This window comes from Callorhinus ursinus, unplaced genomic scaffold (genome assembly GCF_003265705.2).
Source record: "Callorhinus ursinus isolate GAN/ISIS: 27379988/994484 unplaced genomic scaffold, GSC_fseal_2.0 scaffold119, whole genome shotgun sequence".
NCBI lineage: Eukaryota > Metazoa > Chordata > Mammalia > Carnivora > Otariidae > Callorhinus > Callorhinus ursinus.
The window spans coordinates 554,764-829,477 of record NW_027397181.1 but is presented as its reverse complement, the minus strand read 5'-3'; the positions used below and the strand labels follow the sequence as shown (position 1 = coordinate 829,477).

Sequence of the window (274,714 nt, the reverse complement as noted above, 5' to 3'; positions counted from 1 at the left end):
AAAGTACAGCATCCTTTCTTGATCAAAATTCTTCAGAGTATAGGGATAGAGGGTACATACCTCAATATCATAAGTGCCATCTATGAAAAACCTATAGCGAATATCATTCTCAATGGGGAAAAGCTGAGAGCTTTTCCCCTAAAGTCAGGAACGCAGCAGGGATGTCCACTATCACCACTGCTATTCTACATAGTATTAGAAGTCCTAGCCACAGCAATCAGACAACAAAAAGAAATCAAAGGCATCCAAATCGGCAAAGAGGAGTCAAACTCTCACTCTTTGCAGATGATATGATACTGTATGTGGAAAATCCAAAAGACTCCACCCCAAAACTGTTAGAACTCACACAGGAATTCAGTAAAGTAGCAGGATATAAAATCAATGCACAGAAATCAGTGGCATTCCTATACACCAACAACAAGACAGAAGAGAGACAAATCAAGGACTCAATCCCATTTACAATTGCACACAAAACCATGAGATACCTAGGAATAAATGTAACCAAAGAGGCAAAGGATGTGTACTCAGAAAACTATAAAATACTCATGAAAGAAATTGAAGAAGACATAAAGAAATGGAAAAACGTTCCATGCTCATGGATTGGAAGAACAAACATTGTGAAGATGTCAGTGCTACCTAGAGCAATCTACACATTCAATGCAATCCCCATCAAAATACCATCCACTTTTTTCAAAGATATGGAACAAATAATCCTAAAATTTGTATGGAACCAGAAGAGACCCTGAATAGCCAGAGAAATCTTGAAAAAGAAAAACGAAGCTGGCGGCATCACAATTCCGGACTTCCAGCTCTATTACAAAGCTATCATCATCAAGACAGTATGGTACTGGCACAAAAACAGACACATAGATCAATGGAATAGAATCGAGAGCCCAGAAATGGACCCTCAACTCTATGGTCAACTCATCTTTGACAAAGCAGGAAAGAATGTCCAATGGCAAAAAGACAGTCTCTTCAACAAATGGTGTTGGGAAAATTGGACAGCCATATGCAGAAGAATGAAACTGGACCATTTCCTTACATCACACACAAAAATAGGCTCCAAATGGTTGAAAGACCTAAACGTGAGAAAGGAGTCCATCAAAATCCTAAAGGAGAACAGAGGCAGCAACCTTTTGACCTCAGCTGCAGCAACTTCCTCCTAGAAACATCGCCAAAGGCAAGGGAAGCAAAGGCAAAAATGAACTATTCGGATTTCATCAAGATAAAAAGTTTTTGCACAGCAAAAGAAACAGTCAACAAAATCAAAAGACAACCGACAGGATGGGAGAAAATATTTGCCAATGACATATCAGATAAAGGGCTAGTATCGAAAATCTATAAAGAACTTATCAAACTCAACACCCAAAGAACAAATAATCCAATCAAGAAATGGGCAGAAGACATGAACAGACATTTTTCCGAAGAAGACATCCAAATGGCCAGCAGACACGTGAGAAAGTGCTCAACATCGCTTGGCATCAGGGAAATCCACATCAAAACCTCAATGAGATACCACCTCACACCCGTCAGAATGGCTAAAATGAACAAGCCAGGAAACGACAGATGTTGGCGGGGATGCGGAGAAAGGGGAACCCTCCTACACTGTTGGTGGGAATGCAAGCTGGTGCAGCCACTCTGGAAAACAGTATGGAGGTTCCTCAAACAGTTGAAAATAGAGCTACCATATGATCCAACAATTGCCCTACTGGGTATTTACCACAAAGATACAAATGTAGGGATCCAAAGGGGTATGTGCACCCCAATGTTTATAGCAGCAATGTCCACAATAGCCAAACTGTGGAAAGAGCCAAGATATCCATCGACAGATGAATGGATAAAGTAGAGGTGGTATATATATACAATGGAATATTATGCAGCCATCAAAAGGAATGAGATCTTGCCATTTGCAATGACGTGGATGGAACTGGAGGGTGTTATGCTGAGTGAAATAAGTCAATCAGAGAAAGACATGCATCATATGACCTCACTGATACGAGGAATTCTTAATCTCAGGAAACAAACTGAGGGTTGCTGGAGTGGTCGGGTGTGGGAGGGAGGGTGTGGCTGGGTGATAGACATTGGGGAGGATATGTTCTATGGTGAGCACTGTGAATTGTGGTCAACAGTGCAAGACTGTTGAATCACAGATCTGTACTTCTGAAACAAATACTGCGATATATATTAAGGGAAAAAAAAGAAGAAGAAGAAGATAGCAGGAGGGGAAGAATGAAGGGGAGTAAGCCAGAAGGGGAGACGAATCATGAGAGACGATGGACTCTGAAAAACAAACTGAGGGTTCTAGAGGGGAGGGCGTGGGGGGATTGGTTAGCCTGGTGAATAGTATTAAAGAGGGCACATTCTGCGTGGAGCACTGGGTGTTATGCACGAACAATGAATCATGGAACACTACATCAAAAACTAATGATGTAATATATGGTGATTAACATAACAATAAAAAATTATAAAATAAAAAAGAAATGAGGTCATATATATGTACAGTTCTGTTGGGTTCACTGATGTCTTTGTATCCTATAAATATTCCTGAACTTTGTTCTGGTGCTCAGCCAAGTTACTGGAAACAGTGTGATCCTATCGGGTATTGCCTTTCAGATTCGTTAAGTGGAACCAGAACAGCATTTATCTTAATGAAGTAAGACCATTCTGAGTATGGCATCTAATGCTCCATGAATTATTAGGTTTTCCGGTCTGGCTGGTCAGAACAGCGATGAATCCCAGACCTTTATGAACACCCAGGCACTGTTCCTCCAGTTTTGTCTAATTGTCCCTCCTTCAACCTTAGCTGTTTCCTCACCTGCATGCACTGACCCATCCACTGTTGAGTCCTCTCCATGTGCATATTGATTGCAAGGACTTCATCACATGACCACACATAGTACTGAGAAATGTAAATTTTATCTGGGCCGAATGGTGGGAGCTGCTCTTCACACCCGGAGCAGTGGGGCGGTGGGGGGAGACCTCTTCTGTGTGCAAATCCTCTTCCATGTGGCTCTCTATCTGAGTTTCCCTCCTAGCACCTCCACATGAGAATGTTCTCAGGGCAGGAAGCTGAGCTTGAAAACATTTGCTTTCAATCTTTCAGGGTGATTGTCCTTCACAACTTGATATCCAATGCCTTAACTACCATTGTTTCTTATCTTTTGTCTAGGTTTGTAATTGTTTCATGCAGGAGGGTAAATTAGGTCCTGTTATTCCATCTTGGTTGGAAATGGAAGTCTGAGAAATGCTTTTGAAGTTGCTGCCCTTCCACTCATTGAATGTGAGCTTGGAATACTGTTGGCTGCAAGAAACTGAAAATAAGACTCTGCATAAACCATTTACTATTTACCCATGTAGTAAATATGGCTAGTCATTCCCCAATATCCTGTTCTCCCCTCTCCTCTCCATATAGAACTCCCAAATGTTAGTTGGGCACATGGTCACCCAGGGCCCAGGTAGAATTTACATTTCTCAGTCCCCCAGGTACTAGGTGTGGTCATGTGATGAAGTCCTTGCAAATTTACTATAAATGGAAGTCTACAAAATGTTGCCAGCGATGTATTCTTACTTTAATAATATATACTTTTTATTCTAATAGAAATAATGTTTAATTTTATTTAACATGATTAATTTGAGCTTTCTATCATTCATATCTGAACCTAATTCTAACAAATAACAAAAAACAAGAATTATAAAGGCAGATGAATCTCAGAGTTAGTCATGATACAGAGGTACTATCCAGAACCCAGCACTTTCCATAATTATGCTCCACCCTCTTTAGCATATTATTTTTTTCTTCTCATATTTGGAGCCTCAGGGTTGCAAGATGGCTGCCACAGATCCAGGCAGCACATTTGTGTACAAGCAAAAAGGGGGTGGGGGGAAGAACAGCTCCCACCATTCACCATTTTCATGGCATCTGTCTTTTTTCCCAAGAAAGAAAAAACCTCCCCAAAATTCCCTTCCACACTTCATTACTCAGGACTTGGCTACATGGCCACTCCTACTGCAGGGAGGCTAGGAAAGTTACCGTCTGCTTTTCTAGCCTCTGTTGTGGGAGGCAAGCAGGGTGAAAAGTATTTGGGTATGGCTGTTGGGTTGGGCCACCCAACATTATCTGCTCCACACAATAGGGATTACAGCCATCCTAAAAGCAAAAGGTTTTGAAAGCCCAGACATCTGAATATACTTTTTTTGTGGGGAGGGGAGAGGAGAAGAGAAAAGAAGGAGAATCTTTTTCTCAGACTACCTTTGGGATTCTCAGACTTCGGTGTGTAAGGGATTTATTGATCAGAGATGTATGAAGAAATCAAGGCATATTTTATGTATTATATTTCATGAGTGGCTAAAGAAATTTTCACAGAAAACTCTGACTCTGTCTGCTTTTATTTCTGCACTCACCAACTTGGATGCTAACCACTGTGTAAGATGCAGCTCTATTTTCCTTTATTAAACTCTCAGGCCCATAGGCTCTGAGGGATTCAACTCTAGAAGCTTTCTTCTGAGGTTTGTACTTTGGAAGTCAAGAGGCCTGGAATGCTGGTTATTTTGGGCATCGAAGCCTCAAAGGTGTTCCTCTGCCTTCCCTACTCAGGAACTAACCACAGTTCTGGAATCCTTACCCTCTTGGAGGCCTCTTGGGCTTATGGGTAGAACTCTTGGTGAATGTTGCTTAGAAGTCACACTGAGGAAAAAAACACACTGTGGCAGCTCTCTCCCACCCTCCAAAATATTTACTCTATGAAAATAAATGTGTAACCCAGATGTTGACTAGTTGAACCTCACTCCATGCCCTGCTGAAGTCCAAAGGCCTCTGTGAGCTCCCCTGGGTCTGTGGTCTCTTGGTAACCTTAGACTCTGGCATTAGATGGCCATTTTCTTTAGCATGGATGCACACACACACACACACACACACACACACAACAGACGCTTCTGTGTACACACATACACATGCATCCATACATAAACACGTGCACACAGCACACACACACACACACACACACACACAAACACAGACACCCTCTCTGTGCAGTCCAGTGTGCTGAAGCTCTGAGAGTGTCAAGCACTGAATGCTTGCGTCCCCTCCCCAAATTCATATGGTGAAGTCTAATCCCCAGTATGATGGTATGTGGAGGTGGAGTCTTCAGGGGGTGATTAGGTCAGGAGGGAAGAGCCCTCGTGAAGGGGGTTAGTGCCCTTATCAGAAGAGGTCAGGGTTGGGTCTGTCCACTGGGCCACATCGAGGGCGCGGCAGGAAGGGTGTCTGCAGGCCAGGAAGAGGGCCCTCGCTGGAACCCGACCACGCTGGCGCCCCGACCTCAGACTTCCCGCCTCCAGACCCATGAGAAATAAATGTCTGCTGTCAATCACCGCACATAAGTCTGCAGTCCTTTGTGACAGCAGTGCAGCCAACCAGGTCAGGGAGGGAGGGGGGCGCACAGGGCACGGCAACAGCCACCTGCCCAGAGCACACAGGCTGCTTCCAAAGAGGCCCTTCCTCTGCTCCCACCATGCTTTCTCGCTAGCCCTTTGCCCCCCTCACAGCCCCACAGAGGCAGCCCCACATCAACCCCTCTGAGGGGGGCAAAATTCTGAGCAAGCCCTGATGGGTGCCCATCCAGCCTTCAGGGCCCAGTGGGACACTGACTGAGGGTCCAGTCCACCCACCCCCCTCCCCCAGGAAGCCGAGCCTCGGCCCCACCATCCCACAGCACAGGCTTCTCCACTCCCCACTCTCCACCGCCGCACGGGCCGTTCTTCCTGGCCCCCAGCCGTGGGACCTGGATGTGGCCCCCTGTCGGGCAGGGCCCTCAGAGACTTTCTTTGGGACGCTGGCCAGGGGTCTGCCGAGAAGCCAGCCGTCAGGAGGGGATGCAGACTGTGCAATGGGACGTGTGGCTGCCACATTGAAGAAGCGAGAGAAATCAGCACAATGCTGGTGAGAGACAAACGTCTAGAGCGGGTTAAAGGGCCACCCCGGGACCCAGCCTTGTCACGAGCACGTGCTCTCATTGTCTCCCCGAAGAGCAGGGCCATGAATTGGGCAGCACAGCCAAAGACTCAGCCGCAGGTGGGTCTTGTTTGTTTTCATGAAACAAAAACAGTCACAGATCAGAATGTTTTGCATAAAAGTCAGGATCTTTAGCTTGTCTTTAAAACTCTGCAGCTCAGGCAATCCTGGGCCTCCATTTTCCCAGGCAGCAATCAGGGGGACTGAGGAGAAGGTGTCCCCCTAGCCCAGGCTCTGTCTCCAGCTGGCCAGCGGCCTCACTCTGACATCTTCCTTCTGTTCACTTATTTCCCCAGAGGGAGCCGCCGTCGGTTGTCATTGAGAACCCCAGTAGTAGCCTTGACAAGCCTCCTAGCCTGCCTCTTCCCCAGATGCACCGTGTCTTCCTGGGCCTCAGCACTTTCGTTCCTGCACTGAACCTCTGGCCTGAAGACATGGCAAGTCTGGGCAGAAGGTGCAGGGAGCAGAGGGAGGGCCACAGACTGGTCAGCTAACAGTGGACAGAAAGCCAGCCTACCAGCCCCTGAGCTGAGGCCCCTAGCCTGAGCAGAGGAAGAGCCATGCGCAGGCTGGGCTGGGCCCCTTCCTGGTTGGCCTTCTGCTCTAAGGCATACTATTGATCTCCCCAGAAGCAGACTCTGAGGTAGACATCCACTTGCAGGATGCCCTGGAGAGCAGCACCGTGGAAGACAGGAAGGAAGCAAGCAGTCTTAGTCAGGCTGCCTTAACAAATACCATCAATTGTGCCACTTAAACAACAGCTCACACTTCTGGAGCTTAAGGGTCCAAAATCAAGGTGCCAGCCGATTTGGTTCCTGGTTTGCAAGCAGATGCCTTCTTGCCCTGTCCCCATGTGACAGATCTTCCCGTGTCTCACTGTATAAGGGCACTAATCCCATTCATGAGGCTCTATCCACATGACCTGTCAGCACCAAAGGCCCACCTCCTACCACAATCACACTGAAGGGTTAGGACTTCAACATAAGAATTTTAGAGGAATACAAACATGCAGTCCATCACACAAACCTTGATGAAGGGACAGTTGAGCTACAGTGCAGGCTTGACACAGGCCTCAGCCATCCTCTGGGGGGCTCTGGAGCTGGTGGCTTGCAGAGTTGTCCCAAGTTGGGAAGACAGGCCACTCCTTATTCCTGGTGTCAGTCTGTTACTAAAAGGAGCCAGGAATGAGCCGTTTCTCTTCAGGTGGGGAAATCCCCAAAAAGCTGATCAGTGCCTGGTCAGCAGCCAGAAAATAAGTCCCTTGTTTCTGAAGGGGGATCTGAAAGGTTCATCCCAGCGTCCACCACAATGTGACCCTGAAATAAAACCCTAGGGGAGTTCCTCAGGGACAGATCCATGGTGGTTCAGAGCTCAGAGGTCTCTGCCCTGCCCAGGGTTTTATCTGTCCTGTAAGTCCTGACTTAGCACCACTGGCCTCAGAGCTCAGCCCAAAGGACCCCAGAGAAAAGCTTTCCATGCAATAACATATGGAACCTCTCCTGGTGAGTGAAGTAATCCTAAGTGGAGAGCAGACCTTTTCCCCAACAGTGAGGAAGCTCCTACACCCATTTCCCAAAAAGGAGCTGACTCTGCTCTCCCCCTGGGTTTCTCTGAGTAAAAGAAAGATCTGACAATGACCCGCTGAGAAATGCGGGGAAACAGTAAAGCAGCGGGCTAACTTCACTGCAGGATGACTCACTGAGGAGGGTAGGACTCAAGCAAGGCCAGCAAGGAAGGTGGCGTTGAAATGCAGAGAGAGGTGACAGCCGAACCAGGGAGACCGGTTTTGAGTGCAGAAGTTGCTTAGATGTGTGGGGACAGAAATCAGAGAAGCTCAGCGACAGGGTAGACGCTGCCATTGACTCACCCAACAAATATCACATGAGGACATGGTAACATCAGAAATTCATGAAGTAAGCAAATAACCTGTAAAAAAGAATATATATGAAAGAGCGACCCTGAAGGGGCTGGCGGAAATGGTGCTGGCCTAAGTAAGTCTGGAAATGAGGGGAGTCTCTAAGAACAGCATCCAGTGAGCACATAAGCACCCAGTCCAGCTGGCAAAGTTGTTTCCTATGGGTGAGCAATTCTAATGCCTCCCTCCATGTATCCTGGAATTGTACAATTGACTAAGGACCTGAACAGCAGGTGGCGGGGCCAGATTTCTCACTCACTCACTGAGTGGGAGATTACAGGCAAACCAGGGCAGAGGGCTGGGCTGGAACGACCCATTCATAATGGACCGGAGTTGGAGACATGAATACAGGCTCATGTTTAGCTTAAGACAGGTACTGATGGCCACGTGTGGAAATATTTATGGACATGGTGTGTGCACACGCAGATACTTCTTTGCTCTGCGAGTTGGAAGGGCCTAGAAGAAATGGCAGTCCCCTAGCACAGACACACCCAGACATTGGTTTCTGATACCCTTCTGCAGAAGAAGGAACAGGGCTCCTGGGGAAATGGCTGATTCCAGGGTTGGGGCAGGGAATATGCAGAACGGCCCTGGAACATCTTGGAGTGCTAAAAGTAAGGAAGTGCTCAAAAAACAAAACCAAAATAAGTGGCTAAAATTCTCTCAATAAAGTTTTGCAGTTTTGTCCAAAGGGAAAAAAAAAACCACAATAATGAGGCCTGCAGGAGCCAACTGAAGGAGCTCCCACTGGCCTAAGCTGGAGCAAGTGGAGCAGGAGACCAAATAATGTGGTACATTATAGCCCCAAATATAAAGTACACATGCATGAGTCCTGGAGACTCATGTTCCAGACAACCTTCTTGCCCCATGTCTGGCCTGCAGGCTCTACCCTCAGCTGCAAACTCGGGAGCTGTTTCACACGGGCGACGGAACAAGTGCAACACAACATCAGGTGGCTTGGGAGGCCCCGTGTGTGCGGTGCCCCTGCTGAGCTCTGGGAGTCCTCAAGGGTGGTGTAGGAGTCAGCTCAGGTTCCAGAACAAAGTCCCATAGATCAGGTGGCTGAGATAACAGATAGTTCCTCTCTCACAGTTCTGGAGGCTGGAATTCAAAAATTAAGGTGTTTGTGGACTTGGTTTCTTCTGGGGCCTCTGTCCTTGGATGGCTGTCTTCTCTCTGTGTCATGGTCACCCTCTGTGAATGTCTATGTACATAATCTACTCTTCTTATAAGGACACTAGTCATATTGGATAGCCACCCCCCTCAACGACTTCATTTTAACTCAGTTACCTCTTTAAAGACACTGCCTCTAAATACAGTTACATCCAAGGTATAGGGTATTAGGACTTCCACATATGAATGGAGAAAAAGGCATAGCCCAGGGGCTTCCACACACTCAGAAGCCCTCTGTGGGTGAGGCTGATCTGCTGCCCCTCCTCAGGATCCCCCTGTCCACTGCCACCTTTGCCTACCACAGGAGGCCGGTTTCTGCCGGTGCGTCCACAGCAGGGTGCCAGGGCAGCGCTGGGTCCGAGGCTGAGGCAGGGGATGGTCTCCCCCATGCTCTGTGCTACACCCCACATCAGCTTGCCGCCCACATCTGCAAGTTCCCCTGCTATGCTTGTCCATCACTTCTGGTCATCACAGCTACTCCTGAGTCTCACCGCCCCCACCAACCAGAAATGGCCCTTCCCCCAGACTCCAGAAGCTTGAGCCCAGTCCAAAGAGCCTTTGGGGGAAGAGAATTCCTGGCATATTCCTTCGTCTTCCACTCTCTTCCCAAGTCAAGCTCCCAGTCTTCCCCCAGGTGGATGCACAAGCTCCACTGTGTATAAGCAGATTAACATTAGACCCTGGGAAGGGGCTGATGATGTTTACATCTGTGTCCTGGGCTCAGCCAGTCCAAGGTGCCCATGTGTATCCTCCACCTTGTAAAATCTGGACATCCCTCCAGAGGCCTCTATCCCGTCTTCTTAACACAAGTCAGAGGTCAGGAAAGAGCCTTGGCCTTGAGCTGGGACAGGGAAGCCCTCTCCTGCACTAAGTCATGTACCTGGGACAGTGTGTACTTCTCACCCTTCCTCTGGAACCACAACTCATTCACTGGCTCCCCTGTAGAAGGAGAGAACCCTCTATACCTTGGTGCCTTCCTCCTCCAGGTCTCCGACCTTTATTTCCTCAACCTTCACTAACCTCTGTGTAGGTCAGCCAGGTCCGAGGGCAGTGGAAAAGGTAAGAATGTACTAGAAAGCACAGTCCCCCCTGAGTCCCCCCACCAGCCTGAGCCCGGTGTTTGTGGACACCCCTCCCTGTTTACTACTAAGAGGTCAGGAGTTAGCCAGGAAAGTGGCCCAACTCCAGCCCCTTGCTTATCGGCTGGCTTGAAGGCAGGGCAGCAGCTGGTCTAACCAGTTCCCTATCAGACACAGATAGTTGGGTTGGCCCCCCTTGCTTGGATCCATTCACACCCTGTACTCCAGCCCATCCTCTAGAATGGGAGTAGCTGTGCAGCCACTGACTGGTGTGGGCCCACCAGGTGGCCCCAGTTCTTGCAGTCCCTCCCAGACCCTTCTTGCAGCATCTGGAAACAAGCATGCTATATACGCCTGTGCCTGTCAGAGTTCACGGGAAGAAGAGCCGCTGTCTAAAAACCAGAGTATTCAGCCCTCTCATCTATTGATTGCACAGGTAGTGCCCCACCCCCATTTTGTATTTCTCCTTCTCAGATAAGAGATCACCAGGTATGTTCATTTGTACTACCAATGGCCGTTCATACACCGTGACAGCAGAGTGAGTGGTTGCACAGAAACCACATATGGCTGGAAAAGCCTAAACTATTGACTATCTTGCTTTTCGTGGAAAAGCTTGCTGACCCTTGGTGTCAGGCAGCATCACTATTATGCCTGGTGGCCAGTGCCAACCATCACCCTCAAGGACTCTCATCCTCAGGGAAGCCTGGCCACGCTTCCTCACAAGGCAGTGTCGGGCTTCTAAGAGGCTGGGAGCAGAAACTGCAAAGCTTCTTGAAGCCTGGGCTCAGAAATGACAAGTCAATCCCATGGCAGCCATATTGAGGGGGCGGGAACAGGATCCCATGATGGGAGACTCTGTGGCCACTCACCAAGGGTGGAAGGAACTGCCACCATCATCACAAATATTATGCAGATGTCTTCCCCTGAACACCCCAGCTCAGCTGAGTCCAGCCCAAGGTCCTTGACAAAGCTTTACTAACTGGGTGAGGAGAATGGAGTATCACACGGAATGACCTTCACTGCATCCAGTGTGGTGTTCTTAGGGCTCAGATCCCCCAGACACATACCCCGCTTCCTCCCATTCAGTAGGTAGGTACTCCTGCCTCCCTGTACCTCTGAGCCCCAGGCTCCAGCTATTAGCCACCTGAGAGCTGAAGTCTACATTTCCTAAAGTGACACTAGCAGGGCCCAGAGCTGTTTATTTCATATATGGGTCCAACACAACTCAGCTTAAGCATCCCTCCATGTCCTTTATGCCCCCCACACCCACCATACCCCTCACTCTACATAAGAGAGAGAGAGAGAGAGTTTTTTGAAATTCTACAACAGGGGTTGGCAAACTGTGCTTGAGGGCCAAACCTGGCCAGCACCTGTTTTTGTGCAGGCTAAAAATGGTTTTTATATTTTTTAAGGATTGTTACAAAAAAGGAGAAGAAGAGCTTCAGCAAAGACCACATGTAGATGTGGCTCATAAAGTCTAAAATATTTGCTATCTTCCCCTTTACAGGAAAAATCAGATTCTAGTGCAGTATAAAAAATGGGAGATAGAGAGTGTAAGGGGGTCATGGGGCAGGAGGCTGCCACATACCATCCTCCTGCCCTGGCATCCTCCTTAGGGACTTCAAAGTCAGGAATGCCTGGGGTCAAGAAGGGGCTGGCTGTCCCCTCTGCGGGACTAGAAGAATTCCCACAGAAGGCCCTTGAGTCCAATGGCTCAAGACCTTCTCCAGCTAAGCAGTTCAATTCACTTTGACCTGGAGGGGTAGGGAGGTGTATCCACTTCCTCGGGCTGAACCCCATATTGGTGGCTTACAACAAGAGACAGGTAATGTCTCACAGTCCTGGAAGCAGAAGTCCAAGGTCAAGGTGGGCAGGCTGCATTCCCTCTGGAGTCTCCAGGGTCAGATCCTCCCAGCCTCTCTCAGCCTTCAATAGCTCCGGTTGTTCTTCATGGCCACCATGCCCCGATATGTGCCTCCCTCTTCACATGGCCATCTCCTCTTCTCTGTGTCTCCTCTTCTGTCTCCTGTAAGGGCACCCATCATCGGATTTGGGACCCACCAGATACTCCAGGGGGTTCTCTAGTGGCATGCCTCTCACACATCACATGCACCATCCTCCACCGTCCACCAAGTGTTTGCGTGGTGACTCTGCAGGTGCAGTGAAGCCGTTCAGTGACATGCTATGAGCACTGGTGGCATGGCAGGAATCAGCTGCTGTCTCTCATTAGCTGTGCAGCTGAGGTACTCGGTCTCAAGAGATGACTCTCATGAGCCTCACCTCCCAGCAGGCACACCTGGGACTCAGGGTGGCCCACTCACTTTCACCTGTAGAGAAGTGGTGATGATACTGCACCAGTCCTGGCTGAAGCCTGAAGAGGGCCTGCCACTGCCCCTTTCACACTCTTGGGGCCCAGCCACCAGATCAAGAAACCAAAGCGGAAGTGAAGACAAAGAACAGACCCGGGTGGCCAGCTGTCCCCACCAGGACATGGACATGGAGCCCACTTGGGGATTCCAGGCCCAGCCACCACCTGCCCATTAGACCCTCAAGTGAAACCAGCAGGACCACCATCCAGCTGGGCCCAGTCAATGTACAGCATCATGAAAAGCAACAGAAGTTTTGCTTCAAGATGCCAGGTTTTAGGGTAGCTTGTAGCTAACTGAGGTGGTGACCCTGGTTCAGTCACTGAGCCTGTCTGTGCCTCAGTTTCCTCATCTCTACAGTGGGAACAGTCACCATCATACCTACCTCACTGGGCTTCTGTGAAGACTAAGGAAGTTAATATAGTATGTAGACATGGGTATTTTACTCCTGTCCTCAAATTAGGCCTTAATGGTGAAGCAGGCACTGTCCTGCATGACCCAGAGGCCACGTGCAGATAGCCCTCTGCCTACCAGTGGCTCCCTGCATCTCCGTGCCTGCAGAGAGTCAGAGGCCACATAGCACATGGTCTGTCAGGCAGGGCAGGCAGAAGTGCCACAGGATGAATGCCTCCAGCAAAGGAGGAGAAAGGTGTTTACCCACCCTACACTTCCCACTCCCCTACCAATGTTTTCCAGATCCATTCCCCGAATAAATGACTTACACCCAAATCTTGTCTCCTGGCCAGCGTTTGGGGGAAACCCAGGCTAAACAATATGTGAAAGGCATTCCAGGTAGGTAGAACAGAATAAAATCACAAATGTGGGAATGGCCATGTACATGAGGGCATGAGGAGAGAGGAGCGGCTGGTTGGACTGGACCAGATTATGTGCCTTTGAGTGGCGAGGGTGTCACTGAGAAGGGCCCTGTTATGCAATGCCCAAGAGCTGAATCTTTATTCTCAGGCAGAAAGGGGAGGCAGGTCACAGCAGAGGAAGGACACAGTCAACTCCCTTCTCTGCTGCCACCACCAGTGAACAATCGCCTGTGCCCTCCTCTCCCTCTGGCATCTGGGAGAAAGACCGGTCCCACCTGTTGGCAGGTAAATCCTCTCAGTGTCCTTCATCCTCCTTCTTGGAAATGTTGGTCCACCAATTAGTTTCTTTCTCCTACATCTCTGTCTCCTCCCTTTGGATTTCTCCTCAGCCAATAAAATCACCTGTTGTCAACCAAATATGTGAAGGTTTCTCTGGGCTCAGAGCTGGGGGCAGAGACTGAGGTCAGGGAGACCAGAGGGAGGGATGAAAGGTTTGGGGAGCTTCGGAGAGGCACAGAGAGCCTAAGAATAGGTCCATGGGGGTGGGGTGGCATAGAAATGTTCCTTGAGGGGGTGGAGGTGAATAGTCAAAATTGAACAGTCCCCCTGCCTAGCTGGCCTGCCCTTGTATAGGACCAAAGCTTTCCAGGGGCTGTTTCACATGCTGACTTCCACTGCCTAGAAAGGAGAAGGACCTGGGGAGAGCCTAGAGGGACAGACAAGCTGCCTGAGGGGCACAATGGCAGACAGACTACATTGCTCAAGATTCCTTTTTGCAAACAATAAACTGACTTTAACTTAAATAAGCAGAAAAGGGACTTAATAGAAAGACCCAGAGTAGCTCACCACATCTATCAGCGAATGAGGGTCAGATCAGTGGGCAAGAAACCATGGGCAGAATCACCTTCAAGATCACACCACAGGGAGAGACTCACTGGTCTTGGCTGGCACTGCTGCTGAGCCCTGGACACTGCCCCAGCACTGCTGTGAGCTCTGTCCCAGGCACCACGTGAATTAAGGCCACCATGGTGAATCACAAGCTGCCCTCTCTTCTTTTTGTTATTTGCTCCAAATCCAAGGCTCAAGGCAGAAGCATCTGCTTGGCCAAGCATAGATCCTAGGCCCATAACCTGCCCAGGATCAAGGTAAGCAAGTATCATACAGAATCTGATTCCTCAGCCTGAGTAAGGAAGGATGATGCTAGGGAGCCAAGACAGATGCCCAGCACAGTCCACCCCTTTGACTGACTGACACACTTGGTTGGTGACCTCAGCTGCAAACCCAAACTCCTGAGTGATGACCACATCTCCTCTGGTTGTTATGGTTCCATCTCAACATACAGAACAATAGCGAAATTATAAAGTTTACAATTTAGCATCCCAATAGTTTATGAAGCATCCCAACCACATCAATGGGAGAAAGAGAGAGGAAAGAAACGTTAATCTGTACAAACATCTCTGTTACCTAACCAAGGAAAGACATGCAAATATGGCCATATCTTTGTTCCAGCAACAGACCATGAGGCCATAGCTACTGCCAAACAACTGCTTCTAAATGCAGGCCAACTACTGATTCCACCCAACTTGAAGGGAAATACAGCTGTGATGGGTGTACAGAGAGAGGGGGAGTCAGTGCCCAAGGTGGTTAGTATACATCACACGGTGCTCTGTGGATAATGTAAGAAAAATTTCAAAAGTAATTTTGGCTAATTAGGATTTCACCTTTTGACCTGGTTTTAGAATTTAACTATTTAACTCCCTTTTAAGACACGACTCAACTTGATTTCTTTGTTTTATTGCATTTAATTAAAAACTTTATTTTTATAGCAATTTTAGGTTCATAGCAAAATTTAGTGGAAAGTACAGAGTTCTGCCATATCCCCTGTCCTCCCACACGTGCACAGCCTCCTTTATTAACAGTATTCTGCACCAGAGTGGTGCATTTGTTACAATAGATGAACCTACACTAACATGCCATTATCACCCATGGTCCATAGTTTACACAAGGGTTCACTCTTGGCATTGTACATTCTGTGGGGTTGCACTAATGATTAATGACATGTATTCATAATTGTGGTATCACACAGAGTATTTTCACTGCCCTAATAATCCTCTGTGCTCTAATCATCCCTCCTCCCAACCTCTAGCAACCACGGATCTTTTCTCCCTCTTCATAGTTTTGCTTTTTCCAGAACATCACATAGTTGGAATCATACAATTTGTAGCCTTTTCACACCAGCTTCTTTCACTTAGTAATATGCATTCCTTTTTAGAGCCTAATAACATCCCACTATATGACCATACTACAGTTTATCCATTCACCTACTGAAAATTCAACATCTCGTTTGCTTCCAAGTTTTAGCAATGATGAATAGAGCTACCATAAACATCCATGTGCAGGTTTTTGTGCAACATAAGTTTTCAGTTCATTTGGGTAAATACCAAGAAGTATGATTGCTGGATCTTATGGTAAGAAAATGTTTAGTTTTATAAGAAACTGCCAAACTGTCTTTCAAAGTCTCTGCACCATGTTGCATCCCCACCAGCCATGAATCAGTGTTCCTGTTGTTCCGCATCCTCACTAGCACTTGGTTTGTCAGTGTTCTGGATTTTGGCCATTTACATGGATGTGTAGTCGTGTCTCGCTGTGGTTTTAATTTGCATTTCCCTGATGACAGATGATATGGAGCATCTTTTCATATGCTTACCTGTCATCTGTGCATCTGTGTATCTTCTTTGAGGAGGTGTCTCTTCAGGTCTTTGACCCATTTTTTTTTTTTTAATCAGGCTGTTCATTTTCTTACAGTTGAAATTAGGAGTTCTTTCTTTGATTTTAATGATTTGGCTCCTAATCACAATTATGCCTCCCCTTTTATATCATGGGCTTATCAAGGGTTTTCCCAAACAAAGATATTTCTCTCCCTTGGAGGATTTCTAGTCCCCGCTCATGTACACCTGCCTGCAGTAAGATCGGCAGTGAAGCCTGGCAAGCCAGGGAGAAGAGAAGGGGTGATTGATGGCTGGCGGAGATCTGGGAAGACCTCTGGGAGGAGGGGGCACATCTGGAGCCCTGCTGAAGAAAGAGTAAGACTCCAGTCGAGACATAGGGTGAGGAGGGCATAGACGACTAGGGAGACAGCATCAGGAGAAGCCTGGGGAGGGACAGAGTGACCATGTGGACAATGTGGCTGAAAGTGAATGAAAGCAGGAATGGGGACACTGCCCAGGTTGGGGTAGGGGTGCATACACTGACCAGGCTGGAACTTGCTACTAAATTGTTGAGACTTTATCAAAGGATCTCAAACTCCTAGAGGAGCCAAAGAGGTAACACAGATGGGTGAGGCAGGAAATGTGTGAGATAGTAGGGAGCGGTGAGATCTCTGACAAACTGGAGGACACATGACCCCTCTAGAGGGGCAGGGCAGGGCAGAGCCTATGGGCTATAGTTGGTAGATGCCCTTCAGGAACATGGCCTAGTACTGCCTTATCACTTTTCAAAAGTTGCTGAACATGTAGATTTTTATGTGAAATCTTATTTTTTAAATGCTAGCTTTGAGTTTTTGTATATGTGCTGCCGAAGCAAGCACTAGCTCTGAGTTTTTGAATCATGAGCACCAAACAAAGCATGGGCATAAGCTAAAATTGGCAGCAGGGCCGCATGTGCTCTCCATGCACAAAAACACATACGGGAATGCACATGCATCCACACAGAGCCTGTGCATACTCCCATGTACCTGCACATATGCACATTCAGTGCAGCCCTGAGTGCACACACACAGATGAGCGTGTATGCCTGCACACATAGGCCTGAACTACCTGGCTGCACATGCCTGCACACACACACACACCCATGTACACAAGTATTGCTCACGTGCACACATGCACACACAGGCATGCAACCTTGTCCTGGAACTCTCCAGCAGAGGCCTAGAGAACAGAGGTGCCCCCTTGGGCCTGGATGAAGATGGTAGTCAGTCCACATTCTCTGTGGGTGAGGGGAAGGGGTGTCATGGGTCAAGTCTCTGCCTCACCGTACATGGTACCTGCACCCAGGCTTGGGCTTTCTGCCTTCCTGCTTGGATTCCCTCCCCACTGGCCAATGCTTCTGTGAGCTGTCAGAGGCCCAGGTGTCATGTCTTCCCTGTGGGTAGAGGCAGCCCCAGTCTGCCTGCACCTTTCTGCAGCCAAGGGACTGCTGCTGGAGCATACTTCTGCACAGCACCAGTGAAAGAGCAGGTTTTAAAAGTGCATTTTTATGATGTCAGATGCACCCATAATAACCAATCCATGAACACTAAAGAACAAAGAGGGCAGGTGATAACCTGGCCACCTCCTCCCAACCCACTTCCAGGGGCAGCTACTTTTTTTTACTAGTTTCAGGGGTAGAATTTAGAGATTCATCAGTTGCATATGATACCCAGTGCTCATACCACCACATGCCCTCCTTAATGCCCATCACCCAGTTACCCCATCCCCCACCAGCCTCCCCTCCAGCAACCGTCAGTTTTTTTCCTGGACTTAAGAGTCTCTTATGGTTTGTCTCCCTCTCTGCTTCTGTCTTATTTATTTTTCCTTCCCTTCCACTATGTTCATCCGTTTTGTTTCATAAATTCCACAGATGAGTGAAATCATATATTTGTCTTTCTCTGACTGACTTATTTTGGTTAGCATAATACCCTCCAGTTCCATCCACATCATTGCAAATGGCAAGTTTTCATTTTCTTTGATGGCTGCATAATATTCCATATATATATATATAAGAGCTTTCCCCTAAGGTCAGGAACATGGCAGGGATGTCCACTATCACCACGGCTATTCCACATAGTATTAGAAGTCCTAGCCACAGCAGACAACAAAAAGAAAGAAAAGGCATCTGAATCGGCAAGGAGGAAGTGAAAATCTAACTCTTTGTAGATGATATGATACTTTATATCATATAATATTGTTTCTTTGGAAATGGTATATATATGTGTATATATATATATCACATCTTCTTTATCCATTCCTCTGTCTATGGACACCTGGACTCTTTCCATAGTTTGGCTATTGTGGACATTGCTATTATAAACATTGGGGTGTGTGTGCAGGACCGCCGTTTTAACTGTCTGGTATTCATCCTACTAGGGACTGCATCCAAGTGTAGCTGACATGTGAAATAACCTGTGTCTGGAGTGGTTGACTCTGGACTCTGCCATTTCCCTTAGGAAAGATGTGGTATCAGCCACCTTTCCTTTCCCCCTCTCTCCTACCCATCCTCCTCCACAGCTTATGTTTGGGACTTACATTTTTTATTATCATTTTTATTATGTTAGGTTAAGCACCATACATTACATTGTTAGTTTTGGATGTAGTGTTCCATGATTCATTGTTTGCATGTAACACCCAGTGCTCCATTCAGTATGTGCCCTCTTTAATACCCAACACCAGGCTAACACATCCCCCACTCCCCTCACCTCTAGAACCCTCAGTTTGTTTCTCAGAGTCTGTCATCTCTCATGGTTCGTTTCCCCCTCCAATTTTCTCCCCATCATTTTTCCCTTCCTGCTGTCTTCTTTTTTTTTTCTTTTAACATATAACGTATTATTTGTTTCAGAGGTACAGGTCTGTGATTCAACAGTCTTACACAATTCACAGCACTCACCATAGCAAATACCCTCCCAAGTGTCTATCACCCAGCCACCCCATCCCTCCCACCGCCCACCACCATAGCAACCCTGATTATTTCCTGATATAAGAATTCCTCATATCAGTGAGATCATATGATACATGTCATTCTCTGACTGATTTATTTTGCTCAGCATAATACCCTCCAGTTCCATCCATGTCATTGCAAATGGCAAGATTTCATTCCTTTTGATGGCTGCATAATATTCCATTGTATATATATACCACATCTTCTTTATCCATTCCTCTGTCAATGGACATCTTGGTACTTTCCATAGTTTGGCTATTGTGGACATTGCTGCTATAAACATCGGGGTGCACATACGCCTTCAGATCCCTACATTTGTATCTTTGGGGTAAATACCTAGTACTGCAATTGCTAGACCGTATGGTAGCTCTATTTTCAGCTTTTTGAGGAATATCCATACTGTTTTCCAGAGTGGCTGCACAAGCTTGCATCCCACCAACAGTGTAGGAGGGTTCCCCTTTCTCCGCATCCCCACCAACATCTGTCGTTTCCTGACTTGTTCATTTTAGCCATTCTGACTTGTGTGAGGTGGTATCTCATTGAGGTTTTGATTTGGATTTCCCTGATGCCGAGCGATGTTGAGCACTTTTTCATGTGCCTGCTGGCCATTTGGATGTCTTCTTTGGAAAAATGTCTGTTCATGTCTTCTGCCCATTTCTTGATTGGATTATTTGTTCTTTGGGTGTTGAGTTTGATAAGTTCTTTAGAGATTTTGGATACTAGCCCTTTACCTGTTATGTCATTTGCAAATATCTTCTCCCATTCCATCGGTTGTCTTTTGGTTTTGTTGACTGTTTCTTTTGCTATGCAAAAGCTTCTTATCTTGATGAAGTCCCAATAGTTAATTTTTTGCCCTTGTTTCCCTTGCCTTTGGCGATGTTTCTAGGAAGAAGTTGCTGCGGCTGAGGTCAAAGAGGTTGCTGCCTGTGTTCTCCTTTAGGATTTTGATGGACTCCTGTCTCACATTTAGTCTTTCATCCATTTTTAGTCTATTTTTGTGTGTGGCGTAGGGAAATGGTCCAGTTTCGTTCTTCTGCATGTGGCTGTCCAATTTTCCCAACACCATTTGTTGAAGAGACTGTCTTTTTGCCATTGGATATTCTTTCCTGCTTTGTCGAAGATTAGTTGACCATAGCATTGAGGGTTCATTTCTGGGCTCTCTCTTCTGTTCCATTGATCTATGTGTCTGTTTTTGTGCCAGTACCATACTGTCTTGATGATGACAGCTTTGTAATAGAGCTTGAAGTCCGGAATTGTGATGCCACCACCTTTGCTTTGCTTTTTCAACATTTCTCTGGCTATTTGGGGTCTTTTCTGGATCCATACAAATTTTAGGATTATCTGTTCCATTTCCTTGAAAAAGGTTGATGGTATTTGATTTGCATTGAATGTGTAGATTGCTCTAGTGGCATTGACATCTTCACAATATTTGTTCTTCCAATCCATGAGCATGGAACATTTTTCCATTTTTTTCTGTCTTCCTCAATTTCATTCATGAGTATTTTCTAGTTTTCTGAGTACAGATTCTTTGCCTATTTGGTTAGATTTATTCCTAGGTATCTTATGGTTTTGGATGCAACTGTATATGGGATTGACCCCTTAATTTCTCTCTCTTCTGTCTTGTTGTTGGTGTATAGGAAGGCCACTGATTTCTGTGCATTGATTTTATATCCTGCCACTTTACTGAATTCCTGTATGCATTCTAGCAGTTTTGGGGTGGAGTCTTTTGGGTTTTTGACATAAAGTATCATATCATCTGCAAAGAGTGAGAGTTTGACTTCTTCCTTGACAATTCAGAAGCCTTTGATTTCTTTTTGTTGTCTGATTGCTGTGGCTAGGACTTCTAATATTATGTGGAATAGCAGTGGTGATAGTGGACATCACTGCCATGTTCCTGACCTTAGGGGAAAAGTTCTCAGTTTTTCCCCATTGAGAATGATATTCGCTGTGGGTTTTTCATAGATGGCTTTTATGATATTGAGGTATGTACCCTCTATCCCTATACTCTGAAGAGTTTGGATCAAGAAAGGATGCTGTACTTTGTCAAATGCTTTTTCTGCATCTATTGAGAGGATCATATGATTCTTGTTCTTTCTTTTGTTAATGTATTGTATCACATTGATTGATTTGCGGATGTTGAACCAACCTTGCAGCCCAGGGATAAATCCCACTTGGTCGTGGTGAATAATCCTTTTAATGTACTGTTGGATCCTATTGGCTAGTATTTTCCTGAGAATTTTTGCATCCGTGTTCATCAAGGATATTGGTCTGTAATTCTCCGTTTTGATGGGGTCTTTGTCTGGTTTGGGGATCAAGGTAATGTTGGCCTCATAAAACAGTTTGGAAGCTTTCCTTCCATTTCTATTTTTTGGAACAGTTTCAGAAGAATAGGTATTAATTCTTCTTTAAATGGTTGGTAGAATTCCCCTGGGAAGCCATCTGACCCTGGGATTTTGATTTTGGGAGATTTTTGATGACTGCTTCAATTTCCTTAGTGGTTATAGGTCTGTTCAGGTTTTCTATTTCTTCCTGGTTCAGTTTCGGTAGTTGATACATCTCTAGGAATGCATCCATTTCTTCCAGGTTATCTAATTTGCTGGCATAGAGTTGCTCATAATATGTTCTTATAATTGTTTGTATTTCTTTGGTGTTGGTTGTGATCTCTCCTCTTTCGTTCATGATTTTATTTATTTGGGTCATTTCTCTTTTCTTTTTGATAAGTCTGGCCAGGGGTTTCTCAATCGTATTAATTCTTTCAAAGAACCAGCTCCTAGTTTTGTTGACCTGTTCTACTGTTCTTTTGGTTTCTATTTCATTGATTTCTGCTCTGATCTTTATTATTTCTCTTCTCCTGCTGGGTTTAGGCTTTATTTGCTGTTCTTTCTCCAGCTCCTTTAGGTGTAGGGTTAGGTTGTGTATTTGAGAACTTTCTTGTTTCTTGTATACTTTCCTCTTAGGACTGCCTTTGCTGTATCCCAAAGATTTTGAACAGTTGTGTTTTCATTTTCATTGGTTTCCATGAATTTTTTTAATTCTTTAATTTCCTGGTTGACCCATTCATTCTTTAGGAGGATGCTCTTTAGCCTCCATATATTTGAGTTCTCTCTGACTCTCCTCTTGTGATTGAGTTCTAGTTTCAATGTATTGTGGTCAGAAAATATGCAGGGAATAATCCCAATCTTTTGGTACCGGTTGAGACCTGATTTGTGAGCTAGGATGTGATCAATTCTGGAGAATGATCCATGGACACTAGAGAAGAATGTGTATTCTGTCGCTTTGGGTTTGAATGTTCTGAATATATCTGTGAAGTCCATTTGGTCCAGTGTGCCATTTAAAGTCTTTATTTCCTTGTTGATCTTTTGCTTAGATAATCTGTCCATTTCAGTGAGAGGGGTGTTAAAGTCCCCTACTATTATTGTATTTTTGTTGATGTGTTTATTTGCTTTTGTTATTAACTGCCTTATATAATTGGCTGCTCCCATGTTAGGGGCATAGATATTTACAATTGTTAGATCTTCTTGTTGGATAGACCCTTTTAAGTAGGATATAGTGTCCTTCCTCATCTCTTATTATAGTCTTTCATTTAAAATCTAATTTTTCTGATATAAGCATTGCCACCCCAGCTTCCTTTTGCTGTCCATTAGCATGGTAAATGGTTTTCCACCCCTCACTTTAACCTAGAGGTGTCTTTGGGTCTAAAATGAGTCTCTTGCAGACAGCATATTGGTGGGTCTTGTTTTTTTATCTAATGATACCTGTGTCTTTTGAATGGGGCATTTAGCCCATTTTTTTCAGGGTAACTATTGAAAGATATGAACTTAGTGTCATTGTATTGCCTGTAGGGTGACTGTTCCTGTATATTGTCTCTGTTCCTTTCTGGTCTATGTTACTTCTAGGTTCTCTCTTTGCTTGGAGGACTGCTTTCAATATTTCTTGTAGGGCTAGTTTTGTGTTTGCAAATTCCTTTAGTTTTTGTTGTCCTGGAAGCTTTTTATCTATTTTTAGTGACAGCCTAGCTGGATATATTATTCTTGGCTGCCTATTTTTCTTGTTTAGTGCTCTGAATATATCATGGCAATTCTTTTTGGCCTGCCAGGTCTCTGTGGATAGGTCTGTTGCCAGTCTAATGTTTCTATCATTGTAGGTTACAGATCTCTTGTCCTGAGCTGCTTTCAGGATTTTCTCTTTGTCTCTGAGACTCAAAGTTTTACTATTAGACATTGGGGTGTTGACCTATTTTTATCGATTTTTAAGGGGGGATTCTCTGTGCCCCCTAGATTTTGATGCCTGTTTCCTTCCCCAAATTAGGGAAGTTCTCTGCTATAATTTGCTCCAATATACCTTCTGCCCCTCTCTCTCTTTCTTCTTCTTCTGGGATCCCAATTATTCTAATATTGTTTCATCTTATGGTATCACTTATCTCTCAAATTCTGCCCTCATGTTCCAGTAGTTGTTTATCTCTCTTTTTCTCAGCTTCTTTATTTTCCATCATTTGGTCTTTCTTCTGCCTCATTTATCCTAGCAGTTAGAACCTCCATTTTTGATTGCACCTCATTAATAGCCTTTTTGATTTTGACTTGGTTAGATTTTAGTTCTTTTATATCTCCAGGAAGGGTTTCTCTAATATCTTCCATGCTTTTTTCAAGCCCAGCTAGTATCTTTAAAATCATCATTATGAACTCTAATTCTGACATCTTACTAATGTCCATATTGATTAGGTCCCTGGCAGTCGGTACTGCCTCTTGTTCTTTTTGTTGAGGTGATTTTTTCCATCTTGTCATTTTGTCCAGAGGGGAATAGATGAATGAGAGAACAAAATGTTTACAGGGTAACAACGACCACAGAAAAATATACACTAAACAAGTCAGAAGAGACCGGAAACTGGGGGAAAAGAAAGGGGAAGAAAGAAAAAAGAGGGAAAAAAAAGAAAAAGATAAAAACAAACAAAAAACAGAATATGATCAAATATGATCAGGCTGGTGCATAGATCAGTGCTACACACTAGATTTTGGGTGTATTTTGGTCTGTTAGAAGAAAGTGCCTCCGAAAGTTTTAAAGAAAGAAAAACTTATATATTTACAAAAATAGGGGTTAATACGATGAAGGGATGGAATATGACTGTAAAGATGAAAATTATAAAAGATTTTATAAAAGGAATTGATAAGAAGTTGGTTGAAAAAAGAAAGAAGAGGATTTAAAAAAAAGGGGAGAGAATGTGATCAGGCAGGGACTAGAACATAGCCATACACTAGAGATTTAGGGCATATTTTGGTCTGTTAGAAGAAACTGTATCCCAAAATTTTAAAGAGAGAACAACTTTTATATATATATATATATATATATATATATATATATATACCAAAAATAAGGTTAAGTACAATGAAGGGACAGAATATGCCTCTAAAAATGAAATAAAAAAGATTTTTTTAAAAAGGGATTGATAAGATATTGGTTGAAAAAGGGAAAAAGAAAAATTTTTAAAAAAAGGAAAAAGAAAATTTTAAAAAATTAACCTTGAAAGACTAAAGAATCATGGGGAAAAAGCCAGGAATTCTGTGTGCAGTATTCCCCTAGTGCTGGAGTTCTGCCGTTCTCATTGATTAGTAAACTTGGTCTTGGCTGGCTGTTCCTGCTGATCCTCTGGGGGAGGGGCCTGTTGCCGTGGTTCCCAAATGTCTTTGCCGGAGGCAGAATTGCCCTGCCCTTGCCAGTCCAGGCTAAGCAATCTGTTTAGGTTTGCTCTCGGAAGCTTTTGTTCCCTGCAAGCTTTCCGTACAGCTTTGGAGGACCAGGGTGAAAATGGCGGCCTCCCAATCTCCACCCCGGAGGAGCCAAGAACTCGGGGCCCCACTCCTCAGTGCGCCCCCAGAGAAAAGCAGTCAGTCCACTTTTCTGAAAAGCAGCCGCACTCCGTGCTCACCCGGCCTGTGACCGAGAGTTTCTATGTCTGGCACCCGACCCCCTGTGGTGTCTCCAAACCCAGCAGATCCCTGCGGTGCGTTCCCGCGCCACTCCTCCCAGGGGAGGAAGGGGAGTCTCCTGGGATCTGCCGCTTGTTTGGTCCCTGCTGGAGGAGCAGTGGCCTGACTGTGCCAGGGATCAGGGTTTATGGCAACCCCGAGCTGAGGGCCCGCGCTTCGGCTGCGTCTCTGCAGCCTGCTTCCCTGCTCCGATACCTGGGAGCTCTGCCGCACTCAGGGCACCCTGGTCTTTCTGTGACCCCGAGGGTCCTGAGACCACAGTGTCCCAGCGAGTGTTCCACCCCCCGCTTAGCCACTGGAGGACGTCCCTCAGCGGAGCCGACTTCTCAAAGTTCCGATTTTGTGCTCTGCTGCTGTCACTTGCCTGTAGCGGCTGAAGGAGGCCCCCTCCCCCGCCGTCTATCCTCCCAAATATAGCCTCGGATTCACTTCTCGCAGGTTCAACCTTCCAGAAAGTGGTCGCTTTTCTGTTCAGAGTTGTTGTTATTCTTTTCTTCGATCTCCTGTTGAGTTCGTAGGTGTTCAGAATGGTTTGATCCTTATCTAGCTGAATTCCTGGGACCAGACAAAATTTAGGCTCCTACCCATCACCATGTTGCTCCTCCCTGGGACTTACATTTTTATATTACTTCTATTGACACCTGGGTTAACAGTTAATTACTGCTGCTATAACAAATGAACTTGGTGGCTGAAAACAACACCAAGTCATTTTTGCACCATTCCAGAGGTCAGAAATCCTCAAATGAAGACGTTGGTAGGACAGCGTTTCTTCTGGAGGTTTCAGGGGAGAATCGGCTTCCTTGCCTTTCTAGCTTCCAGAGGCACCCACGTTCTTTCCTCCATCTTCAAAGCCAGCAGCATCTTCCAATCTCTCCCCCTGACTTCTGCCTCCACTGTCACACCTCCTTCTGACCCTCTTATATGGAACCTTGTGATACGTTGGGTGCACCAGATAATCCAGGGCCATCTGCTCAGGTGGAGTCCCTTAAGGTAATCATACCTCAGAGTCCTTTTTGCTGTGTGAGGGAATATATTCCCAGGTTCTAGAGATTAGGACATGGACATCTTGGGGGACCATTATTCTGTCTACCACACTACCTTTATAACTTTAAATAATATATTTAAATCGTATCCCATCAATTTTAGCAATAGTTCTTGCTACTACCCACTTTTTTTACTTAACAAATACTTGTTCTGGGAGCTGGGTTTATAGCACTGAACAAAACAGGCAAAACCCCAATTCCCAAGGAGTTTATGTTCTAGTGGAGAAAAGATAAACTGAATAAATAGGTAAATCATGTTTCCAGCATCATTTTTTGGATGATGATTTGTCAGAAGTTACCAAAATTTAAAATGTGCCTACCCTTTGACCCAGCAAACCCAACCATTAAAAATCTGTGTATGAAACTATGCGTGCAAGATGTTCTATTTTATAGCAGCATTTATGACAGCAAACATTTGGGAACTAATCAAACATGTATTAATGGTAAATAACTTACCATTAAATATGTGGTGCCCAGAAACTAGAATTTATAGAATAATACTGTGATGTGTGTTCCAGGATGTGGGTTTATGGCAAACTCTGTCCTGATGGAGCAGTCTAGCAGGGAATGACCACAGAAGTAAATCACGGTGTGGAAGGTGGGGAGTGCTGTGGAGAAAGATCAAGAGCGCAGAGGGATAAGGAGTGTGGAGTTCTGATGGGCATAACTTTTCTTTTATTCTGAAATATTTTAAATTTACAAGAGTTGCAAAGCTAGCACAGAGGGTTCCTGAATGCTCCTCTCCCAGCTTGCCCTATGAACACACTGCATTACCAGGATATGTTTATCAAGACTAAGACATGAAGGTAGACACCAACTATCAACGGGAGTCCTTTACCATGCAGTAACATCTAAGCACAGACTTGACGGAGGGGAGGAAGGGACTGTGGGGTAGCTGAGGAAGAGCGCTTCAGGCAGAGGGAACAGTCAACGCAAAGCCCACAAGGCAAGAGCTGTCTATTTGCCCAGAATGGCAGACTAGGCTGGAATGGATGAAGAAGAGTGGTAGGTGGTGAGGTCCATGCGGTTCAGGGCAAACTGCCATTGTAGGCTTTACCAGGTCTTCCTTCTCCTCTGAGTGAAACAGAGGAACCCCTGGAAGGTTCTGAGCAGAGAAGGGACGTGATCAGATAGATTTTATCTGGATTCTCTGGCTGCTGTGCTCTGGGTGTGAGGCTGGAGCAGGGAGATCAGCAGGAGCTACTGTGACAGTCTGTGTGGGAGGTCAAGGGTGGCTTGGGCCCCAACAGGTGGGAGGAGTGGTCATATTCCAGGTAAATTTTGCTGATGAAGGGAAGTTCCTTCATGGATTGGACTCACGCCATGGCTCTTGGGGCCTGCGTTCTCACCCGAGTGGGCCTCTCTGTATTCTTGTTGCACCTCTGTCGGGTGCACTCGTGTCATGGGTATTTACACCTTAATTAGGTCCCACTGCGTTAACCAAGCCTTCCATCCAGTGTGCACAGGGTGATTCTAAAATTAAAACCCTATGCATAATTTTTATATATGTAAATTGTATCTAATTATGACCACTTCACTGCCAACCAAGTAAAGAGCTAGTTTCTGGGCACCATACTTTACCCAAATCTCCATTAGTAAATTTTTAGATTGTTCCCCACTGTTTGCAGTCCTAAATATTGTTAAAAAGAACAAACTTGTATGCTTATCTTTGTACGTGGATTTTTAAAATATCTTCCATAAGTGTTCTTTTCCCTCCAGTTTTGAGATGTAATTGATGCCCAACACTGAAATTTAAGGGGTACAGCATGATGGTTGGACTTACATGTATCATGACACACTTACCAGAATATAAGTTTAGTTAACATCTATCATTTTATATAGATACAAAAAGAAAAAAGGAAAGAAAAAATGTTTTATTCCTTGACTCTCTTCACAACTTTCAAGTATACCATACAGCAGTGTTCACTATCATCACCAGGCTGTAAATACACATCCCTAGTGTTTATTTCTTATAACTGCAAGTTTGTACCTTTTGACCCCCTTCTCTAATTCCCCCCCACCTCCACACCCCACCTGCAGTGACCATGAGTCTGATCTCTTCTTGTTTAGATTCCACATGTAAGTAAGATCATAAGGTTTGTCTTTCTCTGTCTGACTTAGTTCACTTAGCATAATGCCCTCCATATGCAGATTTTTAATGGTGAGTTTGCTGGGTCAAAGAATAGGCATATTTTAAGTTTTGATAAATTCTTCCAAATTATATTCCAAAAACCATTGTGCTGCAGTCAGCAGTGAGGAGAGTAGCCATTTCCCCACCCTGGATATATTGTCAGTCTTTTACATTTTTTCAATCTAGCCAGCATAAATAGGATATATTGTTATTTTTATTTCTATTATTTCCAAGTCAAACATCTCCTATACTTATTTGCCACTTGGCATTTCTTTTCCCACAAGTTACTAGCTTATATCCATTGCACACTTTTCTGTTGGCATTCTTACCTTTTACTCACTAATATGTATACTCTCTGTATATATACAGTTCTGTGCAGCTATAGAACAGATATATTTGGATCATTAGCTCACACATTTCTCTCCACATCTAATACTTGTCCTTCTAACTTTATCCATAGTTGTCTACTCTTAAATCAAGATCTTAAATGTTGGTGTCAAATATAGCTATCATTTCCATTGTGGCTTCTGTTTTGTTATTTCTTGTACTTTAATAATTGAGTGTTTATGGTCCCGCATCAGGCTCCTTGCTCAGCGGGGAGTCTGCTTTTCCCTCTATCTCTGCCCCTCCCCCTGCTCATGCACAGGAGCTCTCTCTCTCTGTCTCTCTGTCTCTCTGACAAATAAATAAAATCTTTGAAAATAATAATAATAATAATTGAGTGTTTATGGTTGGCTTTTTAATCTGGAGTGAATTTTGTGTGTATGGTGTGAGGTAAGGCTTTATCTTTCCTCATGCCGTATAATAACCAGTTGTCCCACTGCCATGTGTTAAATGTATCTTACATTGAATTCCATATATACTTATAATCTTTTCGAGGATCTTTATTCTGTTTTGTGATTTATTTGCCTTTGTCTATTCTAATACCACATTTTAAAACTCTCTTACTGGGGCCCCTGGGTGGCTCAGTTGGTTAAGCGTCTGCCTTTGGCTCAAGTCATGATCCCAGGGTTCTGGGATCAGTCCACATTGGGCTCCCAGCTCAGCAGAGAGCCTGCTTCTTCCTCTCCCTCTGCTCCTCCTCCTGCTCCTGCTCTGTCTTGCACACACTCTCTCAAGTAAATAAATAAATAAAATCTTTAAAAACAAATAAATTAATAGATAAAACTCTCTTACTTCTATAGGATGTTTCCATACTTCCTAAGGCAGGCTACTCACCACCACCACCACCACCACTGTGATGCAAAATTGTGTTGCACTCTTGTGCATTTACACTTCTAGATAAACATAAAACCAAGTAAATTTTCATTAAAAACATTCCCCTTAGGATTTGTACTGGAATTGCTTTGAAGTGTGAATTAATAGGACAAAAAATGGAATTTTTACAATTCGGAGTCTCTGATAAAGGAAAAGTGGTAGGCAACTCCATTCAGTCTACTTATTTAGTCCTTTTATGTTTTCCATTAAAGTTTTATCATATATTATTACACATTTTTGATCAGTTTACTGCCATGTTGTTTGTGATTTTTCTTGCTGTTGTGAAAGTCATGAATGCTATTTCTTGTTATAGCTTTAGTTGGTTTTTGACTGTGTGGTTGGCGCCAGTGATGATCACTCCATTTATCCATGTCCTCTGCCATGTGACTTCACACTGCTCTCACTTGGGTGGGGTAACCTATGCCACCCCTGACACTTGGCCACATGACCTACATTAGTCAATGGGCTGTAGTGGACAGGACACAAGCAGAGGTTGGAATGGGCTTTTACATTGGAGCTTGCTCTCTTGCCTTCACCATGTTTAGGGGCCACCATGGTTAGGGGTTACCATGTGGGATCCCAGCTCTGCCCTCACCATACAAACATGCCCCAGCTGGCCCACTGGGCCCAGGAGGATCAGGAGTGGTATGGAGAGCAGAGCTCCAGCTAAACTGCCCCAAGTTAGAGCAGAATCCCCACCAAACCACAGACACATGAGTGAGGACAACTTAGATCAGCAGACCCCTAGCCAGCCCACAGGTGCATCAGCCATAATGTGAAATCACTGCTGTTTTAGAGCACTGAGTTTTGAGGAAGATCATTATGCACCTATTGCTACCTGACACAATGACAATGTAAGCCATCTAATTCCACATGTTTACCTTGCATCTGGTCACTAAGTGAGCAGTCACAAACTCTGGCAGACCTTCAGTTGATTATTTTCTGACTGTCTGGATAATTACATCATATACAGTAAAGATCACCCTGTTCCTTCCTTTCCTATCATCCCTCTTTGTTGTTGTTGTCATTGGTAAGATCTTCACAAACAATACCAAGGACGTATTTATGTCTGTGTGTATGCGTGCCGGGAGTGTGCTGCTCTTTGTGACTACAGGTGTTATGGGACCCAGTGTCTCCAGCAGCCTGAGAACATTTCTCTAGACATAGTAAATTTGTCCAGCATCCGTCTTGTAGGAAGAGCAGGCTAGGTGGAAGCTGGATGTGAATTGACATGAACGGATTTCAGGAGACAGCATGCCCCTGTCAACATGGTCCTAGAGCAATGCCAGTGTCAACATGGTGCCCGGAGGTGGAGGGAGAGAAAAAGAAGCACTTAAGATGCCCCCTCCCCCTCAGCTCCATGGACGGAAACTTGAGAGTCACCAGCCCCCACCACAGGGTGCCCAGAATACCTACCTGTTATTTTTAAGTGAGGCTCAACTGCCCAGTTATCCAAGAGTATAACCACCCCCTCCCGGAGACACCGCTGCCCTCAGGTCTCAGGCCTCACAAGACCGGGGCATATATTTGGGGGTCCTTCTCATGGGCTACAAGGCCTGCCCCTCTGTGGGGGTGGAAAGAGTGATGCATAGAAGAATTTAGGCCCAGGTAGTATTCCCAGGTGGCATTGAATGGAACAATCCAATGACTAGTTTCCTGTTGAGGAAAATGCAAATAAAATCCATGAAATGTACATGACCTTTTAAAGCCACTACAATTTCTGACTGGGTTTATCTTGTTTATTGCTTGATTCTTAATCAGCAGTGGCTTGAACACATTGGCTTATAGTTCTCCCTAGTGTTAAGTATTCAATGGTCTGTGAATGAACACGGAGAAGACACAGATTAAACAGAGCCCCACGGTCCTTTTGCAGAGGGAATGAGCTTGCCCTCTGCTAGAACCATCTGCACACTAGATGCCAAGGCATTGGTGCTGGAGAATGTCTGATCTGACAAATGTCTGTTGGCAGATTACTGTGTTCATCTAGCAGAGATGTCTTATTATGCCTCTCAGGGTGAAGCGGATGGGGACACTAAGGGAATATTCAAGTAACGATGAGTAGCAATAAACGTACCACCAACAATAACAGTTCTGCTCCCTTCCAGGTGCTCCTCTAAGTGCATTTCATGTTTTCACTCATTTTGTCTGCACAATGACCTATGACACAGGTACCCTGTCATCCCACACCGATGAGGGGATGGAGGCAAAGAGGGTTTACATGAACCCAGATTCGGATTCTAAATTCTTCTGGAGGGAGGTAGGGAATTTGATGTTCTAGGAGGAAGAAGAAGACGCTTAAAAGTGGCAAAGGGATAGATTCAAGAAGCAAGTTCCTGGGTGCCTCACAGAGAAGGTAGCATGTATATTATATATCATAGAGTTCTTTTTTTAAAGATTTTATTTATTTATTCATGAGAGAGAGAGGCACAGAGGCTGAGGGAGAAGCAGACTCCCCGCGGAGCAGGAGACCTGGGATTCCAGGACCCTGGGACCATGACCTGAGCCAACTGAGCCACCCAGGCACCCTATATCATCTAGTTCTATTGTTTAAATTATAAATAACAGTATATAATGCAGTTGTGTTCCTTAAACTCTGTATGTGTGCATAGTTATTATATGTTATTTTGTTATGTTATAGTATTGTATTATACTTTTATTAGTATATATGTTATATATATTATATGTTACATGTTAAAATATATGTTATAATTATATTACTTATAAATTATAATACTACTTAGTATATAATTTATTTTATTACGGTGTTTCAACAGAAACATCAAATAAGTATTTTCCAAGGCTGGACTCTTAGAACCAGTACGACAAACTGGTGCTGTGGTAGAAAGCAGTCTGCTGAGCCACTGAGGGGCATCATCACTACCTGAAAAACACGAAAACATGTCAACTAGTGTGAGAGGAAAGCACAGGTGTCCCAGAAGGCATAACCCACTCCACCATGGGAATTTTGTGTAGGATGTCTGGTGGCCGCAGTCCAGAAGGTCCCATGAAATTCCAGCTGTGCACCCAAATTGCTAGCAAGGTCCACCAATTCTGATGGCTGGGAGTGGAGGAGAGAAAGGACTTCCACCTGCTCACCATGTTACCACCCCCAAAGGCCTCCCTCAAGCTGACACACACAGAGGGGCCGCAACTTCAGCCCCCAAGTTGGGAACCAGAACTTCTCTGCACTGAGGAGACAGTCATCCACTTGTTCCGCAGCAGCCCCAAGCCAGCATGAATGTCCACTTTTCATCCAGGGGCTTCAGTGGGACCCACCACCCACTTTGCTGTGGGACCAGGTAGGTGGCCCTCATCCCGCTTTCGAGCTTCGCCCTCTGGAGACAGTTGTTCAACCAGTTACCAATTTACCCAGTAGAAATGGCATCTGGCTTCATTTCTTCATTGTGCACACAAGACAAAGACTTCTCAGGGAAGGGGGAAATATAAAATGATATCAAGAAATGTGACTGATTTAAATAGCTCTTCTAAAAGACCAAGGCTTCTTTGGGAAAGAGGTGGCTCATGACAGACGTGCTTCAAACATTCACACAACTTACAGTCTGTTCATACAGCCTGGGGCTTTGCTCCAGATAACTGGTATTACATTATTACTCCTTCATTGCAAACTTTCCTGCTCTTTCTGCTACAGTATTTGGCATCTGTGTTTAGATTTTAAAACCCATTTGCAAGTATTTAGACTCATCTCTACGTAAACCTATTCTTAGCTATGTCCAGCCACGACCTCCCAGCTTTTGTGCTAGCTCTTCCTTCTGCTCATCTCCCAGCTGGTCATGTCTCTGATGTCATCTTTTGCCAAGAGCTATGGTGTCCCCACTCCTCCCCTGTGCTAGCTGCCACTCCACACGGACACTGCTCTTGGGTTTTACAAGATTAGCTCAGCTCAGAGTTGAGCCCAGTTCCCAGAACCGATGTTGGGTACAGGTGGGCCATAAACAGCCCCAGGGAGGATCCTTGGGTCTCTATCAGAGGCAAATACTGGCCAAGAGTCAGTGCAGATGAGCTGAGACAGGGAAGGACTGATGGTGGTTGGAAAATTTTTTGGTCTCAGGGTCCAGACCTCCTTCCACTACAGGCTCATTCTTCAAGGCCCTGTGTCCCTTCCCACCTAGGACTGACAGGGCTACAGCATGCAGCAGGACCTTATGAGAAGGGGCTGCTCTGAGCTTCTGCATCCTTATCTCAGGTGCTCTCCTTCAGTGGGAGGCCCTTCTTTGGTTGGTGCATTTTTCTCTTTTCCACCTTATCAGTGGTTGTTGCCTCTTGTCCACTGTGCAATGGGTCTGTTGTTTTAAAAATAATTTACGCCATCTTCACACAGCCTGGGGGTCAGCATTATCAGACTCATTTCACAGATGAGGACTCTGAAGTTCTGAGAGGCCAACCAAGCTTACATGGCCTCATTCCAATTAAATGCCTCTAAGACCCACCCACTATGCTCTCCTGTCCTCCAAGGGTGAGATATTTTCCTGGTCCGCCACTAAAACGTGTATATGGTCAGAATTACATACTATATTATATTAGTATATATGTCATATATTAGTATATTATATATTATATATGCATATATATTTCTGTTATAGGTTATTAGTGTATTATATACACATGTATCAGTGTATTATGTGTTAGTTTGTTATATATGTTACATATTAGTGTATTACATTATATAATAGTATATTATATATGTGGTATATTATATGTGCTATGTATTAGTATATAGGTTATTTTTCTGGAGTCTCATCCAGACTCCCCTGCATCCAGCTACTGGTGGTGTGTTTTCTGCCCTCCATACTTGCATATCTCATTTCCAGCCTTCCTTCCCCACTAGTTCTGAAAGATCTATGGAGTTTGCCTGCGCCACTTGCTGTACGAGGCAGGCTTTAACTCTGACAGTACCATCTTTGTTTCCTGGTGATTTTCCCTCATGGTTTCCATCCCTCTCTGCACCCTGTCCTGTTGCTTTTCTGTTCCACCCTGAGCTCTCTCTATGGCTTTGCAGGAGATGGATGGTAACAGGAAACTTCCAGAGATGCCTTTCTGGGTCCTGCAGGGGATGGCTGAGGTGTGTCCTTTCTTTGAGTCTTCTGAATGCTGCTCCCTTCCATCTGAGGTCTTTTTCCATTTAGACTTGGTGTTGGTCACACAGAGGACAGACTCTGACCTCACTCTTGGTCCCCTTATGTGACATTCAAAGCCCCGAGTCACATTAACTGCTGTCCAGGCTAACAGACCCGTTTCCAGCAGCGTCTCCCCTCAACCCACTGCCTGGGGCCTTGGGTACTCTGACGCGCACAGCACAAGAAAAACTACGATTCCCTAGAAGCCTGGACCTGGGGTCTTTCTGCTTCTGTTCCCCAACCCCCACAGGACTTGTATAGATTCAGGGCCCTATCCAAGAGTAGACAATGATGACATTATGAGATTTTGTTTTGTTTACTTTTGTCCATATGAGTCAGGATTCTGCCATTTGCTGCCGTGGCTTGTCAACCAAAGCGTCTTAGCTCCTCTTTCCCACGGTTCCCCTTCATGACTCCCTGCTGTCCCTGGAAGCCTGACTGTTGGTCCCACACCCGTCAGTGAGACTCCCTCCAAGAACGTGGACAAGGCCATGGGTGAGCAGACCCACCAGGCCCCCCACGCCTTCACCATGCTGCCCAGGGGCTGCTCTGCCTGGAGAGCAGCAGGGCCCACTGTATGCATGGTGCCAGGTGTGCTGGATGTGCTCACCTGGAAAGGCAGATCCCATGCTCCCTTGTATTCTCCCGTAGTGGAACCCCCGTGTTTTAGCTGTGCGCACAACCTCTCAGACCAAGACCACATTTTCCAGCTTTCCTTCTGCTGGATGAGGCCATATGACTATGTTCTGGCCAAAGAGATACAAGGGGACTGAACTGTGCAAATCCCAGCCCATGCCCTCACAGGGAGAGGGAACGTGCATCCCCTTGCCTGCTTTCTGTGGGCTCATCTGATACCCTGCAAGCCATCTTGCACCAGCCTGTAGGATGTGGAGGACAACAGGAGAAAAGGAGCCTGGCTGTCCCACGCCAGAGCCACCTATCAGCTGAGGCTGCTTACTTCCAGATTGTTCCAACAGAGAAAAATCAATTTCTACCTGTGTAAGGCGAAGTGTTTGGGGGTCTCTTTGTTATAGCAACCTAACCCATACTCTGCCTTGTACAGTGCTCAATAACTGGTACTTTCTTCCCCTCTGTGTGCCTTGGGGAAGGGGCATTGTGCAGGGCAGGGTGCCAGGGGGTTGTTAAGGCTAGATTTCTGCTCTGCAACCATCCAGATTCCTCTTCTATTGCAAACAGTTGGGGGCACACTGGCTGGCTCCATCTGCTTTCTTGGCTCATGGGCCAAGACAAACACTACTCTTCCAGTCACAGAAGTCACAAAGGGTGACCAAGGTGGTGGCATGGGGGTCTCTCAGAGGCAAGATACAAGCCAGGTGCCTCCACAGAGCTTTCAGCGTTCACATGGACCCCACCATGGTGGCACTTGCGCAGGCACAGGCCACAGCAGAGAACAGAGGCCCTGTATCCCCCAGCTTTTCCATCTGGCTGAGAGAAGGCCCACACCCTAGAAGGAGTCTTTGCTGTTGTTCAAAGTCACACTTTTCTACCTACTGTTCACCAACCATGCTCTGACCTGGGGACGGTCATGTCGATACTACAGGATGAAGAAGCTGAACTCAGAAAGGTTTAACAAACTTGCCCAAAGTGAAGTGAAGCTCCAAAGACAGTGGTCTTCATGCTACACCCCCTCTGCTTGGCTGTCCCTGCCCTAGCCCTCTCAGCTGATCCCTCAGGAAAGCAGAGACCTGGGCTGTGCTGCCCATTCAGGGCAGGTGCCAACACACACATCGGGTGGGGAGTCTGGAGCCCGGGCTGAGGGTGATGGCTTAGACCCTCCCCCCTGCACATGTGGCCAGCCTCACCATGGCCAGGACAGGTTAGCCAGAGGATTGCAGGCTCGGTGCAGTGGGCTTCGGGGGACACACACTGAGATGAGGTGAGCAGCGTCCTAGGTCAGTGCTTGGCATCACAGGGACATGTGTTCACTGATTTATTCCTCCTCCAGTAAGACCGTCCTGACCTCCACTGTTCCTCTTATCCGGGCTGCACTGCTTGTTTATGGATAAAGAAAGGCTACGTTAATGTGCCTGGAAATCAATGCCTCATTTCCCCAGAGTGTGTTTGACCACAGAGGGTAGGTCTGGTCAGGGGCAAAGGGCAGAGGTCACAAGGCCGAGTCCTTTCCACAGGACCAGAGGTGGCCAGGAGGGAGTATCCAATCTCCAATCACCCATGCTGTAGTGCTGGGCGCACATGAAAGCTTCATGTCTGCCAGCTCCCACCGGACAGGGAAGATGATGGTGGCAGGTGGCTCCCATCAGCGGGAACAAGGGCTTCCACCTTCAGAAGTACATGACTTCATGCACGCGCGTGCGCACGTGCACACATCTACCTTGCTTAGACATCTCTCTGCTGGAAATCCATGGGTGCATCACCACCTGCCACCATCACCAAGGGTGTCACTAAGAAAGACTTGCCGTGCTTGCACTGGGCTCCTGGGGAAACAGTCACCTCTAGAAGTTCCTTGCCTCTCACCTCACGTGGATGGGAGACTTGGAGCAGCCTTGTCACAGCAGCCACCGGGCCCAGCCTGTCCTGCCCAACTTCAGCCACCCAGTTGAGCTCTCTTGCTAGCTCACGGCCTCTCCTTGTTCTCTGGCTCCCACTGTCCCCAGCTTCCAACCCACCCAGGACAGGTGGAAGCATTCAGACTTCCACTGTGCAAGCACATGGTGGAGATCCCAAAAATCTGGGGGAGTTCAGGAGGACTTGTCTCCCAAGAACTCAGAGAAGCTCGGATGGGTGGAGGAAGCAGGCTCATTGCACATACTGGCCTCTCCAAGGCTCCTCTCTAATGGTCAGCACTCAGTCCACTTACAATGTCCCAGGTAGGTGGGAATAACATGCCATTTCCTAAAGGGAGTCTCCTCGGCACACCATGCATACAGTGGGTGCACAGTAGATGCTTGAAGGCCTGCATAGGGAGCACTGAGTGAGGGTCTCCAATAGTACATCAGAGTAGCACTGATCACTGTGAGCCTGGCCTAGCCTGTGCTAGCCTCTCGTAGGTGACGCCAGGATGGGGGCTGGATTTGGGTTTGTGGAGAGAGGGGAAGGAGCCCTTCAGGAAATTGCAGTGAGCAGAAACCGAGCAGCCGGCACGGAGATGGGGTCGCTTTGAGAAGCCTGCACTGCTGCGCCTGGGGCTGAATCCCAAAGGGGTCTTCATGTCCCTCTGGGTACAAATCAAGGTCCCCTAAATGCTGCAAACACAGACACAGAGACTCAGCCCTCAGACCTCAGAATTAGCCCCATTTCCTGGCAAAGCAGAGGAAAACATGAATGCCATAAAGTTATTGAGTTCTTTTTTCTTTTTATTGGCAAAGTAAATATATTTTTATGAAGGACCAAAGAAAATATACATAATTGTAACATATGTACACCAGCTTTATAGATTTTTTAATTTCAAATTTACACAAATGTTGATATGTTATTAAAAGATATTTTATGTAGATGTACCTATGTACAGTTTATTTACATACATTCATAGGATGTGAAATAAACCTGTCAAAACAAGCTAGTTCATTTGATATTAATTTCTAGACAAAATAAGGAATGCATTTCTAAATCAGGATTCGGAGGCTCTATCTAGTTCTCCTACACGCAATGCAGCCTGCTCCCCTCTCTTCCCCAAGGTGACTCTGGAGGCTGGTGTCTGGATTTGTCTGGAAACGGGATGAGGGGATGAGCCATGTTGGGTACAAATGCTCTGGGGCTAGCCTGCATCTGTCTGTCTGCCCTGCACTTTAACTCAAGCACATGCATTGCCAGGCCCCCAAAGAGGGGGCTTCTCAGCCTAATTCCACATCTGCCCAAGGGCCAGGTTCTGCACCCCTGACTGCCCTGCTCATACCCTCTGATAGTCAGGCTGAGCGGGAGACCTTGGACAAAGCCACCCTCACACCACAGTGCAGCCCTGGACTTCTGGCCTACTTCCTTCTTCCCGGCATGGCTCCCTCTGGGAACTGACATTTCAAAACTGCAGATTTCTTCTTCTGAGCAAAAAAAGTGCCAGCCTTGGCCCAGGCAGGGAGCCCAGTGGGAGAAGGTCCAGGCTCCCAGGCCGCTGCAGCACAGGCCGGACTGCGGGAAGGCACGAAGGCACGAAGGCGGGAAGGCCGGCCTGCAGCCTGCAGCCCAGGTGCTAGGGGCCCAGCCCCCAGGGGCGCGGGCGTGGCTCTAGGTCTTCCTAGTAAAGGCAGCGGGCTGGGGGCTCTGGATTCCCGCCTCCCAGGCAAGCCCCCGTCTTCCTGCACCTCCCGGGCTTCAGAAGGTGGGTTGGCAACATTGTCATGTCCCGCTGAAGAGGCAAATAAATTATTGCTACAAAATAACGGGGCGGGTGAGGGGGCAGGGGCTGGCGGGCGCTCAGTTCACCGCGCGCACGGAGCGGCTGCTCCGGGGAAAGCGGTGCACCTTGATGTGTTTGGACAGGTGGTCGCTCCGCGCGAACTTCTTCTCACACACGGGACACTGGTAGGGCTTCACGCCCGAGTGCGAGCGCCGGTGCCGCGACAGCTCGTCCGAGCGGGAGAACCTGCGGGACACGCACGGGCAGTGGTCAGCGACGTCCGCCCCGCCAGGCGCCCACCCAGAAGGCAGCCGGCAGGTGCAGGGCTCTACCAGCCCGGCAGGCGCGGCAGGCGCTGCCCCCCGACACTTCTCCGGGTCCCGAGTTACTTCTGAATCTACTGGTGAAAAGTCACTGTCCCCCGACCCCCAGGGTGGCAAGAACTGTCAGTAAAAGCCTCAGCAGTGGCACAACGGTCCGTTCTTGGGCATCTGGGCCTGTGAGCAGCTGGTAAATATTCTGATAGGCTGTCAAGCCCACCAGAGCCCAGGATTTACTCTCCACAGCACCCTCCCTCTCCCCTTCCGGTGATGAGCTGCAGGATCACCCTGGCCCCGATTGGACCTGCTGCCACTAGTTATACCCCATGCTGCCGCCTAGGCAGAACTTGGGGTTCTAGGAAGGTCTGCAGGAGGAAGCCCCTCCCGAGGGGAAAGCGAAGCCTGGGAGAGCTGTCTCTTCCCCAGCACTGCAGGGAGCCCCTGGCTCCTCTCCCTTGTCTTCATTTCAGCTGAGGCAGAGTCTTCAGAATTGAGCCCCCTCCCCCCGCTCCTGGTCACTGCTTTCCTGAAGGCTGGGTCCCCTACGCTGTGACCAGACAAAACCACACCACTGCAAGGTACTTCTGAAAGTTTAAATGGTTCACCTGCCACCTCCCTCCTTTGGCCTCAGCCTGCCTGGAAGCAAGCGCTCCCACAGCCCAGAGGCCACTGAGAGTGAGCAGCTGCTAACAGGAGAGGTAAGGGTCCCAGCTGGGCCACAGGGCTCAGACCACTGCCACTGACTTCAGGGATTTGAAGCTCCCCTTACCCCATGACCCTCATCCTGACAATGAGATCCCACTCCCCATACATACATACTGTCCTCCACCATGCTCTACCTTGGTCCACTGACCCATCCTTGGTCCCTCTTGCCATAGGATATTTGCACATACCGTTCCCTCCATCTGAAATGCTCTTCCCTCCCCTCTTCTTGCTCCCTCCCCCCCATCCCTTAGAGCTCAGCTCAAATGTCACTTCCTCAAGAAAGCCCTCCAGGACAGCATCCCATTCTGTGCTCCTGTGGCACAAAATGCACCTCACTTTCTTGGCCCCACCACTGCTGTAATTTTAAATTCGTTTTCAACTTCTGATGAATGTCAGTCTGTGCCATTAGACCATCAGCACCATGAGGAAAGATGTTTGTCTCATTCCCTGTGATCCATCCCACAAGCAGCCCAGGGCCTGGTGCATGGCAGGTGCCCAGTAAGTGCATTTACATGAAAGCATGGATACAGCAAGCACCCACGGGAGGATGGAGGGCTGTCACAGGGAATTCTCCTCAAGTCTCATCACCTGCACACACAAACACGTGTGCACACCACACAATGCACACGTACATACCCCTATATACATGCCACACATGTGCACGTCACAAACATGGGTGCACTGCACACATGTCCACTCTACGTGTGCACACACATGCACGTACACGGTCACGTCACCTGAGGGTGCACATGCACATACATGAACACATGTGTGCACGTGCACACACACACACAGGTCCAGCAGCCCCTCCCTGAACCTGTGGCCACACAGCAAGAGGTAGGTTAGCTGGAACAGCTGTCCCCAAACCAGCCAATGGGTAGCCTACCTCTCGCCTGACCCTATGGGTGGAGGCCTTCCTTAATCCCACAGCCTGCCAAGGACTAGAAGGAACATGCCCTGGGGAAGGCACAGCTGGGGAGTAGGAAGGCCTGAGCACCAGATAGGGAGCCTGCCCAGAAGCACAGAGGACAGGCAGCTCAGCCTGGCTCAGCTACTCCGGGGCCCACGGACTTGTCCTGATAGCACAGCCAGGTTTCTGTGCTCGGAGGCTGGCACCCCATGTCATCTCCCAGAGCACCAATCGAGGCTGGCACAGAGCAACACTCTCAGCATATGTCTGAAATAATGGAAGCCAGACTGGCCCACTTGCCAGATGAGGAAATTGAGGCTCCGAGTGATGAGGGCCTGATCCAGCATCCCCAGCACAGCAGAACAAAGGTCCTGGCGCAACGCCCTGCCGTGCCCTGCCCCCGCCCCTGTGACTGCAGAGCGCCTGGTCTCCTCCACATTGCCGGGTTAGGTGGTGTGTGTCACGGGAGCCCTGAGCCAGTGAGGAAGTGACATCAATGCACCCTGGAGGTCAGAGCCCTGACCCTGCTCCCAGGCCAGGGCCACCTGCCCCCAGCAGGAGTTGAACATACAGCTTCTGAACAGTGGGCCTGCCCGGGGCAGGGGCAAGCAGGAAGCCACAGAAACAACGCCACCAGCAATAGCCTTTGCTGAGCCCTTTCTGGGCACCAGGATCAGTCCCAGAGAACTGACAATACCACAGCAAGGGCTCAACAAAGACAAGGGGCTTGCCAGGTCACACAGCCAGCAGAATGGTTGGATCCTTTCAGGTCCCCACCCCACTGGGAGCCCTGAGTGGTCCTGAGCAAGTTTGGGAACCCTCTCGGGCCTGTATCCTCACTCATGCAGTGAAGACCTTGGGATTCTCACCCACCTTCTGGGACTTGTCTCAGAGGCCAAAGGAGTTGACACAAAGACCACAGTGGCCCTCTCACCATGCGGACACTGAGGGAGAGCCAGGCCTGAGAACAAGTTGTCCCAACCTGCAAGCCTCTTCCCTGCTGCCTCAGGATCCTGTGACCTGAGGGGTCCACCCCTGGGAATTGAGTCCTCAGAAGATCCCTACCTCACACCCTCACACACATTCTCCCAGACAGCAACCACTGGAGGAGCCTGAAGGCCACACAGTGGGAGTGAGGCCACGTGACTAAGATTCAGGCCTTGCAGGCAGTGAGCTCTGCCACTTGGTGACCTGGGCAAGTCACCAAGCTCTCTGAGGCTCAGTTTCCCCACCTGGAGACAGGGAACTGACAACTCTGCCTCACAGGACTGTGAGGATTGTAAAAGGCACTGAGTGTTTACAACAGTGCTCAGCACATGGCAATCATTCAATGACTGTGAGCTCTGATTACCTGCAAGGAGTTCAGTGCAGCAATGTCTAGAGGCACATGGGCCAGCACCATGACTCCTGCTGCTGAGATGCAGGAGAGGGAGGCAGCCAACACGACAGCCCCACAGCTGGCATACACCCCACCTTTGTGCAAAGCATCCCTTCCATCAGTCAGAAAGCCATTACTGTAAATAGTCAGGTCTCAAGGACCGCAATGGGAATGATGCTCCCTGGAGTAGTGGTACAGTGCATAACCCGCCCAACACCACTTGGGGGCTCTGCCAAGTGCAGGGAAGAAGTTAGAGAATGCCTCTTTGAACAGGACCAGCTGTGACACAGGGGCCAAGAGAGTAGGCCAGCAGCGGACCACTGGGTCTGAATCCTATCCCTGCCCCATCCTGGTCCTGGGGCCGCAGGCCTGCAACCACCCTTCTCTGGGCCTCCGGGTCCACTGGGAATGACCACAGTACCTGCCACACAGGGCTGCTAGGCTGCTAAAAGTTATTAATATTCCTATTAGCTGTGGAAGGAGGGTATTCTTTCTGGATAGAACGGCTTGGCCATTCCGGAACAGGACGTTCTGCTGCCATGAACAAAGGGGGCCTGTGTCCGAGAGTGTAGCAAGGAAACTTCTAGGAAGGCAGACAAACAGCCACTTCCCAGACAGTTAGATCAGAATAGGAAAAGTCTGGTTCGGGCCCCATCAAGGATGCCAGAACCACGTCCCAAGAGGGGAGGGGACAAGGAATATTGGGTTCAGGACCAAAAGCAGAAGGAAGTGGGGGCCGGTTACCTGGCAAATGATGCCCTGGGTGGGGGGGGGGTGAGGACACCATTCATTTCACAGAGGGGCACAGGACACAGTGCCAGGGCTGGAACCAGCCCAGCAGGATAAAGAGCAAACTGCTCACTGGGGCCACCAGGAAGAGAGGCAGCCTTGGGCATGGTAAGCTCCCCATATGAGAAGACAGGCAAGTATGCAGGGGTGCTGCCTGAAGATCAGCTGCAGGTGGAGATCCTATTTCCCACCACTTGCACAGGCCACCTCCCATGGGAGGTTTGCCCTGGGGGCTAGAGAGAGGTCCTGAGTCTGGGTGGAAGAGGTTCGGGCAGGGGCAAACAGCCTGGGCTGAACTCCTGACCCTGCTACTCACTAGCTGTGTGACCAAGGAGAACTTAACTAACTGTTCTGTGCCTTAAATTCCTCCTCTGTAAACGGGGACAGCATACTGATGCCTACCTTGTAGACTTGCTTGGGGCATTAAATGAGCATGCGTCAGGAGCTACTGTTATTGCCATTGTTGTGGTTGGCTCTTTTCCCCTGGCCCAGAAGCATGACACCTGAAAGAGCTGCTGGCCTCGTGGGGGAGAGAGGACACCCAGCCATTATGGTACCAGGCACACAGGGAGAGAGGATGAGGGAAAGGCCAGCCAAGTAGCTACAGGTGTCAAGTTTCCAGGTGGGAAAGGTATGTCCACCAGACTGCTGGTGGGTCAGTGTGGTGCTGAGGCACCTGCCGGAGGGCACACCCAGAGCAATGCTCACTAGCTCCATCCCTGTGGGCTCTCTGGGAAATGCACACTGGTGCCTCCATGTCACGGAGCTGTTTTAAGGACTCAACGAGCTTATCTATGTGACATGTGCAGAACAAAGCAGGGACCATCGCAAGACCAACTACCATTGCCATCGGGAGGAAAGTGGTGGAGACAGCGGGCACAGAGAGGGCACAGAGAGGGCACAGAGAGGGTGGGGGCCTGAGTGGGAGCCTACATTGTGGAAGGGAGGTTGGCAAGCAGATCGTACCAGAATGGGAAGTTTGGATAGGAATCTAAGTGTGCCAAAGCATATGAAAAGGCCAGAATAGCCTCATAAGGTAATGAGTTCCTCATGGCAGGAAATATACAAGCAAGGGTAGGGATTTGTGGAAGGTATTCCCACTCTGAGCACCTGAGAGCAGTGCCCAGCATAGAGTAAGTGGTTGGAAAATATGGCGCCTGTCATCATCACTACTACTGTTGTCCTGTCCAGACCAAGCTGCCCCAAAGCTGGTCTGTCTTCCCGCCCAACTACTGCAAGGGCTCCCTCCACATACAAGGAACATGTACATCTTGTGCACATCTCCAGGGGCTCAGGATTCCTGAAGGCCAACCAGGGACTCTTGTATTCTCAGAGAAATAGCTCTCCCAAAAGGCAGGCACCTTCACCTCCCTGTGCCTCCATCACCTGTAACCCCCCAAAGGCCAGACCCTATTCCAGGGGAACATTAGGAGAAGCTGGGGAGGTCCTCTGAAGGCCTAGGAGTGGCTGGAGGCAGGGATGGCTCCACAGTCGGCTCCACAGGGACCTCGCCATGCCAGGCACACACCAGCCTTCCCCTGCAAGAGGGTCCTGGGCAAGAAGACCAGTTCCAAGGCCCACACAGTGGCAAAGCTGAATCCCCTCCACAAATCCCACCCCCACTTGCTTGCACGCCTCCTACCATGGGGAACTCACCACCTCCAGAGGCTACTGTGTTGGGGCTGAGATCTGTCTCCCTAAGATGCATTCTGGGCTGAGCGTTCCATCTGCTCTCTGGGTCAGCCCAGAAGGCAGGTCCCCTCCTCCTGGGGGGAATGGGACAAGTGGGCAGCCTTCACCAAGGACCACACCCTTCCTCCCGTGGCCCTACTGACTCATCCTGACTGGAGGGGCCACTCGCCAAGAGTCAGCAGTGGCCAGGGGAGTGCCCAGGAATGTGAGCCCATCATGAGTTGAACCAGTGCTCTGTCCAGCCAGATGCCCAACCCCTCCACAGCCCTGCCCCTCACCAAGAGGAAAATGCATCCAAGAAGAGTCCCTGTGAGTCTGGGGTACCTCCAAAAGGGCACCCTTCTCAGACTCTGCCCCTGTATGAGTAACAGTATCACCAATGAGAAGGGGGTGGTGCTGAGTGCCCCTGCGCTCCTGACCCTGGTACAGAGCAGGCCCTCCACTTCACAGATGAGGAAACTGAGGCTTGGCCAGGGGGGGCCTCCCCGAGGGCACACAGCAAGTTGGAGGCTGACCTAGGCTGAGGCTCCCCGCCATTGTTGCCAACTATCACCCACCCAGGGTGTCACAATGCCCCTCCCTTCTACAGTCAAGCGCCTGCCTCTATGGTCCCAGTGTCTCCGCTTCTCTTCCCACACCCAAGCTCTGACCACCAACATTGCATACCCACCACTGCGTCGGGCCTCACAAGTGGCCCCACTGGTGCACCTGTCACCCCAGGGCCCACTCAGCAGACTGTGGCAGGAGGCCCAGAGAGGGATGTGACGTCAACACTGCCCACTCTTGCAGAAGCCACGTGCGCCTGACAGGTGCCTTTGGGGGGGCAGCAGCTGGGTGGGACCCTTCCTCGGGAAGGGTCTCCATAACCCCAGAGCTGTTTGGGAAAAGTGCCTTCCTTGGCCAGCCCAGCCCTCCATGGAAAGAGGCTGCAGCATCACATCAGATATCCAGTCTCAGATCCTGCCACAGCACAGCCTCGGCCAGCCAGGACTCCAGGGCCAGCACCTCCCCACTGGGGCCAACTCACCCGCACTCTCAGAGGAGTCTGCTCCAGAAAACAGAAGCTGCCGACCGCTCCCCATCGGTCATACCCACACAGATGCACACACAGACGAGGTACCCAAACACGTGCAGTTATGCCAACCGCCAAGACACACACTAAGAAAGCAAGACGTGTACCCACGTGCACACGCACAGCTGCACACCCACTGTGAGGTCTGCACACAGATGAGCGTGCCACGTGGCTCTCACACTTACAAAGCAGCGGCTGGGCAGCAGAGCTGGGAACGTGGGGAGCACAGGCTGCCCTCCCAGGGGGGCCGCATTCCTCCAGGGTCGGCATCCTAAAGATTGGGGAGAGCCCAGCCGTGGTACCCCTGAGCACGGGAGCTCCTGGCTGCCTGCTTTTCAGGAAAAGATGCACAAGCCCACCTGGGGGCCCATCCAGCTCTGCCACCCGCTGGCTGTGTGGCCCTGAGCAAGACCCCTGTCCTTTGAGAGCTGGTTTCCCCTGCTGAACCCCACGGAGTGGAGTCTGGAAGGACTCTTTCACCTTTACTTCAGCACGACCCACCTGGTCCTCCCCTCTTGGTTGTCCTTTGAAGTTCCTCAAATACACCTTCAAGTACCCACAGGGGCGCAACGACCAGGCCCAGCCCATGAGTCTGTGAACATCTACAAGCGAAACTGGTCCCTCTGGTGGGAACAGCGGCGTTTCCAGGATGTGACTTCTCTGACACAGGACCCTCTGGGCTCGAATCCCATTTACAACATGGTGTGGCCTTGGGCAAGTTACCTAGCCGGTCTGAGCCTGTTCAGGGTAGTACTCACCCTATGGGTGCTGTGAGGCACAGAGGGAGTAGTGCGCACATGGCCACAGCCCCTCTGATACACAGCCCTTACTCCACCTTTCTAAAATAGCCGCCCTTGTTACTAAGAAGAGAGCCCTTCTGCCATGGCCCAGCTCCTCACCATCAGCATGAGCCGCAGCAAGCCTTACCTGGTCATTATGAAACTGGAGACCAGTTGGTTTCAGGCTCTAGTGATCACCAGGGACAAGGAAAGCTCTGGGCAGCCATGCCAGCTCAGACCCCACTCCCCCCTTCCTAATCAGCCTTATCTCATGGTGAGCCAGGCCTTGACCGCACACCCAGGGGAACAGAGACGAGCCGGCCGTGCTCAGCACCCGGCCCGTCACCTGTCATACTGACCTCCAGCCGCAGCCCGGCCAGGTGCAGGCAAAGGGCTTCTCGCCTGTGTGCCGGCGCAAGTGGGCCTTGAGGTGGCTGCTTTTGGTGTACATCTTGCTGCAGCCGGGGAAAGTACATTTGTGCATTTTGATGAGTTCTGCTGCCGGATTCTTGGGGAACTTCTGGCCCATGAGTAGGCCAGTGGGGCCAGGCCCCAGGGGTCCCGACCCAATAGGCTTGGCAGCAATGGGCACAGGGGCGATACGCACGAACTTGGAGGACAGGTTCACATTGGAGGAGGGCACCACCTGGGGCACAAGTGCGAAGGTCTGACCCTGGATATTGACCAGAAGCTGGGCCACCTTGACACTTTCTGGGGCCTGCCCGGGGGAGGCAGGCTCCGTGCCTGATTCCTGCTTCACCTGCACAGGCTGGATCTGTAGCAGCACGGGGATGGGGCCATCAGATGTGGGCCCCCCACCTGGGCTCTGGCTGCCACCCACACTGGCACTGCCCAGAGGGGGAGTGCAGCGCTCTCTCCCACCGGACCCAGGATGGAGGTGGCTCCTGTGGGGCCCGGCTGAGAGCTGGCCACAGGCCTCCGAGTCCTTGCTGTTGCTCTCTGGGGCTTCCTTGACCCCCAGCTCCATGTTCTCCTCCAGAAACTCTTCAATCTCCTCCAGGGTGGGCTGGAAGGGCCTTGGGACATCATCGGGGTCACCCACAGGAAATTCGGGGAAGCAAAAATGCTCTCCCTTCCCAGGTGCCGGTGCCCTCCGCCAGGCCCCCCAGGCCATGGGACCACTGCTGGCCCCGACGCCACCGCTGCCACCACTGCCCAGAGTGGCCTGGGACAGCAGGAAGTCCAAGATGCTGTCCTGGCCTTCAGCACCCGGGCCACCACCGTAGCAGGAGCAGACGGCCTGTGAGTCTGGGCTGGCACAGGAGCAGAGACTGGAGGCATCACTGTCATCCTCCGAGAGGGGCGAGGGCAGCCTGTGGTATGCCCGCCCACCGGCCAGCCTGCCACCCAGATAGCCAACCGGGCATTTCAGCGACGAGAAGGTCTCGTCCACTGGCATCAAGTGGTCCACCATGCTGGCCTGGCCGTGCCGTTGGCGGCTGCAGAGAGGAACAAAGGAGGCCTGATCAGGAGGATGGCATGCTCACCTGCCACCTCGTGGGCCTGTGCCTCCACCCTGCTGCCCGCCCACAGTCTCCCACTGCCAAATGCCTGGATCCTGTCTCCATCCCATCCCGTGGGAGAACTCTGTCTGCAAGTGTTTTCCGAAATTGCACCACCTATTTGCAAAAGAGCACTCTCCAAGCCCATTGCACAATCCAGGGTACTTTTGGTTTCAAACAGGTTTTCCAGAACAATTAGGGAAAGAACACCCGTGTATCTGTGAATGATTGAGCGTGAGAGCATGTGAGCAAGAAAGGATGCAAGGAGGCTCTCTGTACCCTGAAACAGCCAAGGTTGGGGAACCCCGTCCAGCTAACTGGAGTGGCTGCATTGCTGAGGACACCTGACCTCAGCTCCATTCTTGTTGAGTCACTGGAAGGGGGTAGGAGAATGGCCATTTGCCCTCTGACCCCTGTGGTTGTTGGGGCCTGGGTAGGGCTGCCAGACTGAGCAAATAAAACTACAAGCCACCCAATTAAATTTGATTTTCAGGTTTTAAAAAAACAAGCAACTTGTAACATAAGTATATCCCAAATATCAAATGGGCCATGCTCATATTAAAAAATTATTTTATTGGATATTGAACCTTAACTTGGCAGTCTATAGTTCAATCAGGCAAGTCTAATTTGTGGAAAAAAAAAAACAAAAAAAAAAAACAGATTAGAGACCGCATATGCACCTGTCCTCACAGGCTCTGTTTCCCCATCTGAAGCGGGGTAGCTCATCCACCCTCCCGTTCTCAGACCCCTCCAGCCTCACCTGACTCCTCTGTGAAATGGGAAAGGCAGAGACAGAACAAAATGCTCTCAACTGTACCCAGACACTTTACTGAGGCTTTACCACTCGGTGGACAGGACCCTGCCCCACGGTGATAACTCACGAGCGCAAAAGTGGACCCAGGTCCCAGAGCACTTGCACAGCCACTACCCCATTTTGACTTCATAGCCGCCTAGTGGGATGGGAGATAAGATGCCCTTGGCCTGTACCCCATGGAGCACTCACCACCTCAGGAAGGCCCAGCTAACTCCCGTCTCCCCACTAGACCATGAACTCCATGAGGGCAGACTAGGCTGCTGGGTCTCCACTGTGTTCCCAGCTTCCGGCGTGGCAGTTGGTGCCCAGGAGGGTCTCAGAGAATATCAACATAGAAGAGAGGGGACATCTGTGTCCTCTGAAGGCCATGCGAGGTCTGGTGTTCAAGGAGAGTCAACAGTGTCCAGCTGTAATGGGGCCACCTCTGTGGACCTTTGTCCCCACCCAGTGACCAGTGAGGTTCGGGAAAAGGGAACGTTCTATATCTGAAACCAGAGATTCTCTGCCGCCTGTCACCACTCTGCACCCACCCCTATATTCTGTCTCGAGGACTACTCCTGGAACTGACACACAGCACTACCCAACAGTCAACGAGTCAACAAGTCTGGCCAGGGACAGAGACCTCTCAGGGCCAGCTAGGATCATCATCAGCTGTGTACTTCCCAAATCTCAGTTTCCCCACCTGTTCCAGGCCCCATTGACCTCAGTTCTCCCCTAATCCAGGAAGCTTCATGGAACTCCAGGAAAGTAAGGCAAGGTAGATGTCCTTGGCAAGTCTGCGCCCCAGGGCAGTTTTACCAGGAGGACATTTGGCTCTTTGATTATAAATACTCATCTGAGGATTTAAAACTGGGAGTTTCAAAATATACACTAGTCACCAAATCAGGTGCTGAGAAGGAATGAAAATGCCAGATAATGGGAAGGGCAACGAGCCCACACTGCCCTAGGCCCCACCACCACCCCTTTCACCCACCCTCTGAGCAGGAAGCTCTGCTCCCGCCTCTGCAACTTAGATGGGCAGCCTCAGGCAGGTGGCAACCTCTCTGTGTCTGTGTCTTGGTCTGTTGGGTGGGGTTGCTGCCAGTGGTGCCTAGTTCCCAGGTTGCTGAAAGAGTTCAATGAGCTAACACAAGTTGAACACTTACTACAGGGGCTGGCACACGCAGGCGTTGGTCAGTACCAGCCATTAGGATTAACCTCCAAATAGGTGAACACATGGTCTTTCTGTCCCTCCGCTGTGATCCTAAGGAATCAGGGGGCTCAAACCTTCCTGGAACCTAGGAACAGGCCTTCACTGGTGGTAAGAGGCAGATCAGGCCATGTTCTTGCCCACTTAAAACTCTCCCCTGAAATGTGATCATCAACTAAATATTACATGATAGTAAAGAATTACTGTTAATATTTTTAAGTGTGATGATGGTATTGTAGTTGATAACTGAGATATTCATAGATGAAATGGTATAAAAAGAGTGGGGGAAATAAGAAAGTATAGTAGGGTAGGGTAGGAGAAAATTTCTATTAACTTCTCCAGGCAATGTGACCCCCTCTTCTCCCAGAAGCCATGCACCTGGGCCTTGCCCATCTCTCCCAGACCTCACCTCCCCCTGCTCCACTCCACACTGGCTGTGCCCTCTCTGTGGGTCCCGCTTCCCCCAGTGCTCCTAATGGGAGTGCCTTATTTAGATCTCAGCTCTGAGGTCACTGCCTGGGAGGGCCTCTCCCGGCCACCCTCTGTCAAATCATCCCACATTGTATTCTTCCAGCAGTTGCTACCAGGGGAAAACTGTCTTGGTTATGTGTTTGTGTACTTTATTTTCTGTCTACCTCCCCACCAAAACACAAGCTGTTCTGACTATCCAGTCCACCACTATCCCAGAGTCTAAAATAGAACCTGGCAGAATTTGCTGGTTAAGTGAGTGAGAGGTTCTTGGGGAAGTCAGGCAGGCAGTAGGGGTGTGGGGATTCCACCAGGAATAGAATGGCCAGGGTCAGGCAGAAGAGTTTTAATGCAGGGCTGAGCTGCCTGGGCTGGACACTCAGGCACTAAGAGCAGAGGAGGGGCTCTGGGGCTACCCCAGGCTCTGGCGATAGAAAAAGGGCCCCACCAGGGCTGGAGGGAGCCGGCTGGGGCCCTAAAACACAGCAGTACATGGCATGGCCAAAAGCACAGCCTGCGTGCAGGGGGAGGGGACACACTGTTCCGGGCAACGTCCCCGGCCTACAGCCCGACTCCGCCCCCTCACCCCCCCCCCCCCCCCCCCCCCCCCCCCCCGCGCCGGGCCAGGCCTGCTGTTTATCCTCCCGGGGACACAGCGGCTGCAGGAACAACATGTAATTGATAACAAGCCCAGCGCCGGCCAAGGGCTTGCCATTGGGTCAGCGTGCAAATCACGGGGGCGGCGGGTGGGGGGCGCCCTTCAAAATAAAAGTCTCTGCTCCCTGCGCCATCCGTAGGCCCCAAAGTCGCAGAGGCCAGGCGTCCTCCCACCTGTAGGACGGCGGGGGCTCCCAGGAGCCACCTAGTCCTTGGGGGAAAGGTGATTTGAGGGACTAAAACATTTGGGGATTTTTGTCAGCTCCCCAGGGACTGGGCGAGAAAATATCCCCTCTGTGTCCTGGGGGGAGGGGGGTCTTTTGGAAATAGCACAGTAGGGAGGAAAGAGGGAACTCGACAGACGGCCATGGTGGGTGGGAGTGGCCTCTCCTCTATTCCCCGCCACCCCCTAGCCACCGTTCTGCTCCTGTTCAGTGGAAAGAACCAGGGGACTCTGCGTGGGTAGTAGGAGTACTAGACATGTGAGCAGTGCGGGTGTGCGCGAAGGGGTGTGAGTTCATGTCGTGTGATTGTGCGTTTGCGGGGCGTGGTGCGCGGCAGCAGTGTGGCTGTGCCGGAGGGTGTCCCCGACATACTGGCGCGTGGAGCTGGTGTGGGTGCCCGCGCGGGTGTGGGAAGGTGCGTGGGAAAGGAAGACATGGGGGACCCGCTCAGATCCCTCGGTAGAGCCCTGGAGCGCTGCCCGCTGGGCACCATGCCCTCGGCCCGCGCCCCCCTCCCCCAGAGGCCAAGGCTGCGGTGACCGACAGTAACCCTACCGCCACAGGCCACTCCGTCCCCCCGTCCCCGGCCCCCGACCGGCCGGCGTGTCCGCCTGTCCGCTCCTCTCGCCAGGCCCTGCCGGGTGCCCGCCATATGGGAGGGCCAGCCCGCAAGGCACGCAGGACTCGCGGAGTCAGGCGCCGAGGCGGCGGCCCGGACCTGCGCGGGGAAAGTGCCTATGGGCAACTGGGGGTCACTCTCCCACGGGCTTGTCTGATCCCTGGCCCCGCTTGGGGGCTCACCTCGCTCCTCCGACATTTCCTCGGACACTCGCGCAGAGCTTGGGACAGCGGCGGGGGCACCCAGCCACACGACCAACCAGTCAGCGCCCCGCTGCCCCACTCGTGTCCCAACCAGCCCCCTGGGCGCCCGGAGCCGTGTCCACGCGGCGGTCCGGCCTCCCCAAGCCTCGCCCACCTGAACTTGGCGCACGCCCGGCTAGCGGCCAGGCCCCGGCGGTCCTGAGGCCCCGGGGGCTGGGCTGGGGGCGACGGCCTGGCTCTCGGTCCGGCGGCGGCCGCGGGCCCAGCCGCGGGTCCTGCTTTGGTTCGCTCGCCCGCTGGCCCGCGGGTCGCTGCGGCGGAGCACTAGCCCGCCACCGCTAGCTCTGCGCTCACTCCCCGCGGCTCACGTGACGCCGCCGGCGCCGCGAAGGCTCGCAGGAGGCTCGGCCCCGGGCGCGCGCCCCATTGGCCCGCGTCGCGCGTCACGCGCCCCGCCCCGCCCCCAGCCCCGCCCCGTCCGCGCGGCGCTCTGCCGCCGCCCGCGCGCTCCCAGTCCGGGAGCCACCGGCCCCGCGCGGCCCGCAGTCCCCAGTCATTTCCCTTCCCCCCAGCACGGCTGTGGGCTGGCGGCGTCCGCGGGAGCCGCTTCTGAAGCGCGGTCCCCAGGTGAGAACGTGAGACGGGCCTCGGGCCCTGCCCAAAGCCCTGAGATTGTCCCGAAGTGGGGGTCCAGGCGGGGGCCGTGGGGCCGCCCGGGCCAGGTCTGCCCTCCACCCCCACTCCCACCTCGAGCCCGGTACCGGCCGCTGTGTCTCCCACTGAGAGCCGGAGAAAGTCGGGGACTTGCCTTAGGGAACGTATTGTTGGAGAAATACGGTATGGTCTTTCTGCTGAGCAATCACGGTGACCCCCCCCCCCCCCCCCCCGGGGAAGTGCGCACTCGCGGCGCTGCCTCCCAGGCCTCGCAGAAGGGCTGAGGGCGTTTGACCCTGCCTCAAATCACTGACACCCCGTGTCTGGGCCACCCTCCTGAAGACAGAGCAGTGCTCCACAGGCTCCAAAGGCCATGCCCCGGCTGCTGTAGTCCGCAGGAGTCCCGGGACGCGTTGGCATTCCACTCAGAGGTTGGAAGAGGGAGGCTCAGAGTGACTTGCCCAAGAAGTACGAGTGAGCCGAGGGTGCCACGCACCCTGCTACGACGCCCTTTCCCCCACACTCCTGTGGGATTCTCAGCCAAGCATTTACAGATGAAGAAACGGACTCTGAGGGGCCTCGGTCCTCCCCGGGTCACTCAGCGGGTAAGGGGGGGTGGGTGAGGCAGAGCCTGTCTGCTCCAGGGCGGGCATCTTCCAGGCAACCCAGGGACACGTGGGCAGAGGTCCTTCTAAGGAGTTAACATCCTTTCCCTTCCTGGCCTGGGAAGTGGAGAGCATTTTCTCCGCTCCTCTTCCAGTACACTGCCAGGGCAGGAACATGTGGCCAGGAGCTGTCTGGGCTCTCTGGAATGCTGTGGGTCTGGGCTCCTTTGTCCATGCCAGGGTTCGCCCCTGGATCATGTGGTCCTCCCCGTGCACCCAGTCAGGGCTAGGGATGCAGTGCCTGCTGCCACCGGGAGCCAAACCACAGCTTGGTGGGCAGGTTTGGAGGACACTGGTGTTGAAAATGAAATGCGCCCTAGCAGCTTGGGCACGTAAGTGGTCAGAAACCGAAGAGCAGAGAGCAATAAATATCGTGTGACTTTTTTTCCGTGTGGAATCTTAAAAACTAAATCAAACGTTCATCACCATATTGCACACCTGAAACTAATATAACACTGCATGTTAACTCTAATGGAATTTAAAATAAAATAAAAAACAAACAAACAAACAAAACTAAATCAAACGTTCATAGAAAAAGAGATCAGACTTGTGGTCACCCGAGACAGAGGGTCAGGGGAGAGGAAATTGGAAAAGTGGTAGAAAGGGACAAACTTCCAAGTGTAAGATAAGTAAGCCCTGGGGTCGTCAGGTACAACAGGACGTTCAGCACTGCTGTGTGATATACAGGAAAGTTATTAAGAGAGTAGATCCCAAGAATTCTCACCAGAAGGAATTTTTTTTTCTTTTTTTGCTTTTCCTTATATCTATATGAGGTGATGGCTACTAACTAAACTTACTGTGGTAATTATTTCACCATATATGTGAGTCAAGCCATTATGTTGTACACGCTAAACTCATACAGTGCTACATGTCAATTGTGTCTCAATAAAACTGTAGGGGGGGGGGGGAACTGAAGGACAGCCAAGATGCTCCTGTTACAACCTGAGTCAGATCATGTCTCTCCTTGACTCAGAACATTCCAGTGGCGCCCAGCTATCATAGCCTGCAATGCCCTACAGGATCTGTACCCCAGCCCCCATTACATCCCTGACCATACTCTCTACTCCTGTCCCCTTGCTTACATCACTCCAGCCACACTGGCCTCCTTGTAGTCCCTCAAACATACCAGGCACCTACCCCAGGGCCCTTGAATGTGCTGTTCCCACTGCCTATACAGACTGTTTCCCTACCAATTACATGGTTCCCTCCCCTCCTTCAGGGTTTTATTCAAATGTTATCTTCTCTGGGAGCCCTGCCTTAACCACCCAATCTAACAAGCTCCCTAACCACTCCCTAACAAGCTCCTATTTCCCTATCTTGTTTAACTTTTTTATTGGCATTTATTCCCTGCTAATGTATTATACATTTTTGCATTTTATTTTGTTTGTTTTTGGTCTCCTCCAGTAGAATGCAAGCTCTACCAAAGCAGTGATTTCTGTCCATTTGTTCCCTTCATATCTCTAGCACCAAGCACACAGTAAGTGTTCAGTTGTTGAATTAATGAATTTCTGAAAAACTTAAAGCAAACAGGGTCAGCCTGAGAAGAATTAAACAGGACTGAGGAACCTACCCCAAATGAGTTAAGAAGTTGGTCATTAGAGAAATTAGACCAGTTTTCCCCTCAAAGAGACCCAGAACATCCCCAAGCTAGTTTCCAAGGACTGCCTTTGTACAGAGTGCCTCTCTGGTTCATTCTCCTCCTCCCTCTAACACCTGGTTAACTCCTTTCATCCTTCAATATCAGCTCAGACTTAACTTTGTAGAGGACATAGTCCCATAAAAACCTTATTTCCCACCTCCAGGCTAGACCACGTCTCACGTCTGTCCTTCTTGGCATGGTGTTCAGAATGTAGTAGAGGCTCAGTAAATTTGTGTTGAGTAGTCCTTCTTGGCATGGTGTTCAGAATGTAGTAGAGGCTCAGTAAATTTGTGTTGAGTAAATAAACAAACGAATGAGTGAATGGGGACTCTGGCTGCCTAAGTAACTGAATTCACCCCAGGCCATACCGCTCCCAATGTAGTGGGAAGAATCTGTTACTGGAATTCCCTGCCAAGAAGAAAAGGAAGCCAGGTAGTGCTCTTCCAAACAGAGCTGATAAAGAAAAAGAGACGTTTCTCTTCACACCAGTGAAAACCTCTAACATACTTTCCCTCTAAATTAATTCCTTCCTATTTCTACATCATCTCGCATAGAAAAGGGCCTGAGTCCCTGACACATGTCCAGCTCTGACTTGTTGCAAAGGCCCCAGCAACAGAAGAGGGGCTTACCTCTAGGGCAAGCTTTGGGCAAGTTAGTTTGCCTGTCAGAACCTCAGATTGCTCATCTACAAAATGGGTGCCACCCTAATTGCCTCACAGGGTTGTTGGAGGAGCAAATACAATTCCAGATGGGAAAGGCGTTGGAGAAGTAGAGAGACTGGGAAGAGGCAGTTATCAGCCCTGGGCAATGCTACGAAATAGGAACCCCGGCACACAGCCCCCAGGGCAGCAGGATGATGGCAGTGCCGAAGATCAATAAGCTGTCCCAGGGCAGCAAGGAGCTCTACCTGGGGAGGAGGGAGCAGCCTTGCTGAGAAGCATGTGTCCCGCCCCCTTGGAGAGGAGGCATTCCAGGGCGTGCTCAGCCAGAAGATGCAAGAAAGCCTATGCAACAGTGGCCACGTTATTGTCAATGGAACCAAGGATGTGGATTCTCTGTCCCTTTACAGATTCAAGCCCAAGCCCTTGGACTGACATCCAGGCCATTCATTTGAATAATTCTTTTAAAAAATAACACCTGTGCATTGTTTTAGTGTTCAAGCACCCCAGAAAGGCATGAAATAAAAAGTAAAATTCCACTTGGCCTCAGTCTCACTCATCATTTCTGTTTTGGTTTTCATATGACCTAATTGTAAATAATATGCTTGTCTCTTTCGTGTTTATAATGGAAGCAAATGATGCCTGTGTGCTAGACATTCTGTGTTTGCCCCTCCAGATCCCTCTCTGCCCTTCTGCCCCTGCTCTGGGTCCCCAGAGGCTCATCTGCACAGGCCACCAACAGGGGCCTTTTGGTTTCCAAGAGGGTTTGGCAGGTGGAAGGCACTGGTAACAGATAAGGATATGGGGACATGCAGTTGGAGTTGTCCCCTGCGGGTCACTGGCAGGTGGCTGTGTCCTTCCAATGGGCGCAGCTCCTCTCAGGCAGCCCTGCAGAGCTTCCCGAAGCCCCCCCTCTCCTCACCTTTGCCCAGGACACCTCTGCCCCCTTCTGCCCCCATCCTCGCCCAAAATCACTCCTCCTCAGGCCTGTTTGGGGGCAACCCTCCGTGCTGGATATCTCCAGCTTTTAGGTTAATAATATGGCAGCACTTGCATAGCACCTCACAGACAATCACTTTACTTTGTCTTCACAACATCCTAGGGGTCAGCACTACAGATGAGGAAATGCTGCTCAGACGGGGAGCGTGTCACCCAGGGAACCATATGCAGTGTCCACTGACACGATTACAGTGGGGCCCACACACATTCACCCCCCTCGGTCTGTCCGGCCCCTGGTGGGCTCCTGAGGTCTGGCTGAGGAACCTTGGGCACATGGCTGAGCCCATGGCAGGGCCCAGGACACCCACAGCTGGATGGCAGGGCCTGTCCTGAGCATGCTTGCGGGCCTCACCGATTCTGCCATTCTGCCCCACGGGCCCTGTGTGTTGTCACAGAAGTCATATCCCTAAACCACAGCATCTGCAGCCCTGGCCTCCCCCACATCTTCCCCAGACGTCTCCCATTGAGCACCTACCTCACAGACATCACAAAGCAAAAGTGTCCCAAGGAAAATCCACCAAGCCCGCCACTCTGCCCCAGTGTACTAGTATGCCCAGGCCATTGTAGCAACACAGGCCAGGCTCAAACAACAGACGTGATTTCCTCACGGTTCTGGAGGCCAAAAGTCGGAGATCAAGGTGTCAGCAGGGTCGGTTCCTTCTAAGGATGGTGGTCTTCTCCCTGAGTCCTCACATGGTCGTCCCTCTGTGCATGTCTGGGGCCTAGTCTCCTCTTCTTAATAAGAACACCTGTCAGATTGAATTAGCATGCACCCCAATGACCTCATTTTACCCTAATTATCTCTTAAAGACCCTATGTCCAAATACAGTACATATTCTGAGGTACTGGGGGGTTAGGATTTCAACATATGAACTGGGGGGGTATAATAACATCCTAACCCCCCGGCATGCCCCCCATCCCCACACTTTCTCACCCAGGGCAATGTCCAGCACCTCCCACCTAGTCACCTGCTGCCACTGTCCCCACTCCACCCCCTTCACTCTCTCGTGATGGGATACAGATGGCCAGCCAGAGCTCCCCATAACCACAGTATGCCCTCACTTACCCTGGCATTCAAGGCTCTGAGTGACACAACTCTTGCCAAGTGTCCACTTGCTCCCACTTGTTCCACCCGAGGGCAACACTTTCTCTTGGACAGCCCCACCTCGGTCAGAGCAAGGACTCTGGACTGACCCGTCTGGGATCAAATCCTTCTTCTGCCATCCCTGAGCTGTGTAACTTTATGAGAGTTGTTTCTCCTTTGCCACCATACCTATAATACGGGGACAACAGCAGTAGTGGCTCAGCCATGAAGGTGTCCTACTCGATCCCTCTTAAAGGGCTGCCATGGGGAGCCTTGCTGACTGAGAGCCTCCAGCAGCCCCACCTCTGGATCTGGCACACCTTCATGCAGAAGCAAGGATGTTAGTGCTGGAACTAGTCACTCCTACATGATCCCTAGCCTCCCCACAGGCAGTCTGAGCTCTGGGGCTCTCTACTGAGGGTGGCCAAGTTGTCTCCAAGCTGCCCTGCAGTCTGAGGCTCTCCCTCTCCAGTCCTCCCTCCTTCCCCCTCTCTTTTCCCGGGTGTTGGCCCCAGACCTAGCTCTAAGGCTCTCCTCACTGGATCCTGCTCCTCCCTCCTTCCCCTCATCCTCCATAGGCACTTCCCCACAAGCCTCTTACACGTCTAACCCCTTCTTGGCATTTGCTCTCAGAAGATGAGAACTGGTACAGGTAGCTATCTCACAGGTTCTTCAAGGGTTAAATGGATTAATAGACACAAAAACCTTAGAAAAGTGCCTGGAACAGAGTAGATATCTCTAACTCCCAGCCTCCATGTAGTTCCTTATGAGGGCCATTCTCAGGGACTTCATGCACCCTATCCATAGATTTCTGTGTGTTCTTTTGTAGACCAAGCCTTCTTAAATTTCCTGAATGTTTTCTACTTCCTCTGACCACAGGGCCTTTGCACCCACTGCTGCCTTTATTGTGAATACTCTTACCCTTCTTTCCTGTTAGCTCATATGTTACTTCCCCAGAGAAACCTTCCTGACCTCCTTTATATGTTTTCCCTACACTGTGGACCTCTCCTTCAAAGCATTTTTCAAAGTTTATCCACTTATGTGTGTGTGTTCATTTATTTCACGCTTGTCTCTCTGGAGCAAAGATAGCCAGTCCTCAGATATTCCTCCATCCCTTGCCAGAACTCCCAGTTTTCAGCAAAGCACAGAATTGCCCCAAAGAAAGCTTGCATTCTGCAGCCTCCCTTGCAGCTGGCCAGTGGGATGTGTGCAGACGCGATAACTGTCCATTCTGAGCTCCCCTGTGAAGGGAAGGACCGTGTCTCCTTCCATGTTCCCTTCCCTTCTCCCTGTTGGCTGGAATGCTGGTAGGCAGACAAAGGCAATGGACAAGGACAAGGTGAAGGAATACAGACCCAAATGGCCTCACCAGCGTGGGCTTTCAAGGACAGAAAACCAAAGTTAATCCAGCTTGTTTAAGCTAATACTACTTTGGGTCTCTGTTACGGCAGACATTTCTCTACCTGCAGAACAGGAAGCTCTGTGAAGGCAGGGAACAGGTCCATCGTGGTTATCACAACATCCTCCTGGCACCTAGAAGGTCCTTGATTAATGTATGATGAGCAAATGATTGAGTTGGGGGCTGGACCCTTTCTTAGACTCCTCAGTGACTCTCTGCAGCACCCACCTTGTGGAGTGAAGTTGGATAGAAATCTACAGCAGCACTATCTGCTAGAACTTCCTGTGATGGAGGAAATGCTCCATGTATCCCTGTTGTCCAATAAGGCCATGCAGCTGGTGGCCACCACCCTGGGCAGTGCACACCAGAGCTCTACACAGAGTGTGGAGAGGATGTAGTGCAATGCCCCCCACCCCACCACCCCCACTCCCTGCCATGGACTGGCTGCAGTCTGCTGAAATCAGGTAGACAATTGTCACAGCCCTGACACACAAGCCAGGCCAGAAGGTGGAGGAGGCCTTCAAACCCCTGCTCTTGGCCCCCTCAGGGAGGGTCACATTGAGGAGTCATGTCACAGTGGAAGCAGGACCGATAACAGTGGCCAGCCCTCCTGCGTCATCCAATTCCTGCTGACGCCCACCACTACAGATGAGGGGATGAAGACTGTATCTACCTCATAGCAAGGGGTCGCAAGCAGCCTGACCAGTCCCGGGCTGCTAATGAGGCGGGCAGAGACAGAGCTTGGACTGACCATGTGCCAGGCCCTTGCTGGATACTTCACAGCTATGTGCTCTGAGACAGGCGGAAGAGGGGAGGGTCTGCTGCATGTCCCCGTGCAGTGCTGTGACACAGACAACAGCCGGTACATCTTGACTCTTCCCATTTTACAGAAAAGAAAGTTGAGGCCAGAGAGGTGGAGCAATTCACCCAAGGTCCACAGCAAACACAGTGGCAAAGACAAAACAGAACTGAGACCTACCTCACCCTTTTTCTCTCTCCCAGACTGCTAAGCCCGGCTCCAGGACACCGTATGCATTTCTGCTTCATCCTGCCACTCCTCGCAGCCAGCCCCACCACTCAGAGATGATCTCTCCGTAAGGAATCAGTCTGGAGCCAGAACAGCTGGATGCCGCAGAGATGGGGCCCCATCTCAGACCTCACACCAGCCTGCAGGCCCCTGTGATCAGCAGTACTAACCAGACCACCGAAGCTCTTGGTGCTGCCTGTACACCAGAACGGGGAAGTATCATCGTCCAAGCTGGCTGCTGGCCCAGCAAGTCAGGAGAAAAGGAAGACTTCCTCTTGGGGACACCCTGAAACTCTGCACAGGGTACAACTTAATGGGCCCTTTGGTTGGAAAGAGCAGGAGCCCCCTGGGCAAAAGTCAAGTGGGCAAGGGGAGGGCAGGGAAGTGTGTCCGGCACTGTGTTAATCTCTTTAAACAGATGACTTTATTTAATCCCCATCACTCCCCTCCTTCCAGGTCCATTTTACAGATGGGGAGACAGAGGCATGGAGAGGTCCCTCACTAGAGCTCACGCAGCCAGCAGTGGGTGGTGCCCGGCTTCCAACCCAGAAGAGAACAAGGTAATAGGAATTTGGGAGGTATCCTCAGCTTCCCGGAGAAGGCCTTGAGACCCTAAGATGGGGAGGTAGGAGAAGGGTCTGGAGAAAGGGCCCCCCAACAAGGTGTGAGGTGGGAGCTTGTAGGGGATAGTTTGGGGCATGGAGGCGCCCAGCAATTCCTGGGGCAGGAAACGGCTGAAGCACACCTCTGGCATGACCCCTGGCATTGACCACTTCAGTGTCTTCTGTCACTCGGTCCTTACTGTCCTTACACCTACACCTCTGGAAGATCCCGCTGCACGCAGGCCTAGGGGAGCAAGGAACAAAGGTCATGGCTCTGGAGGCCCAAGTTGTGACCAGCAGCCAAGTGGGCACAGGCCTGGGGTGGAGCCAAGCATGCCAGCCCACTGTGGGGGGAGGGTGGTCAGGACAAAGATGTAACACTGGCTCGGAGACTCAAAATGGCAGTGTTGTAAATAAGAGAGGAGTCCATCTTGTGCCCATACACCGGCCAGAGCTGCTGACTGCCAGGGCTGCTGCAGCAGGCATCTCAGGACCGGGGCCCAGGCTCCACTGCCGGGCACCACCCTCTCCCACATGACGACTCACAGTACATACAGGCTCCAGATCATGGGAAGGGGAAAGAAGAAGGCGGGGGGGGGGGCATGCCCCTGCCCTTTAAGTCCACCACACAGAGGGGACTACGGTCACTGGAGAAACCAAGGTTGGGGTGTGAGCTGTGTGGCCAGGTTTGGGTCTCTCTGCCAGTGGGGCTGGGAACCCAGACACCTGGAGTTCCATCCTGTCTCTAACCAGCTGCAGAGATCAGAGCAAGTCACTACAATCTGTGGGTCCATTTTTCCCTCTGTACCAAAAGTTTAGCCAAAATAACCTGGGAGGTGTCCTGAGAGGAGGACTCTGAACCCATAGTCTTCTGAGGCAGTTGAGCACAGCCCTGGGGAAGGAAAGGTGAAATCAGGCTGTGGCTAGTTCCCTCAACTGTGCTGTGAGGCAGGTGGCAAGCAATGCACCCCGAGCCATTGACACAGCCCCCAGACTTTCAAGCTTTCTTGGAAAAGCTTCTACGGACCAGTGCTAGTACATCAGGTAACTTTTATTAAGTGCCTGTTGTATACCAGGCATGGAGATAAGGACTAGCATTTATGAGTGTTTTCTATATGCCAGGCACTATTTAAGTGCCTTACAACTTCTACTTCACTTATGCCATGCAACTTCTCTGTGATACAAGCCCTGTTGTTATCACTGTGGGAATAGTGAACAAGAAACAAGAACCAACCACTATGTAAAAGGAGCACTCAGAGAACAAGAAAGAATGTTTGAAAATGTAATAATAGTGTTCATGAAAACCCAACCAAGACCGAGTAGCAGAACATCCTGAGAACAAAATCAAAACAACAGACAGAAATTCTAAGAGAAAAATTCCATAGCCAAGGTTTCAATGGAAGGAATTGAATTCACATTCAGAAATGAAGACCGATCAAGATCACCTTCCCACAGTTTGGCTATTGTGGACATTGCTGCTATAAACATCGGGGTGCACGTACCCCTTCAGATCCCTACATTTGTATCTTTGTGGTAAATACCCAGTAGTGCAATTGCTGGATCGTATAGTAGCTCTATTTTCAACTGTTTGAGGAACCTCCATACTGTTTTCCAGAGTGGTTGCACCAGCTTGCATTCCCACCAACAGTGTAGGCGGGTTCCCCTTTCTCCACATCCCCGCCAACATCTGTCATTTCCTGACTTGTTAATTTTAGCCATTCTGACTGGTGTGAGGTGGTATCTCATTGAACTGTGGAAAGAGCCAAGATGTCCATCAACAGATGAATGGATAAAGAAGATGTGGTATATATACACAATGGAATATTATGCAGCCATCAAAAGGAATGAGATCTTGCCATTTGCAACGACGTGGATGGAACTGGAGGGTGTTATGCTGAGTGAAATAAGTCAATCAGAGAAAGACATGTATCATATGACCTCACTGATATGAGGAATTCTTAATCTCAGGAAACAAACTGAGGGTTTCTGGAATGGTGGGGGGTGGGACGGATGGGGCGGCTGGGTGATAGACACTGGGGAGGGTATGTGCTATGGTGAGCGCTGTGAATTGTGCAAGACTGTTGAATCACAGATCTGTACTTCTGAAACAAATAATGCAACATATGTTAAGAAAAAAGAAAAAGAAGAAGATAGCAGGAGGGCAAGAATGAAGGGGAGTAAGTTGGAGGGGGAGACGAACCATGAGAGACGATGGACTCTGAAAAACAAACTTAGGGTTCTAGAGGGGAGGAGGGTAGGGGCATGGGTTAGCCTGGTGATGGGTATTAAAGAGGGCATGTTCTGCGTGGGGCACTGGGTGTTATGCACAAACAATGAATCATGGAACACTACATCAAAAACTAATGATGTAATGTATGGTGATTAACATAATAAAAAATTTTTAAAAAATCACCTTCCCAGTGAAATCTGGCTCCTCCTCGCTCCGGCTGGCAGATGTTAATGTTGATGGCTAACAGGGAGTTACTGAGTCATTCCTGCCTGGTTAAAGTCCTCAAGGTTTAATATGTTTTTCAGGCCAACCTTGAGCCTGAGGTTCCCATCCCCTTTCTCCAGGGTGTGTGTCCCATTAGTCCAGGGCATCACTAGCTATCACCAGCTCCAAGCAAATGGCAAGGAACCAGCAGTGGGGCTGGGAAGTGACCGCTGATCGGCACCCACAGGGCAGGCTCCACAGGTGTGCGGGGGGTGGGGACGGTCTGTGCAAGGATCCTGGACTTAACATGAAGACACGAGTGCAGAGGGCTGGCACCACACCAGCTGGACACTAGCCATTTGCCAGATTCAAGGGGAAATTCCTCATTTCAAAACACAATAAGGAAACTGATGACCCAAGTGGGAAAAAGACATAAACAGAACATGCAAGTGGCCAGTGCACACACAGGGAAATTTCTAACCTCACAACTGATCAAAGAAACACAAATTAAAACAAGATACCCTTTTCATCCAACTGACAAGGACATTTTAAGTTTTAACACTGGTGTAAAGAGGTACATTTGCAGAAAGCAAAACAACCTTGCAATATACACATCACTTTTCAGTCTGTAAGTCTACTTGTAGAAACTGATCACAAAGAAATGATCATATCTGTAGGCAGATTTATATATAGGCTTGCTCTTCCCAGCATCGCTTACAACTGAGAAAACTTAGAAACCACTGAATGTCCAACCATAGGAGAGTGATAATGAACAACACCCCATCTGTGCAATGGAATATCATTTATCAATTTAAATCGGGTTTTCACAAGACTATTGATAAAAGTTAAAGAAAAGCGGATGCAAAATTTATATGGGAATTATTCTATATACGATTATGTAAAGAAAAACAGGCTTATAGAAAACATTAGAAATACATAGAGAAGTATTCACATCCATGATTTTTAAAAGTATTTACATTGAGTAATGGGATTACAAAAGATCTCTTTTTAGGGGCACCTGGGTGACTCAGATGGTTAAGCTTTTGGCTCAGGTCATGACCTCAGTATCATGATCTCTGTCCTGAGATCGAGCCCCACAATGGGCTCTAGGCTCAGTGATCTTTTTTTAGCATTCTATTTTTTACTTTTCCAGATTTTCTACAATGAATGTATACTACTTTTATAACCAGAAAAAAATATGATCTGATTGTGCAGCTTCTTCATATGTTATTTTTTCATAGTTTTTGTATTCGTATAATAGTAATGTTCTCACTGCCCCAAAATCAGAAAATAGACAGGTATAAAAAAAAAAGTCATTCATAATCCCATCATTGTTAACATTTTCTTGCTTATTACAAAAATGGGAACACAGCATATATACTATCTTACAGACTTTTTAAAAATTGTGGCTACAAAACCACAACATAAAATCGATCCTCCTAACCCTTTAAGTGTTTAGTTCTGTGGCATTAAGTAAATTCACGCTGTTGTGCAGCCATCCCCCTGTCTCTTTCCAAAATTTCTCATCTCCCCAAACTGAAACTCCATCCCCATTAAACACAAACTCCTCAGTCCCCTCCCCCAGCCCCTGGCAGCCACCACCCTACTTTCTGTCTCTGTGAGTCTGGTGACTCTAGGGACCTCATGTGAGTGGAATCATGCAGGATTTGTTCTCTTGTGACTGGCTTCTTTCAGGAACTGTAATGTCCTCAAGGTTGATCCATGTTGTAGCCTGTGACAGATTTTCCTTCCTTTTAAAGGCTGAACCATATTCCATCACATTTTGCTTGTCCATTCATCCATCGATGGACATTGGGTTGCTTCTGGACCAGAACAATAGATTGTGTACTTTCTGTGCCAATAAGGGTAGATTAATAGCAGTTACTTTTACAAGTTGCCTAGTACTCTATATTTATTTAGCAAAAAAAATTTTTTACAAATAATGCATCTTTATTTTTTTATTGAAGTATAGTTGACACATGTTATATGAGTTTCAGGGTACAAGACAGCGATCCTCCAATTTTTCATTATCATATACAAAACTGCAATACATCTTTGTGTACTTATCCTATTTCTTTTTTTTAAGATTTTATGTATTTATTTGAGAGAGAGCTAGCGAGGGAGAGCACAAGCAGGGGAGAGAGAGAAGTAGGGTCTCTGCTGAGCAGAGAGCCGACGTGGGGCTCGATCGGAGTCCTGAGATCATGACCTGAACTGAAGGCAGATGCTTAACCGACTGAGCCACACAGGGACCCTTATCCTACAATTTCCTAAGGATAAATTTGAAAAGTGAGATTTCTGAATGAAAGGGTATTTTTAGTTTTAATACCTTTTGACCCACTTGTCCTCCAAAAATTATATTAATCTAGATCCCCACCATCAGTGAACCCCAATCCTCGTTTTCCATATCCTTGTCAGTACTGAGTATTGGCACTTTATAAAAAGTGACAAAATGTTGGGCAGTTTTTGCCAGTGTGGCAGGTTTAAAAAAAGTGCCATTGTTTGCATTTGTATCTCTTGGATTATTGGTGAAGTTGAATTTTTTCCTATGTTTATAGCTTACTGGTGGTTTGTGTGTCTTTGTGAAGTGCCTATTTCTATCCTCCACTTCGTCTGGTGATACTGATCTTTCTCTTCCTTGAATTCTGTGCACCATGGATGTGGCCAACCACATTCTTGGAGTTACAAGATTCGTTTAGATTGATGTAACCAAATGCAGTTACAGATTTTAGAAGTCTTTGGTGTCATGTTTAGCAAATTCCTCTCTTCCAGGGTTCCATATGGCGTAGGCACATTTTATCCTGCTGCATACTGACACATCACCTTCTAGCACTGCCACAGTTCCATGTTCTCAGTAGCTTCTTGAGGTCAGTTGGAACTTACTCGGATGGGTGTGCGCTGAGACTAAAAGTCAAGGCCGGCCATCCCTGGAGGCCTGTCCTTCCTGGCATGCTCTCCCTGCTTCAGCACTTTCTCCTGTCCTGTGCTGGCCTTTTACACAACCCCCACCTTCAAGAAGAGAAAAACTCTCTTCTGTGAAGCCAAGCACCATTGCTCAGCTTTCTCAGAGGCATCTGCTTACACAGAAAAGGATTCGGAAGAAGCTACCAGGTGAGGGGGCCCAGACCATGGCCTTTCAGGAACCACCACCAACATGTAATGGGTAGCCATCGTGGGACAAGGAGATCCTTCTTCAGCTGGCCAGACTGCGGGCACCCACTCTGCCCACAATTTGGAATGATTTATTATCAGGGTCAAACTGCACACCAGTCTTTCAGTGGGCCGGCTGCAGAGCACATTGCCTCACTCAGTCCTCACAATAAGGAGTACTTCCCATCTTGATTTCTCATCTGAGGGGCCGGGCTGCAAAGAGGTCTGGTGTCTGGTGACAGCCTGCAAGTTGCAAAGGCAGGACGGAGGCTCTCCTGGTGCATGTCCTTGAGCTTTCTGCCACATGAAGGGACCTGACCCCTGGAGCAGGGACCTGTAGGGTGCTCCGGCTGTTAGATCAGGGCAGTGACTCTAGGCTGTCAGCGCTGACACAAGCATGGCCCAGGGCAGACAAGGGGCCGGAGGTCCGAGGCTCAAGGGCCCACAGCCACCCGCACCTGCACCCACTCTTCTGAGTCCCAGCCACCACCCAGTGTGGTCAAACATGCAAGGCATCCTGGGATATGCTTCCCTGAAACCTCCCTGTTCTCAGCTACAGAAGCAGTTCATCCACTCATTCACTTGGCAGGCATTTATTGAGCCCTTACTGAGTGCCATGCACTGGTCTAGGGATACAGCAGTTAGCAAGAGGCAAGGACCTACCTTCTGGGAGCTTCTATTCTAGTGGGGATAAGCAAGGAGACAAGGAACCTACTCATGAGAATAAGTGCTGGGAACAGTTAATAGTACTCACCCAACAGCTTTTCATGTTCTGAGATTCTAATGCACCCATGTCCCAGGATGGCGACAGACAGAGGGAAGCTGCTTCAGGTGGGCCAACCCAAGAGGGCCTCTCTGAGGAGGTGACATTGGTGTGAGAAGGAATTCTTGGGAAGAACTAAGGGAAGGGCAATCCTGGCCAAAGGAACAGCAAATGCCAAGGCCCCTAGCGGGAAAGAGCCTGTGGGTTTGCGGCACTGACAAGAAGTGGAGGCTGGGAGCCAGAGAGATGTGGGGATGAGGCCAAGGTGTGGAGAGGAGATAAAGGAAGGCTGGGGATTCCAACATTTGGCACCACAACCCACAGGGAGACATCACCTTCTGGCTCAACCAGTTTGCATGTTACCAAAACAAAAGTCTCACACCATCACCTAACCCGGGCTCCCTACAGTGAGCGCTGGTGTTTTGTATTCGGTCTACTCTGCCCTCATGTCATTAAACCGAGGAGAAAAAAGAAAGGGAAGAAATGCAACCCATGCAATTAACCTCCTGACCCGCTAAGGGCCCGCAACTGGCAATTTAACGGACACTATTGTTGATGGTAATAAAGATTTGTGTTTGTATTCTCAGAACAATGGGAGTCCACTGAAGTGCTCAGGGGAGAGAGAGACTGGACCAGATTTAGGTTTTAAAAAGACTGTTCTGCTGTTGTATGCAAAAGGGAGCGTATGGGGCGTATCAGTCCGCCAGTGTCCCCGAGGGACAAGACAATGCACTCAAACGGATGATACTGAATCAACGATAGGGCTCTTGACAGAGGTGGGGCAGGTGCGGGGCAGTGCAGCAAACAGTGACTCCCACCGACGCCAGAAGGAGCCGGAGGACTGGAGTGGGAAGGCAGGGGCCAGCAGCAGGTCAGAACCCTGGCGCGGTGGGGGGCAGGCTGAAGCTCCTTAACCCCTCTCTGCTCCCGCCTCCCATTGCCTGCAGCGCCTCCTATTGGCCGAACCACACAGGCGCCCCGGTGAGGTGCAAGGTCAGCCTCCAGGACGCGGCAGATGGCAGAGAAGGGGGTGGAGAGTGGCCATGGAGGAGGAGACAGTTGGGAGTGGAGGAGCCCAGCGGGAGATGGTGCTGGCTCTGACCAAGTAGTGGCAGAGGAAATGCAAATGGCTTTAGGAATAAGGGTGGTGGAACCTCAGGACTAGCCAGGGATTGGATTGGGCTCCAGTAAGGAAAAGGTTCTTGTTTCCTCTTTGAAGGCTCATGGAAGAACAGAAGATGAAAAACTGTGGTGGAGGGAACAGGGTGGGGTGGAGTGGAGAGAGCAGATGTCAAGGCACAAGGCCTGAAGCTGAGCCCTGCTCAACACAGGCATTGAGGGCAGGGAGGACACTCACAGTATCTGCCCCCTGGAGGGTGCAGGCTGCCACTGGTCAGAATGCCAGGGCAGAGCTGGCTGTGTGAGGTGCCCCCCTCTGTTACTGGGCCACAGGCAGCCCAGGGCAGAGGCGTGGCTGGGAGCAGGGGACCCCTGGGGGTCGGGACAGGGCAGCTCACCCACTGTTGAATATTTTCCTTGTTGGTCCATCCATTCCAGGGCATCCTGGGTGTGTCACCACCTAGGTGTGTCATTTCGGTTAAGGGGGATCATGCTGGAATATTCTGAAGGCAAAGGCAAACAACAACGGCGGCAAAGCTCAGCCTGGGATGGCATTTGGGGTGGGGGGCCCAACCCAACCCAGCGGGATGAAGGAAGATGTATGACATTCCATTATCTCCCATTATGTGCTCAGGCAAGGGGCACGTGCTCAGGGAAGGGGCAGGGGCAGGGACAGAGGCAGGCCTGCATGGCACACCTTCCCTCCACGGTCGTTTGCAGGCATCTTTATCCCTCTGTCCAGCTACACGTTAGAACCCAGTCGTGGGTCATGGGATCCCTTCAGTAAAGTGTAATCAGCGTTGTTAAGAACAAAAACCAAACAAAAGGATACTATCAAAAGGGAAAGGAAAGAAAAGGTGTGTGTGGTAGCTACCAAGCGCAGGCTGTGTGCTGGGTGCTGAGGAGAAGGTAGCAGACAAGACCCACATAGCCCATGCTCCAGGCACTTACATAACTACCTGTCAGGAAGGGAGCCTCCCTGTAATGTGGATGAAGAAAATCAGCCGTAGACGGAGGCAGAAAAAAAGGGGAGCAGGAGGTATAGTGATACTGCCATATCAAGACAGGCTTCTTTTGGGGCATTTACATGGAAGCACCCAGCCAGGCTCAGAGTCACACAAGAGCATTGCTAGCCAAGAGCTCAGCACATGCTAAGGCACTGAGGTGAGACAGACTGAGAGAAGGCCAGTGTGTCCGTAGCATGATGAGCACAGGTAGTGAAGCGGAGGTAAGCAGGCCAGCTGGAGAGGCTTGCTTCCAGCCAAGGGCAGTGGGAAGTTGTGCAGGGCCCTTCCTATCCTGCCATCAGCCCTGGATCCAAGGTGCTGGGCTCACCTGGCCCAGGACTGCCGCATTCTCTCAGCCTGCTTCCCAATGACTTAGAAGTGGGCTCTCCCGGGTTCAAAACAGAACGCACCACGTGCCCGCCCTGAACTGAGGCCCGAGTAGGGCACTAAGGGAATGGAAGTCTGGTACGGTGGGTGAAAGCGTGCCCAGCGTGCCCACTGCTGGGACCATAGCCACATATGTTTGTCTTCAGTGTAGCAGATTCTTCTATGTAATTTACCCGCACAGCAAATAAGCCAAAAGGTAGAAAATAGTGTTCAGTGAAGAGCCAGTGTCCCTTTTACTGCCACCCCCTTCCACAGCGACCTTCCCAGAGGCCACCCTGTGGCCATTTCTACGGATACGTTCAGCAGAAAAGGATGGCCATCTTTAATACACAACGTGGATTCTACCACACACACACACGTGCACACGCATACACACGCTCCTTAATAATCTCCCTGAGGCTGCTCCATATGGACACAGGGGACATTCCCTGACACCCTCAGACAGTTCCACTGTGCATATGACTCACCATTCATGGTCAGCCCCTCCTGTAGCATAATGGGCTGGGCAGGGTAAGGGGAGTAGGGGGGGGTCAGGTCAAGGGTATTTGTATTTTTTAAAAAGATTTTTTAATTTATTCTAGAGAGAGAAAGAGCATGAGGCGGGAGGGGCAGAGGGAGAGAATCCTCAAGCAAGACTCCCTGCTGAGTGTGGACCCCGACATAGGGCTCAATCCCAGGACCCTGAGATCACCACCCGAGCCAAAATCAAGAGTCGGACACTCAACGAACCGAGCCACCCAGGTGCCCCAAGGGTATTTGCATTTTTAAAGTTGGATTAATATCTGCAAGTTATCTCATTGACTTTAGATAAGAGAATCAAAGAGGCAGGGGCTCCTGGGTGGCTCGGTCTGTTAAACCTCCGACTCTTGATCTCAGCTCAGGTCTTGATCTCAAGGTCGTGAGTTCAAGCCCCACGCTGGGCTCCGTGCTGGCCACGGAGCCTACTTAAATTTAAAAAAGGCGGGGGGAGGCAGAATTGGGTTAACAGACTCCTAACCCTTTTGCCCACCATCAGTCCTCCCGGCTCCCATTCGTCTTGTGGGCCAGGGAGGAGGATCACTGTCTCACCCCTGCAGGGCCCAGCCTCTATATTTGGGGTAACTGGAGGCCTCTTCCAGGGCATCCAGTCTCCAAATCTTCTGGCATCTTCTTCTCCCACCTACCCCCACCCAACCTCAGGCCATCCTCCATCCTCAGGATCAAGACCTCTTCAGCTGCCTGAAAATGGGTCTTTAGCTGGTCCTGGTCCTCGCTGGGACTTCTTTCCATGCCTCTGGCCACTTCTTGCAAAAGCAAATGTTTCCCATACAGCACTGGGCGTGTAGCCAGGAAAATTCAGGGGCACGAACAGCTAGGGCCACAGAAGTCTGATTCAGATTGTGGTCTGGGCACATGGCAGTCAGGCAGTGTGGGGTCTGAGGTGCAGGCCTCCCCCTTCCATGCAAGGACACTCAAGAACATCCCCAGTTCCATCAGCATTACTCATCCCTGCTGGATGTCAGCTACTCTCTGGGCATTTGAGTCGCGTTAGCAAACACGTAGGCAAAGATTTCTGTCCTCGAGGAGCTTGTAGTCTATCGGAGGAAGATAGAAAACAGACAGTAGAAAGACTCAGACAGAAAATGATAGAGAAGGTCAGAAGAGAGACGTACTGTGGAGAAATAAGAAGTGGAGCCAAGTGATGTATTTAGGCCGGAAATGCAGGCTGCAATGTGGAACAGGCCAGTAGGACTGGGGCTTATTGAGAAGGTGACAGCAGTCTCGAAGGTGAAGGGAAGAGGAAACAGTGCAAAGGTCCTGAGGCAGCTGGCCTGGTGTAGTTGAGAAATCAAGGAGGCCAGTGTGGCCACAGCAACACGGGGAGAATCAAAGGAGAGGGGTGAGGTTGGGTGAGGTAGAAGCCAGGAGACCACCTGGAGACTCTTTCTGTAAACTGGATAAGGATGTCTGAGGCTGAGCGTCAGCCACGGTGTGAAGCCAGCAGGACTCTCAGTGGGACCAAGAGCTTAGCCTGGGCCACGCTTTGTTCCAAGCGCTTTGCCAGTATTAATCCATTTAATGCTCACATGGCCGTATAGAGCAGGGGCACTCATGGTCCTGTTGTATAGAAAAGGATACCGACGCACAGAGAAGTAGAGGAACTCACCCCAGGTCATACAGCTCAAAGATGGCAGAGACCAGATTTGAACCCAAGTCACCTAAAGCCAGAGCCCAGGCTCTCGAAGAGCCACAAGTTTTGGACAAAAAAGTCACAACCCTCACCCTGAGGGAAGACGTTTGTAAAGAAAATAGAACATGGAGCCCTTGTCAGAGGTGAGCCAGCAGATGGGCAAGAGGTCAGGCTTGGGTCTGATCCCAGGCAGTCCCACCTGCACCTTCACTGGAAGTGGAAACTCAAGCAAGCCCCTCGACTTCCCTGAATTGCCATCCCACCTTGTGAGGAATGGGAGCCGTGATGATAGCTGCCTGGCACAGAGCATGGCTCGATGAGGGGGTGGAAGCGTTGTTATCCCCTGGGGGTGGTACCGGCTGCCGACCAGAGTGGGCAGGCAGGGCTGGACAGGGGACCAGAGGTATGGGGAGCCTGGCTCCCAGGGCCTGGGAGGGGCCATTGACAGGAGTCAAGAGCAGTGGTCACCAGAAGGATGCTGGGTCACACAGTGGGGCCTGCATCAAGGGCCTCTAGGGGATACTGACCACCGGGGAAGGCAGAACGATGTAGGGGACAAGGCCCCAGACACACAGGCCTGCCAGCTGTGTGGCCTTCACATGTCTGGCCCTCTCTGGCCTCAGTTTCCTCACCTGTGAAATGGAGAAGGAAAACGCCAATGCCAAGAGAAGCCCTCTTGGCCCAGGGGCAGCTGGCTAAGACAGAGCCACAGCTGCAGGCCGCAGAAGCTCCCTGTCGGGACATGGCTCAAGCTGGTCATAAAACCCTTTTGTCTTATTCTTCCCCCTGGAGGGTTTCTGTCACTCAGGACTGTTTCTCAGGAGTACATTTTGAAGCTCATGTCTTTTAAGTAATTTCTATTTTCGGCCGGGAAGCTTCTGGGGGCTTGGCATGGTTCTGCAATTACGTACAAATGTCCCGGCTGTATGTGGCCGCTGAGTTTTCAGGTTTGTCTAGTTTAGTTTATTAGTGGGTAGACTCTAATCCACACACACGGGTTTCCATCCTGCCTTGCTTCTTCCTCTGCTCCGGGCCATTGGCTTGTGCATCGCAGCTCTGTGTCTTGCCCTGAAGAGAAACTCTGCTGTTTGTGCACGGGTCGCCAAGCTTCTGACTCCTGCCTTCTGGAGGCTTGTCAAGTACTCTCCTGTGTCCACAGATCCCATCACTGTTCTGGTATTACGGCTTGGTTGTGTAGATTTTTCTTTTCTTTTCATCCTCCTTGCCCACGGGCCATGGATTTGAGGCCTTCTTTATCTCATCAGCAATGCAATCAGCCATTTTCTTATACTCCTGTGTCAAGCAGCCTATTGATTCTGAGGGGAGGAACTTTTTTCTTTCCCTCTCATCAAAATTTAACAAACCTTCAGAATCATACTACGCCCTGGGATCAGCCTTTTCCCGGTGACTCCATCTATGTGTGCGGCTTGTATTCCATCTTTTTGCCAGTGACTTTCAAATTTCTATCTCCTGCTGCGATCTCTCCCCTAAATTCCGGTCTTTTGAATCCAGTCACCTGTCTGCATCTCCACGTGAGTGTCTCTGAGACACCACCAGCCCTTGGTTATTCCTCTCCCCGACCCCAGCAGGCTCACCCCTAATATTTGTGAAACTCAGGGTGAGAGGGAAATGGAGGCACCATCCACCTGCTTCTCCTCCCTTCCTGGCTCCATCCAGAGTCTCAGCGTCTAGCGCACTCATGCATGCCTGGACACCGGGGCCCAAGCTCTGCCCACACCCACACCCGCCTCCACAAACAGCACCCTTCCCCTCCTAGGCCTAACGGGGCATATGCCTGTGATGTAGTGTCCCTTTGGGAGGGTCAGGCCTGGGAGCAGGCTCCAAGTCATCTGGGCAGGGAACTCTGGGGTCCAGATCCTGAAAGGTCACCCCCAACACCCTCTTCCCGGCCCCACAGCTGACCATCACTTAGTCCTGTAGATTCTCTTTCTGCCTCTCCATCCCCAGTCCCTGGGGCTTTGTCCATACCACCTGCCTCTCATCCACAAGGCCTCTTCACACATCTATTCTTGTCTGCTCCAATCCATCCCCACTTTGGAAAGATGTTCATGAGAGTAAGTCCCTAGTTAAGAGGTTTCCCCTTGCACAACACAGACTCTGCCCCTGCCGCCACCCCACACCCCTCCTCGCTCTTGAGTCCAGCCCACTGACCACAGCAGGTACAACGACATCCCTCCAGGTCCTCTTGTCGGACAGGGAGTGCTTCTTCATCCTTTGAGTCTGGGCTGGGCTCCTACTCACCCTGTTCCATGGAAAGTGGCAGCAGTGACGTTGCGCGGCTCTGAGCCCGGGCGTCCTAGGCCTTGCAGCTTGCACTCACACCCCTGTCCAGCTGCCACTGGACAGGCCCAGGTTAGCCCATAGGGGAGCACTGGGGAGCCCTCTCTCACCCAGGGCCCCCGAAGCCCCCGGCTCCAACAACCTGCCCACTGACCTCAGACACACATGTGAGCCCAGCCAAGCGCAGGTGGAAGACCACTCAGCAGAGCCCAGCCCAAGCTGCTGATCCTCAGAATCACCAGCAAAATCAGAGGCTGTGGTTTTAAGCACTACATTTTAGGGTGGTTTGTTACAGAGCAAAAGCTGACTGACACTTCAGGGTAGTTCCTGGAGCTCCCCAGGGCCTTCTTGACCTCTGGTCTCTCACACGGGCCATACCCCTCTGGGTCTTGCTTCACCCTGACCTGCCACCTGGGCTCCTTTTCGGCCTTTCGACTTGGTCTTCAACAACTGCACTGCAAGAAGGCTGCTTGGACCGCCCTGCCCTCCATGTAAGCTCCCAGGTGTCCCCATCCCTGCTCCTCTGATCCTCCTGGTCTGTCATCCCTATCACATCTCTGCCTCTTCCTCACTGCCTCGCCCTCTCCAGCTCGCACTGGCCTGCCTCCTGGTGGAGTGGAGGGGCCTCCCTCTGGTGCTTCTCCTGTCCCATGAAGCCCTTTGCTTACTTCCTGTGCCCATCTTCACCTGATCCACATCTCTCTGCTCCGAAGGGCTGTGCGCTCCGTGGGGACAGAGACCACCACAGACTTCCAGCTCCTACCATGTGTCCGGCACATAGCAGGAACTCAATAAATGTTTGCTGAGAGAATAAATGACTGAACAAATGATTCCCATCTGAGTCAGCTTTCTCTCCCGCACTGCTGACAGCAGTAAATATGAGCTCAGGGTGGGAATGCAGCGATGAGCTGCGGTGCAGCTGAGTGCCGGGCCAGCCCAGGCGGGGAGTGAGAACTCCTCCATCACCCAGAGGTTACTCACCAGGTGCTCAGGCCAAAATCAGGTCCTCCCTGGCTTCTCTGTCTCATGACCAGCACCCAGCAACGTGTTCACAGTGTATCCAGGACCCTACCCCTCTATCTCTTCCCAATGCAGCAGCCACAAGGACTCTCCTAAAGCATGAGTCAGCACACATCTTCCTCTGTCCAGAGCCCACCAATGGCTTCCTACTTCACCTGGGGAGGTGAAAGCCCAGGCAATGAGCTGCAAGGCCCTGCCGCCACCCTCCCTCTCGCTTGCTCTGCACCCTAAGCACTGCCCATCCTCCCTCCACTCCTCCATCATGCTCCCCCTCAGGGTTTGCCCACACTGGCCCTCTCCTGGACTCAGGTCTCCCAGGAAGAGGTTGACTCATGCCAGCACCGTCTTCAGGTCGCTGTGCCAAAGTCCCCTTTCCCGGAAGGCCCCTGAGGACCACTCGGTACAAAGTAACAACTCCCCACCTCCACCAGTCCTCCCCAGTCCCCTCACCAGGGTTGTTCCTCGCCATTGTCTCTTCTTCATGTGGCCTGCTGCCTGTTGGGCTGCTTATGCATTGTCTCTCTTTCTCCATGAGAAGGTTAGCGCTTTGAGGGGAGGAATTTTCACTTCTTTTGTTCTTTGCTGCATTCCCATTGTGCCTGGCGGTGATGAACGCTCAGTAAGTTTTTCTTGAATGATTGAAGGAATAATGTCACACTGCTCAGCCTGGGGCCACCCCCAGGGGTCATTCCAAGGCCTCATCTCAACCCTCAGCCCAAGCACCAGCACCTGCCTGGCTCCAACCCACCGCCTACAACCAGGGCTGAGAAGGCCCCGGCTCTCAGGAGCTCAATGCCTTGCATGCTCCCGGACGGGGGGTTTCCTATGCCCCTATGCCCCATTCTGGCTTCACTAGGGCTCCCTGCACAGCAGCCACACTCTTCCCTAAGGGGACCTCCCCCTCTGCTTCATCTGTGGTAGGAGTGACTGCGGGGAACAATGGCTTTTCTGGCTGTCGCTAAGCTGCCCTGGTTCCAGAGCCCAGAATCTCTGCCTGCCGCGCACGTCGGAACCCTGCCTCCTGAAGTCTTAGGAGCGTGGCTTTCTAGCCCAGTTCAACAGACCTTTCCTAAATTCCTGCTCCAGTCCACGCTTAGGAGGGAAGAGCTCTGCTTGCTTATGGCCCCCTCGGGTGCCAGACTTGGAGTGGATGGAGGGGAGGCACGTACTTGGCCACCGTACTGCAGAGGGGCCACACAGGCAACAGTGTTGCAACGCATCACTCTCCTACTTCTTGTCACCTCCTCATCACTAGCAAAATCTGGTCCAACTTCCTCGGAGAAGCAAACCTACACCTGGGCCTTCTACTCTTCGGTAGGGCAATGTGCTGCCGAGTCTGAGTACACTGCTGTAAACAGGAACAAATGTCATAGCACTGGGGCTTATGTGGGTTACTCACTCTCTCTTCCATGAAGTTTAAAATTTTTTAAATTGAATTGAATATATTATGATCTCCTTAGGTGCAGGGAATAGCCTGCTCACCTTCACATCCTCTGGGCCTGCTTAGCCAGGAGCTGGCATACAGAAAGGAATTCTGGTTGCATTGGCTACATAACAAATAGCCCAAAACTTAGTGGCTTAAAACAATGACCACATTTATTTTGCTCAGAAATCTTCAATTTGAGTAGGCCTTGGTGGGGATAGTACACTTCTGCTCCACTTGGCATCAGCTGGGGTGATTCAAAGTCTGGGGGCTGAAATGATCTGAAAGATTACTCATCATATTGCTGGGAATTGATGCAAATTCTTGGCTGAAGTCTTAGCTGAAGTCTTAGCTGGCTACCAGCCAGGACACCCACACATGGCCAGGACTTCCTCAGCACATGGATGCTGGTTTCCAGGGCTGAGCGCCCTGAAAAGAGAGCCAGGAAGAAACACTATCATCTTTTATGATGGAACCTGGAAAATCATACAGGCTTACTCCAGCCAGATTTGTCAAGGCAGCTGCGCAGTCCCCGAGGCTCAGGGGTTAAGAAATGTTGTCTATATCCTGATAGACAGTTGCCAGGTTCTAGAAGTGCATGTGGGACTAGACACATTGCTCTGGCTATTTTGGGGAAATATTATCTGTCTCAAGGGGCTACAAAATGCCTTTCAGCATCCCAGAAGGAAAAAATCATTTCCACCTAGAATTCTGTACCCAGCAAAACTATCGATCAGGTGAATGTCTGGAAATTCTCAAAAGTTTACATCCTGTGACTTTCTCTCAGAGAGTGTCCATTAGGAAATGATATTTAGAGTGGTTGCAAAGGGTTTGTTATCATGACATATAGAATGGAACAGATGACAGAAAGATCGATTGAATAAAATAAAGCCTGAACACGGGCCTATGTGCAAACAGACACTGTCTGGCCATGAAACAGTGCAGATCAGACTGGCAGAAATTTAAAAGCCTGATAATACAGAGTGTTGGCAAGGAAACAGATCAAAGGGAACTTAAATTCCCTGTTCATGGAGTGTAAATTGGTGCAACCACTTTGGAAAACAATTTGGTATTACCCAGGAAAATGGAACAAATGCACATCTTCTGACCCAGCAATTCACTCCTCAGTGTGCACCCAAGAAAAACTCTCATATCTGTGCATCAAGAGACATAGACCAAATTGGTTTTAGAAGCATTGTTTGTAAAAGAAAAAAACTGGACACAGCCCAATGTCCACAACAGTAAAATAGATGAACTGCATTATGTTCTTACAATGAAATGCTTACTGTGTACCCATGAAAATGAATGGGTTACATGCACGTGAGCAGAGGTGGACGAATCTCCCAATGCTGAGCAAAAAAGCAAGTCCCCAAAGAAGGGTAAATGTCCCATTTCTATGTTCACCACCAAGCAAGACTAAACAAGCTGATGTCTAAGGACGTGCACATGGATGATAAAACTAAACAAACCAGGCAAAGCACATCACAGAAGTCAGGGTGAGGACCCCTAGGGATTTCTAAGAGACTGGAAAAGTTCTGGTTCTTAGCCTGGATATTTGTTCTTTTTTTTAAATAAAATTATTCTTGGGGCGCCTGGTGGCTCAGTCAGTTGGGCATCCGATTCTTGGTTTCGGCTCAGGTCATGATCTCAGGGTCCTGCAATCGGCCCACATCTGGCTCCACGCTCAGTGGGGAATCTGCTTGAGATTCTCTCCCTCGCCCTCTGCCCTCCCCCTACTCTCTCTCAAAATAAATAAATCTTTAGAAAATAAATAAATAAAATAAAATGATGCATTCTTCTAAATGATTCCTGTATTTCATAATTTAAAAAATGGATAAAACTAAGAAGGTGGAAAACAAAGTGTTTAATTTCAGGGAGAATAGCAAACATTGTACAAGGAAGTGTCAGAAGGGAGCTACACTAATGTAGTCATAATAGAACAAAGAAACATGGGTTCTCAAACCCTGAGTCAACCACACTGCGAAGCCAAGGAACAGAACCCAGGGTTGCATGGGATGTTCAATCTTCACCTCCCGTGACAGGAAGTCGACTGATATTTATCTACAATTCAATCAAGAGACCAAAGTTTAAACATATTATTTACAAAAATGAAGACATATACCAGAAGAAACAGCCAGAAGAGTTGAGAAGAGGGGAGGGGCGTCATGGGGCAGGGAAGTGCTGGTTTTTATCAAATGGTTCAAATAAATGTCGATTAATATTTAATAAATAGTTGTTGGGGGAAGTTGCAGTTAAGTCCTTCAAAAATGCAAATTTAAATACTTGGGATTTTTCTCCCCATCAAATTGGCAAAAAAGAGAAAGAGTGATAATACTTGGCATTGGTAAATGTTGAGGTAGCTAGCACTTTCCTACACCACCACGTGGGTGGAAGTGAATTGGCACTGACAATGTATTGTGCATTTGTCTATTTCTTCAGTGTTTTGAAGCATCTATGAATCCACGGTGGGTTTTGGAGGTGGTTCATATTAAGTTTTATTACTATTGGTTTAAAGGGTGCTCTGATTAGTCAGAAGATGGGGGTTTGGGGTTTGGAATGGGGTTTGCCCTAAAAGGTCCAGCAAAGGTGGGGTAAAGACTCCTTGGGTTAGTGTCTGGGGAGGATCAAAATGTGAGCCTGAATCAGGATCTGGAATAAATTAAGATTCTGATGGAGCCAAGGCTAGGATGAACAGCGCTGGGTTGGAGTTTGCTAGGATGTAGATTTCCCATTAGGTTTGAAGTCAGACGGCTTAGGATAATCGCATGTGGGCAAAAGGAACTGCATAGGCTTTGAGACATCCCGCCTGCCCCAACATCTCCCTGCGACTTTGTGCAGCAATTCAAGGCAGGCGTCTTCGGGGTCCCCAACCGGGACGCTGTGGCCCGGGAAGGGGTGGATGCGTTCTCGTCTGTGACTGCGCAGGAACAGGAAGCAGGACTCCTGTCCCCAAGCTCAGCTCACACTCGCTCTGGGAACAGCCGGACACGGCCTCAGGCGACCGAGCCAAGGTCGAGGTGGCACTGTTTGCGCGGTCCCGCTTGACGTGAGCCTGCAGGGCAGCATCTTTTCAACTTGTTTACAAGCCTGCGTCACCCGGGAACCTTTCACCGCTACCTAGGACAAAAGGTTCCTCTTTTGTAAGTCCCCTTTGGGCAGAAAGGGCATTCACCAGGACCCGGGATTCAAACTGGTGCAGGGCGCCACCCCGTGGTAGATTCGGACAGCGTGCACACACCCATCTGCCCATTCCTCCTTTTGCCCATCTATACCCACACGACAATATACCCACCATACATCATCACCTATCCATACCACCCATCCACCCACCCATTCATCCACCTCTCTACTCCTCCATGCAGCCATTGCATACCCACCCATCAATACACCACCCACCCATCCACCTCTGTATGTATAACTCAGCCACACATATATTCTCTCTCCATCCATCCACCCATCCACTCATTCATCTCCAAGAATTTTCATTCTTTCATGTAAATATTTATTTTTCCACTCATATCCACTCACCATCCACTACCCATTGACATTTCACAAAATATTTATGGAACACCTTCTGTGGGCTAGGTACTGTGCAAAGCATGGGGGTCAAGGGGTCACAGGGCATAGTTCTTGTCCTCATGGGACCTACAGGACAACAGAAAAGACACCTTCATTGCTTGAAGGGCACTCTAAGAGTGTATCAGCCCAGACTTGGGAACCAGGGATAGCTGGGCTGACAAACGACTTCTAAGTTGAGGTTTAAAGAATAGCTAGCGGTAAGGCAGGCAGAGAGGACTAGGAGGCCAGCGGCTAGTGCCCTGGCACAGGCTGACACAGAGGTAAGGGCCTGGAAGCCAAGTAGGGTCTGAACAGAGGGGGTGGAAGATATTTTGGCATGTGTGCAATACATGGAGATCTCTCCGTGCATCCATGGGAGAGCCTGCACTGGGCCTCTCGGTGCTGGATGAATCCCACCCCACGCCCGTCTCCTTGCTGACACAATTGATGGGGTCCAGGCATGTGCCCTCTTCCCCCGGGGCCATATGTCCCAGGGCCGGATCTCCCCTCAGAGTTCCCATTTTCCATTCTAGGACTGTTTTAGGCATATGTGAAAAATCTTTTTTGCTAAGGAGATGTGACAAGTGTTCTGTGGGGCTTCTCATTGTGTGAGATGATACTGCCTTCTTATTTAAGTCATTTTCTCATGGAGCTTTCTGTTTCTTGAAGCAAAATGAAACTTAAATGATGTCAGGAACTATTACTAAGAATCTCCTTATCCTGGGCTCCTGAAGATAAATGACACGCTCTTGTGGGGCACAGCCCAGGAAGGGACACCCTGCTGCCTCAGATCTCCTGGTCACAAGGAGAGAATGTCCTCCCCCACCTTAGCTGCACACCACCCCCGCCCCTACTTCACCAGCGCCATCGTCCACCATCTCGTCCCCCTTCTCCCCCCCCCCCCTCTGTCTTGCTTCCTCTGCGCCCTCAAGCCTGGTCTAGTTTCAGCCCCTCTTCCTGGATGACCACAATCCCTGTGACCACCTGGGACCTGCACCCCAGCCCACCCCCAAAGCCTGGGAAGACCAGGCACTGGAGCACCATCTTTGATCCAGAATGATGCCATTGCAACTTTCCCAGCCAGCACGCAGACTCTCCTGAGCCTTGGCCGGCCAACTCCTGGGCTGTGTCACCGGGTCTGCCTCTGATGGCCTCCGCTCCAGCAGAGCTGCAGGGAAGAGCTTGGTCGGGTCTCCCAGTCCCACTGTGGGTCAGTGCCAGCCCTGCCCTCAAAAGGCAAGATAAGGCCTCGGCCAAGACCCTTGTTTCTCCTCCTTCCTCACCCATTAGTTAACGCCCAGTATTTCCTGAAACCACTCTCACCCAGGCCACTGACAGTCTCCTATTTGACAAATCCAATGAACACTTTTCAATCTGCTAGTCACTCAAGAACATTTCTTCTTCTTCTTTTTTAACACCCTCTAAGGTGCTCAAGCCAACTGAATCTTACCCTGGGCTTCAAGACCTTCCTTATCATCCCACTTAACACTGTAGTCAAATGTGGATGCCAAGTCCACCCTGTTTTCTCCCCGGATGCCAATGAAATCATCTGTCCATCTGAGCTGGCAGGAAAGCAGTCTGATGACCATGACATAGAAAACATGCCAGGCCAGAGCACCCCCAAGGGCAGGTGAGGGCAGTGGGGTAGGAGGGGTCCCCAAGAGGGAAGTGGCCTGGTGCTTCAGACTCACTGGCCAGGACTTGGCAGCTTCCCCTGATACACAGCAGTTGGAGGTCCTGCAGACCACAGCCTGAACTGGGGCGATGGCCTCGTGCAGCTTGTAAAGTGGAAACAGCACACACGGTCAGTCATGCAGATTAGACACAGTTCGGTCTCTTTCCATATCCTGCAATGTCAGAGGCTGAAGGAAGAAACAAAAGGAAATCCAGATGCAAGGTGCCCAGGCGAGTAAGGCATCTTACGGCTAAGGTATGGACCCAGTCCTTGCTGGGAGGTCAACCGAAATCTTCCCGTGTGTCCACCTGCTGCAGGTGTATTCCCTTCTGCGCCACAGTAAGCCTCCAGACTTGCAAGAGCTATCAGTGGATGTGTTGCATGTTGTCTAGAGCTCTTGACTGTGGTGGGTGGCACCACGCCTAGGAAAGAGGTTCTAAAGTCAGCTTGAATTATTTGGGGCCAGGGGTCAAACTACCCAAGACAGACAATTGCAGGCAATGCTGGGACAGGACACTGCCTGGCTGAGCAAGCAGCCGAGTCCAGCCCCAGCCCCAGCCCCAGGCCCCAGTCCCGAGGCCCTGGTCCTCCCCAGCCGGCTGAGCGCTGCCTCTTCTCAGGCCAGTGGGAAGAGGCACGTGGTGGCCCTTCATAGCCTGGGCTAGGGAGTCCGACTGCCTGGGTTTGAGTCCAAGTTCTGCCACTTAGAGGCTGTGTAGCCTTGGGCAAATGGCTTCTCGTCTCCCACCCTCAGCTTTGTCACAGAGATCACAGCAACCTGGCTGGGATGCCCTATATGCACACAGGACCAGGCCTGTAGATGGACCTTCTCAGTCAGACACAGCCTTCAGATCCTACTATAATATTGGCACACAAGTATTATTTGAGGCCCAACTAGGTGCCAGGTTCTGTGCTAACCACACAATATTCTCCCAGGTCATTATTATCATTCCCACTTTTTAGAGGGGGAAACTGAGACCCAGAGCACTAAGTAACTTGCCCAATGCCACAGAGCCAGTGAGCAACAGAGCCAGGATCTGGACCCCACCTGGACTGATGCCACAGCCCCTTCCTCTTGGCCACCGTTCTCTCCTGCCTCTGTTTAATGGGTCCAGAAAGCAGAAGCCCTCGAAGGCTTTCAAAGGGAGGGAATTTAATACAGGGAATTGATTACACACATGATGGAAGTAAATAGATGCCAAAATGGGAATGGTGAGGCCATCAGAAATTAGCAAGAGCAGACCCCAGGCTGAGGGGGGAGGTGGTGTTTTGGGGCCCAGGACCCAGGGCTCCCAACTAGGGCTAGAACCACAACAGGCCCTCCTGAGGTAGCCACAGCCTGAGGAGTCACAGGAAGCAGAGGGAGGGGACAGATGTCCTGGCTCCCTCATATCTCCTGCCCTCCGCTCTCCTCCCCACCGGACCTGCCCAGCCACCAGAGGCACAAAATGTCTGGGGATGGATCTAGAGGAGGCAGGCTGTGGCCCCACAGAAAGCCACACTGGTGAGCTTCAGGGATGCTTCCCAGGAAGGCAACCCCTGACTTGAGTCTTGAGAAATGAGTAGGAATTTACCAGCAGAATAAAGGACATCCCCCCAAAAAAGGAAAGGTTAGGGGGAAAAAAACGCATAGAGTTGGTGATACGGGGACAACCTGAGACTTGGTGCCACGCAGAACAGACACAGGTGCTTGTCCTTCTGGTTTAAAGGTGCCACCCTTCTTGGGTTGGGGCACTCCCCACTTTAGAAGCCTCCACCTCCCACCATAGAAGCTCTCTCTCCCAGCCTCCCTTTCAGCCGGGGTGGAGGCAGGGACCCTTAGGCTCCTGCCTATGAGACAGAAGGTGTTGGCAGGTGACCCAGATTCTGACAGGCAGACTCCCACAGCCACACTCTGCATCACAGCCTTAGTGTCTCCGCCGGGACACAGCTGCTGCCAGGTTTGGGCTCCACTGGCCACAGCATCTCCCTGCCTGGCCCTGCCCCCTGCAGGCTCCAGGAACCCCTCTTCTCCCCGCTTCCTCTAAGCTGTTCTAGTTGACGTCTGATACCAAGAACCCTGACTGATACACTTCCTTGAGAAGGGAAGTAGGAAAACAGGAATACAATTTCTCCTTGAAGAAGATCCTCAGCTTTTCCCCAAATATTTTATTATGAAAAACTTCAAACTTCAACATATAGAAATAATTGAAATTTGTAATGAACACTCACATACCCGCCACTTAGATTCTACAACTAACCCATCTCTGTCTTTATCACCTATCCATCTATGTATGTCTCCATCAATGTGTCTAATTTTTTTAGATTAGCTTTTAATCTACAAATTGTGTCTATAGTTAGGTTTTTTAGGCTAAAATTATAAGTTAGGAAAGAAGACCACATTTTCTAGGGAGTTCTCTAATCTTCTAAACAACCGACAAGCCAAAGCAAAGACAGGAACACACACATTAGGTAGAGAATGTGTCTTTATTATGAGGTACACCTTTGGGTAGAATCACGAAGCAGGAGCATGCTGGGTGCATCTTAAGAAGCACATCTTTGGACTTTTTGGGCTTTTGCAAGGTGTATGCATCATTGCTTTGGATAATTGCATAGAATTATAAAACAATGCCTGGTAAGAGCCAGTATGTGTCCAGTTAAGAGCAAAGACAAAATTCCACTGCAGGTAAACCCTGTCTCTGGTGCTCCCTGGCTCTGCTGGGCGGTTTCTTAATCTCACAGTGATCCAATCTCCCCACTGATAGTGGGGCTAATAACAGGGGCCGACTTCACTGGCTGGCAGTATGCATTAAATGGGCACAGAGAACAGTGCCAGGCACCCAGAAACACTCTGTAAAGGTTCACAGATAATTCACAATAGTTCATAAATGTACCTGCTAATAACAATGAATTGATAGTATGCTCAGTAGCTTTTCCCTCTTTGGGTCACCTATTTTCGAGAGTCCTAAAAGTCTCATTAGAACTCCAAGTATTTGCAATAAACCACTTTGGAACTCTTTGCTTTCCTACCTCAGTCATTAATTAATACAGTGCCTCTGGCGTTTGCTGATACCTGACTCCAATCAATGCCTAGCTCCTTGTTCTTGAACTGCGGAGACAGGCAGGGGCTAAAACATTTAGACCTTTAAATGACAGTGGAAAGAGCCTCTATCCTGGGGCTCAAGGGAAACCACTTGTCTGTTCAGGTACAGCTAGCCGCAGTAGCAAACAGTCCCCCCAAATACATGTGGGTGCGCACACACACACTCACGCACAAATCACGTACATGGCTTTTGACATAATAAAACTGTCCTTCCTCCCTTGTACAAAGCCAGCTGTAGATATTGCCAGTGGGATGCTGTCCTCCAGTGCTGATTCAGGGATCCCCGCCTCTTCCATCGCAGAGAGCCCCTCCACATTCCCTGGCACTGGTCTCCTACCCACCACACCAGCCTTGGGCAGAGCGGGAGCTGCTGGGATTCTCACCGGCACTCACTTGCTTACAGACTGCTCCAGAGCACAGAGTATCGCTAGAAAGACAGGGCCCCGACTGTGCCCCAGCTCCAAGCAGCCTTTGTCAATCTGCGAATTCCCTAGATGCATGGGACAATCTGGTGACCATGGTGGGAACTCCAGGAGCGGTTCTCCTGTTTTGGAGGAGCCAGGGACCTGAGCTGGGGAGGCAGAGGGCACAACCTAAAGCCCATTGCCCCATCAGCTGATGAATCTGGGCTGTCTAAACTGGATCCCTGCTCTTTATCACCCCTTCCCTCCCCTGTCTACTGATAGCCCTTGTCATTCTGTGTCTTTATTATAAGTCTCATTCACTCTCTGGAGTAGTGATTCTCAAGCCTTAGCCAGCATTGTATTCACGAGGAGGGCTGGTTACCACCCAGGTTGCACGGCTCCGCCCCCCAGACTTTTTGCTTCAGGGGCGGGACAACTTTTGCTTTTCTAACGAGTTCCCGGCATTATCTACTGCTGCTGGCCCCGGGACCATACTTTTAAAGAACCGCCCCTCTAGAAAGTGACGTCGACTCGGCATAAAGGACAGGTCTGTGTTTGCACCACATGCATCCCGAGGTGCACACTGAATAAATGAATTGGGGAACGAAAGGAAAAGAGCAGGAGGCGTGCGGAATAAGGAATGACGGAGTTAGGAAACTCCTGTGCCCCAGGCTCCATCCCAGACGCTGTCCAGGAGGCGCCCCGACCTCCGACGGCCGGGCTCCCTGCCTCTCCTCAGGGGTGGGACCTGGCCGCCCGCAGGCCCCACCCCCACGCAGCCGGGGCTCTTCGGCTTTGTGACGTCACCGCCCTGGCGGGCGGGGAGAATGGTTGCCTTGGCGACGTAAACCGAACGCCCGGGCGCTGGGAGCCGGGAACTGCGGTGCGGAGGCTTCGGAGCTGGCCTGGGCGCACGGGGCAGGTGGGTGCGCGCGACGTCGGGTCAGGGGTGCGCGAGGCCTGGGGCGGGTAAGGCCCCTTTTGCGAGGCTGCCCGCCCTTCCTTACTACCTAGCCATCCCTCTATCCTTCCTTGCCTTGTGCACCCCTGCTGTATGGCCCACGGCGCATCCCCGCCGAGTTGGGGCGCTGGGAGACGGGGCGCTGCTAACTAGTGCCTCCTCAGGACCGGGATTCCTTTCCTCCTGGGTTGTAGCAGAATGTTGCTGGAAGGGCGCAGGCTTTGGAGTCAAGGAATCTTGGGCTGGAATCCCAGCTATGGTCCTTCCTTGCTGTATGACTTTGGACACCTCGCTTGATCTCTCCTTTACTTCCTCCTTTGCAAAATGAAAAATTCATTCGATGAATAATTAAGAAGCTCCAAGGCTATGCCAGGTACCTTGATGAGCGCATTGGCTCCAAATGAGAAAATACCTTGGAGTATTTTCTTGGAGTTCTCTTGGAGCTTACATTCAAGGGGGTAATAGGCAATGCACCGATTTTTTTAAGTGACAAATCAGATAGTGATAATTGCAGAGAAGAAAGTAAAGTGAGGTCCTATGGAGTTGGGGAGAAAGCATTTTGGATGGAGTGGTGAGAGAAGGTGTCTCTGAAGTGGGTGACCTGAGCTCAGAGCTGAAGGGAGAGAACCCTCCGCCCCAGCTGGGTGTGAGTGAACATTTTTTGGCTAAGGAGGTGGTATATGCAAAGGTTCTGAGACAGACCAAGGTTGGCATGTTCTAGAAACAGGAAGATTAGGCAGGGCAACTAGAACTAAGTCAAGGAGGGGAGAGAGGATGAAGGGAGAGGGAGGCAGGGAGCTATGGGTGTTGGCCACATGGCAGGACCTCAGTAAATGCCAAGTGTTCTCAGCCACCTGGGGGCAAGGGGAGCTGAGGGCCTGGGGATCATCTGGCTCAAGCACTGTGTCACTCCTCAGGTTGGAATTGCCTTTAGCCAAAATCAAGCTTCACAACAAGCCTTTGTTCCTCTGCCCAGATGCCCAAGATCGTGTCTACTGTGGTCTCCAAGGGTATGACTTACAACAGTAAGTATGGGGCTGGTGTGGGCTCAGAGTCAAAGACAGCCTCGGGAGCCTGGGACAGTGACATCCAGACTTAATTGAGGGTTAAGGTGATTCTAAATCAGGCCATGAGGCAGAGATCATAGGTGTGCCAGGTTCTCTAGAAACTCCATGGTTTATTTCCTAGGGCCGCTGTAAAAAAGTGCCACCACCCAGTGGTGGCTTTAACATCAAAAATTTATTGTCTCACTGTTCTGGAGACTGAAGTCCAAGATACAGGTATCATTGATAGGGTTGGTTCCTTCTGAGGGCCGAGAGGAAGAGTCTGTTCCAGGCTCTCTCCCAGGAAGCTTCTGGTTGTTTGCTGGCTATCTTTGGTGTTCCTTGGACGGAACGTGTCATTGCTATCTCTGCCTTCATCGTCGCATGGCGTTCTGCCTGTGTGCATGCCTGTTGTAAATCTCCCCTTTTAATTCGGGTCAGGAGTCATATAGGATTAGGCGCCCACACTACTCCAGCATGACCTCATCTAAGTTACGGCGGCAATGACCCTGTTTCTTAACAGGGTCACCTTGTGAGGTGCTGGAAGTTAGGCTTTCAAGTCTTCAAAACCCTTAACTGGTGGGGGGCAGGGGACACAATTCACCACATAACATTGTGGAAGGCACCACAGTGGAAGTGGGTCTCTCCCAGCCTCTCTGCAGCTAAGGTCACTGGGCAGGATGTCTCCCACAAGGGCTTCTGGTACCAGCTGGCCCCAGGCCCTTGTGGGAGACGTCCTGCCTCCTCCAAATGCCACGTCTGCAGCCAGGTGCCCCCGCTGGGCAGCATGGAGGGAAGCTGCTGGCGCACCTCTGGGGGCCATGGGGGCTGAGGTGGGCAGGCTGGGCACTACTGCCTACTGGCACCTTTGTGCTCTTTACCGCCATCAGCTTTTAATGTGATTTGTTTTTGAATAGGTAAAGGATTCCCATGGTTCAACATTCAAAAAGTGTTCCAAGCCCCTTCTTGTGAAAGACCCCTCCTGTCCCCAGATACCCAGTACCCCCTCCTCTGAGATGGCCAGTGGCACGAGTCTCGCACCTCCTGCTCCACGCGCTCCGCGCACATGCTCTGTGCACACAGGCAAATAAGGATATGGTTTGTACAGTTTGTTTTTTTCTCACACAAACGGTCACACAAGAAACAGGCTTCCTGCACCTCGCTTTTTCCACTAACCCCGACATTGTGGAGACTCTTCCTTATCAATACATCACAAGTTCCCTTAGACTTTTAGTGTTGTGAGCAGAACAGTGATCCCACAGTGTGAATGTAGTATAGTTTACTTAACCAATCCATGTGAATGGGCACTGAGCTGGTTTCAAACACGTGCGCTCTCAACACTTGTCCCCACTGTTGAGACTGTGCACTCACTCACTCTGCTCCAGAACAAACTGAAAAATGAAGAAAGTCTGAAACAGAGTTACAAAAAAAAAAAAAAAAATAGCTTTGAAATGTTTGCAGATAACAAATTAACTTTAGACACACACACATAAAACAATGCAACTGGCACAAGACAGTTGAAGGCTTTATAAACTATACTGATTCATCCTGTGGTACCAGGAGGATAGTTAATGGGGGCATATCCTGTGACACTCGAGATTGGGTATATCACTTCCCTTGGCGGTGACATGCAAACAGGAGGCCCCCCCTAAGCTGATCTTCATGGTCTGGGTTGAGGGTTCTGTGCCTTTGGGAGGAAACCAGGCCAGGCAGGCACGGCCAAGTAGACAGACCCATGGCATTTGCAGGCCAGGCCAGGCAGGGGCGCCCAGCCAGGCAGGCAAGTGAAGTCAGCCTGGATGGGGGCACATCGACCAGAGGCTCAGGCCAGGAGAACAGTTGAGCCTGACATCCTGGGTTCAGCTGCAGGAGCTGGGGACTAAGGTAGGGGTCAGAAAGACTCTGAGGGAGAGGGGCCTCCTGGGGGAGAAGGGCCTGGGAACACTGAGCTCTGAGCCTGGGCCAGGTACAGATAGGGTTTCTGGAGCCCAGCTGAGAATGCCCCAGCTGAGGGCAGGAACACTGGGGTCAGACATGCATGGTGGAGTACAGCACTTCTCTGGGCCTCAGCTGCCTCATCTGTGGAATGGGAGCAATCCCGATTCCCTGAGGCTACTGTGAGCTGTAAGGGGAGACACGTGTCAAGGGCTCAGCTCTTTGATACTGCTATTATTAGTGTCTCCACTCACTATTACGACACCCACCACCCCACCTTTAGGGTTTTGGCTAGTCTCCTAGTGTGTGAAGTCCGATTCAGAAGAAGATACTCGGGGAGCACAAGTGGAGGGGCAGTTAAGGAGTCTGGGCAAAGACTGAGCTGGAATTTGACATCAGAGAAGTGAGCTCTGGGTTTGGTCTTCATTCACAAATCCTTATTAAGTGCCACCCAAATGTGGGCTTGTGTTCTAAGCACTGGGGATTCAGGGGTGAATAAAACCCTCCCCCTCGTGGGACTTACATTGTGACGAGGGAGGCAGGCATTGCAAAGCAAACAGCCAGTCTATATTTACAACAGCCAAGAAGCAGTAGAAAGGAAACCTACTGGAAGCTTTGGGCAGGGGGCAAGGTTTACTTTAAATGGGAGAGGTAGTCAGGGAAGGCCTCTCAGAGGAGGTGACATTTGATACCTATCCATAACAATCCTGAAGGATGAAAGAGGGAGAAGGGCATTCTAGGCAGTGGGGAAAGGCCAGCAAAGGCGGAGGCTGGTACGAGCTTGCAGCCCTAGAGCAAGAGACAGAAGGCCAGTCTGAAAACACTTGGGTAGGGCCTTATGGACCATGGGGAGGACTATTCAGTTCTGTTAAGATGCTGAGAGGGGTTGAAGCAGGGAGGTTGCAGTTTCTGGGTTTGATGACTTTTATGAGTAGAGATGCCAATGTCTATGACACGGGCAGAAGGGCTGGTTCTGCAGAGCCTCCTTGGAGACCCTGGGCAAGGCCTCACCCCTGGTGCAGAGGGTGGAGGACACTTGATAGAGACCTTGGCAAGAGGGGCCAGTGAAAGCCCAGACTAGACCCAAGACTTCCCAGTCAAGGCTTGTGGGGTGGGGTTTGCTGGAACAGAACGTGCAGACAGTTGGAGAGAAAAGCAATAAACAGCTCCCCTCTCGGGGCTACTCCAAACCTGCCACTCAGCTGCCCATGTTCCTTGGCCAGGCCAAGGACACTCCCCTCAGTGTCTTGGCACTGCTGTCCCTCTGCCCAGAATGCACTCCCCCTAGATCTCCCTGTGGCTCCCTCCTCCACCTCCTTTAGGATTTATTCAAATGTCACCTTCTGCTTTATTTTTCTTGATACCGCTTTCTACCTCCCACCTGCGTCCCCATTTCTTACTTGTTTCTCTCTCCCAGTAGAATGTAAGCTCCACCCAGGCGGGGGTGTTTGTCTGTCTTGCATGCTGCTGTCTCCCCAGAGCCTGGCATGTAACAGGTCCTCAATAAAATTCTGTCAGTCTGAAAGCTTTCCCCTGAAGGTCAGGAATAAGGCCAGGATGTCTGTTTTCACTGCTATTCAACACTGTGTGCTGGAAGTTCTAGCCAGAGCATGCATGTATGTATTTATTTATTTATTTATTTATTTATTTATTTATGATTTTATTTTTTTATTTTTTAAAGATTTTATTTATTCATTCATGAGAGACAGAGAAAGAGAGAGGCAGAGGCAGAGAGAGAAGCAGGCTCCCCACCGAGCAGGGAGCCCGATGCGAGACTCGATCCCAGGACCCTGGGACCACAACCCGAGCCGAAGGCAGACGCCCAACCATCCGAGCCACCCAGGTGCCTAAGATTTTATTTTTAAGGAATCTCTATATCCAACGTGAGGCTCAAACTTACAATTCCAAGATCAAGAGTCACACGCTCTACTGACTGAGCCAGCCATGTATCCCTGGCCAGAGCATTTAGACAAGAAAAAGAATGCAAAGATACCCAAATTGGAAAGGAAGAAGTGAAACTATCTTATTCATGGATGACACGATCCTATATAGAAATAATCCCCCGGAACCCACAAGAAAGTCACTAGTGCTAATAAATGAATTCAGCCAGGTTGCAGGGTGCAAGATCAAAACATCAGTATTAGTTGTGTTCCTACACACCAGCACTGAGCAATCCAATGGGGAAATTAAGAAAGCAACTCCATTTACAATGACATCTAAAAAGGAAAATATGCACATATGAGGTGGCATCGTGGGATGTTAGAGTAGGAAGCTCCGGGAATCAGGCTCCCCACCTAACAACTGCAGAGCTTGCAGGTGCTCTCAGACTCCAAAATCGGTACTCTGGAGCTTAGATGAACACATGCAGTTTCCAGGGCAGAGCTTGAGGGAGAGGCTGGGAAATGTCGGTGAAGTGTGGCATTTTGTGGAGCGGCCTCCAGGCCAGCAACAATGGGGCAGGCAGCCCACATTCCTGGCGTGGCTTGCTTGTGCCACAGTGCCCCATAAAGGCCTTTTCCTCCCCAAACCCAGCTGAGTGCTTGGTTGCTGAGAAGCCAGTACTGAGGGTGGCCATGCTTCCAACCCCGGGAGGTGGGGTGACTTCCCAGCCAGCTCTGTCAATAGGGATTTAAAGAGACAGGACCTTCCCTCTCAGCCTTTCCAGACCCAGACATTGAAGGAAATCTTTGACAAAAGATTAATACCCAGAATGTATAGAGAATTCCTAAAAACAACAACAAAAACGACCAACCCCACTTAAAAACGGGCAAAGGAGTTGATAGACATTTCTCCAAAGGAGATCTTCAAAAGAGCCAATAAGTACATGACATGATGCTCACACTATCATCAGTCATTAGGAAAATGAGATATCACATCACACTAGTAGGATAGCTATTAAAAAAAAATCCAAAGTAACAAGTGCTGGCAAGGATGTAGAGAAACGGACCCGTGTGCCCTGCTGGTGAGAAGTAAATAGGTACACAGCTGCGGAAAATGGTAGGGTGGTCCCTCAGAAAAGGATGCAGAGAATGATATGTCCCAGCAATTCCATGTCTGGGTACACACACAAAATTATTGGAAGCCCAACGCTCTGTCTTATTTGTGTTTGTCACCTGTCTAGAATGTAGGCTCTGAGGAGGCTTGCCTGCACCGACCGTAGCACCTCGCAGTTAGAATGCCCATAAACATTGGCCAGCAGACACTGAGTGAGGGACGGTCTCACCCTGTCCTCCCCCCGCCCCACTCCTGCCAGCTCTCAGAGACCACCCGAGAGTTCCCAGCACCAGCCCAGACACTGCTCTAAAGCCCACCTTCAGAGACCCAGCTGCCTTCTTGATAATCATCGTGGATCTGGTGCTGGGAACTGGGGATGGACAGGCATGGTTCCTGTTGTTTTAAAATGTAGATTTCACGTTTTTCTAGATAGTTCTCCTGAGGCAAGGGAAACAAAAGCAAAAAACTATTGGGACTACATCAAAATAAAAAGCTTCTGCACAGCCAAGGAAACAATCAACAAAACTAAAGGCAACCTACGGAATGGGAGAAGCTATTTGCAAATGACATATCCAATAAGGGGTTCGTATCCACAATATATAAAGAACTTGTAAAACTCAACACCCAAAAACCAAATAATCCAATTTAAAAATGGGCAGAAGACATGAACAGATACTTCTCCAAAAAAGACGTACAGATGGCCAACAAACACATGAAAAGATGCTCATCATCACTCATCGTCAGGGAAATGCAAATCAACAATACGATGGGATATCATTTCACACCTGTCAGAATGGCTAAAATCGGCAAGAAACAACAGGTGTTGGTGAAGATGTAGAGAAAAAGAAACACTCGTGCTCTGTTGGTGGGAATGCAAACTGGGGCAGCCACTGTGGGAAACAGTATGGAGTTGCCTCAAAAAGCTTAAAATAGAATTACCCTATGAACCAGCAATTGCACTACTAGGAATTTATCCAAAGAATACAAAAATACTAATTCAAAGGGATGCACATACCCTGAACTTTATAGTGGCGTTATCTACAATGGCCAAGATAAGGAAGCAGCCCTCGTGTCCGTCGACTGATGAGTGGGTAAAGAAGATGCGATGTATATACAATGGAATATTACTCAGCCATACGAAATAATGAAATCTTGCCATTTGCAACAACATGGATGGAGCTAGAGTGCATTATGCAAAGCAAAATATACCAGTCGGAGTAAGACAAATACCATAGGATTTCACTCATATGTGGAATTCAAGAAACAAAACAAACAAGCAAAGGGGGGAAAAAAGAGAGAAAGACAAAGCAAGAAGTCGATTCTTAACCATAGAGAACACACTGATAGTTACCAGATGGGAGGTGGGTGGGGGATGGGTGAAACAGGTGATGGGGATAAAGGAGGGCACTTGTCATCATGGGGTGATGTGTGGAAGTGTTGACTCACTGTATTGTTCACCTGAAACTAATAAAACACTGTATGTTAACTAAAAAAAGAAAAAGAAAAAAAGCAATCATGAATACACCACATAGATAGATCAATGTAACAAGAAAGAACATTGAAATGCAAAGGCATAATATAGATGTTAAAATTGACATACAAATTAAAAAATAAAAAAGTAAAGTGTAGGTTTCATTACTACTCAGGTATGACAAGATCTGTAGACTTCCAATGGATGGCTGCCATTGGAAAGGTAGTCTGTGATCTTCCCAGATCCCTAGAAACAGGAGGCTGGGCCACACGGGGAAGGACCGGGGTGGGTCAGAGGCAGACGGAGCGGGGGAACTGTGAGCAGGAGCCTTTGTTGTGACTTACATGGGAAGGAGTGGGTGACACAGGGTGTGCGGGCTTAGGGTTGACTGGTTTGAGTATGTCAGGACTCTGTGGCATGGGGCTGTTTTGAGTTGTCTGGGACCTGGCCCTGGGCGATTGGAGAAGGGGCCAGTGGCCCCTGGGTATGAGAGCCTGGCAGTGGAGATGGGAGCTGGGCATGTGGGCTCTGGATTAGTGGGTTTGCATTTGTAAAGCACGCTCTCGGGCACCTCCTTTACTTTCTCTAGGGATTGGCCAACCTCAGTGTGAAGAGGTAGGGACAGTCCCTGCGGGGTCAGTAAGACCCAGATGCTAGAGCATCGGGTACAGAAAGTACAAGACAGCATTAATGCACCAGTCCTGGAGCAGTTTCCCATCTTGTGAAGGAAGGTGACCCCTACATAATAGCAGATGTGACATGTGCTAGAGAGGGGAGGGCCATCTCTGGGAGAACATGAGGTGGGCCCCTCTGTCCTGGATGAGGAGCTGAGGAGGCCTTCCAGGGTCAAAAACAGATGAGGGAGATGTTGGCTTGGGAGAGGGGGCTTGGACCCCAGTGGGGTAAAAAAAGCAAAGGGGACAGCATGTGGTATTGCCTGTGGGAGGGTCCCTGAGAGTCTTTGAGTGGCCAGAGGGTAGTGAGGGGGGTGAGGCTGGTAGCAAGATGAGAAGCTGCAGAGGTCGCTATATGAGATCATGCAGGGTCTCCCAAACCCTGTGGATTGGGGTCCTGGACCTACCGAACCTGGGATGCCCCCAAAAGTGCGCTGGATCTCTACTGCTGTGTAACAAATCACCCCAAAACTTAGTGGCTTCAAACAACAGTTAATATGTATTTATTAGTTCAGTTTCTTTGGGTCAAGAGCTCATGAGGGGCTTGGCTTGGGGACTCTGGCCCAGAGGGTCTCCTCCGCAGTCATCTGAAGGCTTGACCAGGGCTGGAGGATCAGCTCCAAGCAGGCTCAGTCATATGGCCGTGGGCTGGGGCTGACCTCCTCCAGAGCAGGTGATCCCAGAGAGGCAAGGCAGGGCCCAAATGTCCTCTCTGACCTCACTTCAGAAGTCACACACTGTCCCTTCCACAGCTGGCCACATAAACCAACCACGATCCAGTGCTGGTGGGGGTACTAAAGGGTGTGAGTGCCTAGAGCCCAGGGATGCTGGTGGCTGTTTCAGGGGCTGGCCGCTGCAAAGGATGTAAACACAGGATTGGTTTTGTGAATTGTGTTTTAAAATGGTCTGCCTGGGGGCATCTGGGTGGCTCAGTTGGTTAAGTTTCCAACTCTTAATTTTGGCTCAAGTCCTGATCTCAGGGTTGTGAGATCGAGCCCTGCCTCGGGCTCCGTGCGGGGCGTGGAGTCGGCTTGGGATTCTCTCTCTTCCTCTGCTCCTCCCCTCTCTCTCTTTCTCTCTCTCTCAAAAAAAAAAAAAAAAAAAAAAAAGGCCTGCCAGGCTGTTCAGTGTGCTCAAGACTCTTCATACAGCTTCCTCTTTGGGTTCTGGACTGTGTCTCTGCTTTACCCTCTCATGCCGACGGATGGGCAAGGCTCCTGCCGTGAAAAGCACTGAATTGCCCCTCTTTGCTTCTTGTACCCCTCAAATCACTCCACCTATGTTAACCTTCCGTGTCCTGCTGGGATTCCAGTGGTGGCCCTTCCCCAGCTGCATGGTCTCTTCTGCCTGTGCACCTCCCCCCCCATTCACAGCCACCCGTTGAGAGCTGGCCAAACCTACCATGTCCACTTGCCTCCCCTCCCTAACCCTGGGGGATCTTGGCTTCTGCCCCCTCACCCCACGCTGCCGATCTCACTCTGGGGCCGTGGCTAGGGCCTCTCCCAGGGCACCTCCCTCAGACACTCCCTCCTTCTCCCACCCTCTTCCCGGGGCTCTGGCCCTCTCTGGCCTGTACCTCTGCTCTGCAGGCCTCCTTGCCAAGCCCCTCTACTGTCAGGGTTCCTCGGGCTGCCCTGGGCCATCCTCTTCTCGACCATGAGCACGGCCTGTTTCCATCTATTCGCCAGGGACACATTTCCATCCTCTAGTCTCCTAGTCCCCAGACCTCCATCAGGAGAGTCCAGGTTGGCGGTCCCCACGGGTGCCTGAACCCAGCACCTCGGCCTGAGCTCCAGGCCTCTCGCCCCCCCCCCCCGAGCCCCCTTCTGCTCTTCTCTGCCACCTCAGCAAGCAGCACCTGATGCACAGGTGTTTATACCTAAGGGATGCAGTTATCCCCGGTGTTCCCTTCCCTCCCGAGCCCACATTCAGTCAGGCACCAAGCCCCAAGGGCTCTCCTGAAAAACACTGCCTCCACACCTCCCTCCCACCCCTTACTCACACCCTCATTGAAGCCACCAGGCCTTTTCCGTGGAGGAGTGGGAGGGGACTGGCAGCAGGAGGACAGGCTTGCCAGTGTGCTGGGGAGGCGCTGAGCGAGTCCCAGAGTGAAGGAGGGAGATGGCTGGGAACTGGGACCCAAGGTGGTGGCCCATCCCTCTTGTACCTGGAGTGCAGAGAAGGTGGCTCAGGGGAGTAGATGGAGAGAGAACCCTGGCTGCTGGAGGGGAGCAGGTCAGCCGATGGCTTCCCCAGGGAGCTGGCCTCCCCTCTCCCTGCCACACTGCTGGGGTGCTGCCGGAGGCGGGAGGATCTTCTGATGGCCGGAGCCCACACCCAGGCTTCCACTGGGACCACCCTGGGACAGGGTGCTAAAATTTTATCACTTTTTATGAGGACATTTTGTACCCAGTTCACCTCCCTCTGTTTCTCCTGGAGAATTTTTCTAAAAGTAGGCTTACATTTTTAAAACTTTTTAATTTGGGGCACCTGGGTGGCTCAGTCGGTTGAGCTTCTGCCTTCGGCTCAGGTCATGTTCCCAGAGTCCTGGGATCGAGCCCTGCATCGGGCTCCCTGCTCAGCGGGAAGCCTGCTTCTCCCTCTCCCACTCCCCCTGCTTGTGTTCCCTCTCTCGCTGTGTCTCTCTCTGTCAAATAAATAAATGAAATCTTAAAAAAAGAAAAAAGATGAATTTTATTAGAGTTTGGGTTTGTTTGGTTTGGGTTTTGGTCTATTTAAATAATAGTGGTATCTTCTGATTTTTATGATATGGTTGGTTAAATGTTGCTACCTGGAAATTGAACCCCAGAGTCACTAAGTTAGAAAATACGGACTGAACGGCTTGTGCTCCTGGACTCTCCACAAGCCTCACCACACCCTACCACCTCCCCTTTCCTTACATTACATATGCAGCTTGACCTGCAGGCATCAGAGTTTTCAGCCACATGCCCTTGACCTTCCTGCCAGTGCCACAGGAGAGCTCTCCTCCTCATTCACCCCACACCTCATCACCCAGCTGCTCAGGGTCTGCCCCTCAGTATCACCTCCCCCATCTTGTGAGCCCTGCCTTTCCCTCATCATCCCAGGTCTCCTCCTCCAAGCTGGTCCAAAAGGACTGGCTACTTGAGCTCCCCACCAAAGCACACCCCCAGGCTCTCCAGCAGCTCCTACTCCCTCTGCCCCTGGCTGGCTGCCCTCCCCGACTGGCATAGACTGGAATCTCCAAGCTACAGATGATTTCTGAGCTGGAGTAGGAGGAAGTATCAGGCCCAATGCCCCCTTCCCTGTGGGTATCCATGGAAGGGAGGACACCGAAGAAATGGGTGTCTCTGAATCTTCTGTTGCAGTCCTGAGGGAAACCCTGGAAGGCTCACGGCAAAAGTGTGGGCAGTGCCATGAGGCAGCGGGCTTGGGTCTGTGACTTCCCCATAAAATGGTCCTGCACTCCTCTTAAGGAGCAAATGGAAGGATGCCAAAAGGAAGGCACAAAATATGTTCTGTGTGCCAGGTACATGTACACGTGGGCCCTTTTCTTGCACAGTTATCACAACTCGCCAGCAAAGTCAGCATAATCATCTCAGATGTGGAAACAGAAGCTCAGAGAAGCTGAGCGACTTGCCAGGGCCACTCAGCAGGCAGGTGAGGATGCTGGCACCAGAGTCTCTCCCCAGCCTCACACTGTGTTCACAGCTTTGCTTTTGTTTCTCCCCAGAGAACAGTCTGGAGTCCCCGGACAACAGTTCTTCTTCATTCATTGAAGAAAAAAAGGAGAAACATGGGAAAAAAGGTAAACGTAGCCCTCATGGTGGGAGTCAAACATCTCCCCTCGTCGATGTAGTCTCCAGTGTCAGTGGCAAAGGGAAATGCATTACTGAGACCTGAAATAATAGTAACATGAACAAAGTAGGATTTGTTTTTCCTCAAGTAATGGGAAATATGGGAGGCGGTCCAGAACTCCATGAGGCTCTACAAACAGCAGTTCTAAGAAATCACTCAGGTGACCGGTTTCCAAGTCTTTCTGCTCTACCAATTTTAGCCTTAGGGTTTTCAACTGCAAAGTTATCATGTGGTCACAAAATGGCTGCTGAAGCTCCGCGCCATTACATCAGAGTTCAGACAGGGAGAAGGGGTAAAGGGAAGAGCAAAACTGCCCACCAGCCAACTCAGCCCTCCCTGGAAAAAGAGCCTTCCCAGGAGCCCCACCCAGCAATTTCTGTCTACATTCCATAGTCTAGAAATTTGTCATGTGGCCATCAGTATCTGTAAGGGAGGCTGAGAAGTATAACTGTTCAACGAGGCACATGGCTGCCACCTGTTAAGAAGAGGAAGGGTAGGCAGCCAGCTGCTCATACTGCTTCCTCTGAGCCCCTGCATTCCTGCTCTGCCCCCCAGGCTTGCTAGCCAGTCTGATCCTTCTCCAGAGGGGTGCAGATGTGAGCATGTTCCCTGAGCCTATCTCTCCCAGGCTGAGTCCCCTCTTGTCAAGCCTCCCTGCCTTGTGTTCCCTCTTGCTTTTAATTATGACAATCCAAACCTGCCCAGAAGCACAGACTAAAATGCAGTGAACGCAGGTGCCCATCACCAGACTGGACAGTAAAGATTTGGCCACATTTGTTGCTTTTTTTTTCTTTTTTTGTCTTTGCCAGAATATTTTTTTAATTTTAATTTTTAAATTTTAATTATAGTGTAGTTAACATACAGTGTTATATTAGTTTCAGGTGTACAATATAGTGAGTCAGCACTTCCATACATCACCCGGTGCTCATCATAAGTGCCCTCCTTAATCCCCATCACCTATTTCACCCATTCCCCCACCCCTCCCCTCTGTCCATCAGTGTGTTCTCCGTAGTTAAGAACTTGTTTCTTAGTTTGCCTCCTTTTCTCCCCCTTTGTTCATCTGTTTTATTTCTTCAATCCCACATATGAGTGAAATTATATGGTATTTCTTTCTATGACTGACTTATTTCGTTTAGCATAATACTTTTTAACTCCATCCACATTGTTGCAAATGGCAAGATTTCCTTCTTTTTATGGCTAAGTAATATTCCTGTGTGTGTGTGTGTGTGTGTGTGTGTGTTTGTGTGTGTCTGTCTGTCTGTCTGTGTGTATCATGTCTTCCTTATCCATTCATCTATCAATGCACACAGCTGGGTTGCTTCCAGACTTTGCCAGAATATTTTATAGTAAAATCCGGGCATGTTATTTCATCCTTATATCCCACAATATTCATTTTTCAAAAATAGGGATGTTTCCCTGCAAGGCCACAATGAAGTCTCCCAATTATCTCAGAAATGCCTTCCTATAGAATATTTGTTCTAATTAGGATTCAAATGAGATCTGATCATCTTCACTCTCTTTAAATCTAGCAGAGTCCCTCCCCCATGTCCTTTGTCCTTTCATTTTCTGTGTCTTGACTTACTGAGAAATGGTGTTAATTATCCTGTAGAATGTCCCCTGTTCTGTATGTGTCTGTTTGCTTCCTGGTCATTGTCATTGTTATTGAAACTGTTCCTCTGTTCCTCATATTTCCTTTAATTGGAAATAACCCTACATGCTTGATATTCCATTTCGTCCACGAGAATCCTTCCTACCACCTCTCACAAGAAACTCATGCATCCAGCTGTCTCGATGGTGGCCATGCCAGTGGGTTCAGGTGGTGACCGCCTGGCCCTCTGTCAGATTCCCATCAGCCATTCACCCAACAGCTGCTTCTACCTATGGATGCCTATGCTTAAATTGACCGCTACATTAAGGGTGAGGAGTCTGGGTTTGGGTTTGGTTTGGTTTCTTCTCTAAGGTAGAATTCATATAAGGTGAAATGCACAAATCTTAGTATACAGTTTGATAAGTTTCAATAAATGTATACAACTTTGTAGCTTCCACCCCATTCACCATCTAGAACATTTCCGTCTGCCCAGACATTCCCTTTCCCCCAGAGACAGCATTGTTCCGCTATCATCAGAGAATCACTTTATCCATTCCCAAACCTGTATAAATGGAGTCACATTCTGTGCTCTTGCAGTCCTGATCCTGTTCACTCAGCATCACATCTATGGAATGCCAGTCACAGGACTCCCTTCTTTGTTGTGGCCGTGTGTATCCTATTGTGTGCATATGTCAACAGTGTATTATTCTTTCTGGAGTGGATGGACATTTGGGTTGTTTCTGGGTTTTCGATATTACAAATAATACTGCAGTGAACATTCTTGTACATGCCATTTAGGGAAAGAAGCACTCATTTCTTCTGGGTGTATATGAAGGAGTGGAACCGCTGGTAGTATGTTTAACCCTAGTAGATACCAATGAGTTTTCCAGAACAATTGTGCCACCAACAGGTGTGAGCATTCCAGATGCCTCACATCCTCTCCAACAGTTGGCACACTGTCAATGCTGGCCTTCTGGATATGTATTAGCATCTCATATTCCCTGTGACCAATGAGGGTGATTACCTTTCTATACGTTCACTGATGACTCTGTTATAAAGTGCCTGTCCCTGCCTCTGCTCACTTTTCTATTGGGGTGTCCTTTTGTTTTAATGATTTCTAGGAGCTCTTTACATATTCTGGAAACAAATAATTCACCAGTTCTAAGTATGCAAATACCTTCTCTCACTCGGTAGATTGCTTTTTCCTTTTACCAATCATTTTCATATGGTTGGTACTTTTTGTGTCCTGGCCATGAAGATACTGTATCTTATACAAGTTTTGTGTTCACTTTACAATCAGACCTACAAATCGTCTCTAATCTAATTGTAACTACTTTGTAGATTCTTTGGATATTCTCCTCTACAATCACATCACCTTGAAATAACATTATTTGCTCTCCCTTTCCAATCCTGTACTTTTTATTTCTTTTTCTTGCCTAACTACAACATTGCAAAGAAGTGCAAAGATAGGTATCCATGCCTTGTTCCTGATCCTGGAGGGGAAACATGCAATATTCCCCTAGAAGTTTCTTATAGATACCTGTACTCATGTCCTATGGTTGCTGTCACAAACTCAGTGGCTTAAAGCAACACAAATATATTATCTTACAGTTCTGGAGTCAGAAGTCTGAAATGAATCTTACAGAACTCTCGAATCAAGGGGTCCACAAGGCTGTGTTCCTTCCGGAAGCTCCAGGGGAGAATCTGCTTCCTTGACTTTTCCAGGTTAGAGGTGCCCGTGGCCTTGGCTCCTGGCCCCTTCCTCCGTCTCCAAAGCCAGCAGCACAGCCTGCTCCGGTTTCTGTGACATCACTCCAACCTCTGCTTCTGTCGCCACATCTCTTCCTCCTGCTTCTGGCCCTCCTGCCTCCATCTTAGAAGGACCCTTGTGATTACATCAGGCCCCTCTGTCTAATCCAGGACCATCTTCCATCTCGAGGTCCTTCACTTCATCCCATCTGCAAAATCCCCTTTACCATATAAAGGAATCTAGGCACAGGTTTGGGGTTTAGGGCGTGGCCATCTTTGGGGGCCATTGCTGAGCTCACCACACTTCCCTCTATCAGATTGGGAAGCCCCCTCCTTTTCCTAGGTTGCTACGACTATGATTTAAAATCAGTTTTGGGGGCGCCTGGGTGGTTCAGATGGCTAAGCGTCTGCCTTCGGCTCAGGTCATGATCCCGGGGTCCTGGGATCGAGTCCTGCATTGGTCTCCCTGCTCCTTGGGAGCCTGCTTCTCCTTCTGCCTCTCTCTCTCTCTCTCTGTCTCTCATGAATAAATAAATAAAATCTTTAAAAAAAGTATTTTAAAATCAGTTTTGGATTGTATCAAATACTTTTACTGCATCCCTTGAAAAGATCATATCATTTTCTCCCTCATTCTGTTAATGGGGTATATTATATTGATTGGTTTCTGGAATGATCTGCTTCAAATGATGGCCAGTCTTGGTTGTAGGCTCATCTTCCCATTAACATATTTCCATTCAGAAACATTCCCTACTCACCGGACTGCAAATGCAGTTTCTGTTTTGGGAAGCCAGTCTCCACATTGTTACTTATAGGTTGAGCGGCTTACCTCTCTGTCCCTCTGTTCCTCCTCACCGGGAGTAACAACAATCCCCACCTCAGGGTTGTTATGAACGTTCAGTCAGGCAAAGTCTGTGGTCTGACTGTGGTAAGTGCTCATTCTTGTTAACTAGCATAATTAATCTCTTTGATGGGGACATGGGACATGCAGCCCACGCATGCTACCAGCACGTAGTTTGGGGACATCAAGACTAACTTTTCCCTGCCTCTCTCACCCAAGCTCAGTCCTCACTATTCTGAATTTAGGGACCCTGCCTGGGGTTGCTGGACAAGCACAGGGAGTGAGAGAGAGTGGGATGATGACATGAGGAGGGGGAAAGCTGTGGCACTTCTGTACAGGCCTCCCAGGCCCCCATTTCTGCGCCCGGAGCTGTCATTTCCTGAATACCTTCCTCCCCACAACCCAGCGTGGTTGAGCCATACTTCCCCACTTCACCCCATCCCTACCCGCCCCTTTGCCTCTTCCAACTTTCCCTGGCAGCTCCCTCCTCCCCCGCCCCAAGTCATCCCTTCTTGTCCAGAGCTGTGTGCAATCTCTGAATGTACATTACATCATTTCTGGGGTGTGGGGTTGGCCTGGTGGGGGAGGCAAGCCATGTACCCAGGTCACCATTTGCACCTGCCTCCCCAGCCTCCCGATGCGGACAGAGAGGCCCTTTGGCAGTCTCTTCTGGAGCCTCTCTATCAGCAGCAAAGGCAGTGTGTAAAAAAAAGTCATGATTAGGCATGGGACGAGAGCCTAAGCTTCAACCCAACCCGCACCAGCCCCACGCCACTTCTGTCCCTCCTGTCCACAGGTCCCTGATGGTCCTGGGGTCAGCACCACCCCTGTGACCTCTCCCTGTCTTGGGCCACCTCCTTCCACATGTTCCCCTCTCCAGAAGCCAGGCTGAGACCTGCTGGAGGCCCCTGCGGGCTTCCTCCCCTCAGCAGGACCCAGGAGTAGATCATCTTTCTTTACTCTTCTCACTGAGATTCGTAAACTATTTTGACAGGATTTAATTCTTAGAGAAAAGTTGAAAGAATAGTACAGAGATGTCATAGACTTGGAGATTTTCCATCCCCTCTGCATGATGGGTGCAGGCAAAGCATCCTGGCGGGACCACCTGAGTGACTGCTGGGGTCGCACTGGCCAGAGAAGGCCCACTCCTCTCACTTCTGCTCTAGCTCACTCTGAAGGCCTGAGCAGGATGGAGTCGGCCAGCTTCTCTACTCTTGGTCATTAATAAGTATGGATCTTGTGCGGAGGTATTTTGAGACCCTCGGTGTATAACTTCAAATCCCCTTCGCGGGGGATTTCCACTGGTGAGGGTATAAAATGGGACAGACCGCCAGGAAGGCAGGTCGGCATAAGACTCTGAAGCTTGGAAATGCTCACAGCCCCTGGCCCCTGTTCTCCCTTCGGAAAATCAATTGCCAAGAGCCAGCCTATGGTGGCGCCCTGGAGAAGCCATGCCTTACTGCACCCCATTATAATTGCATGCAGGGCTTGCAAAGAATTAGTAATTTCGCAGGCATTTGCTGAAGGTGTAGTGTTTTTTTTTTTTTAAGATGTGAAATTATTAAAAATAGGTGTTGGAAATTACTAGAAGAAAATACCCCCAGAATGTCACCAGCAGTTGTTTCAAAGTGGGGGAGTTATTTTGTTATCATACTCTTTTACTTCCAAGAATTTTTTGTTTTGTTTTGTTCTGTCTTACAACGAACCCCTTTTCCTCTAAATCGAGGATAAGGGGAGAAGGCATCCATATTTTTAAGCCCTTAGTTTGGTGCCTCCTGGATTCTGTCCCTGCTGAGCTGAGCAGCAAGAACCTCTTCCTTACCCACAGGGGTAGGGGGAGCAGCAGAGCCGGGGTCCTTGACAGCCCCCATCTCCCAAATTCCTGCCTGACCCCCACCCCCTTGGCCTTGGGTGCTTTGCCTCACTTGCCCACAAACTCAGCCTTCTCCTGGGAGGCTCCTGGAGAATCCTGCAGACAAGGCATGTTCACCCAGTGTGCCCACTGCCCACTACCCTCTGCAGGCAGGTGCCTCTGCTCTGGAGTGGGCTGACCTCCCACCAGCTGGCCCCATCACCTCCCCGCTCTTGCTTCTCTCCTCTAAGGAACAGGGGTTCCTGAGACTTTAAATGAGAGGGGCCAGAGGTCTGAGACACAGGTGGGGCTGTGTTCACCAGGTCTCTTTCAGATGCCAGGGACAGAAGCCCACATCCAACTAGATTAAACCAGACAGGTGAGTTTATGGAGTTGGAAGGTCCAGGGTTGGACTTCAGGCACAGCTGGATCCAAGAGAACATTTGCCACTAGCTTGTGCTTTCGAGTTCTTCATGCTGGGCTGGGAGGGCACCAGGACTCCCGAGGCACAGGCCACCGTTTGGAAGAGCTGGCTCATCTCTCCAATGAAGTATCTCCCTCTCCAGTGTCCGTGATTGTTCCTGACCGTTCAGCAAATCCTTTCCACATGTCTGGAGATGTGGATTTCTTCTTGCTCAGAGAACAGGAGCGGAATAAGTCTCGTGCAGTGAGTATCTAGGACTGGTCTGTCCACAATTCTTCCCTCCCTCACACATGCAGAGCCAGATTGCCCTTCTCAGAAGAGTACTTTCTTTGGGTCACTCTCTCACTCTAGAATAGTCAATGCCTATTTTGTTAAAGATTTTGTTTATTTATTTAGAGAGAGTGCAAGTGGCGGGGCAGAGGGAGAAGGAGAGAAAGAAACTCAAGCAGACTCTAAGTTGAGCACAGAGCCTGATGGGGGCTGCGTCTGACGACCCTGAGATCACGACCTGAGCTGAAATCAAGAGTCAGACACTTAACTGACTGAGCCACCCAGGCGCCCCAATGGCTCACCGTTTAAAAAAAAAATCAATTAAAAAACCTGACTAGCTCTCCAGTATCTGATCTGTCCCACTGTTCCTACACAGTTTTATCCCTACTCTTCCTGAGTCTTGTCAGAGTGGGATGTTGGAAGCTGCTGTGGCCTAGCCTCAGCACCAGGCTTTGCTTCTGCTTCTCTTGTATGAGAGGCCATCCGCTCCTGAGACTCTCTCTGTCCTGCAAGGCCGATCTCAGACCTCAGGGACTCTCACACCTCCCCCAGGAGACCACAGCCCTTGCAACTGCTCCAGCTGTGCACAGTCCCCCTCGTTGGAATTCTTGGAGGCCAGATACTGCACACATGCGCACACACAGACACGCATGCCCCCTCAGCAATACATGGGAGTCCTGGAGCCAGCCCCAACCCCTAGCCCACGCCTTGTCTGCACCCCAGCGTAGTCTGTCTTGCCTCCCCATCCAAGAGCCCATCTGTCCATTCCCACCCCCTGCGGCATGGCCGGAGCAAGCAAGCATCCCTGCAGCCAGGCTCAGGGAGGACTCACCCAGGAGCATCTTCACTGAGAAGTGGTCAGCATAGGCCATGTTTCTGGGACACACTCTCGGGGGCAAAGGCATGGCCAAGTGTGTTCCAGGCTCCCTTCTGTGCTGACTCTGTCTGCTCCAACTCAGGGCTCAGTATCTGGGATTCCTTGGAGAAGTGGTTCCCACTGAGACCCAACCAGTGAACAAAGACACATAAGGAAATGCACATTTTCCAGCCTCACCCCAGACCTCCCCACTAGAAGCTCTGGGTGGCCCACCATGAGTGTTTTCCCCACCTTACTGCCATGCTGTGAACCTCCTCATGCCCTGGAAGGAGGCACTCACACAAAGCCATACTGAACAACACACACTTCTCAGAGGCCTCTAAGCGGGGAAACACGGCAGACACACACAAAACTTTCTCTGACGTTGACCTAAGAGAACTTTCTCTTTCTGCAGTGTAGGATTGGATTTTCTTCTCCCAGCCTGGCCCTGCTTCTAGGGTCACCTCCGCCTTCTTAAATCAAACAAAACTGATAACCCTCCCCACACCCCAGCAGAACCCCCCAGTCTCACATTGACCCCAAGCAGCTGCCCAATTTCTTCTAAGCACAGACCTTCTGCCATTGCGATTCTAGCAGGTGGTATTTCCCCCACTTTGTTCTTCTACACAGACATGCAAGCTAGTGGCCTCAGGCTGAATCCCCTCACAGATGAGGTTTCCCTAAACAGCCTTCTTTAGAGGCTGAATGGGTTATTTCACTTGGCAGGGCCAGGAGGAAATAGAAATGCCCCAGGAAAGGCCAAATGAAGAGGATTCGTGAAGGCCTATCTGATTCTGTGGGCTAGGGTGCCTAGCCGTGGAAGGATGGGGAGATCCCCAGGGCTTGGGCAGCTGGCGGGGCTGGGCACCCCTGCAGCCAAAACCTGAACTAGGCCTCAGGGAAGAAAAGCCCCCACCCCCACGCCATCCTGGGATCCTCCCAAGTGAAGGGCAGGGAAGGCGAGCAACCCTGAGACAGACTTGAGGCCAGACAGGGTGGGGAGGAGCTGGTGGGGGCAGATCCCCAGCAACACGGTCACTGCCAACACTGACTGCTGAGCTTGCAGATCAAACTCAGGATTTCAAGTTTCTTCTTTTTTTTTCTTAAGATTTTATTTATTTATTTATTTGAAATAGAGCCAGAGCAAGAGAGAGAGCATGAGCTGGGGTGAGGGGAGAGGCAGAGGGAGAGAGAGAGGGAGAAGCAAGCTCCCCACTTATCAGGGAATCCCACGAAGGGCTCGATCCCAGGACTCTGGGATCATGACCTGAGCCGAAGGCAGACCCTTAACTGACTGAGCCACCGAGGCGCCCCATGGATTTCGAGTTTCTTTTGGAAACTCAGAAGATCTAGTTTCCCTGAACCTCGGAGTGTCAGATTTAGCAAATCACAGTTAAGTGTGAATTTCAGATAAAGGAGGAATCCTCTGTTAGTATGTCCCTGCACTATTGAATGCACATCTCACTGGGCATCCTGTACTTCACCTGGCGACCCCCCCTTCACCCCGCTCTCTAGAAGCGCTTCCTGCCCACTTTCCTCTAGACCAGGGAGCTGTGCTTAGGGACCCCCCCCCCGGGCGCTCCCACAAGCACACACAGCTCCACAGCCTTCTCCGCGCGCGCAGCGAGTGCGCACCCCGGACCAGGTGTGCACCTCGGGGCCCCGCTCCGCAAGTGCATTCCCTCAAGGCCGTGCGACCCTGGTTCGCGTGGTGACGCCCAGGGCAGGAGGCTCGTCGCAGGCTTGGTGGGGAGGGGGTAGAAATAGATGCTGACCCCACCCGACTCCGCCTGGCCACGACCACCAGGAGCGGGAGCAGAAGATGACCCTGCAGGTGCACCAAAAGATGACGTACTCGTCCAAAGTGTCGGCCAAGCACACCAGCCTGCGTTGGGAGCTGCAGCTGGAGGACGAGATGCAGGACCAGGAGATGCGCGCGGAGGCAGAGCGGCTGCGCGCCTTCCACGACAACACGGCGTGGAAGCTCCACATGACCAAAGGTGCCCCCTTTTCCGAGAGTCAGGTCTTGCCCTTCGTGCATGGGCAGTACTTTTAAATTGCTTGGAGAGTCAGGGCTGTGGTGCAGTGGGGAAGGGGGAGGGGTCTTTTCTGTGTCTGACCCTGCCTCCGGCCATCACACAGATTAATTCCAGACGGACTGCAAATCTAAAAGCCTTTGAATCCCAGTATTGCATGCATTCGGAACATTACGGTGCCCGTGAATGCAGACTGCACACATGTAAAATATAGTCCCTTAACTTGACGGTAAAGGGTGTCAGTCTGGAACTAAGTTCCCCGAGTTCAGATCTCAGCTTCAGCATTGAGTGACCTTGCCATCCTGGGCCGGCTCTTCAAATCCTTTGCACAGCAGTTTCCTCTCCTGGCCAACGACAGTGCCAACCTCGTGGGTTGTGTGATTCAACGTCTTTTGATGCTACATATAATGAGAAGGAACTGTGTGTGTGGGTGTGTGTGAGCTGTTATTAATTTTATGACCCAGTAGGAAATCTTAAGTACTGAATATACATTAACAGTCTACCAGCCCAGATGATAAAGTCCTGGAACCCAACTGGACTGCAGGTGTACTGAATGGGAATATTAATCAAAGAGACCCCCAGCCTCCACCCCTGACCCCATGGTGTGGTTTTGGGTGGAGAGCCCTGAGCTCACTTTGACACTTCCTGTGCTCTGCTCTGCAGAGAGCCACATGGTTCCACGGCCCGTTCCTGGCCTCTCCAAAGTCAGGGCGCTTCTAGGCCTTTCTCTCCAGAAAGAGAAGGGAAGGAGGCTCCCGTGGCCCTTAGCCCCAGCTGCATTGCCTCTCTGTTTGCCCTCCAGAAGGTGTTCCAGATGCCCACTTTAATTTCCTCCCACCTGGCTTAAACCCCGGTGTGTCGACTTAGCTCCTACCTAAATTGGATCCTGGGGGCTTAGAGTACCCCAAAGAGATATCATGCTGCCGCATTTTTCTCTCACCACCCCAGTGCAGGTCCTGGCCTAATAAGTCTTTTGTTATTAGGTCCAGCTGGATGAAATGTTCAGGGCAGGGATGTCCAGAGTCTCACTCCAGGTGAGAAGAGTACTACAGCAAGAGAGGCTCAAGTCAGACATAGGAAAGGACTTCCCACCTGGCCCAGTCTCCAGCCAGGCAGAGTGTAATATATAAACAGAGCCTTCTCTCCTTTTGCTAGAGACAGAGCTCAATCTCCCAGAGTCCCTGTAATAACCTGGACCTCCCAGCAGAGCATATGCCAGGAGTGGCATCCTTGGCCAAGCTCGGGTCTCTCGCACTGCCCACCCCGCCGCCCAGAGACCTCCCTCCTCTCTTTGCAGAAAGGAAGATGGAATCCGATAACATGGACAACTACCTTAATCAGAAGCGGCAGATGTTTCTTATCCAGGTTGGCCCAGCTGCAGTGCGCAGGGGGCCCGGGAGGGGGCTCCCCCAGCCAGGAGCCTGACCCCCGCTCGGGTGGCCCTCAGCACGCCCTGCACAGGAAGCGGAGCGAGATCCAGCGGCTAGAGATGCTGGCGGCCAAGGAGGAGGCGCAGTTGGAGCAGGCTGAGAAGTCCCTGGAGAAGGACGCAGCCTTGTTCGACGAGTTTCTCCGGGAGAATGACCGCAGCTCCGTTCAGGCCCTGAGAGCGTGAGCCCTAGCGAAGGGGCAGCCCGCGCGCCGCCGCCCCCCACCCCCGTGCCCCCCGGGGACTGTGCACCTGCGCCCAACCTGCCCAGCCCCCCCTCCGCTCCCTCCCCGGACCCGGCCCCTGGCAGCTCCCCACCCCCACACGCCCCCTTTAACAGTCTGCGATTGGCTCCCGCCCCCACCCCCACCGCCAGGGCTGAGAAGGAGACCAAAGCAAAGGTGGAGAAGATCCTTGAGATACGCGACCTGACCACCCAGATCATGAACATCAAAAGGTGAGCTCAAAGGGCAAGCCTGCGGATCCTGGTCTGCTGCCTGGTCTGCTGCCGCTTCCCTCCGCCCCTCTCCCGTAGCCAAAGGGAGCCCCTGCACAGCACAAACCTCATCGCCTCACCTCTCAAACCTAAATAGCTTAGGGACTCAAAGCCCTGCAGGATGCAGCTGCCCATTTTTCAGATGAGGTGACAGAGGCCAAGAAGAGATTCAGTAACTTTTCCAAGGCCACACCAGGAGGCAGGGCTCACTTGGCACACAGAGAGGGTTCCCAGGGTCCACTGCAACTCCAAAGTCACAGACAGCTGTGACTGTGGAGGTGTGACCCACATTGGTCCCCAGCGGGGCAGTGTTCTCTCCCCAGCACAACAGTGCTGCTGGGCCTGTCCCCAGGAGAACAAGGAGCATGCCAGGCTTGGCCAGGCTCCAGGGGCAGTCCCCTCTGCAGGGGTGTACCAGGAGGCAGAACCTGACCTCACCAGCCCTTCCCCGGGTCTAGTGAAATCTCCAAATTTGAAGACACTCTGCAACATTACAAGATCTACAAGGACTTCCTATACAAGCTGTCGCCCAAGGAGTGGCTGGAAGGAAAGGAGAAGAAGCACCTGGATCTCCAAAAGACAAAGGAGGGCACCGAGCCCCCGAAAGAGAACATTTTATTCTCCACAATAGGGGACAAAGGTAGCAGAAAAGAGAAAGTGGGTCCCTGGGTCCATCTAGACCCTGGGCCCAGCTGGCAGTGGTCTTGGAGGGGTCCAGGCCACAGGCTGGGCCCCTTCCAGGCCTCACAAAGCCCCAGCCAGAGGCAGCAGGTGCCCCTTAGGGCCTCATGGCTCGGCCCACACATCCACTCGGGGAAGATAGGGCCTGCTCTAACTCAGACCCCAGGGGCTTTCCTCCCACGCATGTCTTTCTGAAACAGGGGAAGAGGGTTGGGAGGGTCCTGGGGAACCCTGTGCCCTCAAGCAGTGTTGCTGAAGGTCTGGCTCCAGCCGAAGCCATCTGGAACCCTCCCTTGCTTCCTGTAGGACCAGGGAACAAGGGCAAAACAAGCTCCAGAGGTACGTGGCTGCCCCAAGCTGGAGGTGTCCTGCCCTGGGCTAGGGTGCATGGAAACAATTCCTCTGCTTCCTCCAGATGGGCAAGGCCCAAAGAAACCCTGGAAGTTCCCGCAGGTGGCCCGGCCAGGGCGGCTCCTATCCAGCACCATGAGCCTCCAGCATAGCAGCCAGCCCAGCATGAGTAGTGGGCTAGACCCCAAAGGGTGAGTGGGTCTAGGGTAGGGCAATGAGGTGGCTGGGGCCTGGTAGGGAGTGCTCTCCAGTGGCTCCAGGCCAGGTGGCCCCAGGACAAGCCCAGCCTCTCCGGGAAGGGTGAGACCATGAGGAGGAGCTGTTCCCAACATGGAGGGTGTAGAGTCGGACTTAAGCACCAAAATCAAGATGTTTTCTAAACAGTTTTATTTCTGTCCAATTCAATCAACTTATGCCTGAGGTGGTCCACTCGGGTGCTAACAGGACAGTCAAATATAAACGGGTGCAGGCAGCCAAGTTGGGCACATTGAACGGGAGGGCACGTGCCGCCTGCCAAGGAGGCCAGAGCTCCAGAGCCTTTCGACAGAAGCCAGAGTCTGGATTTTTACAAAAATAACCCAGATTTAAGTGTGATAGTTACTTTCAAATCTTGTTAAAAACGTGCGAGGGACAAACAGAAACCCCAAACAGATCCATGAGCCAATGCAGACCTGTCCCCACCCCCACTTAAAAACCCCTCTGCCTACAAGGCCAGAGCCTTACCCCCCACCTCCCCTTGCTGCTGGGTCACCCCCAGTTTCTCCTCCTCCCTCACTGAAAATTTGTTTAGTTTTAGGGGTTCTCTAAGTAATACATTCAGAAAAATCACAACTCTATAGAAAGGTATAAGCTGAGAAGACTTACAGCCCCCCTACCCCGTCCCGGTGCCCCTCCTTCCAGCCCCTCCCCACCCAGACTGTTGGGCCAAGAAGCCACAGGTGGTATTGCAGTGAGATTTGTTATCTACTGCAAACCCTTCCAGCCGTCTTGGGTTTTTTTTTTTTTTAAAGATTGATTTATTTAGTTGACAGAGCATGTGCGTGTGAGCCAGGGCGGGGGTGGGCAGGGACAGAGGGAGAGGGAGAGAGAATCCTAAGCAGACTCCCCACTGAGCCTGAGCTCATGACCACACTCAACCCACTGAGCCACCCAGGCGCCCCTTTCCAGCCATTTTTATGTTAACAGTACATTGAACCGTATGAAGTTGCTGTTCTGTAGCTCAAATGAATACCGGCATTTCCTCATGATTCAACCTAAATACAGGCAAAGGTGATTTTCTTACACCCATCCTTCCTTTTACTGGAGAGCTGACCCTGCACATCTCCCTGTCTGTCCGTTACCCACACAGCCAGGGGTGCATCCGGAGGCAGTCCTTCTCAGCTTCCCCTGTCTAGCCCCTGGCCTCTTGGCGCTGTTGGGGCGATATTCATGATATGTGACTGTGGGGAGGGACACTGACCACAGCCTCAGATGGCTATCAGGTGCTCGCCTTCACAGCTCCAGGGGCCACTGTCAGGGTGCTCACCTGTCCCATGAAATGACCCCGCCCCCCTCGAGCCAGCATGGCAAGACTGGAGAGCCAAGGCAGGTCACTGGCAGGTGGAGACCCAGGGAAGAAGAGCTGCTGCTGCAGCGTGAGTCTGAAGGCAGTGAGCGGGCAGAATTCCCTCTTCTTTGTGGGAGGTCAGTCTTTTGCTCTTCCGGCCTTCAACTGATTGGACGAGGCCCACCCACATTATGAAGGGTCATCTGCTTTACTCAAAGTCTACTGATTTGTTCATCTCATCTAATAAACATCTTCACAGAAACATCTAGAATAATGTTGGACCTAGGGAAGTTGACACGAAATCCACTGTCCCAGGGGACACAGGGCTGGGTCTGCTGGTCATGCAGAGTCGTTCCAGTGTCTGACAGCTCTCTCAGTCATCCTGGATGCTCCAGCTGAAGGCCCTGCCTCCTCCTGGGACCAGGTTCCAACTCCAGGGACTCCTGCCCCTTAGCCCCTCCAGCACCCGCCTCTGGGACCACTAAGCACCTCTTACACACCTCTTGGATTTCTTCCTGCAGTGCCCAGCACCTCACATATACCCACCAGTGTTCTCCAGCCATGACCAGTGACCACAAGACAGACCTCCTCCTGCCCCAGCCCCCCTGCCTCCCTCCCTGCTCCCTACCCCATTGCTACTCCAGTCAGCCACCCCAAGCCCCACCACCTCCTGGAAGGCAGGTGAGAAAACTGGGGCATATGCAGCCAGGTGGAGTTGACACCCTCAGGTCCAGAGCCTACAGGAGCTGGGAAGCTTCAGCAAAGCAGTGACATGATCAGACTCAGGTCTTCTTTTATTTTTTTCTCTCATACTGATGCTATCAAGAGATCACAAGATGAACAAATCTTAATTGAACAGCACTTGAATTTTTACACACATACGTACCCGTGTAATCACACCCAGGTCCAGACATAGAACATTCCCGATGTCCAGAACTCCCTCAGGCCCTCCTCAGTCAGACCCCACACCAGTGAGTTCACACTATTTTTGCCTTTGTTGCCCTGGGCCACTCTCCCTGTTCTGAAACTCAGTGCACTAAGAACAGCACCAGTGTGCTCTCTGGGCCCGGCGTGTCTTCGCTGTGTGTCTGCGTGGTTGTGTGCAGCAGCAGGCTGTTCTTGGCCATTGCTGCTTAGTGTCTCACCTCGTGAAGAAGCCCCATTCTTTGGGTCCTCTATTCGATTGGTAGCCTTTTGGGTTGTTCCCAATTCTTGGCTATTCTGATTAAAACTGCTGCAAACATTCCTGTACTTTTCTGTAGAAGCACTCTTTTGCATGAGCACTATTTTTGTTGGAAGTAAGAGTGGGATTGCTGGGTCATGAAGTGAGTCTCTGTTAAGCGTTAGCAGCTTCTGCCAAACAGACCCCTGTTCTGGCTGCCACATTATCCCCTCGGGCCAGCAAGCAAGAGGGTTCCAAAGGCCCCAGGTCCTGCCCAGTCAGGTCAGATCCTGGGATTCAGCTATGTTGGTCCCTGTCAGTCTCAGTATTCTGGCGGGGTTATTTGAAAATAGTGTCTTAATAGAAAATGTGAGGTTCGGTAAGACCAACACATCAGGAGATGATGTCATTGAACAGGTGGTTTTTAATTCTGTTCCCATGAGGAGGGGACACGCCATAGCCTGGGGCCACAGGGTGAGGCAACAGGCTGGCTACAGAGGCAGAGGGAGCGGGGGAACTGTGGGCAGGAGCCCTTCTTGCAGTTTCTGCAGGAAAGAACAAGTGAGGCAGGGTACGTGGATTTAGGATCGATGGGCTTGAATAATTTCAGGGCTCTGGGGCCAAGGGGTATCCTCAGTTGTCTGGCGATCAGGGCAGGGGGATAGTGGCCCCAGCTATGAAAGCTTGGATTGGTTGGTTTGCCCTTGAAAAGCACATTTGAGGGTGTGTCCTTTACTCTCTCTCGGAATTGGCTAGCCCTGGGAGGGACAGTCTGTCCAGTCAGGGGTCAGCTCAGCCCCAGGGGTGAAAAGATCAGAATATGGAGAATAAAAGACAGGATTAATACAAGGGTGGTGTACTATCTCATTATGGTCTTCATGACATTTTCATGATGACAAATACGATGGCCACTCAGATATTCTCTTTTGTGAGGTATCTATTCAATTTTTGTACATTTTTATTGGATTTATTGGTCTTTTGCTTCTGGTTTTCTATTAGTTCTTTATATATCTGGATGCCAGTCCTTCGTGTAAAAGTATAGTATGCATATCTTTGCCCGGTCTGTGACTTGTCTTATTACTCTCAGTGTTATTCTTTGGAGTCCAATTAGCCAATCTTTGCTTTTATGGTTGGTGCATATTATGTCTTATTTAAGAAATCTTTGCCAATCCCAAAGTCACTGAAATATTCTCCTGTGTTTTCTTCTGGAAGCTTTCTAGTTTATTGGCTTAGACACGGTACAGGGGCTGGAGAGAATGGGCGGCCCCGGGGCTCAGGAGCTCCCCGCCACTCTCCTTTGCAAGGTCTATATCTTCTGCTCATCCCTTAAGTGCACCATCCTCTGTCCTTCCTTCTCTACAACAGCCTGGCAACCCTCTCCCGTGGTTCTGTCCCCCACCTGCTCTTGATCTCCACACCCCGGTGAGCATACCGTACCCCCCTCTTTGATGACCTCCCCACCCAACCTCCCACGTTCCAAACTGATACTTCTTGGGCTGAAAGGGGACCTGAGTGCTACCAGTTTCTGAGCTCACTTTCATCTTTATGCATCATAGTCGTGCCTTGTGGAGAAGACCAGCCACCATTGGTGGGCCAGGCACAAGCCTCAGGTTAACTTTGATCCCTGCAACCCTGGCCAGTGGGCACTGTCATTTCCAATTCATTGTTGAACAGACGCTCTAAGAGGTTAGCTATGCATGCTTCCCCTGCCTGCATTGCCCTCAGCCCTGGCGCTCCCGGCTTCGAGGCTCCATGTTGGGGCAGTCCCCCAGAAGAGAGGTCTAGGATCACACTATCCCGGGTCCCTCCATCTATTAGCCATGTGACCAGGGCCACTGAGTACAGTTGGGCAGGTTGTGGGCTACACAAGGCATTCAGTTGAGAGAGTAAGTGGGGGCTAAAGTCCAGCCCACCCCACTGACTACGTCCATCTGGAGGGCAGATTCTCAGGCACCTGTGGGCGAGCAGTGCCCTGCAGGTGACCTTGGATAGTAGCCAGTTCTCTAAGCTGCATGTTCCTCATTTGCTTTGCCAAGTGTTCAGTACAAGGCACAGGCCTAGTGAGTGTTTTGGTTGTCACTGTGGCCCTTCCTTTGGGAAGTCTTCCAGGGTTCCCCTTTGGGGCTCCCACAGAGCCCTGCACTTCTCACCTCTCCCTGTGAGGTAGGTCAGAGGCCCAGAGCAGGCCTCAGCCTGGGTTCCTAGGGGTAGAGGCCAGATGCCTCTGGCTATGAGCCTGCCCCACCTGCTTCTCAGCCTGCAGAACCTGCACCCAGGGCAAGGGCCCAGGCTGAAGGAGGCCAGGAGGGGCGATGAAAGCAGGTTTGGAAGTCAGTTGAGGTCAGATCGCCTCCAGCAGGGCCTTCCAGGGCCCCACGCTGAGTGCTCAAAGCTCACAGTTTTTCCCACAACCCTGAGGGCCGGCGCAGAGGAGTCCCTGCCCCTGTGTGGTGCTCAGGGTCAGTCAGAGGTAGCTGCAGCATAGCTCTGAGGTATCACAGGATAGCACCATTACAGGATAGGACCCTCAAGGACAAGAGCCAAGGGCAAATCTAGATAGGGGAGGTGGGCAGAAAAGGCCCTCTTAGAAAAATAAATGGTAAGTGGGGCAGGACAACCCTAGCAATGGGAGCTGTGGGTGCAAAGGTCCTGCGGTAGGGTCAGCACCCAAAGAAACAGAAAGAGAGCTGGTAGGACAGGAGCGGAGTAACTTCAGGGGTAGCAGAGGGCGGTGAGGGGCAGTAGGGGCCCTATAAGCTCCAGGGAGGAGGCTGAGTTCTATTCTAACTGAAACGACATGAACTAATTGAATTTTGAAACTTTCTCCTGACTGCTGTGTGACAGCTATGGGGCCAAGAGGGGGACCAGTGCCCTTGCCAGGTCAGCTGGTGGGAGGAGGAGGGGAGGAGGGCATAGGGAACAGGAAGGTGCCCTGGTGATGCCGGGAGGCTTCACCATTGGGGGTGGGGTAAGATGACCACCAAACCTCTGCCCCCAGGCTGGGCAGCAGTGCCCTGACCCCACATCTCTTTGCAGGTCAAGCTCTATCTCCACTATGTATGAGGATCCAGACAGCGACGGAGAGGTCAGTGGCCCCACTCTGGGCGGGGCTGCAGGAGCTGGTCCCCCTGAGCTGCCCAGTCAGCCTGCCCACATGGCTCTGCTTGCAGGAGCTGGAGCTGTACTTCACAGAGCCCCAGCAGCTCCTGGACATCTTCATGAAGCTAGAGGAGCAGAACCTCTCACTCATCCAGAACACACAGGAGATGGAGGAGGCCCTGGATGATCTGAACTTCACCCTGAAAAACACCCAGATTCACATGTAGGTCTTCTGCCAGGGCTGACTGGGTGGGGGGAGGGGAGGGTTCCATCACTGGCTGTCATCCTGGGACTCCCATAACCACCAGGAGCAGAGCTGTACAGCTGCCTACCCTCCCATCCAAGGCCCTGGCCCTGTACTACCTTCCACTTTTCTGGAAAGCTCTACCGGATGACTCTGGGGATAGGGCATGTCCTTTTGGGCAGAGGAGCTGGGGGGGTGGTGGGAAGAGGTCAGGTAGGTGGAGCCACATGGGGCTGGTTCCCTCCCCACCCAGAGCAGCCTTCAGCCAGCAGCAGGCATCAAGGAGTTCCCACCCCGGTGCATTCTGCTGACACCAGGCCCAGCAGGGCTGGGCCGAGTCAGGCTGGGGTACTAGGTGAAGCCCATCAGGAGCAAGGAATCATCCCTTCACACCCAAACATGGGGTGAGCTCCTATTCTGGGTCAGGCTCAGGTCTAGGTTCTCTAAAGATAAGCAAGGCCCTGCCTCATGGAGCTGACATTTGGCCCACAGATGTGACTTGTAGATACTGACATGTGCCAGAGGAAAATAGACAGTGATATGAGAAGGAGGCTGAAATGGAGGGGCAGGGCAGGCTTCTAGGGGAAAGCCTCATTCGACCTGGGCACTTCTTGAGCCTGGGAAGCTGCACAGAGATCTGGTGGAAGAGGGTTCCAGGCAGCGGGAGAGCAAGTGCAAAGACCTAAGGTGGAAGCCAGCCCAAGGCTTTGATGCCCCCTAGGGAGTCATGTTCTTAAGTACCCATGTCTTGTTGTCCCACATCCTGCCATGGAGAATCTCCCGCCCTGAGTCTCCTGCAGGTGATGCAAACTACTAGCGCTCTCAGGCAAGATTGTGTCTCCTAGAAAGCTGGGAGTCACCCTGAAAAACACCCAGATCTGCATGTAGGTCTCCTGCAAGGGCTGACCGGGTTGGGGGAGGGGAGGGTTCCATCACTGACATTTTTCAGGGTGACTCCCATCTCAGAGAGAGAGAGAGAGATGAGCTGGGGAGATGCAGGCAGCCTCCCAGATTCCAGGAACCTGGCAGGAGGACACATACATATACACACATGTATAGCAGAATCCTGGAGATGCGCTCCAGTAGCTGGTCTTTAGCCAGCTGAGCCATCCCTGAGCACCAACGCTTCATTTTTATTTCCAGGAGAGTCATGGCCTATATGCATTAACTGCCATGAGCTCAATTGCCCTATCTCGGCAAGAAAAGAAAAGAAAGGAAAGGAAAGGGAAGGGAAGGGAAAAAGGGAAGGGAAGGGAAAGGAAGGGAAGGGAAAAGAAAAAAATTATATATATATGTGTATATATATACATATATATATATATACTTTTAAAAATATATGCAGCAAATAGTCAATCTGAATAGGCCTATATCTATTAAGGAAATTGAGTCAAAAATTAATAACCTTCAAAACAGAAAGCACCAGACCCAGATGGGTTTACTGGCAAATTCTACCAAATATTTAAGGAAGAAATTTTACCAGTTCTCTACAATCTCCTCCAAAAGATGGAAACAGAGGGAATACTTACTCATTCTGTAAGACCAGCATTAACCTAATTCCAAATCCAGGCAAAGACATTACAAGAAAAGGAAACTACAGACCAGTATTTCTCATGGACGCAGATGTAAAAATCCTCAACAAAATATTAGCAAATTGAATTGAACAATGAATAAAAAAGAATTGTACATCATGATCAAGTGGGATTTTTTCCAGGTATGCAAGGCTGTTTCAATGTTTGAAAATCAATTAATGTAATCCCTCATATCAACAAGCTAAAGAAGAAAAATCACATGATTATATCAATAGATGAAGAAAAAGCATTTGATAAAATCTAACACCCATTCATAATAAAAGCTCTCAGTTAACTAGGAATAGAGAACTTCCTGAACTTGACAAAGAACATGTACAAAAACCTTACAGCTAACATCATACTTAAAGTTTTCCTACTAAGGTCAGGAACAAAAGCAAGGATGTCTTCCTCTTTAGTTTTCTTTTGGTTAGCAGGTACTAATGTAGGTCTTTTATAGAAGGGAAGTGGCCTAATACGAAGTTTAGAAAAGCAGAAATACCTGTATACAGATGGGGAAGAAGTAAATAAAACTTTGTTGCCAGATGACATGATCATCTGTGTAGAAAATCTCAAAGAATCATCAAAAAACTCCTGGACTAGTAAGCCATTATAGCAAGGTTACAGAATACAGAGTTACTATACAAGACTTCATTTCCTATATACCAGCAATGAACAAGTGGAATTTGAGGTTGAAAACACAATACCATTTTCATTAGCACTCTCAAAAAAAGAAATGCTGACATATAAAACTAACAAGGGGCACCTGGGTGGCTGTCAGTTGGGCATCTGACTCGATTTCAGCTCAGGTCATGATCTCAGGATCATGAGATTGAGCCCTGAGTTGGGCTCCCCACTGAGCATGGAGCCTGCTTAAGATTCTTTCTGCCTATCCCTCTGCCCCTCCCACCCCCTCCCCCACTTGTACAATCTCTCTCTCTAAAAAATAAAATAAAATAAAAAACAAAACTAACAAAATATGTACAAGATTTATATGAGGAAAAACACAAAATTCTGATGATGGATCAAAGAATCAAATAAACAGAGCTAGTTCATGTTTATAGGTAAGGAGATTCAGTATTGTCAAGATATCAGTTCCTCCCAAATTGATCTATAGATTTAACACAATCCCAATCAAAATCCCAGCAAGTTATCTTGTGGGTACTGACAAACTGATTCTAAAGTTTATATGGAGAGGAAAAAACTCAGAATAGCCAATACATTATTAAAGGAGAAGAGCAAAGTTGGAGGACTGACACTATCCAACTTCAAAACTTACAAAGAAGCTACAGTAATCAAGCCCTGTGTTACTGGCAAATAATCAGTGGAACAGAATAGAGAGCTCAGAAGCAGACTCACACAAATACAATCAACTGATCTCTGACAAAGGAGCAAAGTCTATATCATGGAGCAAAGATAAACTTTTCAAAAAATGGTGCTGGGACAACTGGACATCCACACGCAAAATAATAAATTTAGAAACAGACTTTATGCCTTTCATTTAAAAACTAGCTCAAAATAGATCATTGACCTAAGTGTAAAATGTAAAACCATAAAACTCCCGGAAGATAACATAGGAGCAAATCTAGATGACCTTGGATCTGGTGATGTTTAGACACAATCCCAAAGTGACAATCCATGAAGAAAGAATTGGTAAGCTAGATTCAATGAACATTAACAATTCTGCTTTATGAAAGTCAAGAGAATGAGAAGACAAGTTGCAGGCTGGGAGAAAATATCTATGAAATATGTATCTGATAAAGGGCTTTTATCCAAAATATACTAAGAACCCTTAAAATTTAATAATAAAAAAATAAACAACCTATTAAAAATGGGCCAAAGACCTGAACAGACACTTCATCAAAGAATATATACAGATGGCAAATAAACATATGAAAAGATGTTCAACATCAGATGTCATTAAGGAATTGCAACTTAAAACAGTAAGATACTACTATATACACCTATTACAATGGCCCAAATCCAAAAGACTGACAGCACCAAATGCTGGTGAGGATGCTGAACAACAGGAACTCTCTCATCCATGGCTGGAGGGAATGCAAAATGGGACAGCCACTTTGGAAGACAGTTTGGCAGTTTCTTACAAAGCTAAACATACTCTTACCATATAATCCAGCAATTACACTCCAAGGAGTCAAAAACATATGTCCACACAAAACCTGCACATAGATGTTTATGGCAGCTTTATTCATAATTACCAAAACTTGGAAGCAACTGAGATGTCCTTCGGTAGGTGAATGGATAAACAAACTTGGCACAACCCAATGAGGGTATATCATTCAGTGCTAAAAGGAAATGGGCTATCAAGCCATGGAAAGACAGGGAGGAATCTTAAAAGCGTATTACTAAGTGAAAGAAGGTTTTTCAGAAAGGCTACAACTGTATGATTCCAGCTGTAGAACATCCTGGAAAAGGACAACTATAGAAATGATGAAAGGACCAGTGATTGTCAGGGCTTGGGGGGAAGGAGGGATAAGTAAATGGAGCACAGAGGATTTTTAGGGCAATGAAATGATTCTGTATGATACCCCTAATGATGGATACATATCATTATACATTTGTCAAAACCCATGGAATGCACAACACTAAGAGTGGACCCTCATGGAAACGAAGGACTTGGGGTGATAATGATGTGTCAGTGTACGTTCATTGATTGTAACAAATGTATGTCGATGGTGAGGGAAGGCAGGTGGGAGGAGAGAATATTTAGGAAAACCCTATACCTTCTGCCCAATTTTCCCATGAACCTAAAACTGCTTTTAAAGATGAAGTCTCTTAAAAAACATATACAACAGCAAATGAAAAGTCTGTTTCAACGTTGGAAGTGTGGCTGTATTAGAGACAACATACAAAAAAAAGAAAAATCCCAGGATTCTTCACAGCGAAGTTATTCATAACAGGCAAGAACTAGAAATAGCCCACATGCTGGGGGCGCCTGGGTGGCTCAGTTGGTTAAGTGTCTGACTCTTGATTTCAGCTCAGGTCATGTTCTCAGGGTTGAGATCAAGCCCCATGTCGGGCTCTGTGCTCCCCTACAGAGGCTGCTTAAGATTCTCTCTCTCTGCCCCTCCCCCTGTTGTGCTTGTTTGCTTGCTCTCTCTTTCTAAAATAAATAAAATTTAAAAAAGAAAAGAAAAGAAACGGCCCATATGCCCACAGCAGGGGAGCAGACAAGCCGTGCGCATGAGATGTCTGTTGCTGCTATAACAAATGACTGCAGACAGAGTGCCTTAGAACAAATATATTCCCTTGTAGTTCTGGAGGCCAGAATTCCAAAATGGGTCTCACTGGGCTAAAATCAACGCATTAGCAGGGCTTTGTTCCTCTCTGGAGGCTGAAAGGGAGATCTTTTTGTTATCTTTTTCAGCTTCCAGAGGCCACCATGGCCCCTTCCATTTTCAAACCAGCAATGCCAGCCAACTCTTTCTCACGCCCCCTCACTCGACTCTCTTTCCTGCCTCCCTCTTCCATTTATAAGGACGCTTATGATGACACTGGGCCTGACCAGACAATCCAGGATCATTTCCCCATGTCCAGGTCAGCTGGTTTGCAACCTTAATTGCATCTGCCACCTTTGTTCTCCCTTGCCAAATAATATAATACATCCATAGGGTCCTGAGATTAGGGAGTGGACATGTAAGGGGCCCATTACACACCATAGAAATCTACCCAGCCTTAAAAAAGGAACAAGCTATTAACACAGGCAACAGCATGGACAAACCTCACACACATTGTGCTGAGGGAAAGAAGCCAGGCACCAAAGACGACTTACTAAATTATTCATTTGAAGTGCTAGAACCAGTTGTATTGGTTATCGGTTGCTGCATAACAAATCATCCCAAAACTTGGTGGCTTAATATAACACACATTTATTATTTCACCCTTTCTGTGGATCAGGAATCTGGGCTCAGCTGGGCTGGCTTCTCTGTTGTGGAGGCTCTCATGGATTGCTGTCTAGGTGGTAGGTGGGCTGAGGTCATCCCAAGACTGCACTTGGGGCAGGAGCCAATTTCAAGCTCATTCATGTGGCTGTTGGCAGAATTTGACCCCTTGCTGGCTGTAGGCCAGAGGCCCCCCTCAGTCTCTTGCCACCTGGGCTCTCTGATACAGCAGCTTGCTGCTTCAAAGTGTACAAGCCACAAAGCCAACAGAGTGAGTCTGCTAGCAAGATGGAAGTCATGATCTTATGTAACCTAATTGCAGAAGTGACATCCCATTCCACATTCCATTGGTTAGAAGCAAGCTGCTGGGCTCAGCCCACATTCCAGGTGTGAATACCTTTGAGGAGGCAGGTGTCATTAGGGGCCATCTTAGAGGTTTGCTCATAAGGGAAAAAACAAACGGCAACATCAGCCCATTGGGTGCCTGTGGCTGGGGAAGGGTGGGGGGAGTTGATACAAAGGGGCAGGAGGAAATTTTTGGGCGATGAAAATGTTCTGTGTCCTGATAACGCTGGTCCTTACACAGGTGTATAAATTTGTCAAATCTCATCAAATGGCACACAAAATGGGTGCCCTAAGGATATTTCAATTAAATCTCAATAATAGAATTATTTGGCAAATTTAGGACTTTTGAAGGACTTGCCTCTCTACATTGACTGGGTGCATAAGGGCCCATGTCCTGCCTCCTTGGCAGATGAGCCATGTCCTGCCTCCTTGGCAGAGAGAACAGCATCATTCATTCTTGGCCAGGGAGGACTGGGGTAAGGTGGTGAGGTACCCATGGCACAACATTTAGAGAAGTGCATGTGTGACCCCAAGGGTGAGCATTTCCTTGAATTTTGTGTGCTGGGTCCTAGCCCCATTCTCTGCCCGCCTTGCTGTGATCTGTTTGAGATGCTCAAACCACAGTCCCTCCAGTGAGGGCCAAGGGGAGCCCAGCCCAGGAAGATGGACCCCTGGATACAGAAGGAGAACAAGGACCCCAGGACAGCGTGGGGGAAGCTGCAGAGCCTGAACACTAGCATCAGCTCGGCACTGCCAGCAGCCAGAGAGGTGATGGGACCCAGGAGAAGAATGAGCAGAGCTGCTCAGATGAGATGAAGCCCAATGGAACCTCTCTCAGATTCTGCCACATTGGCTAAAAGATCAGAAAAGAGAAATTAAGCCTGCATCCCCTCCTGGAAACCATGCAAACCTTCCTCCAGGAAAACCCAGCCCAGCCAGTATGTCAGAAAATGAGCAGGAAGCAACTCAGACACCCTGTCGCTGCAGTTAGCCAGAGGTGAAAATGAAGATCAGTTTTGCAGCAGCCGGGGCCCCCAGAGCAAGACCAGCCACACAGGGGGCACCACAAGCTCCAGAAAGCACATGCCAGTGCCGACATCTGGCTGAGGTGAAACCTTGCTTGGCAGCCATGCTAGGCACCTGCAACCAGGCTGCCACTCAGACATGAGTCCCCACGGCTCAGGGGAAACCCAGCCTGCACATCCGCCACCTCCAGCCCAGGCTTCATCTGGACACATGATCAAAATGACACAACTCATCTGAAGTCCCTGGTATTGGACTTGCCCCAACGTGCAGCTCAAAGGACACACAAACAGGAAAATGTCACCAGAAACATGAGAAAATACATTCATTAAGGGATGCGTATGAGAAATCCAAGTAAATGTAAATCCTGAAGAATCAGGACAAACATCTTAATTCCTCCCAAGAAGCTGCACCGCTACTGCTAGAGAGGCAGACCTGGGTGCAGACAAGCCCACAGGGGCTAAGACCACAATGAGGACTGGATGCAGCCTGCCATTGAGTGGGCAAGGGTGACCATGTTAATTAAGCTGGTGACAGCTTCCAGAACTCTGAGGGAAAGGACAGGGAGATGAAGTGATAGGACCCTGGGGAGAACACATGTAGGGCTCATGTGGAAGGAATTCCAGATGGCCGCACACAGAACGGAGGGGCAAAAGCCAGTGTAGTGACGGATGAAAATTTCCCTGTGCTGAAACAAAGACCAGGCCCACATGCAGGGAGATGGGCTCACACAGCACACCTCCCACGGGGTTTAAGAGTGAGCAGAACAAGCCACAATGCCAAAGCAGACAAGGAAAATGAACAAAAAGCCAGGTACCAAGGGGGCGCCTGGGTGGCTCACTTGGTTAAGTGTCCAACTCTTAATTTGGGCTCAGGTCATGATCTCAGGGTTGTGAGATTGAGCCCCGAGTCTGCCGAGTCTGGGCATGGAGCCTGCTTAAGATTCTCTCTCTCTCTCCACCCCCCACCCCTCCCCACCTCAAAAAAAAAAAAAAAAAAAGCCAGATAGCCATATAGGAACTGGAACTAAGTATGTATCACCTGTTTCCTCCAGGATCCTAAATGCCAGCCAGGGTCTAGCAGAGCATCGCTCTTGAGTTTGTGGGGGCAAAAGGGGTCTCTATTTCACTTTATTTCCTTTTTCAATGTGATAAAATCCACATAATACAAAATTTACCATCTTAACCACTTGTGTCTGGTTCAGTGGTACTAAGTACCTTTATGTTGTTGTGCAGCTGTACCCACCATCCAAACCCCTGGATCTTTTCACCTTGTAAAACTGAAACTCTATCCCTGTAACTAATACCTCTCCATTCTCCTGGCCCTCAGTCCCGGGCAACACCACTGTGCTTTCTGTCTTAAAGGTTTTGACTATTCCAAGTACCTCAAAGAAGTGAGATCATAAAATATTTGACTTTTTGTAACTGGCTTATTTCACTCAATGGCTTCAGGGTTCATTCATGTGGTAGCATGTGTCAGAGTTCCCTTCCTTTTTAAGGTTAAATAATATTCCATTTATGTCTAGACATTTTGTTTCTCCATTCATCCATTATGCACACTTGGGTTGCTTCCACATTTTAGCTATTGTGAATAATGCTGTTGTGAACATGGGTGTGCAAATGCTTCTTCAATACTCTGCTTTCAATTCCTCTGGGTATACTCCCAAAAGTATAAATTGCTGAAGCATACGGTATTTCTGTTTTTAACTTTGTTTGCTATTGCAAGTGGAATTGTTTGGATGCTATTATAAATGGGACTGTTTTTATTTTCCTTTTCAGAGTTTTCATTATTTATGTATAGAACTGCATTTTGTTGACTTTGTTGACTTTGCAACTGCTACTTTGCTGAATTCATTTAATTCTAACAGCTTTTTTTTACTTTGTTGACTTTGTGTCTTGCTACTTTGCTGAATTCATTTAATTCTAACAGCTTCATTGTAGAGTCTTTAGGGTTTTCTTCATAGAAGATTATGTCATCTGCAAACAGCTAATTTTATTCTTCTTTTCCAACTTGGATGCCTTTTCTTTCTTTTTCTTACTTAATCACTCTGGCTGGAACTTCCAGTACTATGTTGAATACAAATGGTGAATGCAGGCATCCTTACCATCTGATCTTAGAGGAAAATCTTTCAGTCTTTCACCACTGAGTATGATGTTTGCTGTGGGCTTTTCATATATAGCTTTTATTACATGGAGGTAGTTTCCTTCTATCCCTATTTTGCTGAGGGTTTTATCATGTTTGTCAAATCCTTTTTCTGCACCAATTGAGATGATCATGTGGTCTTTTTCCTTCATTCTGTTAATGTGGTGTATTACCCTGATTGATAATACATCCTTGCATTCCAGGAATGAGTCCCACTTGCTTCTAATCCTTCTAATATAAGTATAGTATAATCCTTCTAATATTTGACTGAATTCCATATGCTAATAAGTGTGTGTCACCTGTTTCCTCCAGAATCCTAAGTGCCAGCCAGTGTCTAGCAGAACATTTGTTGATTTTTTTTGCATGAATGTTCATAAGGGAGGTTGGTCTATAGTTTCTTTTCTTGTAAGTGTCTTTGACTGGTTTTCATATCATGGTCATGCTGCTCTTATATAATGAATTAGGAGGTGTTCCCTCCTCTTCAATGTTTTGGAAAAGTTTAAAAAGGATTAGTAATAGATTTTTGATTACTGATTCAATCTTCTTACTAGGCATAGGCCTATGCAGATTTTCTATTTCTACATGATTTAGTCTTTTTTAAAAAAGATTTTATTTATTTGGGGCACCTGGGTGGCTCAGTCGTTAAGCATCTGCCTTCAGCTCAGGTCATGATTCCAGGGTCCTGGGATCGAGACCTGCATCAGGCTCCCTGCTCAGCGGGAAGCCTGTTTTTCCCTCTCCAACTCCCCCTGCTTGTGTTCCCTCTCTTGCTGTCTCTCACTGTCAAAAAATAAATAAAATCTTTTAAAATAAAAAAAAAGATTTCATTTATTTATTTGAGGGAGAGTGAGTGACAGAGAGAGAGCACGAACTAGGGAGGAGGAGAAGTGGGAGAGGGAGAAGCAGACTCTCTGCTGAGCAGGGAGCTGGTTGTGGGATTCGATCCCAGGATCCTGGGATCATGACCTGAGCCGAAGGCAGACACTTAACCGACAGAGCCACCCAGGCCCCCCTACATGATTTAGTCTTGGTAGATTTTGTGATTCTTAGAATTTGTCAGTTTTATCCAGGTGGTCCAGTTTGGAGGCACACAGCTGATAGTAATCTCTCCTAATCCTTCTTATTTCTGTAGGACCAGTAGTCATTTTAGTAACTTCAGTTTTTTTTTTTTTTCAGTCCATCAAGCTAAGGGTTTGTCAATTTTATTGATCTTTTTGAAAAACTGATTATTTTCTATTCTCTATGTTGTTTTACTCCTCTAATTTTTTATTCCTTCCTTCCTTCCACTAGCTTTGGGTTGAATTTGTTCTTTTTCTAGAAATTCCTTAAGTTGTAAAGTTGGGTTGTTAGTTTGAGGTCTCTTTTTTAAATGTAAGTTTTATTGTAGTAAATTCTCCCCTTAGCACCATAAATTTTGCTATGTGTCCCATAAGTTTTGCTCTGTTGTGTTTTCAGTTTTCTTCATCTCTATTTTTTTCTAACTTCCCTTATGATTTCTTCTTTGGTCTATTGGTTGTTTAATAATGTGTTCTTTAGGGGCACCTGGGTGGCTCAGTCATTAAGCATCTGCCTTCGGCTCAGGTCATGATCCCAGGGTCCTAGGATCAAGCCCTGCCTTGGGCTCCCTGTTCCATGGGAAGCTTTCTTCTCCCACTCCCACTCCCCCTGCTTGTGTTCCCTCACTCACTGTGTCTCTATCAAGTAAATAAATAAAATCTTAAAAAAATTGTGTTCTTTAATTTCTACAACTTTGTGAAATTTTCCAGTTTTGCTAACAATTCCCAACTTCCTCCAGTTGTTGACAGAGAAGTTTGTATAATATCTTTTTTAAATCTATTCAAACTTAGTTTGTGGCCCTAATATCTGGGACATCCTGAAAAATGCCCCATTTGCACTTGAGAGTATATGCTTCTGTTGTTGGGTAGAGTTTTCTGTGTATGTCTATTACATCTTAAGCAATGCTTAAGTCTTTTGTTTCCTAATCTTCTGTCTGCTGTTCTTCCACTATTGCAAGGGGGATATTAAAGTCTCTATTATTATAGAATTAGTTCTCCCTTCCATCTGTAAGTTTTGGCTTCATATATTTTGGTAATCCATCATTAGGTGCATGTTTATAATTGTTATATTTTCTTGTTGTATTGGACATTTATTAATATATAAGGTCCTTCTTTGTCTCTGGGAAATTTTTCTGTCTGATCCTAGTATTGCTACCTTTGCTCTCTCTTTTGGTTACTATTTGCATGTAATATCTTTCCCCATCCTTTCACTTTCAACCCATTTGCATCTTTGGATCTCAGGTGAGGCTCTTGTAGACAGCATATAGTTGAATCATGTGTTATCCATTCTGCCAGTCTCAGTCTTTTGATTGGAGAGTTTAGCCTATTTACATTTAAAGTAATTAATGATATGGTGGGACTTCTGTCATTGTACTTTTTGTTTAGTATATGCCTTATAGTTTTTGTCCTTCATATCCTGCAATACTGTTTTCTTTGTGGTTAGTTGATTGTTGGTAATGTTTAAATTCCTCTCTCATTTCCTTTTGTGTATATTCTATAGCTGTTTTCTTTGTGGTTACCATGGGGATTATATTTAATATCCTAAAGCTGTTAACACTCAAATTTGAATCATACCACCTTAACTTTAATAACATACATAAACTCTGCTCCCTTACAGTTCCATCTTCATCCCTTTGGTTGCTGATGTCACAAACTTAGGTCTCCATACACTGTGTTCCCTAAAACGTAAACTAAAAATTCTTTTAAATGTATTAGTCTCTTAAATCATGTAGAAAAGAGTATGGTTACAAACCAGTGATACATTTTTACTAGCTTTTAAAATTGCCCATATTATACCTTTATTGATATTTTTACTCTGTCATAGGGCTTTAAGTTACTGTCTGATTTCCTTTCGTTTCACTGGGCAGGACCCCCCTGAGCATTTCTGGCAAGGCAGGTCTCATGGAACAAACTCCTTCACTTTTGTTCATCAGGGAATATCTTTTTTTTTTTTTTTTGGTTCATAGAAGCTTTATTCATAATAGCCAAAAACTGGAAATAATCAAAATGCCCTACAATGGGTGGAGAGCTGCAGAAACTGTGGTACATAAATACCAGGGAATACAATTCCTTAATAAAAAGGAACCGCTACATACAACAACTTGGATGGATCTCAAGGAAGTTATGCTGAGTGGGGGGGAATCCCCAAAAGGCATTACCTGTATGATTCCATTTAAAATGATAAAATTATAGAGCTGGAGAGGAGATTAGTGATTGCCAGGGCTTAGGGATTGGAGGGGAGGGGTGTCCACAGAAGGCTAAATGTTAATTATAAAAGGACAGCATGATGGAGAACTTTCTGGTGATGAAATAGTTTTGTATCTTGACTATAGTGGTGGTTACACATGATAAAATGGTACAGTATTACACCCAGCCATCAGGGAATGTCTTATCTTCTCCCTCACTTTTAAAAGACAGTTTTGCCAGATACAGAATTCTTGGTTAACCATTTTTTTCTCTGAGCACTTCGACTATACCAGCCCACTGTCTTCTGACCACCAAAGTTTGTAATGAGAAATCTGCTGATAATCTTATTGAAGATCCTCTGTATGTAATGATTTGCTTCTCTCTTGCAGCTTTTAAAATTCTCTGGCTTTGGCTTTTGATTATCCCGTGATAGTTTGATTATAATTATGTCTCAGTGTGGGGTTCTTTGATTTCCTCTTACTTGGAGTTCCTTGAGCTTATTGGATGTTTATATTCATGTATTTCATCCAATTTTGGAACTTTCATCCATTATTCTTCAAATCTTCTCTCTGCCCCCTTTTCTCTTCTCCTTCTGGGACTCCTATGATGCATATATTAGTCTTCTGGATGATGTCCCACTAATTCCTTAGGGTCTGTTCGCTTTTTTCAATCTTTTTCTTTCTGTTCTTCAGCCTTGATAGTTCCCATTGTCCTATCTTCAAGATCACTGATTCTTTCTTCTCCCTGCTCAGATCAGCCTTTGAATCCCTTTAGTGAATTTTTCATTTCCCTACTCCATTGTGTATTGTCTTTGTTTATATGAATCTTGTAGGCTGTCTCTGTGTTGAGAATCATCCTGCAGTGTAAACTTGGGTCTTTTCTGAGACTTTCCTTGGGCATGCATGGTCACTAATTTTTCCCATATATGTTGTTGTTTTTGCATGTCCTTGGTCTTAAAGGTCTGGCTCTCCAAGGGGGAAAAAGCAAAAAATGAAGGGAGGAAAAAGCACTGGCCCTTTAATCCCCTGGAAGTCAAGTGGGGGGTGAGGAGGTGGCTTGCAACAGTGAGAGGAGATGAAACAATGGCCGTCTGCTTATTTGTACCTCTGTGGTCAGAAGCACCAATCAGGGATCAGGGCACAGATCTCCAACATTTGGAGGACAAGGTCCTTTTTTGCCCACCCTAGCTCCAACAGGCTGTGTGCTAGTTGCTCCAGAAAATCTGAACAGCTGCCTGCCACATGGCTGGGAGTGATGGCTGGGTAAGTGTTAATATGCTTAGAGCTAAAATGGGTGGAAATTAACCACAATTACTGTCCAAGTCTTCCCCTGGAAATTGCAAGCTTTCAATAGACTCCAGAGTTCTAAAATGGCTGTATCAGACAGGTTCTGCCAGTGCACTCATTATCTAGTGGGGGAGACAGATGCATGGTGCTCCTACTCTGCCATCTTTCTCTATTTCAAAATTTTTAATTTTTGTTCTTTTTGCTGCTATTTCTGCAGGAATATGGTAACTCTCTTTTGCTTGGTCTTTTGAATGATCTTTATTCCTATTTGGTGGTGTTTGCCTTTTTTTTTTTTTAATACCAGTCTAGTAAGCTTTCTGGCTATATGTCCCCAGGTATTTATGAAGGGATCATCTTGTTACCTTTCAAAAACTTGTTATAACTTCTGCAATTCAGCCCAACAGCTCTAAGAAAATTTCATACATATAAATGTACAAAAGTACAGAGAATAGTATCATGAGTCCTCAGGTCCCATCACCAGCTTCAGCAGTGATCAACTCATAGCCAATCTCCTTTTACCTAGACCCCACCAAATTCTCCATCTTCCATGTTATTTCAAAGCAAATTCCAGGCATGTATCATTTCATCTGTAAATATGCCCGTCGATATCTCTAAAAAAAAGATATGGATTCTTTAACATAATCACAATACCATCATCACATTTAGAAAAACCAGTAATCCTTAATATTAAATATCCATAATCCATAAGTGATTGGAGTTTTTAAACTTAGTTTGAATTAGAATCCAAATTAGATCATGCTCTGCAATTGGTTGTGTTGTTAAATCCCTTTTGCTCTATAGGTTTCCTCTCCATCTTGTTGTCCCCCTGCAGTCCAGTTGTTGAAGAAACCACATCACTTTTCCAGCACTGAAGTGCTCCTTAGACTCAGTGTGCACTGGAATCCCCCCTAGAATCTGTATTTCTGACAAACACACAGGTGATGTGCAGGCTAGCCTGAGGATCAGTGCTGAGCAGTATGTCCCTCATGATTTTGCATTCCCATAAATTGGCGAGATCTAGTTGAGGAGAAAATATTGTGACCCAACAATTTTACATCTAAAGAGAAATAGTAGGGAAAGGGTATCTTTTTACCCCAGTTACCCTGATAAGAAATAGAACAACAACGAAAGCCCTCCACCACCCCCAGCACCACCATATCCACATAGCAAAGGAGGGGGGCAAAAGCAAAGCAGCACTGCACCAGCTGTAGGATCACACTTACCAGCTAAGGGAATGAAAGTGAAGGAAGTATTAAAAAAAAAAAAAAGTTTAAAACTGAATGTAATCATGTATCCTTTAGGATGAGTACCACTGACCCTAAATGTATCTGCCCGTACAATGGGCACATGTGGTTCCAGGGAAGTTGGTCCTGACACCCAGGAAGTGCTCTCTGCTGTCATCCCAGGTGACCTGCATGAGCCCCACCAGCACCTGGGCAGGTGGGCTGTGTGTGAGCTGCATGTGGTCTCTCTGGCCACCCACCTCAGCCCCCATCATACTCACAAGCTTCCGGTCTTGACCCTCCACCCCAAATCCAGGGAGTGTAGCCTGGAGGGTTCCTGGGGGGGGGTGGCCTGTACCCCTGTGCATGTGACAGGCCATGGGACCCACAGTGGACAAAGGAGCAGCAGCCCATGATGCTTTGCTTAGGGTTGGGAAAATGTCAGTGGGTTCTATCAACAAATGGGGGAAGAGCCACAGAATCACCATGGGGGTGGCAGAGCCCCTCTGGGCCTCCCAGGTGGAGTGACCAGATGTAGCTGCCCACACTGGGTGGACCCATGCCAGCCCTAAGAACAGGGATTCCTGCTCGGGAAATCCCAACAGATGATGGTCAGTGTCTGCCATTATTGTGAAAGATTTTTATTTAGTATTATTCTTCAAGTTTATTATTTCACTTAAAAGTTGATTGTTGGAACTCTATTTCTAAATATATGCCCAAGGGCACCTGGGTGGCTCAGTTGGTTAAGCAGCTGCCTTCGGGTCAGGTCATGATCCCAAGGTCCTGGGATGGAGTCCCGCATCGGGCTCCCTGCTCAGCGGGGTGCCTGCTTCTCCCTCTCCCTCTGCCCATCCCCCCCTGCTTGTGCGCTCTCTAAGAAATAAAATCTTTAAAAAAAAATAAATATGTGCCCAAGAGAACTGAAAACATGTCCTCACAGAAACCTGTCTATGAATGTTTACAGCAGTATAATTCCCAAGAGTCAAAAGGTAAGATTGACCATTTTTGTCCACTTAAGTCCATTTCGACAAAGTATGGTCCATCTACACAGGACTGTCACACAGTCCTAAAAAAGAATGGAGTTCTGACACATGCCATAACATGGACGGACCTTGAAAACATTCTACAGAATGAAGGAGCCAGACATAAAGGCCACCACTGTATGGCTCCACAATTATGAAATGTCCAGGAGAGACACATAATGGGGGGAAAGGGAAGGATGGGGAGTGACTACTAATGGGGACCGGGTTTCTCTGGATGATGAAAATATTCTAAAACGAGATGATAGTGATGGTTGTGTAATTGTGTAAATATCCTGACAACTACTGAACTGTACTTTTTTTTTTTTTAAAGATTTTTACTTATTTAAGAGAGAAAGAGCACAAGAGCAGGGGGAGGGGCAGAGGGAGAGGGAGAGAATCCCAAGCAGACTCCCCACTGAGCGTGGAGCCCAACACAGGGCTCGATCTTATGACCCTGAGATCATGACCTGAGCCAAAATCAAGAGTTTGATGCTTCACAGACTGAGCCCCCCAGGTGCCCCCTGAATTGTGCATTTTAAAAATAATTTTATAGGTGTGTGAATTATACCTCAATAAAGCTGTTACTTATTTTTTTGTAGTGTTGATTGTTAAAATCTTAAATCTTAGTCCTGCATCTCAGCAGCATCTCTGGCCCCTGGGCACACAAACACTTTGCAGTCACGGCCCCTTAGCCCTCAGGACAGTGGCGGGGCAGTGAGGCTGAGAGAGGTGAAGTGCCCAGAGCTGCACTGAGTGGGCAGGGCCCTGCCCATCCCCCGTCCAGGGACAGGGAGGTCAACCAGCTGAAGCAGTGGGTCACCACACTGACGATGTCCATCACCAAGGAGGAGGAGATGGCCGCCGAGCTGGAGCTCAAAGCCCGAGTCTTCCACTTCGGCGAGTACAAGGGTGCTCAGGAGGTAGGCCCCCGATCAGCAGCCAGTGGGCAGCGGGCATGGAGGGAGTGTGGGTGATAAGAGCACATGTGGGAGCACCCAGTGCCCCTTACCACCTTCCAGGCTCTGTAGGCCTGACTGAGGGGCACTGGCTGGAGAAGGCCCTTGGTCCCCAAACTGGAGCCACCCTGTGTATTTATGCCCCTTGGCCGTTCAGCTGCCCAGCATACCTCCTCCATTCCTTCCTTCCTTCACTCAACAAATACGTCTGTTTCTTCAACACAAGGTGTCTGAAGGTGACCCTGCCAAGAGGAAAAAGGCATGTCCCCAAGATAGCCTGAAAGAGTGAGAGAATTCTGAGGGCACAGAGGGCCAGGAATGTTCCAGGGTGCAGTGCACACCCTTCCTGACAGTGCCCTTGGGCCATAGGCACGGTCCCAGCTTCCTAATTCATTCAATTACTGTTGAGCACCTACTGTGTGCCAGGCCAGGCCAGGTACACAGGATGCCACAACACACAGGCCAGCGCACCCACTGCCTGTCAGACAGACTCACTGGGCGCTGGCTGTGCCCCACTCCTGGCCTGAGCCTGTCTGTCTGCTGTTCCTCATGCAATCCTCATGCCCAGTCCATGTGGTAGGGAGTGTTACCTTTCTGAATGTCAGAACAGGCTCAGAAAGGGGAGTTCATCTGCCCTGGGCCGCACAGATAGTCCTGTGGTGAGCTGAGGTCAGTGCAGGGGCAGAACAGGGCCCCGGAGGTGACTGGGCCCCATGGACACACCAAGGCAGCTGGGGTAGAGCCCCAGTGGTGGCTGGAACCCTGGGTCTGGCTGACCACAGGAGGGCAAGGACAGCTCTGGCCAAGAAAAATCCAAGTGTCCAAGCTGTTTCTCCCATGCTGAGTGTGCTGGGCAGGGTTCAGGGAGGTCAGCCACGTCACGGCAAGGGCACTGGGTGTGGCAGGCTGTGGAGCAGAGGGGGGGGCAGACAGAGGCCCATGTGACCCCTCTGCCGGCCTGGCCCCCTTGCAGGACAAGCTGCTGGAAAGCCTGAACCGCAAGGTGCTGGATGTGTACCAGCACTGCATCGGGACCCAGCAGGAGTCCAACCTGGGCACTGTGCAGATGCTGACCATCATCGAGCACCACCTGGATGAGCTGCTTGAGAACCTGGAGCGTGTACCCCCGATCAAGATCGAGGAGGCCGAGAAGGCCAAGGAGAAGGAGCGTCGCATGAGGTGAGAGCCCAGGCCCCCGCCCCACCCCTTGTGGTCTAGTGGGCGCCTCACGCCTTATGCAGTAGGGAGGGCCCTGAGGGTGAGGACACCCTCCACACCTCTGCTCCTGCTCGGGGCTGGCCCAGGCTGGCCCTGAGGACAGAGGTCAGATACAGACCTGTCCTCAAAGAGCTCCCAAACCAAGAAGACAGGACCCTGGTGCTCCATGCTGAGAGACAAAGCCAGGGGTCTTCCAAAGAGGCCACCAAACTTAGCCCCAGGGAGGGTAGCCCCTCTTCTGGAGTGGGAGATGATGTGGACTCAGGGAGCCCAGGAGCCAAAGTGAGGGTGAGACAGCATAGCCTCACCCCAAGGACAAGGGACATCGATGGCCATTTTCCCTGCTGGATTGGAGAGGGAGAGACTGGCACTGCCAGAGCCCAGGGGAGGGAAGATGCAGACTCAGGGAGAAGCTGAGGAAGCCCAGTTTAGTGGCAGGGGCAAGAAGGAACACTTGGCAGTGTCAGAATGCTGGACACAGGCAGCATGGATCCATCCTCCTAGCTTGGGAGGCCCAGGGAGCTCCCCACAGACCCACTGGCTCCTCTGACCTGGGGGGCTGCCCGGTTCCCTCCATGCAGGGCCCTGAGACATCTACAAAGAGCCATTTGCCTCTCCCACAAGCACAGGGGCTCTTCCTCTGTGTCGCCTGTCCTACACCCGGTGGAGCAGGCACTGGGCAAAGGTTTGATGACCAGAAGCATACACAGGGTGACCAGTGACCAGGGATGGGTACCAAGGAACGTGGGCCTCCAAGGGGTAGGAGCTGATGGAGCTGAGCCAGGAACCCCCAAGAACAAGAGCAGAAGCCAACCTGGCCTGTCAGGGAAGGGTGGAGAGGAGAGGGGAGTTTTCTCCTAGAGGGAGGGCCATGGCCTGACTGCCGGCTGCACGTGAGGAGCTGGGAAGGGGATCTGGGAGCGTCCCTGGGTACCTCCGGTCTTTAATCCGTCTTGTGCTGCCCCTGGCACCCAGACTCCGGGAAGAGAAGGTCATGATGCAGAAGCGGCTGCAGGAGGAGCGTCTGCAGCGGGCCCAAGCCCGGGCCCAGGCTGAGATCAAGAAGAAGGTGGGCAGGGTGGCCCCGAGGAGTCACTGCTGGGGAAGGGCCCCATGACCAGGCACAGTGGGGCTGGGAGGGCCTGGGGGCCTGCAGCCAAGCCTGGCTCACCCCCCTTGCAGGTGCTAATTGCTGAGGTGCTGGGGGAAAGAAAGATGGGGCCATCCGAGTAAGGCCAGGAGAGAGCAGGGTCTCCCGTTCCTGGCCCACCAGCCCTGCTGCCCCTCAGGACCTGCTTCCTCTGCTAGTCCTCCCCTGAGGCTGCCTGCCCTCCTGCATACGCACTCCCAGTGGGTGACTGGCCGGGCTAGCACCCTCCCAGCTCTACCCAGGTACAGCTCAGCCCCCACAGGGTCCCACCATACCACTGACACCCCAGCCAGACCCCATCACTCTGGTTCATCACCCATCACTAGAGCTCCCCTTGACTGCCCCCCAGGGAACAGGCTAGAACAGCCACTTCCTTCTGGCCTTGGCAGCAGGAGGTGTGCTCCCTAAAGCAGGCCCAAGCCCAGACACAGCCCCCGGCAGACAGATGAGGCTGCGGGGCTGCTCTCTGAATAGAGTAGCACTCTCCACGCTGTCCCATGGGAACGGCACACACTGTGGGGTCTCCCCTTAAATCCCCGGAGCGAAGGAAGTGGGCTCCCTTTGTTTAGCCGGGTACTTCCCCGTGTTTCCAGCTGTGCCCCACAACACACATACATCTAGGGACCCACAGCCCAGGGAACAGGCTCTGGAAATGCTGGGGAGACTCCCTCCCGAGTCATTTCAGGGCAGCTCTAGCCCTGAGCCCACGGGCTGACCGGGGAGGCCGGGACGTCCCCGGGGCCCCACAGCCCCAGCTCACCAGCTTCCAGGCACAGCTCACAGAGTCCACTTGCTCTGCAGAGGGGCAGGAGACTGGTGAGTCGCTCCCGGCCCCCAGCTCTCAAAGCAAAGGAGGAGCCTGAGCACGTGGTGATGGATAAGGACAAGGAGGAAGAGCTGCTCTTCTTCACCTAGGCTCCTGGCGCCGAGGACAACAGCAGGAAGCAGGGGCAGGGTGGGCTGGCCTGTGGCGGCTGTCACCATGTCCCCGGGCCCCTCCCGGCCTCCCACTGTACATTTCTGTACTCGCGTGAAATAAACTCCCCCTCGCTGGTGGCCCGATGGCCTGTTTAAGGAGGCAGGCTGATTCCAATATCCGCATCCTGCCCTCTAATCCCTGAACCCCAAGGCCATGCTCGAGGAAGGAGCTCATCCTGGCCCTCACGTAAGGTGGCTGCTTTGAGACACAAAAGCCAATTCCACAAGAAAAGGAGGCAGAAAGCTATAGGCGGATGAGAGAGTTCTCACTACTGACTGAAGACAAAACATGACGCCCACACTACACACACACTTCTGTGACGTAAAGCCAAGTGACACCGTCAGCACATGACTATACAAAAACTTTTATTCATTTGTACTACAAGTTGGGCCCACTGCCACTAGGGAACTCAGTGCCCAGAAAACTGACAGTCAGTACCAATGACATCATGGTGGTGGACACTCCCAGGGGACGTTCTGAGGAAAGTTCCAGCGACCCACCCTGGAGAGATTGTTCCCTGGCCCGGCCCCTCCTCCCATCAGAAGGACAGTGCAGTGTGGCCACCAGGCCACCCGAGCCCCAAGGTCACCCTGGCAGGCAGGCTGGCTGCTGGTGGAGGGAGGCTGGGAGACCTGGAGGCTGAGGGGCCAGGTGGACACAAAACTTTAGTCTGTGACGCAGCACAGAGTTCTGTGGGTAAAAACTGTTTATAAATGGGGACCAAGTTCCTCTCGGTAGAGGAGCACCCTGGATAGACAGCACCTCAGGGCAGGAAAGAAAGAGGACTCACCACCAAATGCTGGGGTCATTTCCAAAAGCCAAAGGCCAAAAACTCAAGAAATGAAGAAACACAGAACAGGCAGAGTTTGGACAATTCCAAGTCCAAGAACCAAAACAGCATCTGAATCAACGTAAGTCTCAAAGGCACAAGGCTAAAAACAGCATTTCTGAGTGGCCCCATGGCCAGTCTCGCTAACAAATAAACATGTGCAAGGTTATCAGCTCGCCCCTGTGCAGGACAGACCGCGCTGTGTGAAAACATACGGTGACATAGTACATGCACACCTGCGGCCTCGACAAGCATATATAAGCCCCTCTCGCTGTCCTACACGTAACAGAGCACTCAGGCCATGACTTTAGGAACCGGACAAATTATTATTTAACATGAACGCCCAAATACAGAATTAGAAAAATGTAAAGTTTTACCTCTAGCATCCCCAAATTAGGAGCTTTAAATTTGGCCTCTCTGTGGAGGGCTCGCTAACAGGGCCCCAGTGTCCCCTTCTACACCCCCATCTCCTTCCCCTCATACAAGCTGCCCGCCTGCTCTGCCAAAACAGGGATTCGAATTTGGCTTCACTATGACAACAGGATCACTTCTGCCCTATGGGGTGACAGAATCAGCCCAACCACAACCTCCACCCAAGGGGCTGGGAAACAGCTCTCAGAAAGGGGAAACAGTTTCTGGATCTCTCTCAGGCCAAATGCTAAAACACAGAAAGTGAAAGATCCCATTTGCTTTTACTACAGTTGAAGTCCTATTTGGCTAAGGAATCCATACTCTACCCTACTTCCTGCCTAAGTCTGTTTTTCTAATACAGCAGGGGCTCCATGGCTTAGATCAAATGGGACAAGGGGTGTCTGCGCAAGGCCAAGTCCAGGAAAGGCCTGTGCTTTGCCCTGAGGGCAGTCCTTGCCTCAGTTCATGTAAGGCGATTTCAACAAATACTGCCCCAAACTGGTTCCTGATAAAGTGTAACAAAAACATTTTTGAGAAACATGCCCCAAAGTCTCCGAGGAACTCAGCTAGCCTCCTGAGCTTAAACCCAGTGGGGTCCTCCCCAGGCCTATAAGACCACGTAACAGAGTCCAGGGGCCACAGACTGTCCCCGGGGCAGAGGGTCGCTTTACTGCAGGTCCCGAAGGTTGATGGTGCTCCCTGCACACTGCACCTCCTCAGGCCCAGCAGCCCATCCAGCTGCAGGAAGCACCTCCTGAAAAACCAAGCAGAGTCGTGAGCAGGAGAGCTGGGGGCTCGGGCGGCGCAGGACCACCTCCCAGAAGGCAGTGCTGCGGCTGCACACACCAGCGTCATAACCCGCAGGGCACCTCTCACTTTCCTGAAGCGAACTTGTTTTCCCCTTATTTTCACATATGTTCCTTGAAGAAAGAAACTTTCGTATAAACAAAAAGAAGGCAAAGTGAACTCAATGATACTGTGTTGCAGGTCTCCTCAGAAATGTGACTGTCCTTGTTTAATTCATAACCCTTTCCCCCACTCCGTATGAGGAAGCGCCTCTCCCAGTTCCTGACTGCCTGTGGGTATCATCAACAGCTACACCACCGCCCACCTAAGCCACCTCCTCCTGCTAGAAGAACACCCCCACAGCATTAGATTCAAGGCGATGGCGAACATTTTTTGGCCAGTTATTTGTACACTACCAGATTTCTTTAAGAACGATCTCATGAGTGGGAATACCAGGCAGAACGGAGTTGACATCCGTGAGGTTTTCTGAATGCACGTTCCCAAACTGCATTTGAAGGAACCCCCACTCCAGCCATCTGTGAGCCCCACCTACCCCCCCTCTGTCTACCAGCACTTCTACTTGATATTTATCTTTGACATTTTAAGGAAAACGTTAAACAGCCTAATTTGAATACAAGAAAACTAAAATTACTATGTGTAGGGATTTAAAAAAAATATATGTAAGGCTGAACTGTTAGAAATTTGATAAGCTACTTCATTATTTTATAGCCAAATCTAAATTACCCATTGCCACCTATATTTGGTTTATTGCTTACTTAAGCAAACTAAATTTCCTGAGTCTGTTTTCCCATAGGTTAAAAACCTGGCTGGCCTAGGGGCGCCTGGGTGGCACAGTTAGGCATCCAACTCTTGGTTTTGACTCAGGTCTGATCTCAGGGTTGTGAGACTGAGCCCCGGGCTGGGCTCTGCGATCAGTGCAGTCTTCTTGGGTTTCTCTGCCTCTCTCTCCCTCTGCCCCTGCCTCCTGCCCCAAATAAATAATCTTTAAAAACAAAAACTAGCCCGCCTATTACCCACAGGAGAAAGTGACTAGAATTTTTTTTTATATATCTCAAAGTGCATTTTATTTTATTTTTTAGAGATTTTGCTTATTTGTCAGACAGCACAAGCAGCGGGGAGCGGCAGAGGGAGAGGAAGAAGCAGGCTCCCCGCTGAGCAGGGAGCCCGATGTGGGACTCGATCCCAGGACCCTGAGATCACGACCTGAGCTGAAGGCAGACGCTTAACTGACTGAGCCACCCAGGTGTCCTGTGACTAGAATTTCTAAATATAAAATATTTGAAGAGTGTATTAAATTCCACCTGATTCACAAGTAAGAGCTACAATGGGGAGCAAATCTGAGCTTTATTCTTGGTCTTTTATTTCCGGGTCATTTACCCAAAACCTTTTCTAGAAAGCAGCAAAACATCCTGGCAACCAACCCAGTGAGTCTCCACTTGAGCCCCACCTCAGTGACCAGCCTCAGCAAGCCAAAAGCATCATGACAGTCCTACTAACAAACCCAAAGAGCTGTAAGGCATCCAGACCTGGAGGACATAGACGGGCAAATCGACGGCCAATACGGGGTGAAGGGCAGAAGGCTGCGGGCTGAGAACCAATGGCGAGGCTGCTTCACCTGAGGGGTCATCCTGGGGAGGCAATGGCATGTTTCATTTACCAAGCACAGCAACATTCCTCACCTTGGCCTGAGGAGTACCTGTCACTCTGAAACACACCCTCTGGATTCCAGGCGAGGCCACACGGGGAGCCAGGTGGGGCCTGAAGACCCAGCAGTCACTGGAATCAGGGGCTGGGTGCTGTTTACCCCTCCTCCTGGTCCTCAGTCTCTCACTTTGTTCCCAGCTTGAGGCCCACACCACCTGCCATCTGGCTGCTCCCCACTCCCAGGCCCTTTCCCTAGAACTCCCCCACACACAATACCTCCCCTCAGCCTAGGCCCCGATTTCCCTCCTGTAGGCTGTTCCTAAACTCTGGCGGAGGCTCCCGGTGCCCTCGTTGAGGGCCCTCCGGCTCTCCAGTGGCCACCTCATGGCGCACGAGAAAGCCCACCTCTGCCCCAACCCATGGTCAAGCTGGAAGGGACAAGAGATCACAGGTCTCTGGAGAGGGGAAGGCTCCCAGGTCCCTGATAATCATGCAAGAAAAGGAATGCCATTGAACACTTCAGCTTTCATCTGCACACCCAGCCCATGGTGGCTCACAGTGACCCCTCAACTCCCGGTACCACCGCCAGCATCAGCATCACCCATCCCTTCCCCAGCCTCAAGAAGCTCCTGTGCTGGGCACTATCATTTCCCACTTCATAGACAATAAAACTGAGGCCCAGAGTACTTAAGTAACTTGCCCAAGACAATACTAATTGGTCAGGGAAAGGTAGAGAATTAAAAGCGAGTTTTCTCCACCTCAAGGTTCACACCTTCAATTAAATAGCAGCTTCTCTCTTTCCGATGAGCACCTTTTCTGCACAGGTACCAGCTTCCTTGACGGGCCCATGTTAGAACCTCCAGTCCTGCCTTCCCCACGTCTCGCCTACCGGCTGTGACCATGTTCAGAAGGGCTCTGCTGCCCTTTCCCCCACCTCCACAAGCCCCCATCTTGGGAGAGCCCTGACCTCTTTACTGGAAGAGACCTGTTTTCCTGCTCACCTCTGCAGACCAGTCTCCCTAGGTCCCACTCCCACCAAATGCTCACATTAGCTTTTGTTTTCTGTAAGAGCAAGGCTGCTCACTGGCCCCATCTTCCTGGCCCTCCCCAAGCCCTTCCACCCAGGCCCTCCCCACCCCTTTCAGACTCTTCACAGCCAACTCGGTCCTGTCTCCTCGATGAGGCTCTCCCAGCACTACAGACCCCAAGGATCTGGCCACCCTCCTCTTCAGAGTCAGCTTGGCACTCAGAAGTCCTTGGATATCTCTGTGCCTTCCCAGGTACATGGTACTCTATGGCCCCAGGAGATGCTCAGGGAAGAGGTGGCATGTGATCAGGCCAGGTCAGAGCTACATATCCTCAGCTTCTACACCTCTTCTCTCCCCAAACAGTCCCAATTTATTGTCCCTCTTCCGGACCCTCAAAAATGAGACTACAAACAAAAGAACACACAGAGCTGTGGTCAATGTGTCTGGTGAGTGAGCTCATGGACTGGCTGCCAGCTGCAGGCACTTGCTGAGCCCCGGGGAACAGTCTAGGAGGTGGCTGGCCTGCCTGCGAGGGGCTCATCTTGTAGGGAAGAAGGGCGGGGGGAGCCAGCATCTTTAACACATAAAGGCTATATCCCCGGCTGCACTGAGAGCACTCTCCAGACCCAGGACTGCCAGGCCATGTGAGCAAGCCCCTTCACCCCTGCCCTGAAACGAGCCCTGGGGTCCAGGGAGGGGCGGGGCCATCCGAGGCATCCCGTGGCTCACCATGGGCAATCTGAACAGCCTGAGGCCGGAGCAGAGCCCGGCACCTCCACCCCACGGGGCACCAGACACAGGGGGCATGGGGACACAGAAGCGTCAATCCTAGTAAAGACGAAAGCTTGGACAAATAGAGTGGGACAGGGTGGGAGGAAGGGAGGAGCTGGGGTGACAGAGACATCATCCTGGACTCGGGATGGTCAGAAGCAGGTTGGGGGGCAGTTCCCAAGAGGAAGGAGTACTGGAGGGGTGGAGGCTCAGGGAGACACGGCCCAAAGCCTAGCCCCCGGCTCCCGCCCCATGACCAGCATCCTTTGGGCTTGCTGGCTCTTACCTGCAGTAGCTGGACCTGAACGCACTGCACGCTGGCCGCCGGAGCTGGTCCTGGCAGACCTCCGCTGGGCACCACAAGGTTCCCACACAACCAGCCAGTCTGGCTTGTATGGAAGTGAGTAGGACTGACCTTGCCATCTTTCATTTTCCTCTGAGTGGACCCCGAGGCTCCTGCGATGAAACAGACAAACCAACACATGCCGTGTACCGTGCCTCACCGAGGCCACACTCGGGGGACACAGCCTCCCCGTAGTCACTGTGTACAGCCCTGCAGACTTCAAACTAGTCAACAGGGAGAGTCCCGGGCTTAAGAGGTAGAAAAAACAAAGATTTTGATTAGAAAGCGTAGCAAACTTACCTACGTGTCTTCTGGACATTCAGCGATCAGACCCCAGGTGCCCATTTCACGGGGGCAGAGGCTCCTGCTTACCCTGCAACCCCAAGAACGGCAGGCACACAGGAGATCCCCAACACCATGGAGCACAACTACCAGGCAGAGCTGCACAGTCACAGAAAAGGAACAAGGGAAGGAAGCCGGCCATCATATCCCACCCTCGGGCCCCTCGGCATGTGCTTAAATAAGCTGCCAAATCCTTCAGGCTGTTTTCTGTCCAGCTTCCTCTTCAAAAGTCATCGCTTCGTTGATTTCATAAAAATATGCTTTCTAAAATAATGAAGTACAAAGAAGAAACAAACAATCCGGACACCCAGAAAGGGTTTCTCTGACAGTCGCGTGGTTTGTGAGCAGCACGAAATCCCAAAGACCAGTCGCCTGGATTCAGATCCTGGCTCCACCCCTGACTCTGCTACCTGACCTTGGACAAGCAATTTAAGTTCTGGCCTCAGTGTTCCCTACCTGTGAAATGGGAATACTCCCTACCTCAAAGTTTTGGAAGGATTAAGTAGATATGTGACGCAAGTTTAGAACAGTGCCTGGGTCCTAGTAAGTGCCAGGGAATTTCAGGTGCTGTGACAGCTGTGTCCAGACAGCCCGGGAGATGCATACATGAATGACTTCATAAAGACAATTTTACAGTGAACATCATACAAGTTAACGCAAATAAAAGCATCTGATTTTTACTGGGTGTTATGCACAAACAATGAATCACGGAACACTACATCAAAAACTAATGATGTAATGTATGGTGATTAACATAACAATAAAAAATTTAAAGTAAAAAAAAGCATTTGATTTTTGTTGAATAAAAGGAAAAGAACAAGTGAAACTGAAGGATGTGCTGAATTTCTAGAAAATACGTCTTCGTGAAAACATCTAATGACCTACGGTTAAAGGGAAAAGAGAGGCTGCATTCTTTGTGTAGGTTTTTTGTACTCGAAGTTTCCATTTTAAGCAGGAACGGTTGGTTCTGACACACAGGACGAGCTGCCTCTGTTAGAGCAAGTTCACCTTCGGTCTTGATGCCAACACCGGCCTAGAGGTCCCCGCTCCCGAGCTGTGCGCTGTGCTCCATGTGCGCCCCGCGCCACTGCCCGCCTGCTCCTGCCCATCGCCCTCGCGGCATCTCCCGCGTGCCCGGGAGCGCTCACACGCAGGGTTGTCCGCGGCCGCAGCACGCACCGGACAGCCTGGCTGCCATGAAACCCTGGGGTCATGGCTCCTTAACCCTCGGCACTTGACAGACTCCGCTCTGGGGGGCCCTGTAAGCCGTAGTACCAGGCCACAGCCTGCTACTTCCTTCCTGGGTGCCTGAGGGGTTCTTCACCTCGGCAGCAAGTCTCGGTTTTCCAGGGAGCACATTCGGTGCCCCCTTCACTGCAGGAAAACGTAGTTCCATTATAGCTTTGAGTACGTCTGCCAGCTTCTCTGCCTCAGGGACCCCAGTCCCCTCCTGCTGGATTAGCTCTGGCTGTCGTCCATGCTTCTCCCCACCGCTCTGCAGCTTCGGGACAGCAGACCAGGGCTAGGACTAGGGTGAGCAAGCGAGGGGCTAGGGCCCGGGATCTGCTCACTCTTCTTTAACAGTAAGAAACTCCATGTCACTTGCTATTCTCCCTGAACATGCAGGCTACTCCGCTCAACTCTGGCTTTTTACCTGAATGTGTTGTTATGCTTTGAAGTCTTTTATCACCCTAGCATATTTCCCTGTGATAAAAACATGTACATAAATTAAAATTCTAGTTTTAAAAAATATATTTTCTAGGAGTTGAAATCTTCATGTGAAAAATCAAGTTACTGTTGCAATTATTAGTAATGCAAACCCAACCAGAATAACAAAACCTATTAGAAACTTTGATAATGATGAAATATCAAAAGCAACACTGTACGGAGAATGCATGGAGAACAGTGTGACTGCCTGTTTTCCAGGAGGCTCGTGGGGCTTTGGGTCAGTACTATTCATTGCTAGACTCAGACATGGAGATCATACCTTTTTGCCAATTAGAAAAATAATTTTTTGAGGATTTTTTTTTTTAAGATTTTATTCATTTGTCAGGGAGAGAGAGAGCACAAGCAAATGCTCGTGTGCTTTAAATGTCATTTCACCACAACTACAGCATGCTGAGCTGCAGCTTAGGGGGAACCACGCCACAGGGCCCACACAGCATGGGCAGTCCGTGTGTTAGGATGGCGCTCCTTCCCCATGGAAGGTCCAATTCCACTTTTCAGTTCAAATAAACATACTGAAACATGCTTCAAGGGATATTATGGAAATCACTATGAGATCAACTAAAGAAAGCATCAAGTAATGTATCTTTTTAAGCAACTTTTAAAAGATTTAAATATGTATATCTAATGCTTATTATCTAGCTTTGTAAGATAAAAACAAGATCATTCTGAGCCATTTCTCATTTATTTCATAATGATTCAATGAAAGCTGTGCAGATCATACTCTATGTTACCTATGAAGCAAGAAGAATGATCAAAGCCTTGTGTCCCTTCACTAGATCTGTGCTATAGCATGTATGCTATGCAAACGATGGGGAAATTAAGTAAAAATCATGTGAACAAAATCAGAAATAGAACCCACTTAATTTTGCCAGAGAGCAGCGTTACAGGTTTCCATAAAAAATAGTATACACTGCTGAAAAACTAGTCAGTAACCAGAATATAATTTTATTTTTGTTAAAAGGATGTAAGAGACAGGAAGTAAGACGGACTATAACTAGAATACTTGGTGACACATCATAGGCTAAACTGATCCTAATTACTGTATTAGCACACACACTGCATCACATTCTCTTTTCAACCTGTCCCTTCATCCGGCACCTGACAATCTGGCAGTCCCGCAGACGCCACAGTTACACTGAGAAGAATCACTGCCCCTATAACCTACAAGTGCTCTAGCACCTTCTCTGGTTAACGATTTTTCCTGGCGGTGAAATGTTCATCGCTAAAAGGAACTGCTCAGGCTTACATACATGAACACTGCTGCTTTTGTGGGACTCTCCTTAAAAGCAGTTCCTGCTGGGGTGCCTGGGTGGCTCAGTCGTTCAGCATCTGTCCTCAGCTCAGGTCATGATCCCAGGGTCCTGGGATCAAGCCCCGCATCAGGCTCCCTGCTCGGCGGGAAGCCTGCTTCTCCCTCTGTCACTCCCCCTGCTTGTGTTCCCTCTCTCTGTGTCTCTCTCTATGAAATAAATAAGTAAAATCTTTAAAAATAAATAAATAAAAGCAGTTCCTGCTAGGACAAGAGCAGAAGGGTGGGAAAGGTGAGGGCTGACACCGCCAGGGCCCCCCTATACTGTATCTCATTTCAGAACATCTCAACATGCCCTCCTAGGAAAACCGGTGCATGAGGAAGGCCAAGCTGGACGCAGAGCCCCGAGGTGGTCTTGATGCCTGTGTGAATGAATCCATACAAGGCGCCTCCCTGAAGCCAGCACTCTGAAGTGTCCTGGGTCTGGGGCTCTGGAAGACTGCTTTTATACATGCCCCAGGGTGCTGCGCCACAGGGAGCTTGGTGGTGGGGAAGGACTCACTGTCATGAAGGAAAGGCGGAGAGGAGAGCCTGCAGAAGTCCTGGACCCAAATGCACGGTCTCAGAGATTACAAATGGAAGACGACAACGGGAAGGCTGATTCCCTTCATGGAAGGCCATGCTTGCCTCCCCTTCAAAGTCTTCTCGTCCGCCCAAGGTCCCAGAGACCAGGCTGAACGCTGCCCAACAGTACCCTGAGAAAGCTTCAAAGGAAGAAGGCAGGGCCAGAAGAGGGGAACCTGAGCTGATGCACTGAGCGCCCTGCCCTTGGCTCAGGGGAAAAAAACACCTTGACCTGCTGGTGCCATCAGGGCAGGCTGCTGGGTCACATAACCCCAGACGGTACACTGTGCCTTCTGCTAGTGTGTCATCACCGTGTACAATGGCTGAAAATCACACCCTTCCTGAGTCAGCTATCAAGCCCACTAAGCCACGGATGCTAGAAAGCTTAAAGCTAACACACAGGCTCTATACGGGACCCCATGATGGCCATGCAGCCATCCTCACTAGTAAAAGATGCCATGGCACTACATGTATGTGACCAACTTAACTCACAGACCAGTATCAAGAAACATAAAAAAAAAATCTTTCTCACAGTGGAAATCCAGAAAACCTTAGAGGGCAAGTCATCTTCACAGTGAACTGAATTCTGCTTCAATAATCTCAACATTTACCTGAAACACTGGATTGTGCTAGATAACCTGAAAGAGCAGGGAGAGGAAAGAAGGGTAAAGCCAGCCAGCAAGTCAGCTTCCGTGAAGGAGACCTAAAAGACATTTGGGCATGGAATAGCCAAGTGAGCTGGAGTACGCCACTGCGCACCATGAGTCCCCACCGACTCATCTGTGAACAGCGCTGCAGCATGACTTCACCTCACAGAGCCATGATCAGAATTAGGTGGGGCCAGCAGCACACAGCCTGGCTCAGGCAAAGAGCTCTGCCCATACACCATCTGAAGATGCCCCTATGCTGACAGCCACAGAATCCAGTGCCAACCCAAGCACGTGGCATCCTCGCCCTGGGAGGGCTCTGCGCTGAATATGGTCAGCTCTCGATCCTACATACCACTGACTCCCATGTGTCACTTGCCCCCCCCCCCACCAGGTGCGTCAGGGGTCAGGGGGCCTGATAACTCTGGGCTCATGCAGGCTTTCTCTGCTGGGGATCCTCAGTGAACCACAGAACACAGTGAACTATCTGAGTAACTATTCCCCAACTCTCCTCAGGATGGGAGGCTGGGCCCGTTACATATCCTGGATGGTGGAGGGCACTGGGGCTTAACGCTTTTATAGCTCCTGATGTGTTCAGTCCTACACGGCTATTAAAGGATAAACCACAAACATATATTTATTCACAAGAAAAAATATTCATGTTTAATAGCAAAAAGCAGATAAAAATATATGTGTTATCATTTCTTCGAAATAAGTAACAGGTGTAGTTTATACACATGGGAAAATGTTTAACATCAAAACGCTGGAAGTGGTTTTCCCTGGGTGGTGGACCTACAGGGGAGAAAGCATGTAAGAAATCTACCATTATTCTTCCCAAAGAGTAAACCAACATTACCAGAACCACTGTTGGACCGTGCATCCTTTGCTTACCGGCCCGCATGCCTCTGCTCCGGCCGGTCCCACCTGTCTAGCTGGCCTGCTCTCCACCAGAGCACTGGCCGACTTTCATCACCGACACTCCTCAGCAGTGTCTGGGTCACCAGCACAGTGGTCTCCCTGCCCCCTTATATCTCTTTTTCAAAGTCTGCATGTAGATTTTTAACTAAGTTACTCTTCCAGATGAACTTAAAATGGACAGGTGGTTTTTTTTCTTTTAAAAAGTTCCTTTGGGAGTTTAAAGGAACTGAATAAAAGATGTCAATTAACAGAACTGAGTGTTGCATCCAGGCAGAGTAAGCTGTAAACAGGGCCCTTATCTAGGCCCTGCATGTGTGTCACTGGTGGTCCCGAGATACTTTACTACTTCTCTTGCCGTCGTGAGTGAGATCTATTTTTCATTATTGTTTTTCTGATTATTCTAAGTAGAAAAGCTACTCCTGTGATATGTGCAAACATTTTTTGTACAATTAGCTATTTAGTTATCCTTACTTATAATTATTTGAGTCTATTCCCTTGGGTTTTCTAAGCCCAGTAATCATCATCGATAGGTAATCACATCTTCCTATTTGATTATTTTTCTCTAAAGCTTCCATAAAAATGTCCAATACTATTGCAGTATCGGCTTGGTTGCCTCTTCCGATTATAATGGGAACACATCTCACTGAAAATAATGCTAGCTGCTATTCTAACTTGCTCTCTTTATTAGGGAAATCTTTTTAGTTCCTAGTTAAGGTTTTTATTTTTAAAAATCAGCAATGATGAGTTTTCTCAACTGTCTTGCTTCTCATCAGTGAAAGTAAGCGTGTTCTCTGGCTTCCTGATGTGGCAAATTACATTGACAGATGCCTAACCCTGACCCTCCTGGAACCCTGGACAAGCCCCAGTCATCTGAAATCCAGGTGCCAGTGTTTTACTGGCAGTTCCACATCTGCTTCACACGCTGAAGGTGAGACACGCTGTTCCTGTGGGTTGTACGGCTGACGGCTCTGGAGCCAGCCAGCCTGGGATTCTACCCCTAGTGCAGTCACCCATCAGCTGTGCACCTCCCATCAACTTCATCTCTCTGTGCCTCAGGTTCCTCATCCAGAAAACGGGGTATTAAGCACCTGCATTTCATAGGGTCGCTGTGAGAACTACCTCAGAATCACAATGGGTATACAATCAGCTTGAATTAATGCTACACCTCTGTCAGGTGGAGCACTGGGACATGTTAACTGAATGGCTGGTACTTGAAATGTGTCCAGTGATTAGCAATCTATTCATGCTTTATTGTTCTTTCAACAAATATCGACTGAATCTTTACTCCATTGGGTACAGGGCTATAATGGTGATCCTTACCATGAAGCTTACAACTGCCCACCTGTGTCCTACGTACAGATGTTTTCCAGGGACATACAGATGAGCCTACAATCAACACGCAATGATGAAGCACTACAGCATCCTGGAAACAGAGGGGGCCAGTGGTGGCAAGAGGCCTTGGAAAAGGTTTGGGATAACACGGCAGCCATAATGTAGTCACGGCCCTGGAGAAACCGTTTACAGTTAGGGGATCTGTCAGGGTCCCATCAGGGCCCCAGGAACACTCTAGGTATTGCACCCAGAGGGATTCCATGCTGACAGTGGGGTATACCAGTGATGGCGCACTAAGGAGCAAACACCCTAGTCAGCACGGCAGGTAGGCACCACCACCCCAGAATCCAGAAGAAGGTCAGTGCACGTAAACCAGAACTATGTCAGGAGCTGCCCAGAAAGAACTGGGACCACGAGGGAAACACAGCCATTGTCATAAAACTCCTACCAAAGTGGGATGAAAGCAAGGTCCTGGTTCCTCCTTCCTCCCTCCACCTAATCTCCTGCCCAATGCTCCCACTGGCCAATCCTGGCTGGGAGCCTAGGAAAGACAGTTCCTGTGAAGGTCAAACCAGCAAGCCGGGAAGGGTGACTCAGACTTCACAGAAAAAGGCTGTACAGGAGGTCCCAGGGTGACAGGCTATGGGACAGAGTACATCCCCGGGCACCAACCACAGCTCAGGACCACCAGGGCACACACGTCTGGCCAAGGACAGCAGGCCTGGGCTCCTGGGGCGTGGTTCCCACCTCTGTCAGCTGAACTCTAAGAGCCAGGGGCCTGAAACCACATAGACACAAAGCCCTGCCATTGTTTTCCTTATTCTGCTCCAACAAAAGGCTAATTGAAGGTAGTGATGAGCAAAACCTACATGGAATTAAACGAAGCACTGGGTCCTCCAATCAGCACTGGGCTGTTTTACAAGAATCCTTGCGTGTAATCCACACGACCCCCTAGAAAGGCAGGTCCTGTACTGCCCCCCGTAACAGAGGGGGATGCTGCAGCAGAGAGTTTAGGCGCTTGCCCAATGCCACTGCAACCACAGGAGCAGACCTCAACTGCATTCCAGACTCCTGAGTTGGTGCTCTGATCCCCAGACGCTGCCGCTTGGCACTGTCACCACGAATCGCCTCACATGGCAGCACAGCTCTCGAATGTGTGGCCAAGCCAATCACATCTTTCATGAACAAAGGCCTCCTCCTCACCAGGGCTAGGGACCTGCCCGGGAGGGCTCTCAGCAGACTGCCAGAGTCAGACTTCCACGCTCACTTGACAGGGAGGTGGGAGGACCTGCAGGGGAACAGGCACCTACCGAGGAGACATAAAGGAAGCGAGACATGCACTCCAGCAGGGAACAGCGTGGGGCAGGATAAAGCTAACAGAAACCAAAGTAAGTGACAGCGGCTTGTCAGGAAAGGGCAGGCCTAGAGGACCAGGACTGAGAAAATCCTTATCACCTGCTCACTGTCCCGGGGCAGGACACCTCAACTCGCAGTGGATTTAGGGAGAGGAGGTCCCATTTCTCCACCAGCACAACTACCAAGAAGTTGGCCGCCACCAAGCCCCTGTAGCCTGCTTCGGGAGATCTCTGGCTATGCCAGCCCTCAAAACCACAGCTCCCGTCCGGGGACCACACGGAACCTCGGCCCCACAGGAGCAATGACCAGAGATGGCTGTGGCCTTGGCCACAAGTGTACTGCCAGGAGGCTCACGGCTTGAAGAGCTGCTCCAGGCAAACGTGTTGTGCGTACCCTAGCCACAGGGGCTAAGCCTGGGCAGGTGAAGGTCAGCAGCGCAGAGGGAGCCACTATGGGCAGCTAGAGCAAAATCACCTAGTACCTAAAGCAAAGACAAGACGGAGGGCCTCCCCACAGCCTGCAATCCACCTGGCTTGCCGTCACAGGCCCCACCTGCCATCCAGGGTGCCTAAATGGAGTTCGTGGGTAGTGAAAAAGGCCCACATTTTCCCACACCACCAGGGAGGGTTTTCTCCAGTTGCAGCCCGAACTCCCCATCCACCCCACTGGGGAGCCTCATGATACTCAAGGTCATACTCTACTCTTTCAGGAGTGCCTGTGTCAATGTTCCCAGAATTCTCTTCTAGAAAAACAGTTACAACTGCTGCCACTGCCCAGTTAACAGACAGCCCGCACAGGGGCCTCCCTCCTGTCTCCCTCAATGTGGCCCTTCTGCTCTCAGCATGGCAGCAACAGGAAGAAATGGGAGGAGCCTGGTGAGAGATGCCCAAAGATTTTTCCTTTAATGTGAGAAAAAAAAATTAAAAAAAAATATATACATATATACATTTTATAAAAAATAGATCACTGACTTAATTTCATGGCTCAATCCAACCCAGTTAGTCAAACATTCCAGTGGCACAGACCGGCCAGTGGCACCAAGCAGGTCTATCACCTTGCCCTCCATCTGCATGCCCATCTTCCAGTGCTGGACAAGCTGGCGATGCTAAAGGAGCCACAGAGGGGCCCACTCCATGCTGCCTGGCTCCTGCCTGTGCCCTGCTGCTCTCTTCACCCCTTTCTAGGAAGGGAAACCAATTCCAGACTATTCCTGTCTCAGTTTACAGGTGAAGCAGCTGGAGAGCCCACCCAAGTGCCCCAGGTGCAATCCAAAAACCTCCATTGGTACACTTCATCCCGGGGTGGGGGTGGGGCAGAGGGGACAGCTGTTCCAGTCCCCACTACCTAAATGGGGGGTTAATATGTATTTTGTAATTGCGTAGTTCATGGATTTTCAAACACAGAAAATAAAAATGATGAAAAATGATTTAAAAACTCAACACTCAGAAAAAACCACTAACCATGCAAGGGTATGTGTTCTACCATTTTTGTTTCTGTGCAAATACACAAGTATGTCTACCAACACCACACCCAGCGTTTCTCACGAACGCGGGACTTACCAAAACTATGCACCAAGTGTGCAGCTTTCCTGGTAGAGATGAGAGATAACTATTTAGGAATACACAGTTCGGCACTGAGCAGCAGCACATGCCTGTTTACGCAGATCCCCGGGTATTTCCATGAGATAAGTTACAACATAGTCATTTCACAATTGAACATTATGCATATCATCTGGCTCTTGCAAACAGTATCAAGTGACCATCCAGAAATGTCACGCTGCATCCCTACGTTCCATGCGCACCCGTGTGGGCTCTGCGTTTCCTTGCCTGTGGAGCACCAAGGACAGACCCAGCTTCGTTTGTCGGCGGCCTTCTGCACAGCGCCTGCTCGTGTCCCGTCCCCATTTTTTTACAGAGGCATCCATCTTTCCTCTCATTTCAGGCTGTGTATGTTCATTTAAAACCTTTCAGTGTCCACTGACCTCCAAGGCCTGTGCCTCCGCTCCACTCCGGGCATCGGGGCCCTCTGAGCAGTGAGTGCACTGGGGGGAAGGGCTCTGGTGGCCCAGCTGTAGAGCAGGCTGGTGGTCAATCTCTACCTGAGGGAGCTGTTGTGAAGATGAAATGCGCGCTAAACCACAGAAAGCGCACAGATGAGGACAAAACGAGTGCTGGCTATCCAGACAGCTGCCCATGCTTTTAAAAAACCTTAAGCCTCTCATCTTCTTTATCCTATATGGAATTTTAGTCTTTTCCTCAAAAGGCCATTACTCATTTGCTGATAATCAGAAGAGCCACCTTGACAACACACAAAGAAGAGTGTGTAGGTCTCAGGCCTATCGATCAATGAGCGTCCCTGTGTCCTGGCCTAAGGGACACAGCACCACCACAGTTTTTCAGTGGTTGTCACCTGCAAGATGTCCCCACAAACACAGGGCAAATCCTCCAGGCTAGTTTCCCATGCAGCCTCAGGAATCCCTGACCACAGGTTCCTAAGCAAGTGCTCCGAAATCCCCTCAGAATTTCTAATGGAATTGCATGAAATACTGTGGGAAGAGTTAGCATGGCTACAATAATGACCTCTTTCTCTCCCAAACCCCACAACTGTCAGCAAATCTTGTTGGCTCTATCTTCAAGACAGATCCAGGATTTACCCACCTCTTCCCACTGGTGGCCACCATCTGCCCGTGGCCACGGTCATTTCCTACTGGGGACTACAAGAACCCCCTACCTGCTCTCCTTGCCCCTTACAGTTTATTTTCAGAAAAGCAGCTGGAATGATCCTTTTCAAAAGATGTCACTTTTCTTTTTTTAAAGATTTTATTTATTTGACAGAGAGAGACACAGCGAGAGAGGGAACACAAGCAGGGGGAGTGGGAGAGGGAGAAGCAGGCTTTCCGCTCAGCAGGGAGCCTGATGTGGGGGCTCAATCCCAGGACCCTGGGATCATGACCTGAGCTGAAGGCAGACACTTAATGAATGACTGAGCCACCCCGGCGCCCCACTTTTCTAATTATGCCTCTTTGTCTCCCCATCTGCCTCGGAGTGAAAGCCAAAGTTCAAACAATGACCTGAGGCCCTAAGTAGCCCTAAACTCAGCCTGGCCTCCCACCAACTCTCTGACCACTTCTGAAAAGGCCGCCCTGGGCCTCCCCACTCTGACAACCAAGGCCTTTCTGCTGAGAGCACTTTCCAGCCTCAGGCTCGAAGGGACTTTGCCCAGATCTGTCCGCAGGGCTCCCTTCCTCACCTCCATTGTCTCCTCCTCTGTTGAGGCCTCTCTCTACCCTATTAAAAACCACAAACCATTACAGACCCGTTTCCTTGTTTTATTCACATTTACCATTTGATTTACTGTTTTCGTTTATCCAAAGCTCCCTCCGCCCCCGCCTCAACTCCCATATCAAAATGCAAGCAGTGGTGACCCAGCGTGGCACTCAGCAGGGATGCTATCCAAACGGAGTCCGGACATCTGGGAGCATCATCTCCTCTCAGTCAAGTTTTGTTGTCTCCTCCTCCTCCTCTATGTCCTGTCCACTTAGAAATTTCCCCCTAGTTGGTCTGGAATTTTTTTGCTACTGTGCATGAGCTATTCTCTCCACTGCATTTCCTAACTAGCTACTGCTGCCACACAGGACACTGCTGATGGTTACACGTTTATGTTATAAGTGGTCACTTCAATGTCTTTTAAGTTCTAACCAGTTTTCAGTTGATTCTATGGGGTTTTCAAATAAGCAGTCAAATTATCTCTGAAGTTACTGTCTCCTCCCTACAAGTTCTTATTTTTCTTGATTTCAATGGCAAGAACCTCCAGAGCAATATTAAACAGCAAGGGTAACAATGAGAATAAAAGTAATTCTGGTGCACATGTGGAATGCCTTCAGTAAGTCACCAGTAAGTACGATGTTGGCTCTTAGTTTGGGCTACGGGATCTTTATTACATTCCTACTTCTACCAATAATGGATACCAATTTTTTCAATAAATACAAAATCTACTGAGAAAACATAACCTAAGTACCAGACTTCCTAATATTAAATCACTCTCAAGCTATAGGACTAAACTCCATTTGGTCAGAATGTTAAAATATTTTGCCAAATCATAAGTGTATTTTATTTAGAACATTCCCCATGTATTTTTGTAAGTCTTCAATCTACAGCTCTCCTTTTAGAGGTTATCCTTGTCAGGCTTTGGTATCTAGATCATGGGGAGTTTCCCCTTCTCCACAGAGCCCTTGAATACCATTTAATGTACATAATTCCACAGAAGAGTCGAATCTTCTGTATAACCATCAGGTAAGCATGAGCCTCTGAAACACTAACTTCATTTGGGGGTTGCTGAACTATTTATACTCTTCTTTTTGAATAATGTGATTTCTATGGGAAATTATGCATTCTACTGCAAGTACTCCAATGTATTACCATACAGTTTGCAGGCTATTTACTTTCCACTCAATCAGTGGAATTCACTTATGCTTTTTTACTCTAGGTAAAACCACTCAGATGGAGGGAGACACTAACAGGTGAGGGGCTGTACCCACTGAAGGATGTTTTGTTTGGCCCACACAGAATGTTTTTTAATCATGAATAGGTTGCACAATCAATGTCAAAATCTGGATCTGACTCTCCTTAGGTATGTTCTTTTTCCATCTTGAAATAAGCAGGGGGAGCAGGAGAGGGAGAAGCAGGCTTCCTGCTGAGCAGGGAGCTCAATGCGGTGCTCGATCCCAGGACCCTGGGATCATGACCCAAGCCGAAGGCAGACGCTTAACTGACTGAGCCACCCAGGATCCCCTAATTTCTTTTTTTTTAAGATTTTTTTAATTTATTTGACAGAGAGAGACAGTCAGAGAGGGAACACAAGCAGGGGGTTGTGGGAGAGGGAGAAGCAGGCTTCCTGCCGAGCAGGAAGCCCAATGCGGGGCTTGATTCCAGGACCCTGGGATCATGACCTGAGCCGAAGGCAGACGCTTAATGAATGATTGAGCCACCCAGGCACCCCACTTTTCTAATTATGCCTCTTTGTCTCCCTTAGCTTCCGTCTGGCTCTGGTCACATCCCTTGCCTGCATACCTAACAAGAAGCTGACACTGACTGCTTTTAAGCACCTCACCTGTATCATCTCATTAATTCCCACAAGAATCCTGAGTAGGTGCTTTTATTAACCATTTTACAAAGGAGAAAGTAAGCAGAGAAGCTGCTTGTTCAATTCACACTCATAAGTGGATGGTGATCCAGTTTTTCTATAACTACCTATAATCAACTTTTATTTCTTTTTCCAGAGTTTAGTAGGTTCTTTTGTTTTCCAAGTAATTTTTACTTTTTTTTTTTGCTTTTTTTAAAGATTTTATTATTTGAGAGGGAGAGCAAGAGAGCAAGAGTGCAAGAGCAGGGGGAAGGAGGAGACTCTCCGCTGAGCAGAGAACCTAATGTGGGGCTGGATCCCAGGACCCTGGGATCATGACCTGAGCTGAAGGCAGACACTTAACCGACTGAGCCACCCAGGTGCCCTTATTTTTTTTGAAGATTTTTTTTTAAATTTATTTGACAGAGAGAGAGACAGCCAGAAAGGGAACACAAGCAGGGAGAGTGGGAGAGGGAGAGGCAGGCTTCCCGCTGAGCAGGGAGCCCGACGCGGGGCTCGATCCCAGGACCCTGGGACCATGACCTGAGCCAAAGGCAGACGCTTAACGACTGAGCCACCCAGTGGCCCCAAAGCGTCCCCAATTTTTACTTTCTATTTTACCCTGTTAGTGTCAAAAAGCATGTACTGCCAGGTTGGGTTCTTTTCCTCCCTAAGACTTTGTTACGGTTTTCCTAATGGCCTAGTTTGTTCAGTTTAATTTCAACAAACATCCCATGGTTATGGAGTAGGATCTATTAAATCAATTTTATTAATCCCACTGTAAACATCTTCCATATCTGTATTTTTTTGTGCTTAATCTTCAAATGAGTTAAATTACCCATTTCCAATATTGATAAATTTTCATTTATCCAATTCTCCTAGATTTCCATGTTTTTACTTTATCCTATTTGATATTGTAAGTTTTCATATAAATACTCACATGTGTGGTTAGAAATCTTAGTCTTGATGTGAACAGCAACCAAAAATAGGGAAAATCTTCTCTGCCCCAATTGTTTCTTTTGAATTCCACACCTATGACATTAGTATTGACCCCTTGTGATTTTTGTTTTATCTGGTCTTAAATTTTAACCTTCCTAAATATTTCCATCCAGGGTGTGCCTCTTTTAGACAATGCAGAATTGGGATTTTCCTTTTTGACTCAGTCAAGAAAAAGGGCAGTCAGTAGGTTTTGCTGTTTACTGTGTCTTCCTGTAAGTCCTAACCGTTCTTTCCTTTCCCCAGCTCTTAGAGACAAGAAAGGTACACATCTATTCATAGTTGGTTACATTAAAAAAAAAAAAGTTTGTTTCGCTATCAGATTCAAGAATGAAAGTTTCTCTTTGCTTTTTTATGTTGAGAAAATATTCTTGGTTTATTTTGAGGGGGTAAACCACAATACTAAAGATAAAGAAACTGGCACAATTTTATTTTCTATATGCAATAGCAACCCAATGGGAATAATCTTGAATTTTAGACCCTATACCTTATTTTTCAAATCATTCAGACTGCACATTTTATAAGAATCAGTATGTGCACTCTGCACTTTACAGTGATAATAAAATCCCAACTGTGTTTAAGTGACTTAATTCCACTAAGTCCTGTTTCCCTTCAACTTCTCTGTTTAGACTTACTACACAACAATCTTCTAATCCTGAAACCCAAAAAGCTCCCAAACCCACATTTCCCCCGCCTAAATTTGGTGCCAAAAATAATTACCAGCCAATACCTGACCTGAACTCATATTAAATGAATATATTTAACTGAAAAGTGCTGATGTAGTAACTGGGCATGTTAAGAAATACAGAATAAGTTCTCATATAAATACTCACATGCATGGTTACAAATCTTAGTCTTGCTTACCTTATTACCATTCTAAAACGTGAAATATTTTGAATTCAAAACACAGCCAGCATGTTAATGTACATGAAGATATTTCCTAGCACTGTCTGCTGGGAGGGCCTAGACACAATGACAGCTGAGTAGCAATGAGCAACAACCACACGGAGCACCCAGACCTTGGTTTCTAATACATTTTCCTAATAAAAGGAACAGCACCCCTTGGGGGAGTGGCTGAATACTGGGCTGGAGCAGGGAAACACCGATGGTGCCAGAAAGTAGGGAAATGCCCCCCTAAAAAGCCAGGGCACGTCGAAAGGGCACAAGAATCCAACCAAAAGAGCTCCCAGTGGTGAAAGCTGGAACAATCTGCAGCAAAATAAATACTGATAATATTCATTATAGTCCAATATTCCTTATAACAGCCTAAAGGATAACCACCTTTGAGTCCATACTGATATAAGTGAATAAATGAAGAAGAAGAGACACCTTTTCTTTACGGAAGTTGTCTAATAAATGTACAAGAATAAGGGGGAAAAAAATCACCACTAGAACATCACAGTAACAAAATCTACCCGTAAGCACTGAAGTGATGGGAGGTTTAAGGAGAAACAGGATATTTGTACAGAATGCAGGGGCAGATTAACCTTGCCCAAGGTCAAGTCTGGCCTTTGCCCCTGGCTCCTGAGAAGAAATCACAAGGTCCTTGGAAAGTCCTACCTGGGAAGCATGTCTGTTTACCTGGGAGTTCTCAGCTACTCCAGAGTCTAACAGTGTGACTTACAGTGTAGGTCTTGGGTCACAGTGTCAGCTTGACCTTCGGAGGGGCTGGAGACTAAGTCAGCCTCATGGACAGGCAGCCATCTGTGCAATCAAGACCTGATAAATGTCTGGACATGAAGACCAAGGTAAGCTCCCCTGGTTGGCAATACTTCATGTATACTGTCACACAATGGGAGAAGTTAGCATTGTCTACAACTCCAAGGAGAGGCTGATGGGAAGCTTCACACTAGGAACTTAACTGTAGACTGCCCTATGCCCCTCCTCTTCCCTTGGCTGACTTTATTCTATATCCTTTCACTCCAATAATCTATAACTGAGTTCTGAGCCCTCCTAGAGAATTAGTGTACCTAAGAGTGGTCTCGGAGACCCTTGAACTTTTCTAGCTGGTGTCAGAAGTCAGGGTCATCTTGCAGATCCCTGAGATTTGCACATCATCTCAAAGTATCTACCTCAAAATAAGTATTTATTCAATGTAAAAGAAAAAACAGTAACTTCATGATGGAGAAATCTGGCAGACAACACCTTAATCAGTGATAATGGTTAACATCACCTGTAATATGTTTATTGCATGGACCCCAATAAGACACAATGAGATAGGTACCTCACTTCTGGCTCCAAAAAAATCCATCACCTCAGCCTAATAAACAAAGCATCAGGCCCAAGCAGAGTAAAGGACCAGCACTCTTCAATGTATCATGAAGGGCAAGGAAGGCTGAGGAACAGACCCAGACTGTAGGAGACTAAGGAGTTGTGACAACCAAGTGCAGCCTGGGGCCCCAGAGAGGATCAGCAAAAGGACACCAGTGGGGCGCTGGTCAAATCCAGATAAAGTCTGCAGTCCACTCCCTAGGACTGCGGCGGTAATCACTCCCTAGCTTGGGTAAACACGCTATGACTGTGGAAGATGGTAATATGAGGGGAGATTGGGTAAGGGTTCTACAGCTGGAAAACACGAACGAGTAACAATATTCACAGAGTATGGCCAACTAGGGAATCATTTTTTCCACAAGTCTGAAAAAGTCTGAAGTTCTAGTAAAATAAAATGGCATGGGGGGGGGAATAGAGTTGGCCCCAAAGATTCTGGAAAAGGGATTATTCCTCTATCTCTTGGCTGATGACAAGACTTTAAGAGGGCTTTTCAAGAAAGATATATGGGGGGCAAAGATGTAAGCCTTCATAAATACAAGAAAATTCTTCTACTACATATATATACATTTGGAGGTTGGATATGTGGCAGGTTCCAGATTTCTATTTCCCCTTAAAAGCCTATAAAATGTTTAAATCAATGAGTATAAAAAAATACTCTGACCACCACTGGAGGATGCAAAGAAACCAGTTCATTATTTTGAAAACTGATAAAGAAAAAGATTCATTTATCCTGACATTCCAGTATGAATGGACTTCAAGGTAAAGGATGGGTAAGAAGCTGCTCTTTACAGAAATAGTCTAGCTAGTAATGAGAAATATCCTTCTGCAAACCCTCAGGAATTAATAAATCTAGTCACTGGTCATCAATGGCTGCTAACAACACAGGACAGACCGACCACCAGATATCTGGGACCTCTGGAAGAGCACCCCACCACTGGCAAATGAGTTTTGTCAACTCCCCGACAGCTGACCCACCAGATCAAAGTTCAATCAGATCAAGCCTCTAAATGTAATTACTGATTTACAGAGAGCACAGAAGACAGAGGAACCTGTTAAAACTACAGCATAGCGATGACATCAGGCAAATCTAGACTGGCCAACTCGACAGGACAAGCCACCCAGTTTCTTCCACAAATACATGGGAGAGAAACGGAGGGAGAGACCTATACATGTTAAAGATACTTAAGAAACATATCAAACAAGTTGTTCCAAGAGGAACTTACTTGGATTCCGATTTAAGCAGAGAGTTATAAGAAACATTTACAGCATTTGAGACAACTGAAAATTTTAACACTTGCTAGATATTAAGGAAATACTGTTATTTTTTAAAGAATAGCATATGACTATGTTTTTAAGAGACATTATTAAAAGATAATGCTGAAATATTTATAAGAACAATTAAAAATAAATAAAACCACCTCTACAGAGGCCACCCCAAAGCAATGCAATCAATGTAACACGTACTATATACCTATATACCTGAATGCTCAGTGTTCTTCTTCCTTCAAATGGAGATTATCCTATCAGGTTAAAGGCATCTGGCTTCCTTCACAGACTTTACCTAGTCTGTGCTGAATTCTTTCACTCTACATATCTCCTCTCCCCCGCCCAACACACACCTTCTTTTATTATCTCTTCAAGTGCCATCTGGACACTTTCTGAACTGCCCTGAACCCTTCCCGAGTCACACTGAACATGAACATGAACGACATCCGTTATAGGGCAATATCTGCTTTACGAAAACTGATTAACAGAAAAGAGGGAGTTAGGGGCGCCTGGGTGGCTCAGTTGGTTAAGCAACTGCCTTCGGCTCAGGTCATGATCCCAGAGTCCTGGGATCGAGTCCCACATCAGGCTCCCGGCTCAGCGGGGAGCCTGCTTCTCCCTCTGACCTTCTCCCCTCTCATGCTGTTTCTCTCTCTCTCAAATAAATAAAATCTTTTAAAAAAAAAAAAAAGAAAAGAGGGAGTTAAAGAAGCCATGGTATTAAGAACAGAAAGACATAAACTGTACTGCTAACCCTACATTGTATAATTCATTGTTGTGTAATTTGTACAATTCATTGTACATTTTCTCTGATTACAGAAATCACTATTTTTTTCAGAGACAGCATGAGAGTGAGCACACACATGTGTGTGGGAGGAGGGGCAGAAGGAGAGGAAAAGAGAGAGTATCTCCAGCAGACTCCCTGCCGAGTGCACTGCCTGACTCAGGGCTCGATCCCACGACCCATGAGTTCATGAACTGAGCTGAAACCAAGAGTCGGACACTTAACCGAGTCACCCAGGCACCCTACCCTTTGATACTAGTCAAACAAATTTTAGATAAAGAGACACATGAAATACACAGAAAATGGTATTAGAAGAAATCACTGTTACCTTTACAAAAGGATTACCACAGTCTCTTTAAGCACCGCATCCCTCTATTCCGCTTTCTGGATGGACGGACAGATAGGTACATGAGGCCACAAACTAGGTCCGGTTTGGTCCAATGAGTGTTTTTTAAAAAAATTCCAGAAAAATTGCTGACATTTTAAAATGACAAGATTTCAACAGAACTCGGAACTGGATATCCACAATGCCATGTGCCACCCAGGGGCTGGCTCCATGGAACCTTGCTCCTGGGACAGCAGAAGCCTGTCCCCAGGCTCTTCCTAATGCCAAGGTCAGGGGCCAGTGGCCAGTTAGCATTAGGTTCACACCTCTGCTCTTCTGACACCTGGCCAGTCTGTTCTTTGTCCTAGCAGCCTGCTAGGCAGCAGACATTGGAGTCTGTGACCACTAACTTTTGCACAGCTTTTTTTAGATAAATAAAACATGTCCATACTGATGCTGGAAATTTTGCTGATAATTTTTTCTTAAGTTCACATAAAACTAAGGAGTTGATAAAGGGCATTTTGAACATAAAAGTAACACAAAGAACATAGAAACACCTATTCTGCGTGTTTCTTCTGTCCTTAATTAAGGCCCAGGGTGACTCAGATCCCTCAATCCCCCAGCACACACAGCCTCACCTGCGTTGCTCCCAGTTCCTTTCTGCTTTTTTTTCTTGGCTAGTTGAATGGCTCGGGAATCAGTTCTTGCTGAGCCCCCACTTTCCTGAGACCAAAGAAAAGTGTGTCAGTCACTCGTTCCGAATAGTAAAGGAAGGGTAGCAAGGGAACTACGGAAATGTACTAAGTTGGCCTCCTGAACAGAGTAGAGTCCAATAATCTTTGAGGATCTCCAGCAAAGGTTCACGGAGAATCAAATGTTACATCCAATTATAGTGACAACTAAACAGAATGAGAGTTGGAACAATATACATAATTTTATTATCCAGAGAAGCAAAGTTTATTCCTCCAAAGTCTAAAACATATTAAAATACTTTACACAGAAACTGTTATAAAAGGAGTTACATACTTCTCTGCTGTCTGAAACAACCAGCCTTCCCTTGGTGGTTCAGGATTAATTAACTGCAGCACTTCTCAACATTCTCCAGCACCTGCCACACAACACTTGTATGGCAGACCCAGGGAGGTCCTATTTCATATACCCACTACAGAGGCCGCTCTGGTGGCAGGTGCCGGACTCAAAAGTTATATACACCAAAACAAGAACTACATTACTGAATTCAGAAAGGTTACGGAGGGAGCCAAACAGTATTCAAATGGGACTTCACTTCTGTAAATTTGTGAACGTTTGCTAAGAAAAACAGCTTAATGCTTACCACTACAAAAAGAAAAAGAACATCCCTCAACAGCTTGTGGCATACCTGTAACCCATTCACCACACACCATCTGTGCTCAGAGAATCGAGGCAGCCCAACGTCACACAGCTAGCGAGAAAATGAACAAGGAGTCAGGATCAAGGTCATGGCGGCTCATCCTGCCTCCACCCACAGTTACGGTTCTGGAGATGCAGTGGCACCAAGGAACTATGGTTTCCCAAGGCACCAAGGCCCTCCACACAAGCCCTGCCTCCCCACTGACCTCTGAGCCTCGGCCATCTCCCCCTCTAGCCACCTAAGCAAAGGCTGCCAAGTATGGCTATGCCACCGACAAGTGGGAGCCATTAGAAAGGGTATGACAGACTGTGCTTCTCTCAGACTGAAAGGCTCATGGTAGATGGGTTACCACATCCCTCACAACTGATTCAAATTCAAAGGATTTAACTTTAAAAAAAAAAAAACTGGGGTAAAATAAGATTTAACATTTTGAACAATATAAATATCACCAACAAATTTAACCTGTGCCACAAAGAAAAAACCTATTTGATCATACCCATCTGAAACTGAGGAAATAATCAGACTCTCCCCCAAGAATCTTTAATTAAATAATTTTAAATTAAATTATATTAAATGTATTAACTGACATAAATATAATTAAAGTATATTAACGGTCGAGCCTCAAAATTGGAGAAGTACTCTTATAACCCTCCAGAAACAAAAGCTCACAAACCACTCCCTTTTTTCCTTGTTAATTCTAATTTAAAAAAAAAAAAAATTTTTTTTTTTTTTGCATGGTTTTAAAGTTTCCATTAAACCTGATGTCATGAGTCCTCTTCCTCTGGCCATTACTAAGTCTAAGGACCTGTTATTCCGTGAAAAGCACAAAGGCAGAACATTTCAACATTATGAAATACCCCATTTTTTTTTTTTCAAGAAAAGAAACACATCATCACAGAATCACAGAACTCAAAAGGACCTTAGAAATCATCTAGCCAAACCCCCTCATTTTAGAAATAAATGAGAACTTAAGGCTCAGACAGGTAAGTGATTTCCTCAAGGTCGTAAAACCTAGTCAGTTCCAGACTCAAGATCAGAATTCAGATTTCCAGACTTGTAGTCCAGGGCTCCGTCTTTTCACAAACCAGTAAGAAATGTCTGCACATGAACGATTAATCCAGAACATCCTCAAAACTGAGTGTAAGAGAAGCGAGTTAGGCGGTGGTGACTGAATAGAGCACTTCATACCAAATAGAAGTTGCCGGTCCCCGCACTGAGCCCCGTGTCTTTCTGAGGACTGTGCTTTTCCGCAGGGCTGCAGAACACCGACCTGGGCACCGCTCGGCTCCGTTCTTGCTGCCTCACGGTGCCGGGGCCGGGAGGTGAGTCCGGTTCCACTTTGATTGGAGCCAGCAGTTCTGGGCCACCGGTGTTTCCAGGTGGGGGGCTCGGAGAGGTCAGTGTGGTGGTGTTGCCTGCTAAATGACCACCTGAGGTCAAAGCCTGTGGGTCTGGACTCAAGTTCTTGACAGGCAGAGCTACCAGACAGCCTAATGCTCCTGCGCTTACAGTCTGCACGTCATCCACACCAAAGCTGCTCTGCTGAAGAACTGTGGCTGCTGTGCCAAGAACAAGAGGGCTATCCAGGCTCGGAGGGATGTCACTGTGGGCCACCAACACCAGCGGGTCCATGGGCCCCAAGGAACTATTATTAGCAGGAAGGTTCCCTCCGAGTGAGGCGCTCACAGAAGTAACATCAATAGTCAGGATTCCAGAGTTCAGCGCCTCATCTGAGGCCCCCGCCACACTACCACCATCACCGGGTGCATCAGAGAAGAGCGCTGCCAGGTCTATGTTGTTGAGCTCACTTTGGCCTGGGCTGCCAAGCTCACTGCTGTGCGTAAGAGAACTCGGAGCTCCAAGCTGAGGGAAGAGATCTGAAAGAGAAACGAACACTCCAGTTGTTTTATGCACTTTAGCAGACTCGGAAGTTTTGTTTGTGCTGAGACGTTATGTAGCAAGCAACCCTTCAAGGTAACATCAACATCTACTCCTCCTGTCCCTGCAGCCTGGTACATCAAAGGTGGCCACACACTGAAGAAATGCATTGCTTGATAACCTATCAGGCATTCTACAGACAGAATCACAAATCCTGGAGCTCACAGGGATTTCTCCAGATAGGAAATGACCTGAGAGTCTAAATAACATTTCCTAAAGTGACATCAGCTGGTAATAGAAAGAGGCAAGACTTGAATCCGTGTCTTTCTGGCTTCAAACCCTATACTCTTTCTGCTACACAACAAGAACTGTGCTCAGAAGCCCGTAAAACCTTCCACAGAACACAAGTCTTCAGAAGTCAGAAACAAGCTGAACTCTGGCTCTGGGATATTTTTGGAATCGGCTGGTGTCAGCTCGTGTCTCATCAAAATCTATGCCCCACTCCACAACTAGCTGCCATTCCAAAACAAATTTGAGTCATCTGGGGATGATCAGTGGGGGGAAAAAAAAAACTGTCCTGTCTGTCATGCTCTGGGATCAAGGCCCTGGCTCAAGGTCCCAACCCTAGAACTACAGAGAACTAAGACCATCAGCCCCCAGGCACTCTGGAGCTGTGTCCCCTCCATGGAGCTTCTCTTGATGGGCTCCCCCTTCTCCCCCAACCACTATATTTGCAACCTCCAACACTCCTTCCTCCCCCTAGGCCATGATCATCCTGAGGGTAGGGAATCATTCTGACCCACAATGTCTTTTCAGCACCAGGCACCAGCGCCTGGCCCCTAAGTAGCACTTAATGATTACAGCAAAAATAATTTAGTAAATCCCTCTTTAGTCTTAATTGTTCACTCAGCCTCAGTTGTTCACATCACTCTTCAAATATTTGATTCTCTGTTATTCAATTAGGTAACATGAACAGGCTACCCTTGGAGGAATAATGAGCATTAACATACTTTAGCAAAATTTCATTGAGGGGTGCCAGTCTTAGTTGGTGGAGCACATGACTCTTGATCTCAGTTGGAGTTGTGAGTTCGAGCCCACATTAGGTGTAGAAATTACTTAAAAGTAAAATGTTAAAAAATTTCAATGAATATTCAAGTCAGAGATTTATACACCAGTACACCCAATCAACCATCCCAAATCCTAGGACTCTTCAAGCACCAAGTAAACAGAAAGATGGGAATACAAAGTATTTGGGTAAGGGAGCCAAACAAGGCCCTGAAGTTAATCCTTCCCAAGAAATTTGTAGCTGAAGCTTCTAGAAAATGTCAGTGCCCAGCCAAAGGGAAAGACTCTCTCAGTTCTCTGGCTCTATTCCTCCTACACCAACTGTTAGCTAATCCCAAACTCATACTTTCCAGTGGTGGACACCAGCTCCAAGAGTGCCTGTTATAGTTCTAATGCAAACCTATGAAAGAAAACCACTACAGACCCTCCCAAAATAAATAACCAAATCCCAAGTATTACCTTCTTTAGCTGTCAAACTACTTCGAAGTTTAAAAATAGTATCAAGACACTATATCCTACTTAAAGAGTTTATACAACAAGAAGATCTAACAATTGTAAATATCTATGCCCCTAACATGGGAGCAGCCAATTATATAAGGCAATTAATAACAAAAGCGAAGAAACACATTGACAACACTACAATAAGAGTGGGGGACTTTAACACCTCCCTGACTGATATGGACAGATCTAAGCAAAAGATCAACAAGGAAATAAAGACTTTAAATGAAGCACTGGACCAAATGGGACTTCACAGACATATTCAGAACATTCCATCCCAAAGCAACGGAATACACATTCTTCTCTAGTGCCCATGGAACATTCTCCAGGACTGATCACATCCTAGGTCACAAATCAGGTCTCAACTGGTACCAAAAGATTGGGATTATTCCCTGCATATTTTCAGACCACAATGCTTCGAAACTAGAACTTATTCACAAGAGGAAAGTAGGAAAGAACTCAAATACATGGAGGCTAAAGAGCATCCTACTAAAGAATGAATGGGTCAACCAGGAAATTAAAGAAGAATTAAACAAATTCATGGAAACCAATGAAAATGAAAACACAACTGTTAAAAATCTTTGGGATACAGCAAAGGCAGTCCTGAGAGGAAAGTATATAGCAATACAAGCCTTTCTCAAGAAACAAGAAAGGTCTCAAATACAGAACCTAACCCTACACCTAAAGGAGCTGGAGAAAGAACAGCAAATAAAGCCTAAACCCAGCAGGAGAAGAGAAATAATAAAGATCAGAGCAGAAATCAATGAACTAGAAACCAAAAGAACAGTAGAACAGATCAACGAAACTAGGAGCTGGTTCTTTGAAAGAATTAACAAGACTGATAACCCCCTAGCCAGGGGTTTTCTTATCATTTCTCTTTTCTTATCAAAAAGAAAAATGACCCAAATCAACAAAATCATGAATGAAAGAGGAGAGATCACAACCAACACCAAAGAAATACAAACAATTATAAGAACATATTATGAGCAACTCTGTGCCAGCAAATTAGATAACCTGGAAGAAATGGGTGCATTCCTAGAGATGTATCAACTACCAAAATTGAACCAGGAAGAAATAGAAAACCTAAACAGACCTACAGCCACTAAGGAAATTGAAGCAGTCATCAAAAATCTCCCAAGAAACAAAAGCCCAGGGCCAGATGGCTTCCCAGGGGAATTCTATCAGACATTTAAAGAAGAATTAATACCTATTCTCCTGAAACTGTTCCAAAAAATAGAAATGGAAGGAAAACTTCCAACCTCGTTTTATGAGGCCAGCATTACCTTGATCCCAAAACCAGACAAACACCCCATGAAAAAGGAGAATTACAGACCAATATCCTTGACGAACATGGATGCAAAAATTCTCACCAAAATACTAGCCAATAGGATCCAACAGTACATTAAAAGGATTATTCACCACGACCAAGTGGGATTTATCCCTGGGCTGCAAGGATGGTTCACCATCTGCAAATCAATCAACATGATACAATACATTAACAAAAGAAAGAACAAGAATCATATGATCCCCTCAACAGATGCAGAAAAGGCATTTGAAAAAGTACAGCATCCTTTCTTGATCAAAACTCTTCAGAGTATAGGGATAGAGGGTACATACCTCAACATCATAAAAGCCATCTATGAAAAACCTACAGCGAATATCATTCTCAATGGGGAAAAGCTGAGAGCTTTTCCCCTAAGGTCAAGAACGCGGCAGGGATGTCCACTCTCACCACTGCTATTCTACATAGTATTAGAAGTCCTAGCCACGGCAATCAGACAACAAAAAGAAATCAAAGGCATCCAAATCGGCAAAGAGGAAGTCAAACTCTCACTCTCTGCAGATGATATGATACTGTATGTGGAAAACCCAAAAGACTCCCTCCCAAAACTGCTAGAACTCATACAGGAATTCAGTGAAGTAGCAGGATATAAAATCAATGCACAGAAATCAGTGGCATTCCTATACACCACCACCAAAAGAGAAGAGAGACAAATCAAGGACTCGATCCCATTTACAACTGCACCCAAAAGCATAAAATACCTAGGAATAAATTTAACCAAAGAGGCAAAGGATCTGTACTCAGAAAACTATAAAATACTCAGGAAAGAAATTGAAGAAAACACAAAGAAATGGAAAAACATTCCATGCTCATCGATTGGGAGAACAAACATTGTGAAGATGTCAATGCTACCTAGAGCAATCTACACATTCAATGCAATCCCCATCAAAATACCATCCACTTTTTTTCAAAGAAATGGAACAAATAATCCTAAAATTTGTATGGAACCAGAAGAGACCCCGAATAGCCAGAGGAATCTTGAAAAAGAAAAGCAAAGCTGGCGGCATCACAATTCCGGACTTCCAGCTCTATTACAAAGCTGTCATCATCAAGACAGTATGGTACTGGCACAAAAACAGACACATCGATCAGTGGAACAGAATAGAGAGCCCAGAAATGGACCCTCAACTTTATGGTCAACTCATCTTTGACAAAGCAGGAAAGAATGTCCAATGGCAAAAAGACAGTCTCTTCAACAAATGGTGTTGGGAAAATTGGACAGCCACATGCAGAAGAATGAAACTGGACTATTTCCTTATACCACACACAAAAACAGACTCCAAATGGTTGAAAGACCTAAACGTGAGACAGGAGTCCATCAAAATCCTAAAGGAGAACACAGGCAGCAACCTCTTCGACCTCAGCCACAGCAACTTCTTCCTAGAAACATCGCCAAAGGCACGGGAAGCAAAGGCAAAAATGAACTATTGGGATTGCATCAAGATAAAAAACTTTTGCACAGCAGAAGAAACAGTCCACAAAACCAAAAGACACCTGACAGAATGGGAGAAAATATTTGCAAATGACATATCAGATAAAGGGCTAGTATCCAAAATCTATAAAGAATTTATCAAACTCAACACCCAAAGAACAAATAATCCAATCAAGAAGTGGGCAGAAGACATGAACAGACATTTTTCCAAAGAAGACATCCAAATGGCCAACAGACACATGAAAAAGTGCTCAACATCGCTCGGCATCAGGGAAATCCAAATCAAAACCTCAATGAGATACCACCTCACACCCATCAGAATGGCTAAAATTAACAAGTCAGGAAACGAGAGATGTTGGCGGGGATGCGGAGAAAGGGGAACCCTCCTACACTGTTGGTGGGAATGCAAGCTGGTGCAACCACTCTGGAAAACAGTATGGAGGTTCCTCAAACAGTTGAAAATACAGCTACCATACGATCGAGCAATTGCACTACTGGGTATTTACCACAAAGATACAAATGTAGGGATCCAAAGGGGTACGTGCACCCCAATGTTTATAGCAGCAATGTCCACGATAGCCCAACTGTGGAAAGAGCCAAGATGTCCATCGACAGATGAATGGATAAAGAAGATGTGGTATATATACACAATGGAATATTATGCAGCCATCAAAAGGAATGAGATCTTGCCATTTGCAACGACGTGGATGGAACTGGAGGGTGTTATGCTGAGTGAAATAAGTCAATCAGAGAAAGACATGTATCATATGACCTCGCTGATATGAGGAATTCTTAATCTCAGGAAACAAACTGAGGGTTGCTGGAGTGGTGGGGGGTGGGAGGGATGGGGTGGCTGGGCGACAGACATTGGGGAGGGTATGTGCTATGGTGAGCGCTGTGAATTGTGCAAGACTGTTGAATCACAGATCTGTACTTCTGAAATAAATACTGCAATATATGTTAAGGGAAAAAAAAGAAGAAGAAGAAGATAGCAGGAAGGGAAGAATGAAGGGGAGTAAGTCAGAGGGGGAGATGAACCATGAGAGATGATGGACTCTGAAAAACAAACTGAGGGTTCTAGAGGGGAGGAGGGTAGGGGGATGGGTTAGCCTGGTGATGGGTATTAAGGAGGGCACATTCTGCATGGAGCACTGGGTGTTATGCACAAACAATGAATCATGGAACACTACATCAAAAACTAATGATGTAATATATGATGATTAACATAACAATAAAAAATTTAAAAAAATAAAAAATAAAAATAGTATCGATATATTATTGCTTCTTCACTAAGTATCTCAGAACCAATAAAACAACTTTAAAAAGTGGCAGAGATTCAGAAATTAAGAATGGAAAACTCACTTTTTCAAAACCTTCCAAAATTCCCCTTGACTATCTTGAGAATTTCACGGAGATAAAAAATTAATAATAATCTCGGTGTGGACACCAATTTGTTCACAAATTTCCTATTTAGCACTGAAATCACAGATATTCACTGGACACCTGCTATTGCCGAGATATTCAGAAATCATTAAATGTTAATTAATAGAGCGTCTAGACCAAGGTTACAATCATGACCTCGCTCCAGCACTTCTCAGTATATGGGACCTCAGACAAATCCCTCTCCTTTCCACCTCAGCTTCATCGGGGACAGAGCAGTGAAGATGCCCCTGCCCCAGGACCACCGTGAGGGGACTCCAACAGCCAATCCAGGGCCTCCAGAGCCCCTGGCAGCGTCAGTCCACAACAATGCAGGTTCCCAAGCACCAGTACCTCACGAGGCTAGCGCTGGGATACTACATTAGTTATCCACCTCTGACCACAGCAGGGGAAAATGACATACAAGTCAGTCAGTGGCACATTATAAACTCGGCGCCTGGGAAACACAGGCACTAAAGAGCCCCTAAGAGGCTCTCACATGGAGACAGAGTCTAAGGAAACTCCTGTGGAATGAATGATGCTGTCGCTGACTTCTGAATGAGCCAAGCCAGGAAAGGAAGAAGAGCAAAGAGGCCCAGGTGCACAGTACCCCACAGTGCCAGCTCAGAGCCAAGAGCGGCAAGGGGTAAGTTCTCGAGACGGAAGTAGCAACCCGACCCCTGAGGGCCTCTCAACACCAGCCTACAGCTCTTGACTGGACTCTGTGAGTTGAGGGGACAGCCTCTCATATGAGTTCTCATAACACCTAGAGTTCAGAAGGGCAGCTTCTTAAATCCCAGTGAAAAGGCAATTACGTTAGAGCTAAAGGAGTGAGGTGACCACATCTATAACAGGGTGGGAAAAAGCCAGAGGAAGGACATTTCCTTCGGAAAACTACACAAATTCTCTTCCGTGTTTTAAAGATGAGGAAACCGAAGCTCGAGGACCTGTGTGTCGCCTGGACCCCCCCACCGGGAAGTAGCTGTGCTCCCAGGGCTGGTGCTGCCTGTCACCCAGGTGGTAGGGAGGCAGCATGCTCAAGTAACCGGATGGCTAGCGAGGCCTTCCCCGGCTGGGAGCAGCAACCCCACCACACCCCAGAGAGCAGGGTGGTGTGAGCTCCAAGGCAGAGGCACAACATGGCCACCCAGACCCCTCAACGGTCTGCCCATAGGGCTGTGCGTGCAGTCTCGAGAGGCAGACCATCAGTCCCATGCCACCATGCAGCCAGATGACCAGGCCTTCACGTGCCCAGAATCCCTGCTCCAGACTACGGCTGTGGTTTCCTCGCCCCCCCTCCCCTACCCAGGCCCTCAAGCCCCGCCCCCTGCTCACAAGGTGAAACACCGCTCCGCACAACAAGACAGAGAGAGGAGTGAAGACAGAAACAAGGGAGGGGCAGGCTCAGAATTCAGGACAAAGGTCAAAGAGAGAGGGAGACAGACTTGGGAGACATGTGCTAGGAAAAGCCAAGTAAAACACTAAAAATAAATAAATAAATAAATAAATAACTGAATGCTCCTCAAGGGAAGCACTTCAGAGATAAGGGAAGAATTAAGGGTCAGAGGCAAGAAGTGGCAGAAGAGTCCAAAAGATGCCACTAGGCTTGGCAGCCATGGTCCATGGGCCAGTAAGACTTCACTGTGCTCAATTAATTTAACCTATAACCAGACAACTTCTGAAGAGGGCAGAGGAAGGAAAGACATGCTTTGGCTTCTCTAACACATGACGAGCGTACACATCTTTGCAGTGTCCTGAGAGAAGTAAACCGAGCAGACCTGGGCGCCGGCTATGCTGTCGGACCACATGCGCCTTCATGCTGTGCTTGGAGGTGAAGAGTCTGTTACAGTTGGACACCGGGCAACGGCTTTTCGGAGCACCCACGTCCTGCAGGTGTTTCTTGGAGTGAATGTAGAGGCTGCTACGGGCAGAGAACCTGGCACAGCACCCTGGAACAAAAAGACCGATGAGTGGTAAACCTGAGGATTCCCAAGAAACCAGTGCTGACATTTCCTCCCACTGGAATCATAAGACAATGCATGCCCATGCTCCGGCCACTGGCCAGGGACAGACACAATACACCTTCGGGCAGCATCACAAATGTAGGGGCCAAGGCAGGCTGCCCCCAAGCCAGGCCTCTCTGGCAGGCAGATTATGCCAGCTGGAAACAAGGTCCAAAAGATCGGGAATAAACTTTGACATCCCTCTGCCTACTGTCTAAAAGAATTTAGATGGAGGACATGCTCCAGGAAAAAAGCTACCACCACAGATAACTACATTATAATACAAACTAGGTATGGGGGACGGGGAGGACCTAGCAAGGCCTGTTTGATCAAAGTCCACTCTGTGTCCCATTGTTTCTGTGGACCAGCAAACACTTGTTCACCAAACATTTACTCATTTTCATTTTCCTGTGAAATGCTTTCCTTCCTTCTGAAAGTCCAGGTCCCTACCCACCCTTCTCTTTAGCTCGGGATGACATATATACTTCATTTTACCTGTCTCTGGAATCTCATGTCTGTGTGGGTTTTCCATACATATGAAATTAAATTTTATTTTCTCTTAATCTGTCCCATGTCAATTTAATTTAGTCCAGCTAGAACAACCTTGAAGGACAGAAAAAAATTCTTCCTCCCCGACACAAGGAATTAAATTTGAAAGCAAACTGCATTTAAAAGGAGACAGCAAGTTCCCCATCAGTTGTGTAAAAGACACATAACCTTGACAAGTTAACTCTGGGCCTGTTTCTTTACCTACTACACAGGGTTGCTGGGAAAACGAAGTCTAATTCAGTGTTAAACAACCCCTTAAAAGTTCAATTGCTAAAAATTTTACCAGTTATCTGTACTTAGCTACTACTATAAAAACTGGAACTCTATGACATTTAGAGTTGGAAACTCTCTCAACAGATCACCAAAGCCAATTCCTCTCATTTTACTACTGAGAAACTGAGGCCCAAAGGGACCAAGCAAATGACCCTAAATCAGGAGCACAAGTGAAGCCCGGAAGTGGCACTGCCTTGCTGATAACTCAACGGCTTAGCTAGAGTCAGTCAGGCCACAGACCTGCACGTATGTGTCAGGTGGGAAAACAAGACAAATTAAAAAATACCACCACCTTCCTCTTGGCCTAACCTCCCACTGCTGAAGCTCTGCACCACAGGGACACACAGAGGGGAAGCACAGTTCTAGGCAGCTACAAGCCTGTGACCTGGTAGGGATGTGTAAACAACCAGCTGTCCTAACGAAGGGCAAAATAAAACCAGTGCTAGGGCCATGGAGTGTTCTAGAAGCAGAAGAAACAGTGTGCCTCTTGAGAGGAGAGAAAAAAGGTATCAAGAGGTGGGTAGCATTTGAGGTGACTGGGTCTTGACAAATGGTAGGGGCCACACAGCAGAGCAGGAGGGTGTGCAGGCCGAGGAACTGCCATCCAAGGCGTGGAGGCCACGAAGCAGGGTGGGCAGAGCTTGGACTCTGGAGCCCAACTCTAGCTCAGACCCTACTGGCCGTGTGCCTTATTTATTCTTTCTGGGTCTCCTTTTCCTTTTCTGTAAAGCGGGAATGACACCCACCTCACAGGGGTTATGAAGACTACACATAAACAATTCCAACCTACAGAGTGCTCACACAGTGCCCACGAAAGTGGAGCGAGCATCACTGCACTTGTGGCAGCTTCTTGGGATGGCAAGGTGGAGCTGCTGGAGTCTAGGGCCTGGGGGGAGGCCTATTTTAGGAAAAGAGTCTATTAAGACAGAATACGGCCAGATGACTAAGGGTGTTGGCTGCCTCTGAGAAGAGTTTTGAACTTATTTCATTTTCAAACAAAGCTTCCAGCTTGTTTCCAGGTCAGGCTCATGAGAGAACATTTGGAAAACACACGAGAACAGATGCCTCCAGGCTCACCCCCAGGTGCACTGTCTGCAATGTGTGCTTTGCTCCACATGGTGCCTAGGGGTACTCTGTACCTGCAATGTCCCTCGGCCCCCTTTCCAGCCGAGGGACTGGAGGACTCCTCCACACAGACTTAGGGGGGCACAGCACAGGGCAGACGCGCCGAAAACACTGCTTACCAAACTGCTCTGCCGAGGACAGGGGTCAACCACAACAGGGATGTCTGCCACCCTGGTCAGCAGTGGTTTGCATTTTAAAAAATACTTGCTAACTCGACAGAGAACAAAATATTCATTTTCATTTATACATCCTTTGATGGCCAGCAATGTGACCATTCTTCCACGAGTGTTAATGGCTGTCTTTTCCTAACTGCAACAGTATCTACCGAGACTTGTAACCATTCTTAACAAATCAAAACTATTAATACGAGCACCCCACATTTATACCAAGTTACCCCCACCCAGAGGAGAGGCAGAAGCAGCCCATCAATGACAAACGCCATGGGAATCTCCTCAATTCCCATCTACCACTTACAGGAGGACCACACACATCTTCCGACCTCTACTCTGTATGCCTTGACTCTGTATACACTGCCACAGCATACTAGTAGAGGTGACGCCGCCGCGGCCACCACCACCACACACACGCACGCGTGCCACCCTGCCCTCCCTCATACACACTCACCTCTGTGTGGCCCTACCCTCCCCGTCTCCTCCAATTACTATGAAAAGATGGGTGGTGACGGTTCTTTGACTTTTTGTTGTTTTTAACTTTTTATTATGAAACATTTCAAACATTACAAAAGCAGAAAGAATGGTCTAGTCACCCATATTCAAGAATTATCAACTCTCATTTAAAAAAAAAAAATCATCAACTCTCAGCTGACCCAAACAAGGGTCCTAGGATCCTCTCCCGAGGCTCCTGCCCTCACCTACACTCCCTGGAGAAGCGCGCTCTTCAACCAAGCACCAATGGTCACCCCATCTGCACCTGCCTCTACCAGCTCAACACACTCAAAGATCTCAAGGCTCCAGTTATTGCAAGGCAGAAACCACCCCTCCTCTGTAGCCAGTTACCACCCCCTTACTCTTTCCCTCCCTCACAAGCCACCTCCTGCCTTACCCTACCCCACCGCTCAGAACACTAGAGCAGGGCTCTGCCTGAGTTACTCCACCGAACTTGACCCTCACCCTGCAAGACCCCAATGACCCTGCTGGAGGAGCCCACGGTCCTCACCAAACTGCCGCCCCTCAGCACTCAGGACGGACCCTCTCCTTTCCCAGACATCCTCCTCTCTTGGCTTCAGTGCTACCAAGGCTACACTCTTCCCATTCCTTCTTAGGCCCCTCCCAGGGCACCCCTTCGACTTTTCAACCTGAGTTTGTGGCGGTCCCCAGGGTTTTTGTCCTAGGCCTTTTTGGTTTCATACCAATGGTAACAATGGCAGTAGCTGACATTTGCTGTTTTCTATATGTCTCTATTAAACCTGTTACCTAATAGGGCCCTCTCACAACGACCCTGTGTTACGACCACTTCAAAGATGGGGAAGAGAGGCCGAGAGTGCTTGAGCCGCTTGTCAGAGGCTATAGAGCGACTTAAGCGGCAGGCTTGGGATTGGGGTCCAGGAAGCCTCAGGCCTTCAAACACCACACTCCTCCGCCCATCTTCAGCGTACACCAATCCTTGAGCGCTGCACCCACTTCCATGGCTTAGATCATCACCATGTCTGCCTCACTCCCAGCCCACCTCCTCACCAACCTCAGCAAGCAGTACATCCGTGCCTCCTGAGCATCTGAACTTGGAAAGCCTGTGGGCACCTAAAATGCAGCACATCCTCTTCCTCCAACCACCAGCCCTGTGTGCCTACCTCAAGTGAGATGCTGGCCCAAACTACTGCTTCACCCAAAACCCCTACTCCCAAATCTATCACCAAGCACTGCTGGTGCACTGTCTAACTCCTGTCTCTCTCATCTGTGCCCTCTCTCCCTTCCCACTGCCAAGCCCCAGTGCAGGTGCCAATCATCTCTCCAGGAAACCAGACTGAGCCTAAAAACTCAATCATGGTCCCATCACTCCCATTCCCTGAGCACCTACCCTGCTGCTCTCACCATTCTGGGAGATGCCCCTACACTGGCCTCTCCTGCCTCCTCTACCCCTGGATAGCTCTGCCTCCTTCTTCAGCCAGCTGGGAGACCACTCCCATGCCCCCATGCTCTAGGAGCAGTCTGGGTGACCTGTGTGTCCCCACAGCACCCTACAGGTACTGGTCTACCTGGCGTGCCCCAACTGGAGCTCTGATGACAGGAGGAACTGTGTCTTGGTTAAATCATCTGTATTATCTTCATTACATTCTAGGAACCGGTCTCAGCTTCAAATTGGTCTTTATTATCCCTTTTCCAGATAAGGAAACTGAGGCCCAGAGAAGGTGGCCTGAGATCATCACCTGAGGGAGGGGGGAGCCAGGAATGAGACTCACAAGCACACACTGACCTGCTCTGCCCTCCCACACACCTGCAGCACTTACAGTAGGCCAGCACACACGAGCCATGGGGCACACTTCTGCCCATGAATCATGCTTTCGCTGTGCAGAGAAAAAACATCTGAATGCCCTTTTTAAAAAAGCTAGCCTAACCTGACTGCTGTCCAATCACAGCATGCATAGCTACCATTTATTGAATCCGTGGTAGCTGCCAGATGCCAAAACAGGCATTTTTCACAGCTTATTTCGCCTACTCCTCACAACCACCACATTAAACAGGTAATAACTAGAGCCACAGATCTGGCGAGTGCACTTCAGACCCAAGAGTCAAACCAGGTCTGATCCTAAAGTCTGTTCTTTTCATACACTGCTCCCAAGATAAAACAATTAACTAAAACCGGCCAATTAAATCTAATGCTGCAACTTACATTCACCTTGTCTTGAAGCAAATAAAACTTACCTTTAAACAACTTAAACTTACAACAACATGGACACATGCTAGTTTACAGCTCAAAGTAATATATTAAAATCTACCTTCCACGGGACACTCGAATGGCTTTGTGCCCAGGTGGGTGATGCTATGGCCTTTCAGGTGCTCTGCTCTCGTGAATGACTTCCCACAGCCTTCAACAGGGCAGGTAAACCTCCGGTCATCATCGTGTTTCCTGCCAGAAGAGAAAAACAGGGAACATTGATTATTCACACAATCCGGAGATACCAGACCTCAGAGGTGATTCTTTGTTTAAAATTCTGCAAATTACAAACTCTTAGCATTTAAAGAAAATGATCAGTACATTTCAGAAAATCTTAATTCTCTCTAACCCATGTGAACAGGTTTGCAATTTAGCTAACCCTGTAATTAGGAATTCTGCTTTAAGGACAAGGCTGACTGGAGAGTCAGACACATCAATTAGTGCTGCTTCAATCTAGGAACACACAGCTGGGTCCCAAACGTATTGATGAAGCTTTCAATGTTTAGAAATTCTGGTAACAAACAAGGTTTCCAAGCTGCAGAGGGCAAAGAGAAACATGCACAGAAAATCAACTGCAATGCTAAAAGGACCCCTTCAAGTCCATGCATAAACACAGTTCTTTCCTAAGTAACATTGTATCAATTGCAATGCTAAAAGGACCCCTTCAAGCCCATGCATAAACACAGTTCTTTCCTAAGTAACATTGTTATACTTAAAACCCCTCAAATTCCCAGCTGTGCAAGCATGGACAAACCACCCAACCTGCTGTGTCCCAATGCAAACCAGGAAGAGTAAGAACATCAAAGCCAGAGTCATCGTGAAGGTTAAAGGAGACACATATGTAAAGCGCTGAACATCACCTGCACATAAGCAAAGCCCTCCAAGGACGTCGTTATCAGCATGGAAATTTTCGAATGACATCAGGAAAGCTTCTTCTACAATGTTAATTTTTTCTAAATATTGAATTGTATATGAAATATGCAAATTACATTTAAAAAACAAGTATACCTAGAAAAACTGACATTAGGTGATCAGATTCTGAGTGGTTTTCTTTTTACAGGTTTCTGAACTTTCCAATCTACAATGGGCTCCCTTCCTTATAACTTAAAAATCGACAGATATTTAATCCATAGGCTTCTGCTACTGACAACTCATTTGTTCCTATATGGGTAATTCAACCAAAATGTAAAGATTACCTTTTGTGTCGTAGGAGTTTAGACATGCTGGTGAAGGTCCAGCCACAACTGTCAGAGTCACAAATAAAAGGTCTTTCACCTTAGGAAAGAAAAAAATTACGCCACATAATCATAAATGCAAGCTACCACAAAGACAAATCTTAGGTGCCAATGCTCTATTCTCTAGCTCATTACCTGTATGACTTCTCAGGTGAATTTTCAGGCGACAGGCTTTGTCATATTGTTTGCTGCACCCAGGAAAGGAGCAAGAAAAGAGTTCTTGTTCCCTGAAGTGAGCTCGGTTATGGGAAAACAGAGCACTCACTGTGATGAATGTCTTCTCGCAGCCTGAACAAAGAAAACACAAACCCTGTTCACTGGTGTGACAAAAATCCCATAACACAGCTAAACTAGTCACCCCTCCAGGACACTATTCACACTGAAGCAAACAAGAAAGAAAATCAGTCAGAAGCACCTCCAGAAAGTTACAACCATGTTACAACCATTATTTTAATAGTGGCTAAGGGCACCCAATAAGCACACGCAGGCCACCTGCTGTGATACGACTTAGATAGGAAGCAAGTGATCAAGGGCAAGTCCTCCAATCACAGCCACGTGCTCCCCAGTTTCCACAGCACAGATCTTTCTCGTGAACTCAAATGTCAACGCTGTCTGTCTGTGTGAGACCAAGGAAAACCGAACAAGAGATATTAGATACTAATTCTAAGGATTTAGTATCTTAGGATACTAAGGATTCTGTCTGAGAGGGTTGAACTTGGAAGGGCCACAAACCATTGTTCTATCCGAGACTTTGCCCCTCCACGTGATGCTGTGTCCTCCAAAATTACAAATGTCCTCCCTGACATCCTCTGCAAAGGGCAGCAGCCCCTGCTGTCACCTCCTTTCTCCTTTTCCTTTTGCTTATTTCACCAGGGTTCCCTGCTGTGAAAGGAGGCTACCAGGGTCTTCATTCACATGGCCTTTTCCTTCACTCCCATCTTCAACTCCAGTTCAGCCACCAGAAAGGAGCCTACCTCAGCAATCCCCAGACTTTCCACATCAATAGCTCTCCTTTAACAAAAAGGTTCAGGCTTAAATAGAGTAGAAAATGCCAGGTTGCAAGATGCTGACCAGGTATCTCTGCAGCAGCTCTTCCCAGAGTCTGTAACACGCTACCATCGTGCCTATACACCACCAAGCGGATACACGCTGCACATCGAAGCACGAGCCCCAGGAACCCTACTCACCCTCGCAACACTTAACTGGGAAATGCTCCTCTTCCTAAATGCCCGAAAATCATCCTCTTCCTCCTCTTTGGCATAAAACTGCCCTCCCTTCCCACCCCCCTCATTCCCTATTTTGGGCTTTAGTGTATTCACACACTCCAACAGGTAAATTGCTCTGCCTTACAGAGAACCACCCTCCCTGCAATCAACAGTCAAGCCTTTTGATCCTGCCTCTGCAATCTTTCCTACGTGGAACCCCCTCACCATTCCCACTGCCTCAGCAAACTCAGGTCTAGAACATTTAACGGGGCTTCACTGGTCCCTCTCCTGAACCCACCCATCCTGAACACCACTGATCATCCAACCCAAAAATCCCTGATCTTCCTAGTACTATACTTAGAATGATGCTCTTTGTGCATTTTACTAGGGAGCAGTCTATAAGCCAGATTCACAGTGTATTACTGAGAAGGTTCTGAAATAGTGGTTTAAACCTATATTCTCCACAAAGAGGGATGCAAAAGACCATTCACAAGCATGTGGGGAAAAAAATATTAGAACTTATTAATATGTTTTTCATTTCATCCTTTCAAAATCCCTACTACATTTAAGTGTATCTTATAACAAACACATTACCATGAGAGCACTGCACAAATATAATGCACCAATACACACGCAGGACGCATGCTAGGCACACAGTTGAGGTTCTGTTTTAACGAAGAGGACACGAAAGGTCCCTCCCCCTCTACTGGGCCCTCCCACACCCTTCCAACTTCACTCTCCACCTCACACCACCACCACAGCCCGCATTCCCTTCCTTGGCTTTGCTGTGTCACCCACCAACACTGCCCTCCACCCCAGCTCAAGCAAGCCACCTCCTTCCCAGGCACGAATCTTCTCTTCCTCCTGTGCCTCCTCAGGCACCTAAATCTGCCTCTCCTGGTGGAGTTCACTGTTTTGGAGCCTGCATTCCCTCCTACTGCAGGCAATGACAGAGGGGAAAGGACCCTTCACTGGATTTTACCCACATTACTGGGCCTCAGACTCTTCATCTGTAAAATAATTTTTAGAACTTCCAAAACTGTGAAGTCCAAAGAAAATAAAAGCATAAAAGGTCAGAAAACTGCAATGCACCACACACCTGTGACTATCCCCTCTGGGCCTTGGGGTGTTGCATCTGGCCAGATTCATCTGTGCCACCTAAATATCTGATAATTGAATGTCTAACTGATGAAAGACCCAAGAAAACAGACACCTGACTCATAAATCAAATCTCTAGTAAGATGCTTTATCACCTTCATTAACCTGAAGCACCTCTAAGAGGGACCTGTTGCCTCCACCGCGGGGAAGAAAGGCTGTAATTCTTAGTGCTACCTTTGTCGAAATCCCCACAGCAAGGCAGGGTTGAAGTGTCAAACCGAAATCACCTGAAAAGAACTGGAACACAAACACCAGAGTGCTCCGTTCCCGCCCCTCACTCTTGGCCCACGGAATTTAAAATTCTGCCCAACTGAGCAGCCGAAGGCAGGGCGACGCCGCACCCACTCTGGGCAACTGAATTTGGACCTGGGGCCCTGGGCGCCCCCCGAAGCCCGCCCGCAGGCCCGTGGTGCGCGGTTACCGGGAAAGTCACACTTGTAGGGCCGCTCGGGCTCGAAGTGGGTGCGCTGGTGGGAGCTGAGTTTGGCGTGCGTGGGAAAGCGTTCGGAGCACACCTCGCACTTGAACAAGTTCTCCTGCTCGTGGCCCTTCATATGAGCCTTGAGGTTGTACACGGTGGTAAACTTCTTCCCGCAGCCGCCCACCGGGCAGCCGAAGGGCCGCAGCTTGTCGTGCGACTGCAGGTGCCGCTTGAGCTTGTAGGAGGTAGTGAAGGCCCAGCCACAGCCGTCCAGGGGGCACTTGAAGGGCCGCCGGCCCTGGCTGCTACCGTGCGTCAGCAGGTGCACCTTGAGCTGGTGCTTCTTGGCGAAAGAGAGCGCGCACTGCGGCTCGGGACAGCGGTAGCCCGGGACACCAGAGCCGGGGCCCTGGGGACCGCGGCGGCCCTCGGCCGGGCTCGCGGCCTCCTCGCCCGGCGGCGCGGGCGGGCCCCGGGGAGGCTGGCAGGGCTGCGGCGGCGCGGCGGCCAGCGTGAAGACGCCGTGATCGAAGCGCACCAGCAGGTCCTGGCTGTTGATGGTGACGGTGCCCGCAAGGGCCGCGCCGGACCCGGGGGCGGCGGCTGCGCCGCTGGGGCCCTGCTGGGGGCAAGGCATTGGGCTCGCGCCAGCGCCGGGCCCGACCTCCCGCCGCCCGGGGGCCTCGGCCGCGGCGCCGCGCGCCACTTCCAGCAGCACCACGAAAGAGTCGCCACCGTCCTCGGGGGGCGGGGGGCTCGGCCCCGGGGCCGCCGACGCCACCCGGGCCTCCCCGCGCAGCGGCCCCGGCCCGCCATCTTCGGGACCCCGCAGCAGTAGCAGGCGGCGGCGCGCGGGGCCCGGGCTGGACGGTGGCCCCGGGCCTCGACGCAGTCGGCCGGGGCCGCCGCCGCCGCCGCCATGTTGGGCTCCGCGCGCGGTCGGGGCGGCGAGCAGCTTCGGAAGGTCCATCTTGGGCCCAGTCGCGGCGTCCCAGCCGCCGCCTCGGAAGAAGCGCGGTCCGCTCCGCCCAGCCGTGCGCGACGCCGTGCGGCCGCCGCGACGAATCGACGCCAAAGCCCGGCGCGGAGCGAGACCGGACTCCGGCCCGGAGCTGCGCGTGCGCGTGAGCCAGAGGGGCGCCGCGCGAGGCCTGCCGGGCTGGGGATGGTTGGCGCCGCCCAGGCGCGGCCCCGCGGGTCCGGCTTGCCGCCGAACCTGGGGACTTCGGCCGACCCCGACCACGGAAGCTGCGGTTTGACTCCTGCATGGGGACGACGCTCGCCTGACTTAACAATCGTATCTTTCATCTGGGTAGTGGATTAATAATAGCAGCCAACTATCTTCACACTTACAAGTGTGAGAAACTGAGGCACAGATAGCTTGAGTCCCTTGCCCGAGGTCACATAGCTGGGAACTAGGAGAGTCAGGGTTCGGGCACCAGGCTGGGCTCACTGAACAGCGAACAGCCTAGCTGCCGCTGGCCTTTGGCTCACAGACTTTGCGCGAAGTGCCCCCAGATCCTTCCCCACCACCCAGCCCCTCCACCGGGACCCCTGCCTACGCTCTTCCAGTTGCATTTCCTACTAAACTTTGTACTGTCCCACACTGCCTCAGCCCTTACTCATTGTTGTCTCAACTCCTCCACCCCACCCCCTCAACCCGGATTCGGTCTGGAGTCCCTTAACTTGGCCGCACGTCACTGCCCTCCGGACCCAAACCCCTCCTACACGCCTAGCTTCTTAGGAAAATAACACCGCAGCTGATCCGCAGCCTCCACCACGCCTTCGCCCCAATCTAGTCTCAATAGAGCCGACTTTTGTGATCTTCCCAAAGTGCAAATCAGCTGTGCCCCAGTCACTCCATTGCTCTTATTGCCTAGCTGGTCTCCCCCACATTTCTCACCACTTCACCCCTCACTCTACAATCCCAGGGCTCCCCTATCTCTTTCCATTTCCTCCAGCAAGCCGAACTAGTTCTGCTAGACTGCACAGCTGGTCTCTGATTCCTCTGGGAAGACTGGACTTCTGATCAGGTACACCCTCACCCAGCTCTTTATTCTCCACCCCATCTCTCGATTTGTTATCTCATATAGTTCTCAATTGCTGTTGTTTTATTGGCCCCTTTCCTGGATAATTGATTGGGTCCCCCTCTAGAATGTAGACTCATTTAGGACAGGAACCGTGCCTTGGTCTCATTCACAGCTGTATGCTCAGAATCTAGTAGGGAGACTCTCAGTAAATATTTATTGATGAATGCTTTATTATTAACAGTTCTTTAAAAATAAGATACATAAATAATATTGAAAAGAATAGGAAACATACATATATGAAATATGAATTTATGCCCCAAATATATTGTTCCCAGTAAAGAATAATCTTTTCAACAAATGTTCTGGGACAACTAGATATCCACACATGAAAGAATGAATTTGGACCCCTACTTCCCACCAGACACAAAAAGTAACTCAAAATGGATCAAGGACCTAAATGTAAGAGTGAAAACTCAAACTATTAGGAGAAAACAGTATATCTGTGTGACCTAGGATTAGGGAATGGTTTCCTAGATATGAAACTAAAAGCACAAGCAGTGAAACAAATTGGTCTTTGCCAAAACTGAAAACTCTTTTAGGTGAAAGAACACCAAAAAGAAAATGAAAAGACAACCCACAGAATGGGAGAAAAATTTGTAAATCCTATATCTGCTAAGCGACTACTACCTAGAATATATTTTTAAAAACCCATGACTCAACAGCAAAAAGACAACCCAATTTAAAAACAAAGGACTTGAATAAACATCTCCCCAGAGATGTACAGATGGCCAATAAGCACATGAGGACATGTTCAACACCATTACTCATTAGGGAAATGCAAATCAAAACCACAAGGAGATAACACTTATCCACTAATAGCAATAATTTTTTTAAATGAAAAAGGAGTGTGAGGATGAAGGAAAAATTGTAACCCTCATACATTTATGCTGGGAATGTAAAACGGTGAGGCCAGTGTGCAAGAAAGTTTGGCAGTTCCTCAAAAAGTTAAATATAGAATTTCCATATGACCCAGCAATTCCACTTGTAGGCATATATCCAAGAGAAATGAAAACACGTGTATTCACACAAACACTTGTTTGTGATTGGTCATAGTAGCAAAATCAATGCAGAACATTGTTTAGAAGGATCCCATTTGTACAAGGAGGGAAAACTATACCTATGTTAACATGCTTGCACATCCTTTTTATTATGTAGCATTATGAATAATGAATATTGCTACATAATAAAAGGGAAACAACCAAGTATCTATCAATAGACAAATGGGTAGACAAAATGCAGCATATCCACACAGTGGAATATTATTGGGCCATAAAATGGAATGAAGTACTGATATAAGGCTACAACATGAGTGAAACTTGAAAACATACAAGGGGGAAAAAAGCCAGACACAAGACACCACATACTATAGGATTCCACTCATATGTCCAAAAAAGGTAAATCCATGGAGCCAGAAAGTAGATTAGTGATTGCCAGGGGATAGAAGGGGAGGGCAAATTGGAAATAACTGCTAACAGCTACAGTGTTTCTTTTGGGAGTGATGGAAATGCCCTGGAATTAGTGGTGATGGGTACACAACACAGTTGAATATACTAGAAACCACTGACTTGTACACTTTAAAATAGTGACTTTCATGTTCTGATTGGCTCTGCTAAAAATATATTGTTGGGAAAAATCAATGCAGAACATTGTTTAGAAGGATCCCATTTGTATAAGGAGGGAAAATTATACCTATGTTCACATGCTTGCACATCCTTAGGAAGTTTCTAGAAAGATACACAAGACACTGCTAGTACTTGTGACTGCTTCTAAAGTGAAGTGGGGAAGGGCACCTTCACTTAATACTTCTCTCCTGTTGGCACTATTTGCTTTTGTTTTAGATCATGGTTGGGATTATTTTTTGTTGTTTTATTTTAATTCCAGTGTAATTAACATACAGTGTTATATTAGTTTCCAGTGCACAACGTTGTGAGTAATTCAACAATTCTATACATTACTCAGTGCTCATCACAATAAGTGTACTCTTAATCCCCTTCACTATTTCACCTATTCTCCCCCTCCCACCTCCCCTCTGGTAACCAACAATTTGTTCTCTGTATTTAACAGTCTAGTTTCTTGTTCATCTTTTTTTCTTTGTCCATTTGTTTCTTAAATTCCACATATGAGTGGAATTTATATTTTATTTATAAATTTATATTTATAAAATATAAATTTATATTTATATATAAATATATATATAATATTATATATTATATTTATATATAATATATAAATATAAGATATAATATAAACTTATAAAATTATATATAAATATATAATTTATATTTATATATGATTTCACTCATATGGTATTTGTCTTTGTCTGACTTATTTCACTTAGCATTATACTCTCTAGTTCCATCCAGATCATTGCAAATGGCAAGATTTCATTTTTTATGGCTGAGTAATATTTCATTGTATATATACACCACATCTTCTTTATCAATTCATCTGTCAGTGGACACTTGGACTGTTTCCTTATCTTGGCCATTGTAAATAATACTGCTATAAACATAGGGGTGTGTGTATTTCTTTAGATTAGTGTTGTCATGTTCTTTGGGTAAATACCTAGTAGTGCAATTGCTGGATCTAGGATAGTTCTATTTTTAACTTTTTGAGGAAACTCCATACTGTTTTCCACAGTGGCTGCACCAGTTTGCATTCCAGCAATAGTGCAGAAGGGTTCCCCTTTCTCCACATCTTTGCCAATGACCTGTTGTTTCCTGTGTTGTTGATTATAGCCACTCTGACAAGTGTAATGTGATATCTCATTATAGTTTTGATTTGCATTTCCCTGACAATGAGTGGTGGTGAGCATCTATTTATGGCTCTGTTAGCCATCTGTATGTCTTCTTTAAAGCAATGTCTGTTCACATCTTCTGCCCAACTTTTATTGGATTATTTGGTTTTTGGGTGTTGAGTTGTATAAGTTCTTTATATATTGTGTCTACGAACCCTTTATCAGATATGTCATTTGCAAATATCTTCTCCCATTCCATAGGTTGCCTTTTAGGTTTTTTTTATTGTTTCCTTGGCTGTGTAGAGCTTTTTATTTTGATGTAGTCCCAATAGTTTAATTTTGCTTTTGTTCCCCTTGCCTCAGGAGACATCTAGAAAAATGTTGCTATAGTCAATGTCAGAGAAATTATTGTCTGTGCTCTCTTTGAGGATTTTTATGGTTTTGGTCACACATTTAGATCTTTAATCCATTTGAATTTATTTTTGTGTGTGGTGTAAGAAAGTGGTCCAGTCTCATTCTTTTGCATGTAGCTGTCCAATTTTCCCAACACCATTTGTTGAAGAGACTGTCTTTTTCCCGTTGGATATTCCTGCTTCCTTTGTCAAAGTTAATTGACCATATAATCATGGGTTTATTTCTGGGCTCTCTATTCTGTTCCATTCATTGATCTATGTGTCTGTTTTTGTGCTAGTACCATACTGTTTTGATGACTACAACTTTGTAGTCTATCTTGAAATTTAGGATTGTGGTACCTCCAGTTTTGTTCTTTTTCAATATTGCTTTGGCTATTTGAGGTTTTTTTGTGGTTCCATACAAATTATAGGCTGATTTGTTCTAGTTCTGTGAAAAATGCTGTTGATATTTTGATAGGGATTGCATCAAATCTGTAGGTTGCTTTAGGTAGTATAGACATTTTTAAAAATGTTTGCCCTCCCAATCCCTGAGCATGGAATGTTTTTCCATTTCTCTGTGTCATCTTCAATTTCTTTCATCAATGTTTATAGTTTTCAGGTCTTTCACCTCCTTGGTTAAGTTTATTCCCAGGTATTTTATTATTTTTGGTGCAATTATAAATGGGATTGTTGTCTTAATTTCTCTTTCAGCTACTTCATTATTAGTGTACAGCAGTGCAATGAATTTCCGTATATTGAGTTTGTATCCTGCGACTTCACTGAATTCATTTATCAGTTCTAATAGTTTTTCTAGAAGTTTTTTGGGGGTTTCTATACATAATATCCTTTCATCTGCGAACAGTGACAGTTTTACTTCTTCCTTACCAATTTGGATACCTTTTATTTCTTTTTATTGTCTGATTGCTGTGGCCAGAATTCCCAGTACTATGTTGAATAAAAGTGGTGAGAGTGGACATCCTGGTCTTGTTCCTGACCTTAGGGGAAAAGCTCTTTGTTTTTCCCCATTGAGTATGATGTTTTTCATATAAGGCCTTTATTATGTTGAGGTATGTTCCCTCTAGAGAGAAGGTTAAAGGTTTTTATCATGAATGGACATTGTACTTTGTCAAGTACTTTTTCTGCATCTATTGAAATGATCACGTGGTTTTTATCCTTTCTCTTATTCATGTGACGTATCGTATTGATTGATTTGCAAATACTGAACTACCCTTGTATCTCAAGAATAAATCCTACTTGATTGTGGTGAATGATAGTTTTAGTGTACTGTTGGATTCAATTTGCTAATATTTTGTTGAGGATTTTTCTATTTTCATCAGAGATATTGGTAACTACAGAGTTCTCAAGATCATGAGTGTTTTTAAAGTAATTTTTATAATCAAATAATTTTTTAAATAATTATGGAAAATAGTATGGTAGTTCTTCAAAAACTGAACATAGAGTTGCCATATGACCCAACAATTCCACTTCTGGGTAGATACTGAAAAGAATTGAAAGCAGGGACTCGGGTATTCACAAAGCCATATACATAGCAGCATTACTCACAGTAGCCAGAAGGTGGAAGCAATTCAGGTGCCCATAGATGGATAACTAGCTAAACAAAATGTGGTTTATGTATGCAACAGAACATCATTCAGTCCTCAAAAGGAAGGAAATTTTGACGCATGTGACAACATGGATGAAACTTGAGGACATTGTGCTACATGAAATAAGCCAGTCACAAAAAGGATAAACCCTGTACGATTCTATTTATATGAGGTCCCTAGAGTTGTCAGAGTCATAGGAGACTGAAAGTAGGATGGTGGTCACAGGGGCTGGGGTGGAGGGAGGGTGAGTCAGGGCTTAATGGATATGGAGTTTCAGTCTGGGAAGATGAAAAAGTTCTGGAGACAGATGTTGGGAATGGGTGCACAACAGTGTGAGTGTACTTCATGCTGCTGGACTGCACTCTAAGAAATGGTTAAAGTGGTAAATATTATGTTATGCATATTTTACCACAATAAAAGAAAATTTTGAAATTTTTAATGAAAAACATTTGGTGGGAATATGGGTGAGTTTCATCTTTTGGATTTTTCAGTTTTTAAAAGATACTTCCAAGGGCGCCTGGGTGCCTCACTGGGTTAAGCATCTGCCTTCTGCTCAGGTCATGATCTCAGGGTCCTTGGATGGACCCCTGGATTGGGCTCCCTGATCAGTGGGGAGTCTGCTTCTCCCTCTCCCTCTGGCCCTCCCCCCTACTCCAGCTCATTCTCTCTCTCTTCCAAAAAAATAAAATCTTTAAAAAAAAGATACTTCTGGTATCTTTCATAACACTTTAAAATGGGTGAAATCAACTTTATTGAACATTTGGCAAGGACTCATGTCACTCTTCCTACTGCCTGAGGTTTTCCATCACTGCAAGTAATAGGGCTTATAGTGAGGAGCAGATCTCATGTGCTGGGCTCGAATAGTTGTTGTTCAGTGGTGTCTGTCAGAGAGGATCTCTCCAAGCATGTGTGTGTCAGGAGTGGTTTGGGGCAGCCAGGGAGAAGACACAAGGTGCTTGTCATTCTGGTTTGCATTTGGGGAGAAATCTCACCAGCCCAGATGTTGCTGGGGGCCCAGTACTATAGCTGGGGGAACAAGGGTGCAAGAATACCTGACTCCAGGGGTCCCAAACAGACCAGGTTGGGCCACTTACCACTGACAAAATCCAAAGGCAGAGTAACAAGCAGTGGTGAAACAAGAAAGGAATTAATTTACTGAGGCCACCACCGGGAAGACCGTGGACTAGTGTCTCATAGACTGTCTCCAAAGTGCCGAAAATAGTCCCGGCTGATATAAGGAAAATGTGGGGCAAAGGTGGATGGGTACATGCAGGTGGGCCGTGAAGGTTTTATCCTGGGCATGGTCTTGCTGGCTCAGGGCAGTCCTCATTGCTTCAGGGGGTAATTTAATTCCCGTTAGGGGTTGCTTGGCCGCAAGGGTCTTTTGCCTGAATTAAGAGACAAAATGAAAAGAAGAATTTAATCAATTAGAAAGTACAGACTGAGCTCAAAATGGAGGGAGCTGAAGTCTGCTTTGAGTACTCTGATGGCATCCCTGTGGCCTTTGAATTGCCACTGTCCATGTGCAGGGTATCGCAAGTTCTGGAAGGAGTAGGGATGGGCTGCCGTTGGGAGTTCCAACGTGTGTGTTTTTTCCAACACCACTGAGACAGGGAAACTAAAGGGACCCAATGAAAAACTGCTTGTTTGCTCCTTTTCTTGCTTCCATTCTTGCTGGGACCTATATGCCTGCCTTACACACACCTCATCAAACAGATAATGTGTGTCCTCCTTGTAAAGGTCAAGGAATTAATGATTTCTTTGGAGGCTTCCAGCACAATAGGTAACATCTAAGGAGTGGCCGCTGGTGTCATTATGAATCTTTTCCAAGACCACTGACTCACCAAGACCCCTGACTCCAGGCAGAATTGACTTACGGAGGACACCTAAACACTCGTCTTTGTTCCTAGATGCCTGAGAAGACACACGTGCTGAACCACAACCCTCAATAAAAACCCCAGACTCCAAGCAAAGATGAGACTCACTCCTTTTCTCCTTCTGAGTCTCCTAGATGCTCCGTCTGTGCTCTCTCGATGTCTGCGATAAACTCTGCTCTCACTTCCTCTCTGCGCATTTGATTTCTATCCTGAAGAAAGCCAAGGATCTTCTTGGCTGGTCCTGTAGGAAGCCCTCTGGTCATCAGACCTCGCCAGCCTCCATCACCACTAACCAGTTAACCCAATTCTGACACTATGTACCTGGAGATTACCTAGGTAATTGGCTCAGTCCTACAAGACAGCACCCCGCCCCACACACATATCACTATCAAGTCAGCTGTACTTCTGATTGATCGGCAGTAGATTGGAGGTTCCCATGACCCCCTCCTTGGGTTTGATTCATGTGCTAGAGTGGCTCACAGAACTCAGAGGAACATTTTTTTAAAGATTTTATTTATCTATTATCTATTTGAGAGAGAGAATGAGAGAGAAAGTGAGCATGAGCCGGGGAGGAGCAGAGGCAGAAGGAGAGGCAGACTCCCCGCTGAGCAGGGAGCCCGCTGCAGGGTTCAATCCCAGGACCCTAGGATCATGACCTGAGCCGAAGGCAGACACAACCAACTGAACCATCCAGGCACCCCTCAGAGGGACATTTTACTTACCAGCTTACCAGTTTATTATAAAAGGAGATAACTCAGGAACAGCCAGATAGAAGAGACACATAGGACAAGGTATGGGGAAGGGGCGCAGAGCTTCCATGCCCTCTCAACATACCATTCTCCCCAAATCTCCATGTGTTCCCCAACACGGAAGCTGTCCTTTTGGGTTTCGTTTCTTTGGCAGCTTCAGTATTCAGGCATAACTGATGAAACCATTGGCCACTGATGATTGATTCAACCTCTAACTCCTCTCCCCTCTCCAGAGGACATGGGGTAGGACTCAAAGTTCCAACCCTCTCATTACTGCTTGGTTCCCCTTGCAACCAGCCATCATCCTTAGGTATTCTCCAAAAGTCACCTCATTAACATAAACTCAGGTGTACTTGAAAGAAGTTTGTTATGAATATCAGAACACCTTTTTTTAAATGATTTTATTTATTTGAGAGAGAGGGAGGGAGAGAGAATGAGCAGGGGGAAGGACAGGGAGAAGCACACTCCCCACTGAGCAGGGAGCCCAGTGTGGGGCTTAATCCGAGGACGCTGATCATGATCTGAGCCGAGGGCAGATGCTTAAACCGACTGAGCCACCCAGGCGCCCAGAATACCAAAACACCTTGATCACTCTTACCAGTTAGGAAATTCCAAGGGTTTTAGGAGCTCTGTGCCAGAAATGGGAATGAAGACCAAATATATATATTTTTTATTATAAATCAAAATATCACAGAGTGAAAGGAAATGTCTCCATCAGGGATTTCTCTGATGGTTAATTTTACCCATCAATTTCAGTGGGCCATTTTAAACATTGTTTCTGGGTACGTCCCTGTGGGTGATTCCAGACGGGATTAGCATTTAAATGGGTGGCTTTTCTGCAAGTAGGTAGGAATCTGCAATCTGTTGAGGTCTCAGTCTGTTGGGGTCTGAACAGAACAAAAGGCAGAGGAAGAGGAATTCCCTGTTTAATATCCCACTGAGCTGGGACACCTCATTTCATCTTCTCCTGCTCTTAGAGGGGGATTTACACCATCTCTTCCCTGGTTCTCAGGCCTTCAGGCTTGAACTGAATTATGCCTCTGGCCTTCCCAGTCCTCTAGCTTATGGTTCCATGGGACTGCCATGATGTATATAGCAACGATATCTATCTATATATAGACATCTATAGATATCTATATTATATATGTATATATGTTCAGATACATCTCCTATTGGTTCTGTTTATCTAGAGAATGATAATACACAGATATTTGAATCCCAACAGAGACTCTACAGGTGACACACAGTGGGAAGCAGGCAGTGTGAGAAACCAGCATCTCAAGCACAAGAAGGAGCAATAGGCACACTTGGCCTCGCCATTGGAGGGCAGTAAGGACTGGTAGGTGATGTAGGAAAGATGTTGGGGTTCAAAGCTGACGGCCAAGACAGAATTCTTGAGACATTTTCGGTGCAAAAGGTGGTTTTATTAAAGCTCGGGAACAGGACCCGTGGGCAGGAACAGCTACACCGGGGTGATGAGGAGTGGCCCATTATATACTTTCAGTTTGGGAGGGGGTTAGGGATAGCCTAAGTCTCTAAGGAATTTTGCAAGCAAGGTTTCCAGGCCCTTGAGGGGGCTAGCTATTGTTGGGAAAAGGTCATTTATTACAGTCTAATAAAACCTTAGTCATGAGATGGGGTATTCAGATGGATATTGGTGGGCCATCTCTTGGGGGATGAGTGCCAACAGGTATCTTGGGGGGGTTTAGGGATAAAGGAAGTTTCCAAAGGAATTTTTATACCTGAAAGTAGACTTACAGGATCCTGGGGAATCAGGCTAGGATTGTCTTTTGCCCTTAGCCAGGTATTAACATTGAGGCAGTTGAGTCCCTAGAGGAATGCCTCTCTGCCTGTTTCAAGGACTTGTCAATGGGCTATAGGTAGAAAGGAAATTTAGTAATTTTTCTTCTGCCTTTGTTTCCCACATCAGTAGGGACTGTGGCAAATTGGAAAAAACAAGCCCAGCCCCAAAGAGCCTCTAGCTGATTGCTGATGCAGAGGTAGGTGGTAAGGGCACAGTGTCACCTGATCTCTTGGTTTAAGTACACTGAAAATCTGGGTATTTAAGTGAAATCTCCCAACTTGTAAAAATTGGTGACAAAGTCAAACATTTTTGTTTTTATTTTTTTTAGGAACATTTTAGTTTGCTTTATTAGTGCTTCTCTTCAATCTATCTTTATATCTAACAATACATTATTAACTTTTTATTAGGGAAATTTTCAAACATACAACAAAGTAGAGAAAATAGCATAATGAAACTAAGATATCCACCAGCCCGCTTTAACAATTATCAATACATGACCAATCTAGTTTCAACTAAATTTCCTATTCTCCCCATTTCTCACTCCCCTCCCAGACTATTTTGAAGCAAATCCTGGATAACACATCATTTCAACTCAAAGTATTTCAGTATAATTATAAAATCTTAATGAAAATCTAATATGATTTAAGGAAAAAACACAATTCTCTTGCAAAAAAAAAAATGAGGGTGTTGATTTAAAAGCACTTTGCTTTCACCAAAAAAAACTTTAAAATTACCACCTATAGGAAATAAGTGTTAACAAAAGACATTGATGGCATGTGTATGTGTGCACAAGATCATAACAAAGTAGCTAAATATGAATTCTAGGAAAATGCACTGTGATACCAGTTAAGCATAAGATGAATAGATGAAATCAATTCACTTATCAAGTAAGTTGTTCACTATGTAGAATGGAAATAAAAAACCACAGCATATTGATAGCTGACTGAAGGCTCAGCCTCATTCTCCAACCTGGAAATTCTAAAGTTATGTTAGCATAAAATGGGTAGAATCTACCTAGAGTAGGAAGACAAGAGAAAGGGACTTGAAGGAATTGAGTTTATCATAGAAAAGGAAAATCATTTTGCAGGATTTCAGAGATAAGAAACTTTAGAAGTCAGTTGTTTCATGACCCAAATAAATGTAGTTACATTTCTGTCCAAAGTCTATTTTTTTTTCAGCTTTATTTAAGTAATCTCTAAACTCAACGTGGGGCTCAAACTCACAACCCCGAGATCAAGAGCAAAGTCTGTTTTTAAAATTAGTTTTGACAAGCGCTAATAGTTTCCATATTAGACAGTTGCCCCTCTCGATTCTTGACCACTATATTCCCAGTGACTCACAAATCACTGTATTAATGTACTTATTTTCTATCTAAACACATAACTATGGTCACAGAAAATCTGGCATACACTTGGTACATACAAATCCTGAACACCACAAATGAATTTCTCTAAATTAGAACAAAATTTCTACAACTACCAATTATTGGTTCATGACAATAACAACCAAAAAATGAAATTTTAACGATGAAATTGCACTACTTTAGTTGAAGCTTACAGATAATTTAGATTGATTTAGGTAAGTCTCTATTATCCTCATAAATGAACAAATGAAAATTTGTACTTAAGTATTACCTTGTACAGAATTATTAAATGATTTATCTTAAGATAACATACAAATAGCACAAGGCTTATTTATTTTTCTCACCTTTTCCATACAACTGATACGACTTTGTAAAAATATTAATGACACTATGTGGACTTCCCTTTGCCAATTCTTCCCATGGTCCTTTGCTTTGTGTACCACCTATGTGCCCAAAAAGTGGCAAGAATTTTTCAGCTTCCTTCTGAAACTCTTTGATGGGTTCATAACCATTTCTTTCTCCAGCACAAAATTCCTTTTCCTTTAAGATTTCTGCTACCTTCAACGTGGGCTGTCCATCTTGGCCTCCCTCTTCTTCAGAAAGACTCCCCTCACTAAGAAGAGGCCCTTCGCTGACTGAATCTGTGCTGGAACCAAAAGACAATTTGGCTTTGTCTTGAGAAGCTTGCATATCAGAGCTGGAAGAGTCAGTCCACCTCTTACACAACTGTGCCAGGAGCCCCTCTGGTTTGGGACCAGGGGATCTCATTCTGAACCTTGATATGGCACTAAAAGTCAAACATTTTTAAAGAGGGCAAACAAAATGCAGCAGCAGGTCAAGTCCGGCCCCCTGCCCTCCTTGTAGGAAGCTACTCAAAAACCTGGGGCAACAGAGCTCATCACTTGGCTGAGCCCTCCTGAACTGACCTGGGCTGGCCAGCAAGGAAAGCATCTGATTCCCAGGGAGCTCCAGGTTCACAGAGGGCAGAGGCTACCCAGGGAGAGGTCCTGACACATTCACAACCTCGAATTTTCAAGGCAACTGAAGCTGATGCCAGTCATGGCCAACTGGTTTCTATTTTAATCATTTTGATGAAAACATTTCTCAGTAGACTACACATCTCTGCTTTCTTAAAAATAAGACTAAACTGCACACAGAATCCCTTTGAAAAATATCCAGTTCCTGTGTCTGCCTAAGACACCACCGAATAAGCCATCCTGATCATCCAGTCCACGAGGCTGTGGTCAGCTGTCCCCACTCCCCCTGAGCCCCACGGGGGCCCCACTCTGGATGTCCGGCATCCCTTCTCCCTGGTGGCAGCAAGCAGCAGGCTGACACGCTGTGGCCCAGGGACGTAGCCTGCTTACTGGCATGGCTTGGAGTGGAGCTGAGAGGCGGTCTGAGGCCCTTGCACATGGCTAGTCGCCCCCTGAGCCATGGCCTGAAGCTGGCCATTGAACCCTGCCTGCCTGTCCTTTAAGGGAAGGTGCTGGATGGGGAAAAGAAGGGCGGTCCTGGTCTTAACATTGACATACTCTCTTTGTTTCTCCATAGGAACAGGGAATATTCACACAGATAGAGGCACCAGGGTGCTTTCGTGGAGACTTGTTGATGGACCATGGGAGGATTTAGAACTGAACTTGCTGCATACAACAGAAGTTCTACAAGGATAGCTTTAATAGGTGAGGACGATGGAGGCTGGAGTGGGGCCAGTGGGGCCGGTACAGCAGCTCCGTATGCTGCCAGGAACCCAGGCACCTCTGCCTTTCCATGAGCATCCTCCATGTGCTTCTGTGGTCCTTGTGGTCACAGCAGGGTTGCTGTGCTTCCAGGCATCACACCTGAAGTCCTGGGAGGGGGAAGGGGCGAGGACAAAAAGCAATCCAGTCCACTTTTATTTAAAAAGCAACAGCTTTCCCAGAGGTCCTACCCTGTAGACTTCCACCTCATCTCACGGCCAGAACTAGGCCAATGGTCACTCCTAATGACAAAGCAGTCCTGAAAATCAACTATGGGGTAATGTATATACTACTGTCCAGAAAAATTTGGGCTGTGTAAGGGAAAAGGAGGAAATGGCCACTAGGGAGGAGACAAACAGTGTTGAGTGGTTTAAGACACAGACCCCAGCTAGACTGGCCTCCTCTTTGTAGGTGTAAACGGGGAGGGGTGTCAGGTTCTCTGTGGCTCCTTAGATACCCATCCCCCAATTGCCTTCTCAATTCTGTGTGTAGGGTGGGTCATTTGTCAGTGAGCTCCAGGGGCTGAGCTAAGGCTAGGAAATAATGAGAAGGAGGTTCATGGTCAAAGGTGCCCTGCTTTGCACAGTGAGGTCATGGGGGGGTGGGGTTTTCTGGCCTGGACAGCCAGTAAGTGTGGTGGGGCCAGCTCGGCCTGACTCCCTGCATGGCCCTGGATGTTTACAGGGAAGGGAGCAGGTCCCAACGTTAGTAGGTGGGGTGGGAAGGGTGGAAGAAGAGGGGCAGGAAATTCATCCCTTCACTTGGCTTTTTATAACCTGGATGAGAATAAAGCAGAACCACAGTCACCCCTTGACTGAGATGCAGGTGTTACACTCTGTTATACAGCTTAGAAAACTGAGGTTCAGCGAGGCCAAGGTCACTGAGGTCCTGGCAGGCAGGCAGGGTTAGGAGAAAGCTAAGGACTGCCGGGCCCCCACATCCACCTATTAATTTAGGAGAAATTTTTATTTTATAAAAGAAACATACCCACACATTGGGACTCCAGAAAGCAAGTTTTGGCCTCTATAATCCTTCTCCAGTAAATAAATTAACATAAATTAAACAGATCAAAGTTTTATCAGGTCTTGGCATTTCATTTCTAAAACAAAGGAAAGAGGAAGTGTTGTCCAGTCACTGCGTTGTGCATCTGGAACTACTACTGTAAGATTGTGCATCAACTAGACTTCAATTTCAAACAAAGGAAAGGGGATATCTCATTGGTTGCTAAGGACAGGGAGGCAGTCCCCCAGCCCCCCATCGCCCAGGCCTGGTCCCACAGCAGGGTGAGGCCCTGGTCTGCCCTGGATTAGAGGGAGGAGCTAGAAGTCCCCTCCCCAAAGGGGCTTGTTCTGAGGAAGACAAAGGGTTTGGCCTGGGTGCCTCTGTGTGAACCAAACAAGACAAATGTCCTCGCCAGCATGCTCTCCTCTGTCATCAGAGGGTACTACCACCTTTGGGGGGCTTTCTCCCCACCCTCTCCCACCCCCACCCCACTGCTACCTTGTGCCCTCCTCCTGCCTTCACCTCAGCTCAAGGGGCTAGGTGGTCATAGGGGGAAAGCCAATCAGACCCAAAGCCTGCAGCACCCCAGAGGACAGGGGCAATAGGCAACAGGGAGTTGAGGAGGCAGGAGGGAGCCCTAAAAGTAGGGGAATCCTTAAAAAAAAAAAGGTACCTACTTCAAAAGGAAGGCCTGGAAAAGCATGGCCACATTAACTCCCTTTGGGCACTTTGCATCTGAGCCTGAGCTATGGGTCCAGCCACTACCAGGATCAGATATCTGGGGGAGGGGTGCAAAAATACAGCCTCAGGCCCAACAGGGCTCCTGCAGGACACCTGGTCGCAAACAGGGTTCTGGAGCAGACCTCCTTCTAAAGGGACTGCGCTGCATTTTCTTGCACTTCATACTGTGCCAGCCATCGGGGGCACCCCTCTTATCTCCTTTTTCCCACAAAGTACCGCTGACCCTTTAGGGCAGAACCCTGCCTGCCCCCAACCCACCAACCCATGGCCATCCTGCCCATGATACCTTACATGGCTTCTTTCCTTTCTTTCCTAATCCTTTATTACCCTGTCTTCCTCCCTGGACCCTCGAGCCCAGGGCATGGCCGTGTTCCTTTGGGCCCATGGCTGGAGGCCCTGAGATACAGAAAATATGTCATAGACAGCTAGACAGGCCAGCAGATGGAAAGATAGCTGGATGCATGGATAGAAGGCAGACAGGAGGCAGAGTGATTGATAAAAACCAGGCCAAAGGAGACTCTGCTCCCTTGGTGGAAGAAGGAATGGCAGGGACTTTGAAGGGACTGGTTGACGCCCAGTATTCATGGCATGCACGGCCCCCAAAAGTTCCTGGAGTCTACTTTGTGGTGGGCTAGAGGATTTGGCCCTGGACGAGACTTTTGCTGCCCTCCCAGGGTTCCCGGGGGTCACGGACAAACGGTCCCATCTCTTCTGGCCTGGGCTGGCTCGTTTGTAAACTGCAGATGGTGGTGCCACACCCTCCAGGGCATTGTGAGGCCAAGTGAGGGCTTGTGTGTGAAACTGCTAACCCAGGAGACAAAGGTGTGTAGTGACAGATGCGCTGTGACTGTGAGGGTGAGGACAGGGACCAAGGGGGGATGAGGGAACCGAGGCCGGCTCTTGGGTTCCCCTCATGGCCGCAGGGCCTGCTGGAGCATGCGCTCATCGGCCACCTCATGCGGGAGTGTCACCACCAAGTCCTTGTTGTCCTGCATCGTCTGGCAGATGATCTCGTAGGCCTTCCGGTTCCCAGACCAACAACGCCGAGCCACCTGCGGCAGGGTGCGGAGAGAGCAGGGCAGCTGTTGGTGCCAACACCACCTTCCCAACTGGGCCTTCTGGACACACTGCAGCTGGGCTGCAAATCCCCGCCCTCACCCACTTTGGGGCCCCTCTGTGCTATGTGTGGGGCCAGCAGTCTTGTGTGTCTGCCCCATCCCCACCTCTAGCTCAGACCTCCCTCTCTCTTGGCTGGACTATGTATTTAGCCACCTCTCTGATCTGAAACTGGCCATCCTTCTACCCAGCCTACCCCATGTCCAAGAAAGACCTTGCCTCCACACAGGGGTACCAGGCCAGGTATCCTGGAACCATCCTCAGGGAATCCACATCCATCTCAGCTCCGCCTTAGAATCTCTCTCCAATCGGCTTCCTTCTCTCCACCTCAGTCCTCAGGGCTTCCCCACCCTCCCTGATGCCATGCTTGCCTCCCCCGTCCCTCCCCTCACTGCTTCAGGGCCCTCAGGACGAAGACCACCCCCTCTACTGGTTAGCACCCCTCCAGGGACCCCTCCACCCCACTCTTACACTCACCCCCTTACCCGACATCCAGCTGTCTGGGCCCCTGCACGCAGAACCCCTCCGCTTCCCCCTCACACCTACCAGCATGCATCCTCCCCATGACCACCTGGCCCCCCGTTTGTGCTCACCACCCCTTCTCTTGGCCTGTGATGTGGTCACGGGGAAGGAGGGCACCCCCCCCACCCCTGCAGGGCCGCATGTGCACGTGCACAGCCAGAGAGGGTGGGAGTTGCTCGGCTGACAGGGCTGCCCCCTCTGCAGGGCTGGAAAGAAAGGAGGTCCTCAGCACCAACAGTGGCGTACTCTAACTGGGAGGGAAGGGTTGGAGGCCGCTGTGGGGACCGAGGCTGGACTGGAGGGGTAGGGCCAGAGGCAGGAAGAGACAAAAGAGACTCAGAAATAGCCCAAAAAGATGCAGGGAGAGACCCAACAACAGTGGGAGAGGAGACACCAGTAAGCAAGAGTGGCGGGACTGTTTCCTGGGGAAGAAGGGAGAACACTCTCTCAGGTCTGCAGTCTGGAGAGACAGAACCCCCATTGGAGAGAAGGCCCGTGGAAAGGCCTGGATGTGACTTACTCCGTTGGAGACATCCCAGCTGAGCATCATCTTGGCCTTCTGCTCAGCCTCCTGGGTCCCGTCCAGCACAAGGCCAAATCCTCCATTGATGACCTCACCCCTGCAAGAGGCAAAGAGGATCTCAGGCCACTCTCCAGACCTGCCCCTGCCTGGAGCAGACAGAAGCGCACGCACATTTGGGGAACCCTTTGGAAGCACACTGGCTCAAGGAGACAGTGTGGCTGGCCCCTGCGGCCTGGAGTCTGCACTCTCTCCCCAGCCTAGGGGATGCAGGAGTCACTGGGCTCTGCACTGCCCACTTGCACCTCCGTGCTTTACCCCGTGCATTCCATACCCACCTTCAAGACTCTTGACCATGTCACCTCCCACAGGTGACCTCCTTCTCTGTGGTTCTGAGTGCATCTCATAAAGGCCTGCTTCCTTGGGGGGCTCTTGTGATACTCAATTCAACTGTCATTCTTCTTGATTTCTCTTTATGCTCTTACTTTTCTTTGCCTCTTCTTTCAGTTTGCTTTAGGTATATTCTGAGGTCCTGATAACTTGATTTGAAGGCTGAGTTCCTTTATTTTCTGTATTTCTTATTTTCTAATGACCAGATTTCTCTGAGCACTGTTTGGACTACCTCCCCTCACAGACATGATATGTTCATGTGTTCATTCATTTCTTCAGTAGGTGTCGTGGGAATCTTAGTGAAGCATGTTAATGCTATCCAACTTTCCACATGCTTGCCCTGTGGTTCTGTGCCATCAGCTAGGAGCACCCTCTCCTTCCTAGCACCCCTGGATCTCCATTCTCACCCTTAGCATCATGATCAAGGCCTGGCTGCCCTTCCTGCTGTTAGCATCACTATACCCCTCCTACCCCCTTCTGTTACACACGTAGGAAATGCCCTCCCTCTTGTCGGCACTTGCCAGGACCTTACTGCCAAACACGAACCTGGCAATACAGCCTCCAACCTTTCAGTCCCCGCTTCCAGCGAATTTGTTCCTCCTCCTTCCTGTACCCAAAAGGTGCACCTAGCTTCTCTAGTCTCAGATCCTCCAGGCCTTACCTGCTTCTCTGCCCCGTTTGGGCTCTACTGACAATTTCAGCCAGTTCCTACCAAGAAGATGAGGAGCCCTCTGCTGCAGGAGCCAGCTGAGCTCCCCACTCCCAGCATGGAAGTCAAGCATCTCTGTGAGTGGGCAGCTGCCCCTGCCCTGCCCTCAGCCTGTGTCCCCGAGCTGGGCAGCCCTGTGCCTGTCAGTGGGCTCCCATCATATCTCCCACCAGCCTCCGGGTGGATTCAAGGTCATCATTAGTCACCTGTCAGGGGCTGATGTTGGGTGACAGAGGGGAAAGCAGATGCCAGCCAGTGTCACCAAGCAAGGACTTCAGTGTGTCCTTCGACCAGAGAGGACTTTTGGAGATGAGAACTTGATCTTCTGTTTTGGGAGCCTGAAGCCCAGACTGCTAGAGACCAAAGCTGCTCAGCTCCATGTGACCTCAGCAAACCCTGCCCACTGAGGCAACCTCAGCACACTGAGCCCAGGAAGATGAGACAATAAAGGCAGCACCACGATTAGCAGAGCACGGGGGGTTGCTCACAAATGGAGTTGGGACAACTAACTGTCCCTTTGAGAAAAACAGAAAAATAGAGCCCTATGCCACAAAAAGAAAAACTGGTGTCAGATGTACTAAAGAAGGAAAAATTCAAAATTATATGATAAATAAAGTTTAGGAGCATGTTTTTTCTTAACTTGGGAAGGAGGGGGAATGTCTTTTAAAGCAACGTTTAAAAAATGAAGGGCCCTTGAATCGCCTGGGTAGCTTAGTCGGTTAAGCATCCGACTCTTGGTACTGGCTCAGGTCATGGTCTCGGGGTTGTGAGATCCCCACATCATCCACGCTGAGCGGGGAGTCTCCTTGGGATTCTGGGATTCTCTCCCCTTTCCTTTTCCCTCTCCCACCCACTCTGTCGTCCCTTTCCCCTCTCCCTGCTCACATGTACACTCTCTCTCTCTAAAATAAATAAAGTCTTTAAAAAAAGTGCAGAGCCAGAGTAGAAGTTACTGGATAAAGATAAAGCTCCCTGTGAGGAGAGGAGGATCCTTCCAGAAAGCCTGGCTGCGGGGAAGGTGGTTAGCTCACAGCCCCTAGCAATAACTCCTTAGGGTCCTTCTTGGGGCAGAGGCTGAGCACTACCATGGTGAGGGCCTGCCTGTTTCTGCCCCCCCAAAGTGGGTCCTTCAGTGGCCTTGGCCCCAGAACCCCACCCCCCCAGGCGGCAAGACTGGCAGGTGTGCATGGAGACTGAGGGTGCCCCCACTCAATCCTAACCCCCCTTCCTTTCTCAGGTGGTCTTTCCAGTAAGCCTTTTAAACACTCTGCCTCCGCCTCAGCTTCTGCCTCCTGGAAAACCCGACCGGCACAGATACAATAAATGACATTCAAACACAAAGGACATGCACTCAAGACACGCATCTAATGTCTAGAATAGATTAAGAACACCCAACCAATAAGAAAAATCACACAACTCAAAACAAAAACTGGAAGCAAGCAAGTCAAATCAAAACAACAAGGATTTGTCACTTCTTGCCCACCAGTCTAGCAAATCCCATGTGGTAACACCCAGGGTGCTGAGGTTATGCAAACTGGAATTTTTATATAGGGAAATGTGACCACAGCTACCAAAGTTTAAAACGCCCACAGTTTTCACCTGCAGTCCCAAACAGCGTGCACCTGATAAAGGCTAACATTTATGGGAGGTGTGCCACATCTGGGCCCTGCCCTTGGCCCCCTTACAGGTAGCTCGCGGAGTAAGGTTAACGCACGCATTCGGGCCAGGCCTCCTGCAAAAGTAGCTCGTTTTGAAACCTGGGCAAAGTTATTTCTCCACCTGGGTAGCACCTATTTCTTACAGGGGACTGTTGCGGTGATGGGATGAGCTAGCATGTCAATCTAGAAGGCCTTGTACATGTTGTACACAGTACTATGAGCATTAGCCATTCACTATTTAATCTTCATAGCAGTTGCTATTATGATGCACATTTTGTCAATGAGAAACGAAGCTCAACAAGCTTAACTTGTGCAGAGAAATCAACTTCAGAATCCATGCTCTCAATTGTGCCATGAAACTATACATCGAAGATACCTCCCCACTGCACTGGAGATTTACGCCCACAGAGGGCGAGAACCTTGCAAGCCTTGGTACTCAGAGTGGTCCTCGGGCCAGCAGAAGCGGCATCACCTGTGAGCCAGATGTGCAACTGCTTTATAGGCTGGCAGTGAAGATTCGATAGTGAATGGCTAATGGCCACACCCTCCCTATAAGGGCAGGAGATGAGACCTGTGTTTACTGGGCAGACCAACCAGCCTAAAACCAGAGACTGACCGCTGACCTCTCCTGCTTTGCAGCCTATGGTCCAAAAGTCCCTGTGCACACCGGGCTGTGGGCGCCCTCTCGAAACACAAGCAGACAGCAAGGACCACTGGACAGACAGCATGAGCACAGACTCCAAGCAAGCAACCAGAAAGAGGGGCTCCAAGGAGACAGAGGAAGAGGAAGATGACACACAGCTGATGCGGATTGTCTTGGAAATGGAAGTGCTCCAAAACAGGGAGACAGTAGATGATATAAAAACTGAAAGCAGAGGTGCCTGGGTGGCTCATATGATTGAGCGTCTGCCTTCGGCTCAGGTCATGATCTCAGGGTCCTGGGATTGAGTCCTACGTCGTCGTCTGGCTCCCCTCCCACTCCCCTTGCCCCTCCCCACTGCTCCTGCTTGCGCACTATCTCTGTCAAATAAATAAATAAATACATACTGAAAGCATATCACAAAATAGCAGAAGGAGCTTATAACTTAGGAATGGATTTGTGTAGAACAAAGAAAAAAATTAGCTGACTAGTTGAAAGTGATTTCCTCCTGGAGCAGCAATGGTTGAGGTACAGATTTTTTTCCCTGCTGATTTTGCAGTAAGCCTTTCGGGAGCATCTGATGGATTAAATTATGTGGGTGTGTGCAGTCCTGTCTGCAAAGCCTCAGGGGCAGCCGGAGGGTGGGAGCAACTTGGGAATTGGCAGGGAGCATTCCCTCTGTTGGGAGCTCCCCATGCAAGGGGTCCTGCCCCGAGACCCTCATGTCATGGATGCTTTCTCGGGCCAGTTCTGCTCTGATCCCTCTTGCCCCCTGTGGCTCAGTTGGCAATGACAGGTGGATCCTGGGAGGTGACAGATCTGGGTTCAGATACTGGCTCCACCACCAGTTCATGTTACTCAACCTCATTCTCTTCACCTCCAGCACCAATTCAACAAATCCAGTGACAAAATGCCAGGTACCCCACAACCAGGGCACTCTCCGTTATGGTTTTCTCTAGCCTGTGTATTGGAAAAAATACATACTCACATCACATTTTCCATTAATTAGAGCCACCTGACTGAGCAACAGCTCGGAATTCTGGCCTCGAAGCCAGCCGATGGGAATGCTCTGGGAAGCTCCAGTGCTGAAGGACTTGGCTGTGGAGGGTAAGGCCAGGCTCAGTCTGGCCAGAACCCGCTCAGAGGTCAGAGATGGCTGGCCAGAAAGCTGCCTTCCTCTCTGAAGCCACAGCACCCCCTGCTGCCCCGGAGAGCCAGGAGTCCAACTTGGAGGGAGAGCACAGACCTGAGAGCGGAGGGGACAGCTGGAAAAGCTGCAGCTCATTAACCTCCTGGTGCCTCAGTTTCCTCATCTGTAAAATGTATTTGCTTCTACGATTAGGTGAGAGCGTAGATCCAAAGAGTTTCGTAAATGCTTGCCACACCATCCATGTACAATAAATATTGTTCATTATTCTTTGTGGATTTGATATTGTGATTTATAATAAAAGATATATATTTGGTCTTACTCCCATTTCTGGCCCAGAGCTCTTAAAATACTTGGAATTTTGTAAGCACTGAGAGCAGGCAAAGTGTCTTTTGTTATGTGAATGAGGTGACTTTTGGATCGCATCTAAGGAATGGGGGCGGGGGTGCTAGTTTCCAGCAGAACCAACCAAATTGCTACAGGATTGGAACTTTCAGTCCCACATCCTAGACTTCCAGTGAGGGGAGAGGGGCTGGAGGTTGAATCTGGGGTCAGTGATTTAGTCAATCATGCCTAAATAATGAAGCCTCCATTAATACCTAAAAGGACAGGTTTGGAGAGGTTCTAGGTTGGGAACCAGAACGCTCCCACGTGCCACCGTGCCAGGCCCCAAATTCTGCAAGGACAGAAGTTCTTTAGTTTGGGACCTCTCTCTGTGTGCTTCATCTGGCTATTCACTTGTACCCTTTGATATCCTTTGTAATAAACTGGTTTCCTGAGTTCTGTGAGCTGCTCGAGTGCATTAATGGAACCCAGGGAGGCTACTGTTGGAACCTCTAATTTGTAGCCCCTGTATCTGTAGTCAGATGCACAGGTGACAACCTAGACTTGCAATCGGCATCTGAGGTGGTGGCATCCTTGTGGGACTGAGCCCTTACCCTGTGGGATCTGGTTCTGTCTTTGAGCAGATGGTGTCAGAATTGAGTTGAATTGTGGACACCCAAGGGGTGTTGGAGAATTGCCCAGTGGTGTGGGAAAGCCCCCACATGCTAGAATTAGGGGTGCAGAATTATAGCAGACCTCTTCATAATGGAGCTGCCACTGTCAGCCGGAATAAGACCCTTCTACAAACCCCAATTTCCTCATGGCACAGACTGGGAACAGGTCTGGCAGGGCAGAGCTGTGAGCCGGGGACCCAGGAGAGCCCAGAATCCAGGTCTCCCACCTCCCAGCCCAGCTACCCGGGCACGTCAGTGGAGAAGGCCCGGGCCAGGACAGCACTGAGAATTCCTGAGAAAACATCTGTGAAAACAAAGGGGAAACTGACACGGTAACTGTAGGCATGGTTTTTACAGCCTTTGTGTCCAGTGCAACAGGTGAGACTCTGAAAGGCAGAGTGGCTCGGCCATGTCCTGTGATTTCCTGTTCACATGAGGAACACGTCACAGCAACGTTGTCAGCAGAGCGAGCTCAGGGGAGGCAGGGCCCAGGGCCCTCAAGGGAATTCCTGAGACCTCTACACCAGCCCACACCCGCAGCACCCAGTTCTCCAAAACCTTACCAGCCGACACCCCCGCCATTGTGAAGAGCGACCCAGGTGGCACCTCGAAAGGCATCTCCCACGAAGTTCTGCACAGCCATGTCTGTGGAAACAGAGGCCACCGCCCATCGTGCCCTGAATGAGGTGGGCTGGGGGGCCAGGTCAGGCTCCGAACAGGGTGACAATGGGCTGAGTGGAGCCTGAAGGACAGATAGGGAACTAGGCACAGACTCTAGAAACAGCAATAATTTATGTTTGCAGAGCCATGCAAAGGTGGAGTACTGACAAGTGCTCAAGTACCCACCGTTATCCTTCTGTATAGTTATGCTCTCCAGCACTGAATGCCAGATATAGTGCCCCAGAAGCAGAAAGAACAAAAGAATTAAAGGGGTGGTGGTACTGATTTTAGTTCATGGATGCAGAGAGCCAAAGAGAGTCACTCCCCCCCCTTAAAACAAAACAACAACAACAACAAAATAAGGGTGGAGGACAAACTACAAATTAATGACTGTCCTTGACCCCAACAGAGAACTGAGGTCCCGGGGCAACTAACTAATTACAGTCTGGGGAGAGACAGGCCCTTGCACAGAGAAACAGAACCCAGGCTGGTCACCTTACATGTGTCTCTAACAAATTGCTAAAGGACAAGCATGAGCTTGCCTGAAACCTTGAGGCCCCTGGGACACAGATATAAGGGGGTGTGCATGTTCTAGAAGGCTCTTCCTCCAAAAACCCAGCTGAGTCCTCCCAGAGAAGATCAGGGAGAAGCCTAACAACACCCTCCTCCTTATACTGGGCTGTGAAATGCAAGAAGTGCAGCTCTAGAACCTGAGAAAGGCTGGGAAACTCTAGGGCCTCCTGAGATGCCACGGCCCAGCCATGTCTTAGCTTTTGCTCACCAAATCTGATTTCAGACTTCCAACCTTCAGAACTGTGAGAGAATACATTTGTGTTGTTTTAAGCCATTAAGTTTGTGGTATCTTGTTAGAGTGGCCATAGATATGAATATAAACTATATTAATATCAGAATTTCAGAGCAAGGAATATTATGACGGACAAAGAAGAACATTACATAATGATAAAGATGTCAGTTCTCCAAGAAGACATCAGAAACTGAAATGAGTGTGCACCTAACAGCATAGGTTTAAAAGTACTTGGAGCAAAGATGGTTAAGACTTGAAAGGAGAAACAGACAAATCCGCATACACAGGTGGAGACTTCACCACTTTCTCTCAGTAATTTACAGAAAATTAGGCAGAAAATCAGTAAGTCTCCAGATGAACAGAACAGCATTATCAACCAACCTAACTGATATCTGTAGAACCCTCCAAATAACAGCAGAACATACGTTCTTAAGTGCAAGAAGATAGACCATTTTCTGGCCACCAAACAACACTTAACAAATTTAAAAGAACAGAACAAATATAAAGTACTTCTCAGACTATAATGGAATTAAACCTGAAGTCAGTAATAAAGGTATCTGAAAAGTCTCCTAAAACTTGGAAATTTAAAAAGATACTTCTAGGTGTGCCAGGATGACTCAGTCAGTGAAGCATCCTACTTGGCTCAGGTCATGATCTCCGGGTCATGAGATTGAGCCCTGTTTTGAGCTCTGCATTGAGCATGGAGCCTGATTAAGATTCTCTCTCTCTCTCTCTCTCTCTCTCTCTGTCCTTCTCCCCCACTTGCACACTCTCTCTCTAAAAAATGTTTAATTAATTAAAAAAGATACTTCAAGTAACCAATGGATCCAAGAGGAAGTCTTATGGGAAATTAACAAATATTTTGAACTGAATGAAAATGAAAATATATAAAAATTTGCAGGATGCAGCTACAGCAGTGTTTAGAAGGAAATTTAGAGCATTAAATACCTCTATTAGAAAAAAAAAGGTTTCAAATCAGTAACCTCAACTTCTGCCTTATGAAGCCAGAGAAAGAAGAGCAATTTAAACCCAAAGCCAGTAGAAGGAAGGACATACTGAAGATTAGAGCAGAAATCAATGACTTTGGGGGGCGCCTGGGTGGCTCAGTCATTAAGCGGCTGCCTTTGGCTCAGGTCATGATCCTGGGGTCCTGGGATCGAGCCCCACATCAGGCTCCCTGCTCAGCGGGAAGCCTGCTTCTCCCTCTCCCACTCCCCCTGCTTGTGTTCCCTCTCTCGCTGTGTCTCTCTCTGTCAAATAAATAAAATCTTAAAAAAAAATCAATGACCTTGGAAGCAGAAAAGCAATAGAAAAAAATGAATAAAACTAGAAGTTTCTTTTCTTGGGACGATCAATAAAGTTGATAAATTTCTAAGCAGACTGATCAAGAAGAAAGAAAGAAGACACAAATGACCAATATCAGGAATGGCAGAGGAGACATCACAACTGACCCCACAGACATTAAAAAGATAAAGGAATACAACTCTATACCTATAAATTTGATAACTTACATGAAATATATCAACTCCTTCAAAAAAGTTATACAGACGGGGTTCCCGAGTGTCCACCTCCTTTGCTTGGCATCCCATCCATAATGGAAGGAGCCCCCAAGTGCTGGGAATGAGCAAGCTATGCAGGACTAGAACCCACCAGCCTCTGTGATGATTATGATTGTAGTGGGTTTAGAAGCAGAACAGTCACAGCAGCTGCAGCAGATAACCTTCGTTGAACGCTGGCTGCAGGACACTGACCTAATGCTGCACACGTATTAATTAATCTCATTCTTCACAACAACACTCTGAAGTAGGTACTATTGTTATTTCCATTTTACAGATGAGGAAATTGAGGTTCAGAGATTTTAAAATGCCTTGTTGAAGGCCGCCTAGCAAGTGACAGGGTCAGGTGCACAACTGAGTCTAGGGCATCCAACTGTCCCATTTTGCCTGACACTAGCCCAGTTTAAAACCAGAAATCCCAGATCCCAGAAACCCCTGTGTGCTGGGCTGGTCATCCTATGCCAAGTCTCTCAGATGCCAGAACATTTTTTGCAGCATTATGACTGACTGAATGAATCAACTGATTTTTAAACAAAATTAAATCCAACATTAAAAAGATTTAAAAAAATTTTTGTCTTCCTCACCTGCACAGAAAGCAGAGCCATCATAAATGTTGGAGGTCTCCCTAAAGGGGCTGTCTGTGCCACTCACATCATGGTGGTCTCGGCTCAGGACCACCGGTGCCTGCAGTAGGGAAGGATATGAGATGTCAGCCAACAGTGTCTACCATAGCTGCCTGGCACACACCAGAAGCCCTTTGGATCGCTCCCCCTGGAAATAGACCTTCCTCAACAAGAGGAAGCATAGATGTTTCTGATGGCTTCCTGTAGCTACTAACAGATTCCAAAGATTGGGTGCTTTCTACATGCATAGGCCACCCAGGTGCTATGCCTGTGTTGGCTCACTGGGCAGTCTCAGCGACTCTATCCAGATAGGTATGCCTGTTACCATGCCTGTTTTATAGACAGGAAAACTGAGGTCCAGTGAGGAGAAGAAACTTGCCCAGTGCCATAGAGCTGGTAAGTGGACAGGCTGGGATTTAAATCCACACACAGTATACTAGAGTCTGGGCTTTCCCCTGAGCCTGCACTCTAAGGAAAGAGGCAGACAGATAGCCCAGGGGTGCCGGGTGGGTGCTTCCTCTCTGGGCGTTGGTTTTCTGGACAAGGAAATCACTAGGATCCTTTCTGTGCTGCCATTCTCTGTGAGGACAGAGACTTTTCACATGGTGAAAGCACGGGGGTTTGATTTTTCAAATGCATGTGTTGGCAACTCTTCCTGTTTCCCAAAGATCTCAGGCTGCTTGGGGGTCTGTGACGTGCTGCCAGGCAGCTCTGCATCTCTCCGCCCCAATGACAGAATACAGTGCAGCCCTGGGGAAGGCTGAGTGGGGCTGTGGCTAAGGACAGGTCAACCAGGCTCCCTTGTGCCAGGTACAGGGTGGTTCCATTACAAAAAAACAAGTTCTAACTGGAACAATTGCATGGTAGACGTGGAGGGCTGGGGCAACGGGGAATGTTCCATGCCTGCAAGCATGAGGTAAGAGCTAGTCTGGCCCAGCTGCCCCTTCCTCTTGGCTGTCCTCGGGGGGAGGAAGGCAGGCAGCCCAGCTGCAACAGGCAAGCTCTTCCCGCACTAAAACAGGGAAATTTCTTGAGTGTCTCACAAAGGAACTATGGCTGACCCCATGAGTGTTGGTCTTCCCAGCCCTCCCCAGTGGTCATAAGATTTCACGGGCTCCCTGCGTAAGAGGAGGTATCTTGCTGAAAGCGGAACTCCCCATTGCTCTGAATTAAGAAACCCTTTTCTCCTTTCCTTGAACAGGCCAAGCTTGCTTTTCACATTTGCTCTGAACTGCCAACCCCCAGGGATTCTAGCACCTTCCAGATATTCAGGTCTCAGTTCGACATCAGCACTTAGAAGCCTGTTCTCACCACCCTGTCTAAAGTCACCACACATTCCCACCGCTTACCCACTCCCTGCCACTTGTTCCCCATCACCCTCACCCCATTACCCCCATTCATTTTCTTCTCATGTTCATCACCATCTGAAGTTCCCTCTGAATTTATGCCTTTTTCCTGCATCATCAGTTTCCCTACACTAGTGCGTGGATGAGGTCGGGACCCTGTCTATTTGGCTCTCCGCCACGTGGTCCCCAGTCCTTTAGAACAAGCCTGGCATGGAGGAGGCGCTCAATCACACACGTGGAATGAATGAATAAGACATCCAGCTCTCCGTGCCAACCAGCCAATGGCAGCCTGGACGTGAGCGCACCTAGAGAGACGTCCTGCCAGAGCTGCCCCAGCCCTCCTCCTGAGCACACTAGCAGGGTGCTCTGGCAGCACTCCCTGAGCTGGGCTGGGGCTGCTGTCCTTGCCGCCACCAAAACCACCCACTGGGACAGGTGTCACGTTCATCCAACCTGATTTCCCTTTCATATCTGATCATTAGTACTGGCTCTCCCAAACACAGGGACGCCAGCAAGAACTCTGCGGCATGAGCCTATGGAACGGGAGTAAGACGGCCCTCCAAATGAGTGTGCCCAGAGCTCCATGTCTTCCATGGTGGGCCGGCTGACTAGGAGGAAAATGGGGAAAAGCCAGGGAAGTTTGTCATGGTTTATAAAAAGATAATTTTTAAAAAAAAAGAAGATAATTCAAGAAAGATGACTCACTCAATCCTCACACTAATGAGAAAAACATTAGTCTCTTCTCACAGAAGATGGAACCTGAGGCTCAGAGAGGGCACCTGACTCGCCCAAGGTCACACAGCAGGGAACATCTCAGAGACTGGGTTTGAGGACAGGCCTCATCACTCCTGGTCCCCAGTTATCTGCCACCCACTTGACACAAACACAGACCCTGGGGCCTCAGGGCTGTGCCGTCACCGAAGGGAAGGAAACCAGGGGAGGCCTCCTGCCTGCAGCACAGGACGCGTCACCTTGATCTTCCCACGGGCGATGGCTTGGTTGAAGGCCACAGCAATGGCCACACGGCCTTTCTGGTCTGAGTACAGGATCCTCGCCTGGGACCCCACCACCTGAAGGGAAAAGGGAAAGAAGAGGAACCTTGGTGACCTAGTGATACGCAGGGGGAGACTTGGGTGACAGGTCTGCCAGCAGCCAGATAGTCCCCTCGAGGGAGGTCGTGGAGGACCCCAAGGTGTGTGGTAGCTCTACAGTCTGCAGGCCTGAGGTGGGCCCTCACGTGCAGCCCCCCAGGCCACCACGCCAACCCCCTACATGTCTGCATGCAGTCGAGGCCCCCAGACGTCCCTCAGTGACCCAGCACCTCAAGGCTTAACCCCAGGAGGGGTCTCCAAACCCTGACCCGCCCATGCTAGGGATGTTAACTATTAGGAGCATACCCCTGCTTGAGTCCTTTCAATAAAAATAATATTAACGCCGCCTAATGCAATTTTGGATTGTGCCTGGCGCAGCCATGAGTACTCTGCATACCGTCGCTCACTGGTGAGTTAATGAGGAAGGTGCTATTATTCTCATCCTAGGCTCCACTTTACAGATGAGAAAACCAGGGCACAGAGGCTGAGCCTCTTGCCATGACCACCTGGGCAGTAGGCGGCACGGCCGAGCGCCTGTGGACGGAAACGCCAGGAGCAGCCCCTCGGAGGGTAAGACAAGGGCTATCAGGAAACGGACACTGCAGTGAGTAAACAGGAATCCCTGTCTGGCACAGTGGCTCTCAGCCAGGATGATGTGGGGCGATGCCTGGAGACACGTTTGGGTGCTGCCAGCAGGGGAGGGGTGCTGCTAAACATCCCACAATGGCCCCCCACAACAGAAACTTATCTGGCCCCCAGACACTCGCACAGATATTTGCACCCCCATGTTCACAGCAGCATTACTCACAATAGCTAAAATGTGGAAGCACCCCAGGTATCCATTGACGGATGAACGGATAAGCAAAATAGATACATTCTAAGCAGACGATGGAATATTATTCAGCCTTGCAAAGGAAGGGAATTCTGACACACTCTACAGCATGGATGAACCTTGAGGACATCGTGGTGAGTGAAAGAGACCAGTCCCAGAAGGACAAATACTGCATGATCCCACTTACATGAGGTCCCTAGAGCCGTCAATTAGACAGAGACAGAAAGCATCATGGTGGCTGCCAGGGGCTGGAGGAGGGGAATGAGGAGATCATGTTTTAATGGGGACAGAGTTTCAGCTTGGGAAGATGAAGAAGTCTGGAGATAGATGGTGGTGACAGTTGCACGCAATGTAAGTGTGCTTAAAAGCCACTGAGCTGTACCTTAAAAATGGTTAAAATGGAAAATTTTATGGTAATATATATGTTGCCACAGTTGAAAAAATAAATGATTTGACCCCAAACATTAGTAGTGCCGAGGCTGAGAAACTCTGGATTCTCCAAAGAGGATGTCGGTTTTCCCTCAGCTGCCCGGCCACTCATCCTGGAATGGGGTGGAAGGTTCAGGAGCAGGTGATGGAGTTAGCCGCACCCGTGATCGTGAGCCTGAAAAGAGAGCTCGTCTGGGCCGCGGCGCCGGCCAGCACGGTGAGGTGAGCCGCTTCTTCCTCGCACGTGGCTTGCTAACCCACAGCCTGACTCTACTCCCACCAGCTGCCTCAAAGCCCTGTGGGAAGAACTAGAGTCGAAGTCAGCACTGCAGAGATTTTCAGATGTCTTGGATCCAGAAAAAGAAAATCGAGGAGGAACTGGTATTGGATTGCCAGCTCCATCAAGAGTATACTTTACACTCAATTAAAATGTTAAAAAAGCATGGGCTTCTGCGATCACCATCTTTCCTAAGGCAAAGAGCAACATGAAACAAGTATGGAGAACATAACTTCCAGAAAACTTCAACTCAAACACAGAAGAGACAGTCCTGCTTCTCTGTCACCCTTGCAGCGGCATCCAGAGGACCACTCCCCACGCCCCTGACCTCCCATCCTCCCGCCAGCCCCTTCCTGCTCGGTGGGAGCCCTTCCCTCGAGGCTGGGTCCTTCTCTTCTCCAGGCCACCTCTGGACTGGCCCCGCACATTTCCGCTCCTGCCCAACCTCCCTGTGGCCCAGATCCTCAAGTCCAACAGTCCGGAGGTCCTCTCAGATTCCGGGCGGTCCCAGAGACCTCTGTTGGCACGGGGGTTGTGGCGGAAACACGCGTGCAAACCACTGGCCCAGGAGGAGTTTGGGTGGGTGGTGTTGGGCCACAGAAGCCCAGGACGCAGGGGCGGTGCTCAAGGGAGTCCCCCTCTGGCCCTAGGACCCCCAGGCCAGGGATGGACGTGTGTCCACCAGGCAGTGTCTGGCCATCGAGGTCTGTGGCCAAAGGCGTGCAAGCCAAATGCCCATGTTTCGTTTGTCCTCAGTACACTAAGCCTGCTGCCACCTCAGGACCTGTGCTTTGGCTGGTCCTCCCCCACCCCCCAAACCCCCAGTGTTCAGAGCTAAACTCCCAACTCAGCTCCCCGGAGACACCTTTCTGACTGGTCTGTATAAAGCAGTCCCCACCTGGCATCACGTGCACGTGAGCACACGCCCAGAGTGAGGCAGCAGCATGCCCCCCTGCTCAGCCCTGGCCTTGGCTGTGCCTCATGCACAGGCTGTCCCAGAGGGCCTGCTCCAAGCCTGCACGCCACCACAGCTTGGGCGTGCAGACCGCCCGCAGCATCTCTGCTGTGCGGACAACACGGGAGGCTCAGAGAGGCTGCGCCACTTGCCCCAGGTCACACAGCTGGGGAGCCAGGAGGCCTGACTCTCTTGAGCTATCTGTGGAGTAACTGGGTGAGCAACGACCTAACTGACCCTGGTCACTGCCCCAGGGCCCCAGGGCACCTTTTGAAAGGCCCTGGGCTTCTCTGTCCGGTGGCCTTCTGGATGAGGTGGCTGCAGCTGCCTCCTATGAGGCCAAGGAGGCTGCCACCTAAGCAGTCTCACGGGATATGATGTCACCGTCTCGGGGCTCACATCTACCAGCCTGGGCGTGGCAAGCAGACCTCACCCCTGCTTCCCACCAGGCCAAGCCCTCACCAGCTGGTGCTTGGTGGCTTCCCGGATCCAGCGGATGTTGTCCATATACTGCAGCTTCACAGCCGGGTTCACTGCAGGGAGAAAGCAGGGTGTCACAGGCACCAGAGGCCTCTGCCCTGTTAGGTTCAGGCATAGGCCCTCCCTCTGACAGCTGCTCAGCACAGACACCTGTTTTGCAACCATCATGGAGCCCAGACACGGGGTCAGGAAGCCCCCATCCCCAGCACCACAACAAGCCATCTGACTTCTGGGACCAGTAATGCCAATAGTCACATGAATTAATGCACAGACGTGTGCAACCCACTGCCTGATACACTCATTCCCTCAGCAAACATCTATTGAGTCTTCACGGTATGCCAGGTGCTGTGCCAGGCCCTGGGAACAGAGACTGCTGTGTGCGACGAAGGAAATAAAAGTGTGGTGAGGTAGTCACTAGGGAGGTGGGTCAGGGGGACCAAAGGCCTCTCTGCGGAGGTAATGGTCAAGCTACATCCTAAATGCTAAGGAACTAGCTACACAAAGATCTGAGGGAACAGTGCTCTAGGCAGAGAGAACAGCAAGTGCAAAGGCCCTGAGGTAGAAAGAAGCTGGCCTATCCCAGTAAGACGGGCCAGTCAGCTAACGTGTGCAGGGTGTGCAGAGTCAGGTGGTAGTTGTGTTGCTTGGGAGCTGCTCCTCCCAGCTCATGGGAGCAGACTTAAATCTTCAGGAATTGTGTGACACAGTAGTTGACACAGACATCATTAAAATTTCAATTAAATAAACTCACAGTTTTAAACATTTTGAAGGCAATGCTCACAGGTCATCACTGCCTAAATACTTTACTACCTTTTACTAGGTTCTCTGCTCTTGAGATTACCTGCCTGGGGGAAATTCTGCAGCCGCTCCACGTGGAGCCGCGCTGGAAATCAGCCACCCCGAGAGTATTTACACCGTGGCCACCAGCAGGTGCAACAGCTCAGAGCTGCTTCTAGGGACGTTTGGGTGAACACCCACCATCCTGCTGGCTCCTCTAGCACCATACAGCATCTGGCGATTTCTGCTCCTTCCCAGGAGGCCTCCGCCCCGCCCCGCCCCGCCTGGCTCCTCCCACACAGGTGCCCGCCCACCCTCTCCCGGTACTGCCGGCCTTGCCTCTGGGTAACCTGAACCCGCCCCAGCCCACCGAGCCTGGGTGGGCAGCAGGGTGAAATGGCCCCTGGGGACTGAAAACAAGCAGCCAAGGCTGAAGGACCCACACAGAGAACTGGAAAGAAGGCGCCCGCGACCTGCAGAAAAGCTGCGGAGAAGTGAGGGCAGGAGCTAGGACAGCTGAGGAAGTTTCATCAAATACTTGCCTCCTCGTCTCCACGTGATAAGCAACATGTCAAATCCACTACACAGGAAGGGACTGAGGTTAAACAAGGGGCGGGGGCGGGTCGTCCGTGGGGGGACAACCACCACCATCCACGTGGGAAGGCAGAGCCACGCTCTCTATCCGAGAAACCACAGGCCACGACAGGAGCTCTGACAGAGGGAAGGCAGAGTGGGGCACAGCAGACAGCTGCGAAGAATCAGAAGCACTGTCGACAGGCATAAACCCGAGGCCACATGCTCTCGTGACTGCGGGGGCCAGGCAGGGGATGAGCAGAGAAGGGGGCTGCATCGGGGGGGGGCTGCTACCCCAGCCTTTGCTGGGCCACCTGCCTGTGAGCATCTCTCATGCCACAGCCTCACCTCCAACAGAAATGGCCTCCTCTAGCACAGACGTGGCCAGCTTATCTGTGACTGCCAGGTCCTGGGGGTCCCCTGACGCGCATACCCAGCGGAAAGGCCCAAATCCCAAGGAGAATATGTCCCTGCAAAGACAAAATGCGTCCTGGCCTTGGGGCTCCGCAGACTGGCTGCACCCACTCACGGGGGCGGGGCTACCATGAACCAAGAAGGGAAGGCCTGTAGATGCTCCAGAACTGAGAAGGGGGTGAAAGTTGCATGCTGGTTGGGGTGTGTGTTGGGGGCGTGGCATGTGCGCACACTTAGTGAAGTCAGAGCTTCAGTGTCCAGAATCATTGCTGGAAGCCCCTAACCCACTAACTGGACCGCAGGTTTAGAAGCCCTCCCCCCTCAGCCTCCTCCCTCCCTGGTATCCTCCTCCCCCTCAACCCCCTCCCTCCCCCCTGTTCCCCTCTTCCCCTCAGCCCCCCTTTCCCTTCAGTATTTATGATGTGGGAAACAATGGCAGAAGAAAAATTATTCAATTCCCTTACTGCCTACAGCCCGTTGACAAGTCCTTGAAACAGGCAGAGAGACATTCCTCTAGGGACTCAACTGCCTCCATGTTAATACTTGGCTAAGGGCAAAAGACAATCCTAGCTTGACAGCACCCCCTCCCCAGGACCCTATAAGCCTACTTTAACATATAAAAATTCCTTTAAAAGAAATGTCTTTTATCTCTATCCCCCAAGATACCTGTTGGCACTCATTCCCCAAGCATATGGCCCACCAATATCCATCTGAATACCCCATCTCATGACTAAGGTTTTATTAGACGGTAATAAATGACCTTTTCCCAACAATAGCTAGCCCCCTCAAAGGCCTGGAAACCTTGCTTCCAAATTCCTTAGAGACCTACGCCATCCGTAACCTCCTCCCAACTTGAAAGTATATAATGGGCCATTCCTCGTCACCCCGGTGCAGCTCTTCCTACCCACAGGTCCTGTCCCCGAGCTTTAATAAAATCACCTTTTGCACCAAAGATGTCTCAAGAATTCTTTCTTGGCCTTCAGCTTCCAACCCTAATGTCTTTCCTACATCATTACCCCCTCCCCCTCAACCCCCTCTCCCCTCAGTGTTACCCCTCCCCCTCAGCCCCCCTCTCCCCTCAGTGTTGCCCCTCCCCCTCAGCCCCCCTCTCCCCTCAGTGTTACCCCTCCCCCTCAGCCCCCCCCTCCCCTCAGTGTTGCCCCTCCCTCTGGTTCTCTGTCCCTCCTCTTAGATCTGCACCATCTCTTGCTGCAGGAGCAGGGAGCTGGGACACAGACGGCAGAAATTCCTTTTTAGTGTTGTTACAAAGACAACCTGAAAATCAATGAACTACATCGAAGTAGTTGGGAGAAACAGTAAATGTGGGGGCTTGGCCAGGTTTGCCTTAGGCAAACTACCTTCCTAGGTGGTCTCCAGGCCCCTGGCCTCACCCGTCGCCCAGGCCCACGCCCCTCTCCGGACAGCGCCCAGCACCCGCTGTGTGTAGCCTGGCTGTGCGGCCCCTGAGCCTCTGCTTCCTCACCCACAGTGAACCTGAGAAGGAGACCATCGCCTTTCTCCCTGCCCTCTCTGGTCCCATCTTGTGCACAAATGGGCTGGCAGACCTTCCAGAAGCATCCTGAGGCCTCCCATCCCCTGCCCCTGTGTTGCTTGGTTTGACCTTGAGGCCTCCCCCTCTCAGCTGGATCTCCCTCCAGTTATCTCCTGTTTCTCCCTACCTGAGGACTTTCCCAACCTGAGAGTCTAGGACCCAGAGGCTGGAAGTGACCCCATCACTTACCCCATGATGTGCTGGACATACGAGGGGTAGCGGAATTCCGTCTTGTTGGCGCCTTTCTTCTCCACATCTGCTCCTGTGGGCAGAGCACCCGCACAGAATCAGTGGAGGGTATGAGGGCTGGCCCACCTGCCCCAAGGCGAGGACTCATGCCACTCTCCGCACAGGGATTTAAACAAAGATGCCAGGGAAAAACAGTGGACATGCTCTGTTTTTCTAGGGTAGCCCCACTGGGGCTGGGAGACAGCAAGTGCCGCTGTTGGTGTGGGGCCGGGCAGGGTGTACCCATGTTACCCCCATATCCATTGGTGCCCCGACAGGCCCAGCAGAGCCTTTGGACTCCAGGAGGGGAGCCAGGGGCAGGGCTGGGAGGGCGACCTTCCTCTGTGTAGTTTTGTACCTTCTGCACTTTACCTTCCAGCACGGGCCACCCGTTGTACAGAAAAGTCTCCCGCAGACATTAAAGAGGGCACGGTGCTGGAATGAGCCCTGGGTGTTATAGAAGACTGACGAATCACTGACCTCTAACTCTGAAACTAAGACTACACCAAATGTTAATTAATTGAATTTAAATTTTAAAAAGAGTTTCCTTCACAGAAAAGTTAGGCTGCATTCCCTCCCCCACCCCCCCAACCCCCACCCTCGCTGGAACTTATATCCCGGGCATCCTACCAACTCTTTGTGTCACTTGACATTCTTAAGGCAAATGGAAAAACTGAGGCCCAGCGAGGCCAAGGACCTGGCAGGACCAGCTCCCAGAAGGCCTGGGCAGGGGCACAGTGAAAGCTGCATGCTGTGTCCCCACTTCCCCTGGGGGACCTGCCAGGCCCACTCCTGGCTGGTGAGAAGGGAGAGTGCACAGTGCCAGGCTCTTGGCCCTTCCCAGCCTGCGGAGACTGGGGCCCCCTCACCTCGCCTTTGTTGTGTCTCACCTGCTCTTTGGGCCTCCAAGAGGAAGGCATTGCCATAGTCCCAAAAGAAGAAATTCTCCTTGGCCAGTCTGTTGATGGCGGAGACTTGCCTTCTCAGGCTGCAAGAGGCCGGTGGTTCGTGGTCAGCCCTGCCCACCCGTAAGGTTCTGAGAGCAGGCCCTCTGTGCCTCACCCCTGTCACCTCTCAACTGCACCCCATGGGGCTCAGCCAGCTCTGTTTCCATCCCATCTGACGGAGGAGGATACAGGCTCAGAGAGATTAAAGGTCTCGCCTAAGGCCACACAGTTGGCCCCTGCAGAACCAGGCAGAGGCCAGAGACACCCAGTCCAAAAGCTCCTGCCAGCTGTGTGCAGCCCCGCCACCCCCCCACAGCTGGAGTAGCCCTGGGACATCGTCACCTTTCCTGGACCAGGTCCTTGAATGCAGCAGGGTCGGAGGCCATGAGGCTCTGGGCCTCTGCGAAGCCCAGCTGCACAGGGTAGTAACCACCATTGAATGGGTTGTGACAGGACGTCTGGTCTGACCCCAGGTCCACCAAGAGCTCCCCTGTTGTGTCCAATTCGTGGACCAGGCGCTCCCTGGGAAAGATATGTGGTGATCAATGCCGGGCGGCACCTTGCATGTGCCCAGGGCAAGGGTAGACACACTCTGGGGCCTGAGTTCACGGCCCAGCTGGGAGGGGATTGCCCTCCCCTCTCAAAAGAACATCTGTAGGAAGGCTGCTGTAAAGTCGGGCCAGGATCTGAGCCTTGAAAACTGGGATCGGAGCGTTAAGCTGAGTACATTGGAAGCTTTGTGTCTGGGGAGCACAACGCCACCATCAGTACCTTGCCTGGAGAGGGAGGTTCACGCAGGGTCCCCAAGGCTGCCAACTCCCATCCTCCACTTACCAAAGATCCACCACATTGCCATGGTAACCAAGGCTGAGCACCTCCTTCCTTTTCCTTGCTTCCCTAGAAGGGCACAAGAGCAGAGCAGATGGCCCATTGCACCTGCCTACAGCTGCCCCTCCCCCAGCAACACCAAGCAGGCAGGAATGCAGAAGACCCTGGAGGTCACCACAAGCCCTGCGTGCCAGCATCGGGGCCCAAGGTGCAGGGACCTCTGCTGCATGGCTTTTGAGGACCCAGAACTGTAACAGCAGACTTGAATGCCCCAGATGAGAGAAATGAAATGACAACAGTGACAAGCCTTCTTGAGAGGACTCACAGAATCAGGGCTGTTGCTGTTAGCACACTGATTGGGATTGTTCTGGAACCCATGCAAGGTGATCCTAAAATTGCAGACATCACTAAAGGTGATTCCAGAGGGCGCCTGGGTGATTGAGTCAGTTAAGCGTCTGACTCTTGATTTTAGCTCAGGTCGTGATCTCGGGAACGTGAGATCGAGCCTCACATAGGGGCCCCGCCTCAGGCTCTGTGCTCAGTGGGGAGTCTGCTTGAGATTCCTTCCCTCTGCCTACCCCCCGCTTGCATGTGCTTGTGCTCTCTCTCTCTAAAATAAATAAATCTAAGAAAAAAGATGAGTGGCGCCTGGGTGCTCAGTCGATTGAGCGTCTGCCTTCAGCTCTGGTCATGATCTCAGGGCCCAGGGACTGAGCCCCACCTTGGGCTCCATGCTCAGTGGGGAGTCTGCTTCTCCCTCTCCCTCTTCCCCTCCGCATCTCTCATGCTCTCTCTCTCTCTCTGTCTGTCTCAAATAAATAAATAAAATCTTAAAATAAAAAAAAGATGACTCCAAACATTATTGGGAGAAATAAAAGGACAAAAAAAAAAGACAGCATATTTAATACAAAATATATAAAGCCCCACAGGTAGGAGAAGTGTCAGAAAGCACGAATACGTCGAGAGTTTGGGCACCCACTCAGAGATGCAGTTTGACTGAACACCACTCTTGGCAGAGAGATGCCAGTGGAGCCAATGCGCCCCTCTCTCCCAAGCGCAAGGAAAAGGAAGCAGGAAAAGGCATATAGTCCTAGAGCAGTGAGGAGCGTGGAAGTCGTGACCAGTGGAGAAGGAAGATGGGAGCCCAGCTGCAGACCAGCATGGGGACTGGGCCCCCACTCCCAGAGGCTCACTCCACTCCCATCTGTGCCTTCCACAGCTCAGGGAGCAGAAGTATAACCCGACGGGCTGCTTCAGGCACTCTGTTAAAAAGATTTGACCTGATTCTGTGGTGTGTGTGTGTGTGTGTGTGTGTGTGTGTGTGTGTATGAGTGCATGCACATGTATGCAAGTGTGTGAGTGTGTTCAGGATGCTCAACAGCATTAACAGGTTTAGGAGCCAGACCCATCAATGTCCCAGTAGAAGTCTGGAATTTCTCCTATATTCCTATATTTAATGGAAACTCACCCGAGAGTCTTACACAGGCGTGCAATGGGGTCAAACTAGTATTTTTAAAAGATCAGTGTCAAATAGTATCCAATCCTGGTAATGGGAGTATTTCTCAATTCAGTATATGCTTGAACATTTTCCTATAAGCCCCTTTTGAAGAGCCTTGGGCAAATCTAATTGTAGCAGAGCTGGAGAACCCCTGTGCGGTGTGTCTTCCCCAAACAGAGCTCAGTTCTGCAAAGTAAGAGGATGCTTCAAAAAACTGGCATCAGTAGGTGAAGTGTCCAACTCTTGATTTTGGCTCAGGTTATGATCTCAGGGTCGTGAGATGGAGCCCTGTGTAGGGCTCTGCGCACAGCAGGGAGTCTGCTTGGGATTCTCTCTCCCTGTGCCCCTCCCCTGCCCCCTTGTGTTCTCTCTCTCTAAAACAAACAAACAAAATGGCATTGGATCAGCAGCCCCCAGGACAGTCCTCCCCCATTCCCACAAAAATACCTCAGAAAACATCAAACCAGAGGGAAATGTTGCCAACCCCTTGTCCCCCTCCCTGAGAACCAGAGCATGAGTGGGAAGGAAGATCAGCTTACCCCTAACCTGGAGTCACGCTGAGGAACAGTTCCATCTTTCAAAGGCTCATTTCCCTCCAACAGATTAGATGAGCACCTACTATGTGCTAGGCTCTGGGCTGGGCACTGAGGCCACAACAGTGAGAAATACAAGGCACAGTCTTTGCACAATGGTGGCTCAATATCAAGAAAATCATCTAGCAGCAAGTGTCTGACCACCAGGTATGGGAACTCCAGGGTTACCTGCACCCTAGCCCTAGGGACTAGTGAGAAATTCTAATGGAATTAGAAGGGGCGCCTGGCTGGCTCGGTCAGTAGAGTATGCAACTCTTGATCTCGGGGTCGTGATTCAAACCCCATGGTTTGTCCTGTGATGTTGGTACAGTACGACCTCTGTGGGGTCACTTGGTGAGGCACCACCTGTGGCCAAGTGTCAGGCATTTAACAGGCCCATGTAAAGCAGTCCAGCCTCCAGGCCCCTTCTTGGGGTCTCCCCACTTCCCCATGTTCATGTGTCAGGCACTGTACCTGAGTCTTTCAATACAGTGGTCCAAGCTGTCGGTCACTTCCATCAGCCATCCTTGCTCGTGGCGTTTCATGAGGGCGGCTTTATCCACCTGGGATCATGAGACACAGGGTCTCCCAGTTACTGGGCATGCCAGCCTCCACTAGGAAGATGACGTCCCCCATGTAGGTCACCCACTTTTTATAACGCAGTGTCAGGGCAGAGGCTGTGAGCTGTTTTCCAATACTTATTCTCCCTCCTGCCTTCCTTATCAACAGAACCCAGATTTTCAGGGGGACACTGTGCTCAGCCCCAGTCCAGGCAAACCCACAACTACGCTGTCCACTGTCTCCAGCCTTCCTTTTAGGTAAGAACTTCCATTTGATCCAATACTGACCAATGAGGTAAAAGAAGGGGTTTCTTAAGTATTATTTTCTCAGTCATAGGTGGCACTTCCCTTCTCCCTCCTTCCTGCCTTAAATGGAGATGGGATAGGCCGGGGCTGGGGCAGCCATTTTGTATCTATGAGGGAAACCCAAGACAATCTAGAGATGTTGGCCTTGACATCACTGAGCTACTGGACCAATGCCATCACTGCTGGCTGTGTGAGAAAAATAAGACCCTCTTTGTGGAAGCCGCTACAGTTTGATTTCCTGTTACCTGAAGCCAAGTGGATTCCTAAGAAGTACAAGAATGTATGACACAGGCTCAGTATCAACTAAGTGTGAATCACAGAGGTGTGTACCACCAAGGCTTCTCTCTCTTTAGGATTACTTATTTACGATTTGGGAATCTTATTACACATATTTACTGAATGTTCTCTCTGGGGCAAACACCTTTTGAAGATACAGGGGAACGTAGATGAGGATGAGTGTTGAGGATGAGGCAAGGGGAAGTCAAGGCTTTTAAAAAAAACACAGGCCGGGCGCCTGGGTGGCTCAGCTGGTTAAGCGGCTGCCTTCAGCTCGGGTCATGATCCTGGAGTCCTGGGATCGAGTCCCGCATCGGGCTCCCTGCTCCGCGGGGAGTCTGCTTCTCCCTGTCCCTCTGCCCCTCCCCCACTCGTTCTCTCTCTCTCTCTCTCTCTCTCTCTCTCTCTCTCTCTCTCGTAAATAAATAAAGTCTTTAAAAAATAAAAATAAAAACATAGGCTGCTTTCCTGCAGATTCCAGGGGATGACCTCTGTGAAAGCTAGTATTAGCTGCTATAACTTATTTTCCGTGTAGGGGCCAAGGGCAGGCCCCCCAAAATGTTCCACTCTGGCATATTGATTATTTTAAATACAAGTTGCTTAAGAGACATCTGTGCAAGGACACTCGGGCCATCCTCTGTCCCCCTGAAAGCTGGAAATAACATCTCCCATGAGAAAGTACCCCCGACCCCATCCAAGGTTTGTCTTAAAACTCCTCGCCTCCTCTCCCTTCCTCCCTTCTGCCCTTGGCACTCCCCAAGAAAGCTGTGAGAGCCTCTGAGCACGAGCCGCCTGCACACACCTCCACTGATGCCTGACTCTGACCTGAGTGGGGAAGTCTATGCTCATTTATCCACATTCATTATCCACCAGCCGTACTCCCAGGATTCGGTGGGATAAGGGAAGCAGTGCCCACAGAAGATCAGTTTCACGGGAAAGCATCAGCAGGCGTTGGATGGGTACTTTGAAGGCAGCAGGCATACGCTGCCGTGGGAACTCACACTGGGAGGCTTCGGGGCAGCGGTGGCAAGAGAAGAGGGAGCTGTGAGTGGCTCTGGATGGAGGGAGGAAGCCCGTGGGCAGGGACCGGGCTCCTGCTGGGCTCACCTCTGCTATCACACCGATGCACCCCACGATGACTGCGGCTTTGGCCTGAGCGCCACTCATTCCGCCCAGCCCGGAGGTGACAAAGACCTTCCCAGAGAGGTCCTTGACACCCAGGTACCGTCGGCCCGCATTCAACACGGTGAGCTGCCAGGAGAAGAGGCAGGCGCTTGCTGTCCCTTCCAGCACATCAGCCTCCCACCCCTGCAGCCAGGTGTGGCCCTGTCTCTCACCACTGTGCCGTGGACGATTCCCTGGGGACCGATGTAGCAGTAGCTGCCTGCGGTCATCTGGCCGTACCTGACCACAGACAAGGCAAGGCCAGGGGTGAGCCCAGAGCCAGGCACAGCTTCCACATTACATGGCTTAAAATTCCTTTTTAATTACCCCCAAATGCATTAATACATTTTCCTTCAAAAAAAAGTAAATAGAGATAAAGCTACAGTCCCCCAATTCTGGTCCCCTCTGACCTCCTGGATCTTTTATAACAGATTTTGTTTTATTCAAAATTGTACTATAATTGGTAAAATCACTTTGGGGACTATTGGGCCATATCAGCGGAGGCTGAGTGAGACCCAGCACTTTCACGGTCCAGGCTCACACCCACGTAAAGACACACACACCACTGTTCACAGCAACTGTATTCACAGCAGCCACCCCGTGAAACCACTGGATTGCCCATCACGGAGGACAGAGAAGCGATGGCGGTGTATGAACACAACGAAATGCTAGAGGGCAAAGAAAACGACCGAAGTCCTAGGGTGTGTCAAGTGGCTCCGTGAAGAAGCCAGACGTGAAAGAGTATGTTCTGTGGGATTCCATCCTATGACCTTCAGTGACCTTCACTGGGGAGTCTACCTGCTGGAGGGCAGCACAGAGCTGCAGGAGGCAGGGGTGGTGTCTTCAGAGAGGGGCTGGCACCGCACACGCGTGTATCTGGGCTCACCAAGCCGCTGTGCCATGCCTCGGTGAGGCTGACTGCCACGAAGGGCCCTAGGAGCACTGTTCGCATGTGGGTCACCGTTGTCATTAGTATCAGTGTTATTTGCATAAATGGCCTCACTGTGTAGGTAGCGGTACTGTGTCCACGGCGGGGCACATCAGTGGTGCGGTCCTTTCCACCACCGCACACACAGATCCTGCTCGTTCCTATTCATGGCTCCACAGCACGCAATATCAGAAGCCACAGAATGTTCCCCTGCCCCCTGCGGTCTCACTATGCAAACAACCAACACCTCAGTGGCTGTGAGCTGCCTGCTCCCCCTCTCCCGGGGCCCAGCGAAGGAATCAGGAAAGACTAGTGCTGGGTCCTCGGGTGCAAACATTTCAAATATGAATAGATACTCTCAAATGCCAAAGTGACTGTCACCGGCAATGCATGAGCATGCCTGTATCCATTACTTGATAATTATCACACACTTGGATTTTCTGGCAATGCAATGGGGGAAGGACAGCATTCTTCTGTTGCCTGAACCTTCCTCTTCCCTGAGGACCACTGAGGTAAGATGCTCCAGGGCTTACTGATGCTTGCTTTTCTCCTTCATCAATTTAAACTCCCTATCTCTTTTCTACCGGGTTCCTGTCCCCCAGCAACTCTCCCCGGCCCCTCCTCTCTCCTGGATCAACGGTGGATCCTGATCCTTGTAGCTCTGTGCCTGATGCCAAGTCTATCCCATAATTTGGATAAGGCACCGGGCCATGTGGAACCTCTGCATCTTCTTCCAAAAAAGGGGGAGGCATTATACTTACCTTGGAAGGTTGTCTATTAAACAACATAAAAAATAGTGAGTGCTAAGATAATAAATACCCACCCAGGGAGATGGGTGAAACCATCATAACCGCCCACAAGGCTGCATGGGCCCCCTACCCTCTGCCACAGGGTGTGCTCCCTAGTGGGCCCACATCCACTCAAACAGAGGACTCAAGGGCTCCCTTTGTGCCACGTGGAAAAGGGCGTCCCTTCTATCATTTCATGAATTCTCACACAACTCTTTGAGGCAGGAGTTATTAAATCCCCTCTTTATAGATAGGATCCAAGTTCCAAGGTTATACAAGGATATGCAGCTGAGCTGGGAACTGATTTTAAATCCTTCTGATTCGGTCCTTTGTGCTCAAGTTATCCACTGCATGTTGCTCCCAAAATAACTCCTGGAGGTAAAATTGTGGGATCAAGTTAACTGCACTTGGAACTCTGACCCCAGCTGCTAGATATAGTCCTCCTGGCCACCCCCAGGCTTGTTGTACTGACCTAGACCACCCACAATCTGTGACTGCCTGTTTTCCCACATCCTCCCTGGTACTCATTGTTATCTGTAGCTTTGTTTTGTCAGCCTGACAGTGAAAAGGCCGGCTTTGCTTCCATTAGAGGTTCTCAGATCCCGTATACATACATGTAAACCTCTTCCCACCTCTGTGGGCAATTTGCATCCATTTAGCCAATTGCCCACAGCACCTGGATCAACCCTCAGGTGTGGCAGACCAGGTCTAACTCTGCAGTTCCACTCTCTTTAAACTTCCATCCTGAACCTACAAAACAGAAGCACATCAACTTGTCCAAAGTCACACTTAGGAGGCAGCGGATCCAGGACACAGATCCTGCCCCTCTGACCTGGCGGCTGCTTCCATTGACACGAAAGAGGCTGTGGGACCTCCTAGTAAATAATAATACCAGCAACTACTTATGACTAACTAGAAAAATAATTGGGTTTCTGAGCCTCAGTTTCTTCCTCCACAAAATGGGCTAAGAAGGGCACCCAGTCCTGAGGCTTGTGTAGAGGACCAAATGTGAAGCTATCTATAAATCTTAAGACACATGGTAGTGACTATTATGATGATTATTATAACTAGCCTGAGGCCTGGTTAACTGACTCCCAATACGACAGACCTGATCACCCTTGGTCACTGGTGAGGCCCCTCGAACCCCTGAACTCAGGACTGACTCCTGAACTCAGGAAATGCCTAGAGGCTCCTGCCTGTCAATTTCCTCTTTTAGAAACTAAGGAAGGGACTGCTGGATTGGGAGAAGAAACATTTGAGAACAACCCCCTGTGCCCATGAATCAGAAAGTGCCTGACAGTTACCGCAGCCTCATTATAATATTAAAATCACCCTCTGAATATTCATCCAAAACCCTACTAAAAGGGGCCTGCTTGCCCCTGCTGGGAGAGTGGCTTTGGATAGTCCCTGTGATGTCCTTATTTGTACGAATAAAGTGACCTTGTGAGGCAACGCCACCTGGCGTGATCTCTATAGCTCTCCGAGGAGTGGACCCACTTTGTTGGTCCCAGTAACAACTTGTGGTTATTAGTCCAGAGCAACACTCCCAGAGATCCACAAAAATATACAGATCAGGACATTCACTGTAGCATTCTTTATAAGCCCAAAGAACTGGAAACAATCCAAATCAGGTGGCAAGGGGGTCAAATAAATCATGCTACAATTGAACACTGCAGGTAAAATAAGGGTCAATTAGACTCTCACGTTCCCTGAAACAGAACGATATCGTCAAAGGTGGAAAGGCTAGTGCAGAGGGCCTGTAACGGTCTACCTAAACCTGTAACCATGTGCGTAAGGAATGTTTGGAAAAACACAGACTTTACTCCCCTCAAATGGGGAGTATAGGATGAGAGAGGGATTTCCCTTCCACTGTAGCTCTTTTTATAATGTTTGAGGGAAAAACTTTCAATTCAGAGCATGCATTAATTTTATGACAGATGAAATGGTTGTGCTCTGTATCTTGGAGTTTGGGTTGTAAGGTGCATACATTTGTCAAACTTATCAAAATGTGCACTAGGATGAAATTTACATTTCATGTAAATTTTACTTCAAAAGGAAAAAAGAAAACCCTGTAAACAAATACTGAATTCCAGGCCATCATATCTACAGCTTACTTTGAGACGCATCAAAAGCCAAGTTGGTCAGACAGATGGATAGAAGGGCGGATAGACAGACATGGGATACAGAGTTTGGTAGTGTGTTAAACACAGTGTCTTGGTGCTCACTGTTAATTCTTTCAATGTTTTGTCTATTTGAAATTGTTCATAATATAACGAAATGTTGGGAAAAAGCAGAATCCAAATTGTTCACTTGCTCACAAGTGTTTAAAAATTGTAGTATGCATATCAACAAAAACCCTCAGGGAATATGTCAACATGAAATTGTGCTTTGGTGCTGCCATTGTGAGTGCTTTTCAAATTGTTTTTAATGTTGCTACACAGTTTTATAATAAAGCATGGCTGAGGTGGAAACACCCTCATATAAACTGAAACAGTGAGATAGGACTTACATTGTAACTCCCATGGCAAAGAGCTTCTCATACTCTGTCCTGGAGGAGTAGTTGGGAATGACCTGGAAAAGAGGGATGGGAGCCAAGGGCTGGGGGCGCACAGAGGGAACGATGGGGAGGCAGGTGTTGGGGGCACCTGGCTCTCCCGCCCCAAGGCAGGACTATGCCCAGCTGCCCCAGGACCCACCATCCCATTAGTGATGACCAGCCTGGGGGCCTGGGGGCTGCTCGGGAAGAGGCCCAGTGGGTGTCCACTATACATGACCAGGGTCTGCTCCTCTGTCATCTGAGACAAGTAGGACATCGTCAGCCAGAACTGCAGGGGAGAGGAAACATGGAGGGCTCTGTAAGGGGGGGCACATTGCACCCCAAGTCACCACCCAGGCCCAGAGAGCTCCCACAGCCCTAGAAGTCCTGCCAGTGCCCCACCCCTCCAGGCCTTCATTACTCTCCATTGTCTCCTGGTGCCTCCAATACTGCCATTCATGACCTTGGGTTACTCAGTAACTGAGTATCTCCAGTGTTGGCCTCTCAGGCAACAGGGAGGCAGAGACCTGAGTCCTGAGCCCTGGCTGTAAGCTCCTACCAGGCCAGAAGGCGGGGGGGGGGGGGGGGGGGGAAGAGCCATAGGGTCCAGCGTACCTGAGCCCAGTTGCTGAACACCTGCCCATTTCCTCCATAGGTCACGAGCTCCTGCGGAAACTGGAGAAAACATGATGTCATCTGAGATGGGGGCCTAGGATGGCCCCCACCTCGGCACTGTGCCCAACAGGGCAAGGTGGCTGATGGCCCTTGAAGAAGGAGTGTTAAGGGCAGGGGGAGAAGGCAGAAAGGGCAAGGCCCAGGGAACATTGCCCCCCTTGTGACCAGGTAAGAGCTCAGTGTGAGGTGAGGGTCAGACCTGGATCTGGGGTCCCTCTGGGAACTTAGCCCAGGGTCAAAGTCAGGGGTCCGTCTGTGACCAGGTTCTGAGGCCAGGGCCAGGGCTGAGGAAGTTCTTGCCTCGAGGTGGAATATTCAAATTCTAGGACCATATTGCCCTCAAGTTTAATACTTGGACACACCCCTGCAAAGGCTATCCTTTCTCAAAATGGGTGTCTGATGTACAGCCTGGCCCCCAAGGACGCCCGTGCCAGACACACATGGCCAGACTGGGTCATCCATGTGTGGCTATCGAACACTTGAACCATAGCTCATCTGACATGCTCTGAATGTAAAATACACCCTGACTTCAAAGACTTAGTAGGAAAAAAGGTTGTAAAATATTTCAATAATGTTTATACTGCAGGTTAAAATGATAATATTTCTGATACATTGGGATAAACAAAATACAATAGTAAATCTGTTTTTTGGGTTTTTTTTTTTTACATTTTCATGTGGCTTTTAGAAAATTTAAAATGACATGTGTGTCCACTATAGCAATGTTGATGAGGTGTGGTAGTCACAGAAGATACAGCCACTGAGGGAAGCTGGGAGCAGGTTCGGTGGTCCCCTCTCCACTACCTTTACAACTTCCCATGAATCTATCTTTGTTTGTAAATCAAAGGCTTAAAAGCATTATACGTATGTCTTGAATTGCATTTCTACTGGGCAGTGCTGATCCCAGGCCTCCGTTTCCCCTGCTTGTTACCTGGGCCACGGCAGGGTCCAGGTTGTTCATGATCATGTGCATGATGGCTGCAGCGGCTCTCGTCCGGCAAGGGTACTGGTCGATTGGGTAGGCCCTGCAAGGGGAGTCCAGCCACCAGGTGCGACAATGGGAGGGCACCAGCCTCCCTGCCTGCTAAAGCTCAGGCCCACGCTGGCCACAGCCCAGCACCTGGACACGCAGGTGCGGACAGCAAGACGGCATCCTGCAGAAGTCGCCAGGGAGTTGCCAGCAGATGGCGGTTCAAAGCATCCAGGCCAGCCCACTCTGGAGCTCACGTTGTGCTTTGCACCCCTGTCCTTCGCCTCCCCTGATGGGGAGTTAGGTCCCTACCCAGCTGGACCGCCCTTCCTCCCCACTTGGCAAGGTCCAACTGGGAGAAAATGGACTTCGAAGCAAAGCTGATGTCTGCCTTCCAGAAGCCTCCACTCCAGATGGAATTTATTCATCCCTTCTTCCTTCATGCCACCAGTGCTCCTGGGCATCAACTCTAGAGCAGATACCAGGCCGACAGGCCCTGACAGGAATGAGGGGATGTGGCTCCTACTTTATGGGGGGAATGACATTCCCTGGGGTGGTTCCAGACAAGTCTGGGCCTCAGCATATTCAAGAACAGTGGTGCTTAGAGTGTGAGCTTTGGGTGGGGGCAGCATTGTCTGGGAACCATGAGAATGGCAGATCCTCGGGCCCCCACCCCCCAGAACTGCTGAATCCACAATGTAGGGTGAGGCCCAGCCATCCACTTTTTTTTTTACAAGGCCTCCAGTGCCATGCACCGTTCAGCGTGAGACCCCCTGATGGGGAACCTAAGCTGTTTGAGGACACTGACAGAGCCATCCCTTTAAAGCTCTCCTCATCTCTCGGTAGGACAAGACATGAAGTTTAGAAAAGGGATTTCATATACAATTTGGCTCCAGAATTGCTCAGGATTGACTCCCCAGGATGGTAGGTCAGAGATACCTGTCTGAAAAGGATTCCCTCATCTTCTGGCCAGGCTGGCGGCTGTAGCCAGCTGGAGGCTACAGACCCCCCCACAGACGACAACACAGCCACCACCCCCTCTCTGTGTGAGGGCTGTCCACTCAGCCTATCACAGCTGTGGGCCTCCTAGTGTGGACAGCCTGGATTCCCCCCGGCTGACCTCCAGCTCCATCCCTCCCACAGAGTGCTGCCCACTCTGGACCCCCTTTGACGCTGCACCCCCCAGCACTGACCTCATTTTCATGTCAGGGCAGAACCGGTACATGTAGATATGCCCATACAGTCGCAGCTCCTGGGCAAACTCAGGGGCCAGTAGCTCCTGGACATCCAGGGGGAAGTAGCGCAGGGCATTCCTCAGCGCCAACTGGGGGAGGAGAAGGGGGAGGGGCAGCAGCGGGAGGGGGATCTCCAGGCCAAGCACTGTGAGGCCATCCCCTTTCCCTACTTAGATTCACCTCTGCTCCACTGAGAAACATATGCCCCCACCCAGAGACTACCTAGTTCTCACTCCAAGCCCATCTACAATGTCACCTCCTACAAGAAGCCTTCCCTGATTGCCCTCCCCCCTCATGTAGGCAGACCTCTAGTCCCTGCCTCTGTTTATCCCAGTCAAGGACTGGAGAGGGGCCTGCCCTGAGGCTTGCAGCTACAGTGGGAGATGCAGACTGAAGGGTGGGGAAAGCAGATCCGCCAGGAGCCCACGGCCACCTTGTGCAAGTGTAGAGAGGCAACACTGCATCAGCACCCAGCTTGGCAACCAGCCTCAGACAATGCACAACTGCACAGTTGCAGCTCTGGAAGTGAGATCCCTCCAGATCCAGGCAGGCCTGGGGTAAGAGCCTGGAGCCAGGGACAGCAAGCCAAGAGAAAGAAGAAACCTTCCCAGGGCTTCTCATCCAGACCAACGCCCAAGCCCTCTGGTCACTCCTCCAGACATCCCTGAGGGTCCTGGTCCTGGCGCAGGGCCTTGGCACTTACCCTTCCCTCTGCCTAAACCCTCTCTGCCACCCTGCCTTCTCTTGGAGGGTCTCTTCCTTCACTCAGGCCTCAGTCCAGATGCCCCCCCTCTGCCATGGCCCGCCTTAATCTCCCCCTCTTGACTCCCAGGCTCTCCCCCTGCCTCTGTCTCCTTCCCAAGCTTTTCACTGTTGGATGTTCTAGGGGTTGCTTGTTTTATCGCTTACAATCCGTCTTGCTAAGTTCAAGGAGGGCAGGAGCCCTGGCAGACCCTTCATAGCGCTCTTCCTTCCAACACCTGGACTAGAGCCCGGACGCAGGCAAAGTGGGAGAGGGGACCAAGGTGACAGCCTGGTGTCTGGGTGGATGTGGAGGCCATTTCTTCAACCAGCTGATCCTGGGGCACAAAGCGCTTTGGGGGTGGGGAGATGAGGAGCTGGGTGTGGCGAATTTATTCCCTCATGTGCACTCAGTGCCTATCTGCTGAGGGAAGAGGTGGTGCGATACTTGAGGAAGATAGGTGGGCTTTGGACACGGGGAGGCAGCAGGTGACGGGAGAACGCGCTAGGGCCTAGGACTGGGTACGCCAGCATGTGGGCAGGGACAGAAGTGCTACCAGGGAGATGACACTGGATGCCCAGCCAGGAGCGCAGGTGCCTGGGGCAGAGGGCTAGGAGCAGGACCACCTATGCGATGCACCCAGAGGTCCAACGCTGCATGGGTATGGGTAAGACACACCCAGGACTGAGGGACGAGGGTGTCACTGGGGCCTTGGGGCTGGGTGGGCTAGGAGGAAAGAAAGGAGATGGGTAAGCAGGACGCAGCAGATGGCGAGAAAGGCCATAAAGAAAACCCCCGCTCAGGGCGTTAATTTTCATGTGGAACAGACACGCATCATCCCTTCTCCCTTGGAAAAACAACTGATGAGAAATAGGAGTCTCTCCCTCAAGAAGAGTGGCTAGGAATACGCTGCCGCAGGAGCGTCTCAAACTCCAGCAGACGTTGGAATCACCCAGAGGGTCTGGTGCAGCCTCTGATCTGCGTCTCTGACCAGTTCCCTGGTGCTGCCACTGCTGGCCCGGGGACCCCATTTTGGGAACCACTACAGGACAGTAACGAGGGTAAACCATCCACAGCGACATGCAGCGGCCAGGCAGCCTCTCCCAACCTGCTGTTGAGTGAAAGAAGCCCACACTTTAGGGACACACTGCATAACTCTGTTGATAGGCCAAGCCACGCATTAGACGTCAGGACAGCGGTCCCCTTTCAAGGCCCGGGTCTGTCCCCCTCTCCCTGTGCACCTGTGACATTCACATCTGTGCACACGTGGTTTTGGCTGCTTTCTGTGCATGTACACCTCAACACAAGGATTACTATTGTTTTCTAGCTGGTGTAGAGCTTCTCATAAGAGTTTTTCAAGTGAAACTGAGCATTTAGAGAGAAGTTTCAAAAGCAATACATACACACACACACACACACACACACAAAATCTACACAGGACTTGACCTTACTACATAGCTCCTAATGTATTCTGTCCTGTTCTAGTTTCTTTTATTTCATTTTCTAATAAATACTGATTTCAACCCCCCAAACAGATTTCACAACCCACTAAGAGGGGGCAGCACAGTGGGAACCCGATATCCTCACAGCAGGGCCGCCTTCCCTCGAACTTACTGAGGTCCTGGACTCAACCTTGTCAAATGCTATGATTTTTAAAATGTACCAATTGATAGAAATAACTTGGCCATTCTTCAAAATGTCTTTAAACACTGTAAAAAGTTCAGCCTGTTCTGAAGGAAGAATGCATGTATGCCATACACATAAAGGGGATTCTGGCAAGTTCCTGAATCCTAAATGCAGCACAAAAGCTCTGGGTGCCATATTTTCCCCTTGCATAAGATTTCCATTTTATAACCATTGAATTTTTCTTTATCCCCGAAATTCACTAATTTAGTCTAGATATGTCTTAATGTCAACTATCCTACAACAGATTTTCATGTTTTTCTCTTTCCAGGATAAACTGTATCTTTTTATCGACAATTTCATGTTTTTACTTAGTTCAGGAACATAGTCTTCTATTATAGTTTTGTTCGATAACTTCGTCCCCTATGTCTAGAGTTATGCAATAGACATACAGTAAATATTTCTTGTGAAAAAATTTACAAAGCAGCAGCTCTGTTTGCTGGCCGGGATTCAGTGCTCCGAGTCTCTTATTGGGAGCAGCTCTCAGCATTAATATGAGAAAATGGTGCTCAGACAGGTTGTATCTGCTCAAGACCCCACCACAGGCATGAGGCAGGACTATGGGGGAGCCCAGGTGCCCAGGGACCCTGGGGACCTCTGCAGAGTAGGCTCAGCGAGGAAAGGCTGGGTGGAATGACAGGGTCGGCGGCCCCCCGAGAAGCATGAACAGCAGCCGGAGCTGAGCCTGCCCCTGGCCCTGCCACCTACTGTGTGACCCTGGGCTGCTCACTCCTGCCTCAGTCTCCTCGTCTCTTGGCATGGCCTACTCAGCTGTGTAGTCGGAAGGATCAGAGGAGAAAATGCACACTGTCCAGCACACAGCGTCTCTACTCACCTGCTCTTTTAAAGACCCCTAAACCAGAACCTAAGGAGTTTTTTGCTTCCTCCCTAACCCAACTTTGTAGCTTCCTTGTTTAGAGGTCTTTGGTTTATTTTAAGATGTCACAACACCCACAGGGAGAGCCAGCAGGCACCCTACTTGGCAACTCACATCTGGGTGGTCAGCTGGGATGCTAATCACAGGATGTGACCACGAGTACTTCAGTTCTCCAAATCTCAGTCTACATCAGAGGGTCTGCTGTGCAGCACATAGATTGTCAGAGGTCGGGGTGCCTGGGGGACTCAGTCGGTTAAGTGTCTGTCTTCAGCTCAGCTCATGATCCCAGGGTCCTGGGATCTAGTCCCACATCGGGCTCCCTGCTCAGCAGGGAGTCTGCTTCTTCCTCTCCTTCTGCCCCTCGCACTGCTCATGCTTCCTTTTCTCTCTCTCCCTCTCTGTCAAATAAATAAATAAGATCCTTAAAAAAAAAAAAAAGAATGTCAGAGGAGAATTATCATTGGTGAAATTATGGCCCATTAATCATATAATACATGTTCTAAGTGGGTTCTTATTGATAAAATCAGATGTATTCAAGACACATAAATTGGAAAGAATATTCTAGACAACTCTCCACTCCCACCTGGGCTTAATAGGCCTAAAAATCTAACAAACTCAGTGTCCTGTTCCCTTAGGGCCAGAGGATTAATTCATAGAATGTCGCGGGTTTAGTCATCAGGTTGGAGAATTCTGGATGCCTAATGGTGTCGTGGGCAGAATAATGGCCCCCAAAGATGTCTGCATTCTATTCCTTGGAACCTATGAATATGTTACATTACAAGGCAAAAGAGATGTGATTTTTGCAGATGTGATTAAGGATTTGAAGACGGGAGATTATCCTGCATTACCCAGCTCCGCCCTATATATTCACCAGAGTCCTCGTAAGAGGGAAGCAGGAGGGTCTGAGTCAGAAAAGGAGACTTGAATTGGCTATGCTGGTGGCTGTGAAGATGGAAGGCAGGGTGAGACCACAAGCCAAAACCCACAGACAGGCTCTAGAAGCTAGAAAAGGCAAACAAAGAAATCCACTCCCACTCCACCCCCAACCCCCCGGAGCCTTCTGGAAGGAATGCAGCCCTGCTGCATATATTTTTTAACTTGATATTTTACAATATATTTAATGCTACTGAAAATATATCATGAACTTTTGAGACATGTAAACATAAACTAGGACAATCTCATGTGTAATATTTGCGCCCCCAAAATGGGAATCACAAGACTCAATCAGAAAGCAAAAGAACAAGCATGATGTCAATATCCTTGCATACACGTTAGTGTTGCTTGTTCGTGGCCCAAGGAAACCCATTTCAGATTTCTGACATGCGCAATTGTAAGAGACTACATTTGTGCTCTTTTAAAGCCACTCCGTTTATGGAGATTTATTACAGCAGCCCCAGGAAAATAATAGACAGTGACAGAATACTGTCTTGGGAACAGTGGTACTTCCGCCATAAACAAATCTTTCCTGGATTGTGGCTGATCACCTAAATGGGTACCAGCCTGCGACTTTGTTTAGCTCACAGAACAGTGTGTGTGTGTGTGTGTGTGTGTGTGTGTGTGAGAGAGAGAGAGAGAGAGAGAGAGAGAGACAGAGACAGATAGACAGACAGACAGACAGGAGAGGGAGAGGGAGAGAACTCAGCTTAGGCCTTCCTTCCATCCTAACTGGCACCTGTAAGTTTTTGACTTCACTCTTTCTGTCAAAAATCATGGCCATGATCCACCTGGCGTGGCCTTGTTTGAATCACCCCAGTCCTTGCACCCACTCTTTCTCAGGCTTCATTAGGCCAGCTCTGGCCCGAAATGGAGCCAGACCTCCTGGGTCTAAACTGTGGCTCAGGTGCTTCCTAGCTGTGGGCGGGGCGGCCTCTGCCCAGGCTGCAGCTACAGTGCTCCGGCTCTTCAGATCTCAGTCTATCCCAGAGCGGTGGCTATACGGCACATGCACCCTTCACCTCCCTGAACTTCATTCTCCTCTCCTGCAAAATGAGCACAATAACAGCACACACGTCATAGGCTGTCTTGGCAACTAACTGAACAGAGTCTGGCACATACATGTACCATGGGATTGCCAGCCATCAAAATAATCATCTCCCACACTCATGGCCCTCCATGCTGCCACTTCTTTCTTCTAGTTGGGCCTCTTGCCCACCCTGCCCTTTTAGGAAATCTGTAGAAACCTTTATACTCTCTGTGGGGAGTATTGTTAAGCAGCAGGTCATGCCCCTACTCAGAAACCCTCAAGGGATACCCATTACTCATCTGATAAAGTCCCCACTGCTTTTGGCTTTCAGGGTCCTCAATAATTTGGCTGGGCCTGACTCTCCAAGCTCCATAGCCAGCTTGGACCTACACGGGGCCTCCTTCACCCCCGTGATACTTTGGACAGGCCCTTCTCTGCATGTTCACTCACTGCCCCCCTTTGTCTCCAAATGGCCTTCCTTTTTGGATTTCCCAGTCTAAGAATCTTGACCATGTTGCCACGACCACCTCCTCCAAGAGGCCCTTCTAGGTTTGTCCTGCACACTAAACTCTTGGAAGGATTTGGTTGGAGCACTTAGCATAGACTCTTGCCTGTTCATTCAACAAACAAGTAGTGGTGTCACTGAAGACCCAGGAATGAACCCAACAGATCCCCACTCTCAAGAAGCTCAACATAGTGTGTTATTAGTGATGGGGACACGGACACAGGTGGGAGGTTTTCAGGTCTGGGTATCTGATGTCCAGAATAGCCCCTGCAGGTGGGGCAGGATTTGGAGAACAGGTCACTAAGAGTAGTTGCGTATGGCACCAGGGGGTGCTAAAGACATTTCTAGTAGAGCAACTGCTCCTATTACATGACGAAAATTTCACTCCGCACTATAGAGATGTCCTGTGTTTGTGCTGAGAATACACCGACTAAAATTATAGCCAGACCATACTCTATATTTAAGCAGAGAAATCTACTTAAAGAAGAACAATGAGTGAAGCGCACCCAAGTAATGAAATACTGCGCACCAGTTACAAGTATGGGACAACTCTAAACTCACCAATAACGAACACCTAAAAAAACTGACGTGTATAGAATGTGTCTATATTCTTAAGAAGGACACACACACCTTTTGCATGTACATAGAATGTGTGTGGGTGATAGGCCAAAAAATGGCCATGGTGACTCAGGAGGAGAAGTGGGGAGCTTCCACAATTATAATACTTGACTTCCTTATCTTACAAAATTACCTGGAAAGTTTATGTCAAAAATCAAAGAGACACATTAAATTTTAGAAGAATTGAAAACAAGCTGAAGGCAAAGTATAAAGCGAGCTGCTGATGAAGTCACTGGGTTTGGGACTGCCTCTCGTGTTTCTTCTCTAAGGGGAGTGTTCTCACACAGGACGCTTCTGCAACTGGTTTGAGGGGTTTCCCCACATGACCAATTCTCCCCACCAGCTGGGGGACCTAAGATTCAATTCAGTTCTGACACCATCTACGCGGAGTCAGCTCACACCGGGAGCTAATACACTGAGTCCCAAAACCTGCCCCTCCCACTTCAGATGCCGGTCACACATCCCAGGCTTGCACCTGTACTTCTGACCAACGAGCTACATATTAGGACTCCCACAACCTCCTTCCTTGGGTTCCTAATTTGCTAGAGCAGCTCACAGAACTCAGAGAAACATGTCTACTGGTTTATTATATAATAAAGCATATGAGAAAGGATACAGATGAACAACCAGACAAAGAGGTACACAAGGCAAAGTCTGGGGAAGGGGCATGGAGCTTCCATGCCCTTTTGGGGCACCACACCTGCCCCAGCACTTCAGTGTGTTCAGCAACCCAGCTCTCTGAACCCTGTGGTTAAGGGATTTTTATGGAGGCTTCAGCACAAAGCATGATGGATTATTAACTAGATTTCTCTCCCCTCTCCCCTCTCTAGAGAATGGGGGGTGGGGCCCAAAGTTCCAAGTTTCTAATCATGGAATGGTCTTTTTGGTGACCAGCCCCCATCTAGGAGCCCACCCACAGTGGCTTCCTTAGAACAAAAGAGGCTCCTATCACCCAGGAAATTCCAAAGAATTTAGGAGCTTTGTGTCAGGAACTGGGCTCAAAGACCAAGTATTAGCAGGAAGAGAGGTCAGGGCAGAGGTCAACATACATCTTTCTTACTGTTTCACAAGCACCAATGGAAGGCTGGCTGACCCTGGTACCCCAGGGAAGTTTTAGCGGCTTCAACAGTCCAAACTCCCAGACCTGCAAGTAGCCCCTACTCCAGGGGTTTTGTGTCCTTCAAGCAAATGGCGACATACCCAGGGCAAAGATGAGGTAACCAAGCTCCTCAGCTCCTGGGTGCCCTCCTCCCAGCACAAGAGGCCATCACACTGCCATAAAAGTATCACCTGAGGGGCGCCCGGGTGGCTCAGTCATTAAGCATCTGCCTTCAGCTCAGGTCATTGTCCCAGGGTCCTGGGATAGAGCCCCGCATCAGGCTCCCTGCTCAGCTGGAAGCCTGCTTCTCCCTCTCCACTCCCCCTGCTTGTGTTCCCTCTCTCTGTCTCTGTCTCTCTCTCTCTCTCTCTCTGTCAAATAAATAAAATCTTAAAAAAAAAAAAAAGCATCACCTGAGATGGGCAGGTGGCAGAGCCCTCCAGGCCCTCAAGGTCAAAAGTCGAGGCCTTGGCACCCAGCGGGGAGGTGACCCAGGGGGAGGAAGCTTTAATGACAACCTTGACGTGTTGGGCTGGGCGAGATAAGCACCGCCCCCTGAAGGGGGTGGAGCCAGACCCAGCGCCCCGCCCCAGCAACACCCGGCACTCCCCTGCACCCTGCCCCCACCCTTCCCCGTCTCCAGCTCCGTCCAGCCCCGCCCCAGAGTCTGCCCACGCAACACCCCTCATACCCAGTACCCCGCCCCCACCCTTCTCCTAACTCCCGCTCAGCCCAGCCCCGCCCCCAAAAAAACCCTCACCCCCCCCAGCACCCCGCCCCACCCTTCTCCTGTGCCAGCTCCACAGAGCCCCCTCTGCCCCAGAGCCCCCGAGCACAACACCCCTCACCCCAGCACCCCTCCACCCTTCTCCTGGGCCAGCTCCTCCCAGCCCCGCCCCTCCCCGTTCCAGCGCCCCCCCCCGACCCCCCCCAGCGCCCCGCCCCCACTTTGTGAGCAGCGCTGGGCAGAAAGTTTAGGGGGCAGCCGCTGAAGCGCAGCAGTCTTTATCTGGGGTGGGGTTGTGTGATTCCTTTTTTAATGTTTGTGCTTACTTATATTTTCTATCCTCCCCCCACACACACTGTTCCTGAAATTCTCTAGTAATTCTGAGTAAAGAAAAAGGAGAATACTGTTGATATAACCATGCCACCTACTTCATTTCATTGGCCTCCACTACCGCGTGGTGTAATTATCCACCCCGCCTCCCCAGCTTACGAGGGAGACACGCGTGCTCCCAGACAGTCAGACCTGCCAGGGGTGCTGGCTGGAGCGCCCCCAGTCCCGGGCCGTCTCTGGCCGGGCTCTCGGGGCTGTAGGCGACGGTGGGGACACCTGGCTTCCGTCCTGTTCCTACCAGCGTCATCACGCCCCCACTGCCCTTCTAGCCTTCTGCTGCAAACTCACTGCAAGATTTGCGGGGAGGGACACAGGCGAAGACAAGAGCTGGCTTCGTAGATTCAAAGTCGTGTGCGTGTCTGGGCAGGAGGGTACACCGCGCTGCTGTGCTTTTGGGGCACTTCGCCCCGGCTTCGCTCCTCTGACTGAAGGCAGCCACAGAGCCACTGCTTCCTGGCTGAGTGACCTTGAGTCTCAGGATCCCCATCAGTAATGGGTACCCTAATCTTGCACCCAAGGATGGCCGTTGGGGAGAGAATGAGGAAGTGGGTGGGCCGAGGGTGGAACACGTTGGGTCCCCCTGTCCCGTCGCCACCCCCTCGGGAGCTCCTGGCCGGCCGGGGTGGGAAGTTGAGAAGCTGCAGCTCCCGCAGATACAACAGGAATAGGAAGTGCCCACCCGGACCATCTGGAGGGCACCCAGAGGGCAAAAGGCCCTGCGGGAATGGGGCCCGAATTCTTACCTGCTCCTCTGCGGGGCTGAGGCCGGGGGTCCTGACCGGTGCGTGGGGCACCCCAGCCCAGCGGCCCCGGTTCTCCGGGAGGGGCTGCAGTGGCAGGCCGGAGCATAGTGCCTGGAGGCTGGACATGTCTGGCTGAGACTGAGATGGAGGCCAGCTCTGTGGGGAGGCCAGGCCGAAACTGGGCAATCATGGTCCCACTGGGCGGGGACCTCCTGCTCCAGAGCCACCTCCTCCGGCCCCTCATTGGGCCCAGGGCCCGCAGAAGGAGCCAAGTATAGGTCATTGGGTCATTGGCCCCTAGCCTGCCTGCCTGCAGTGTTGACCTGAGGTGGGGGCAGTGCTCTGGGGAGAGGCAGACCTCATGCAGGGGAGACTGCTACATAGGGGTCTGTTTGTCCTGTTAGTGGGGTGTTGGCCTTGAGGGGTTGCGTTTTCCAGGACACAGCTTTGGAGAGATTGGTGGGGCTCTGATGTTGGGGTTTGCTTTGGCAGTCTTACCCCAGGCAGGCGATGTTGGGTTGGTATCTTGGTGATGGGGAGCCATGTGATACTGAAGCTGGCACAGAATGCAGGGTCTGTGCAGAAGGCAGGCAGTGCTCCTTGTGCCCCGCCTCCCTGCCACCCATGTGGGGGGCATGGCAGAAGCCCCCCCAGCAGCAGGTGTACCTTCCTTGACTCCCAATGAGGTTCACACTGCCTCATCCCCTTCCCAAAGCTCTCTGTGAAGGGCCCACCTGGAGATGGCTCTCATGCTCGATTTCATTAACAACTTTGTAAGAAAGTGCTCCTAATCAGTCCTGTGCTACGGATGGGGAAACTGAGGCCCAGGTCTCACAAGGCCAGGAAGCGACAGCAATAGAATCCTGGTGGTCCTGGGAAAACAACACATCTGGGTGGTAATCCAGGTCAGCTGCTGACTGGCCCTGTGGCCTTGGGCCGTGTCCCAATCTACAAAAGTGGGTGGTAATTTACCACTCAGGCTGCAGGAGGCACAAATGGGTTGCGTAAGCACCCAGTGCAGTACCTGCACAAGGCAAGGGGAAAAGAACAACAAACATCTTCTGAGCACATCACGTGATCCAGTTCACTTTGTCCCCTCATCGGCCCTGTGGAGTTCACTGTCCCATTCTATGGATGTGGAAGCTGAGGTGGAGAGAGGTGGTGGGAACTGTCTCAGGCCACCCAGCTGCTCATTGGTGGTGCTAGGATCTGAACCCTCAGAACCCAGAGCTCTCGCTCTATACACCCTCCCAGCCACTCTTGCAGTCTCCCTGGCAGACCTCATCTTCTGATGGCTCAAGGTAAGCCAGAAATCTTTTTGTGAGGTCTCCTCATTTTGAAATGTTTGCAATCATTTAAAAGATGGTTTTAAACATTGTGCTGAACAAGATGGTGGATTTTATCAACGTCAACGAACTGGTTGTGACCCTGTGCTGCAGTTTTGCAAGATGTTACCAATTGGAGAACTGGGCACATGGGATTGTTTCTTACAACATGAATCTACAAGAATCGCAAAATAAATAGCTTCATTTTTAAAACATCGTACAAGCTACGTAAAAGGATGAGGAGGTCAGGGATGTTACATATGCCAGACTGACTCTACCACTCACTAGCTGTGTGTCCTTGGACAAGTTACTCAACCTTTCTGTGCTTTAGTTTCCTCATTTGTTAAATGAAAGTAATAATACTACCTACCTCATGGGATGTGTCCGAGGATTAAATGAGAATACATGTAAAGGTCTTATTGCCTGTTACAGAATAAACATCTGCTAAGATATTGTTAGTTTTCCAATTGTTGGCCTGTATCAAAAAGCAAGGAACAGAGCAATGTACGTAGTACAGAAAATAAAGAGAAAGTGTGTGTGTGTGTGTGTGTACACTACAAAGAAGTAGGGAGGGAAGGAGACTTTTCATTGTAAAACTCTGGCACTTTCAACATTGTCAGTGTACTAAATGCCATGGAACTGTACACTTTAAATGATTAATTCTATGGTATATAAATTTCACCTCAATTGAAAAAACCTCTGGTGGTTTTGAATTTTGCTCCATGGACAAACCAAATAAATAAAAAATTTAAACTAATAAGGAGTAAGAAAGGCAGGCAGGCACTACAAGCCAAACCCAGTTTCGCTCAGTATGTGCCTCCCTGGTGCTTGATGTGGTCTCTCTCCAGTCACCAAGTGCCTGCCTTAGTTTCCCCACTGGTTGCCCCCAGTGCTGCTTCTGTCCTAGCCAGCCTCTCGTCCTAGCAACCCTTGGCGACCAGCACCACGTAGCCCAGCCCTGCCTGCCTGTCACCCCCAGTCCAGGCCACACTGGACCCCAATCTCTGCAGTATCCAGCTGGCCTTCCTGAGCCAGGCAGGGCTTCTGTCTCTTGAATCATCGGCCTGGTCCCAGCTTCCCCTCCTTCTCCTCCGTCCATTCTGCCACCCTGAGCACCTTCTCCTGAACCACCTGACCCAACCCCTCTAACTTGAAAATATACCCTGGACCCTGAGACCACCCCACCCTGGCCCATGCACATCTTCTCTCCCAGAGATAGCACCAGCCTCTCTCCTGGTGCCCCACCTCCTCCCAGCCACCTCCAGTTGATTAGCAACACAGCTGCAGACTGCTTAGAATAACCCATTTGTGGCCTGAGACACTCTGGGGATATGGACTCTCTGTCTGCCTCTCTGATTCTCCATCCACTCTCGTCGGCCCTTGTTCACACCGGTGGTGGTTTTAAAACATGCCAGCAAATCCTTGCTTGGGTGCTTCTCCAAGTGATGCCAGGGCATGGTCCTGTCGCCTGAGTCTGGGCCAAACTTCGTGGTTATCAGGTAACCAGCAGAAGGAAGCCTGAGACTCTGTGGAGCAGCCCAAGTACCCTGGGACCCCAGGTTGGGGTGTGCCCTGTGGAGATGCTGAGGTCAGCTGCCCAGCTGAGCTCTGCATCAGGGATGGCCAACCCTGCCAGTCCCAACTGCCATCTGATGCAGTAGAATGAGACCCCCAGGGAGAAGCATCGAACTCAGCCCCTTCCCCAAATCTTGACCCACAAAATGGTGAGTAAAATTTATTTTAAAAAATTTTTTATTTTATTTGAAATCAATTAACATATAGTGTATTATTAGTTTCAGAGGTAGAGTTTAGTGACTCCTCAGTTGCATAGAACACCCAGTGCCCATGATATCAAGTGCCCTCCTTAATGCCCATCACCCAGTTTCCCCATCCCCCACCGACCTCCCCTCCAGCAGCCCTCAGTTTGTTTCCTAGAGTTAAGAGTCTCTTATGGTTTGTTTCCCTCTCTGATTTTGTCTTATTTTATTTTTTCATCCCTTCTCCTATGTTCCTCTGTTTTGTTTCTTAAATTCCACATAGGAGTGAAATCATATAATTGTCTTTCTTGTGAGCAAAATTTAAATGGTTGTTTTAAGCTGCTAAATTTTAGGGCAACTTGTTAGGTAATCGCTACTGGCACATCGTATCAAGGCCTCATCAAGGGCTGGTCCTCTGCCTGGAAATGTCCTCCTCCAGATACCCATGTGGCTCCTCCTCACCTGACTCATATCTGCTCAAGTGTCACATCCTCCCTGAGGCCTGCCCCTACCATCCTTGCTCCTTATGTGCGGTATACATACTTCCCATCCCTTATCCTGCTTTATTCTCTTTATTGCACCATTTACCACCTTGCACGGTCTTATATATTTTTTCCTGTTTTCTATGCCCTCCCCCTTCTATAATGTAAATTCCATGAGGCCAAAGAGCCTATCTTGTTCTCTCCCCTGGAGCCCCCACGCAGAGTGGGTAATTCAGTATCTGCTGAAGAAATGAACGTGAGCCCCTTTGAGAGGACAGAGGCTGCAGAAGGTGTCTTCACAGGGAAGATACTGAGGCTCTGGGCCTCTGGCAAGGCATATCCAACCCCCCATTCCAAGACCCCACACTAAGCCACCCCCTCCCCCCCTCCATGGGCCTCCAGGGATCAGGTCTCCAGGAATTTTCTCCACAGGGATAGGCTGAGACATTGTTCTCAGCTTTGGCCACCAGGTGGCAGCCCAGGAGACCAGGACTCCTGCCCAAAGGCCCCAGAGGCTGGGACCCCTTACAGAGACTGTGGGGGGAGGGTGGTAGGATCTGGAATGCAAGTGTAGATTAGATTTGGGGCCCACTGGGCATGTGCATGGCTGGAAATCCTTGGGCCCTGGGCCCAAAGCAGCGGCAGCCCTGCCTGAGGGCCCGACAGGGACTGAGTGGGACGCGTCCCAAGGCTCTCTGTCCGGTCATTTGGAAAGCCATAATAATGAGCTTCTGGTTTTATCTGTGAGCTGCATTTCCCACTTCTCTGCTATTTAAGACGTATCATCACCATTTGGAGCCATATCTTTAAGCCAACAGAACTATTATTTACTTAACATGTTTCCTCAAATAGACCTTTAAAACTTCAAAAAATGTAATAGGAAGGAACTTTCGTATCACTGCTGTAAGAGAAACCAGTCTTTTGCCAGAAACAGGCAGTAACTGTAAAAATAAATTAATTTATCACTAACATCTAGGATTTAGATGGCACTCACTGATCCATTGTACAGGGAATTGGGGCACAGAGAGGTTAGGCAAATTTCCCGATCTCACATGGTGATTAAATGGCACCTGCAGGGTTTGGCATCGGATTTTTCAAGAGCAGCTATAAAACTGTATTTTACTGCAGGACCCCTTCCCACACACTCACACCGCCAAGTGCTGACTCAAGTGCACATGCACACACCTGCACAGCATCAGCTGCACCCTTGGTTCCCTGTTAGCCTGACTTCTGGGCAGAAAGGCACTAGGGTCAGGCCTGGTTCCTGGTCTCCCCACCCCACAAGGCTAGCTGGATGTTTCTCTTTCAAAGGCGGGACTTCACTCTCATCCCCTCACACACAGGAGTCCTGTGCAAGCTGAGCGCTCACCTGGAGTGTGGATCCCTTGCCAGGACCAGGTGAGGCACAACAGCCCTAACGCCTAGCAGGGCATGAACTGAGAACTCCCACCTCTCCTCCCAGAGCTGGCCAGGACCTACATGAGCAGAATTCAGGCAGGACCTGGAGACACCTGTGGAAAACAAGCCTACAGGCTGGCCTTGGGGGAGATAAGAGGTACTCTTAGGCCTGATGATGGGGATGGAAGATGGGGGAGGGGATTATGTACAGAGGGCTGCTCCCCATACCCGCCCTTGGCCCCTGGCATGCAAGGCAGCAAAAAAACACAAGAAGACACAGTGCTCTTCCGACCCACCGATCTGCCACTTTGATGACAAGGCTTCTTGGCCTCGGGTGGAGGATGGTATCCCCAGGGCAAACTGAAGGGGGCGGAGCCTCACCGGGCGACAGGGCTCTTTCCACCCAGTCTCCACCCTTCGCGCCCTGGACTGCTGCCCCACTTGTTCGGGTGTAGGGCGTGGAGGCTGGACGAGCGAGGCTCGCCACCCGCCGTCGCCCACCTCCGCAGTCCCCAGCGGTCGGCCGCCGCGCCACCCTGCCTCCCGCCAGCGCGGCCCTCGCACCCCCGCGCCGTGCCTTGGTAGGCGCCGCCGGGCGGGCCGGAGCGGGCGGGGCGGGCCCCGGGGCGGGTCCCGGGCCGGGCACTGCTGCCCCCCGCCGGACAAGGCGGACTGCAGGCCCGCTGGCCCCGCGCAGCATGGGGAGGCGCTGCTGGCGGCGGCGTGCTCTGGCCGCCGCGTGTCTGGGGGCCGCGCTCCTACTCCTGGGCGCTGCGCCCCGCGCCCTGCGCCCGGGTGAGTGCCCGTCGGGCCCCTCCACGGGGCACCTGCTGTCTCCTCCGGGGCTGGGGGTGGGCGGTAGGGGTGGGGGTGGGGGGCCAGAAAGGCTCTAGGCGCCCCCGCCCATGCCCCAGCTCCCCACAAGGGTGTTGCGCCCCTCGGGAGTTGGTCTCTCAACGCCCAGGAGACGTGATCGTTTGGGGCCTCACAGCCTGTGCCCAGGGACCCGGGTCAGTTGTGGGTGTTAGAGGGCATTGGGTCCACCCAGGAAGGCAGCCTCATTTACCTTGCCCCCGAAGCCCCTTGGCGCCCCGAAGCCTCTTGGCATAAGCTTGGGTGGGTTGGGGAAGCTTCAGGCCGCCTGGTCCTGAAGGCGGGCCCTCTGTGGCACAGGCGCTGCCGCCCTGCTCCACCTGAAGTTCCCACGGGGAAGAACTTGGGGCTCCTTTGCACCCACTGCATGGTCTGGTTGGGGAAACCGAGGCAGCTAGCCATGACTCCGCAGTGTGTAGTAGCTGCTCTGGGCCAGACGCTTCATCTCCTCCCCATTTCAGAAAGTGGGAAACTAAGGCCAGAGAGATTTAGGGACAGGTGTGGATGGCTAACCTGCAGGCTACACAGTCCACCTGGAGGTTGACGTGCCCAGTCAGCAGTGTGTTCCCATCTCTGGCTCTGTTTGCCTTTCCTGGGTGTGAGTGTGTTGGGGTAGGGGGCAGGGATATGTGGGTAAGGGGTAGGTTTCCACTCTCTCCCCCTCCCTGTGTGGGCTCTGTGAGAATCCTCAGAGTCTCATCTTTGGTGACTCCCAGGCAGGGTCCCAGGGAGTAAATCATCACGCCCCAGGGTGGGCAGGGACTGTGGGCAACAGCGTCAAGGTGGCCCAAGAGATGAGGCTGAGGAATCTGTTTTGTGAGGGGGCGCTCACCCACCTGGCTGGGTCTAGATTAGTGGATAAGGGTCATTCCACAGCCTTACCTGCTGGATGACCTAGTCCCTCTCCTCTCGGGTCCTCAGTACTCCCGTCTATCACATGGGGAGCTCAAGTTCTTCCTTACAGCGCTTCTGGGGCGATGAGAATGAGGCAGCAGACAGAAAGTGGTTGGTCATGATTAGGGCCAGCTGTCATGATTAGGGGTTTCACTGCGCTCCCTTCATCCTGGGGTGAGGGGCTTCCCCCTCTGGCTTTCCCTCGAACCTCCATACTGCTTCTAGGCTGGAGGCCAGGGTTTAGCTGGGGTCCAGGTGAGCAGGGCTTGGAGAGGCCTCTCTAGTGCTCACCAGAGCTCTACCCAGTCACCCTGCCACTCACACTGTTTCCCCCATGCCTGGACTCAGCCATCCAGACACCTCTCCAAGCCCATGGAAGGGAGTTGTGGTCAGTCTTTCTACCACCACCCCTTTTCCGTGAGCAGGCAGGCCATCTGGGAGTGGTGCTCCTGGTTCATGGCAGGTGCTCCTGTGTCCTAGCTGAGTGGAGTGTCCCCTAGCACAGTGTGGGCTGTGGTCCTATGGTCTATGACCATGACGGTCTCTGTCCACCCAGTCATTCACAGACAAATGTCTAGGGCTCTGGCCCCTCCCAATGCCGCCCCTGTGAACCAGCAGGTAGTGGATTTAATGTCTACTCAGGAGCTGGACTCCCAGGCCCCAGGGCTCAGCCCCTGGGGTGGGGTGTGAGACAGAGAAAAGGCCAGAGCATCTGGGCCCTGGTGTGTGTGGGGGTGTGTGTCTGGGGGTTATCTACAGAGGAGTAGGTACATTTGGGTAGGCATCTGTGTGTCTGTATCTCCGGGGCTGCATGTGTCTCCCCTGCCTGGACACATCTCTCCTGCTTCCTCCTCTCCTCCTCTCCCCAGGTCTTAGAGAAGAGAAATGAGCCAAGGTACTGGTCACTCTCTGTGCTTTGTTCCTTTTGACTCTCTCCTGCAAAACCCAAGAGAGCAGGAGCTAGAGAGAGGGACTTGTGGTTCCCCTTCCTAGTCTTTGCCTGGGCTGCGTGCCCCACTGGGCTTCCCTACCATGTGACTACCTCGGCCATGACAAGAGAAGGTTAATCAAGCCAACCTACCCAACGTCCTCTGCTAGTTCCTCCCCGCCCCCCGAGCCATGAGCTAAAGGCCCTGACCCCAGAAGCCAGTGAGGGTGTGTAATGTTGGGCCCACAGGCACCTGGCAGACCCCAAGGGAAGCAGCTGGGTGGAAAGGCCTTCTGCCAACTGTCCAGCTGGAGGTGGACGCTGCTGTCCAGGGACTCAGAAACTGGCCTCAATAGGGCCTTCAGTATCTCTGAGCAGGTCCCTGAAGCTGTGTTCCAAGTTGGAAGGGGGTGTGGTGGGGGTGGGCCTCTGGCCTGGGGCTAGGGCTCTGGGGCACAAGAGGAATGTCAGCACCTTACTCCAGGCAGGTAGGTCTGGCACCATCCCCTCCTTCTCCAAAGCAGAAGGTGTTGCCACACGTTGGGCAGGGGACCCCTGAAAGGCTGCCACTATAGGCCTGGGGCCCCTGCTGCCCATTTACTAGTGGGGAAGTCTGGAGCAGCCCACCCCAGCACCCCTCGGCCCCCAGGACTCCACCAATGCTGACCTAGTGCCTAGGGTCCTGGGGATGAGGAAGATGCTGGGGGCAAGGTGGGACAGCTGTCCAGGATGCCGCTGCCCTCAACACCCACCCTCACCCCAGGGTCCCAGAGGCACCTCCACTGTCACCTCATGTCCCCTTTGCTTCCTCTGTGTCCCAGCCTGGGCATGGCAATGTAACCCTGTTGACCACATATTTGCTGGGCACGTGCTCATGTGAGGTGCCTTTCTAGGGCTGGCAGCAAAACTTACTAAGATCCCTGCCCTTGCAGACCTTACATTTTTAATATTAAAAATCCAAATCCCCAGTCTGCATCCTCTATCCCCAGAGGCACACCCAGGGAGAGTCTCCATGCCACCACATTAAATCCACTACCTGCTGGTTCACAGGGGCGGCATTGGGAGGGGCCAGAGCCCTTTCCTAGGTTTACAAGGGTTGAGCATCTTTCCTGAGGTTGGAATCTCTGTCCACTTCTAGGGGACCTGGGGTTGGCGGCAGGGAAGGGAGAATGTAGAAGAGGTTGGGTGGGTGGAGGGGGGCTTATTCCCAGGGGAGCCCATCCCTTTCTTGCAGGCTGGACTGTGGCCCTCCTTTCCTCCGGGCCACGGCCCTTCTCTTGGAGTTCAGTGCTTCCTGTGCGAGGGCCAAGGGTGATGTGTGCTAACAGTAATCTCCCCACCATCCTTCCTGGAAGGTCTCCAGGTGGGGAAGGACCCAGGAAGCTCAGGAGGGGACCCTGACTCCCTCTCCATCCCCTTCCTTCTCTAGCACCACAGCACCTGGGGACTCAGGCCACAGAGACAACTGTACAGACTGAATGCAGGGTGCCTGATAGTCAGGGTGCCCCTGCAGTCATGCAGCCTAGTGGCCCTAGAGGCAGCCATTGCTTTTAATGAAAAACCAGTATTTTGGTTCTATGCAGAATAAATACAGAAATAAATGCCCAACGACTACTGGGGAGCCAGGGTGCCAGGACTGAGGTGGGTCGGTGAGGACTGACATAGGCCTGGCCTTGGAGCTGAGCAGGGTCCCCCTAGGACCCAGCAGCGGCCCGTCAGCGCAGAAGCCAGGGATCTTTGCAGGGGTAGCCAGAGGAGGCTGGAGCAGGCGGCTTCCCCCTGCAGCCCTGTGTCTCCTGCTTCCCCCTGAGCCCCCTGCAGGACCCCACCCCATAGACTCTCCCTCATCTCCCTTGCACAGTGGGGCCCCGATGCCCAACTCTATATGCTCTGACTCCTCTCCCGTCCTGGCCCCTAGTCCCTCACAGGCAAGTCAGAAACCAGAGACTGGAGCCACCCAGAGGACAGTGTCTCAGTGAGGACGTCTCAACTCAGGCCCACTTAAGCCAGATATGGCTGCCTTCAGGAATGCGTGGATCCAGGGGCTGAAACCACGTTTCCAGCTCTAGGTTTGGCTTTTCTCTCTCAGTCCAAAGGGAGGGCTCTTTTACTGATAATTCCAGGCAGTCTCAAGGATGTGTCTCATTGGCCTGAGTTGGGTCACATGGTATCCGCCTCTGAGCCAACTGCTGTGTCAGAAGAGGATGGAATGCTCTGATTGGCTAGGCCTGGTCACATGCCTATCCCAGCAGCTATGGGCGAAGGACGCCTATCAGAACCATGTGCATGGGACATAAGCAGGTTCATTCCTGGAGGGAAATCAAGAGGGCTAGCCAAAGCAGGAGGAGTGCCTGGTGGCAACCAAATAAATAGATGCTCACCACCCTGCTGTCCATTCTTAGATACTGCCAGAGTGCCCAGGGCACAGAGGCACCTTCCAGGCCTCCGGAGAGTGCCATGAGAAAAGTCTAGCTGGCAAGATGGATGGCTCACTAGAGTAGGCATTAGTAATCCCATTTTGCAGAGAAACTAAGCTCAGGATAAGGGAAGTCACTTGCTCAAGGTCACCCAGCTAGGAAGTGTTGGGGGCCAGGATTTAAACCCTAGTCTAAATCCCTAACGTTTATGTTTTACACTCTACACGGCAGGGGTATTTGGGTTGGGCTTTGAAGGCTGCATAGAAGTTTACCAGGTGAGAAAATGAAGAAAGGGAATTTGGGGCAGAGGGAATGGCATAGACAAAAGCATGGAGGAGTAAAAGGCCTGGTGTGCTAAGGGCTGTGCTGTGGGCAGACCTCTGGGTTCATGAGAACAGGTGGTAGGGTGGAAGCCAGAAAGGTATAAGTCGGGCCAGTCACAGGTGGCCTTGAATAGCAGGCCAGGAGTTGGGGTACTCTCCCTATGGCTATAAGGGGCTATCAGTCTTTAAATAAATATTCATTGACACTAGGTGAGGTACAGGATTGCAAGAAAACAAGACAGTCCCATTCTTACAGAGTTGACCTTCCAGAGAGGCAGCCAGACATCAACCCATATACAAACCATGTTATTTCAGTGCTAATAAATGCCATGAATAAATTAAAAGGAGAGCCTGGGAAAGATCCTGGTGTGGAGTGTGGCTCACTGGAGAGACCCTCTTTCCAGAGGGAACTTCTGAGTTGAAATCTGAACATGAAGTATTTACTCTAAAGTATAAGGGTCCCTGGAGGAGCATCCCAGCCAAGGAACAGTGCAAAGGCCCTGAGGTGGGAACTCACCTAATGTATTTATTGCTTGGCAGAAAGACCAGTGTGAGTGGAGCTGGGGTGGGGGTGGAGGGGAAGGTGGGAGGTGTACCAGAAGGTGGCTCTGGAAAGAAACAGGAATTTATTGTTAGCCAGTAGGAAGCCATGTAGGTTTTAAGATCACCAAGGTAGAAGGAAGAGAAATAAGCTGGATAAGGAGACCAGTGATTGTCCTGGACAGAGCCAGTGGGGCTTGCTGCCCTGAGCTGACTACCATGGAGGAGGTGGGAGGTAGGGGGCAGGGGCGGTTCCTGATCATTCTGCAGGCAGAGGTGATGAGACTACACCCAAGAGGGGTTCCATTCCAGGTGGTTTGTGGAATCAAGCAAATAGAGTTTGAATTTTAAATACAAGTGGAAAGACCTCTACTTCTCTTCAGAAAAAAAAAAAAAAAAGTGGAATTGTTTTTTATTTGTGAAGCGTTTGTTAATGTGTTCCTCCATGGGCCTGATTACCAGAGGTAATGTCCCTGACCCGGGGACATGCAGGTCAGCCCTGAAGTCCCAGGTCACCCAGGGGACTGAGAGGGCTGGGGAAACCCTCCATCCCCCTCCCCCAGCAAGGTCCCCAGGGCCTGTCTGTGCTGTTTGGGACTGGCTGTCCCTGCCTGTCTGGTCTTGCAACACTATGCCCAGCTAGAACTTATTAACCAGGAACCACATGTCGTAATCTTTGCTCGCTGGACTGGGAATCACCAAACAGTATTTCCCCCCCAAATAGTGAAGTTTCAAATGGCCCACAAAACTTGTGCCCTGCCAGCTCCAAGGGGAAGCCTGTCCTTAGGGGTGGGTGTGTGAAGGGCCATTTATTGGGTTCCTGCTTTCAGTTTCCCTGGATGGCGGTTCACCCACTTACCTGTAGGTTTTGTGAGGTTGGGCGGGTCTGAGTGCTGGCCAGAGTGGGTGCCTGAGAGATGTGCCCTCAGATGCGTAAGTGAGCTGTGGCCTGGGGTCAAATTCTGTTTCTGGGATTTACTTGCTCTGAGGCCTCAGGCATGTTTCTTTTCCTCTGTGAGCCTCAGTTTCCCCGCCTGTCAAATGCAGATAATAATAGTTTCTACCTGATATGAGTAAATGTGTCCATGTGTGCAAAGCACCGAGCAGAGTGCCAGGTGCTGACTGACCCCAGGGCTGTGCCCCAGGTGCTTCTTCCCTGGCTCCCCTGACCCCGCCAAAGCGCTGCCTCCTTTGCCAGCTACCGTGCTCTCTTAGGGGCTTCCTGGCCACACGCAGTGGGCACTGCAGGGTGTTGGGTTGGTCTTCGCACTGGTCTACTGGACGGGGACTGTGGTCTGCTCCTGAGGCTGGGGCTGCATGGTTTCCATGGCCTGGATTCCGATGGGCATGGGTAACGGGCTGCCCCAGACTGTGGGCAGCTCACCCCACATTGCTTCCTCCCTTCACCCCAGCTGCTTTGCTTTGAGCTGTTTCAAAACTCCAGTGGTTTCCCCACTGTGATCTCTGTTTCTCCTTCTGCCAGCCTCTGTCCCTGTCACTGTGTGTAGCCTGTCTCTTTCTCTGTCTGCATCTTTGGCTCCCCCAGTCCCTCCCACCTCCCTCCCCCCGCCCATAACCTTCTGCTATTTTTGTCTCCTTTTGCAAAGTAGAACCCCACCTCGGTTTTGCCTGTGACTGCCCTGGGCTGGCCCAGGCCCCTCCCTGGCTGTGAGACCTGGCTTTCCCTGGCTTGTCTGCTCCATGGTGCCTTTGGCAGGGAGCCTGGGACCTGAAGCCTCATGGAGGGGCTGCAGGGTGGAGGGCACAGGCCAAGAGAGGCTTGGGGCAACCAGAGTGGAGGTCGGGGGATGCCTCAGTGTGACCCTGTTTGGGGCCACCCTGCCCTCAGAGCCAAGCCCCCAGCTTTCCAGAGTGGGGGGCTGGATCCAGGGATCTTCAGGGCAGTCCCCTTCCAGCCCTCCTAGACCCATCTGTCCCCCTCCATGGCCAGCCTGCCCATCCCACTAGACTGTACGTTCTTCTGATCTCTGTGGCGGGAAGGGGTGGAGTGGATGGGGTGGCCCAGCCCTGTAATCACTGGCCACAGCTACTCTATAAATAGGGCCTCACTCTGGTGCCTGTTCCCTCTGACCCTTACCCACTGGCCCCTGAGGTCTGGTATGGGACCCGCTTTCCTGTAGGCTGGAGCCTGAGCAAGAAATGAGAGTCCCCACACAAGGGTTGGTGTTTCCGAAGGCTGGGTGCCTCCCTCCCAGTTGCTGGGCCTTGGGGTAGAAATGGGCCTAGGTGTGCTTCACTGGCCCTAGGGGCACCAACCCCCCACCCCCGGTGGCTACCAGCTCTTCCTCAAGCCCAGGCTGTGGCCCTGAAGGGGGCTCAGTGGGTGACCTTGAGCCACAAGTAACACATCCGCAGAATGATGAGGAGGGTACCTCTCCTCCCCCGGCTGTGGGTGGCGCTGTGCTCATGTGACCCAGCCTCTCCTGGGGGCTACGGCTACACTTAGGCAGCAGTGGCGGCCCTCAGCCAGCCCTGAGCGCGGGGCCTCCACTGCATTTTGAGGGGCCGGCCAACTTTGCTGCCACCTCCGGTCAGCTCATCGTCCAATGACAGTGGTGTCGCTGGGATGTGTCCAGCTGCCAGGAGACAGAGGTTCAAGTCCTAGGACCACTGATAAATCCCAAGATACAGGTAGGCCCTGAGGGCCTCACCTTCTCCCCGCACCCTGGCTACAGAAGAGCCCAGGCCTTGTTCCCAGGACACTGGAGTGGGGAGGGAGCTTGAGGCTGCCAGAGGCATGCCAGGAGGCCCAGGACAGTGGGCTTCAGATGCACACAGAAAGTTCTGGAGGCCAAGGTGAGGTCAATCCAGCTGTTGTTTATTCATTCCTTCAACCAACCTCTGCCAGGTATGGCTCTAATACAAGGGTTCTCAAAGTGTGCTCCTGGACCAGCAGCATCAGCATGACCTGGGAGCTGTTAGAAATGCAGATTCTTGGGCCCCACTCCAGCCCTACGGGGCTAGAACCTCTGGGTGTGGGGCCAGGTAATCTATGTTTTCATCTATGTATGCATGCTAAAATTTGAGAACCACTACTCATGGTCAATTTGCCATGAGTTAATCAAATTTTCCAAGTTCATTTCTTCATCAAAAACATGTCTTAAAGAAAACGCCTGGATCTTTTCAATGAATGTATTCTTGGCAGCATTTTGAAGACTCCTCATTTTGTTGAAAGCCAAGGGTCATGGGAACGTTCATCCGTTTTATGAATATATTCTTTTCTCATATGATCCTGAATTCTTGAAGATACTCTTCTTATAAATAAGCAATATTCTTAGGAATTCAGGAATATATTATGATAGCCATTGACTAAATTTGTAAGCTAGATTTACATAAAATGCCCTTGCATATTTATTTTCATTGAGATCTAATTCTCATTCCATAAAATTCACTCTTTTAAAGTACACAATTCAGTGGTTTTTAGTGTATTTAAAAGCTGTGCGATATGACCTCTATATATTTCCAGAATATTAGCCATTAGCAGTCACTCCCCACTTTCCCAGTGATCCCCCGCCGTGCCCCCCAGGCCTGGGCAACCGCTGTTTTCTGTCTCTATGGATTTGTCGATTTGTGATGTTTCATATAAATGGCATCAAATATGTGGCCTTTGAGTTTGTTTCCTCTCACTGAGTGCAATGTTATGAGGTGCAGCCATGTAGAGACCAGGGTCAGTACTCCTTTCCTTTATATGGATGAATATGTATGGATGTACCACAGTATTTATCCATTCATCCACTGGTGGACATTTGAGGTTTTGGTTATTAAATATAATGCTGATGGAAACTTTTGTGCATAAGTGTTTGTGTGAATGTGTTTTCATTTCTCCTGCGTGTGTACCTAGGAGTGGAATTGCTGGGTCATAGGCTAATTCTATGCTTAATTTTTTTTTCCAAATTTTTGTTATTGTGGTAAAATACACATAAGATAAATGTTGCTGTCTTCATCATTTTTAAGTGTACGGTTCAGTGACATCAGTGCATTCACAGTGTTGTGTGACCATCCTCTCCAGAGCTCTTTTGTTTTGTAAAACTGAAACTCTGCACCTATCAAATGACTCCCCGTTCTCCCCTCTGCACCCCGGCGACCATCGCTTGCTCTCTAGCTCATTGGTTTTTACTATTCCACGTACTCTGTGAGTGGAATCATTCATGATTGGTCCTTGTGTGACTGGCTTCTTTCACTCAGCATAATCTCCTCAGGACTCAACCATGTTGTAGTGTGTGTCAGTTTCCTTTCCTTTCCAGGCTGACTAATACCCACTGTAGGAATGGGCCCCATTTTGCTTCTCTGTTCATCTCTTTATGGACTCTTGGGTTGCTTCCATGTTTTAGCTGTTGTGAATAATGCTGCTGTGAACATGGGTGTGCAAACATCTCTTAGACGCCTTGCTTTTTCAACTATTTTGGGTATGTACCCAGAAGAGGAATTGCTGGGTCATATGGTAATTCCAAATTTAATTGTCTGTGGAGCCTCCATGCTGTTTTCATAGCAGCTGCCCCATGTTATCTCCCCACCAACAGTGCACAGGGTTCCAATTTCTCCACATTAACAACACTTGTTCTCTTTTTTTTTGATAGTAGCCATAATAATGGGTGTGAGGTGATATCTCATTATCATTTTGATTTGCATTTCCCCAGTGATTAGTGATGTTGAGCATCTTTTCACATGTGCTTATTGGTCATTTGTATATTTTCTTTGGAGAAATGGTATTCAAGTCCTTTGCCCTGTTTTGACTTTATTTTTTGTTGTTGAATTTTAGGAGTTCTCTATATATCCCCTTTCAGATACATAATTTATAAATATTTCCTCCTATTCTGTGTGTTGTCTTGGGTGCACAAAATTTTTTTTAGTTTAATTTTATTTAAATTCAATTAAATCACATATAGTCTATCATTAGTTTCAGAGGTAGAGTTCAGTGATTCATCAGTTATGTATAATGCTCATTACATTATGTGCCCTCCTTAATGCCCATCACCCAGTTACTCCATCCCCCCACCCACCTCCTCTGCAGCAACCCTCAGTTTGTTTCCTAGGGTTAAGAGTCTCATACGGTTTGTCTCCCTCTCTGATTTCGTCGTATTTTATTTTCCCCTCCCTTCCCCGATGATCCTCTGTTTTTTCTTAAATTCCACAAAGGAGTAAAAACATATGATAATTGTTTTTCTTTGACTGACTTATTTCGCTTAGCATAATACCTTCTAGTTCCAACCACATCATTGCAAATGGCAAGATTTCATTCTTTTTGATGGCTAAGTAATATTCCATTATACATACATATAATAATGATATATATATGTATATATATCTCACATCTTCTTTATCCATTTATCTGTCAATGGACATCTGGGCTCTTTCTGTAGTTTGGCTATTGTGGACATTGTTGCTATAAACATTGGGGTACAGGTGCCCCTTTGGATCACTATATTTGTATCTTTGGGGTAAATACCCAGTAGTACAATTGCTGGGTCATTTTTAACTTTTTGAGGAACCTCCATACTGTTTTCCAGAGTGGCTGGACCAGTTTACATTCCCACCTTTCTCCGCATCCTTGCCAACATTTGTTGTTTCCTTTCTTGTTAATTTTAGCCATTCTGACCGGTGTGAGGTGGTATCTCATTGTGGTTTTGATCTGTATTTTCCTGATGCCAAGTGATGTTGAGCATTTTTTCATGTGTCTGCTGGCCACTTTATGTCTTCTTTGGAGAAATGTCTGTTGGTGTCTTCTGCCCATTTCTTGACTGGATTATTTGTTTTTTGGGTGTTGAGTTTGATAAGTTCTTTATAGATATTGGATACTACGGGTGCACAAAGTTTTTAAACTTCCATCAAGTCCAATTTACCTATTTTTTCTTTTGTTACCTGCGCCTTTGGTCATATCCAAGAAACCACTGCCAAATCCAATGTCATGAAGCTTTTGTTGTATGCTTTCTTCTAAGAGTATTGTTGTTTTAGGTCTTATGTTTAGGTCTTTGATCCATTTTGAGTCAAATTTTGAATATGGTGTGAGATAATGGTCCGACTTCATTCTTTTGCATGTGAATATCCAGTCTTCCCAGCACCATTTGTTGAAAGGAGTATCCTTTCCCCTTTGGATGGTCGAACTCAATCCAACCATATATGTAACGGTTCATTTCTGGGCTCTCTATCCTATTCCATTGGTGCATACGTCTTGTCCTTATACCACTCATTGTTTTGTTACTATAGCTTTGCAGTTAGCTTTGAAATTAGAAGTGTGAGTCCTCCAGTTTTATTGTTCTTTTTCAAGATATATTTGGGGTCCCATATGAATTCTAGGATGGGGTTTTCCATCTCTGCAAAAAAAATGTCATTGGAATTTTGACAGAGATTGCATTGAATCTGTAGATTGTTTTGGGTAGTATTGACATTTTAACAATATTAAGTTTTCCAATCCATGAACATGGGACATGTTTCCATTTCTTTGTGTCTTATTTATTTCAGCAGTGTTTTGTAGTTTTCACTGTACAAGTCTTTCACCTCCTTGGTTAAGTAATTCCTAAGTATTTTCTTCTTTTTTACACTATTGTAAATGGAATTGTTTTTGTACTTTCCTTTTCATATTGTTCATTGTATGTGTATGGAAATGCAACTGATTTTTGTGTGTTGACTTTGTATCCTGCTACTTTGGTGAACTCATTTATTAGTTCTAACAGTTTTTGTGTGTGGAATCTTTAGGGTTTTCTGCATATAAGAACATATCATCTGCAAACAGAGATAATTTTATTACTTCCTTCTAGTTTGGATACCTTTTCTTTCTTTTTCTTGTCTAATTGCTCTGACTAGAAGTTCCAGCATTATATTGATTAGAAGTGGCAAAAATGGGCATCCTTGCCTTATTCCTGATATAGAGGAAAAGCTTTTAGTCTTTCACTATTGAGTATGATGTGCACTGTGAGTTTTTCATATATGGTTTATATTGTGTTGTAGTACTTTCCTTCTATTCCTTATTTTTTGAGTGATTTTTTTTATCATCAAAGTATGTTGAATTTTGTCAAATGCTTTGTCTGTGCCAAGTGGGATAATTGTGTTTTTCCCCCTTCATTCTCTTAATATGATGTATTACAGTAATGGATGTTTGTATGTTGAACTATTCTTGCATTCTAGGAATAAATCCCACTTGGTTATAGTGCATAATCTTTTCGATGTGCTGTTGAATTCCGTTTTCTAGTATTTTGTGGAGAACTTCTGCATCAATATTCATAAGGGATATTGGTCTGTAGCTCTCATTTCTTGTAGTGCCTTTGTCTGGCTTTTTTCCCCCAGTCAGAGTTATACTGGCCACACAGAATGAGTTAAGAAGTGTTCCCTCTTCCTTAGTTTTTGGAAAAGTTTGAGAAGGACTTGTATTAGTTCTTTAAATGTTTGACAGACCACAGCAGTGAAGCCATCAGGCCCATGGCTTTATTTGTCAGGAAATTTTTGATTACTGATTCGATTTCCTTACTAGTTATAGGTCTTTTCAAATTTTCTAACTACTTCATGATTTAGTCTTAATACATTTTGTGTTTTTAGAAATGTGTCTATTTCATCTAGGTTATCCTTTTTTTTTTGGCATACAATTGTTCATAGTATTCTCCTGTTTTTTTTTTTTAATTTCTGTAGTCACTAGTAATGTCCCACTTTGATTTCTGATTTTAGTAAGCTGTATCTTCTTTTTTTCTTGGTCCATCTAGCTTAAGGTTAGTCAATTTGTGGATCTTTCCAAAGAACCAACCTTTGGTTTTATTGATTTTCCCTATTTTTCTATTCTCTATTTCATTTATCTCTGCTCTAATCTTTATTATTTCCTTCTTTCTTCCAGCTTTGGGTTTATTTTTTATTTTTCTAGTTCCTTAAGTTGTAAAGTTAGGTTGCTGATTTGAGATCTTTCTTGTTTTTAATGTAAGCATATATAGCTATAAATTTTCTCCTAAGCACTTTCACTGCATCCCATAAGTTTGGTATATTGTTTTCATTTCTGTTTGTCTCCAAGTATTTTGTAATTTCCCTTGTGACTTCTTTGATCCACTGGTTTTTTAGAAGTGTATTCTTTGATGTCTACAAATTTGTGAATGCTTCCAGTTTTCCTTCTGTTATTGATTTCTGACTTCACCCTGCTGTGGTCAGAGAACATACTTTGTATGATGTATGTCTTTTAAAATCTATCATGACTTATTATGTGGCCTAACATATAGACTATCCTGGGAAATATTTCATATGCATTAGAGAAGAATGTGTATGCTGTTGTTGTTGGATAGAGTGTTTTGTATGTGTCTATTAGATCTAGTTGGTTTATTGTGATATGTAAGTCCCCTGTTTCCCTCCTCATCTTCTCTCTGGTTGCTCAGTTCATTATTATGAGTGGTGTATTGAAATCTCCACTATTATTGTAGAGCTGTCTATTTCTCCCTCCTATTCTGTCAATTTTTGTTTCATATACTTTGATGATAAGTTAATGTTTATAATTGTTCTATCTTCTTCCTGTTTTGAAACTTTTATTTATATACGACGTCCTTCTTTATCTCTTGTTAACTTTTTTGATTCAAAGTCTATTTTGTCTGATATTAATATAGTCACCTTTGCTCTATTTTGTTATTATTTGCTTGGAATATCTTTTTCTATCCTTTCACTTTCAACCAGTTTGTGTCACTGGATCTCAAGTGAGTCTCTTGTAGATAGCATATAGAGTCGGGTCAGATATTTTTATCCATTCTGCCAATTTCTGCTTTTGACTGGGAAGTTTAATCCATTGACATTTAAAGTAATTACTGATAAAGAGGAACATCTGTCATTTTGTTATTTGTCTTCTCTATGCCTTATGGTTTTTTTATCCATCATTTCCTGTATTACTGTCTACTTTTGTGCCTAGTCAATTTATTTTTTGTAGTAAAATGTTTAAATTCCTTTCTCATTTCTTTTGTGGATACCATTTCTTCATTTGAATGGGCCATACTTTTCTTGTTTCTTTGTGTGACTTCTAATTTTTGGTTGAACACTGGACATTTGAATCTAATAATGTAGCTCTGGAAAGCAGATTCTCTTTCTCAGTGATTGCTGTTTTTAGTTTCTGTTTTTGTCTTTCTGGTTGTTGTAGCCTGTCTCTGTGCTGAGGTTTAGCCCAAGGTATAAATTTAAGGTCTTCTTAGGTCTTTTCTGAGCCTCTTTCTGGGCATTCACAGTCAGTTTCTAATTTTCCCCACCTATGCAGTTTTTTGAATGTTTTAGTATTTAATGTCTGGCTCCAAAAAGGGGAAAAGAGAAAAATGAAAGGTGGGGAAAAGGAAACCAGCTCATTAAGTCTCCTAGAAGTCATTTTATGTGGAGTGTGAGGGGCTTGCAACAATGTGGGGAGGTACAACTGATCAAAGCACAGATCTCTGATATTTGGAGAATAGGATCCTTTTTGCTCACTCTGGCTCTTGCACGCTGTATGTAAGCTGCTCCAAGAACAGATGCACAGCTGCCTGCCATGTGGCTAGGGTGGAGAGTGAGTAGATGCCCTGAGCTAAGAAAGAGCTGAAACTGACTGAAATTTACCACCATTTACCATTTAAGCCTTCCCCTGGAAGTTGCAAGCCTTCCATGGACTCCAGAATTCCAGGTCTATCTGATTTATCAGATAGATTCTGCTAGTACAGTTGTTGCCTGGGTGGAGAGACAGATTCTTGGTGTTCTTGGTCTGTCATCCTTCCAGAATCATCTAGGCTTAGCTTTTAAGGAATTGCCAAACTGTTTTCTATGGCAAAATATCTCTATTTTCCATTCCCACCATCAAAGTATAAGGGTTCCAATTTCTCCACATCCTCACCAATACTTGTTTTTGTCTTTTTTTATTATAGCCATCTTAGTGGGTGAGAAGTTGTGTCTTAATGAGGTTTTGATTTGACTTTTCCTAACAGCTAGTGAGGCTGAGCATCTTTTTATCTGTTATTGGCAATTTGTATATTATTGGAGAAGCGTCCATTCATATCCTTTGCCTACTTGAAAAGTTGGGTTATGTCTTTTATCATTTGGTTATGGGCATTCTTTATATATTCTGGATACTAGTCCCTTATCAGATATATGGTTTGAAAATATTTTCTCCAAGTTGGTAGGTTGTCTTTTCACCTTCTTGATGGTGTCCTTTGAAGCAGAAAAGTTTTTAATGTTGATCTAGTCCAGTTTATCAATTTTTTCTTTTGTTTTTTTGATGCCATATCTAGGAAATCACTGCCAACTCAAAGATCATGGAGATAATATGTCTATGTTTTCATTATGAGTCTTTGTTAGCTCTTACACTTAGGCCTATGATCCATTTTGAGTTAGTTTTTGTATATGGTTTGAGGTAGTTGTATAATTTCATTCTTTTACATGTGGATATCCAATTTTCTCAGCAAAATTTATCATAAAGACTGTTCCTTCCCTATTGAATTGTCCTGGAACCCTAATAAAAAATCAGTTGATCTTAAGTGTAAGGGTTTGTTTCTGAACTGTGAATTCTATTTCATCAATCAAAATGTCTCTCCTATCCCACCACCACATCGTCTTAATTACTGTGGCTTTGTAGTAAGTAGTAAAATTAGGAAGTGTGAGATCTCCAAGTTTGTTCCTTTTCAAGATTGTTTTAGACATTCTAAATCCCTTGAATTTTCTTTTTTTAACAAAATTTTAAAAAGATTTTATTTATTTATTTGACAGAGACAGACAGCACAAGTAAGCAGAGAGGCGGGCAGAGGGAGAAGGAGAAGCAGACTCCCTGCTGAGCAGAGAGCCCGATGCGGGGCTCCATCCCAGGACCCTGGGATCATGACCTGAGCTGAAGACAGACGCTTAACCGACTGAGCCACCCAGGCTCCCCAATCCCTTGAATTTTCTGATTAATTTAAAGATCAACTGTCAACTGTCAATTTCTGCAAAAAAGGCAGCTAGGGTTTTTATAGGGATTGCATTGCATGTGTCATCTGGGGAGTACTGCCACCTTAATGACATTAAATCTCCCAATCCATGAACATGGGATATTTTTCCATTCATTCAGGTCTTCAATTTCTTTCAATTATGTCGTGTAGTTTTCAGAGATAAGTCTCGCACTTCTTTTGTTAAATTTAATCCTTATTATTTTTATGCTGTTGTAAGTGGAGATGTTTTTGTAATTTCAATTTTGGATTTTTCATTACTAGTACTTACAAATACAATTCACTATTGAATATTGATCTTTTATTCTATGACCTTGCTGAACTCATTTATTAGCTCTTAGCTCTAATAGTTGGTGGATTCTATATAAATACTATATATAGTCTATATATAGTCTATATATATTCATGTCATCTACAAATAGAATAATTTTACTTTTTCCATTCCAATCTGGATGCCTTTTTCTTTCTTTTTCTTGCCCAATTACCCTGGCTAGAACTTCTAGTACATTGTTGAATAGAAGTGGTAAAAGTGGGCATCCCTTGTTTTGTTCCTGATCTTAGAGGTAAAGCATCAGTTTTTCACCATTAAATATATTAGCTGTGGGTTTTCTCCTAGATGGCCTTTATCAATTTGATGAAGTTCCCTTCAAGTTCTAGTTTGTTTAGTATTTTTATTATGAAAGGGTATTGGATATTGTGCAACACTTTTCCTGCATGTATTGATAATTATGTGGGTTTTTTCTTTTACTCTATTAATATGGTGTATTACCTTGATTGATTTTTGTATGTTGAACCACTCTTGCACTCCTGGGATATATATTACTTGGTTATATATAACCATTTTTATATGTTTATATATAACCATTTTTATATGTTTTAAATATTCAGTTTGCTTTTTTTTTGAGGATTTTGCATCTATGTTCATAAGAGATAATGTTCTGTAGTTTTCTTTTCTTGTGATGTCTCTGTCTGGTTTTGGCATCAGGGTAATACTGGGCTCATATAATGTGTTGGAAGGTATTTTCCACCCCACAATTCTGTTTTGTTTTACTGAAGGGGGTAAAGAGTTTGGAAGAGATTGGTGTTAATTCTTCTTTAAATATTTGGTAAAATTCACTAGTGAATATCATCTGATTCTGGGCTTGTCTTTGTGGGATTTTTTTTTTTACATTACTACTTCAATGTATTCATACATATTATACATTACATTATTATACATATTATTATATATTACATTGTTATACATATACATTATACATATAATTGTTAGATGTCATTGGGGTTTTCTATTTCTTTTTGGTCAATTTCAGGAATTTGCATCTTTTTAGGAATTTGTCCATTTTATATAGGCTATCTAATTTGCTTTTGTACAATTGTTCATGCCTTTCTCATTTCTGTAAGATTCAGTTCTAATGGTTTCCCTTTCATTCCTGTTTTTAGTAATTTGAGACTTCATTCTTCTTGGTCAGTCTAGCTAAAGTTTTGCCAATTTTGGTGATCTTTTTGAAGACTGCATTATACTTTATTCATTTATTAATAAGTAATATCATACTTTAGAAAAGTATGACCAAGAAGCATAAGATCATGAGCCTATGCTTACCTAAATCAACTACATTAATTGAATATGTAGAAGATACTCCTTAAAACACATTTAGAGTAAAAGAATAAATTTAGTAAGCAGAGTTTTTGGCAATTTTAGGAAGATTGAAGAGTACAGCACTGAGACGGATGGTATCCCTGCACACTGTCTTCCAGTCTGGGAGACAGTGAAACCTGCATCTACCACGAAGCGGCATACACGCTGGCCAGGGAAGTACAGGCTGCTGTAGGAGTCCATGGAGGTCATGTGACCTGGTGGGCTGCTACTGGAGAACCTGCAGCTTGGCTGTGCCACCTCTATTGCTACCCAGCCCTTTCTGGCTGCCCACACCCAGGATTTGGGGAGGCTGGACCGCCAGTCAGCTTGGTGAGCCCCTGAGGGCTCCATGGACATGGGGCTGGTAGGGGTGCAGCATGAAATGAAGGCAGATGGAGATGGATAAGGTTGGATGGTCAGATCTTTACCAGAGGGCTGTGGGCTGGGTACCACCTTTCCTCTCATCCCTGCCTGCCTGGCGTCCTCCAACTCTGAAGGGTAGGACATGGGGGCAGGAGCAATACCAAAGACCCTGCCCTGGTGGATTAGGGGGCCTATCAGTGCCCCACACCCCACCAAGGCAGATGAGATACAAGAGGGAAATTGAGTCCCAGAGGTAGATCAAATGTGCCCAAGGGAGTTGGCCAAGTCCCCCAAGGGCTACAGCCAGTCCATCTGATGCCTCTTTCCTTATGCCCCTTAGCATTTGAAAACAGCCTGGGCTCTGGCTGGCTCGGTGGGAAGAGGAGGAGTCCCCTGCAGATGCTTTATGACTTGGACCAGGTAGGTGGACAGACCCCTGCCCAGTGATCCTTCCCTCTACCTCCAGCCATGGGAAACTGAGAGCCCTAGTGTAGACCTGCTGTCTTGGAACTAGAGCCCACAGTAGGGCTTGAAGAGGCTTCCTCTGCAAATCAAGGCCCTGTGCAGAGAGGAGAATGCCTGTGACAAGGGCAAATCTTCGGACAAGCTGAGAGACCTGGGGTCTCCACCCACCCACCCACCTACCCATCCATCATCCACCCAACAACAGACTGAAGCCACACTGTGCCAGGCACTCTGCCATGTGTTGAGGATATAAAAGAGCAAAGGACCCTCAGGAAGTTGACAGTCTAGTGGGGAGACAGGAATTAAGTGACCCCCCCAGATTTTAGTATCTGCTGCGATAGGGAAACATGCAGGGAGCCCCCGCCCTCACACTGTTCTCAGGCACCCAGATCAGGAGGCTTGCCAGCCCTAGCACTCCACTTCCGCGGTGGGCCTGCTGGGACCATGCACAGCCCAAACACACACGCAGTTAGACCCCACCGAGAGCCACGGGCCCCTGGCTCACACACACACCAGCAGGCACGAGGAGAGGCACCCATTCAGACAGCATGTGTAGAGCACCTACTGTATGCAGGCTGTGCTCAGGCTGCTGCTGATCCAGTGGCAAGCAGGTCAGCTGGATCCCTGACCTGGGGCAGCTGATATGCCCAGGTGAGGAAGATATCATCCCATCATTGCCACCTGCACTAACCTGTGGCTGATTTGCATCGAAAGGGGCAGTACAAGATGCGACAAGAAATCTACCGGGAGGGTCCTGGTTTAGATGGGGAAGAGAGATCCTCTCTGAGAAAGGGACATTGGAGCTGAGACCTGCAGAGAAGGAGTCAAGAAGCAAAGAGTAGAGGGCCAAGTGCCTGGTGGTAGACAGACAACAGAAGAGGGTGTGTGAGGTGAGCCAGGAGTGGGCAGCAGCTTGGGTGGTGCCTGGCAGGTGGGGCGAGGGCAATAGGGAAACCACAGAGGGTTTTAAGCTGGGGAGAAGGGTCAGACAGGTTGCGTAGGTAGCTGTTCACTGAATCCCTGAGGGCTGAGCCAAAGGGGCCTGTGGAGCTTATCTGACCCACGCCCTTGGGTTGCATGTGTGGAGGCCTTGGTTCAGAGAGGGTAACTGGCTTGCTCTGGGCCACACAGCAAGCTGAGGGCACGGCAGGCTCTCAGCAGGATCCTGGGTTCCACTAGTTCCACAGGCTTCTGAGGGGCAGATGGGGCTGGCTCAGCCCCCTCACAGCTTGAGGTCCCTCTGACTGTTGGGTGTCAAGGCCCTGGGAGCTTAGCACCTTGTGGCTGGAGAAATAAGAGTAATAAAAATAATCTGGCCAACAAAGGCTAACTGTGTACCAGACACTCCAATTCTGTGAACTTATTTAGTCCTCATGGCAAGCCTGTAAGGTAGGGCTGTTGTTATTCCTGTTTACAGATGAGCAAACTGAGTCCCAGGGAGGCCAAGGACACAGAGAAGTTTACAGAGCTCATAAGGACTAGGGCCAGGCTAAGAATCCAGGCAGCCGAGTCCAGTGAGGCTGGAAGAGATGGTTGTAACGGTAGGATCTGTTTCTGGACCAATGGGCATAGCCCCAGCTTCTGAGTCCTAAGGGACCTGAGTTGGGAGTCCCTGCTTCCCTACTTGAGGGCTGTAGGCAACTCATTTCTATTGAGCCTCAGTTTTCTCATTTCTATGGAGATAGTATTGACTATCTTGGTATTTATGGGGCTCCAAGCAACAGAAAAGCTGACTTTAAGCCATTAGGACAGTGGGTGTTTACTTCCCAACATGCTCAGAAACCAACAGCCCTTGGTACAGCAGCAACATGTTGCCCATCATCATACTCTGAATGTTGACATATGATACATCTTGTTGCCTCGTGACTTCAAGATGACTGCCAGGGCTCCAGACATCTCACAGGATGGTACCCCAAGCAGAAAGGGAGGGGCTGAGGCAAAGATTTTTTTTCTTTCAGGAGCCCTCTCTTTTTGTGCTGAAGGAAAGTCTTTCCTGGGAGCCATCTAGCAGACTTCCCTGTACATCTCCTTGGCCCAAACCAAGCCAGATATTCACCCCTGGACCCATAGCTTTCATGAAGTTGTGTGAGGCTGCTATGACTGGTTCTTCCCCAAGGCTCGGCACGTTGACCTACCACAGTTGGGGTCTGCTGGCAAGGGGGGAGGATGACTGACAGGTGGGTGCATGGCCAACATTCCCTGCCCCAAGAAATATGTGGGGATGTCTGGAAGCAGAAAGCAGAGCTTGGCTGTGGGGCCACTGGATACAGCCTTCTCCTGGCACCCATGTGAAGCCGGCTTCTGAGGCCGGTCCTGTGAATCTGCCTTAGAGGGAAACGGATCTTCTCGGTGCTCTCACGCCCCTCACTGCTCTGAGATTGGCAGCCACCCCTCAGTGAGATTCTGAAAAAGTACGATAAGCACATGATAGGGCATTCAACCTTTCAAACGAGTATATGCAGTGAAAAGTACCTCTCCTTCCCACCCGGGCCCTGGTTACCCCTGGAGGCGACCAGTTCGTTCCCTGTGTGCCCTTCCGGGCATGTTCTAGGCATGTGTGTAGTGTCCAATGCTCTGTCATGTGCTTAGGTCACTTTTCCAGAATCATACCTACAGGTATATATGTCCTTTTTTTCTGCTTTATGTTTTAATTGAGAAAAATTCAAACATACACAGAAGTAAAATGTACAATGAACCCCCACATTCCCATCACCCAGTTTGAACAGTGATCAACTCTGTCCTGTTTCATCCAGACCCCTCTCCCTCCATTCCTACTTGGGATTATTTGGAAGCAAATTCCAACCTTGTTTAGTACGTGACAATTTCAATATATATCTAAAAGAGAGGCTCCCAGGGTACCTGGATGGCCCAGTCAGTTAAGTGTCCAACTCTTGATTTTGGCTCAGGTCTTGATCTCGGGTTTGTGAGATGGAGCCCCATGTTGGGCTCCAAGGTAAGCAGGGTTGTCTGCTTGGGATTCTCTCTCTCTCTGCCTCCCCCCATGCTCACTCTCTCTCTCTCTTTCTCTGAAACAAATAAATCTTTAAAAAAATAAAATAAAATATGAGAGGCTGCCTACAACCTATCCTTTCTGAAACATTTTTTTATTTCCTTCCTCACCCTTTGTAAACCCAAAATGTGACATGTTAACTCCTGTTCCGTACTTTAGCTTTTATCACTTGAAGTATTTTGGATTTCTGCTTGGATTTCTGGATACTTTTAAAGGCATGAGAAGCGCAAATGAGCACCTCCCCCCCACACACATTCTTCCCCTCCCCACCCAGCAATGGCAGATACTCTTATGCAGGCACTGGACCCAGTGTCCTACCATTTCAGGTGCTGCTTTGTCCTTCCCTGAAACGGAAACACTCACAAGGCTCTTTTCGTAACTGGGATATAACTCACATGCCATAAAATTCACTCTTTTACAGTGTACCCTTCAATGGTCTGTAGTGACCAAGGCTGCATGACCATCACCACTCTCTAACTACAGGACACTTTCATCACCCCCCAAATCTTATTATTGAACAAAAAAATATCTCAGTAGCCTGCAAGTGGCTGCATTTTTCAACTCTATATGGAATTATAGCTGTTGTTCTTATACATTATCCTGATATTCAATTTGTGCCCACACTCACCACTCTGATGACATACTTATTCCATCAGGCTTACTCTGACACGGTCATATTCATCATCAGGACCTCCTTGGTCCTGAGGGCCCAACCCTGCTTGTCACATCCTTCCACCTGCCTCAGTGAGGTTAGAGTCATTTTCCCCCCAAATTCTGGTCTAGGATCCGGGTCCCAAATCACAGTGATCGGTGGCAGTGCTGGGGTTCGAATCCCCTGTTCCGTCGCCACGGCCCGGTGGGCGCAGGGCCCGCGGCGCTGACCGGCCCCCCCGCCCCACTCTCCCACCCCCGCTGTCGCCCGCAGGGCCCGCGCTCAGCCCTGGCCGAGGTGCACCGGCAGCGGCGCGACCTGCTGCGCCGAGCCTGCAGCCGCCACACACGCCGGCAGCGCCTGCTGGGGCCCGAGGACCTGCGGCACGTGCTGGTGGACGACGCGCACGGCCTGCTCTACTGCTACGTGCCCAAGGTGGCCTGCACCAACTGGAAGCGCGTGCTGCTGGCGCTGAGCGGCCGAGCCCGCAGCGACCCGCGCGCCATCCCCGCGCACGAGGCGCACGCGCGGGGCCGCCTGCCCTCGCTGGCTGACTTCAGCCCGGCCGAGATCAACCGGCGGCTGCGCGCCTACCTGGCCTTCCTGTTCGTGCGCGAGCCCTTCGAGCGCCTGGCGTCGGCCTACCGCAACAAGTTCGCGCGGCCCTACAGCGCGGCCTTCCAGCGGCGCTACGGCACGCGCATCGTGCGGCGCCTGCGGCCGCGCCCACACCCTGACGCGCTGGCCCGCGGCCACGACGTGCGCTTCGCCGAGTTCCTGGCCTACCTGCTGGACCCGCGCACGCGCCGCGAGGAGCCCTTCAACGAGCACTGGGAGCGCGCGCACGCCCTCTGCCACCCGTGCCGCCTGCGCTACGACGTGGTGGGCAAGTTCGAGACGCTGGCGGAGGACGCGGCCTTCGTGCTGGGCCTGGTGGGCGCGCCCGGCCTGCGCTTCCCTGCGCCCCCGCCCCGGGCCAAGACGGCCGCCGCCCGCGACCTGGCCGAGCGCCTCTTCCGGGACATCAGCCCCTTCTACCAGCGGCGCCTCTTCGACCTCTACAGGATGGACTTCTTGCTCTTCAACTACTCTGCCCCTTCCTACCTGCGGCTGCACTAGGTGGCGAGGCCCGTCACACCCACCGGACGGTGTGCATTTCTGGTGGCCACCCGCCCCCCACCCCCCGCACCCTGATGCTGGTGCTGCCTGCCCCGGACTCCTCTCTGAGCACCACTGCCCCGGTGCTTCCCTGCTTGGCCAGCCCGCCCGGGCCTCCATCCCGCCCGGCCAGGTTTGGGTGTAGCTCACCTCAGGCGGCTGGACACCCGTGTGCCTGCCTGTCCCTTGCTGCTTGCTTCGTCTGACTGTGCCAGCTGGCAGGCATTTCTCCAGACCGCTGGGTGGGGAAGCATTGAATTACTAGTATTTTTTAGTTTGTGAGAGGCCATTTTCGGGGGTCAACTTTGACCCCCAAACCAGAGCAAAATGCTGGTTCGGTGCAGTCTGTGGCCTCTCCTAGCAGCCTCTTCACCGCCCCAGCCCTGGTATTGACAGCCATGGCCCAGGAGGAAAGCCCTCCGTCATCGGGCGCAGGCTAGGGCCTTCCTTGTCAGTGGGTATGGCATGGAGCCCACCCTGAGTTGCCTTCCACTCTGCCTGTCACTGAGCCATGCTGCCTCTCCCTGTGGCTGGCCCCACCTTTGATCTCAGTCTGGCCAGATCCTAAGTCTTCCGTGTGTGCCCACAGAGCCCAGAGTGCAGTATGGTGGCGGGTTTTATAGGACCATCGTGAGCTGGGGAGCTTATGTTTTTGAAATAAATGTTTTTTACTTCTGACATTTTGGAGTTTCTCTGCTTCATTTTGCCATTTGTTCTGCTGCATGGGGCTGTCAGATCTTAGGCATCTCAACAAATCTGAGCCTCAGTTTTCCTTTGCTGCCAAATGGCGCAAGAATGCCAGGTGGTCATGAAGATCAGATGAGAGAGATGGAGAGCCCACAGGTGTGAAGGGCTATATGGGGAGTGGGGTAAGGAGTGGGTACACTATGGCAAGGGGTGCTAAATTCTGGCTGGAGGGGTAACAGTGAAAACTTGGGGGGGAAATCTGACTTTTCATTCTGCCTAGGCTAAAGATTAAAGCTGAAACCAGCTCAGTGAAATCCTGTGCTTTGGGCTGCCTCCCACCCTTCTGTGGGTGTGTGGGTGTGTGGGTGTGTATTTGCAGTGTGTGTCAGGCCGCTTGGCAATGAGGATCCACCCTTCTGGCTTTGGGAAGACAGCCAGCCGTGGTAGTCCCCTAGGAAGGGCCTTAGTAACTCTTTGAATATAGGGTGTCCTTTCTCAGTTTCCTTGAATGATAAATCAAAATGCCAGAACTTTGGGAAGACCAGGGCAGGGTATGCCTGAGGTTTTGAGAAACAGAAATCAGAACACAGCCGAGGAAGGGCAGCTTGGCAGGGCAGAGGCCCAACCTGTGTTGTGGTGCCCCACACCCTGTGGTGAGGGCCCGTGAGCCTGGTTATAGGGCCATGCTGGCCTGTGGGGGCCAGGCTGGCCAGGGACTGGCAGCTCAGTCACATTCATGCCTCGGCCTTTGCTGATGTTGTTCCCCTGTCTGCAATGGATGCTTTCCCCTTCCAGGCCAGTCCTAGGGCTCCTCCCTCTCAGGAGCCTGCCGAGGCCTTCTGGGACACTGTCCGTGGGCCCTGCCAGTAGGGGTCAATGACGGCCAACCCTTGTGGAGTTGGGAAGGGACTGCCACTGGGCTCCCCGTGAAGCCTCACCCCCCTGGAGAGCCATGGAAAGCCCAGGAGCCTGGATGGGGGGAGGGGTTGGACCTGTGACACACCGGGAGGCTTGTTCCTGGCCCGTTGCCCACACACTCCCTTATATGCCTATGCACACTGTGTCACGTGCCACCTCATGGTCAGTTGTCCCACATGCTTCGATGGCACACACCTTTGCTCCAAGCTCCCTCAGTACCCACACAGCCTTTGCTGCAACCTGTTTGTTGAAGTTATCCCCCATCCAGATGCCCCCCTCCCCCTGCTCCATCCAGGTTGTCACCTTTAGAAGTCGCCCTCCAGCTCTGCAGTCACAGAGCCTGCTGTCATCTCCTTCAATGCCTCCTGTCTCCTGAAGCTTGTCACATGCATGCACACTCCCTCATGCGGGCAGGCACTCCACTGTGCACCCCCCCCACTGATGGCACTTGATGTCACACCCTCTGTTGTGAGTACAAGGGCCACAGTCCAGGCCCACGCTTGCTGGAGGCGCCTCTTCTTCTCGTGCGGGCCCTGGGGAGTTCCTCCTGCTCTGGTGTCCTCTGACCTGTTTCCTCTCGGGCTGGCACCAGAACTGTCTGTCCTCACAGATCAGAGGCTGACTGCCCACCCCTCAATAGCAAGATCCCAGCTGGATCATCAGATGGCCCAAGGAAGACAGGGTCTCACGTGAACAGCTGGACAAGACAAGAAGGTGCTGGGGGAGGGGGGCTCAACCTGGCACCCTTCAGTGATTTTTCTGTTAAAAGGCTGCCCCGGTTCCTGAAGGAATCAAAGACACCAACTGAAGGTCACTTGGCATTTTAGCTTACGGGCAACTGTCTTCTATTTCGTGGTTTTCCATCTCTCAGAGCTGAGTGGTGCTGGCCAGCAGCCTCCCCAGCAAGGAAGTGACACCAGTGGATTGGGTTACAAAGACTTGTTTAAAACGTTTCAGTGTTCTTCTGTTGTTTCTGGCTTTGTCAGGAAAATGTTTCCCGGATTTTTGTAGTTATGGCGTTGGTTTGTTTTGTTTTGTTTTGTTTTTCAGTTTTCTGTTGTGGCTTTGTCATTGAGGCAGATTCCTGGGAGGCAGAGTTCTATGATTTAAAATTTTGCTGAAACAAACCCCTGGTTCTTTGTCACAACACTGCTTCATGCATTATTCAGTTTGGGGATTGCAGCCGGCTGCATCTGCTGGCCTCGGCACCTGGCTGCATGGTCTGGGGGCGGACACCAACTCAGCTTGTTGGGCTGCTACAGCACCCCATGAGGTCCGTGGGCCAGGTGTCAGGATGCCACCCTTCCCCATGGGGCTGGAGATCTCTTCCCAGGGTGAAGGCGCCGTTGTCTGTGGCGAAGGCTCAGCAATGATGACTTGGATCAGCTGGTTTCTCTTGTGTAGCAGGAGGTGGTCAAAACAGCTGCTCCATGGAGCCACTGGGGGTGCAGGCCCCTTCTGTCCTGTGGCTCCTCCATCCCTAGGCTGTACGTAGCCCTTCTCCACGTGGTCCATGAGAGTGAGCCATTCCCTTCCCGGGCAGCAGAATGTTGAAGACACAGACTGTGGATTATACATTCCAGAGCCTACCATTCCTGCAACGCTCCTGCCTCAAGGGAGGCTGGGCACGATACCCACCCCCCAACCCACATCCCTGTGGCAGTAAGCACTTCCAGGTAGCATTCCCCATGGCTTCCAGCTGCTCCATCTGCAGCCCTCCTGTAAGTTCCCTCTGGCCACCAGACCTGCTTGGCCTGAGCACAGGGATGTTGGGTGTGCAGGGAGTCAGTGTCCCCGAGCAGCCTCAACCGATGTCCGCTGGAAGCTGGGGGGGGGGGCGGGTAAATACTGCAGCTTTTGCCCCTCAGGTGGGAGAACACTGAGGCGTGACCTCCAGAGTTCTCCCCTGGGATTCAGCCCCAGGTGCCCAAAGTGGTGGCCAGCTCAAGAGCACACCTTTTGCTTCCTTTCCCTTCCACACATCTCTGGGGGGCTCCCCGGAATCTCCCCCCATTGAAACTACTTGCATCCATATTTTTATCTCCAGGGGAACCCATGATTCCATTGCAGACTTGCTGCTTTTATTTCATTGGTCCCTAAATGATAGGCAATTAGATTAATTTATGTCCTTTAGCATTACAGTGCTGTGAATATCCCTGCATACATCGGTCTTGCTTGTGTAGGGTGTGATCATAGGATACATTCCTAGAACACAGATCCACTTCCTGACCACATTGTTCACTGTGCCTGGTCCTCAGGAGGCTTCAAGCATCTGCCAATGTACGTTTTACTGTCACTCTGCTCAGGGCACGAGGACAGTCGGGGCCCAGGGTGGATGCACTTTAAGAGCTGGCAGCGTGCCCTGGGTTGCTGTCTGGGCCACTGTGATATGCTAACTCATCCTTCTGTTGTCAAACATTCAGGGGTTGCCCATTTCCCTGTGAGGACTTCTGCGATGCATGCTTCCTGAAGGGTTGGTTTTCTTCTTTGAGGGCATCGTGTACATAGAAACACTCAGGACACAGCGGGACAAACAGATAACACTTTACTCCCTAAATATTCTTTAGAATCACCTCACAGGAAAGAAATCACTGGAGACCATGCGCATTTTAGGACTCACTCTGGTTGGGTCACTGGTATGAGCTTTTTCTACCTACAGGACTGGTTCTGCCCCATGTGCTCCAAGAGCCCTGCATGCCCTCCCACCTACGTCCTAAACACTTGGGGGCCACAGCAAGAGTAGTCCACAGGTGGACCCAGAGGAGCTTCTTTCTATAAGCTGCTGGTGGTCACAGGCAGTGGGACCCCTCGGGGAAAACAGGGTGGTGCTGGCTGGCTTTTGGGAGCCTTCTGGCCAGTGACACCTCTCCAGGGAACAATGTGCACCAGGGACGGGGTAGCAATGCTCAGAGCAAGCTGCATCCACAACAGCAAAAACTAGAAACCAAGTGTCTGTCGGAAAGAGGATGGACTAGCCATGGAGTATTATACATGCTAACGAAACGATTAAATGAGCAGTATGCATCATCAGGTGACTCGTAGCAACTTGCTGCTGAGGAAAAAAAGTTGGCATGGAGCATAATACAATCCTATATCGCTAATAAAAAAAAAAGCAAATAATGTATTGTTTTGAGATACTAGTTTTAGGAGGATAGGAGAGAGCTGTGGTTACGGGGGTGGAGGGGAGGTGGGGGCGGCTGGAGAAGGAGCCCTCAGGC

General features: G+C 49.1%; 5 protein-coding genes and 1 long non-coding RNA gene across 20 annotated transcripts; 3 read left to right on the top strand and 3 right to left on the bottom strand.

Moving 5' to 3' along the window:
• Positions 1 to 37,916: 37,916 nt before the first annotated feature.
• KLF15 (KLF transcription factor 15) lies at positions 37,917 to 76,603 on the bottom strand. 4 transcript variants are annotated; one of them, XM_073889864.1, is made up of 4 exons: positions 76,499 to 76,603; positions 75,780 to 75,928; positions 46,913 to 48,013; positions 37,917 to 39,154 (listed from the first exon to the last, which is right to left on the bottom strand). In XM_073889864.1, exons 3-4 carry the CDS (start codon positions 47,986 to 47,988, stop codon positions 38,986 to 38,988), a joined length of 1,245 nt encoding a protein of 414 aa, XP_073745965.1. In that variant the 5' UTR covers positions 47,989 to 48,013; positions 75,780 to 75,928; positions 76,499 to 76,603; the 3' UTR covers positions 37,917 to 38,985. The 4 variants fall into 4 exon arrangements, with proteins under 4 accessions (XP_073745965.1, XP_025716054.1, XP_073745966.1 ...); XM_025860269.2 differs by lacking the exons at positions 75,780 to 75,928; positions 76,499 to 76,603 and adding an exon at positions 52,405 to 52,604; XM_073889865.1 differs by lacking the exons at positions 75,780 to 75,928; positions 76,499 to 76,603 and adding an exon at positions 52,230 to 52,394.
• A 296-nt stretch (positions 76,604 to 76,899) lies between these two features.
• On the bottom strand, positions 76,900 to 182,792 carry ZXDC (ZXD family zinc finger C). 4 transcript variants are annotated; one of them, XM_073889856.1, is made up of 11 exons: positions 181,738 to 182,792; positions 179,089 to 179,241; positions 178,915 to 178,993; positions 177,780 to 177,910; positions 172,655 to 172,825; positions 164,431 to 165,119; positions 163,231 to 163,293; positions 162,491 to 162,575; positions 142,837 to 143,006; positions 140,634 to 140,735; positions 76,900 to 77,181 (listed from the first exon to the last, which is right to left on the bottom strand). In XM_073889856.1, exons 1-11 carry the CDS (start codon positions 182,705 to 182,707, stop codon positions 77,146 to 77,148), a joined length of 2,649 nt encoding a protein of 882 aa, XP_073745957.1. In that variant the 5' UTR covers positions 182,708 to 182,792; the 3' UTR covers positions 76,900 to 77,145. The 4 variants fall into 4 exon arrangements, with proteins under 4 accessions (XP_073745957.1, XP_073745958.1, XP_025716050.1 ...); XM_025860265.2 differs by lacking the exon at positions 76,900 to 77,181 and adding an exon at positions 137,409 to 139,054 and having other exon boundaries at positions 181,738 to 182,791; XM_073889857.1 differs by lacking the exon at positions 140,634 to 140,735.
• Positions 86,302 to 137,137, top strand: CFAP100 (cilia and flagella associated protein 100). Of its 5 annotated transcripts, none has more exons than XM_073889860.1 (18): positions 86,302 to 86,393; positions 87,350 to 87,457; positions 98,262 to 98,336; positions 104,980 to 105,080; positions 107,798 to 107,963; positions 109,297 to 109,364; positions 109,447 to 109,610; positions 109,805 to 109,885; positions 110,383 to 110,564; positions 110,912 to 110,944; positions 111,021 to 111,147; positions 116,701 to 116,749; positions 116,835 to 116,986; positions 130,414 to 130,488; positions 133,542 to 133,677; positions 134,687 to 134,892; positions 135,907 to 136,000; positions 136,883 to 137,137. In XM_073889860.1, exons 2-18 carry the CDS (start codon positions 87,409 to 87,411, stop codon positions 136,994 to 136,996), a joined length of 1,872 nt encoding a protein of 623 aa, XP_073745961.1. In that variant the 5' UTR covers positions 86,302 to 86,393; positions 87,350 to 87,408; the 3' UTR covers positions 136,997 to 137,137. The 5 variants fall into 5 exon arrangements, with proteins under 5 accessions (XP_073745961.1, XP_073745960.1, XP_025716056.1 ...); XM_073889859.1 differs by having other exon boundaries at positions 107,771 to 107,963; XM_025860271.2 differs by lacking the exon at positions 130,414 to 130,488 and having other exon boundaries at positions 107,771 to 107,963.
• LOC112814651 (uncharacterized) lies at positions 182,725 to 205,320 on the top strand. The gene is made up of 5 exons (XR_003205835.2): positions 182,725 to 183,770; positions 192,412 to 192,525; positions 193,117 to 193,186; positions 195,908 to 196,035; positions 203,390 to 205,320. It is a non-coding gene; the product is annotated as an uncharacterized lncRNA (long non-coding RNA).
• On the bottom strand, positions 198,475 to 240,908 carry UROC1 (urocanate hydratase 1). Of its 2 annotated transcripts, XM_025860267.2 has the most exons (20): positions 240,761 to 240,908; positions 231,372 to 231,502; positions 230,140 to 230,233; positions 229,152 to 229,211; positions 228,697 to 228,825; positions 228,510 to 228,571; positions 224,458 to 224,524; positions 224,228 to 224,371; positions 222,453 to 222,541; positions 219,915 to 219,977; positions 219,423 to 219,602; positions 219,024 to 219,121; positions 218,095 to 218,167; positions 216,288 to 216,409; positions 214,572 to 214,642; positions 211,497 to 211,595; positions 209,141 to 209,240; positions 206,099 to 206,180; positions 199,994 to 200,093; positions 198,475 to 198,887 (listed from the first exon to the last, which is right to left on the bottom strand). In XM_025860267.2, the coding sequence occupies exons 1-20, from the start codon at positions 240,884 to 240,886 to the stop codon at positions 198,747 to 198,749; spliced, it is 2,031 nt and encodes a 676-aa protein (XP_025716052.1). In that variant the 5' UTR covers positions 240,887 to 240,908; the 3' UTR covers positions 198,475 to 198,746. The 2 variants fall into 2 exon arrangements, with proteins under 2 accessions (XP_025716052.1, XP_073745959.1); XM_073889858.1 differs by lacking the exon at positions 206,099 to 206,180 and having other exon boundaries at positions 198,748 to 198,887.
• Positions 240,909 to 246,183: 5,275 nt separating this feature from the next.
• On the top strand, positions 246,184 to 270,564 carry CHST13 (carbohydrate sulfotransferase 13). 4 transcript variants are annotated; one of them, XM_073889868.1, is made up of 4 exons: positions 246,413 to 246,517; positions 264,307 to 264,573; positions 264,947 to 265,026; positions 269,007 to 270,564. In XM_073889868.1, the coding sequence occupies exons 3-4, from the start codon at positions 265,006 to 265,008 to the stop codon at positions 269,850 to 269,852; spliced, it is 867 nt and encodes a 288-aa protein (XP_073745969.1). In that variant the 5' UTR covers positions 246,413 to 246,517; positions 264,307 to 264,573; positions 264,947 to 265,005; the 3' UTR covers positions 269,853 to 270,564. The 4 variants fall into 4 exon arrangements, with proteins under 4 accessions (XP_025716053.1, XP_073745969.1, XP_073745968.1 ...); XM_073889867.1 differs by lacking the exon at positions 246,413 to 246,517 and adding an exon at positions 250,441 to 250,486; XM_025860268.2 differs by lacking the exon at positions 264,307 to 264,573 and having other exon boundaries at positions 246,184 to 246,517.
• Positions 270,565 to 274,714: the final 4,150 nt, after the last annotated feature.

Coding starts and splice junctions, on each gene's coding strand:
- KLF15 (XM_073889864.1), bottom strand. CDS start 47,988: ATGGTGGACCACTTGATGCCAGTGGACGAGACCTTCTCGTCGCTGAAA. Junction 39,155..46,912: donor TGGCCGGGCTGCGGCTGGAG/GTCAGTATGACA, acceptor CGTGTCCCGCAG/GTTCTCCCGCTCGGACGAGC.
- CFAP100 (XM_073889859.1), top strand. CDS start 87,409: ATGCCCAAGATCGTGTCTACTGTGGTCTCCAAGGGTATGACTTACAAC. Junction 110,565..110,911: donor CTCCACAATAGGGGACAAAG/GTAGCAGAAAAG, acceptor TGCTTCCTGTAG/GACCAGGGAACAAGGGCAAA. Junction 116,750..116,834: donor ATCCAGACAGCGACGGAGAG/GTCAGTGGCCCC, acceptor CTCTGCTTGCAG/GAGCTGGAGCTGTACTTCAC.
- ZXDC (XM_025860265.2), bottom strand. CDS start 182,707: ATGGACCTTCCGAAGCTGCTCGCCGCCCCGACCGCGCGCGGAGCCCAA. Junction 162,576..163,230: donor GTGTGGTGAATGGGTTACAG/GTATGCCACAAG, acceptor CTTTGGTCTCAG/GAAAGTGGGGGCTCAGCAAG. Junction 140,736..142,836: donor TTCAGGTCCAGCTACTGCAG/GTAAGAGCCAGC, acceptor TTGCCTCCCCAG/GATGACCCCTCAGGTGAAGC.
- UROC1 (XM_025860267.2), bottom strand. CDS start 240,886: ATGTCCAGCCTCCAGGCACTATGCTCCGGCCTGCCACTGCAGCCCCTC. Junction 216,410..218,094: donor TATGTCCAGCACATCATGGG/GTAAGTGATGGG, acceptor TTGTCTTTGCAG/GGACATATTCTCCTTGGGAT. Junction 200,094..206,098: donor AATGGCGGGGGTGTCGGCTG/GTAAGGTTTTGG, acceptor TGCCTCTTGCAG/GGGTGAGGTCATCAATGGAG.
- CHST13 (XM_025860268.2), top strand. CDS start 246,421: ATGGGGAGGCGCTGCTGGCGGCGGCGTGCTCTGGCCGCCGCGTGTCTG. Junction 246,518..264,946: donor GCCCCGCGCCCTGCGCCCGG/GTGAGTGCCCGT, acceptor TATGCCCCTTAG/CATTTGAAAACAGCCTGGGC. Junction 265,027..269,006: donor TGCTTTATGACTTGGACCAG/GTAGGTGGACAG, acceptor TGTCGCCCGCAG/GGCCCGCGCTCAGCCCTGGC.